General features: G+C 42.3%; 2 protein-coding genes and 1 long non-coding RNA gene across 3 annotated transcripts in view; 2 read left to right on the top strand and 1 right to left on the bottom strand.

Annotated features, from left to right (window-relative positions):
- Positions 1 to 119,806: 119,806 nt before the first annotated feature.
- prodhb (proline dehydrogenase (oxidase) 1b) lies at positions 119,807 to 258,808 on the bottom strand. The gene is made up of 14 exons (XM_060907456.1): positions 258,421 to 258,808; positions 231,975 to 232,183; positions 182,971 to 183,005; positions 171,892 to 172,041; positions 168,459 to 168,523; positions 168,247 to 168,363; positions 152,506 to 152,579; positions 150,304 to 150,385; positions 138,145 to 138,237; positions 135,572 to 135,718; positions 133,252 to 133,427; positions 131,234 to 131,332; positions 125,247 to 125,335; positions 119,807 to 120,115 (listed from the first exon to the last, which is right to left on the bottom strand). Exons 1-14 carry the CDS (start codon positions 258,685 to 258,687, stop codon positions 119,925 to 119,927), a joined length of 1,794 nt encoding a protein of 597 aa, XP_060763439.1. The 5' UTR covers positions 258,688 to 258,808; the 3' UTR covers positions 119,807 to 119,924.
- Positions 249,731 to 251,920, top strand: LOC132872150 (uncharacterized). The gene is made up of 2 exons (XR_009651390.1): positions 249,731 to 249,986; positions 251,698 to 251,920. It is a non-coding gene; the product is annotated as an uncharacterized LOC132872150 (long non-coding RNA).
- Positions 258,809 to 276,482: 17,674 nt separating the features above from the next.
- The window catches only part of scarf2 (scavenger receptor class F, member 2), an 83,182-nt gene continuing 71,306 nt past the window's right edge, over positions 276,483 to 288,358 (top strand). Inside the window, exon 1 of the mRNA XM_060907455.1 lies at positions 276,483 to 277,082. Within this exon, the coding sequence (XP_060763438.1) occupies positions 276,919 to 277,082 (164 nt within the window). The 5' untranslated portion in view covers positions 276,483 to 276,918. The remainder of the gene's footprint in view (positions 277,083 to 288,358) is intronic.

The following is a 288,358-nucleotide window of genomic DNA, read 5'->3' as shown; positions in this document are numbered from 1 at the left end:
TCTATGTGTCAACCCTGTGATGATCTGGCAACTTGTTCAGGGTGTACCCTGCTTCTTACCCCACAGTTAGCTGGGATAGGCTCCAGTTTGTCCGCAACCTTGCACAGGATACGCAGTTATGGATAATGGATGGATAAAAACCATTATGTAACTGCAGTGCAATAAACAAAAGACTTCATTGAGAGAACATGAACACGCTGGTCAGACTTAAATAAAATATTAGGCTGTGTAACGTCTTCATTTTTCATAGCTGTAATGTTCATAAAAGTTGAGTAACAAAAGACCTATTTGTTATTAATTGTTTTTATTTTTAATAAAAAGAAAAATAGAAGAAATAACTGTTGCTTCTTCTTCTTCTTCTTCTTCTTCTTCTTCTTTTTCAAAAATATCATGGGAAAATCAAATAGTGAACCCAGTTGAACTGAATCGGAATTGGGTGAATCATTACATGCCTACTGGCTCATCATACACTGTCAAAAATAGAGATACAGTAGGAGTCCATTTCTGTCCCCCAAGGTACAGTCGACACTAATGACACTAATGTAACCCCTCGGGCTCATTATTGGACTTCAAGATAATTATGTGTACCTTTTTAGGGTCAAAAAGGTACATTTATGTTCCCAATCAGTATATAAAGGGTACAAATGAGTACCTTAGAGGGTACTGCCCCAGCGACAAGCTGTTGTACCGCTAAAAGTACAGTAATGTACTTTGTTTTCTGAGAGTGTACTTTTAAGTTAAACAATGCGAGTTGTCACTTTTTAGCCTAGATAACTGGTCTTCCTGGCAAGCACTACATGGGACTGGGCAGCACATTGGAACTTTGACTTGCTCAGTAGACTGATTTGTTCCTCTCTATGCTGCTGCATGTCTTGTTAGATGCATGTTATCAATCAGTATGTTATGCTAATTTTTACAGCACCCAAGAAAAAAAAATAGCCTCAATGAGGCTGTACCTCATACTGGCCAAGATGCCCGTAAAATCATAAATATGACAGATAGTGCCACCATTTTGAGAACTTTTATTCACACCTACCTGGGGAACATTGTTTGTGAGTTTGATCAAAATCCAATCAAACCCGATGAAGCGTAGCGATTTTTTTGTAAATTGTGGATGGAAGACAACAACGGACGGATGACGCGTGATCGAAAAAATGCCAATTTCTCAGAAGTGGCTGTGTGAACATGGATGTGAAGATATATTCCTTACCATTGTCCATCCATTATCCGTAACCGCTTATCCTGTGCAGGGTCGCGGGCAAACTGGAGCCTATCCCAGCTGACTATGGGTGAGAAGCAGGGTACATCCTGGACAAGTTGCCAGATCATCGCAGGGCTGACACACAACCATTCACACTCACGGCCAGTTTAGAGCCACCAATTAACCTAACCTGCATGTCTTTGGGACATACAGGTTAGGTTAATTGGTGGCTCTAAATTGACCGTAGGTGTGAATGTGAATGGTTGTTCGTCTCTATGTGTCAGCCCTGCGATAACCTGGCAACTTGTCCAGGATGTACCCTGCTTCTCAGCCATAGTCAGCTGGGATAGGCTCCAGTTTGCCCGCGACCCTGTAGAACAGGATAAGGGGCTACAGACAATGGATGGATGCATGTCTTTGGGGGAAACCGGAGGAAACCCACACAGACAGGGGGAGAACATGCAAACTCCACACAGAAAGGCCCCTGTCGGCCACTGGGCTTGAACCCAGAACCTTCTTGCTGTGAGGCGACAGTGCTAACCACTTCACCACTGTGCCACCCTTGTTCCTTAGCAATGTATTTTTCCAAAATGGTGTGTGGAGGAGACAGAGCAAGAGCCAATTGCCTGGAAGGAAAAAGGGCATTTGGCCAATTATAACCGTGTGTGTGTGTGTGTGTGTGTACATGAATAGGCCCTTGCTCCTTACAAATGGTTTTATGAGTTGTGTGGATGGACTCATGTATGTGAGAGCTTGTGTGTGACCTTGCTTTTCTGTGACCTTTGGTCCGAACTCAGTTTCTTTACGCATGTGTGTGTGTTTTTGTTTAGTGTGAACTCCCCTCCAGACTCTCTGAATTGATTCATTGCTCTCTCAGGTTCTCCATGGTGCCAGCTGTGCCGCTCAAGCCACAGGAGCTGCAGCATTATTCTGCTTCTCCATTTTAATTAGCCTCTGAGGGTCGTGTCATCACATTCTCACACACACACACACATACATAGACACAAACTGCTTTAACTGCAGTTTAATTCAGATTTATTTTTCATAGTCTCCTTGAACCTGCATGGACACTATCTCTGAGGACAAAAGAATGATGAATAAATATAACACCATAGTCTAGCTGCCTTGAAAAAAAATATATTACACATAATATGGCCCATTCTGTAATTGCAGGGCATTTCAAGTGTTGACTCTGATAACAGAGTTGACGTTTTCCACCATTTTGTGTCTTAACTCCACATGCTAACCTCAAACTAGCTACCACATGGCACGTATAAAAACAGCATTTTATGTATTTCAGTCATCATAAGTAATTTTTTAATACTTTGTACTGCATAAAACAACTGACAACTGACAAAAAAGTGACAACTCGCATTGTTTAACTTAAAAGTACACTCTCAGAAAACAAAGTACATTACTGTACTTTTAGCGGTACAACAGCTTGTCGCTGGGGCAGTACCCTCTAAGGTACCGTTACTCATTTGTACCCTTTATATACTGATTGGGAACATAAATGTACCTTTTTGACCCTAAAAAGTTACACATAATAATAATAATAATAATAATAATAATAATAATAATAATAATAATAAGTTAAATTTATATAGCGCCTTTCAAAAAACCCAAGGACGCTTTACAATTATAAACAAAAGGAAAAAAAATAGATAATAAATAAATAAATAAATAAATAATAAAAAGTAAAAAGTCCACCAAGTAGGAGTCAGGATGTAATTCCCGTGGTGTAGCAGCCACAGTCCCACCAAAAGGCGCACGAAAACAAGTCCCACATCTCCAGCACCGCTGCCGTGACGCCGCCAGCAACACCGCTCAACACCACGCCATGGATCCACAAAGCGAGCAGAGAAGCTCCGCCACGCAGAGCGCTGGTGTGTCCCAAACCGCCTGCACAGCCGCCGCGACACCACCGAGCAACATCACTCAGAACATCACGCCGAGCGTTAAAGCACAGAGCACTGGACAACCACGATGTAAAATGAGCAACGAGCTCACTGCAGTCCACAGCTGGGAGCGCAGGCATCACCCACGGCGAACCTCTTCATCAGGGGGAAATGATGTCACTTTGAGCATGCATTACACAAGCCCAAAAGAATGTTGTCCCAAATATCCGGAAGCCAGTACCTGGCCCCCGTCTCAGTTTCACCCAGGCTTGGTCATTTATTTATTGAGGAATATGGTCCAATATTACATATCTGTGAGTGGCAAAAGTATGAGAACCTTTGCTTTCAGTATCTGGTGTGACCCCCTTGTGCAGCAATAACTGCAATTAAATGTTTCCAATAACTGTTGATCAGTCCTGCACACCGACTTGGTGGAATTGGCCCATTCCTCCGTACAGAACAGCTTCAACTGTGGGATGTTGGTGGGTTTCCTCACATGAACTGCTCGCTTCAGGTTCTTCCACAGCATTTCAATTGGATTAAGGTCAGGACTTTGACTTGGTCATTCAAAAACATTAACTTTAGTCTTCTTTAACCATTCTTTGGTAGAACGATTTGTGTGCTTAGGGTCATTCTCTTGCTGCATGACCCACCTTCTCTTGAGATTCAGTTCATGGACAGATGTCCTGACATTTTCCTTTAGAATTCGCTGGTATAATTCAGAATTCATTGTTCCATCAATGATGGCAAGCCATCCTGGCCCAGATGCAGCAAAACAGGCCCAAACCATGATACTACCACCACCATGTTTCACAGATGGGATAAGGTTTGTATGCTGGAATGCAGTGTTTTCCTTTCTCCAAACATAACGCTTCTTATTGAAACCAAAAAGTTCTATTTTGTTCTCATCCGTCCACAAAACATTTTTCCAATAGCCTTCTGGCTTGTCCACATGATCTTTAGCAAACTGCAGACGAGCAGCAATGTTCTTTTTGGACAGCAGTGGCTTTCTCCTTGCAACCCTGCCATGCACACCATTGTTGTTCAGTGTTCTCCTGATGGTGGACTCATAAATGTTAATATTAGCCAATGTGAGAGAGGCCTTCAGTTGCTTAGAAGTTACCCTGGGGTCCTTTGTGACCTCACCGACTATTACATGCCTTGCTCTTGGAGTGATCTTTGTTGGTCAGCCACTCCCGTGGAGGGTAGCAATGATCTTGAATTTCCTCCATTTGTACACAATCTGTCTGACTGTGAATTGGTGGAGTCCAAACTCTTTAGAGATGGTTTTGTAACCTTTTCCAGCCTGATGAGCATCAACAATGCTTCTTCTGAGGTCCTCAGAAATCTCCTTTGTTCATGCCATGATGCACTTCCACAAACATGTGTTGTGAAGATCAGACTTTGATAGATCCCTGTTCTTTAAATAAAACAGGGTGCCCACTCACACCTGATTGTCATCCCACTGATTGAAAACACCTGACTCTAATTTCATCTCCAAATTAACTGCTAATCCTAGAGGTTCACATACTTTTGCTACTCACAGATATGTAATATTGGATCATTTTCCTCAATAAATAAATGACCGAGTATAATATTTTTGTCTCATTTGTTTAACTGGGTTCTCTTTATCTACTTTTAGGACTTGTGTGAAAATCTGATGTTGTTTTAGGTCATATTTATGCAGAAATATAGAAAATTCTAAAAGGTTCACAAACTTTCAAGCACCACTGTGTGTGTGTGTGTGTGTGTGTGTGTGTGTGAGTGATTGAGTGATGTAGTTTCAGTGAAGTGTGGAAGTTATCTGTGAGTGGTAGCATCACCTTTTAATTGTGCATTCACACCTTCTTCCTGTCTGCAATGTATTTAAAGCATCAGCGTCAGCACCCAACACTTCCCTTTTCACACCCTTCCAACACTCTTCCACATCATTTTGCTTTCCTTCACTGCACTGCTGTGTATGTGTGTACATGCATTTGTATGTAAGCAAGTAAGAGGGGCTCCCTTGCTTCATGATGCACAGTTAGATCTCCAAGATAAATGAATGAATCAGTGCCATCGACTCATCACCAAACTATGATTTATGCATCTCCTGCTCCCTAATCAGCTCAGCTCTGCATCTATAAAGAGTCCCAGGCTCCCTTTGTGGAGGCGTAAATCCTTTGGCTTTATGCTTTTTGATGGCTAGCAGATTGGCAGCTGTTCGATAATCTAAGCATCATTAATCATTAGACCACAGTTGCTCCAAGGGTCCCTGGGAAGGCACTGTCACACATCACACCTGGAAAGCTGTCTAGATGTTTTTCATGGTGCATGTGTGTGCCCATTCATTCACCACTGGCTGCCTGAAATCCTCAGTAGAGTGAGTGTGTGTTAACACTCTATACAGATAAAAACTTTCCTCCGCCAAGGTACCCGCTGTCAGGGCATTCATGCTTCCAAAATGGATCCATGGCCAGTAGAGCGAGGAGCCAAGAGTCTCATTTCAGGCATTGCAAAGCAAGAGTCAACACAACTTTGGTTGTCAGTACCAAATGAGTCTTCTATTCTCCACTAAAAGCAAATCTAAAACTTTACAGTTGATTCCATCCAGTGTAACAGATTTGACTCAATTTGAAATAAGGCCAGGGTTGCTGTTTGACAAATACCTCTATTCACACCACAAATATCAGTAGTCCTGGCAGTATTTTACTCCAGAGGGAAGCTATAAAATGCAAAATTACCACAATAATGGCTTACAATAAAACATTATCCAGGTTAAAGCGTGAAAGGAATATCCTCTCGCTAGCAATTTGGCCCAACTCCATTGTTAAACCTAATCTCTAGTGAAAGTCATTTACTTTTGCAGCATTTGGAAGACAGAACACAATACTGTAGTATAGCCTCTATCAAAACCATGTACACATGCTAGTACAAACAGGTCAGAGGCTAGGTATAGCACTAAGCTAAGTCTCTGTTCAGGAGGAGTTCATAAAATGAGGTCATACAGCAAGAAAATGGGCATGTCAAGTTTTTTTTTTTTTATTTAAATGTTTAATGAAGCAGTGGGTAATTGGTCTTTATTTAAATATAACCAATGATCCAGCTTTTTGGACAGCCAGGGGACATTCATTCCACCTCCTGGGTGCGGGACAGAGAAGAAACTTGATGCATGTCTTCCTTGTATTTTCATGGATGGTGAAATAAATCGAGCCATGCCAGAGGCTCAAAAGGGAACATGGTACAGAGCAGGGTTTGACAGGCGTCTTCAGGTCTATTTTTGGCTTTGTAGGAGAACATCAATGATTTGAATCTGATACATTACAGGCATTTAGCAGATGCTGTTATCCAGAGCGATGTAAAATGTACCCAGAGTAGCTTGGGATTAGGTGCCTTGCTCAACAGCACTTCAGCCATTCCTGCTGGTCCAGGGAATAAAGCCAGCTACCTTTTGGTCCCAAAGCTGCATCTCTAACCATTAGGCCATGGCTTCCCTGCCCTGCATCCATTGCTATTGATACAGATAGCAACAGAAATTTAGTGGATGAATGGGGTGATGGGCAAGAATTTGGGGAATTGAAAATCAGCCATGAAACTGCATTCTGGATTCATTGCAGTGGTCAGATGGTACATAGGAGAAGGCCTGCCAGGAGATGATGAGGGACTGTCATAAGCAGTCATAAGAACCAGTACACAAGAGAACTGTAGCTAGTTTGAGCCTGAGCTTACTGTGTGCATCAATCTTTTCATGTTCTTTCACTGTCTTTATGGGTTTTCTCTGGCTTCTCAGGTTTTCTCCCACCACCCAAACTTTACTGGACTATCAAGGCAGGACATTCATGCAGGGTGTATTCCTGTATTCCAGACCAAGAGGGAGCGGTTACTGAAGATCAATAAATGAATAAGTCCATGTGACCATGTAGAAATATTCAGAGTATTGTCAAGAAATTGTCTCTTGGAATTGGTTTCATCGAGTCCCAGGAATTGACAAAATTTCTGGAATCAAAGTTTCCTAATGGCACAGCAAATCAATCAAAGCAGCATCATGTCACCTTCAGGACATGTTGTGAAAAGGCAAGTGAGTCTTATGGACCTCAAGTCACAATAAGATAGGTACACAGTACTTAAATATCTGGGCAATTTTCAGGTAGGCTAAACTGCCAGACTACAAGTCAAGATTGTTGACACCTGTGTGTTTTTCTGCTCTGCTGGAGTGTAGAGAATGGCTTTGGATATTGAATGTGCTAAAGAATTATGGAAATGTGGAATGTGTGAAGTAGCATGTCAAAGGAGTGGAATATCTTAGATTATTTTGAATTTAACTTTGCATGACTGGATACCAAATATAGACAAGACAAAACAAATTAGAAAACGTAGGTGTAAATGTATGAAAATCTTTCATGCTTGCATGCCATGATTTTGTCAAATGAAAGGCACCTCTGGGTCAACAAAGATAAATTTGTTGAACGTAGCCTTTGTTTGACCATGATCTTTTTTCATGTTTTCCCCCATGAGATACAGCTTAGCATTTATTAGGCGCTTTTGAACCAAACAGTTTTAGGGACCAATTGAGAACTACCCCCTGGAGAACTCCACCAAGAACTAAATACCTTCAAGGGCATTTTTCTATTTGCATTCACACCACCAACAGGAATGCTGATGTGAAATAGCCTGTCTTGCTAGCACAACTTTAGCATTAGATGCATAAAAATTGCATTGTATTTCCTCAGTTGTATATACGCTCAATAAAGCCTGGACTTCACTCTCGGTCTATCTGTCCATGTGGTTTTTTTTCTACTTCATTTTTTAATGTTAATTTTAAGAGCTGCTGTTTACATGCCTAACACTTTATATGGACTTTTAAAAATGGTGATTGCCGATATTGCATCAGCTCATGTTCAACCAATCAGTGTACACTTATGTCTCGACCAATCACCTTGTATTATGTCACTTATGGTTCTTCTTATGCTGGGAAAGAGCCTACCCTACAGTAGGAGCTAAAACCAAATCCCTCAAAATGCTGTTTTCAGAACTACAGTCATTCTCAGTTCCTGTAGTGCAGGTACACAAAAAAGCGGGAATTTCCCCAACAGTTCTAAGAACTATGAAGAGGTATCTCCAGTCCGAAAGCGTCTATTCTGTCTTTAGGTGCTTATCCAATTTTCCACTGATAAAGTCTTAATTAAGGTTCAAATGCACTGCAAATATTAGCTAGCCTGATCTGATTTGGTATCTTCCCAAAATTCAGTTGTCAAAATAAATGCAATCAAGGGTTAAAGATGTGAGCCAGTGTCTCTGGCATAATTAGTGTAAAATTATTTACCATGAGTTGATAGTGGTCAGTGTGTTCGCCCCTGGACTGGGAGACTGCGAGTTCTACTTTTCTACTTGTTGTCAGGTCATACCAAAGACCATTATCAAAATGTTCCCACTACCATCTGGCATGGAATGCTGAAATACAGATATGAGTAGGGAGTCAGAGGACCAGCCCCTCACTGTAACCCCAGCTATATAATAGATGAGAGGCCGAGGGCTATACACGTAGAAACAGAGATCGGTGCCACCCAATAATGCCACCCTAAGTGCCTGAGTAGTACTGGGAAGAGAGACTGCCTGGGAAGATCAGGTCCTGGCATGGGAGGGACTTTGACTTTTGAAATATAATTTTGCTGATGGTAATGCTGCCTCATATTCCTGCCTTGCACCTAGTATTTTTGGGATAGACCACCACCAGAACAGAATAAAGAAATTCTTTTAAAAAAATAGCCTCAATGAGGCTATAGCTCATACACTGCTTTATGCACTGTTGTTTTGTGTGAATTTGAAATCTAATCAATCCTGTGGGAGGAGTAGTGATTTTTGTGAAATTGTATATGACCTCTGTGTAGCCGCATCCATGGCAGGTGGCACCACCTGGTGAACAATTCTTGTTGGAATATGTCTTTAGAGTCTTCTGGGTGAGTTTCAATGAAAACATCCTAGCAGTCTACGAACAGTTGTGTTTGGTGTGACAAGTCACCCAAAATTTTCAAACGTCCATATAATGTTAAATATGACAGGCGGTGCCACTGTCTTGACAGCTTTTATGCAAACCAACCTGGGGAACATTTCCATATGAGTTTGATCAAAATCTGATCACTCCTGTAGGAGGAGTAGCAATTTTCATGAAATTGCACGTGATCCCTCTGTAGCCTCATCCATGGTAGGTGGCGCCACCTGGTGAACAACTCTTGTGGAATATGTCTTTTGAGTCTTCTGGGTGAGTTTCAGTGAAAACGTCCCAGCAGTTTACAAAGAGTAGCATTTAATGTGATGAGTCATCCAAAATTTTCAGATGCCCATAAAATCGTAAATATGACAGGTGGCACCACCATCTTGACAATTTTTATGCACACCCACCTGGGGAACATTGTATGTGAGTTTGATCTAAATCTGATCAATCCTGTAGGAGGAGGAGCGATTTTTGTAAATTGTGGTTGGATGATGGATGGATGACGCGTGATCGTATAAGCTCATCCGGCCTGGCCTGCTGCCAGATTAGCTAAAAATGAATGAAGTTTATGCTAAATAGTACAATTACACCAAAGTTGTTGTGTTTGGTCAATATGTCTCCCCCTTGTGGTATGTTTAGATTAGATTAGATTAGATTAGATTAGATTAGATTAGATTAGATTAGATTAGATTAGATTAGATTAGATTAGATTAGATAAAACTTTATTGATCCCTTTGGGAGGGTTCCCTCAGGGAAATTAAGATTCCAGCAGCATCATTACAGATAAACAGAGAAAAGAAATAGAGAAACTTCTAGATAAATTAAAATAAATTATTTACATATACAAATATATAAAAAGAATAAGATATGGGGAAGAGAGGAAGGGGAGGGGGGAAGGAGGGGGGAAAAAAGGTGGGGAGAAGGGGGGCGGCAGTAGGAGAGATATTGCACTTTATATTGCACATTGTCTGGTATTGCTTATTGTTAGGCTAGGCTACTGCTCCTTCCCATCCTCTGTCCTCCTGTTACCCCTCCTCCCTCCCAGAGAGGAGTTGTACAGTCTGATGGCATGAGGAACAAAGGAGTTTTTGAGTCTGTTCGTCCTGCACTTGGGAAGGAGCATTCTGTCACTGAACAAGCTCCTCTGGTTGCTGATGACAGTGTGCAGAGGGTGACTGGCATCATCCATGATGTTCAATAGTTTGTCCATAGACCTCTTCTCTGCCACCGTCACCAGATAGTCCAGCTTCATGCCGACCACAGAGCTGGCCTGCCTGATCAGTTTGTCCAGCCTGGATGTGTCCTTCTTGGATGTGCTGCCCCCAGCACACCATGGTGTAAAACAGGACATTGGCAACCACAGACTGATAGAACATCCACAGGAGTTTCCTGCAGATGTTAAAAGACTGCAGCCTCCTAAGGAAGTATAACCTGCTCTGTCCCTTCCTGTATAAGTGTTTGGTGTTGCAAGTCCAGTCCAGCTTGCTGTCCAGCCACATCCCGAGGTACTTGTAGGAATCCACAGCCTCCACCTTGACTCCCTCGATCAGAACTGGTCATGACCTTGGTCTGGACCTCCCAAAGTCAATGACCAGCTCCTTGGTCTTCGAGGTGTTGAGCTGCAGATGGTTCCTGTTGCACCACACAGCAAAGTCCCTCACCAGGCTCCTATACTCCTCCTCTCTGTCGTCACTGATACACCCAACGATGGCTGTGTCATCGGCAAACTTCTGAATGTGACACAGCTCTGAGTTGTAGCAGAAGTCCGCAGTGTACAGGGTGAAGAGAAGAGGGGCCAGCACCGTGCCCTGGGGTGCTCCAGTGCTGCTAATCACAGTGTCAGACGTGATGTCCTTCAGCCTGACATACTGCGGCCTGTCAGTGAGGTAGCTGGAGATCCAGGTGACCAGGCAGGGGCCCACTTGCATCCTGTTCAGTTTGTCCTGAAGCAATAGGGGCTGGATGGTGCTGAAGGCACTCGAGAAGTCCAAGAAGAGGATCCTCACTGTGCCATTTCCCTTATCCAGATGCGAGTGGGCTCGATGTAGCAGGTAGAGGATGGCATCTTCCACACCAACACCTGCCTGGTACGCAAACTGCAGACAGTCCTGGGCATGCTGTACCCGGGGTCTGAGGAGGCTGAGGAAGAGCCGCTCCAACATCTTCATCAGATGTGAAGTGAGTGCCACCGGTCGGAAGTCGTTCAGCTCGCTGGGCTGATTCTTTTTGGGAACTGGAACGATACATGATGTCTTCCAGAGGGTGGACACTCTCCCCAGCTGCAGGCTGAGGTTGAAGATGCGTTGGAGTGGTTCACCCAGTTCAGCAGCACAGGTCTTCAGTAGTCGGGGACTGTTACGACCTCCCACTACCATAGGACATCACACATAAAAGCAGCCGGACAACAATTGATATATTAACGTTTTTCCCTTTTACTTGATATTTTTCATATATTACAAGAAAAGGTTTTAACAGTACAGTGGAAAAATATTACAGGGCAGTTGGCAGAGGAGATAAGAAAACCAAAACAAAACCTAGCCAACAACTGACTCCTCGTTCCAGCTTTCCTCGCTCCCGTGTTCCATGCACAGCCGCGAGGTACAAAATAACAGTGAAATCTTCCGGTCCTCTGCCTAACCTACACTGACTAACTGTTCGACAAAACGTGCAGGAACAACCACCCAGAACTAAAACTAGCTAACACCACCACCACCAGCTAAAGATATTTACAAAAGAAATCAAAACTAGCAAAACATTAAAAGGTGCGCATGTGCCAGCGTCTGCTCAAAAGGGAAGCGCAAGCGAGAGAGAGAGAGAGCGCCATCACGAAGTTAGGGCGTCTTTATAGTTGAAGGACCGCCCAGTAAGCCCAACACCAATGCACCAACGCTCCACCTATGGGATATGATTGGAGAGACATTAACAAGACCAGCAACACATCATTAAACAAACATGATTACCACAAGCAACACCAGCACCACGTAACACCCCCACCCATAAAAATAAACTGGGGGGGGGGGGGTAAACTAAATACACCAATAACCCCAAAACCAATATATACATATATATAAGAATGGGAAACCATACTCATCTCCAGTCAAGCCCTACCACAGCTCAACTGGGGGAAAAAAAACACAAATTTACAGATTAGTGTACAGTAAACCCCACAGTTTATTACCAGGGCGCAATATGCACTCTAAACAGACGATGGATTAAACACTGCATAATAACAGTGACCAATCAAAACTAAGCATGAGAAAGCGCATCTGCCACCACATTTTTGCTACCACGAATGTATCGGATAGAGATGTTAAAGCCCTGGAGGATGAGGCACCACCGCATCAAACGTTGATTTTAATTACACATGCGATGCAAAAACGTCAACGGGTTATGGTCAGTGTAAACAACAATGGGCTCAACGGCCCCACCGACATAAACCTCGAAATGTTGGAGCGCCAACACAAGCGCCAGGGCCTCTTTTTTAATTGTGGAATATGCGCACTGATGACTGTTAAATTTACGGGGGAAAAAACAGAGAGGATCAGTACTGCTCCAGCCCCCAAATCACTGGCATCAACTGCCAGCAAAAAAGGCACAGAGAAATTAGGGGCTGCCAGTACAGGAGCAGTAGTGAGTAACGCCTTCACAGAATCAAAAGCCAATTGGCTTTCTGCAGTCCACAGAAACGCCCTTTTTAAACTGAGAAGATCAGTAAGAGGTTCGGCTACAGCGGAAAAATTCTTACAGAATGACCGGTAATAACCGACCATTCAAAGAAAGCGTCTTAACTCACGACAAGACAAGGGGACAGGGTACTGCAAAACAGCTTCCACTTTCGCACTAACTGGGCGCACTTGCCCACCACCAACCACCTTGCCCAGATAAATAATGGAGGCATGGCCAAACTCACATTTTGCGAGGTTTATGGTGAGATTCGCACAGGACAGACGCTGGAGAACAGCTTCCAAATGGTCTACGTGGTCTTGCCAGGTGGCACTATATACAAGCAAATCATCAAGATAGGCCTCACAATTCGAAGTACCGGCCAGGACATGATTAACCAACCGCTGGAATGAAGCGGGCGCATTCCGGAGTCCGAACGGAAGGACAGTATATTGCAAAAAACTGTCAGGTGTTACAAATGCCGAGATCTCTTTGGCACGGTCAGACAATGGAATTTGCCAATAGCCCTTTAATAGGTCTATTTTGCTAACAAACACAGCGGAGTCAATGCGATCAACACAATCGTCCATTCTGGGCAGTGGAAAACGGTCAGGCTTTGTAACCACGTTAACCTTTCGGAAGTCAGTACAGAAGCGGAACGTATTATCCGGCTTTGGAACGAGGATGCATGGAGAACTCCATGAACTAAAACTCTCTTCTGCAATGCCATTTTCGAGCATGAATTTAACCTCTTCCTGCAATTGTAAACACTTGCGTGGATTTACCCGATACGCATGCTGTTTTACCAGTTTACTATCCCCTACATCAACGTCATGAGTAATAACCGAGGTGCGAGTTGGAACATCTGAAAATAAATTCCCATAAGAACCAAAAAGAAAAATTAAATCCTCCCGCTCAGAGGGAGAAAGATGAGAAAAATAACAATTAAGATCTGCCAAAATTTCCGAATTTTTCAAACGTCCCACAATCACCTCTGCGGAAGGAGGGCGAACATCGTCCCCAACACACAGAGGCTGCGGAGGTGGTAAAACACCTGCAACAGTTAGGGGCAGCGCGACAGTGGTTTCAGCACCATCAGCAGTGGACAGCGATACCTCTGGGCCATCCACGCTGTCACTCAAAACGCCAGCGCCTCCAGGACAATCCTGGACATTACTACAGTCATCACGTTCACTGTAACGTTTTAACATGTTCACATGGCACAAACGAGTCTTCCTCCGCCTATCTGGAGTAGCAATAACATAATTCACATCACCAACCCGTCGCTCAACACAATATGGACCAGAAAATCGAGGTTGGAGAGCCGAATGGAGCAGTGGGAGGAGAAGCATAACTTTGTCACCAGGCTGAAACTCACGCACAATAGCCTTTTGATCGTAACGCTTCTTCATGCATTTCTGACTAATTTTAAGATTTTCTCTGGCCAATTCACAGGCACAATTTAATCTGTGGCAGATCTTAGTCACATAGTCAGAAAGACTACCGTGCAAAGGCTTCTCACTTCCTAGCGATGAGTCCTTTAACAGTTTTAAGGGACCACGAACAGAACGCCCAAAAACCAGTTCAGCTGGACTGAAACCGAAAGACTCTTGGACCACTTCACGTACAGCAAACAGAGCAAACGGGACACCCTCATCCCAATCACACGCAAATTCAAGGCAGAATGCTCGCAACATTGACTTTAATGTCTGATGAAAACGCTCAAGCGAACCTTGAGTTTGAGGGTGATAAGCACTCGATGTGATATGTTTAATGCCTAATTGATGCATTGCTTGTCTGAACACCTTGGACATAAAATTAGTGCCTTGATCGGTTTGCACTATCTTCGGGAGACCAAACAGAGAGAAAAATCTTACCAACACTTTAATAATAGTGCAAGCAGATATTTTACCCAACGGTATTGCTTCGGGAAAGCGGGTAAGTGTACACATGATGGTCAAGAGGTACACATTACCAGTCTTCGTGCGAGGTAGCTCACCTACACAATCAAGCACAACATGTTCAAACAGCTCCAACATTACAGGAATGGATTGCAATGGGGCGGGCGGAATCAGTTGGTTTGGCTTACCCGTAACTTGACAGATGTGACATGTTTTACAAAAACTTGCCACATCGCGTTTGAGACCAGGCCAAAAGAAATGATGCAAAACACGGTCAGATGTTTTAGTAACCCCTAAACGACCCGAGAAATGGTTATCATGGGCTAAGTGCAAAACTTCATTGCGAAAAGGAGTAGGCACAACAATCTGAAACATGATGTGCCAATCATCTTTAGCCGATGCAGTTAACGGTCTCCATTTACGCATTAATATTCCATCTCTTAAGAAATAGCCCTGGGACATAAATTCAATTTCTTTTTCTGATACAGCGTCAGAAAATAAAGACAAAAGGAAGGAATCATTCTTCTGCTGAAGAATTAATTGTTCCGCGGCTCAGAGACATATCTGCAAAACAAGGCAACATCGACAGCGGAGAGGGTTTCTTTATTTTCGCCCCACCACTATCAGACAAAGGATGAACAAGAAACGTGTCGGAGAGGTCAAAATAATCATCCTTACATGTTTCTACAGCAGTCTCGGCCTTCTTGGCCGTTGCACGCGTAACAACATTTGCGTGGAAAACATCAGGAAATTCCACACTTAACTTATCAGGGCTTTCAGCCTCAACAGTGTTCGTCACGACAGGTCCAGGAAAAACCACTCCTCCCATAATATCATTACCTAACAAAAGGTGCACATCTTTAACAGGGAGGAAAGGGCGCATGCCCAGTTTAAACTCACCGGTAACTAAATTAGATGCGAGAACAACCCTATGAAGGGGGACATTAATAAAGCCCATCTCAAAACCTTGCACAAGGACATTTTCACCAGTATAAGACTTGTCATTGAAATTCAAAACACTCTCCAGGACAAAACTTTGCGAGGCAGCCGTGTCACGGAGCACCTTCACAGGCACACCCATACCTTGCACACCTGGCAAAGTGACAATGGCGTCCATAATAAACGGAGCGAAAGCCTGATTTCTCTCGTCTTTCCGAGACGTCAAAGGGAGAGAAGATATACAGTTAGTGTCAGCCCTGTAAGAAGGGGTAGATTTAATTACACCACGCTTCAGTTTGAAACAATTTGCTACTGTGTGACCACGCTTCTTACAGTGCACACAAAACTGATTTTTCACTCACAACGCTCCATCATCTGCACTCCGAACAGGCTGAGCAGCAACAGTTACAGCGCCTTTCGCATTGTTCTTCTGAGTAGCAGCGTACAAGGGCCTAGTGGCAAAAGCACTCGCATCCTTATGGGCCAGTACGTATTCGTCTGCCATAACGGCAGCATCCGCAGGTTTTAACATTTTATGTTCACCCAAATAAGAAGCGACGCTCTTGGGCAAGCAATTTTTGAAGTCTTCAAGCAATATTAAATCACGAAGACCTTCAAAGGTGTTAACATTCTGCGACCCCAGCCATCGATCAAACAAGATCTCCTTTTCACGAAAAAACTCAACATAAGTTAGAGCATCCGGCTTTTTATAATCGCGATATTTATGCCGGTATGCCTCAGGCACAAGCGAGTAGATGCGCAATACCGCTTCTTTAACCTTATCATAGTCCGCCGCATCATCCAACGACAAAGCGGAGTATGCTTGTTGAGCTTTGCCCTTAAATATACTCTGTACAGTAATAGACCAAACTGTATGCGGCCACTTCATCACCGTTGCTACATGTTCGAAATGAGCGAAAAATTTATCCACTTCATTCTCATTAAAGGGAGGAACGAGCCTTATGTTACGAGTGGCATTGAACTGATCAGAAGGAACAAACACCCCAGACTCCCGAGCACTCAACTCGAGCTCTTTTACACGAAAGGCTTGATTTAATTCAAGTTCCTTCATTCTCAGTTCGTGCTCCCTCTGCTCTCTCTCTCATATTATAAGCCTATCTGCCTCCAATTTTGCCTTTTCGCGTTCCCACATTAACTCTTTTTCCTGAATCTGTAAGTGACGGAGCTCAAGGGCAACCTTAGAAGTTGCGGCAGGCGAAGCAGGTGTTTCAGCAGGTAGGATGGGCTTGTCACCACCCAAAACCTCATCACTATCTACCAAAACACCGCGGGCGATTAAAGACTCCATCAAGAGTTTCAACAGCTTGGCTTTAGATGGACTACCGCTAACATCTATATTATAATGCCCCGCTACCATCACGAGATGATCCCGTGTGATAGACGACAAAACATCTAAAGTTGGAGAAGCAACAAACTCCTCCAAACTGAACATTGCGTCGCAAAATTTTGAGTAGCAAACAATTACCCAAATAAGCACACAAAGGGAATGCGAAAGCAGAAACCGGCACACACACACAAAAAAAAAACACACCACTAATTAAAACAGCTTACGCCTAAAGGGTGTTAACAATTAGCCAATTAGAATCTGGTGGTTCAACTCCCGGACGAGCCCCCATTTTTATGTTACGACCTCCCACTACCATAGGACATCACACATAAAAGCAGCCGGACAACAATTGATATATTAACGTTTTTCCCTTTTACTTGATATTTTTCATATATTACAAGAAAAGGTTTTAACAGCACAGTGGAAAAATATTACAGGGCGGTTGGCAGAGGAGATAAGAAAACCAAAACAAAACCTAGCCAACAACTGACTCCTCGTTCCAGCTTTCCTCGCTCCCGTGTTCCACGCGCAGCCACGAGGTACAAAATAACAGTGAAATCTTCCGGTCCTCTGCCTAACCTACACTGACTAACTGTTCTACAAAACATGCAGGAACAACCACCCAGAACTAAAACTAGCTAACACCACCACCACCAGCTAAAGATATTTACAAAAGAAATCAAAACTAACTAACAAAACATTAAAAGGTGCGCGTGTGCCAGCGTCTGCTCAAAAGGGAAGCGCAAGCGAGAGAGAGAGAGAGAGAGAGAGAGCGCCATCATGAAGTTAGGGCGTCTTTATAGTTGAAGGACTGCCCAGTAAGCCCAACGCCAATGCACCAACACTCCACCTATGGGATATGGTTGGAGAGACATTAACAAGACCAGCAACACATTAAACAAACATGATTACCGCAAGCAACACCAGCACAACATAACAGGGACACACCTTGTCTGGGCCTGCTGCTTTCCTGGGGTGAAGCTTCCTCAGTTGACCTCTGACCTGGTCTGCAGTAATGCATGGAGGAGTCTGTGTTGAGGTGGGGGAGGAGGGGGAGGAGGGGGCTGCTGTGATGACTGGGGGGAGGTGTGTTGAGAGAAGAATGAGAGATGGCTGCAGTGAGGGAGAGGGTAGGGGGGACGTGGGCTGGTTGAACCGATTGAAAACGTCATTCACGAGTACAACACCAGTTTGAGCAATCTTCTTGATAGACATGCTCCAAATGTGAACGTACTATGACAGTAAGACCACATTCACCTTGGTTCTCTGAAGAACTACGTAATCTTAAAGTTGAGAAGCATCGCTGGGAAAGGAAATGGCAGAATTCAGGCCTAGAAATTCACAGGCAGATCTATAATGATGTCGCTGGCCAGTATTATTCAGCTGTTGAGAAGCACAAGAGTAATTATTACCATGATAAAGTATCAGGTTTTAATCAGAAGCAATTGTTCAAATTCATCGATGAGCTGTTCAAAGTAAAGTCTTCTACGTCATCACTTGAGCTTGCCCAGAGGTTCAGTGAATATTTTTCTGGAAAAATTGTTGCTTTTCACAATGACATTAATGATATGCCATCAAAATCTGTCAATCGTGTTATTGTGGAAGATCAATCACTGTGCAGTTTTTCTGAGTTTACTTCAGTATCCATTGACGATGTCAACAGAATAATTATGGGATCGCCATCTAAGTCTTGCTGTTTGGACCCACTTCCATTTACACTGCTCAAGGAATTTATCAGTAAGCTGTTATCACCCATTACTAAAATCATCAATATGTCATTACAGCAAGGAGAATTTCCATCAAGCCTTAAACATGCTCTAGTTACTCCACTACTTAAGAAAGCCTCTCTTGATCCTGAGTATCTCAAGAATTATCAACCAATCTCCAACTTCTTGTTTCTGTCTAAGACTATTGAGCGTGTTGTGGCGACACAACTTAATGAACATTTACTTGTGAACATTCTCCTCTCAAAGATGCAGTCTACCTACCATCCTCACCATAGTACTAAAACTGCCTTACTTCACATATATAATGACATCAACTTGGCACTTGATCAGCATAAGGAGGTCATTCTGGTCTTACTCAATCTTTCATCCACTTTTGATACCATCGATCACATTATTTTGATTGAAAGATTGAAATCTCATTTTGGTTTAAATGGTATTGTACTTAAATGGCTCTGTTCTTACTTGTCTAACCGAAGTCAGTCTGTTGTCATCAACGGAACTCCATCGGCACCATTTTCCTTGATGTATGGTGTCCCACAGGGGTCTGTGCTTGGCCCTCTATTGTTTTCCTTATATGTCTCTCCACTGGAGGATATTGTAAATGCACATAATTTACAGACCATGATTTATGTTGATGACACACAGCTGTACTTGGTCACACAGAGCTCTGAAAGATCTACCAGTATCGAAGCTCTTGAATACTGTGCTAGCGACATTGTTCAATGGATGAAGTGCAATAAGCTGCTGTGCAATACAACGAAAACAGAGGTCTTGCATTTTCAGTCACGGTATCTTGCAGTTGATGCCATCCAGTATGTCACTGTTGGTGAATCTGTGAAGGAGCCAATATCTGAAGCACGTGATCTTGGGGTCATCTTTGATCACCATCTTAAGATGTCTTCCCAGGTCAATAACATATGTAAATCCGCTTCACATTCTCTCAGACATATTGGTCAGATTAGAAAATATCTTGACACTGCTGCCACGGAAAAGCTAGTACATGTGTTCATAACATCCAAGCTGGACTATTGCAACAGTTTGTTGTATGGTCTATCTGACAAGGATTTGTCAAAATTGCAGCGCATCCAAAATGCAGCTGCAAGGATGGTCACTTTGAAGAAGAAATATGACCACATCACACCTGTCTTACGCTCACTTCATTGGCTGACAGTGAAGAAGAGAATAATATTTAAGATCTTGTTGATGACCTTCAAAGTACTCAATGGATTGGCGCTATCATATCTCAGCAATCTACTGGTGGTGAAGAAGCCACTACGGATACTACGCTCTAACAGTAATAACATCATCGTTCTTTCTACGCCACGTTACAGAACTGATACTTATGGAAAGCGTGCGTTCGCTTCATGTGCACCGAGACTGTGGAATCAACTTCCAAAGGCCTTAAAAGAATGAACTGATATTAATGACTTTAAAAAAGGACTTAAGACTTATCTTTTCGATTTACAGATCTCATCCTTCTGTTTAGATTTTTGAACTTTTATGTTTTCTTGATTGTTATCTTTATGAGAGAGATGGGAGAGGGAATCTCAACCTTTCACCTCTCTTATTTTCTTATTTTTTTGGTAATGTTTTATGTAAATGAGTTTTCATGGACATTATTTATTTATTTATTTATTATAATTATTATTTCACATATATTATTGTGGGGGCGGCACGGTGGTGTAGTGGTTAGCGCTGTCGCCTCACAGCAAGAAGGTCCTGGGTTCGAGCCCCGTGGCCGGCGAGGGCCTTTCTGTGCAGAGTTTGCATGTTCTCCCCGTGTCCGCGTGGGTTTCCTCCGGGTGCTCCGGTTTCCCCCACAGTCCAAAGACATGCAGGTTAGGTTAACTGGTGACTCTAAATTGACCGTAGGTGTGAATGTGAATGGTTGTCTGTGTCTACAGTATGTGTCAGCCCTGTGATGACCTGGTGACTTGTCCAGGGTGTACCCCGCCTTTCACCTGTAGTCAGCTGGGATAGGCTCCAGTTTGCCTGCGACCCTATAGAAGGATAAAGCGGCTAGAGATAATGAGATGAGAGATGAGATATATTATTGTAAGGGCATTGAGATTGTTATGGAATACACATAGAAATAAATTATTATTATTATTATTATTATTATTCAACTCATTCACCCTCTCCACTGTCCCCTCAACGACTCTGGTCTTTGTATTGTGGCCTGTGATGGTTTTCACACCTTCCCAGACCTCCCTCATGCTGTTCTCCTTCAGCTTCTGCTCCACCTTCCTCCTGTAGCTGTCCTTAGCTTCCCTCACACAGCATTTTACCTCCTGCTGTGCTGCTTTCATCACCTCCCTATCCCTGCTCCTGAAGGCGGCCTTCTTCCTGTTGAGGACAGCTTTGACTTCCTGTGTTACCCATGGCTTGTTATTAGGGTAACAACATACAGTCTTAGCGGGGGAGACCACGTTTGCACAGAAGTTAAGGTAATCCGTCAGACAGTGTGTCAGCCCCTCTCTGTCCTCACAGTGTGGGCTAAGCAGCACATCCCAGTCTGTGATGTCATAACAGTCCCTGTCCCTGAATGGTGACATCTGTTCAAAGCCCCATAAAGCTGCCCAACGTGATTGAAGTGGTGGGCAGAGCTGTCGGCACTCAGACTGTGGCTATTCAGAACTTGAACCGCACTGTGGATAATATCTTGGAGAAGCTTTCGGCTTTGCAATGGAAATTAGATCGCTCTGGAGACCAAGATGGACATGGACATGTAGCGTAGTCATGCAAAAGAATGCGTCTGCTCGCTAAGACCAAATGAATTCCAATCTTATCTATTTCGGCTCCCTAGCCAGCACTGGCCTTGGCCAAGGTCGTTGCTGGGGCAAACCCCTGGGGAACACTGCTGTTAGACTCTCTCTCGTAATTCCTTCCTCCACTTCCCGTGGTCACCGCTTTCACCCCCAGTGTGACAAGCGGGTGCATGACCAGCACCCTCATGGCTGCAGGAGCGGACGGCTGCTTGCTTGCGCTGGGTTACCTCCTCCCCTACCCCCTACCCCCCCTTACCACCCCGATCGCCCCCCTTCCCCCTCCCCCCCAAGTTCCGTGTCATGTTGTAAAGTGTACTTGTGGTTTTTTTTGTGCTTATGTGCTGAGGTTTTTTAATGTTCCCACACTGTACTCTTGCAGGAGCATAGAGTGGGGATGTTTTTTTCTCCTCTCCTTTCCTCATGTTCTCTTTAATTTCTTTTTTCCCTGTCTTCCTGTCCTGTCTACTCCCCCTATGTAAGGACAGGTTGATGGTCAATTTCACTGGTACAGTGATAATAAAGGGTTCATTCATTCATTCATCTTCCATTTCAGGGGACCACCTCCTGATGGAGCTAGTTGTTGCAGGCTGCCTTTGAACCGGGGGGTGTACTTCGGCTGTAGAAGAATCAGGTTGTGGTCAGACTTCCCTAGTGGGGGGAGGGGTGTGGCTCTGTATGCATCCCTCACATTAGCATACAGCAAGTCAATTGTCCTGTTGTTCCTTGTTGGACAATCCACAGCCTGGTAAAAAGCAGCCAAAGTAGAGTCCAAAGTAGCATGATTAAAGTCCCCAGAAATGATGATAAATGCCTCAGGGTGCTGTGTCTGCAGCCTTGCTGTGACAGAGTGAATCCTCTCACATGCAGCGGCTGCATCTGCCCTCGGAGGGATGTAAACACAGATGGTGATCATGTGACTGAACTCCCTTGGTAGATAATATGGCCGCAGGCTAACGGCTAGCAGCTCCAAGTCCGGGCAACATAAAACTGTCTTTACGGAGATATGTCCCGGGTTACACCAGCGATTGTTCACATAAATGATGAGTCCCCCACCTTTGCTTTTCCCGCATGTATTAGTGTCTCTGTCAGCTCTCACAGCAGTGAATCCCCGCAGGTCCACGTTAGCATCCAGTACAAGGTATATTAGCCATGTCTCCATAAAGATAAATAAGCTGCTTTCCCGGTAAATCCGCTGGTTGTTCAGAGTGGAAAGCTTGTCGACTTTATTCAGCAGCGAGTTCACATTCCCCATGATAACAGAGGGAATGGATGGTTTGTAGCGCCGCCGGTTGTCCGCTAGCCTAGCCTTTAGCTTAGCTCCAGCTTTGCAGCACCTGGGTTTCCTCCTCAACTCAGCCGGGATGGGGTGTGGTATCCTGGCTCGTCCCATTGTTTTCAGGGCCAGCAGCTCCTCTCTCGAATAAGTGAGAAAACTGGCTCCTGGTTGCATGTTAAAGTTAAAAATATCCATGTTATATACACTACCGTTCAAAAGTTTGGGGTCACTTTGAAATGTCCTTATTTTTGAAAGAAAAGCACTGTTCTTTTCAATGAAGATCACTTTAAACTAATCAGAAATCCACTCTATACATTGCTAATGTGGTAAATGACTATTCTAGCTGCAAATGTCTGGTTTTTGGTGCAATATCTCCATAGGTGTATAGAGGCCCATTTCCAGCAACTCTCACTCCAGTGTTCTAATGGTACAATGTGTTTGCTCATTGCCTCAGAAGGCTAATGGATGATTAGAAAACCCTTGTACAATCATGTTAGCACAGCTGAAAACAGTTGAGCTCTTTAGAGAAGCTATAAAACTGACCTTCCTTTGAGCAGATTGAGTTTCTGGAGCATCACATTTGTGGGGTCGATTAAATGCTCGAAATGGCCAGAAAAATGTCTTGACTATATTTTCTATTCATTTTATAACTTATGGTGGTAAATAAAAGTGTGACTTTTCATGGAAAACACAAAATTGTCTGGGTGACCCCAAACTTTTGAACGGTAGTGTAAGTAAAACACACTATGTATTCGAAAGAAGAGCAGAAAAGTTAAAAAAAAGTGGAAAAAAGAGGTTTAAAGAGCTAAAAACTACAGAGCTACTGGAGAGGCAGCCGTCTCACACAGCGCCCATACATGTGATATCATGTGTACATACATGTGATATGTATGTGTATTGTAAGCAAACAATGCTGCTATTGGAAGATTACATGCACCTGACGATGGCCTATATATGGTAAGTCTTCCAGCCGGCTCCTCCATTTACAAAGCCTATTTTATTTTTAAAGAAGACTGGCAGCACTTGTTTTCATTTAGTTGGCAATGTTTGCTATTTTGCCTTCATTGGCTAGGAAGGAAGGATTCCAAGTCTGAGTTCTCGTTGCTGGGAGGCCTAGACCTTCCTTTTTAAATACACTTATGATTTGGTGGTTAAACTTGTAGCATTGGGATTGTTTGTTTATTTTGTGTGTGCCTTCCTTCCGCTAAATCTAGATTTGTAAAACGATTGAATCTGGTATTTTTTTTTTAATTAAGAAATATGAGAGTAATCAACAAAAATTGAAAGCCAAATTGTTTGGTTTGGCCATCATATACCTTTTGAAAAATATTGTTTTTGTGAAAGTTACTGAACTGTAATGGCAATTCCAACAAACCACAACAATACACTAATTATTAATGGAATAAGTCTAAGATGTGTATTACCTCTTGTATGTTGACCAGATTCGATTTCCAGGTTTTTAACTGTGCCAAATACTACAATATTTTTAGTCTTGCAGTTTTCACAACATGCTATAACAGCCAAGAATTCAAACCATCATAATTGCCAAGAACACTCTCTACTTAAATCTAATTCACTGCTCAGTTTCAGAACAGATGGAAACACAGTGTTATGCTTTACTTTGTTTTTGTCTGTGATCGTAGGTGGTGTGTGTGTGTGTGTGTGTGTGTGTGTGTGTGTGTGTGTGTGTGTGTGCGCGCGCGCACGTGCGCTTGTCTTTCCATTATGTGTCCACAAATTTAAAAACTGACAGAAGGAAAAAAATGTCCATCTAAAAGGTTTGTTTTAAGTCAACTCTTTCCGCAAGTAGAGATTCTGTCTTCCTGCCACCACTAAACTTCTCACCTCACCAATAAGCATGTTCTCACCAGTTCTGCAGGATAACTGCAAGCTCTGAGAGTCTGTCGAGTCTTTGCGAGACATTTTTGCAGCTTTCTTTTGTTACATCTGTTCTCTCATTCTTCTTCTTGCTACTGCATATCACAGGTGAGTGTTCTCCAAATAAAGGCTCAAACACTGTTGCTGGGTATGACATCTTTTTAGAAATTAATCTGCTTTGCAAAAATGTAACATTGGGTCCCAAACCCACCCCACCACCATTTTTCTTCCTGTCTTGGTCCCCTGCCAAGTCACACCCACCAGATAGCTACCAGCTATGGAAACTGAAGGCTAACATATACTTCATTTGAGACATGTCAAGCCAGCCAACTGCATCTTTTTGAACTGCTGCTCATGCTGCCTCACAGGATAATTGAAGAAGTGCATTGTGCCCTCTTTCACATACATAAGCTCACACATACACACGATTGGCTAGTTTCACTGTGATGGATGAGAGTGAGTGCATGCCATCTCTCCTATCCTGAGGGCACAGCCAATTTTAGGTCACTTGGCTCCTGGCTGCGGATGGATACGGCATGGTCGGGTTTCAAACTCGTCATGTTCCAACCATGGTCGAAAACTTTTAATATTTTTATTTCGATAGTTTGATATACAGTGGGGCGGCACGGTGGTGTAGTGGTTAGCACTGTCGCCTCACAGCAAGAAGGTCCGGGTTCGAGCCCCGTGGCCGGCGAGGGCCTTTCTGTGCGGAGTTTGCATGTTCTCGCTGTGTCCGCGTGGGTTTCCTCCGGGTGCTCCGGTTTCCCCCACAGTCCAAAGACATGCAGGTTAGGTTAACTGGTGACTCTAAATTGACCGTAGGTGTGAATGTGAGTGTGAATGGTTGTCTGTGTCTATGTGTCGGCCCTGTGATGACCTGGCGACTTGTCCAGGGTGTACCCCGCCTTTCACCCGTAGTCAGCTGGGATAGGCTCCAGCTTGCCTGCGACCCTGTAGAACAGGATAAAGCGGCTAAAGGTTAATGAGATGAGATGAAATGAGATATATTTCTGATGGGTCTACTGACATGAAATTTTCACCAGATGTTGGTAACAACCCACATAATTCACACATATAAAGAAATCAAAACATGTCCATAAATAAAGTGGAATGACATGGGGAATAAGTATTGAACACATGAAGAAAAAAAAAGTGCAAAAAGGCATAGAAAGCCAAGAAGCCAGCTGAAATCTGTCAGTATTTAGAAACCAATCCTGCCCCCTATCAGTGCAAATTAATATCAACTGGTTTAGTCCTAATTGATGACCTATCAAAAGGTTTCTCATTACCAAGGTGTCACACAAGAAGCATCTCATGATTGGTAAAAGCAAAGAGCTCTCTCAAGCCCTTCGCAACCTTATTGGTGCACAACATACTGATGGCATTGGTTACAGATGTATTTCTAAACTTCTGAACGTCCCAGTGAGCACCATTGGGGCCATTATCCAGAAGTGGAAAGAACATCATTTCACCATAAACTGGCCACGACCAGGTGCTCCTTGCAAAATTTTTGACCAAGGAGTCAAAAGAATAATCAGAAGAGTTGTCCAAGAGCCAAGGAGCACTTGCAGACAGCTTCAGAAAGACCTGGAATTAGCAGGTCCAGTTGTTTCAAAGAACACAACAAGTAATGCACTCAACTGCCGTGGCCTCTATGCACGCTCACTGCCCAAGACTCCATTGCTGAAGAAAAAGCATGTTGAAGCTCTTTAAAAGTTTGCTGCACAACATTTGGACAAGCCTATGAAATACTGGAAGAATATAGTCTGGTCAGATGAGACCAAACTTGAACTCTTTGGATAACGCACACCATGTTTGGAGGAGAAATGGCACTGCACATCACCCCAAAAACACCATACCAACAGTGACATTTGGAGGTGGGAACATCATGGTGTTGGGGCTGTTTATCAACATTATGTTCCTGGCAGACTTCATATAATTGAAGAAAGGATGAATGGAGAAATGTACCAAGACATTCTTGATAAGAATCTGCTGCCACCCACCAGGATGCTGAAAATGAAACAAGGGTGGACATTTCAGCCAGACAATGATCCCAAACACACAGCCAAAGAAACTCTCAATTGGTTTCAGAGAAAGAAAATAAAGCTGCTAGAACGGCCCAGTCAATCACCCGACTTGAATCCAATCGAAAATCTATGGAAAGAACTGAAGATCAGAGTTCATAGAAGAAGCTCCCAGAACCTTCAAGATTTGAAGACAGTTTGTGTGGCAGAATGGGCCAAAATCACACCTGACCAATGCATGCAACTAGTTTCTCCATACAGGAGGTGTCTTGAAGCTGTTATTACCAACAAAGGCTTTTCTACTAAATATTAAATAAATTTCAATAAGCATGTTCAATACTTATTCCCTGTGTCATTCCACTTTATTACACTTAATTTACGGACATATATGTTTTGATTTCTTTGTATGTGTGAATTACTTGGGTTGTTACCGACATCTGGTGAAAATTTCATGTCATTAGCCCCATCAGAAATATATTTACTGAGAAATGTTGACACATTCAATACTTATTTTTCCTGCTGTATATTTTTTTCAATTTAATTAAGTGTTATCATAATTATAAGTATAAACTGTTTCATTGTGTAGAAATAGTACTGGGCTCAGCCATCTGGGTTGAAAACTTAGCCTGAATGGAAAATTTTATGCTGGCTAATCTAAACCTCCATAAATATTGACTTATTTAAGGTCACAGCTGTCAGGCTGCTATGAAGGCTGTATTTGTCAATGTTTATGGCATGTTGACACCAATTTCCACTGACAAAGTTGTGTTATGGCCATGGTGCCCTCCAGAATAATCTGCACTCGTCATACAAATGAGCAAAAATAACTGAACAAAATAAGCATTACAGATTTAAAAAATTCCAGTCAACAATAAAAAAATATTCATTTTTGTTGGAAAAAAAATATTGTTCACATAACATATCAGGGGGCGGCACGGTGGTGTAGTGGTTAGCGCTGTCGCCTCACAGCAAGAAGGTCCGGGTTCGAGCCCCGTGGCCAGCGAGGGACTTTCTGTGCAGAGTTTGCATGTTCTCCCCGTGTCCACATGGGTTTCCTCCGGGTGCTCCGGTTTCCCCCACAGTCCAAAGACATGCAGGTTAGGTTAACTGGTGACTCTAAATTGACCGTAGGTGTGAATGTGAGTGTGAATGGTTGTCTGTGTCTATGTGTCAGCCCTGTGATGACCTGGCGACTTGTCCAGGGTGTACCCTGCCTTTCGCCCGTAGTCAGCTGGGATAGGCTCCAGCTTGCCTGCGACCCTGTAGAAGGATAAAGCAGCTAGAGATAATGAGATAATGAGATAACATATCAGACTACAGTATATTATATGGACACGAGTGTTTTACTGGGAAATACACCACTTGTATTTTTCATACAAGCTCCATCCGGGACATGGAGAAACAAAATCGTGACATAAATCTCTGTCATTCATGAAGAAATCGATAAATTGTTTTGATAAATTTGGGTACTTTTTGTTTGTGTCTATATAATAAAAAGAAAATCTCATGTTGGCTTGAAGATATGAAGTTTATCGTCTTGTGTTGAAAAACTCGCATTTTTCATATGAAATACATCGTGGCTCTGATTGACATAATTCCCAATATTTTACTCCAATGACCTCACATCCAATGTTTTCCCGCTGACTAGACGCGCATTGCCAAAATGGTGAACCGGTTCAAAATTAAAATTCTTTTGATTAACTTGCATGTTTTTTTTTTTGTGGATGTGTCCATATAATATAAAGAACATTACACAGTGGAGCGAAGATATGAAGTTTATCTTCCCATGTTGAAAATATGTAACACGAATATATTCACCACTCAAAGATAAACTTCATATCTTTGTGCAACTATGTAATATATATGAAGGTGGATCAGTGATCCTTTGAGATTGTTTGATTGTTTCGTGGCTAGTGGGCCAGTGTTTTTTGCGAAGAATGATAATGAATTTTATTAAGTACTAGGATAATCAGCTCAAAGCCTGGTTGCCTCTGCCAGGAGGTTCAGACTTGGCCATACCAGGCTTGCAGGACTCGAGTCTGACTTGTGCCCTAATTTTAAGGACTCGTGACTTGACTTGGACTTGAGCACTGATGACTCGGATTCAGACTCGTACACTGAAGGCGAGGACTCTGATTTTTTTTTCTTTATTTTTTGTCACATGCCATAATTTGGCATAAGATATTTATATCTACATTAATTTTTGTACTAATTTCGTGCAAGAGATGCACATTCACCTGTTCATACGCCATGTTCAGGAACAAACTAACATTAATGGTGCTAAATTGCCTGGAGAGACGCCCCTAGGATTGTCTGCTTTGCTTCTACAGACTTCTCGTGCAGTGGGAAAAAATGCACTGCTATGTGTTTCATATGGAGAAGAACTATCGAGGAGACGACGAGGACAACCTCGAACTTCAATCGTCATTTGGCAAGACGACACCCAGAGAAGAAAGTGACATGCTATGTTCATTGCCCTGTTGATAGCGGGGTTTGCTGACTGTTGTGTCAGATTTCAATTCATTTCTCATGAGCACTCACAAGGCACTCCAAACCAACAGGGGGGAACCATGCACAAGATAGTGGTGGAACCCAAACCCTCAGCAAGTGTTTTAGGGGGACCATATTTACCTTCGCACCCACTGGGAAAGCATGGTAGGAAATGTTTGGACAAAGCCCAGTTAGCCTTTCACCTGCTCCTAGAAATATGGAATGACCACAACTCCAGATCAACCTCAAAATGCAACTGGTAGGGAAAAAAAAAAAAAACCTTAAAATGTGGAAGATGCGATGAGGTCATGCTTCATCATGACTGTTTGTTAATTATTAAGTAAATGCAGTTTAAATTGGATAATTTTGGTTATGCTAATTTAAACTTATTGTTGAAAATTTACTTTGTTGAAAATGTATCTGAATTGTTAAATTTATCTTAATTTAATAGTAGTATGATACTTTAAGTTTGTTTATTGTTACTTTAATCATTAACTGACTTGAGGCCTTAATTTGAATGGCTGTTTGTTTGAGGCAAAATGTTTATTTCATTCATTTTGAGAAAAATACTTTTTTTTTAACCTTGAAGGTTATCAACCTATTCAATCTTTATCCAATTTCATCATTTGATTATATCCACTGAAACCAAAACCCTCTTCAAGCAAATAAAAAAAAAAACAATAAGAAGAATTGAGTTGTCCATTGCATCCTTCAACAGGTGATCAGGCAGTTTTTTAAGTTTGGGCAGAGTTGTGGTCACAAAAAGCACAGAACTTGACACTGACCGATGAACTAGCTAGTGTTATGCTGCGTTCATGTGCTATGGGAATTATGGTAAATACCAAACGCCGACATGGAAAGCACACATGAACGCCCCCTCTTGTGGTATTTTCCACTGGGCAACTCGTAGAAAATTTTGATACACGAGTTGCCGAGATGAGATGAACTTTAACCTTTTCAACATGGCGGCGAGCGGTACAAGACACTTGAATGTTAAGCATTGTATGCTACTAAAGGTTTTTTTTTACTAGTACTAGTGGGTAGTTTTTGGTGTCTATGCAATGTTGCGTCATTAACAAGTGTAATATAATACGTTAGAAATCCGTTTCCTTTAAAAATGTGTTATGGTTTGTTTTTACCTATCCAGAGCGGACGCTATTGCTAATGATAGCTAACTAACTATTGCTAACTTGAATCTGGTCCACCATCTTTAATTTGTCAACAACAACAAAAGCATGTGAACACAACACACTGGTAAATACCACTTCCCAACTGGAAAATATCATCTTCCCATAGCACATGAACGCAGCATTAACCCTCTCTCATGTTATTTGCCCTGTTGATAGTGGGCAGGACTTGCTGAGCGATGAACAAGCTTTTTATCTGTAGCTTATTAACTAAAATGGGGCAGCCTAGCAGTAATGTTAGTCCAACACAGTAGCAGAGATGCTTTCACGTAAAGGCAGCAGCAGCCACCATCAAATGGTGCAGGTGGAGTCTTGTTCTCAGACTCGATTCTGATCAGTAGTGGACTTGGACTCGACTCAGTTTTCTTTAATGACTTGGGCCCTGTACTACGAACGGAGGTCAACCTACCCAGAAGTAACCCAGGGTTCCCCCGCTAAACCGGGGTTGACAAAACCTGGTTATCTTGTTTGGGGTTAAACGGTACTACGACGCCAGTTATGAAGTTGATTTGTTGAACCTGTGTTAACCTAATCAGGGTTAATGCGCGTTCATGTTAAAGGGGAGGTTATCAGCGCAAATCACCACTGTTCACAATGGCACGGTCGCCGTACTTCACGGAGGAAGAATGTGCTGTCATAATGCAAAGCTACGAGGAGTTCAAAACAACATTAAGAGCAAAATCTAACACAGCGGCTGCCAATAAGGAGCGGCAAGCATGTTGGCAACGAATTGCCGATCGGGTAAATGCGTAAGTACATTCTCCCTTCTACATGTTCCAGAACAGAAGTATAGGATGAGAGAAAGCTTCATGATCAATCACAAGTCACAGAAAATGGTCCTTCGACGTGGCCCCAGTCATATATAGCTTGTTTAATGTCTGAAAAATCCTGAATAAAATTTGGTATGGTAAATTCATGGAGTAGCCTACTTAAGCTGATATGTGCACAGAGTCACATGAATTAGGATGGCTGACTGTTCAGTCCCTTTGACTAAGTTGGTGTATGTCCTGTGAACATTTCAGAGGCAACAGCAGTGCCAAACGCACCTGGCAACAGGTGAAAATGAAATATAAAAACATCATTCATAATGGGGTGTGTGTGTGTGTGTGTGTGTGCGCGTGCAAGCAAGCATTCATTTGCCTTTTATTTATTCAAGTTTTATCTGTTTGCCTAATAGTTCAAATTGTTTTGTATATAGTTTATAATGTTGTTGTGTGATATTAATGATATTGTGGGAAAACTACTTTGCACGGACGTTCATTTAATTTATTCTATTGTCATTTTGTTTGTTCTATTTTTGTGTATTTTATTTATTTCTGTTTGTCTAGTTGTATCTATTTTTCTAATATATTTTTTGCATTAATAGTTTGTTTTTTCCTATTAAAATAATCTTGTTATAACTTTATCTATTTATCTGACTGTTTAGTTGTATCTATTTTTGTTACAATTTCAATATTTTTAATATAGAAAGTTTGTTTTTTTTCTATTAAAATGTTCGTGTTATATTTATTGTAGTTGTATCTATTTTGTATCTCAGACTTAAATATTTTTGTAAAACAAGTGTTTTTCTATAAAATATTCTTGCGTTCTTGATAACTGTTCTTGAGTTTTGTTTTGTTTTTTACAGAAAAGCCGTTCTGCATGGACATTCATTGAAGCCCTCATTGTTTTTTAATGGTTATTTATGAGCGTTTAGGGGTTACAATAATGTAAGTCTAGGTTGCTTTATATAAAAGGTATGACCAGAAATATTGATGTCACTGTCTAAGCAGAGGGATCTGGCTTCTTTAGATGCTGTCTTCTTAAAACTGAATAAATATTTAAAAAGAGCCAAATGAGCCAGTCTTTTGAACGGCTCTTTTCAAAGAACGGATCACAAAGATGCGGATCCCATCAAAGAGCCATAAATCCCATCTCTAATCTGCGCTCCGATATCGCACGGGTCATCCAGGTACGCTGGCATTGTCTCTAGAGGAAATGTCGGTGGAGAGATGGTGTTTAAAAAGGGTGTGGTTAATCGGAAACCTCGGGTTAACCAAGAACATAACCTGAGACGAGCAGGTTTGAGATGCAGCGTAAATTGCCATGGCAGCATACCTCGGTTTGAACATAGCCAACTTTCGTAGTATGGGTTAATCGGGAAGTTACGCTGCACGTGATCAAGTTACTCTCGAAGTTACCCTGATAAGCCAGAAAACCCGCTTCGTAGTACAGGGCCTTGGACTTGACTCGAACACTGGGGACTCGAGGTTTAGTGACTCGACTACAACACTGGGCCATATATAAAACATTCAGTAAGATAATGAGTTCAGCATACATTGTGACATTCAAATTTCATTGGAAGTATTCTTTGGTGTAAGATGGAAAAATATCATCAGAGTGGTAATATACTAAGTAACTTTAAAAACGCACAATGGAATTCAACACGATATCACTTTAGATCCATGCATATATTTGAAATTTATGTTATTGTATGTAATGCACACACATCTTGAAACATCGATAAAGGACATTTATTGTCAAACTCAAGAATTAATTCACAATAAAAAAATTCAAAGTGACAGTTGGTCCATGTTCGGACCGTCATGCTGGAGATTCTGGGTCTGTGTCGTCCAGGGGTCTCAGCAGCAGTGACTGAGGGTGTCAGGAATCTGTCACGGAGGTGAGCTAGCCTGATGTGCTGATCCTGAACTGGCGTCGTGACTCGAGGCTGACCAGGGCGTGGACGATCCCTGGTGCTCCCTGTCTGTCTGTAACGCTGACTCAAACGGGAAATGGTAGAATGATGAACACCGAAGTGCCGGGCGACCTCTGTCTGTGTACTTCCGGCACGCAACATCCCGATGGCCTGTTCACGTTGATTTTGGCTTAGGCGTGGCATCTTCAATAATGACAATTTTCCCATCATTTCCCCCGGGTATTTATAGGCAAGATTGTGTGTGTACAGTATATGCAAAATTTGTTTGAAAATTAAAGCCTGTCCATGTCATTGACTACCCGAGTCATATTGTACGTTACTGAGTACAACTCCCTTAAATTCTGATTTGAGCACAGATTTGGAACTTATTCGGGCGGAACGAAGTTATTTTTCCATTGTGATATATTTCTTTTCTTCTTGAGATAAACTCAGCACGAATTCAGCAAGTTTTATCAATGTGCGTTTTTAAAGTTACTTAGTGTAGATACACAGATACTCTCTGTATCACACTGCCCAATCACTGATTATTTTCCTATGGCAGCACAGAATGGGTCCTGTGTTCTGGCACCACGTTTGTGCCAAAACATATCTTGGCCCTTTTTTTTCTATATGGCAGGATCAGATTAGATGTAATAAACTCATGTAGAAAATATCTAACCTGAGGAATCCTCACCATATGGCCAAGATATATAAATCAGTGTTGGCTGAAAGAGGCAAAGGTGTTTTAATCAACAACAGATGGTGCACCATCAATAGAATCTGGCTCTAGATGGGAATCCTCATCTTCACACAACTCCCTCGAGTCCACCACCCACAGCCGGATTTTCAATATCAATGCTAAACAGCTAAAAAAAAAAAAATACAACAAACTTATTTTTCTTTTTTTAAGCTGATGAAGTTCCTTTAAAACATTGCTATCTAAAGAAAGCATTCTCAAATTACATTGAGTGCACTGTTTTGCTGACAGTAGGGAAAGATCTCCAGGAAGACTGTGTTTGTTTGTTTCTTATTTGCATTGCTTGCAAGTCTTTTATAAGTCAGGTCCTTCGGCAGTTGTTTCATCACTGAAGTTCAAGCAAAAAGATATGTTTGAAGAAATAAATCGTTCAAGATTGGAGTTAGCTACCAAGATTTGTTCTGAAATCATCTGTGTTGAAGCTCCGTGCAAGTGATGTGCACAGATGGTTTATAGCAGCAGACTGAGAATTCACACTGTGACAGCGTGTAAATATCCTCACCAGTTGCAACTCGGCACTTAAGCTTCTGTGCTAGTGACTGAAAGTGCGTGAGTTAAAATCCCAGGATTTAGAACCAACTTGGATCACTGAGCATGACATTTAACCCTTCACTGCTCAGATTGAATTGTACCCCTCATGTGTTATGGTGCTGAAAGTTTGGAAATCTGTCGTATTCAACAACGTGCAAATGTGTGGAAATGCACCAGAATAATGTTCTGCCGTTTTGTGAACTGCTGACTGAACATACGATGATGTGACTTCATCATCCAGTAGTAAAAGGTCAAAGCTTCAGTTATTCAGACTGATGTTAAGCAAGATGGAGGACAAACTAATCCTGGTTGTTACCTCAAATCCAGTACTGTTTAAACCGACTCGCAAAATCTATAAGGGCGAGTCTGGGATTGGTGAACTGTCTGTGATTTTGTGTGCAGGAACACAAACTTTATCTTGCAATGGCTTTATCCATATCTGTATCACTTTTAACCAAAGTTGGCCCATTGCATGCAGCTTGTTTGCTAATTGAAAAGACTTTGCCATAATGTTATGGATCACTAAGGTGTGGTATTACATCACAGGCATTTAGCAGATTTTTTTTTTTTTTAAATCCAGAGCGATGTACAACATACCCAGAGCAGCCTGGGCAGCAGTTGGGGGTTAGGTGCCTTGCTCAAGGGCACTTCAGCCATTCCTGCTGGTCCAGGGAATCAAACCTTTTGGTCCCAAAGCTCCTTCTCTAACCATTAGGCCATGCTATTCCACTTTTTTTACAGCTTGAGACACGTTTGGAGCTTTCAAGTGCTGGCTGTAGTGAACCATCCATCCATTATCTGTAACTGTTTATCCTGTGCAGGGTCACGTGCAGGGTTACAGGCAAGCTGGAGCCTATCTCAGCTGACTATGGGTGGGAGGCGGGTACACCCTGGATAAGTCACCAAATCATCGCAGGGCTGACATAGGCCAAGTTTACATTAGACCGTATCTGTCTCGTTTTCTTCGCGGATGCACTGTCCGTTTACATGGGAATCCGCCAGGGTCCACGTATTCAATCCAGATCGTGTCTGGTCCGGTGCTGTGTAAACATTGAGAATACGCGGATATGCTGTGCTGGGCTCTAGCTGGCGTCGTCATTGGACAACGTCACTGTGACATCCACCTTCCTGATTCGCTGGCGTTGGTCATGTGACGCGACTGCTGAAAAACGGCGCGGACTTCCGCCTTGTATCACCTTTCATTAAAGAGTATAAAAGTATGAAAATACTGCAAATACTGATGCAAATACTGCCCATTGTGTAGTTATGATTGTCTTTAGGCTTGCCATCCTTCCACTTGCAAGTGGTAAGTGACGCGCATGCCCGATATGCACTGAGATCACACACACAGCGGCTCAGTCCCGAATCGTGGCTCGTGCGCACCCTCCAGAGGGCACTCGCTGTTCAGGGCAGAGTGATTTGGAGCGCAGGATGCCTGCGGAGCCGAGCGTATCCGTGTATTGGCGTTGCTGTGTGCACGCGAATCGTGTATTGGCGTTGCTGTGTGCACGCTAATTGTTTTAAAAATGTTAATCTGATGATCCGCTGATACGGTCTAATGTAAACCCCACCATAGAGAGACACAACCATTTACACTCACATTCACACCTATGGTCAATTTAGAGCCACCAATTAACCCAACCTGCATGTCTTTGGATTGTGGAGGAAACCCACACAGACACTGGGAGAACATGCAAACTCTACACAGAAAGGTCGCCATCGGCCACTGGGCTTGAACCCAGAACTTTCTTGCTGTGAGGCAACAGTGCTAACCACTACACCACCGTGCTGCCCTGTAGTGAACCATGTTACCAGCTACATGCTGCCCCTAAAAAAGTAGATTAGCTTGATTAGTCACGGTATCAAAATTGCATGCAGGGAAGTTGAGCTGAATGTGTTTATCATATTGTGAGTGTAGAAATTAAATAAATCACCACCAAAAAGTGGTGCTGATGGGTTTCAGTCACACGTTACACTCAAGGATGATGAGTACCAATGATTAGCATATGAAGTTGAGCCATAAATTGTGCATGTTGTGCCAATGTTTGTTGTTGGATAAAGATAAATCTTTCCCACTTCACTCCCCCCTCCCACCCCACTGGGCACATATTATTACTCAAGTTTAGCCTAGCTGCTGCTGTTTGGCTCCTTTAGCTCTGACTGGTTTCATTAGTCTTCATGAGAACCAATAATGTTCATGGATTAAGTTTCTTCCAGGTCCCGAATTGTCAGAGACCCACTACTGAGACCTTTTGAGGCAGATCCTTCATACTCAACTCATGGATGCTGTATCACGACTGAAGTAAATTTAAAAAAAAAAAGTCCCCATTTGGGATAAAAATATTAATGAATACTAAATCAGGACAAACTGTTGATTGACCAATAACCAGAGAACTTGGGCTGCAAACTGAGCTCCTAGTTTACCACCATAGACCAGTACAGAAACTGAGCAACTTCTACCATTGATCTGATCCAGTTTCTTTTTCAATCACTTGTGAATAATATCCCAAGACACATCTGGTGTACTTCCACTAGGCAATCTGTACCATGCCCAAGCATGTTTAACCTCCAAAGTCCAGTTTGTTTGAATGTGATTACTGCATACTGCTCTCGGGCATGGTTCAGCATGCCATGCCCTGGCCCGCTTCAAGAGGTGGGCTTGGGCACAATTCAGTTAGACTACGGTTGGACTATCCGTGTGATCACTACTCATGCCCAAGCACCGAACCTGAACTCTATGATGAGCACTTTTCAATTCATCAGAGAGCATTTGGGTTAATAATGTGTCTGGTTCTCACCTTATTGATGAACGGGAATTGTAGTTTGTGAGTAAAGCTGCAAATTCCTCCCTCAATGCCAGCTACCACCATAAAAATCATCTTATGTGTGCAGCATGATTTGTGGGGTTGCATAATTAATAAGGCAAGGCAAATTTATTTATATATCACATTTCGTACACAGTGGCAGTTCAATGTGCTTTACAGAAGTAAAAGCAAAACAGTAAACAATAAAAAATAAAATGACATAAAATAAATGGGGAAGAAAAATAAGAATTAAACAATAGTAGAAATAAAATGAAGTAAAAATTCAGTTAAAAAACAGCAGAATAAAATAGAATAAAAGTTAAGTTTAAAACATGCAGAGACTGTAAAAGTTAAGAAAGTTTAAAACATGTAAAGATGACAGTATTAATCAGTTAGCAGAAAGCATCTGAAAACAGCTTGGTCTTTAGTCTAGATTTGAAGCTGCCAACAGCAGGAGCATTTTTGATGTCCTCTGGCAGTTGGTTCCATAGCTGCACTGCATAGTAGCTAAAAGCTGCTTCACCACACTTTGTTTTAACAACAGGTTTTACCAGTAAATTTTGCTGCTGCGATCTGGTAGATCTGATTGGGTTAGGCCGCTGCAACATATCAGAGAGGTAATTGGGCCCTGTACCATTTAGAGATTTGTACACCAGCAGCAATGCTTTAAAGTCAATTCTGTAGCTTACTGGAAGCCAGTGAAGGGACCTTAGAATTGGAGTAATGTGCTCTGTTCTTTTTGTTCGTGTGAGAACCCTAGCCGCTGCATTTTGAACCAGCTGAAGTCGTTTGACGGTTTTTTTTGGCAGGCCTGTGAAAAGGCCATTGCAGTAATCAACCTTACTAGAGATGAAGGCATGTATAAGTTTTTCCAGATCATTTTTTGACATAAGTCCTCTTAGTTTGGAAATGTTTTTTAGGTGATAAAATGCTGTTTTAGTGATTGCTTTCATGTGACTGTCAAAGTTTAGCTTGCTGTCAATGAAAACACCAAGATTTTTAACCATATCTTTAGTTTTAATCCCCTTTGTGTCAAGAATAGTGGTAATCCTGAGTCTTTCATCTTTTTTCCAAAATAGAATTACTTCTGTTTTATCTGTGTTCAGCTGAAGAAAATTTTGTGACATCCAGTTGTTGATTTGGTCGATACACTGGTAGAGACATTCAAGGGGGGAATAATCATTAGGTGATAGAGCAAAATAAATTTGGGTGTCATCTGCATAGCAGTGATACAAAATTGAGTTGTTCTTGATAATTTGTCCAAGTGGGAGCATATAAAGGTTGAATAGTAATGGTCCAAGGATCGGCCCCTGGGGAACACCACAGGTCAAGGACATTGATGTTGAGGTACAATTTCCCATGGTAACAAAGAAGCTTCTATCTTTTAAGTATGATTTTAACCAATCGATAACTTTACCAGTCAACCCAACCCAGTGTTCAAGTTGATATAGCAGTATGTTGTGATCAACAGTATCAAAAGCTGCACTGAGGTCCAGTAACACCAGGACCGATGTTTTGCCTGCATCAGTATTAAGACGTATGTCATTTATAACTTTAATCAGCGCTGTTTCAGTGCTATGATTGACACAAAATCCTGACTGAAAGTTATCAAAACAGCTGTTTGATATCAAGAAGGCAGTTAATTGATTGAAGACAATTTTTTTCAAGGATTTTCCCGATGAATGGTAGATTTGATATTGGCCTGTAGTTGTTTAATATTGAAGCATCCAGATTATTCTTTTTAAGTAGGAGCTTTACAACGGCATTTTTCAGGGATGCAGGAACAATGCCAGTCTCTAGGGATGTATTTATGATCTGAAGCACATCTGTAATTATAAGGTGAAGAACAGACTTAAAGTTGGTGGGCAGAATGTCCAATTCAGATGTTGAGGAACTGAGATTTTGTACAGTTTTTTTCAAGAGTCTCGTAATCAATTAAACAAAATTCTGACATTGTGTTGAAGTTGTCTGTCTGTGTCACTGGTGATTGCAGCTTTTCAGTTATTTGCAACTGAGATATATTATGAGCAATATTCTGCCGTATTTTATCAATTTTACCTTTGAAGAAGGATGCAAACTCATTGTATTTATTAACAGAGAAGTTCAGGTGCTAATTGTGGTGGGGGATTAGTTAGCTTCTCTACTGTAGAAAATAGCACACGGGCATTGTTCATATTCCTGTTGATGATGTTGGAGAACAAATTGTTTTGCTTTACGAATTTCATAATTATATTTACAAAGCATCTCTTTATGAATTTGATAATGGATGTGAAGTTTAGATTTACGCCATTTTCTTTCAGTCTTTCTACATTCTCTCTTTAGCAATTTAACAGCTGGGTATTGCTTCCATGGTGTTTTCTGCTTGTCGTTGACTCTTTTGATTTTGAATGGAGCAATATCATCCATAATTTGGGTCATATTTAAATTAAAAATTTCCAGTAAATCATCTACAGAGTCTGACATCTTGGTTGAGATCTGAGAGAGAGCTTGCTCAAAGAGAACATATCTGTGAAGATACTCAGTCGTCCAGGTACATAGTAATCTGTGGTTGGTAGAAGAGAGCAACTGGACTTGCTTGAAAAGTCTTGAAGACGTTTCGCCTCTCGTCCGAAAGGCATCATCAGTTCTGTCTGTCTAATAGGGAGTATCAAGTATTTATCCTCTCATGGATCATAATAGAATCCAAATCAGAATGCTGATGGCTGCATTGAAGGTGGCTGATAGATGTCATAGACACCCACCTCTGTTCAGTGATGGTCGTTCCAGGCTGACAAAATTGAACGATCCTCTCTGGCTAAGATGTCTGCCAGTTTTCTGGAAGTCCTCTCATACTCCCGCACTAGTCGAAGGGAACTCATCCCAAAGTGTGTAGAAACATATCTGTGAAGATACTCAGTCGTCCAGGTACATAGTAACCACAGATTACTATGTACCTGGACGACTGAGTATCTTCACAGATATGTTTCTACACACTTTGGGATGAGTTCCCTTCGACTAGTGCGGGAGTATGAGAGGACTTCCAGAAAACTGGCAGACATCTTAGCCAGAGAGGATCGTTCAATTTTGTCAGCCTGGAACGACCATCACTGAACAGAGGTGGGTGTCTATGACATCTATCAGCCACCTTCAATGCAGCCATCAGCATTCTGATTTGGATTCTATTATGATCCATGAGAGGATAAATACTTGATACTCCCTATTAGACAGACAGAACTGATGATGCCTTTCGGACGAGAGGCGAAACGTCTTCAAGACTTTTCAAGCAAGTCCAGTTGCTCTCTTCTACCAACCACAGATTGCTCAAAGAGAACACATGTTGTCGTTTATGACTCTACTACCCATAGTCGTTGAGCTGTTCTGAATGTGAGGGGACATAGAAACATCAGAGAAAACCCAGAAATAATCAGATAAGGCCAGGTCAACAACAGTAGTAGAAAAACAGTAAGACCCTTTGTGATGACGAGGTCAAGGGTATGACTACGAGAGTGGGTCGGCCCCTGTACATGTTGTACTAGGTTGAAGTTGTCAATAAGTGCAAGTAGTTCTCTGGCATAAGTGTTTTCAGGATTATCTACATGCAAGTTAAAATCCCCAGATATAATAAGACAGTCAAACTCTAAGCAAATGACTGACAACAGTTCACCAAACTCTTCTAGAAAAACTTTGGCTGAATGTCTCGGAGGCCTGTAAATAGTTAATAACAATATGTTAGGAGAGCATGTAACAAGTGCACATAAGTGTTCAAAGGATGTAAAATCACCAAGTGAGGATTGTTTACATTGAAAATAGGCTTTGAATATATTTGCGATCCCTCCACCTTTCCCCTGTCGGGTAGCACTCATGAAATTAAAATTTGGGGGAGCTGCTTCAATAGGGGTGATAGCACTATTTGCTTGATCCAGCCAAGTTTCAGTTAGAAGCAAAAAATCAAGATTGTGTTTGCAGATAAGATCATTAATTAAAAATGACTTGTTTGAAAGTGATCTAACGTTCAGAAGAGCTAGCTTTACAGAAAGTCTAGAAGTAATATTCACTTGGGCACTCTGATGTTGTTTTGAAACAGGAAGGAGACTAGACTGGTTTACCCCCTGGGTTAAATATGCTCTATGTTTTTTCTATTTCTTATCAACACAGGAATAGAGAATGGCATAGGCATACTGGGTCCCAGCTTGTTTTCAAAACTACACCCAATGCAGGGACCCACAGCACATCATACAAGACTCTCTGTATGTTCCATGACGTTGGGAGGTGGAAGGATTGGAGATGTCATGTATTTTTTAGATGGTGAAAAAGATTGGTAGCCAGCTGAAAGTCCTGGGCGAACACAATTCAGTCTGTTGGTTGATTTTTGATGAACTGGGTACACTACTTGTCGTGAATGATTTGGGCTGGAAAAAGAGAGTGCAGCCATTGGCAGCAGTCTCTGCATACTATTAGGGAAATCCATGCAGGGGGGAGATGGAGATGGTACAATAAAGTCAGAAGAGCGAGACTGAGATTGGGACTTTGGTGAGGTCTTTGTGAGTGTCTTCATGACTGTCTCTGTGGTGACTGTCTCCCTGACAGTCTCTGTGATACTTGCAAAATAAATAAATCTGAAAAGCTCTGGTGAGAAGCAGCAGCCAAAACGCGCACAGCGTACTCTCAACGGGAGTAAAAAAAAAAAGTTGCATCATGATAAAATCAGCATACTTGGGCCTGGGAAGTTAAGTATAATGTGAGAGTAGGCCAGCGGGGGACAATCATACTTGGGCACGGTACAAGGCAGAGTGCAAGTACACCCTTAAACTCTTCGGTCAGGAGCAATATCTCTTCCTTCACCTGAAGGGAGCATCCAACTCTTTTCTGGGAGAGAACCATAGACTTGAAGGTGCTGATTTTCATCCCACCATCTTCACATCCAACACCAAAATGTTCAAGTGCATGTCATTAGTTCCAGATCGAGAGTAGAGGTGGCAGAAATAAGGCTTTTATGCTGCTCACCAATGTGAGAGCACCTCAGCTGCTGCTTCTCTGAATTGAGAAGAGCCAGTTGAGGTGGTTTGGGCACCTGACAAGGATGTCCCTGGTTGGATAGCTGTTAGAGCTGTATCAGGCATGTCTGACTTGACAGAGACCCTGCAGCAGAGCTAGGACCCGTTAGAGAGTGAAGATCGCAGTTGGCTTGGGAATGTCTGTGGATTTCCCAGGGGGAACTGGAATCTGTGGACAAGGATAAAGTCTGGACTGACCTTCACAACCTGTTGCTGCCTGTTGATCTCCACCAGGGAAAGTGGAAGACGAATGAATAGAATTACAATGATGAATTTGCCAGCAGTGACAGTGAGATTTACAGAGTAGTACTATTTACAATGTTTGTTTACTGATGGGTTGTTTCCTAGGTCTAGGCCCTCAGTATATTCTGTGCGCCTCAGAAAATAAACAGATCAGTGTAGGCATACATTATTCAGCCTTAACAAAGAAAGAGGTTCTTGGTTTTCAGCAATTACAAACAAATCATCCCGAATGCAGGCATGATCAATTCTACCGTACCTCCACCCCTCCCCTCCCAAGTCCCGAGTTTATGTTGTAAAGTGTACTTGTGTTATTTTGTGCTTATGTGCTGAGGTGTTTTTTAATGTTCCCTCACAGGAGCATAGTGTGGGGGTTGCTTTTTTTTCTCCTCCCCTCTCATGTCACTCTCTGTATTTTTTCTTTTCATCCCTGTCTTCCTGTCCTGTCTACTCCCCCTCTGTCAATTGTATATATGTGTATATGTACGGACGGGTTGATGGCCAATTTCGCTGGTACTTGTGACAATAAAGGGTTCATTCATTCTAGTCCTGGAGGGCCAGAGTCCAATACTGCTTGGTGAATTGCCTGTTCTAAGGCACCTAATAAGCCTGGTAATCAACTGAGTTAAATCTAGTGTCTGTAAAATAGCAAATCTAGAAATTATGCTGAACTCTGGCCTGACAGGACTGGAACTTATAATTCCTGCACTAATGAAGAGAATTCAACATGGTCATTTGGTAATCCCAGTCTGCTGGTGGAGCACAGCCAGGAACACACTGATATTTAATGTGAACCAGCAAACCGGCCTGGGCTCTCTCTCTGCACCGGCGTGCAGAGGCTCACTCACCTGAGGGGGGGGAGAGACAAACACGGAAAGCGGGAAACAGGAGGGCTCCACGGGTATGACGGGCTGGCTGGGGTGGAGCTGGCCCCCGCCTCTGCGGTGGGGGGATGGGGCGAGGACGAGACACAGAAGGGGAGGGGGAGAGAGAGAGAGGAGAAGAGGAGATCTGCGATCCTGCCGTGGGAACAGCTGCCAAATGATCCTCCGCCAACTCGATGGCCTGATCCAGCGACGCTGGGCGATAGCACTGGACCCACTCCACGGTCCCTTCAGGAAGTCGGGCGATGAACTGCTCCAGTGCCACCAGATTGACGATTCCCTTGGCGTCACGGTTGTCAGCCCTCAGCCACCGCCGGCAGGCGTCCCGGAGTTGCTGGCCAAACTCGAATGGGCGGCCGACCTCCTCGAGGCGTAGAGTGTGGAAGCGCTGGCGTTGTTGTTCTGGGTTGCACCCCACACGCTGGAGGATGGCCCGGTGCAGGTCCGCGTAGACCAGCCGGCTGTTGGCAGGGAGCTGTAGCACGGCCAGCTGCGCCTCACCCGTTAGCAGGCTTTTCCACCGGCCGGCCTCAGCTGCTTGCTCGAAGAGCGCTAGGAAGGCCTCGGGGTTGTCGTGCGGGCCCATCTTTGTTAGAGTGAGGTGGGGAGGGCCCGTGGAGGTGGTGGACCCCGCTGACGTGAGGAGGTGCCGGAATGCCTGACGATCTTCCTGTTGTGCCAGCACCAGGGCCTCAAACCTTTGCGCTTGCTCCTTTCGGAGGTCGACCAGCGCCTGGTGCTGGCTCTGTTGGGCTGTGGCGAGGGCGTGGATCAGGTCTGCGAAGGGGGAGGACTCCATGGGGCTGTTCTTCTCTGTGCTCCTGTCCTGGGTTTTGGCACCACTGTAGTACTTAGAGCGGGCGGGTGGAGCACAGAAGTATGGCAGGCCAGAACTGAGTTACAAAAACTCTTTATTGTGACACTTTTCAGTCGTCCACAAACTCAGACACGTGCGCACACATCAGTTGTCTGGTTGGGGAGGGAGCTCCTGTCCTCTGCTCTCTTTCTCCTTTTCTAGGGCGTGGTCACTGGGGAAGACACACAAACACAGGTTAACTAACATCAGGTGTAGTGATTCTGCCACTTACCTTCCCTGGCTCTGCCCTTCGTTCACAGACCGACGCTTGACCACGCCCCCGCTGCCACAATAATGTTCCCCTGTTAACATGTATCTCAGGTGATCTGATATAATCACATGGATGGCTAAGACAGATAGCCGTTCACACCTGGCCTTCTGGAACAAATCCAGATCACCAGAATCATATCTTAATCCCAAATCTGAGCAGGGTGACTGACATGCAAATGCTCACATTCACATCTGTCACACTTTAACACTGTTCAATTGATCACCTGAGACAGATGTTACTGTAATACCAGGTCTGAACAGTGTAACTTCCTAATAAGTCGATCATGGTGCAACCATGGTGCATTTAGAATTATCACAGCATTGGTGTGTCATTGTAATATTTTGATGGATTTCTTTTCTAGGTTTAACATATAGTTGGTAATGTTGCTAGTTACTGTACATTTGAGTTCATACAGTTTGAATCTTCAGGTTGATGTATTTAAAATGAACCTGTTAACTGCTGGTGGGTAACATGTCAAAGCTGACTGAGCCCAGCTAATACATGGCATTCAGTGAAGTATCTTCAGTTTTGATTTGTCTATCTTGGACCAGGAATCTTCAAATTGTCCAGATGCAAATCCAGGAAACTAATCATTCTGTGGATCAAACATCCATCCATCTATTATCTATACTGCTTATCTGTCAGGGTTGCAGGGGAAGCTGGAGCCAATCTTAGCTGACTTTGGGTGAGAGACAGGGTATACCTTGGGCAAGTTGCCAATCTATTACAAAGCTAACACAGAAATTAACTAGAAGTGCACTTGGTAGAGTGCATACCTCTGCCAAACCACATATAGTAAACATCTGGATATTCTAATGTTTAAATACATACCTGGATTTGCATCAAAATCTAATCAATTGTTCCTTGGCACATGGCCAACATTTCCTCAATATTTCATCACTATGTTTTGAGTGATGTTGGGAATAGACCAACAAACAAATGGAGGTGAAAACATAACCTCCTCTAGCAAAGTTGGCAGAGGTAACAACCATTCTCACTCACAGGCAATTTAGAATAGCCAGTTGACCAAAAGTGCATGTCTTTGGATGGAAACCAGAGCACCCAGAGAAAACCCACGCAGGCACTGGGAGGAACATGCAAACTCCACACAGAAAGGCCCCAGTCAGCTGAGAGGTTTGAACTCCGAACCTTCTAGCTGTGAGGCAACAATGCTAACCACTGCATCGCCATGTTACCTTTGGCTCAAACTTGGCACCCAAAAAAATACTCTAGCAGAACCGATAAACTGTGATTCCAGTTCTTCAAACATGAACCATGCTTCTGTAGCAGATCCTCTGTTGCAGTTTATCCAATCACATGCATTTATGTAAATTATTTAGCTGAAGGCAGCTCATTGAAAAAAGGGATGAGCTTTCACAGGCTTTCAGAGATTTACCTACCCTCTCTGAAATGAAGACATGGCTGGTTATTAAAAAACACACACACACGGAATGTTTAATGAAAAAAACGGACAGAGAAGTATGCATTTATTCTCTCCACGTCAACTTCAAATTACAGTATACATCATCTGTTTAGAATTGGTGCCTCAAGTCAAAACTGGCAATATGAAGTCTTACTATGCAAAAAAAAAAAAACTTAACCATTTCAATAGGCATATCAGGTGAAAATTCAATCCAAATTGCTTGAAACTGCTCTCATTGATTTCAGAATTGAATGCAGAACAACATACTTTTTACAGAATTCAAATGTTTATCCATTCTTGAGATATTACAAATCAAAGATTGAAAAATCAGCTTAATTTTTAGAAAACTGCTGTAATATTCTGTATGAGGATCACATGGTCCAAAACGGGCCTCATTAACGAATGAGATCAAATGTGTTTTTTTTTTTCTGAATAACTTTATTTTTCAAGATATTTACATGGAAATTGGCAGGTACATAGATGGTTGTATACTGAATACAAAATTTAAAAAGTTAGTAAAAACCAATTATGCCAATTAGTATTTAATTAGTATTACTTATGCTAATTAGTTAAAATATTAAATCAGTACACTCAATAAAAAGTAATAAATTACTTCTGATACCCTCTTTGTGCTCTGTAAGGCTTTATATTTCTGAAAAGCAGGGCCTACTAGGCAAGGCAAGTTTATTTATATAGCACATTTCATACACAATGGCAGTTCAATGTGCTTTACAGAAGTAAAAACAAAAACAGTAAACAATAGAGAAATAAAATTACATAAAATAATTTTAGTTTTATTCTAAAACAATTAATTAAAATAATTAAAAGAAAATAATAAGAATTAAACAATAGTAGAAATAAAATAATAAAATGAAGTTCAAATAGGAGGAGAAAAAAAAAGAAACCAGCAGAATAGAATAAAGAATAAAATAGAATAAAGTTAAAATTAAAGTAAATTTAAAACATGCAGAGAAAGTAAAGATTATAAAAAATGTAAAGAAGACAATATTAATTATTTAACAGAAAGCATCTGAAAACAGCTTGGTCTTTAACCTAGATTTGAAGCTGCCAACAGCAGGAGCATTTTTAATGTCCTCTGGCAGTTGGTTCCATAGCTGCACTGCATAGTAGCTAAAAGCTGCTTCACCATACTTTGTTTTAACAACTGGTCTCGTCTCGTCTCGTCTCGTCTTCTTCCGCTTTATCCGGGACCGGGTCGCGGAGGCAGCAGTCTAAGCAGGGAAGCCCAAACTTCCCTTTCCCCAGACACCTCGGCCAGCTCCTCGGGAAGAACACCGAGGCGTTCCCAGGCCAGCCGAGAGACATAGTCCCTCCAGCGTGTCCTGGGTCTTCCCCGGGGCCTCCTCCCGGGGGGACATGCCTGGAACACCTCCCCAGGGAGGCGTCCAGGAGGCATCCGAAAAAGATGCCCGAGCCACCTCAGCTGATTCCTCTCGATGTGGAGCAGCAGCGGCTCTACTCCGAGCTCCTCCCGAGTGGTTTTAATAGTAAATTTTTCTGTTTTGATCTGGTAGATCTGATTGGGTTAGGCCGCTGCAACATATCAGAGAGGTAATTGGGCCCTGTACCATTTAGAGATTTGTATACCAGCAGCAATACTTTAGTCAATTCTGTAGCTTACTGGAAGCCAGTGAAGGGACCTTAGAATTGGAGTAATGTGCTCTGTTCTTTTTGTTCGTGTGAGAACCCTCGCCGCTGCATTTTGAACCAGCTGAAGTCGTTTGATGGTCTTTTTTGGCAGGCCTGTGAAAAGGCCATTGCAGTAATCAACCCTACTAGAGATGAAGGCATGTATAAGTTTTTCCAGATCATTTTTTGACATAAGTCCTCTTAGTTTGGAAATGTTTTTTAGGTGATAATGCCGTTTTAGTGATTGCTTTCATGTGACTGTCAAAGTTTAGCTCGCTGTCAATGAAAACACCAAGATTTTTAACCATTTCTTTAGTTTTAATCCCTTTTGTGTCAAGAATAGTGGTAATCCTGAGTCTTTCATCTTTTTTTCCAAATAGAATTACTTCTGTTTTATCTGTGTTCAGCTGAAGAAAATTTTGTGACATCCAGTTGTTGATTTGGTCGATACACTGGTAGAGACATTCAAGGGGGGCATAATCATTAGGTGATAGAGCAAAATAAATTTGGGTGTCATCTGCATAGCAGTGATACAAAATTGAATTTTTATTGATAATTTGCCCAAGTGGGAGCATATAAAGGTTGAAAAGTAATGGTCCAAGAATCGACCCCTGGGGGACACCACAGGTCAAGGACATTGACATTGAGGAACAATTTCCCAGGGTAACAGAGAAGCTTCTATCTTTTAAGTATGAATTTAACCAATTGATAACTTTACCAGTCAATCCAGCCCAAACTAGTGTTTATAGTAAAGAATATAAATGATATTCACAGCTTTCAAGGCAAACCTTGAAAAAACTGTGAGCCACATCCAATAAACAATTCACATGAATTGAAATTGACACTCGCATTTCTGACTTCTGTTTTTTTTTTTATCTCATTCTGACCACTAAGATCGCAATATTTTTCATCAAAACAACTTGTTACATTCTAAAATAGTTATTTATTTACATGAATCAGTTTGATTTGAAAAAAATAAGTAGGTAAAGCTATGAAAACTCACTTCAAAGTCTCCTGTGAGTCATAACATCAAAACTAGCAGATGGAAAATTTTGCTGAATACTTCATCAGAAACAGTGAGAGTGACAGAACATCCCTATAAAAGTGATCTGATTGATATTCACGAGTAATCCAGTTGGAAACCGATCAGAAGAGAGCGAGCCTGACCACTTTCCCGTGACTCAAAAAGCACCGATAGTTTCCCGATGTCACACGAGCAGAGAGTGAACTCTGTTGTTACTCCCAAAGTACTGAACAGATCTTAACAAGATGAATTTCTTTTGAAAGCAGAGATTATAAGCTTTTTAATGATAGTATTCATGATAGAAAATATTCAAAAGTTAAGCAATGACAGATTTGGAAACTTAGATGAGTGTCTGCATGGACAATTTTCACAGCACAGCCAGCGAGTGTCTGATACGCCTACTTTTCAAATCAATGTCTTATTTATAATTGTGGTTAAGTATGAAAAAGTAAGTTATCATTGTTCAGTCATGTTTTGCTGGACCTTTAAATATTTCCCAGATAGCAATTTGATCTGAGCCGGATCAGCACCGGATGTACCCCAAAGTCCGGTCTGAATACAGCAAACGGATCCGTCCCACATAACTTTTGCTCTCCGCCCCGTATCCGGCACCGATACAATTTTTGGATCTGGAACGGATCACTAAAAACCTCTCTCTGCACTGCCCAAATCAAGTACGGATGTGAGTTGGATCAGGGCCGGATGTAGTCCAGATATATACAACAGCCGTCTGAGGTGAACCCCCAACCCCCAAGTTTGCTTCCTTAGCATTAATAAGACAAATGTTAAGAAAAATCTTCAATCACAAAGTACTTTTATTGACATGTGAACATGTGACTTTGTCGATCAGCTATTTTCACATTGGTAATTGGTATCAGCTCACAAAATTTCTGGCACAGTGCAATAATGAACAGTGCAAAAAAAGTTAATGTCAACAATGTTCAAAGTGCTGAACTGCATGGTATACATCACCATATATGTAAAACATGGATTAAGTGCTGAACTGCATTATAAACACCATACAAGTAAAACATGGATATAAAACAGATGGCTTTCACACCAAAATGTACTCAAGTTCATGGTCCAGGCTTGTAAAGTGAACCTTATGCATGCTGCCGCTGAGGAGAGGTTGCTTTCACACCAAAATGTCCTGAAGTTCACACAGGCCCAGCATGTCAAGTGAACCATGGCTTTAAAAATTGGGTTTAAAAAAAAAGAAAGAAAGAAAATGGCAGTGTATGGTACTGGTACAAAGTCTTCACACATGTGATCTAATCAGTGATCACACCACTACAAATGAACCAAACCAATGGAGGAAACTGACCAAACTTCCCGGTGTGACTGCACCCTCAGAGAGCAGCCCTCTCTACAATCACACATCATCATTAGCCTCGTACTCAACCCCTTGTACCTGAAGATGAAAAACGTTTATCAGTTCTCAAAATGGCATGATTCAAACACGATCACACACAAAATAACTTATCCCAAATAACCTTAGCTTCGTTCCATAAAATATTATGGTTATTCATCCAAAAGAATTGTATCATAAAACAACTTGATGTCAAAAAGGCACTTACCGAAAAAGTCTGCCAAGTGCTGCATACAGTGAGTGGACTGGACTGAAGTGGTGTCCGTTGAAACTGTTGAAGAACACGCCCACACGGTCCCACCCCGCGGGTGTATAAACCTATCACTGTGTTTACTTCTGCTCATGTCTGACGCTGACTCGGGGAAAGGGTTGGCCTGTCAGACAGAGCCAATGCGGACCTTAGAACATGATCCGCAGACTGTAATGCCATCTGGGTTGAGTCTAAACACCCTGATCTAGACAACAAAAGTGAAAATCTTGAGCGGATATTTTTCTTCTCGGCATTAATGTTTCAAGCATGTCCCACCACCGCCACATCGAACAAGAATAACATGAGTTAAAATGGCATGTAAATGTTACTTGCCAGAATTCAGCAGGCCTTCTCTTCTCTCAAGGCCTTGAACGTCTTCACAGTTCTTCCTGTAGTCCTAAACCCTAATGAAAGCACTTCCTTCATACTATTAAAATTTACTCAGAATAAACGAAGTCTTAAGAGCAAGTGTAGTGTTTACATGCAAAAAATATCTCCGGGCATGTACAAATTAGAGCTTCATTTTGATGAAAGCATGACTACAAGTTGTTGTATTGTTATTTTCCAGGAAATCGAGAGACATCCAAAATCTATGGCTGTTCTTTCACCATGGTTGCTGTTAACTGTGTGGGGTAAAGCAGGTGAAGTAACAAAAACGGCTCCATTGATGACAATCAGAGTCTGAGCTCTTAGCCTGCTGGTCTAATGGGCTACTAGGTGTTTTTCCTTGAGACTCCACAGCTGTGTAGAAGGGTATATGATGATTACGGCTCTGTGTTTTCCATCGTTATGGGCTGGGAAATTGTCCAAAAGCTGGGATTTTATAGACTCACTCACTTCTGGAGATTAGATTTTGATGCTATAATATGACCAAAAAGCTGCACTTTAAGAATGATATCTGAATCTGAAAATGTCTTGTTGTAGCAAGGTTACAGAAAAAATATTGAAATTGTTTTTTTTAAATCTACCCTGAATGATTTGTTTAGGAATCTTTATAATTAACGTGTTCTTCAATGCTGTCCATTTAGTTTGTACTGTAACGGCAGGCTCATTTACCATCACGTAATGAGGGAGACGACAACAAAAGTAAGTTTTAAGAAGTTTATTTAAACAAAAAACCATGTCTAGGGGTAAAGTGCAGGAGTGGAATTATGCGTGAATGGATGCAAATGAAAAGGTCAGTATGTAAGATTGTGTTCAAAATAACAAAAGAGTGAGGCACAAGGGGAAAAGAGTAAGAGCTGAGGACAGAGAGAGAGAGAAAGCAAGCAGGTAGTGCCAGTCGACAGAGAGAGAGACAGCCTCCTGAGGCCATAGGCGCCAGCCCCTTTATAGCCCCAGCTGGCATTACAGGTGTACCTAATTAGGTAATCGGGTACCAGGACCCAGCCCTGCCCGTGCACTAACAGTGCTGGGCCTGAAGGGGGCATAGATGGGCATAACAGTACTAAAATTCTTCCTTCACTGATACATTTCAAGTGTCACTTTGGTAAATGGTTTCCTACATTTATGCACAATGCTGTTCAAATACCTGATATCTGATTATTGGTGCCAGTGGAATTCAGCCCATTAAAGTGATTTTATACAGGAAAATTTTAAATTATGAGGTTATGAAATGTCATCGGGGTCGTATCTATCCCATGATTCTGAGTGGTAGGACGACGATGCTCCTGCCATCTGCGTCTGTGGTGGTGGAGGCATCTCCATAGGGACAGGACTCCTGTGGCCCAGCTCATCTCGAGCAGTATGACAGGGTTGGAGGATGGCCTCCATAAGATGAATGATGGTGACTGTCATGATGCGGTGGATAGCTGTAATGAGGGTCCGATGGAGGAGCGGGGTACTGGTGTTCTGGGGCATAGAAGACAGGATATGGGTCTGGGTAGGGTGCCAAGCTGGGGTCAATTGTTGGGCGAGTGTAGAGAGGCTGTAGGTGCTCATAAGCATAGGAGTTGCCAGTGGGATACTGAGAGGACTCATATTGAGAAGCAGATGATGGTACTCTGGATTCTGAGTAATAGGCCTCTGACTGATATGGAGGGTACTGTTGTATCTGGGGAACTCTGGAGACAGCAGACAGTGTGTGTTCAGTGAGACCCTCTCTCGTGACTCTAAGATGAGATGAAGTCATCACCACTTTAGGAATGGAGTCCAGTGAGTCTGGTGGTGATTCAGGAGCACTGAGGCTCCCTGTGTCTGGTTTTCCCAGCTTGCGAGGTGTCATAGGGTGCCACTGATCCACGGGAGACCAGATGTGTCTGCTCTGATCCAGGTGGCACTGGAAGAATACCATTAGTGATAATGGCAGGTTTGTGGGCCAGATTCTCCATAACCAACCCCTCATCAGATAGAAGGCCTGGGCTGCAAGCTACATCCATGTCATTAAGCTGAGGTGAGCAACTGACTGAAGGGCTTCCTCAAAGGCCAGACGCTTATTCATCTTGCAGAACTTTTTCAGTTCCTCCTGGGAATGGGCAAAAGTGCAGCTGGCTCCTCTGGGACACCCTTCCTTCTGTTTCATGTCTCTACACATGTATGTCTTGTATTTACTGTGCTGAGGAGCTTGTTGTGGGTCCCCTGCCTTCTTGCTGGGATTCTGGATGAAGTATACAAGGCTATGCACCACTGTTTTAACAGCCACCAGCCCTTTGTCAAGCTATTCCCATGCAGGGGCATCTGGGCTCGGGTCAATGTTGGCCAGAAGCTCTAAACGCGGTCGGAGGCGGTTGAGGTTGGCTGGGTCTCCTGTTCTCTGCAGGGCATTAATACATGTTCTAGACAAAAAATAATAATTAAGCAGACTTTAGCTTAAAAAACATGTTAAAGTTGTAACATCAACACTGACAGTCAAACAAATTGAAAATGTGATTCTCTAAATTGAAGGCCTGGCAGCGTTGGCAAGGCAAATGCAGCAAGATAAATGAGATCAAATACTTCTCCTGCTAAATCAAATGATGTCTGCTGGTCGGGAGGGAAAGGATTTGGAATTGCTTTACAGTAATTTTGAGGAGGAGGCTCATGCTCTGGTTACAGGAAAGGGCTAAGAGTTCTGATAAACTCATGAGTTCTGATAAACATGTGTCCACTTGCAAGTTCATTGCTTGGGAAAAAAAAAAAGCTTTGTAGGATCTATTAAAGCGATTAACCAGGAAATTTTGAAATTATGGGGTTATGAAATGTCATTATATTTTTTTCAAGATGGAAAAAAATTAAGCAGACTTTAGCTTTAAAAAAAACAAGTTAAAGTTGTAGCATCAGTCCATTGGGCCATTTCCCCAGGCATGAACGTACTGGATTAGCCAGATACATGGATGTATTAGGAGACGAAAACGAGGGCAACCATCCACCAACCAAAACGAATGCTGCATTCAAGCAAGGATTATCTGCGCTTGTCAAGTCCTCAGTTCAAGACCAACAGCTACGGAGCATGAGCATTCTCTACTTGTGTCCCCAGACTGTGAAATGCTATTCCACTGGAGATACGTGAAGCACCCTCCTGTGAAATTTTCAAGAAAAAAAAAAAAAAACTTACTTGTTTAATCAAAGATAACCATTCAACGTTGTTGATCGACATTTTTAGACACAGTGAATATGTGTGTGTATGTGTGTGTATGTATGTGTGTATATATATATATATATATATATATATATATATATATATATATATATATATAAATAAATATAGTGTGTATATGTGTATATGTATGTATATATATGTATGTATGTGTGTGTGTATATATATATATATATATAAATAATTTCTATTTTGTAAGAGTGTTGAGATTTACATGGAAAGCACTCAAGAAATAAATAATTATTAAAGCTCTGATGTAACTTGGCGCAGTTGCGTCATATAGCTGCATTGGATTTTGTGACCTTTGTGTTTAATTTTTTCCCAGCATCTTACTACAACTGTGCTGGATTTTTCATTAATGTGAAACTTGAAAGTAATCCAGGCAATATCAGGCCATTCTGAGGCTGGGAAGTTATTTAATTTGAGGGGATTAAAGCAAATAATGTGCATGAAATCGCTCGCTTCACCACAGTCAAGCAGACAGAGGAAGTCCGTGTGCACATGCGCAGGTTTACCACCTTCTCTTCTTTTGAGTTTTATAGCAGCTGGCATCCACAGTGTTACATTACTGCCATCTACAGGTTTACCTTTGACCGTGCACTGACAGTTCCATCATTCTACCACTAAACGAACAGCTGATCACACCGAGGTGCTCGTTGACCACCAATATTTATTAGTTTGGCCCTGCATTTCCTTTCCTTCATACATAACACAGCGTCTTTTCTCGCTTTCCGTTACTGTAGCTGGTCTTTCCCGTTTCATTTGCACACTCACGTCCTCCATTTTTCTCTCCTGTTTCAAATTTGTATCCCACAATGTCTTGCGCAAACGGGGAAAGCCTACCATGTGATGCATGACGCAGTATCTTGAATTGGGTCATGGTGAAGCAGGAAAAAATAGCAGAGAATTTAGGGCCACGTGGCCTTAAATTCATTAATTGTTCTATTTTTTAAAAAAACTATTAAAATTGGAAGTCTGTGATTCGAATTCAGTAGCTTTCGGTCCACTAAACAAAAATAATTGTGCGTTGGGGAAAATTCTTTTTATGACCTACACTTGAAAAATCTGAAAGGCAGTCTAGCTTTAATGAAAGATTTAGATTAGATAGAACTTTATTGATCCCTTTGGGAGGGTTCCCTCAGGGAAATAAAAATTCCAGCAGCATCATTACAGGATAAACAGAGAATAGAAAATGGAGAACTTCTAGATAAATTTACATATTCAAATATTTTAAAAAAAGATATGAAAAAAGTCCAGCAGGAGAGGTATTGCACATTGTCCAGTATTGCTTTTTGTCAGGCTAGGCTACTGTTCCTTCCCGTCCTCTGTCCTCCTGTTACCCCTCCTCCCCCCCAGAGAGCTTTTCTCCAAGATCGGCTGCAGCATTCAGTAGCCTTAAACTGTGTAAATCTTGTTCATCTTGTCGTACATGTTGCTGTATTTTAAGCCTGAATGTGAACACTTTTTGTGTATAAACACATTGGAAGATTTTGTGATATATTTTTAAAGATTTTTAAAGAAAATCTATGCAAGAAAGGGATAAGTGTGTGTGTGTGTTATATTGGGTGGCATGGTGGTGTAGTGGTTAGCGCTGTCGCCTCACAGCAAGAAGGTCCGGGTTCGAGCCCCGTGGCCGGCGAGGGCCTTTCTGTGCGGAGTTTGCATGTTCTCCCCGTGTCCGCGTGGGTTTCCTCCGGGTGCTCCGGTTTCCCCCACAGTCCAAAGACATGCAGGTTAGGTTAACTGGTGGCTCTAAATTGACCGTAGGTGTGAATGTGAGTGTGAATGGTTGTCTGTGTCTATGTGTCAGCCCTGTGATGACCTGGCGACTTGTCCAGGGTGTACCCCGCCTTTCGCCTGTAGTCAGCTGGGATAGGCTCCAGCTTGCCTGCGACCCTGTAGAACAGGATAAAGCGGCTAGAGATAATGAGATGAGATATATATGCGTGTAGTGGTTAGCACGGTCGCTTCACAGCAAGAAGATTCCGGGTTCGAACCCAGCAGCCGGCGAGGGCCTTTCTGTGTGGAGTTTGCATGTTCTCCCCATGTCTGTGTGGGTTTCCCCCACAGTCCAAAGACATGCAGTTAGGTTGTCATGGGGTGGCCTTGGGCTGAGGTGCCCTTGAGCGAGGTACCGAACCCCTGACTGCTCCCTGGGCGATCTGGTGTGGCTGCCCACTGCTCTGTGCGTGTGTTCGCTGCTTCAGATGGGTTAAATGCAGAAGATGAATTGAAGTGTGCATGTGACAGATAAAGTTTTCTTCTATATATAATGGAAACGGTTTAATACTAAGATCAGTTGTAAACTTACAGTGATACTATAGTTTTGTCTGTAGTATACCTCTAGACATGTGTATCTCTGAAAAAAATAATTTGTCACTGTTTAGTAATGCTGTAATTATTACTTTCATTACCTACCTGCCACTTGATTGTAATTTTCCAAGTGTGCGATTCAGTAGTACCTTTTATTTTCATAACTTAGCTGACGATCGCTTGGCTTATATTGCCATGTTGTCTCCAGTGTCTGCTTGAATGTTGTATATTACACACGTGTATTTAATTTTATATCGCTCTCCACTGTCTTCTCTATTGCTTGTTTTGCACATTCAGGGAATGCTGCTTGCTCTGCTCCCATGTCGGACATAAAGCCTGAAAGCAGGTTTGTCAGCTGGCATTACTACATGATGAGTTATTAGCTTCTCAACTAGCTTTCTATTTGTCAGTCACATATTATTGATCATCAGCTCATTGTGCTCCAGGCTGGGCTGTTCGGTATTATCAGTGTGGTCAATAAGATGTCACATTGATCTACTAATGCCTACTTGCACAATAACACATCCATGCAATGAATATACTACAGCTGTCTGTTACAGGGGGTATTAGTGTTCATGATGGCTTGGGAGTGAATAAATAGCTGCAAAATATTTCAAATACATGGACAGTTCTTACAGGGTGCACTTGCAAAATAAAGGCCCCGGCCCACAATACCGATAACGATAGCTATAAATAAATCAGCCCCCTACAGTTTATGTGGTCGGTGCTCACACCAGCCCGATAACGATCCCTATAGCCCAGGTCTGGGTTTATCCGTATCAGTGAGATTTGCTTCTGGAGCCATTTTTCCAGGCCTGGACCTGATCTTATAAAACATCTGACCAATCAGGTAACTGTTTACATGTGACGTTGTCTGAGCATGTGCTATTTTTTTCCCCGGGCATCTTTGTACATCCTTGTTGTATCATGAAGTCACAGAATACGGATTCACAGAAAATAAAAAATATAATACAAAGCACGGATCATTTATTCATGGATATGTGATTCTTCCATGAAATATCAATCGTAAATTAATAAAGTAAACATATAAATGCAGGTAAGATATTTTAATTATGAACTTCAGCAGTCCAAACATTTGTTTTTAGACTCGTTAATTTTTTATCCATGATGCATCATCTGGATGAAATCAGTAACCAATCTGTAATGTACTGAAACGTCCGTGACGATCCGTAAATTATTAGCATCCGTGATGCATCCGTATTAAAATCTGTAACCATTCCATATTTTGTATACTTTTTTTATTATATTTCCATAGTCCGTGACCGGGCAGCACGGTGATGTAGTGGTTAGCGTTGTCGCCTCACAGCAAGAAGGTCCGGGTTCGAGCCCCGTGGCCGGCGAGGGTCTTTCTGTGTGGAGTTTGCATGTTCTCCCCATGTCCGCGTGGGTTTCCTCCGGGTGCTCCGGTTTCCCCCACAGTCCAAAGACATGCAGGTTAGGTTAACTGGTGACTCTAAATTGACCGTAGGTGTGAATGTGAGTGTGAATGGTTGTGTGTCTATGTGTCAGCCCTGTGATGACCTGGCGACTTGTCCAGGGTGTACCCCGCCTTTCGCCCGTAGTCAGCTGGGATAGGCTCCAGCTTGCCTGCGACCCTGTAGAACAGGATAAAGCGGCTACAGATAATGAGATGAGATAATCCGTGACCTATCCGTATTATATCAACCACCGGAGTGTGTACATGGGTTGTTTTGAAGTCCAAGCTGTACAGTATGACCCGGAATAATGTGCTACTACTTGGAAAAAACTTCCATGACCATTCCTAAGTTGCATGCATTTATTTCCCTGAGTGTCAGGACCAAGCGATATTATAGTTGTGGTGTGACTGCTCCAGACTGGAACTAAATTCAGGCAGAGAGACAGTCAGAGTTGTAGTTAGAGGTATAGTTAGTTATCGGTGTTGTGGGATCAGGCCCTAATGCTGCCATTTTATGTACCACAAAGTCCTTGTTTGCTTATATACAGCAAGTCACTTCATTACACAATCAGCTCTAGACCTCTTATGGAGTCATTATTTTGATGAATATTTTTACTTCTACTTGAATTATTTATTATTATTATTATTATTATAAAGTAGCAGTTACTTTTACTTGCATACTTTACCCACCTCGGTCTCTAACAAATCCCACAATGGCTGCCACAGAGTTTTTTGCACTCGTATTTATCCTAAATTTAATCGCTCTTAAGCCATTCCAAGAGCATATTTAGAGGGAAACTTTCTTTCTATGACAATGATTACTGGTTGGGGGCATATGGATCTCGATTTGAGTGGAATTCTGTGATCTTTGTTTGGAGGCATCCCCCAAGGGACCAAATTAGGGCCCATATTGTTTTCAGTAATGGTTAATGTTTCATCCTGCCAAGCAAACACAAAGTTTGTGGCTGATCTCACTGTGTTAGAAATCATACCTAGGAACTCCCCATCATGGCTGTAACTACCATTGAGGACACCGAGGTCATGTCCTCGGTATTTTTTTCAGAAATTTCAAATTGGTCTACGCTGAATTCGAGCAGTGATCAATGTAAAACGCAGCGTCCACATCCACATCTGTATTTCCCCCCAATAAAATTCACATTCATCTAATGTCATCTGAAATCTCTCTCAGCCTCTATCTCTATCGTTGCTGTGTCTAACGCAGCATCACGCGATGTAGCCTATTCTAGTGCCGGCCAGGGAAGTTGGGTTTTGGATAAAACAGGCGGGGTGTAGTCTACGCTGTATCACATATGCCTACCTAACCTAATGTAGGCTAATAGTCACATCGCATTATAGAGCTTTACCCGAGTGCAAAATGAAAAAGTTGCAACAAACTAAATTAAGGTTTGGACAGCCAACAGGAGAGCAGGGAAAGAGAAGGAGTGAAGGTGAGAAAATATTGTCAGTGCAGTGGCAGACTGTTCAGCGGTGTCATGCCAACTTTCCAAGGGGAAACATTTCATTGTCATTGCCTATTACATTTTAGTTCGCATTCCGAGAAACATTCAAAACTACGTTGTCACAGGCAGCCCTGTGCAGGGCTGACTAAATGGGCTTGTTCGAGTTGGCTGGCTCACTAAGTGGATGGATGGGATGTTTTCGTTGGGCTGTAAGCAAAGCAACATCAGCATCAGTAACTTTTGCCCAATGAAAAAACTCCTACCCACTCCCAGCCAGCTAAGTCGAACAAGCCCGTTTAGTCAGCCCTGTGCAGGGATGCCTGCTCATCTATGTATTTACCCTGAACTAGCATAGCCTGCTACCGTGTTTCCCCGTCTACTGATGGCCTCGTTGTGAGTGAAGTAGACTGCCAATCATATGCCCCTATTCAGGACAGGCTCTTCAAATGCAGATGTAGATAATCTTACCTTATCCATCATATCCATATCACGTCCTATTGAGAGATGCTGCATCTCCAAAGCATTCAAAATGCTTCACAAAGAAAATAATAATAATGAAAAGTGTCCCCCTCAATACTTTTTTTTTGCATGTTGTCATTGATCAAGGGAAATCAATAGTATTTTATTTAACTTCTTTTGTCAATCAGTTTGAAAAGTTTGGTTAGCAGTGAGTGGTGGTCAATTGATGTGATAGAGGTTGTTTTCTTAGGCATGGCCCTAACGTAAATTATTGTGAAATTATATGAATGAAATATGCATCAGTTATTAAGACTTGTTTTCAAATTCAACAGAGGAGACAGGTGCGAGAGAGAGATAATAATTAGGAGATGAAGAGAGAGCATTAGGAGATGAAGAGAAATAACAGATGAAGTCCAAATGAATGTGTGCCAGGATGAAACACAGTCAGAAGGTCCAAGAGCATGCTTCTCGGCCTCTGATCCTGCAAACTATAAAGGTAAAGGTCACTACACAGATGAGAACAACAACATTCTTCAGGGTAGATGGAGTAGGGACCAGTGTATGTGTGTGTGTGTGTGTGTGTATATATATATATATATATATATATATATCATCTCATCATCTCTAGCCGCTTTATCCTTCTACAGGGTCGCAGGCAAGCTGGAGCCTATGCCAGCTGACTACGGGCGAAAGGCGGGGTACACCCTGGACAAGTCGCCAGGTCATCACAGGGCTGACACATAGACACAGACAACCATTCACACTCACATTCACACCTACGCTCAATTTAGAGTCACCAGTTAACCTAACCTGCATGTCTTTGGACTGTGGGGGAAACCGGAGCACCCGGAGGAAACCCACGCGGACACGGGGAGAACATGCAAACTCCACACAGAAAGGCCCTCGCCGGCCATGGGGCTCGAACCCAGGACCTTCTTGCTGTGAGGTGACAGCGCTAACCACTACACCACCGTGCCGCCCCGTGTATGTGTATATATGTGTGTATATATACTAAGTAACTTTAAAAACGCACAATGGAATTCAACACGATATCACTTTAGATCCATGCATATATTTGAAATTTATGATATTGTATGTAATGCACACACATCTTGAAACATCGATAAAGGACATTTATTGTCAAACTCAAGAATTAATTCACAATAAAAAAATTCAAAGTGACAGTTGGTCCATGTTCGGACCGTCATGCTGGAGATTCTGGGTCTGTGTCGTCCAGGGGTCTCAGCAGCAGTGACTGAGGGGGTCAGGAATCTGTCACGGAGGTGAGCTAGCCTGATGTGCTGATCCTGAACTGGCGTCGTGACTCGAGGCTGACCAGGGCGTGGACGATCCCTGGTGCTCCCTGTCTGTCTGTAACGCTGACTCAAACAGGAAACGGTCAAATGATGAACACCGAAGTGCCGGGCGACCTCTGTCTGTGTACTTCCAGCACGCAACATCCCGATGGCCTGTTCACGTTGCTTTTGGCTTAGGCGTGGCATCTTCAATAATGACAATTTTCCCATCATTTCCCCCGGGTATTTATAGGCAAGATTGTGTGTGTACAGTGTATGCAAAATTTGTTTGAAAATTAAAGCCTGTCCATGTCATTGACTACCCGAGTCATATTGTACGTTATTGAGTACAACTCCCTTAAATTCTGATTTGAGCACAGATTTGGAACTTATTCGGGCGGAACGAAGTTATTTTTCCATTGTGATATATTTCTTTTCTTCTTGAGATAAACTCAGCACGAATTCAGCAAGTTTTATCAATGTGCGTTTTTAAAGTTAGTGTGTGTGTGTGTGTGTGTGTGTATATATATCCTCAAAGTCAATTTGGGAAAAGGCTTCTGAGATATAGTGGGGAGTGGGGGAAAAAAATACCTCTGGCTTCGGTACTCTCCATCTGAGGATGCAGCATATTGTGTGTGCATACTGTTCAATAAACAGAAGGGGACAAATATGACATTTCAAATAGAAGGATTCAGGGACTGGAAGAATGCCATTGGTGAAAAAAGGGGGATAATATCAAACCATGGAAACACTCCTGGACACATGACGGCTTCGGCTCTTGCTGAAAATGTCCTGTCTGTGTCAAAAGGACAAATGAAAGACATACATTCAGTGATCAGCAAGACATATTCTGACAAAGTTGAGACAAATTGTAAGATTTTGTCAATACTTGATGTGGTGATCAATCTAGGGCAGAGAAATGTTGCATTCCATGGCAACTGGAAAGGTGGCAGCGAAGATGGCAATTTCAACCATTTCGTTCAATGGAAATCTCATTTTGATAATGTACTAAGCCAACACCTGGAGACTGCAGCTGGAAATGCAAAGTACTTGTCACCAGCTATTCAAAATGAGAGGATTTAATGCTGTGGTGATGAAATCCGAGATGCTATTGTTCAAAGAATTCAGAAATCAAAGTATTTCACAGTATTGGCTGATGAGACATCTGACATTAGTGGGATGGAGCAGTTGTCAATCTGCATTCGTTATGTATCTGATTTTGAGAGAAACGAGGATTTTCTTGGATTCTGTCCACTTCTTAACCAGGATTCTGCATCCATCACACAAGCCATCATTGAACAGTTAGAGAAATGGGAGCTTCATTTCTCTTTTCTGTGGGGCCAAGGGTACGATGGTGCCAGCAACATGATTGGAAGGCTGAATGGAGTTCAGAAGAAGATCGAAGAGCTTCAACCACGAGCCCTTTATACTCATTGTCGTAGCCATGCCTTGAATCTCGTCGTGGTCCATGGATGTACAGATGTCCCAATAGTGAGGAACACTATGACCTTAATTGAGAAGGTGGCTGTTTTCTTTTCAGCAGGCACCAAGAAACACAAGCTGCAGGACACCGTTTTGCAAGAACAGGGAAGTGATGGACCCAGAGGAATTCCACTGATGTCTAATACTAGATGGGGGTCCAGGATAAAAACAGTGAGTGCCTTTATATCAAAGCTTGGGCCAACTCGCAGTGCACTGCAAGAAATTGAAAGTGACTGCACTCATGGTAACTCCAAAAAAGCCAGCAGGTTGCGTAACTCGATTGAATCCTTTGACACAATCATCGCATCGGTTGTAACACAAAATGTTCTGGGATATATATGGCCACTGACCATAAAACTGCAGTCACCAAGTGTAGACCTTTTAAGTGCCTACAAAGAAGTGGCAGAAGTCATTGAGAGCATTCGCAATGAAGAAAGATTCAGCAAAATATATCAAGCAGTGCAGCTGGCAAACACCATTGATGTTATCCCTGTGAAGAAAAAAATAGTTGTGAAACAAACACGGGGGCAATGCACCTGCCCAATCAATTGCAGAGCATTACAGGTTGAATTTATTCATTCCCTTCATTGATCATGTAACAAACGAATTGAGAACCCGGTTTGCAGAGTCCACTGAACCTGCCCTGCTTGCAGCCTTCTTAGTGCCCACAGCTTTGCCACAGCTCAGTGAGGAGAGAGAGAGAGAGAGAGAGAGAGGACAGTCTATTGTCATGGTATAAAGAGGACTTGCCTTATCCTGACACTGCAGAGCAGGAAATACACAGATGGAAGCATCAGTTCCAGAATTACACTGGGCCTCTCCCTGCCGCTGCAAGGGAAACATTGCAGAGTGGATTTTTGGATTTTTATCCAAACATTCAGCGCATGCTTTTGCTGTTCTTGACATTACCAGTCACCACTTGCTCATGTGAAAGGTCTTTTTTGGCATTACGTCGACTCAGAACCTGGCTTCGCTCTACCATGGGTGATGAGAGGCTATCTGGTCTGGCTCTCATGCATGTCCACCAAAACATCGAAATCAATCCCCAGCGAGTGCTCCAAAGATGGGATGCCTCTGGCCATAGAAGACTAGTTACTTGTTTTGATAAAAGGTGAGATTTGATGTAATCTAAAGATATTAACTATTATGACATGTTGCATGTACTACAGTTGGTGCTGTATTAATGGGAGGAATGGAGGGAAATGCTCATCTCATCTCATTATCTCTAGCCGCTTTATCCTGTTCTACAGGGTTGCAGGCAAGCTGGAGCCTATCCCAGCTGACTACGGGCGAAAGGCGGGGTACACCCTGGACAAGTTGCCAGGTCATCACAGGGCTGACACATAGACACAGACAACCATTCACACTCACATTCACACCTACGCTCAATTTAGAGTCACCAGTTAACCTAACCTGCATGTCTTTGGACTGTGGGGGAAACCGGAGCACCCGGAGGAAACCCACGCGGACACGGGGAGAACATGCAAACTCCACACAGAAAGGCCCTCGCCGGCCACGGGGCTCGAACCCGGACCTTCTTGCTGTGAGGCGACAGCGCTAACCACTACACCACCGTGCCGCCCGGAGGGAAATGCTAATGTATTAATTATTTGTCTATTCATTGTTATTACAGTTAATGGTGTGAACACTCCATTTCAGAGGATGCATCTCCATCATTCCAGAAGAGGCCAAGCTAGACTAATGCCTTTGCATTACAGCCCAGAGTGAATGTCTCTCTCTACACACAACTCTCTCTCTCTCACACACACACACACACACACACACACACACACACACACACACACACACACACACACACACTTATTATAAGGTGTAATACTAAAGCTTACAATTCAGCAGTTCACACCCTTTCTGTCATGTGTATGCTGCAATGTAAATAATGCCAATACTTTAGGTAACTGGTACTTTAGGTATGTATACTCAGTTCAAGAGTTCACTACCTTTCTACTTTTATGTCAGATAAAACACCACAGTTATGGTGCCACAGTTTTAGAATTGTTAAAATAAATGTGTCCACCACCAAATCTATCCTTGGTTTGTTATTTATTTAAGTTGTGCCGGTGGTGGTGGGGGCTTCGGTGCTGTCAGTCATGCTTGACCTTGGTATTTGAAAAATCCTGGCTACGGCCCTGCTCCCCATCAGTTTTGAACTTTGTCGTAGATGATCTCTATTATATCTCGTCAAGATATTTACTGTTTAAGTCACCATATACTAACATCAATATGTCAGTTCTCACAGACACTTCTGCACACTTGGTTGCTGTATTTTCACACTGGTTTATTCTTCCCGGAACAACTTAATACATTTGTACATAGGAGAGCATCCCCTACTGGTGTGGTGCAACCAACATAAATTGCCAATACATCACAATCTCCAGTCTTTTTCTGTTTCAGATATGTGTCTAAATCATATTAAATGTAAGTCATGGTGCTCAACTTCCTTCATTATAACAGTTGCGTTTGGCACTCAATCTGTTTGGGTAGCATGTCTGTCAAGTTACTCAGAGTAATTATCTCCCATGACTTGGGGCACCCATTACATTACAGGTATTTAGCAGACACTCATACCCAGAGCAACGTACAACATACCCAGAGCAGCCTGGGGGTTAGGTGCCTTGGTCAAGGGTACTTCAGCCATTCCTGCTGGTCCAGGGATTCAAACCAGCAACCTTTGGGTCCCAGCACCGCTTCTCTAACCATTAGGCTGTGGCTTCCCAACTATAGAGTAAAGAAAGCCGATATCAAAAAGGGAAGCCCACTCCATCAGGTCATTGCAAGTAGAAGTATTTCTTTAGATCATGGTTATAGATTAAGGTCAGGAAGTTCAAGTTACAAAATGGCATGCAAAACCTAATCATTTTGTGTCAGTTAAGTATTTGGAATATTTGAGCTAACTTTTTTGTAATTGTTATTGTACAACAATTCTATATTATAACGTGGATATATTATTCTATCCACATTCACTGGATATGAGCAATTGCATGCTCTGATTGACTACTTGGCTGTCAGCTCATATACCGTGAGTAGAGAAAAACAATAAGTCTACTCAAAAACAAAACCCGAAAAATTATCAATTTTTTTTTTTTTTTTTAAACAGAAATAACTAAGAGTATAGGGTTTGTTTCTCCACAATATCGCCTGTTCCACACTCCAGCCCAGTTGGTGGTGCTAATGCACCTTTTAAGTTGGTTTGTCAACAACCAAAAGAAGAAGAAAAAAAAAAACCAAAATTAAAAAAGCAACAAAATATGGAATTAAAGTATTTGATGATAAGAACTTGTCTTTTTTATTTTCAAGAATTATTATTATAGGATTTTTCACAAACTGCTCCTGTCATTGCGCCGGGTTGTTTGCATTCTAAGTGGAAATTATTTTGTTGGACGTTTTGTATCAAGTTTTTATTTATCAAATTTGCACAAAATAAAAATAAAAATGCTCTGTTTCTCAGAATCCAGTGAATGTAGATAGAATAAAAGTTATTCCATTCAGTCTTATTGTGCATGGCTTATAGTCAACTCGGTGCTACACGCCTCGTCGACTATCAGCTAATGTACGACTCGATTTCGTCGAATTAACTGTTAATTGTGCATCAACCTGTAATTCAGTATTTAACTGCAAGAGGTTTTAATAAACTTTATCTATCTAACAATAACCCTGACAATCATTCTGGCCACAAAGCAAATCAGTGTGCTCCGTCTAATACATTATCATTTCTGTGGTAACAGCTTGTATGGTGGGTGGTCCACATGAACAAATTATCAAATGTGTAATCATTGATATGTAGTAAGATGTTTATTTAGCATTTTTGAAAGGAGTTTCCCATATCCGCTCTTTCTAACAGTCAGATAAATCCATTGTTCGCAGTTTTCCCACACGGAAGTCTTCAGGGTGGAGGTTGTTTCGCAGATGCAAACCTGTTTCGCAGACGTTCTACAGCATGAAACGGATCGAAGGATAAAACCTGTGATGTGTCTTTCTTTAAGTAACTCATCATTAGCATTGGCAAATTACTCTGGTATAAGAATAGTAACACATATTTGGAATGTGCTGTTATTGGAAAATAGTCAACTTTGTGACAAGTCTGCTTCACGTTGGGGGGGGGGGAAATCATACCGTCTCCTCACTGATTATTTTCCTGGAACAACACTCCAAAGTGTTTTATCCTTTTACATATTTCTCATCTCATCTCATTATCTCTAGCCGCTTTATCCTGTTCTACAGGGTCGCAGGCAAGCTGGAGCCTATCCCAGCTGACTACGGGCGAAAGGCGGGGTACACCCTGGACAAGTCGCCAGGTCATCACAGGGCTGACACATAGACACAGACAACCATTCACACTCACATTCACACCTACGGTCAATTTAGAGTCACCAGTTAACCTAACCTGCATGTCTTTGGACTGTGGGGGAAACCGGAGCACCCGGAGGAAACCCACGCGGACATGGGGAGAACATGCAAACTCCACACAGAAAGACCCTCGCCGGCCACGGGGCTCGAACCCGGACCTTCTTGCTGTGAGGCGACAGCGCTAACCACTACACCACCGTGCTGCCCCTTTTACATATTTATTATCAATAATTTTTTGAAGCAAAAAGATATCACATGCTGCCATCTGGTTTTCTTTTAACTCTTAAGGGGTACAAGTGTGCAGGGTTGAAATTCACCAAGATGAAATTAGCTGGAAATGAAGCACTTTTCAGGTTCCAAGGACACTCTCAGAAAACAAAGTACATCATTGTACCTTTAGGGGTACGACAGCTTGTTGCTGTAGCAGTGCCCTCTAAGGTACTTATTTGTAGCCTTTTATATACTGATTGGGAACATGTATGTACCTTTTTTGGCCCTAAAAAGGTAGTTACCTTGAAGTCCAATAATGAGCCCTAGGGGGTACATTAGTGTAGACTGTACCTTGGGGGACAGAAATGGACTCCTACTGTTCCCCTGCTTCTGACAGTGTGTGTTCCTCATCAAACAAGTTGTATTTTTTGCCAGAAAAATGTTAAAGCTAGACTGCCTTTCGATTTCATAAAATCAGTGAAATTTAGTTCCCTCTGAAATTTGGTCATTGTAATATGTTTACTTCTGTAATATCTTCAAAAAAAAAAACAGGCCATTCTGTGGCTGGGAAATTATTTAATTTGAGGGGACTCCGTAGCAAATAATTTGCATGAAATCGCTCGCTTTGAGCAGACAGAGGAAGTCCGTGTGCGCATGCGCAGGTTTACCTTTGACCGTGCATTGACAGTTCTAAACGAACAGCTGATCACACCGAGGTGCTCGCTGACCACCGATATTTATTAGTTTGGTCCTGCGTTTCCTTTCCTTCCCAACGTAGTGTCTTTTTCTTCTCGCTTTCTGTTACTGTAGTCAGTCTTTCACATTTCATTCACACACTCTCGTCCTCCGTTTTTCTGTCCTGTTTCAAATTTGTATCCCACAATGCCTTGCACGAACAGGGAAAGCCCACTATGTGATGCATGACGTAGTATCTTGAATTGGGTCATGGTGAAGCAGGAAAAAATAGTGGAGAATTCTGGGCCATGTGGCCCTAAATTCATTAATTTTTCTATTTTTTTTTTAATAATATTAAAAACATGCATATGTTTTGCCTGTTCGTTAGTTGTGCTACGGAAGATATTCTGAAAATGTGCTTCCCTAAACATATATTCCCTTGTAAAATGTTCCACAAAATACACTTGTATTAAAAACCAAACTAAAAATACTGTAATCTGAATCTTTCTTTTATCAGCCAGCTGATGTATTTGGTCATCCACTAGATTTTCTTCCTAGATTTTATTGCTTTTTTTCCTGATAGAGTAGCAGGCTGATGGTATTGATGAGATTAGAGATGTGGGAGGTTGCCTGTGCAGAGAGATGAGACAGTCTCTGTTTCTCTCTTTCTGCTTTTCTCACATTCACCTGTTCTATCATGCCCAAGGCCAATGCTGAGAGAAAAACACAGCCTTTAAATCTTCCCGAGCCAGAAACAGAACAAGACTTTATTGTGTCTACATTACACCTACAATATATCTGTGTTTTTATGTAATGATATATTGCCATTGTGAAATCATAAATCCATGTTATATAATAAAGTGCCAGGAGACCAAGCTGTCCAAGGTGAATTTAGTGTTCAAGAAGAAGTGGATTATGGCTGACAGTGGTTGATCTTCCAGACTAGTTGATTGCAAGCTTGCTTTTTCAATCATTTTACATCCAATGTCACTGGAAGAAGCTACAAGCTGGGTACAATGTGATTGATTTGATTTGAAAAAGTGATGCTGGGTTTTTGTTCCAAGGAACATCCAGTAACTTGAAATACTTTTTTTTTTTTCTCCAGACCAACCAGGTGACAAGTTTTGGGACAAACAAACATGGAGGACCAAGTGCCAGTAAAAAATTTGTTACTAAGCAAATTTGAGGAAATTTATGATGACTGGAAAATATTTTTATTTCCAACATTGCAGTATGACTAAAAATAACTTGTCTGTTTTGGGGAAAATTCACCAGTATGTAATATAATGTTCCACTTTAACTGCCACTCTTGATTTCCTGCCTCTAAAACTACAGTGAAGGCAAACAACCTCCTCATGACCAGAATTACACCAATCTTTATTTCACTGGCATTACAGATGATAATACCACCAGCTGGCCTAGTGGTTAGTGTGTCCACCTCTTGATTTATAGATCTCAAGCTCTACTTGCGGTCGGGTCATACCAAAGACCATCATAAAAATCTTATCTACTGCCATTTGGCAAGGCACACTGCAATACAGATGCGAGTGGGGAGTGAAACTCTTGTGGTTACCAGAGGACTAGCCCCCCACTGTAACCCTAGCTGTAGGGCCAAGGGCTATAGAAGCGGAGATTGGTGCCGCCCAATGTGCCTTAAGGGCCTGGTTAGTACTGGAACGGGAGACTGCCTGGGAAGACCAGGTCCTGGCGTGAGAGGGACTTTAACTTTGACAGATGATAATCCTAAATCCAATCTCGTGTGCAAACTAGGCTAGTTAGTGCACCAACACCTGGCCCAGATGTTTCCACCTATATATGCAATCAAAACTGGTCAAAGTGTAAGCTTGTCCATGTCATGATGAAGTTGTGCTACAATTAAAGCTGAGTGCTGGCTGTGTTCTGATGGCCAGATTGGGATAAGTGCATCATTATCATTTCACTCTGATATGTTGGCCTGATGATAGTGGTAAGTGTGGGCTGATGCTGAGCCATCACTCATCTGTGATCTGGGCACCCACACAGCCGGTTTGTCCAGACATTATTAAGCTCTAAATAGGGAATGTAATTAAGTCACATTGTTTGCATATTCACATACATATGGTTCACTGAGTATACAAAACCTGGAGACGTCCAAACCATATGTGATTTGATAAAACTCTGCACTTGCCTTATTAGACTGTTCATTAAAACAGCTTTTCTTAAACACCACAACTTCCCCCACCTTCGACCCATTTATAGTCACGAACATTGTCCAATTGTAATTGGTTTCCTTATGCCCAGGTCAGACGGCAGGCTGCAACTAGTTTTCAACTACTGGTGTCTACCTGCGATAACAAAATCGCAGGTAGATGGAAGACCGGTCTTGTCAATGCACGTTGATGCAGATAATAGAAGAACATTGCAGAGGGTCTTTAGTAGAGGCAAGTTGATGCAAGTGGATCACAATCTGTTCGCATTTCAGCTGCGATTTGATTCCAATCGGTGCAAATAGCAGGTTGGCATATGTAGAGGCAGGCAGTCGTGCAATGCTTGAGTGACCAATCGTAGGTTGAAGCAGGCAGTGGCAGCTAGACGCAGGCTGATGCCTACGTCTTTAGGGATGGTTGCAATGCATCACAGGTAGACGCAGACTGCACCTGCAAATAGTTTACGTCAACCTGCGTCTAGCTACGTCTGCTTCCGACTGGTTGATTCAGCTTAAAAACTCTGTGTCTTGCAATATGTCTGATCACAACGAAGGATTTGATGCAAAATGCCTGCATCAACCTGCGATCAGTCGCCACCTGGCCGATCACAGGTCGCAGCATGTGTCTTTCTGCTGTCTGACCTGGGCATTAGTTTAATAAACACGTTTCGGTACGCAGTCATTGTGTCATTGTGTATCCGTTCGATGATGATGATGATAGTTTATTTCAAACATGTAAACAAACAATGAATAAATAAGCAGATAAGAAAAACAAAACAGCATTTGCAACAAGAACACGTAAAAAGCCACTAAATTAGAAAATAAACCTTAAATAATATAGGTAATATTAATGTATCAAAATCAAAACAAAAGAAAAGACAAAATACAAACAAGGACACACTAAGCAGTTTTGAGTTTACATGTCTGAAAAGGAGTGGGCTGAAGTAAAAACTTATTTAATCCCACCCCTCTTCTTTAGTTAATATAAATTTGATTATCGAGCTTCCTTATATATGAGGGGTGTATGAAAAGTTTTAAGCATCACGTAGAAGAAGCGTTGGTGCATGATCAAACCTATGATTTTTTTGAAAGTACAGACCTTTGTAAGTATTCCTGCCAATTTTTGAGATTCTAGCATGTTTATTTTTTCTGCAGATTTTTGAATAAGCGAGGGCCAACGATTTAGTGAAAAATGGAGAAAACAGAAAATCGTGCAGTCATTAAGTACCTGCATTTGAAAGGCATGACTGCCTCAGAAATTCATGAAGACATGGTGAGAACATTAGCCGAGAGTGCCCCTTCATATGCTACAGTCACACGTTGGATCAGAGAATTCAAGCGTGGCAGAGACAGTGTTGAAGATGACCCAAGGTCAGGAAGACCGCCAACTGCAACAACCAAGGATAACCTTGCTCTGCAGACGGTCATGCAAGATCGTCGGATATCATGTCAGATAGCAGAGAGACTTAGGATATCCATTGAGCAAGCAGACAAAATTTTGACCAAAGAACTGGGATTCTCAAAGGTTTCTGCAAGGTGGGTCCCTCGTCTTTTGACACCTGAACAGAAACGCACCAGATGCACTGTGTCCACGAGCAATCATGAACTGTTTGAAGCTGATGAAGACAATTTCCTTGCTCGATTCATCACTATGGATGAAAGCTGGGTTCATCACTACCAACCCGAAACCAAAGAACAATCAAAGCAGTGGAAGCACATGTCATCTCCGACTCCAAAGAAGGCCAAGGTCGTTCCTTCAGCTGGCAAGGTCATGGCTTCGGTTTTATGGGATTCCCAGGGTGTCATACTGGTCACCCAGTATGACAAAGCCTTGGCTGGTCGCCATTTTGCCAGTGATGACGACGTCATAGCTGCAGTCAAGGGGTTTCTTGAGTCCCAAACAAAGGACGACTTCTACACCGGGATAAAAGCGCTTCAGCACCGTTGGAGCAAGTGCTCAACCCTTGAGGGGGACTATGTTGAAAAATAAATCATCAAAAATCCCTTATTCCTTTTAGTTTCTCACACACACACACACTGTGTATTACTTATTACTTCAACTATTCAGATATCAATTCTCTATGACTATATCATTTAATTATGTGTATATCCATATGTCTACACACAAGTTTACTACAAATACTACACTCACAATGGAGAACAAAATAAAAACAAAACAAATAGATGAAGACTCAAAAAAGAAAAAAAAAAAGAAAATTTACACAATAAACAGCCAGTTATGATTAATCCCCTTCATCCTTATACCTTGTGAAAATCAAATTTTTGTACATCTTTTTAAACCGCTTCATGTCTGGACATCCCTTGAGCTCCTCGTTTAAACTGTTCCACCGCTTCACCCCACAAACAGAAATACAAAAAACTTTTCTTGGTTGTGCGCATCCTATAATTTTTAAATTTAAATAAACCCCTTAAATTATAACTCCCATCTCTTTCAATGAACAGTTTTTGAATATTATGTGGTAGTTGATTATTGTTTGCTTTGAATAATATTTGTGCTGTTTGATGGTCCACCAGATCTGCAAATTTCAGTATTTCTGACTTTAATGTATTTGTATGATCCCGATAACCAGCCTTGTGTATAATCCTTATTGCTCTTTTTTGGAGAATGAATAATGAATGTATTGTATTTTTGTAATTATTGCCCCATACCTCTGCACAGTAACTTGAATAAGGTGAAACCAGGGAACAGTAAAGAATCCGGAGTGAACTGTGATCTAGAAACTGTTTAACTTTGTTTAATATTGCAATACTTCTTGATACTTTGGACTGGATGTTTTTTATATGTGGTTTCCAGCTGAGTTTTTCATCAATAGTTGTTCCAAGAAATTTGATTTCCTTAACTCTTTCTATAATAACCCCATCTATTTGAATATTTATTTGTGTGTTTTTGTTGTGACCAAATAATATTACTTTGGATTTGTTCAAGTTTAATGATAATTTGTTACTGCTGAACCATGCTATTAATTTACTTATTTCTGGTGTGATCTCCTGCAATAGTTCCATTAAATTATCACCAGAAAAGAGGATATTTGTCTCATCTCATTCTCATCATCCCTAGCCGCTTTATCCTGTTCTACAGGGTCGCAGGCAAGCTGGAGCCTATCCCAGCTGACTACGGGCGAAAGGCGGGGTACACCCTGGACAAGTCGCCAGGTCATCACAGGGCTGACACATAGACACAGACAACCATTCACACTCACATTCACACCTACGCTCAATTTAGAGTCACCAGTTAACCTAACCTGCATGTCTTTGGACTGTGGGGGAAACCGGAGCACCCGGAGGAAACCCACGTGGACACGGGGAGAACATGCAAACTCCACACAGAAAGGCCCTTGCCGGCCACGGGGCTCGAACCCGGACCTTCTTGCTGTGAGGTGACGGCGCTAACCACTACACCACCGTGCCGCCCCGAGGATATTTGTATCGTCAGCAAACAAGACAAGCTTCATTACTTTAGATACACTACATATGTCATTGATGTATAGTATAAAAAAACTTTGGTCCTAACACTGATCCCTGGGGAACACCACAAGTTATGTCCAAACATGAGGAAGAGCATTCTCCCGGCTTCACAAACTGTCTCCTGTTACTTAAATAGCTTTCAACCCAGTTTAAAACTATACCCCTGATTCCATATCGTTCTAGTTTTTTTTTTTATTAATGTCATGATTTATTGTATCAAATGCTTTCTTTTAAATCAATGAATATTCCAACTGCATGTTTTTTCTGCTCTATGGAATTGATTTCTTCAACTAATTCTCTTAAAGCCAGTGATGTTGATCTATGTGCTCTAAATCCATATTGACTGTCACTAAGTAGTTTATGTTTGTCAATAAATTTATCCGATCGGTTATTGAAAGTTTTCCTAGAATTTTGGAGAATTGCGGAAGTAGTGAGACAGGTCTGTGGTTTGTGAAGTGGTGTTTGCTCCCAGTTTTGTACAGAGGAATGACTTTTTTGCTGTTTTCATTCTGTTTGGAAATGTACCAGTTAGAAATGACAAATTGCATATTTATGTGAATGGCTTGGATATTCCATCAATAACATTTTTCAATATCATCATGTCAATGTCATCACAGTCAGTAGATTTTTTTTTTGTTCATACATTTCCCAACAATATCAACAATTTCTTTTTCTTCCACTGCTGTAAGGAACATTGAAAAAGAATTATTATCTATCAAATTGCCCAGATTTTCAGCAGATGTTCCTGGATCCGGGATTAGTTCTGCTAAGGTTGGTCCTACGTTTACAAAGTAATGGTTGAAACTATTAACTATCACATCCATATTATATTCATCTTTGTCATTATTAAGAAAGTACCTTGGATAATTTGTATATCTTGACCCATTTTTTTATAATACTGTTCAAAGTGCTCCAAATTACTTTATTATTTCTGTTATAATTTAATAGTTTCTTATCTTTCTTAGCAGCCCTTATAATATTAGTTAATTTATTTTTATATTTTTTATATCTATCCTCTGCCTCTTTAGTTTTCTGCTTTATGAACTCTTTATGCAATGTATTTTTCTTTGTACAGGCATTTTGTAAACCCCTTGTAATCCATAGACATACTGTATGTTTGACTTTTTTACTGTATTGAACAATTGGGCAATTTTTATGATATAAATATCCTCAAGAATTCCTCATATGCTTTATTTATGTCTTTTAGTCGGTATATTTCATCCCAATTTTGTGCCAGCAAGTCATTTCTAAAAGTGTTAATTGATTCCACTGATCTAAGTCATCTGAGAAGTTTTGTGTTTTCTGGTTTATTATTCCCAAATTTTGTTTCATAAACTGAGAAAACTGGTATATGATCACTATCATTTATCAATAGTCTCATCTCATCTCATTATCTCTAGCCGCTTTATCCTTCTACAGGGTCGCAGGCAAGCTGGAGCCTATCCCAGCTGACTACGGGCAAAAGGCGGGGTACACCCTGGACAAGTCTCCAGGTCATCACAGGGCTGACACATAGACACAGACAAGCATTCACACTCACATTCACGGTCAATTTAGAGTCACCAGTTAACCTAACCTGCATGTCTTTGGACTGTGGGGGAAACCGGAGCACCCGGAGGAAACCCACGCGGACACGGGGAGAACATGCAAACTCCGCACAGAAAGGCCCTCGCCGGCCATGGGGCTCGAACCCAGGACCTTCTTGCTGTGAGGCGACAGCACTAACCACTACACCACCGTGCCACCCTTATCAATAGTCCACTTACTAAATTGTCATTAAAACTGTTAGTGAATATATTGTCTATGAGGGTGGCTCCATGTGAGGTGATTCTGCTGGGTCTAGTAATTTTTGGGAAAAAGGCCATACTGTACATTGTGTTGATAAAATTGTCTGTCATTTTGTGTTTATTTGGATTGAGCAGGTCAATATTGAAGTCTCCGCATATGAAGACTGTTTTGTGACTCACTTTTGAAAACATTTCCTCTATCCAGTTATTGAAGACCTCAATACTAGAATCTGGAGCTCTATATATACAACTAACAATTAAATTTTTGTTTCTCTCTGCAAATTTCAACTGTTATGCATTCCAGTGTGTTGTCAATTACTGTTGATATACTTTCCATTACATTGAATTTCAAGCCCCTATCCACAAATATGGCCACACCCCCTCCACTCTTGTTTTGTCTATTTAAGTAGTTGAATTCATAGACCTCCAGCTCAAAGTCCGTGCCTTTGATGTTATGTATCCAAGTTTCAGATATTGCTATGATGCTGAACGGATGCGAAAACTGATGTAGATATTCCTTGATGAGATTGAAATTTGCATGCATGCTTCTGCTATTGAAGTGGATAATTGAGAGTTTGCCATCTGCTTTAATGCTCCGATTGAACTGTTCAGCAGTGTAATGACAGCAGTTGTTAATGGCAGAGAAGAAATTATTGTCCGGGTCTATGTCGTATTCCAAATCCTGTGATTTGTGATCAGTGTACTCAAACAATTTTAGCTCCAGTAAATCCTGTTCTGTAATCCTCTGAGATGCATGGCTTATGGTCCCGCTCATGATGGTCACTGATACTTTACCAAGTCCTCAATGTTTTTCACAACCCATATTTTGGCCTCCTCAGGTGTACCATTTAGTTTAATAAACACTTTACAGTTTGTAGTCCAAGTGTTCTGAATTTTCCTCCGTTTCTTTAAAATGCGTGCACTCCTGGCTATACCCGCATTGTGTTTGGTCAGATGCTCGTTTATGTACGTAGACGCTGGATCCCTTTAGCTTGTACCCCTGCTTTAATAGTACGGTCTTTGTTTTTCCTGTTGACAAACCTCATGATGATGGTCTGCTTGTCTCTGGTGTTCCTCCTTGGTAGCGGGTGGCAAGCCTCAATGTTATCGCAGTCCAGGTGAATTCCCTTGGACTGCAGGAAAGCAACTACCTGTTGCTCTGTGGAGCTCGCATCCAGCTCCCCGGCCTCCCCCCCGCTGATAGCGGTCACCACCCGAGCGTATGACCGAGGTTTTACCTGGAGCCCGGTGACAACAACGTCATTCATTCTGGAGTGTTGCTCCAGGTCAGCCACTCTGCTTTCCAGGTCGGCGATCCGCTTGTCTTTCTCTGCATTCTGGATCCACAGAGTTTTCACTTCCTCCACCAAGGTCAATATGCTCTTCTGCTGCAGCCTGACAGCAGAAACTAATCGGTTATGAAGTCGAGTGACTTTGTCATCGACTTCCTCAGCAGTGGGGATCTTCTTTGGGCCCATGTAGCCCGGTAGCAAGTTGCTGGGCCAACCAGCTTTCGCCGTCAGCTGTTAGCACAGCCAGCTGTTCGCCTCACTGCCTTTCTGAATTTTCCTGAATGTTTCAATGCAACAAAAAAACAGTATACATATCTGCATCTGGAGTTTAACCCAAAGTGGGCGTGGCCTCAATAATATATTTTATAAATTAAATATTAACTCTACCACAATGTCCCGGGAAACCATGGAAAACATCAGAAAAACTGCAGAGGTAGAAAAGCTAGTGTTTATCGGTATAGAATTCTGGCTCTGACAGTTCCTCAACCTCAGCTACATCTCTCGAGTTCATAATTGGCCTCAACTGGAGATATATTCCGATCTTTTTTTTTTAATGCAAATCAGTTATTTTATTAATTTTGTTTGTACTTCCATCCATCCATTATCTGTAACTGCTTATCCTGTGCAGGGTCACGGGCAAGCTGGAGCCTATCCCAGCTGACTATGGGCGAGAGGCAGGGTACACCCTGGACAAGTTGCCAGGTTATCACAGGGCTAGCACACAGACAAACAACCATTCACATTCACACCTACAGTCAATTTAGAGCCACCAATTAACCTACCCTGCATGTCTTTGGACTATAGGGGAAACCAGAGCACCCAGAGGAAACCCATGCAGACAAGGGGAGAACATGCAAACTCCACACAGAAAGGCCCTCGTCAGCCGCTGGGCTCAAACCCAGGACCTTCTTGATGTGAAGCAACAGTGCTAACCACTACACTAACATGCTACCCTTTGTTTGTACTTGCCAAGGATAACTTCTGCCAAATTTTGTTCTTTTCCCAAATTATAAACAAACTAGTAACCTAATTCAAACCACAACTCTGACAAAACAGTTACTAAGGATGCTGTAAATCCATTGCATCTGCACATTAATAAATGTGGTCTTTATTCAGCAAGCTCAAAATTTGGCCACTCATTTCCACATGAAAATAACTTTTTGGGGATCCCATGGGATTCCTGTGCACACCTAGTCTCAACCAGATGCACTGTGAACCTTTCTGGCAAACTTTTGCCATAGGAAGACATAAGGAAGTTGATCCAGGCCCAGACTGGATTGGGGTTCGAGATCTGTTGACATGGATTCAGTATATATGATAATGTATTTAATGAAAACATGGGGGGCACAGTGGTGCACTGTCACCTCACGGCCAACGGGGATCTTTCTGTGTGGAGTTTGCATGTTCTCCCTGTGTCTGCATGGGTTTCCTCTGGGTGCTCCGGTTTCCCCCACAGTCCAAAGACATGCAGGTTAGGCTAATTGGTGGCTCTAAATTGACCATTTGTGTGAATGTGAATGGTTGTTTATCTCTATGTGTCAGCCCTGTAATGATCTGGCAACTTGTCCAGGGTGTACCCTGCCTCTTGCCCATAGTCAGCTGGGATAGGCTCCAGCTTGCCTGCGACCCTGTAGAACAGGATAAAGCGGCTAGAGATGGATGGATGTATTTAATGAAAATATGGGTGGCACGATGGTGCACTGTCACCTCAGCAAGAAGGTTCTGGGTTCGAACCTCATGGCCGACGGGGGCCTTTCTGTGTGGAGTTTGCATGTTCTCCCCGTGTCTGTGTGGGTTTCCTCTGGGTTCTTCCACAGTTCAAAGACATGCAGATTAGGTAAATACACAGCCACTGGGGTTGTACAACCCAGTGCACACTTAGTGCCAGTCCCAAGCCCAGATAGACTGGGGAGGGTTGCATCAGGAAAGGCATCCAGTGTAAAACCTATGCCAAATCAAATATGCAGAACAAATCCACTGTGACGAACCCTCAATGGGAGCAGCCGTAAGAAGACATTTCATGAAAATATCTTCCTGGTGGTGTAGATCATTTTATGGTCTCTTCCAAGAGGCTTCTGAAGCCTTGCAAAAGGTCAACAAAGCACTTTTGCAGAAGGCGCTTTAAAAAAACACCCACTCACTTCTGCAGAGACTGCTTATTAGTGACCTTCAACAATGTTTTGGAGGAGAAGTCTGAAGTTCTTGCATTGATTGTCCATTTGATACTTCCTCAGATGAGGTGACGCCAAGAGCTACATGTTGAAGAGTGATTTAATTCAAGTCTAAAAAGACACATTTCACCTGCTTATTACCCCACTCACTTGGATGGATGACTTCAAAAGCTCATTTGAGTTGGTTCAACAAGTCACTTCAGACAAACCTCTCTCTTCCAAGCTTTCCTTTTTCTTTCCTTCATCCAATTATAGAATACCCTTGAGAAAGTTACTGCATACAAAGTCAACTAAAAACTTTATAACTAATTAGTGATACTATTAGCAATAATGACTAATTGCAAAACCAACTCACAAGTATTGCTTGCATCTAGCCATAAATGTGGTTTGACATTTTTGCTGTTGCTGTTGTAACTCCCTTAATCCCATGCTCAGACTATAACCCTGTTCCGGTCGTCTTTTTTTTTTTTTTTTTTTTGTAGAGTGGTAGGCTGGTGGTAGTGATGAGATTAAAGTTGACTGTGGAGACAGATTAGATGAGAGTTTTAGTCTCTTTGTCTCATACATGGTCCATTTGGTCCATTATACTGAAGATGAACACTAAGAAAGCTAGAAGTGGTTTTTGAACATTTCATAGGTCAGAAAAAATATACTTTTACTGTATATACACTGGACAGAAAGTGTGTGTGTGTGTGTTGTTATTATTTAGAATAGCAAATAAGTGATGGCCCACACCTACCAATACAGACAAATGATGGTGAGGAAGTTTTTTGGTTATGAAAGCACATGATCTTGACCAAAGCATACAGTTCAGATACTTTCAACCCAGGAGCTATGTATGGTTGTGTTGTGGGTGGCTTTTGTCTCACAATACACTTGGCATAAGTGACCCTTAAGTGCATAAACGCAACCATATTTGCCTGGGAATTATCTGATATCTGAGCATTTTCCTGAATCACAAAAGTAATGGTGAATTCCCAACCCTATGTTATAAAATAAAGTACTTTTGATTGTAGTTGAATTGAGAGATAAAAAGAGAACACACTAGTCTTACCATGGTATACTGAGAAATACAGCTCAGGGCTGGTGCACTCATTTGGGGTTTTGGGCCACATTGGATAAAATCTGACAAAGTGGCTGCACCAATAAATCCAGGCTGCAAGCTGGCCTAGTGGTTAGTGTGTCCACCTCTTGATCAGGAGATCGCGAGTTCTGCTCGTAGTTGGGTCATACCAAAGACCATCATAAAAATGGTACCTACTGTCATCTGGTAAGGCACGCTGCAATACACATACGAGTGGGGGAAGTCAAACTCTTGTGGTTACCAGAGGACCAGCCCCCCACTGTAACCCTAGCTGTATAGGTGAGAGGCCAAGGGCTATCAAAACAGAGATTGGAGCTGCACCCATACGCCTTAAAGAGCTGGTTAGTACTGGGACAGGAGACTGCCTGGGAAGACCAGATTCTGGCGTGAGGGGGACTCTGACTTGACCAATACATTCAATTACTTATCATTAATTATATCTACAGCACGGTGGTGTAGTGGTTAGCGCTGTCTCCTCACAGCAAGAAGGTCTGGGTTCGAGCCCCGTGGCTGGCGAGGGCCTTTCTGTGCGGAGTTTGCATGTTCTCCCCGTGTCCGCATGGGTTTCCTCCGGGTGCTCTGGTTTCCCCCACAGTCCAAAGACATGCAGGTTAGGTTAACTGGTGACTCTAAATTGACCGTAGGTGTGAATGGGAGTGTGAATGGTTGTCTGTGTCTATGTGTCAGCCCTGTGATGACCTGGCGACTTGTCCAGGGTGTCTCCTTTGACTTGTCTCCTTTCGCCCATAGTCAGCTGGGATAGGCTCCAGCTTGCCTGCAACCCTGTAGAACAGGATAAAGCAGCTAGAGATAATGAGACGAGATGAGATAATTATATCTCTCTTATTCACTTAATAAAATTATCAGTGACTAGCCTATTCATACAGACAGCTCAGGTTATTAATGCTTACTGACCGTTTTTTGAAATTTTCTAGCCTTCACAGCAGTATTCCTCTTCTCACATCTATATAGAATATATAGCTTGCAACATTTATTGCCGCACACTCTTGACCATGCGTATGCAAGAACTCTTAGTAATAGAAAAGTGTAACAAGACCATCAATAATTGCGTAGCTCACTCCGGCCCCGTTTAGTCCAGAAGGAACTATCTAAAGTGGGCCACTTTGCTCAATAAATGTTCCAAGCTATATATACGATATACAAGCTATATACAGAAGCTATATCCACCCTAGGAATACCGAACTATTTGCCAGAAAGAATCCAAAACGGCAAGGAATTGCCCAAGAAGAAGCCATTTTTGTTGAACTGCTCATTAAGGCTTAATTAGTCCATAACTTCATTAATAATTGTAATTAAGCAAATCTGGTTAGAAGTTATATGCACCCTAGGTACCCTTACCTGAGTCCTGGGTATGACTTTAAACTGCAACCGGTGGTGAGTCTCAGATCTGGAAGGACTTGAGTATTGGGGAAAATGGAGTTACCAATTAATCACCATTGCTCCCAGGTCCGCTCTGACCCAGAGTGGTAGCACCTGCCTGGGTTCCAGCTATGGGTTAAATAGTACATCACCGGTAAGGTGCTGGTAGCAGGGCGCTTTTTGGTGCAATGTGGCAGATGAACCCAACAGGGTCAATGGCTCACCACCAGATGGCATGTGGAAGAGCCACTCAAATGGCCAACGGATGGCATCACTCGGCAAGTGACCCGTCAGGTCTGTGGCACTTTTGTGCACCACTTGGCATCATGTCTGGAGGTCCAGAGAGACAACATGATGGGGGCATGACATCATTTGTCTTACATTACTGTGCAAAGCGCTTCATTAGGAGAGGAGCTCTAGTGTGGGCCTCATGGCCCATCTCTGTTTCTGTGCATCCTAATGAAGCAGTCATCATCGCTAGCGATGGACAGCCGGTGACAATCTACATGCCAGAAAGAATCAAAATCGGTGAATAATTGAGGGAGAAGAAGCAATTTGTGTGGAAACTGCTCATTAGGGCTTAATTACTCCATATCTTCAGTATTAATTGCAATTATGCAAATTTGGGTAGAAGCTATATGCACCCCAGGCAGACCTACCTTCCTGCCAAAAAGAACAAAAATCGGTGAAGAACTAAGAGAGAAGAAGCAATTTTCATGAAAAGTGGATGACGCTGGACGGATGACGGAAAACAGATGATGGCATAAACTTATCGCTTGTTGGCCGCATGAGCTAATAATAACAGGTAAACTCACTATGCAGTTTAAAGTTTCTGTATCATGTACTGTCTGTCTTATCAGCATATTTGAAAGAGTAATTACTGATTTCACTGCTCAAAAGACGCAGACAGGTGGAACATAAAATAAAATCATACAAAAGGAATGAGTGGATCATCTCAAAGGAGTGGAGATTTCTCAGTATGGTTTTATTTGAAATGTGTTCCAGGGCTTTTATCTATGGGTACATTTCAGATAAAAAATTGGAGAAGTTGTTCTACCTTGTGTTTCTTCGACAAAGACATTTTTTTTCAATGTGTTGAACAATGCTAGTCTTTAGATTCTACATCAGCTTCTTTGTGCTACTGAGAAACAGAGTAAATACCCTTGCAGATAAACTATTAGCTGTATCTAGGCATCAATAAAAGCCAAAATAAAATAGCTACACTCACTGGCCACTTTAATAGGAACTTGTTCTTGATTCTAAGGTTCCTGTTCTTGGCTGCAGGACTGGAACCCAATCAGAATCAAGCACTTTATTGCCAGGTATGTTACACACACGAGGAATTTGACTCCGGTTCAATTTAGCTTTCATAGTACAGACAGAAAGAAAGTATAGGAAAAAAAAAAACACACACACAGAGTCTCACTGCAGTGAACTCCAGGGGGAGAATCGCATTTCTACAGCGATGGCCTTGAAGGCAGTGCTGGCTGGGAGAGCCAAGATAAGATTGGAATTTGTTTAGACTTAAGATGGGTAGACGTGTCCTTTTTCGCTTAACCCGCTTGTCCATTCTGGCCACCAAAATGATCCATTTCTCTTTGCAAAGCCATCAACTTCTCCATGATGTTATCAATGTTGCGACTCAAGTTCTGAACAGCCACAGTCTGAATGCCGACAGCTCTGCCCACCGCCTCAATCATGTCGGGCAGCTTTGTGGGGCTTTGAACAGCTGCCACCGTTAACTGATTTCCTCGATACACCAGGGCAATGCCAAGCCCAATCAGCAAAAATCCTGTGATCATGGTTCCAAATCAGTAAATATCCTCAATGTCCTCCATGGAAAGAATCGCCAAGCACACCACACGCCACTTCTCCCAGGCATCCATGGTGTATCCGGCTGCAAACGTTCCGGAAAGACAGGCATGTTCCCCCGAACCCAGACTTCTCATCGAGAAGATTGTGTCAATTGCGTGAAGTGACCAGTTGATCAAATCCATAATTTCGATTCGGAGAACAGTGCAGGAAGGGTCTCTCAGACAAGACGAGTCCGCAGAAGCAAAGCAGGAGAGAGGCTTGTCAGGAAGGGAGAGGCTGATAGATGAGAGGAAAAAACACCCACACATTTCGCTCCTATCAGGACCGGAATGTGCAGGCATTAAAAAAAAAAAAACCTCAGCGCAGCATTCCGTGAAGCACGGAGAAGAATTAACACAACAATTACACAAAAACATAGAAAGTACGAGAGAGCAAAGTCCCGTGGCAGCTGCCTGCGGCGCCATCTTGGATGGAATACCCAAGAACCCAATGTGGTGTTCTGCTTTCTGTTGCATGCTGAGATGCTTTTCTGCTCACCACGGTTGTAAAGAGTGATTTATATGAGTCACTACAGGATAAAGCGGCTAGAGATAATGAGATGAGACTACTGTATATCCTTCCTGGCAAAAAAGCTTGAACCAATCTGTCCATTTTCCTCTGACCTCTCTTATCAATGAGGCGTTTGTTTCCACCCACAGAACTGATCCTCACTCAACTCGAAGTTTTTTGTTTTTTGCACCATTCTGTGTAAACTCTAGAGACTGTTGTGTGTGAAAACCCCAGGAGATCAGCAGTTTCTGAAATACTCGAATCAAACCAGTCCATCTGGCTCAAACCAACACCCATGCCACAGTGAAAGAAAGTCACACTTTGAGATTATGATTTTTCCCATTCTGATGTTTGAACATTGTGAACATTAACTGAAGCTCTTGATTTGTGTCTGCATGATTTGATGCATTGTGCTGCTGTCAAGGGATCGGCTGATTAGAGAACGGCATAAAACAGAACAGCAGGTGGATGGGTGTTCCTAATAACGTGGCTGGTGAGTGTTGTGTACAAATCAGAAACTGTGTAAGGTTTGCATTCTTGCTGTGAGGCGACAGTGCTAACCACTACACTACTGTGCCGCCCCAAAAGCCAGCCAATATCTCATCTCATCTCATTATCTCTAGCCGCTTTATCCTTCTACAGGGTCGCAGGCAAGCTGGAGCCCATCCCAGCTGACTACGGGCGAAAGGCGGGGTACACCCTGGACAAGTCGCCAGGTCATCACAGGGCTGACACATAGACACAGACAACCATTCACACTCACATTCACACCTACGCTCAATTTAGAGTCACCAGTTAACCTAACCTGCATGTCTTTGGACTGTGGGGGAAACCGGAGCACCCGGAGGAAACCCACGCGGACACGGGAAGAACATGCAAACTCCACACAGAAAGGCCCTCGCCGGCCCCGGGGCTCGAACCCAGGACCTTCTTGCTTGAGGCAACAGCGCTAACCACTACACCACCGTGCCGCCCCCAGCCAATATCATTTAAATAATTAATGCTATATTTGAGTGGTGTTGCAAACAGGAAATGGCAATATTCCTCAGAAAATTTAGGATTCTGGAGAATATTGTTACACTATTTGAGAATATGGTTCACTGTCATGGTACATTTTGGAGTATAATTAAATCATAGTACTTGAGGGTTGTGTGTAACAAATAATTCAATTTTGAGACCCATTTGTAAATAAAACTGGCAAAAGTACTAAATGTCTGAGAAAAAAAAAACACACGAAATGTATTAGGTAACATGATTCAAATTAAACCATGAAGTATAACATGAATTTTAACCATTCTGGCAGTGAAAACTGCAGGTTATGAACGTTTAAGAGTGTTTGCAGTTGCATTTTATCACAGTTGGTTCTAAATATCTGTCCAAAAAAAAAAAAACCACTGAAAAGGCATCTGAATGAAATGAAGTTGCTGTATTTTCTAGCTCTAATCTCTCTAATATGGATGATCTTGTAAGTAACACCTGACCACAGCACTGAAGAGAACATGGAGGAAAAAACAAAAGGTTACAGATTTCGAAAGGAATTATTTTTGTCGTCTTTTGCATCATCCCTTACACTCAGCCCTGTCTGCAGTGCTCCCATCTAATTGCGTTTCTGTGCTGGCCTGATTCACCTTTTTTTGTGGAGAAACATGGAGCTGAGTGAAGGTAGCAGTAAGCCAAAGGAGAGTGCCGTGAACGCCTACAGCCCTGATCCTGGGGTCAAGTAAACATGCAGTACACCTGCATTTCTATTCCATCATCAATTTCTCAACCAAAGGCACTCGCTCCTGGGCTATTACTGCGTCTGCTTATCTAGAAGAGTTCACATGGAACCTGTGAACATGGGCTGCAGTAATGGAGAACGCTTCCGGCTTATGAAGGTGTTTGAGCTGCCTTTAACAGCCCGAGCTCCTGAGAGAAGGATGCACGATTGCGGAAGGTTTTTTTTTTTTTCCTATTCTCGTCAAAGATAACAGGAAGAAAGGCTTTCTCCCATGCGTCAGATGTCTGTCCTTTTAAATAAGCTCAAAATTCATCTCCTCAGAGACAGAAAGGAAGAGATGCAGGAAGGTGGGAAGAATTTGGATGCATCATAGTTGCCTTTGGACATGTATATACTATGTACACACACACGCACTCTCATATACAGCCTATCTTGTATTAAAATCTTAATGGGTTAGTTCCACCTACACCAAACTTCTCAAAAATAGCATTTTTCTTAACAGAAACCCAAATGTTCACACAATGTGAAAATTATCATGAAAACATTTGGCCTACAGACAGACATTAGGAGATAATATAAAGACTTTTATGGCTCAATTTCCATAAAGGTTCAAGTGCACCTTTGTGATATAACGCTAATATTGCTCATTTTGTTGGATGCAAACAGATTTGTATCAAAGTTCTTGTCCAGATGCTATTTTTGTTGTCAGAAATGAACACATCTGCACTGCCAGCAAGTGTACCAGAGGGTGTGGCATTAAAAATGAGCGATTCATCTTCAGGCTGATCCTTTGACAGCAGCTCGATGCATCAAATCATGCAGATACAAATCAAGAGCTTCAGTTAATGTTCACAATATTCAAACGTCAGAATGGGAAAAATTGTGATCTCAAAGGGTGACTTTCTTTCACTGTGGCATGGGTGTTGGTTTGAGCCAGATGGACTGGTTTGAGTATTTCAGAAACTGCTGATCTCCTGGGGTTTTCACACACAGCAGTCTCTAGAGTTTACACAGAATGGTGCAAAAAACAAAAAACATTGAGTTGAGTGAGGGACAGTTCTGTGGGTGGAAACAACCGCCTTGTTGATAAGAGAGGTCAGAGGAAAATGGACAGATTGGTTTGAGCTTTTTTTGCCAGGAAGGATATAGTAACTCATATAATCACTCTTTACGACCACGGTGAGCAGAAAAGCATCTCAGCATGCAACAGAAAACAGAAGAGCACATTGAGTTCCAGTCCTGCAGCCAAGAACAGGGATCTTAGAATCAAGAACAAGTTCCTATTAAAGTGGCCGGTGGGTCTATGTCACAGCACTGTTGAGTTCTCAAATCTGATTAGTAAGCCAATGGTGATTAAGTAAGGGGTTTATTTCACAATAATGACCAGCTCGCTGTACGTTATCCTACAACACTGATGTAAAAGTAGTCCATTAGATTGTAAACTTGGAACTGTATCCATAGCAACGTAAAATCTTCTTAAGATTAGCCTACTTAACATTATAATGTTAAACTGAACATCTTTCTGATGGGACAACCTTTTTTTTTTTAAGAGTCACAGGGTGTCGTGAATGAGCTGCCAATGTTAATTTGATTGTTAATGCAAGAACATTTAACAGACTTCTTTCTGTAGATTGATATAATATGACGTAGTTCCCCAGAATCTATGATTAGAACTGTGTCCACAGGATTCAGAAACTAGAATTGCAGTCAGTAGAGTGCATACCTCCGCCAAGCCACATAAGAGAATATCCTGGATCCACATAAGGTACATATTCAGATTTGGATCAAAATCTAATCACTTATTCCTTGTCCAATGGCCCACCTTTCCTCCAAATTTCATCCAAATCTGTTCACTACTTTTTGAGTTACATTAAGAACAGCCAAACAAATGGAGGTGAAAACATAACCTCCTCCAACAAAGTTGGCGAAGGTAATAACACACAGTAGAACGGCTTAATTGACCAATCAGAATCGAGTATTCAATAAAATCATGGAATAATTTTCTATAACACATGGCTGCAAGGCAAATCGGAAGTTTATATTAATATGGTCATTCTCATACTTCCTAATACATTCGATACTTATTAGTTCATCCTACCGATAGGCGATGAGTTTATGCCATCATGTGCTGTCCGGCATCATCCAAGTTTCACGAAAGTCACTTCTCTCTCAATTCCTCACCAATTTTTATTCTTTTTGGCAGGAAGGTAGGTCTGCCTGGGGTGCATATAGCTTCTACCCAAATTTGCATAATTCCAATTAATAATGAAGCTATGGAGGAATTAATCAATCCCTAATGAGCAGTTTCCACACACATCGCTTCTTCTCCCTCAGTTCTTAACCGATTTTGATTCTTTCTGGCATGAAGGTAGGGGTACCTAGGGTGCATATAACTTCTACTCAGATTTGCTTAATTACAATTATTAATGAAGTTATGGACTAATTAAGCCTTAATGAGCAGTTCAATAAAAATCACTTCTCGCCGTTTTGAATTCTTTCTAGTAAATAGGTCAGTATTCCTAGGGTGGATATCGCTTCCATATATATCTTGTATATAGTGTATATAGCTTGCAACATTTATTATGCAAGGTGGCCTACTTTAGATCGTTCCTTCTAGACTAGACGGGAACAGAGTGAGCTACGCCATCATTGACTGTCTCGTTATCCATTTCTTGTAACAACTTGCACAGAGGTAGAGCCCTGCACTCCCGCAGGACCCGCCGCAAAGCAGTGCGGCATGGGACAAATTTTGAAAGCTCATTGCGGGCGGGACCGGAAGTGCACATATGTGTGCACGGGCGGGAGCGGTGATAAGCTGCAGTCCCGCTGACTAAAAACGTGTTTGAAATAAAATTTATAAATTATTAATTTATGTCTATCATATATAATTTGTGCTGGATATTTTATTTGGCATTAATAAAAACATTTTAAGATGCCTAAATTTGCAGAGAGAGTCAGATTGCCAGATTGAGTGAGGAATGGCATCTTAAATTTGCCATTGATCACCCTAACGGGAAATCCTTTGATCACTCTAATGACTCGCAGTTCACACCCAGCTAGCAAGAGAACCATAAGTGAAGTGATTTACTGCTTGCGTTAGTCTACAACTCTAATCAGAGAGACAGGTTACACAGTGCCGGTAGGCTTGACTCAATGCTATCCCAGAAATCCTTCCTGTAATATGCAAATTTGGCTGTCCAATCAGAGGCGGTCAAATTTGCATATTACAGGAAGGATTTCTGTGATAGCATTGAGTCAAGCCTACCATCACTGTGTAACCTGTCTCCCTGATTAGAGTTGTAGACTAACTCAAGCAATAAATCAATTCATACAAAGCAAGCCCATTCACTTTTTTATGCTGATCAGAGAATTACAATGGTTTCTCATGTGATAAAAATGTGCAATTCGTGATTAAATATTTTAATCGCTTGACAGCACTAATTATTATTATTATTATTATTATTAGAGACACTACGTGCTGAATTCAGAAACAAGGTAAATAATAAACGTGAGCAGTAGATATTTATGCTTAAATCCACTCAAAGTAGGGGGCGGGGCACTATCACGCTGTGTCAAGACAAGAACTTTCCTGAGAAATAACGCGAACGTCTGCATCATGCGGGATTTGCGGGTGGGAGCGGGACAAAATATGGCAGGCATGGGCGGGAGCGGGACTGAAAGTCATAATTTTTTTGTGGGCGCGGGCGGGAGCGGGACTGAAAATCATAATTCTTTGCGGGAGCGGGACTGAAAAATCCGACCCGCGCAGACCTCTACACAGAGGCTTGAACATAAACAGATGAAAACATATAATTTTGAAGAAACATGGAAGGAGTCGGGCGGCACGGTGGTGTAGTGGTTAGCGCTGTCGCCTCACAGCAAGAAGGTCCGGGTTCGAGCCCCGTGGCCGGTGAGGGCCTTTCTGTGCGGAGTTTGCATGTTCTCCCCGTGTCTGCGTGGGTTTCCTCCAGGTGCTCCGGTTTCCCCCACAGTCCAAAGACATGCAGGTTAGGTTAACTGGTGACTCTAAATTGACCGTAGGTGTGAATGGTTGTCTGTGTCTATGTGTCAGCCCTGTGATGACCTGGCGACTTGTCCAGGGTGTACCCCGCCTTTCGCCCGTACTCAGCTGGGATAGGCTCCAGCTTGCCTGCGACCCTGTAGAACAGGATAAAGCGGCTAGAGATGATGAGATGGAAGGAGTCTCCAGTGTCGGTGCTTTCTAACAATCAAAGGTAAAGCTGTACTATAACTTTTGGTTTATCAGTGCAGGAAGGTTTTGTGGTATCTTGGTAACATGACCATCTGCATTTTTGTTTTAGTAGCTTTGACAGAGAGAAATAAAGAGTGGTTGGTGAGGAAATGCCTTTTTTTTTTTTTTTAAAGATAAGATAAAACTTTATTAATCCTGAAGGAAATTCTTGTTCCGGAAATCGCTCCATAACAATACAGTATAAAGTTAAAATACAACAATACAAGCTGAAAATAAACTATGTAAAATAAAAATGTACAAGAAATAAATGCCTAGATAGTTAGCATTCTAACAATAGAAATAAGGTAAGTTATGTAAGAGACTAACCTGATGGTGAAAGTAAATATTGCACATGGTGTTGGGGGGGAAGCAAGAGCTGCTTTAATGTAATTTTTTGTGTATGTTCTATAACATTTTATATAAGTAAACGCAAGTAAAATTTATTGATATAGCACTTTTCACAGACAAAAATCACAAAGTAATTTACAAAAGCAAATAAAATAGAAATAACACAAATATAATCACAGTAAAATTAATAACACAACAACAAATGCATAAGGAACAATAAGAGATCAGCTCGGCGTTTACCCAAATGCTTGTTTAAACAATGAGTCTTCAACTGACTGTTTTAAAAAACAGTCCACAGAGTCAGTGAACTTGAGATGGGTCGGCAGGGCATTCCACAATTTGGGGGCAACAGCTTCAAAAACTCGGTCACCACAGATCTTTAAACAAGTGCGTGGAACTGACCAGAGGTTCTGATTGTTAGATCTAAGGGAGCGTACAGGTGTATGGAAATGAATTGAGTCTGCCAAATAAACGGAGGCTTGGCCATGAAGTGCCCTATATGTAATAGTAAGGATCTTAAACTGTATCCTGTAGTAAACGGGGAGCCAATGAAGGGAGCTGAGCAGACGGGTGACGTGACGGTGTCTGCTAGATCTTGTAAGTAACCTAGCAGCAGCATTCTGAATCGACTGTAAATGTAATAGGATAGATTTATTAATAGAGGGGAAAAAGTGCATTACAATAATCAATGTGCGAAGACATGAAAGCATGTACCAGCATCTCCAGTTCTGAATATGATACCATAGATCTAAGTTTACTAATGGGGAAAAAAAAAGAAAAACAACAACAGGATTTAGCCAGCTGATTGACATGAGAGTCAAATATAACTATAAACTACTTAAAAAGCATACGTCATTCCTTAATAAGCATTCAGTAGTTACTATTGGCAAAGTGTTGAAGTGCACTACCGTTCAAAAGTTTGGGGTCACTTTGAAATGTCCTTATTTTTGAAAGAAAAGCACTGTTCTTTTCAATGAAGATCACTTTAAACTAATCAGAAATCCACTCTATACATTGCTAATGTGGTAAATGACTATTCTAGCTGCAAATGTCTGGTTTTTGGTGCAATATCTCCATAGGTGTATAGAGGCCCATTTCTAGCAACTCTCACTCCAGTGTTCTAATGGTACAATGTGTTTGCTCATTGCCTCAGAAGGCTAATGGATGATTAGAAAACCCTTGTACAATCATGTTAGCACAGCTGAAAACAGTTGAGCTCTTTAGAGAAGCTATAAAACTGACCTTCCTTTGAGCAGATTGAGTTTCTGGAGCATCACATTTGTGGGGTCGATTAAATGCTCAAAATGGCCAGAAAAATGTCTTGACTATATTTTCTATTCATTTTGCAACTTATGGTGGGAAATAAAAGTGGGACTTTTCATGGAAAACACAAAATTGTCTGGGTGACCCCAAACTTTTGAACGGTAGTGTATAATACATGTGGGTGATTGACTATTTTAATAACACGACACCTAACGACACCTCTTGATCATGTATTAATTGAGACCCCACCCTTTTTTTTTTTAACAATTTATATTACTTTTTGCCAGGGCGGCACAATGGTGTAGTGGTTAGCACTGTCGCCTCACAGCAAGAAGGTTCTGGGTTCGAGCCCAGCTGCTGCCAGGGGCCTTTCTGTGCTGAGTTTGCATGTTGTCTGTGTGGGTTTCCTCCAGGTGCTCTGGTTTCCCCCAAAGACATGCAGGTTAGGCTAATTGTTGGCTCTAAATTGACCGTAGGTGTGAATGTGAGTGTGAATGGTTTGTTTGTCTCTACTGTATGTGTCAGCCCTGCGATGACCTGGTGACTTGTCCAGGGTGTACCCCGCCTCTTGCCCATAGTCAGCTGGGACAGGCTCCTGCGACCCTGCACAGGATAAGTGGTTACGGGTAATGGATGGATTACTCTTTTCCCGATCACTGCCTCTAATAATGGTCATGAAAACACCAATATTTGCATCTTCATATTTTTCCTTTTGTGTTAGGCTAATGCAAGTACGGCCATAGCTTGTGTACGCGAGCCAGAGAATGTGAGAAACAGTGTAACACGTAGCATGTGGCAGATTTTTTTTTTTTGCTCATCTAATCATGTGACAACCGTGTTTTATTTCTGTGTTGTGTGTTAGGATTACAGTGCTGTGGCATCGAATTGCTGGGTGCGACATTGCTCCTCTTCATCCTACAAACCTAATCCTGATCACCTGATGTACCACGGGCACAGTCCTGCCAGAACTGGACTACTGTATTTCAGTAAAAAGCAGGAAAAGCTGGAGTGCCCTCTACTGGCACACTGCTGTAGTGCATCTCTGTTTGCTGTGACTTCCACCAGTCTGGTGCAGGGATTTAGTGGATGAGTGAAACTGGGTGTATGTGTAAGACCACATGTGGGTGGTGTGTGTAAAGGGGATTCAGCTGTATGAATGACTCTCATGGTCATGATGTGTGTGCAGATGTATCTGGAGTACTTGAAAATAGAGATTATAACACAATTGATGAAAGTTTAGAAAGCATTCGATCACTAGGTTTATGATAGCGTTCATTTGCATGTGTTGATGGAAAACACACATGCGTGCATATATATATATACACACACACACACACAAAAAAAATGACGGCCATTTTAAAGCAAACAGCAAAAAATGTGGTATGGCCTAATGGAGTTATCATCAAGGATTAAAGGAATACTGTGTTTTCAACATTTTCCTGTACTCAAGGAAGTATCTATAATGGAAGTCTAAGGGTAGTTGTCGAATTCTGCTGACATTTAAAATCTGTATCGATACAAAAAAAAAATGTTCAGAAGTACAAGTTCTAAGATGGAGACTTATTTATAAACATTTTCAAGATAATGTTTGGATGGAATTTCATTAGAGTAATTAATAATAATAACTAGATAGAAACTGTGACTAAAGTCAGTAATTTGCGCTAGCTGACCTTTGTCAATAAGAAAAAGTTGCACCCTGTTGCCCTGAACAAAATTTAAAATAATAATAAATTAAAGCCGCTAGCGGCCTCGACGGGCCCTCGCACGTGCGGTTCCGCAACCCAGGACATCCCGCCACCCAACAAAACAGTCACATGTCATATATTTATCAAATGTTCAAAGGTGATGTGCATGTTGCAAATGCCATGACTGCTTGACAGATGAGAGATAGACAAACAAAGACTGTGTGTGTTTCTGTGGTGTGAAAATGTACATTTATGTATGTACAAAACTATACATGTGTCTCCTCCTTATCTCTATCTCACGCTGTAATCTTAAGTCATCTTAGCTTTTCTGTGTGGGCGGCACGGTGGTGTAGTGGTTAGTGCTGTCGCCTCACAGCAAGAAGGTCCGGGTTCGAGCCCCGTGGCCGGCGAGGGCCTTTCTGTGCGGAGTTTGCATGTTCTCCCCGTGTCTGCGTGGGTTTCCTCTGGGTGCTCCGGTTTCCCCCACAGTCCAAAGACATGCAGGTTAGGTTAACTGGTGACTCTAAATTGAGCGTAGGTGTGAATGTGAGTGTGAATGGTTGTCTGTGTCTATGTGTCAGCCCTGTGATGACCTGGCGACTTGTCCAGGGTGTACCCCGCCTTTCGCCCGTAGTCAGCTGGTATAGGCTCCAGCTTGCCTGCGACCCTGTAGAAGGATAAAGCGGCTAGAGATAATGAGATGAGATGAGCTTTTCTGTGTGTGTGTGTACATACAGAGTTTTCATATGTCTGCAACAAAATGCACAATGATGGCAGGTCACTATTATTGTGTGTGTCTGTCAGAGGGAGAGAGAGAGAGAGAGAGAGAAAGTGTGTGTGAAAGACAGTGCTCATAGATGTTGCGTGTGCATGTGAGTGCATACTTGTGAGAGAATGTATGTGTGTATGCATAAATATGCATATGACTGAGTGTGTGTGTGAGTGTGTGTGCATGTGTGCTACATGTATATGAGTGTGAGTGTGTTGGTGGTGCTATGTCAGGCATGTCATAGATCAATCTGTCAAAGCATTGAAAATTTTTGGCACATTTCCTGCTTGGCCAGATGGTGATACTGTGCTAGGGATGTGAATTAGACATGTCAATATAATCAGAATCACGATATCCAATATTTTGTAAAGTTTCAGATCAATCCATCAATGAATTGAACATTTTTGCCCATTTCCTGCTTGGCCAGATGGTGGCGCTGTGCTAGGCATCTGAATTACACATGTGAATATCATAAGCATAATACACAATATTTTGTAAAGTGTCAGATCAATCAGTTAAGGCATTGCCAATTTCTGGCACATTTCCTGCTTGGCCAGGTGGTGGCGCTATAACAGGCAGGCCCATTGGGTGTCAGGTTATCATAATATCTATTGAAGTAAGAAGTGTCCGACCATACAGTCAATGCACTGTGGCTTTCTGACACGTTTCCTGTTTATGTGGCAAGATATTAAAATCATAAGGCCATTTCAGCATATTACAAGATATCAAAAATCCCTTCGCAATTTAATATCAGCGACATCTTGGCATCACGTATAACAAATTTCACATGAATCTCATGAACCGTCTAGGAGGAGCATGTTAAAATTCATCATGTGTCAAAACACACATATTCAAAACCCTATTCTTTCCTTGGCCAGTTGGTGGCGCTATACCAGACAGGCATATTGGGCATCTAGATGTCATAATAATCACATTCTCTAATAACCTGAAAGGTTTCAGCCAAATCATTAAATGTATTATGACTTCATGACACATTTCCTGTTTATGTGGCAAGTATTAAAATTCATAATATTGTCATTACAACATATCAAAAATCCCTTTGCAATTCAACATCAGAAATATCTTGGCATCGTGTTTGCCAAGTTTGACATGAATCTGATGAACCGTCTAGGAGGAGTACGTTAAAAATGACCATGTGTCCAAACGCATATAAGCCCAATTACCTCACTTCCTGTTGGGTGTGGCTAATGCAATGTATATACAAAAGTTGTTCGTCTTGGGACGAACTGCATACGTACCGAATTTGGTATGCGTAGCTGAAACTATATGCCAATCCAAGGACTCCATGACATTTAGGGGGCGCTATAAAGTCCCTGGGCCACACCCGGGGCCGAAAGTCTGTGGCTGAGAAGTCGTCACAATGACTGATGTGTGTATCAAATTTCATGAGTTTTCGTGCATGGGAAATGCCTCAAAAAAAAGCCAAGCGCGACAGAAAAATAATAATAAGAAGAATATTAATAATAAGAATCCTTCGAAAAACAATAGGGTCTTCACGCCATTCAGTGCTTGGGCCCTCATAAATAAAATAAAATAAGATTGAAAAAATCATGAAAATTGACAGAGTTATAAGTGACTGAAAAAAAGCCCGTTTTTCATGGATCATTCTGGTTCGGTGATCCAGATCAGCACCAAAAGTCATCGCAACGTAATTCAGCCCAGAGGTATTCTTCATGTGAAATTTGGTGATGATTGGTTGAAAACTGAGGGAGAAATAGCGTCCTAAAAAACATTAGAAGAATAATAATATGACAATGCATTAATTGTTAATTTTGGTGAATAGAAAACATTTCTGTCTTAAGTAAAACTCCAAATAAAAATTTATTTCAAACCATATTTTTGGAATTTATCTGACGAATGTTTCAATTGTATTCTATGCTTTATGGAACACTTCATTCATCTTTCTGAAAATGTAGTAGTCCCATTTACAGAAAAGTAAGAATTATATTGATTTTTATATCACTGAGGTTCATTTACAAAAAAAATGACTGAAGAATTCATAAAAAGTTCTTAAAAAAATCTATTTTGCATAAACCTTCAACAAGTGCCCTGAGACTTCCATTACAAATGAGTTGGGAGTAAACAGATTATCGGTTCGTTTCTCAGCACAGGGAAGTATGTCGAAATTCTCGTCTCTTTTAATCACACATACACAACAGATACAAGAACGAGAGATTAAGTAATAAATAAATAAATAAATAAATAAACACTGTAGTATTCCTTTAACGGCCATCTCAGGCTCTGTTACAGATCCATTTGATGGATTTAGTTGTTCCTGTTTTAAGAGTCGCACACCCAGTTTGTTTCAATTTGTCAAAAGATCCCATAAGAGTGTGTTAGAGCACAGGGTCCTGGTGCTGGCTTGCTATCGACATGGCTCACTGCGGGTGAAACGGCATTAGGTCAGTCGATAATAAAGGCCGCAGTCACAAAGGCCTGACCTGTTTTAGCCGAATTCACTTTTCACTGCTGAATGAGCGAAGGCTGGAGGAAAAAATAAAATGGGGGGGCATGCAAAAAAAAAAAAAGTAATTTTCCGCATCAACAAGAGATTAGCTGCCTCGGAGACTGTAGTGTACAGCACGCTCACTGCCCTCAGCCTCTGCTATGCTAACAACATTTTATTTCACTAATCATACACTCACTGGCCATTTTAGGAACTTGTTCTTGATCCTAAGATTCCTGTTCTTGGCTGCAGGACTGGAACCCAGTGTGTTCTGTTTTCTGTTGCATGCTGAGATGCTTTTCTGCTCACCACGGTTGTAAAGAGTGATTATATGAGTTATTATATCCTTCCTAGCAAAAAAGCTCAAACCAATCTGTCCATTCTCCTTTGACCCTCTCTTATCAACAAGGTGTTTGTTTCCACCCACAGAACTTTCACTCACTCAACTCGATGTTTTTTGTTTTTCGCACCATTTTGTGTAAACTCTAGAGACTGCTGCTGTTGTTGTTGTTGTTGTGTGTGAAAACCCCAGGAGATCAGCAGTTTCTGAAATATTCTAATCAAACCAGTCCATCTGGCTCAAACCAACACCCATGCCACAGTGAAAGAAAGTCACACATTGAGATCACAATTTTTCCCATTCTGATGTTTGAACATTGTGAACATTAACTGAAGCACTTGTTTTATTTTGTATCTGCATGACTTGATGCATTGTGCTGCTGTCAAAGGATCGGCTGATTAGAGAACAGCAGGTGGATGGGTGTTCCTAATAAAATGGCTGGTGAATATAATACATTTCTAAAGACCGACAAGAAAAGCACTTCTTATGAAGGGAATGTTTTGAAGGAAAACTATAAAGGTTACGATTGGACAAGCACACCTTGTGAAGCTAAAATGGAAAAGATATGAAGGACGGACACTTTTCATGAAGCAACATGTGATTCTTCATGACAAACTCTGACCGCAGTGTCATGTTCTGTATCATCAATAGTTTATTAAAGAAGTACTGAAAGCAAATTTTTTTTATTATCAAAATTCTATTTATCTCATTTTATTAAATATAGGAATGCATTTTTGATCGCTATGTTGTCGCTGCTATAGCAAGTTATGAGTGTTTGAAATATGCTCTGTAATATATCAGTCCATATGTCAAAGCAATGGGCGTAAACGAGATTCGTTGAGACCTGTGCGAGACATCGTAGGACGGAAGTAAAACATACAGCGGAAATCAAAGTGACCGACATCTGCCAACGTTGTCAAAAGATGCGCGCGCCCTCTTTCGAATGCTGATGTAATCGAGCCGGAAGTTTTGTTTGTTTTGATAGCAATTAGGAAAGTTTGACAAAAGTAGGCAGTAATCGTCATTTAAACTCGTTTTTGTGCAATATTTCGTTTGGAAAACAGTTTTCAAAATGGCAGCACTGACACCTGGCTGACACTTGGTGTTTCGAAGTCTTGCACAAGTCTCGTGAAGATCGCGCGGATAAGCGACGCCTGCCGTGGACCAAACGAACTAAATTCAACACGGATAAAAACCGAATAGGCCGATAAGTATAATATTTAACTGCAATTAGTTGCCAATACGAGTCATGATATAAGGTTACTAAAACCGAAAACGTAATTGAATAACACGCTAATTAAGAAATAAAGCAAGTTTAAAAATGACTTCAGTTCTCCTTTAATCTGTCTTAATTTGTTATGCCAGACATAACAAACTAGCATCCAAGGTGCAATGAAAGAAAACAAAAATACTTTCCAGTGAGAGAAATAACTAAAATGCATATATATACAGTATATATGTGTGTGTGTGTGTGTGTGTGTGTGTGTGTGTGTGTGTGTGTGTGTGTGTGTTTAAATCTCGTGAATAAATCATTATTGTATTAAAATTCCTTGCTTTTTCTCAAGGTTTTTCCTCAGTATTCCTAAAAAAAACCAAAAAAAAAAACCACAGTGAACTTGCAAGTTCTCACTTGCTAGTTCCTGCTTGCTTAGCGATGATATTGTAGAAGACAACATTAGCTTGTTAGTCAGCTAACTTGGCAATAATAACTATATATGCAGCTAACCACGCTAAATAAGACCTTGTGTTATCTAAACTAGGCTGTGAACCTTGTAATTGAGGAGGTTTGTGGTAGCTAAACATAATAATATGCCTCAAAAGCGCCTTTTTTTCCCAATTACCATCTCTTTGACATCGTCATGTCTACATAAATTGTTGTTGTTGTTGTTGTTGTTTTTCTCTCTCTTTCTCTAAACTCCTTCCTTGTTCTGAACTGGCTCATCTCTTTAGAAGTGAAAAAAAAGGAACCCATCGAGGCACACAGTCAAAAACTCTCCATGATGAATAATAAATGAAAAGGAGTGAAGGGGAAAAAATAGATTTTCACGCTCATGCCAGCCTATCAGAAACAGCTGAGGTGGCCAGTGAGCAAAATCGAATGATAGAGGTAGCCTGAAGTATCTGCTGATACTTGAAAGACAAAGAAAAAAGGGAAATTAATTCTTGAGAATTCCTTTTAAAGCCCTTCTGTCAATGCTAAACAGATGGAGGGTTGTTGAGTGTGACCTTGTCAGCAGGGTTAGCTACTAGTTTCACGCTCAATCGAACAATCATGGAGTTTGGGGTGTTATTTTACTGCAAAGAAAGTTTAATAGTTTCATCTCCTGAGATGTATTTGTTTCAGCTCAGATTTTTGTCTCCTTGTTTAAAGCTAGACGGCCTTTCGATTTCATAAAATCGGTGAAATTTACTTCTGTCTGAAATGTGGTCATTGTGATATATGTTTATTTCTGTAATATCTCACAAAATATCAGGCCATTCTGTGGCTGGGAAGTTATTTAATTAGAGGGGATTAAAGCAAATAATGTGCATGAAATCGCTCGCTTTGCGCAGTCAAGCAGACAGAAGAAGTCCATGTGCGCATGCGCAGGTTTACCTTCTTTTCGGTTTTATGGCAGCTGGTATCCAGTGTTGCATTACTGCCATCTACAGGTTTACCTTTGAGCGTGCACTGACAGTTCCATCATTCTGTCGCTAAACGAACAGCTGATCACGCCGAGGTGCTCGCTGAGTGCCGATATTTATTAGTTTGGTCCTGCGTTTCCTTTCCTTCGCGTATAACATACCGTCTTTTGTTCTCGTTTTCCATTACTGTAGTTGGTCTTTTACGTTTCATTCGCACACTCACGTCCTCCATTTTTCTCTCCTGTGTCAAATTTGTATCCCACAATGCCTTGCACGAACGGGGAAAGCCCACCATGTGATGCATGACATAGTATCTTGAATTGGGTCATGGTGAAGCAGGAAAAAATAGCGGCAAATGTAGGGCCACGTGTCTCTAAATTCATTAATTGTTAAAAACAACAACAACAAACGAATAAAATTGGAAGTCTGTGATTCGAACTCAGTAGCTTTTGGTCCACTAAACAAAATTAAATGGGTGTCGGAAAATTCTTTTTATGACCTTCACTTGAAAATCTGAATGCCAGTCTAGCTTTAAACGATGTTTACTGTCAAAGAGCCAATTCATCAATCAGTCAAAATTTGTGACAGATTTAACTACCTCATTTTTTTTTTTAAATTGAAATATCAGTGCAAATGGTGATCATATCTAGGGGGGCGTTTAACTCTGACATGGTTGTCACTGATTGCATGTCTGCATCTGCACTTTGGGCTCGAAAGAAATCAGCACCAGTTTCGCTTCTTCATATCATTCTCATCTCATTATCTGTAGCCGCTTTATCCTGTTCTACAGGGTCGCAGGCAAGCTGGAGCCTATCCCAGCTGACTACGGGCGAAAGGCGGGGTACACCCTGGACAAGTCGCCAGGTCATCACAGGGCTGACACATAGACACAGACAACCATTCACACTCACATTCACACCTACGCTCAATTTAGAGTCACCAGTTAACCTAACCTGCATGTTTTTGGACTGTGGGGGAAACCGGAGCACCCGGAGGAAACCCACGCGGACACAGGGAGAACATGCAAACTCCGCACAGAAAGGCCCTCGCCGGCCACGGGGCTCGAACCCGGACCTTCTTGCTATGAGGCGACAGCGCTAACCACTACACCACCATGCCGCCCCTCATATCATTCTGTGTTTTTCTAATGAAAAATTAATTCACTGTTGCACTTGGTTCCATAAAAAATCCAAAATAGTCTGCTGTAAACATTTGTTACTAATAAGTTATTGGCTGTTCTTGGCTGGCAGGAGTGGAGCTCAATGTGATCTTCTGTTTTCCATTGCATGCTGAGATGCTTTTCTGCTCACCATGGTTGTAAAGAGTTGCTATGAATTACTATCCTTCCTGGCAGCTCGAACCAATCTGGCCATTTTCCTTTGACCTCTCTTATCAACAAGGCGTTTGTTTCCACCCACAGAACTGTTGCTCACTCAACTCGATGTTTTTTGTTTTTCGCACCATTCTGTGTAAACTCTAGAGACTGTTGTGTGTGAAAACCCCAGGAGATCAGCAGTTTCTGAAATACTCGAATCAAACCAGTCCATCTGGCTCAAACCAACACCCATGCCACAGTGAAAGAAAGTCACACTTTGAGATCACAATTTTTCCCGTTCTGATGTTCAAACATTGTAAACATTAACTGAAGCTCTTGATTTGTATCTGCATGATTTTATCCTTTGAGCTGTTGTCAAGGGATTGGTTGATTAGACAACTGCATAAAACAGAACAACAGGTGGATGGGTGTTCCTAATAAAGTGGCCGGTGAGTGTATATAGTCCACAAGAGTTATGGGATGATCAGTTTATTTGAACAGCTTTCCTTGAGTGATCGAAGTCACATGGACGAACTGTTATGCACTTTCGCCAAATTTACTCGTTTCAGTATGTGAGGAGAATGTTACATTACCTAGCTAACACCTGCCAATAAGTGGATATGGTTGCGCTATTAAGTTCTTCCCCTACACCAATAAATACAGCAACCTAAAAACTGGAGCGGCACGGTGGTGTAGTGGTTAGCGCTGTCGCCTCACAGCAAGAAGGTCCGGGTTCGAGCCCCGTGGCCGGCGAGGGTCTTTCTGTGTGTAGTTTGCATGTTCTCCCCGTGTCCGCGTGGGTTTCCTCCGGGTGCTCCGGTTTCCCCCACAGTCCAAAGACATGCAGGTTAGGTTAACTGGTGACTCTAAATTGACCGTAGGTGTGAATGTGAGTGTGAATGGTTGTCTGTGTCTATGTGTCAGCCCTGTGATGACCTGGTGACTTGTCCAGGGTGTACCCCGCCTTTCGCCCGTAGTCAGCTGGGATAGGCTCCAGCTTGCCTGCGACCCTGTAGAACAGGATAAAGCGGCTAGAGATAATGAGATGACATGAGAACCTAAAAATTGGCAGTGTAGTTCGTTAGCTTAATTCATATTAAATTAGCTAGCTAAATGTACACTACTGTTCAAAAGTTTGGGGTCACTTTGAAATGTCCTTATTTTTGAAAGAAAAGCACTGTTCTTTTCAATGAAGATCACTTTAAACTAATCAGAAATCCACTCTATACATTGCTAATGTGGTAAATGACTATTCTAGCTGCAAATGTCTGGTTTTTGGTGCAATATCTCCATAGGTGTATAGAGGCCCATTTCCAGCAACTCTCACTCCAGTGTTCTAATGGTACAATGTGTTTGCTCATTGCCTCAGAAGGCTAATGGATGATTAGAAAACCCTTGTACAATCATGTTAGCACAGCTGAAAACAGTTGAGCTCTTTAGAGAAGCTATAAAACTGACCTTCCTTTGAGCAGATTGAGTTTCTGGAGCATCACATTTGTGGGGTCGATTAAATGCTCAAAATGGCCAGAAAAACGTCTTGACTATATTTTCTATTCATTTTACAACTTATGGTGGTAAATAAAAGTGTGACTTTTCATGGAAAGCACAAAATTGTCTGGGTGACCCCAAACTTTTGAACGGTAGTGTAACTATACCTGTAGGTACAAATTATGCTGATCTATGAGCACATACGTCGGGAAGTTAGCTACAGTAGGTTTTTGTGGTCGTGATGTTACAAAAACATGCACTTGAATGAGAAGGGTATTTGTTAGAGCGCATACCTCAACCAAGCCACATATTCAGATTTGCATCAAAATCTAATCAATTGTTCCTTGGCCCATGGCCCATCTTTCCTCCAAAGTTCATCCAAATCCGTTTGCTACTTTTTGAATTATTTTGGGAACAGACAAAAAAAAAAAAACTGGACCCGCACACTTCTTTGGATCCTGGATCTGCATACATATTTTTGGGATTTGCATCAAAATCTAATCAACTGTTGTTTCGCCCATAATCCACCTTTCCTCCAAATTTCATCCAAATCCATTCACTACTTTTTGAGTTACGTTGGTCACAAACGAACAAATGGAGGCAAAAATATAACCTTCTCTAACAAAGTTGACCGAGGTAACGATAAAATACATCAAAACCATCACCAAAGTGGCAATTTGGTTGCAACAACTGTTTCATTCAACCTTTCTCCAATTCTGAGGTACAAAATGGTTTACGTCAATAAAATACTTACAAAAATGTTTTCTCTACCAACTGTAATGTAGTAACGATTTTATTATTTGAAAAATCTGATTGTTTTAATTGATTTATGAATTCTGACAACATTGCTAACAAGAAAATCTGCACATACGCTAACTATGGTGTGGCTGCTACTTCAGAATTAGCAGCTCTTCCATTTTTTTTTTTTACTAACTAAAGACACCACAGTCCCATCTTCTGGTTCTCTACTGGCTCACAATACAGAGTCTTGTGACATCACAGGTCAGAGTTCATTTAGATAAAGCAAGCATGAAGCAAAATAACTGCTACCAGAAACTAATTTGTATTTGTTTTAATTTGCCCATAAAAAAAACAGAAATGCATAGTTAACAGGTGTCTCTCATAGCAAGGGCTCAAAAATCTTAAATGCTATGGCTGAACCATAAATATTGGCACCCCTCCATTGGATTTTGCAAGTGTGTTGACAAAGTTCACACCGGGCGGCACGGTGGTGTAGAGGTTAGCACTGTCGCCTCACAGCAAGAAGGTTCTGGGTTTATGGACAATGGGGGCCTTTCTGTGCGGAGTTTGCATGTTCTCTCCGTGTCCGCGTGGGTTTCCTCCAGGTGCTCCGGTTTCCCACACAGTCCAAAGACATGCAGGTTAGGTTAACTGGTGACTCTAAATTGAGCGTAGGTGTGAATGTGAGTGTGAATGGTTGTCTGTGTCTATGTGTCAGCCCTGTAATGACCTGGTGACTTGTCCAGGGTGTACCCCGCCTTTCACTTGTAGTCAGCTGGGATAGGCTCCAGCTTGCCCGTGACCCTGCACAGGGTAAGCGGTTATGGATAATGGATAGAAAATTCACACCAATGAACACAATCTGGTGAGAGCAGGCAGAATTTTTCTAGCAGATCAAACTGTTGGTAGCACTTTTGGCAGTGAAATAGTGCCATGGTGAAGGTTAATTCACTGAAGGTAATACTTAAGGTATACTGTGTATGTGCTTGTGTGTGAGAGAGAGAGAGACTTTGAACATTTTCTTCTGATAACCTCCTACGCCTGACATCTGTTCCTGAGCTAAGTGTGATTAGTTTACTTCAGGTGTGATGGCAGGGGCATGAAGCTCAGGACCTGGGGGATTCTGATCATGACAACACACACATTCAATGTTGATAAGCATTCACCTAGAGCAATCAAGGCACCAAACAGGCAGAACTGGTATTACAGCAATTTGCCTCGGTTTTATCATTACATAAGTATATACACAGGTGAAAAGGAGATAATTGGTGTCTTGTTGCCATGGGCATGATGTAAGCAGAGAGAAGGTAGCTCATAAAAGGTCTTCCTCATGCTGGATGGCTCAGTCATGGAGGTGGGAGACAAATTTAGCTTTTCCGCCTACACCAAACCGAACATGTGCACATAGCGGTAGGATTAGTAAATGTTACCATGACACATATGACAATATAAAATTTATAATATTACAACACGGATTCATTTTTTCTAAAGGTTATTATAGAAATATTTTAGTATCCCATTTACATCATGACTACCTTTTGAGTTTACCGGTATCTGGTGAACTTGGTTAATATTTTAACCAGATGAACAAAATTTCATCTGATGGATGACGCTCCAGGTTAAAAGTTAGCAATTCTGAATCCCATCATGACTTTTTGAAAAAAAAATCTTTCATTTATTTATTTATTTTTACATCATACTTGCGTGCTCCTTTGTCTGTGTCTATGTGTCAGCCCTGTGATGACCTGGCGACTTGTCCAGGGTGTACCCCGCCTTTCGCCCGTAGTCAGCTGGGATAGGCTCCAGCTTGCCTGCGACCCTGTAGAACAGGATAAAGCGGCTAGAGATAATGAGACGAGATGAGATGAGACATTCTCCATTACATTCCACACATGATGGTGTGGACTGCTGATCAAAAACAGATATCTAGTAAAATATCAAGTCTTTTAAAGAGTCCATGTATAAATGTATGATGAGCATGTTAACAAAATTTGCCAACATTTTGTACACATTTACCCACCATTATCGAACAATTATGAGCAACTCTCAAGGCTAATAAATATTAAACCAACGTAACTATGCGCCTGTTCTGTGTAGTCTTTAATTCTTTAAAAGGAAGGCCTCTAGTTAACATGACAAGCTGATTTTTTTTTTTTGTATTATTAATTTCCATAGAGACTGGTACAGAGCCACAGAAGGGACATGGAAGAAAATAAAGATGAAATTTTCTGAGATTGAAAAGTTTTTCATTTAGATCAATGTACTCCTAGGTCAGGCTGGAAAACTTGGGACGAATGTATCCCCTTGCTATTCTCTTCAGATTTCTCTCACTTATGAAAACTGTCTCACTGCTGAGCACTGAGGTAATGGATTTGCCTATGTTTGAGGTCAATCTCAAAATAAAATTCGATTAAACTTATTCAAGATCTCGCACTGGTGGCACGGTGGTGTAGTGGTTAGCGCTGTCGCCTCACAGCAAGAAGGTCCGGGTTCGAGCCCCGTGGCTGGCGAGGGCCTTTCTGTGCGGAGTTTGCATGTTCTCCCCGTGTCCGCGTGGGTTTCCTCCGGGTGCTCCAGTTTCCCCCACAGTCCAAAGACATGCAGGTTAGGTTAACTGGTGACTCTAAATTGACCGTAGGTGTGAATGTGAGTGTGAATGGTTGTCTGTGTCTATGTGTCAGCCCTGTGATGACCTGGCGACTTGTCCAGGGTGTACCCCGCCTTTCGGCCGTAGTCAGCTGGGATAGGCTCCAGCTTGCCTGCGACCCTGTAGAACAGGATAAAGTGGCTAGAGATAATGAGATGAGAAGATCTCGCACTGTTTTTGTATTTAAGTCAACTTCCAAGTCAGTTGGGCAACATAGAAACAGAGCTGTAGTGGAGGCTAGTGTTGTAGTACTTGAGACCGGTCTCGGTCTCGTCTTGGAATCAACCGCATTTTTACTCAGTCTTATCTCTGTCTCAGACATCGAGGACTCGGGATTTTATTTCAACACTGGTCAAGTCCACAGCTGTGGGGATTTCACTAAATTGCCTGTGCATTTTCTGATTTATTTGTTAACATCAGAATGGATGTAAAACTTCCTGCTTCAAATGCAACCAATAATGTGACTCATTGCAAATTTGAAATTTTTCTTCCTATTAATGGTTATCAGCCCTCCCCACCTCCCTTCACACACAATGGTCTGGTCCTGGTCTTGACTCAGTCTCACCCTGCCTTGGTCTTGGTCTCGACTTGATCTCAACTTCTCAAAGTCTTGGGCTTGACTACAACGCTAGTGGAGGCTAAATGCATGTATATGGTGTTTATGCATGTCCTACATTTCTGAAAAAGAACAACTTTATTCATCACACGCTTGTGAAATTCCTCTCTGCATTTAACCCATCTGAAGCAGTGAACACTAGGGTGCATCAGCTGCCCCCTAAAAATGAAAAGTTCCTCCGATCATGATGCATTTTTGTTTTTATGTTCCTTTTGGTAAGAAAACACACTGGGTGAAATATTTTGACAAAATTCAAAAGTTTAATGGTGGCACCAGGAGCTCAAAGTTATGGAAAAAGCTGCTATTTTATGACTTTTATGACAAAATTTCGATCACTTTTCATGAAACATTATGGCACCTTATAGAGTATACCAAATATCTTGGATACACATTTTTAGTACATATTCTAAATATATTATCAAGCACAGTTTGAGTTTTAGCTGTTCATTGAATCATTGTTCAACTACTTTTAAACAATACATATGTTTTTTCAGGGCCGATACCGATTATTATGGAATTGGGATGCCGATAACCGATATGTGCAACCGATAAATGTAAACATTATAATTCACATGAAATTAAACATAGCACACACTGACAGACCTTCATATCCATGAAATGTATGTTTAATTGTAAAATTGAACATGAAATTTTGTGCAGGGAGATGCCAGCAGCATTTGTACAATAAAGTCAAACATTAGTTAGAATAAAATGAGAAATAAAATAATAATAAAATAAATATTCACCAATAAAAAAAATAAATCACTCCCTACTATATTACAGCTCACCATTTTCAGTGGAAAATAAATGAAAATACACTCTGGATTCTTTTACACTAAGAACTAAGTAAGACTTACCAACTTCAAGTAGTTTTTAAATAACAAATCAAGTGTAGGGAGCTGCCTGCAGCATTTTTTAAAAAGTAAAATCAAACATAAAGTCGGCTATCACTCCCTATTATGTAACAACTTAACAAGTAACCATCTACATTCTAATGCTTTTAATGCCCAAGCCTAATATTCCCAATTTAGGAGGATTATATTGTAGTGAAGGAAGCATTACATGTAGTTTCAGCGAGACTAGTTGGTTGTAGGCTAATTCAAGTGCTTCCTTCCATAAGCTAAGTTTGCCTGGCTACACAGATGCAAATGGACAATTTTAACGAGTAGTAGATGAAGAATGTAAAAATATAATGATGTTGTGCTTTTGCAACTTGTGTGTTTGTGACTTATTGCGGCAAAAGCAGCGTGTCCTTACCTTGAAGTGGGATCTGCTTCTGCCCGAGTGCCCGTACGGCCGTCTTGAAACAGTTCACAGCGTTTAGCTACGCGTGTTGATTGGCTATCCCTTGTGCCGCTTCTGCCCGAGTGCCCGTACGGCCGCCTTGAAACAGTTCACAGCGTTTAGCTACGCGTGTCGATTGGCTATATCTCTTGTGCCAAACAAATCAGATGTTGTGGTGGGCGGGACCGTGTTCTTGAACTCAGAGAGGCGAATGCAGGAAAGTACGTGCAGTGACAGTCGCGTTAGGAACGAAATGACTGCAAAAAGGCATGTTATCGGCATATCGGTGGAAATTATGGCCGATACCGATAACCCTAAAAATGCAGAATATCGGCCCGATATATCGGCCAGGCCAATTATCGGTTGACCCCTAATACAAATGTATTATGAATCACATTAATGCTTCTCAATCCCTTGCAAAGGTTCTTAACATGATCTCTGGGTCACAAGAAATCAATAAATGGAGTCCAATGTTGTGATTCAAACCTTACGTGAAAACATAAAATAAGCATTTTTTGGCAAAAAATGAACCTCATGGTGCCACCATTAGACTTTTGAATATGGTCAAAAAATTTTACAGGATGTCTTTATTGGTGAAAAGGAACACCCAAACAAAAATGCATCAGATTTTATGAAAGTGAGGGCAACTGATGCACCCTAGTGAACACACACATACCCAGAGCAGTGGGCAGCCATGCTAACAGCGCCCAGGGAGCAGTTGGGAGTTAGGTGCCTCGCTCAAGGGCACCTCAGCCCAAGGCCGTCCCATATTAACCTAACCGCATGTCTTTGAACTGTGGGGGAAACCGGAGCACCCGGAGGAAACCCACGCAGACACGGGGAGAACATGCAAACTCCACACAGAAAGGCCCCCAGTGGCTGCTGGGCTCAAACCCAGAACCTTCTTGCTGTGAGGTGACCGTGCTAACCACTTACACCACTGTGCCACCCTAAAATGGTGTGTATACACCTGTAAATAGAGTTTATGCATCTTTTAAAAATTCCTAGTGTTACAGTAGTTTCCTATTGCTTTACCAGCACAAGTTGTAGTACATTCAGAATTACACTGTGTTATCAGCATTTACAGCATCTAGACTGGGTGAACAAGGACATCGTCTCTTGCTAGAGGGTATGCACCGACGTCACGGAGTGGCAGCGTTAGTATTCAGCTTGAATGCCACAAAAACCTGAATGAACTATCGTAGAAGGGCATACAGTAGAGTGCATACCTCTGCCAAACCATATACTGTATTATCAACATCAAAATCACTTGAACCTAGGATAGTACTAAAGCTGTACACCAAATTTCTTCCAAATACTGTACGTTCACTACTTTTTGACTTATGTTGGAAACAGACAGAAAAATCCTGGATCCGCATACATATCTAGATTTGCAACAAAATCTAATCAATTGTTCCTTGGCCCATGGCTCACCTTTCCTCCAAATTTCATCCAAATCCATTCACTACTTTTTGAGTTACATCGGGAACAGACAAACAGAAGCGAAAATATAACCTCCTTCAACAAAGTTGGCAGAGGTCATAAACTTTCTTCTCCATGTTCCTTCTTGGGCTCCATAAGCTGCTGAAGGAACGAATCAATTAAAAAAAAAAATGTTAGCATCATGCACAAATTGCTGTTGTATTAGAGGAATAAAACACTTCGTTGTGTGCAGCTCTAGGAAAATAATTCATTTTGGGGTGGTAACTCAGTAACTACATGCCCCCACGTGTTTTTATTCCTTATATAACATAATTAATGATTACAAGGCTGCAAAGAAACTAGAGAAAATAATTACAGTGACAAAAGACCACAAAGGAAAAACTTCAAAAGAAGTTCGTCCTGGCGACGTACAGATACCACATTCGCCCACTTTGACCACCGTATATTTATTACAACAACCCACCAATACACTGAGCTCATTCCGCTAAACTTCACTTGCAGTGTCCGCGAAACACAGCTTGGCATGAGAGGCATAACAGCCTGTGAAAGAGATTAAAAAAATAAATAAAAATTACATCCATTACATAAAACAATGCTGCTTCCTGCAGGTCAGAGCCTCTCGTTCTGCTGCGATAACAGACCAGGCTTTATTCCAACCAAACGTCTATGAGCACAATTGCGTTTTTAATTTTTTTTTATCACAATATATATTTCAAGCTTTTTATGTCTGGAATATTAATAACGCTCTGCACTCTGAATACCATTCACTATAATATGATAATAAATGTCATTTTATTGCTGCACAAACCAAAGCAGAGAGAGACAGTTTTAGTACTTTCTTGATTTAAAAAGCCTTTTTACTCGGGGAATATTTTAAAACAAGGGTTGTAAAGTTTCATCGATTTGAAGGAGGTGAAAAAGGTATGGCCTTGGTGTCTGTCAGTCTCAGTAAAAATGTGTGGTCGAAGTCTTGATCTGTAAATAAGTATGGCTTCTGTAACTATTACTATAGTTTCAATCAAATGAAATGGGTGTGGCCTTGATGTTAATGGGAACTGCAACGGTCACTCCCAGTGAAGGAGGTGTGGCCTGTATAACTGTCTGTCCTAAGTGGAGGTGTATCCTCTCTACCTTTCAGTCCCAGTGAAGGACATCTGGCCTCGGTGTCTGTCAGTCCCAGTAAGGCAGATGTTTCCCCTAAGCCTACCTCAGTGAAGGAGGCGTGGCCTCTGTATCCGTTTCCAAGAAGAAGGTGTGGCCTCTGAAATGGTCAGTCTCAGCAGCAGAGGTCTGGACTCTGTTAGTCCCAGTTAAGTAGGTGTGACCTTTTGTACTTGTCTCAGTGAAGGAGGCGTGGCCTCTGTAACAGTCTCCAAGAAGAAGGTGTGGCCTCTGAAATGGTCAATCTCAGTAGCGGAGGTCTGAACACTGATAGTCCCAGTAAAGTAAGTGTGACCTTTTGTGCTTGTCTCAGTGAAGGAGGCGTGGCCTCTGTAACAGTCAGAACCAGTGAAGGGGGTGGGGCTTCTGTAGCTTTCATGCCTCAGAAAATTTAATTTTTATCAAATGGTATTCAATCTTTGGTTCGTTAATCAGAACAATAAGAATTTATTAAGCTGTGCGTCATACAGTTTTGGACAGAACAGATAAACATTTCAATCGTAAGTACAATTACATCATAGAACAAATCTTTTGGAGTACATTTAACTTTCTAAATCTCATCTCATCTCATTATCTCTAGCCGCTTTATCCTGTTCTACAGGGTCGTGATTAAAAAAAGATATGATGAAATAAGGGCGGCACGGTGGTGTAGTGGTTAGCGCTGTCGCCTCACAGCAAGAAGGTCCGGGTTCAAGCCCCGTGGCCGGCGAGGGCCTTTCTGTGCGCAGTTTGCATGTTCTCCCCGCGTCCGCGTGGGTTTCCTCCGGGTGCTCCGGTTTCCCCCACAGTCCAAAGACATGCAGGTTAGGTTAACTGGTGACTCTCAATTGACCGTAGGTGTGAATGGTTGTCTGTGTCTATGTGTCAGCCCTGTGATGACCTGGCGACTTGTCCAGGGTGTACCCCGCCTTTCGCCCGTAGTCAGCTGGGATAGGCTCCAGCTTGCCTGCGACCCTGTAGAACAGGATAAAGCGGCTACAGATAATGAGATGAGATGAGATGATGAAATACAATAAAAAAAGAGCAACCCTCTTAAACAATATACAGGAAAATCAGGTACACATATGATTTTCATATATAATCAGTGATGTGCTGGAGGTTACTGTACACCAAAGGAATCTTCTGGAATAAACATCTTCAGGTAAAATGGCTGTCAGTAAGCTTTCTGTTGCCTTAAGTGTAAAATATTTCCATCTGTTTGGCCAGTAGTGTAGATCAATACAGTACTAAACCTCAATGTGCTGTTATCCTTGAATTGAAACCAACATTAACAGTATAATATTGACAGGCTTCTTTATTGCTGTCGAGATTGTGCTGATTTTTTTTTTTTTTTGGGGGGGGGGGGTATTATTGTTGTTGCACACGATGAATGATGGCAGCACATAAAAGTTAGCTTCAAAACTCGTTCGAGCGCTCTGACATTTTAGGGAGCCCTCTCGGCATCATAAAGGTGCTAGAGAGATGGATGAGGCAGAGGGAGTGGAGCAGGAAAGAGTAATGAGGCGCAGACGAGGAGAGAAAAGGACAGAGGAAAGAAGGAGGGAACGTGGGAGAGAATTGGGTTGGGAAAGATGGGAAGAAGAAGTCACTTTAAGGGAAGATGATGCAGGAGGAGGATGGAGGAAGCAACTGAAGTTTTGGGGGTTTTTTTTCCTCAATTGCATTTGTTTTCTTATACATCGCCAATACCATATTTTCTGGATTTTTCCCACTAGTAGCTCAACAAAGCAAATTACTGTACACTACCGTTCAAAAGTTTGGGGTCACTTTGAAATGTCCTTATTTTTGAAAGAAAAGCACTGTTCTTTTCAACGAAGATCACTTTAAACTAATCAGAAATCCACTCTATACATTGCTAATGTGGTAAATGACTATTCTAGCTGCAAATGTCTGGTTTTTGGTGCAATATCTCCATAGGTGTATAGAGGCCCATTTCCAGCAACTCTCACTCCAGTGTTCTAATGGTACAATGTGTTTGCTCATTGCCTCAGAAGGCTAATGGATGATTAGAAAACCCTTGTACAATCATGTTAGCACAGCTGAAAACAGTTGAGCTCTTTAGAAAAGCTATAAAACTGACCTTCCTTTGAGCAGATTGAGGCCCTGTTTACATTATTTCGAATCAGCGGATCATCAGATTAACGTTTTTAAAACGATTCGCGTACACACACTAAATTTCTGTGCCCGCAACAAAACCGTTCCCCGTGCACACAGCAACGCCAATACACAGATACGCTAATCACATGACTAATTAGACGGCACGTCACATGATCCCAGTGCATATCGGGCATGCGCAAGTCACTCACCACTTGCAAGTGGAAGGATGGCAAGCCTAAAGACCATTTTTTCATGGACGGATGATGAGGTCCAATTGTTACTAAACGTAACATTGGATTATAAAACAACGGTGTCGGCTCAGGGTGTGGACTGGGAAAGTGTCCAAACAAAATATGGGGACATACTGGGCTGTTTTTTGGACCACTACCCCTTGCCAGAGGATGCCCGCGCAAGTGGGAAAGGCTTCCCTCACGCGAAGGAGGAGATGTCAAAAGGTACACATTTGAAATGTCTTCTTTTTTCAGCAGTCGCGTCACGTGACCAACGTGGCATGACCAATGCCAGCGAATCAGGAAGGTGGATGTCACAGTGACGTTGTCCAATGACGATGTCAGCTAGAGCTCAGCACAGCGTATCCTCGTTCCTCAATGTTTACACAGCACCGGATCAGATACGTACTGGGTTGAATACGTGGGCCCTGGCGGATTCAAATTGTTCTGCCTGTGGAGTCGTTTCCTGGCGTTTTAATGTGCACGGACAGTGCATCCGCAACGAAAACGATACGGATACGGTCTAATGTAAACACCACCTGAGTTTCTGGAGCATCACATTTGTTGGGTCGATTAAATGCTCAAAATGGCCAGAAAAACGTCTTGACTATATTTTCTATTCATTTTACAACTTATGGTGGTAAATAAAAGTGTGACTTTTCATGGAAAACACAAAATTGTCTGGGTGACCCCAAACTTTTGAACGGTAGTGTATGTTTTGGCCATATTGTAAAGAGCGCTTATCTTATGGCAGCCTTAGAAGCTGTATACTACCATGATCACCTCACCATCTCTAACATTTGGAAATCTGTTTACATTACATCACAGCAATGGGGAATTCTCAATTCTGACTGGCCAGAAGTTGTTTATTAATTTTATTAATTTAACAGCATTCAATTCTCTAATATGTTACTGTTTCTAGAGTAACAACTACATGGTGATGGTTTCTGTAAGGAGATGTTTGTTTAACAGGAGTCTCCATGCTGGTGCATAGTAGCACAAGTTGCATTTATACATAATACCAGAACATCAAGGACGTAGGAGCTCATCTGGCCTGCCATCAAAACAACCATGATGGCCAAAACATCGAACAGAACTGAAATGTGATGATGTGAGAGAGGACCAACCTCCACGACAAACTGTTTACAAGAACAGGAAAATCAACAAAGGACTAAATTTTGTTCCCCGAGGGAAGATCGACCCAAAACGTCGATCAGAACTGGATTTGCATGATAAATGAGAGAGGAGATACAATTCTAGTCAGAAGAAAATTTGTTAAGTTGATCTAATTACTAATTTGTTAGCAAAACACTGACAATAAAATGACCACGTTTTGTGCAGAAGGTCGAGTTCTTTCAAATAAAACAATCAGAACTGAAATCCATTGAGAACTGAGGGAGGGAGGAGACGCAATTTAACTGAAATAAACCAAGTTGTAAACAAATTGAAATGAAATCAACAACCAACCAACCAACCAAATTTTGCTCCTCAAGGGAGGATCTACCCAAAACATTGATCAGAACTGAAATCGGATGAGAAATGAGAGAGGAGATACAATTCCAGTGAAAGGTCTGGAAAATTTATTAATTTGGTCCAATTAGTAACTCGTTAGCAAAAGATCTGACAAAACAATGACCAAGTTTTGTGCGGCGTGACGAGTTCTTTCAAACAAAACAGTTGGATCAGTGGAGAACTGACAGAGGAGATACGATTTAACTGATCTGTGGACGACAGATGGACGACGGACGCCACGCCATGGCAACAGATCATCGGCCTTATGGACAGAGGAGCTAAAAATATAATCCTTGACAAATTATTGTCTATGAGAGGAGTAAAACACTTCAGGACATGCTCTTATTGCAAAATAACAGCAACTACAATTTATCACATCACTCAATCATTGATTATTTTCCTATAACAGAACAACACCAAAACATGAATTCATTTCACAGTGCCAAGTAGGGTTCTAATAGATCACTGAATACAGTTTGACAAAATCATCAACATGACAAAGGGATTGATATCAAAAGAAGAACAAGAACTAAATTAAAGGAAGGGAATTATTGGGTATCTGACCTGCACCTTTGGACTTTTATTATTAAAAAACAATATGAAACACTAAAAAAAAATGCCTAGTAAATACTTTGGGTCCAATCCCACAGAGCTACTGCAGTTACTGTTGCTAGCGACTGTTGTGCTAATTAGGTCAAATTAATGAATTTTCCAGGCCTTCCAACTCCTGAAAAAGTTAATGCTGGTGAAAACAGAAAGATGTCAGCATTAACATTTTCAACAGTTTATTCTACAGTAGCTCTTCTGTGGGATTGGACCATATGGGCTTGACTTCGTGCCCCATGCGAATCAATGAGCCTTCGACACCCATGACCCTGTCGCCGGTTCACCGGTTGTCCTTTGGATCCTTGGACCACTTTTGGTACACTACCGTTCAAAAGTTTGGGGTCACTTTGAAATGTCCTTATTTTTGAAAGAAAAGCACTGTTCTTTTCAATGAAGATCACTTTAAACTAATCAGAAATCCACTCTATACATTGCTAATGTGGTAAATGACTATTCTAGCTGCAAATGTCTGGTTTTTGGTGCAATATCTCCATAGGTGTATAGAGGCCCATTTCCAGCAACTATCACTCCAGTGTTCTAATGGTACAATGTGTTTGCTCATTGCCTCAGAAGGCTAATGGATGATTAGAAAACCCTTGTACAATCATGTTAGCACAGCTGAAAACAGTTGAGCTCTTTAGAGAAGCTATAAAACTGACCTTCCTTTGAGCAGATTGAGTTTCTGGAGCATCACATTTGTGGGGTCGATTAAATGCTCAAAATGGCCAGAAAAATGTCTTGACTATATTTTCTATTCATTTTACAACTTATGGTGGGAAATAAAAGTGTGACTTTTCATGGAAAACACAAAATTGTCTGGGTGACCCCAAACTTTTGAACGGTAGTGTAGGTACTAACCACTGCATACCGGGAACACCCCACAAGATGTACCATTTTGGAGATGCTCGAACCCAGTCATCTCGCCATCATAATTTGGCCCTTGTCAAAGTCACTCAGATCCTTACGCTTGCCCATTTTCCCTGCTTCCAGCACATCAACTTCAAGAACTGACTGTTCTCTTGCGGAGTAACATATCCCACCCCTTGACAAGTGCCATTGTAACAACATGTAACACTGTAACTTTATGGCTGATTGTTGAATATACACATATATCGGTGTATTTTTTTTTGTAGACAGAATTCATGGTCTGTTTCTCTGTAAAATTGAGAAACTAAGGCAGGACAGAGAGGAGGTGATGAAAAACAGATGTATATAAATACCATGAGATGTTGATGTTTATTCAGTAGTATATGAAGAGTTTGGTTCCAAAATACAATAAGCGCTATTTAAAAAAAAAAAATCAACTTCCCGTCAAAATAAGTTTAGCATTGGATCGCTATTCAACGTTCCAAAAATAAAAAATACTAAACACGATATCCGTCATGTTTCTCTGCAGTGTATATCCCCTTTTTTCCCCAAACTGCGACAAACCCCACTACTGATTTTCAGCAGAACTCGATATCTCTGCTCGACCAATCACAGCGCACCATTCAAGTACATAAACGATAACAGCAGCTCATACTTACTTTCAACATTGTGGAGAATCCCCGTCTTTTAGTGAGATTTTGAACAAAATAAATGAATAATTTCCCTGCAAAAATGACATCTTGTGATGAGAAAATATCTTTAATACGGGTGAATTTATCTAATATTTCTTATCAGATGATTATTGGAACCCAACTATAATCTTATAAGAAATATGAGATAAATGCACCTGTATTAAAGAAATTCTCTTGACAAGATATCATTTTTGCAGTATTTAATGGAATCATACATTTCTTATCTTCATGTTTTATATTATTATTCCAGGAAAGAATGTGGTCCAGTGTTATTTTTCACTTTGAGCCACCTGATTCCTCCTGGGATCTAGATATGCCACTTAAAAAAAAAAAAAAAAATATATATATATATATATATACATAGAGGCATGGGCGGCATGGTGGTGTAGTGGTTAGCGCTGTCGCCTCACAGCAAGAAGGTCCGGGTTCGAGCCCCGTGGCCGGCGAGGACCTTTCTGTGCGGAGTTTGCATGTTCTCCCCGTGTCCGCGTGGGTTTCCTCCGGGTGCTCCGGTTTCCCCCACAGTCCAAAGACATGCAGGTTAGGTTAACTGGTGACTCTAAATTGACCGTAGGTGTGAATGTGAGTGTGAATGGTTGTCTGTGTCTATGTGTCAGCCCTGTGATGACCTGGCGACTTGTCCAGGGTGTACCCCGCCTTTCACCCGTAGTCAGCTGGGATGGGCTCCAGCTCGCCTGCGACCCTGTAGAACAGGATAAAGCGGCTAGAGATAATGAGATGAGATGAGATATATAGGCATTGCATAAAAGTGGCGCTCTTGATGAGTGTAAAATGTGTTAATAAATAATCCCACATTTAAAAAAAAAAGCTAATTAAAAATAAGCGCTGGATTTTAAAAAAACCTCTCGCTTATGTAACTGTGGTCGCAAAAGTCATCAAAAATCAGCTTTACCATATTCTCTTAAGTATGGAGTTCCACTCTACTATGAATTTAACTGTACATGCTGTACAAGCTGTCCAGACTTCTAAATTTATTGTTCAGAATAATAAAAAAAAAGTCCTTTAAAAAAAAAAGTTTCCATGTAAACATCTAGGTTTATTAACATTCCTCAGAGCTTTGTGCGTAAAATAGATTGTTGCTTGTTGATGACGAGATGAATGTAATTTGGGGAAATCTGTGGTCCAATATAAGAGATGGTCCAAGTTCAGAGGCTGTCATATGTGTAGGTCAGCTTTACTTCTTATTTCTAGTTATATACAGTATATCACACACACACAAAAAAATCATTTTTATCGATGTAATGGTTTTATCGCATTTTGGGAAAAAATGTGTTACAGGTGAAAAAATTTCAACCTACGTGATTTTTTTTTTTTGACCTGGGTTAAATTTTTTAACCTAGTTCATAATTTCCAACCTTGGTAAAAATTTGGATTATCTAAGATTCTTAAAAGGGATTTTCCATTAATTCTTTTGTCTCTCTTTCTTCCATCCACTTCCTCTCTGTCTACAACTACCAAGTATTTCCTCGTCTGTGTGTCTACTTATTCCTATAGACCCTTTTCACGTGACGTCACGACAAACGCGGCCGCCATTTTGGACATGTACTACCAGTAGTTTACCACAGCCAGCATTGAGGAAGGGCAGCAAAGAAAGTGTTTATTTTCAGCAAGACTTCCATCATGCCACTATATTGTTGTGCACCTGGATGTAGTAACCATCAACAAACAAGGCAAGGGTTATCATTTTATCGGATCCCGGTAGATGCTGACCGACGGAGAAGATGGATAGCGGCCATAAACGGGAAAGATTGGCAGCCCTCGGCATACCAGCGCTTGTGCAGTGACCACTTTGTTGGAGGTAAGACGAATAAAATTAGCCAGAAAAGGCATTACATTGCTGTTAACATTCTGTGGCGGCGAGTGTGTAACCAAATAGGCTAAAATAACCCATTGTAACCTCTTTGTTCTTCTGTAGTAGCTATTAGCTAACGACATTAGCTAGCGTTGTGTTCCTTTGCTGTTGGTAGACTGTACGACAGATCAGAGGCAGTGTCCTACAAACAGCGCTTAATTTGAGGGGGAGCAAGCCGGAGCGCGCTCCGGAACCTTGGGCGTTGGCTCCGGCAGCTATTTACACTGGATCCGGTGATCCGACACCTCTTTTGACTATGTAACAAAAAAAACCCCCAAATAATTAAATAAAAAAATGCAAGTTTATTTCGTGTTAATGTCTGATTTTGATATCTGTCTTGTTGGTGATTTCTCTCATGAAACAACATCCACAAAATATCTGCAGATGAACTTAATTTGCAGTGTTATTACAAAACATGCCCAGAAGCGCAGCGCCGCGCCCCCCTCCCCCCTCTTTTTTTCCGCACCGGAGCCGCTCATCCTCTGCGCTCCGGGACCTCCCACTTTACAAATTAAGCACTGCCTACAAATAAGTGTTCAAAACAAGAAGAGCATGTATTTGTCTCTTAAATCCAGGCCGTTCCCTGTAATCTGTCACAACGGTTGGAGAAAGTAATGGCAAATAGTGAGTGCACAAACCGTAGAAGGTAAACTGTACACAGTGCCAGGGCAGTGTGATGGTATGTCTACTTTTAGATTGTGTTAGCTTATCAATGAACACACTCGTCACTCGACGAGTTTCACGTCTTTACGACGGATACTTAAATGTGTGTTAGGTATTATTGTTGCAGTCTTCGTGGCTTCGTGTACTTCCGTACGTCTGTAAACAATCCAGGCGGAAGCAGATAAACGTCGCTCTCTAAGCCTGCTAACCTCAATTTTTGAAAATACCTCTCCCTCTGCTCGCCCTGTAAATGCCCTACGTTGCTGGATAGCGAAGGTGTTTTCTGCATCTCGCTCCTTTTTCTTGTATGTTCTCCGTTTGTCGCCTTCCTTGCATTCAAACCAATTCGAGCCGAAGTCCGCTACATGTCCAAAATGGTGGTTGCGTTTACGAAGGTCACGTGACTGAAAAGGGTCTATATATACCTAATTAGCATTTTTTAAAATTTGTGCTAGCAGCGCTGGCGCAAATTATTCTTACTCGGGATCTTTCTACTTTCTTCTTATTATTATTATTATCCTAACATTTTTAGGATGTTATTTCTCCCTCAGTTTTCAACCAATCACCAAATTTCACATGAAGAATACCTCTGGGTTGACTGGGTTAGATTGCTATGACTTTTGGTTCTGATCTGGATCATTGAACCAGAATGATCCATGAAAAACAGCCCTTTTTTTTCAATCACTTACAACTCTATGAATGTTCATGATTTTTCAATGAGGTTTTTTTTTTGGTTCAGGGCGGCAGGGCACAACTTTTTCTTGACCTTCAATTGACCAAGGTGAGCTAGCGCCAATTACAGTGACTTTAGGCACAGTCTCTGTCTATTTATTATTCTTATAATTAATTTGTGTTAGCAGCGGTAGCGGGCGGCACGGTGGTGTAGTGGTTAGCGCTGTCGCCTCACAGCAAGAAGATCCTGGGTTCGAGCCCCGGGGCCGGCGAGGGCCTTTCTGTGTGGAGTTTGCATGTTCTCCCCGTGTCCACATGGGTTTCCTCCGGGTGCTCCGGTTTCCCCCACAGTCCAAAGACATGCAGGTTAGGTTAACTGGTGACTCTAAATTGACTGTAGGTGTGAATGTGAGTGTGAATGGTTGTCTGTGTCTATGTGTCAGCCCTGTGATGACCTGGCGACTTGTCCAGGGTGTACCCCGCCTTTCGCCCGTAGTCAGCTGGGATAGGCTCCAGCTTGCCTGCGACCCTGTAGAAGGATAAAGCGGCTACAGATAATGAGATGAGATGAGCAGCGGTAGCACAAATTGTTACTTTCACTCAGGATCTTTCTGCTTTATCATTCTTCTTATTATTATCATTATCTTCCTATCATTTTTTAGGATGCTTTTTCTCCCTCAATTTTCAACCAATCATCACCAAATTTCACATGAATACCTCTGGGCTGAATTATGTTGCTATGACTTTTGGTACTGATCTGGATCATCAAACCAGAATGATCCATGAAAAACACGCTTTTTTTCCTCACTAAGCGTCTTTCTGTATTTCTTAACGTTCCGGATCTATAGGGTATGGTAACTAGACGTCCCGGTTTGTAAGAGCTAGCGCAAATCACTGTAACTTTAGTCACAGTATCTATTTAGCTTTAAATAACTTTTTTCATACTTGAACTTGGAACCTTCTGATTTTTAACCCAACACCTTAACTACGAGACCAGCCACAATTGCAATGGAAGGTGTGATATATATTTTGAATGTATTAATGAGTCCAGTCTTATTACATCATAAAGTAGTTTAAAATACAAAGTCTTCCCAAATCCTAAACCTAAATATAGTAAGTCTCCATAATACAAGTCGCAAATTATGAACCGGGTTAAAAATTCTAACCTCAGTTGAAAAATTCCACCTGACCTACAATTCAGACCTGTAACAGATATATTGCATTTTGGAAAAAAAATTATAATTGTCAAAATCAAAATCTATATTTACATGTTCTAACAACCTCACAGTGTTATTTTAAAAATTTCAAACAGAAAATAGTGATTTTCATTGTGCCAATTTTTTGGGGAAAGAAAATAAAATTCTCAGTTTATTGCAGTGGATTTATTGCATTTTGCAACCAAACTCTTCAGGTGTCTAAATTAGAAAAGCAAAGACAGAGGAACTGTCTGAGTCCGGAGTAAAGCACAGCAGGAGTGTGTGGCTTTTACAGACAGGGTTTGTAGAACAGTTCTCCATGAGTCAGTCTGCGTATAAGCTCTTTCCATAGTAGCTTTCGTTCCATCCTTGCTCCTTTCATCATGCCTCGGTTCTCCTGAGCGCGCCGAGACAGGTACGGGATCACCTCGTTCACCGGGCCGTACGGTACGTATTTGTACACCGGGAAGCCTGCCTGACCTATACACACGTGCGTGCGTGCATACACACACACACACACACACACACACACACACCAAGAAAAACAAACCTGTAGAACCAGCCCAGATATGCTCAGAAACTCAGAATATGTAATTTAATTAAAAAACGTGTTTTAGTCAATTCATATCAGCTTTAGTCAAAGTCAAGATGACGTGTATTAAGCCTGGCTTTCGAGTTACACTAAAGGAAGGAAACTTCCACCACGAAACACATGAAATATGTTTATTTTGTAATATTTCTGATGTGTTTGGTGATTTCTGGTGCTGTATTTCTGTAAGTTAAATGTTGTACAATACGCTAAAGTCACAACACGGCATTGTTGTTCCTAGCACAGTTACAATAGCAATGAAGAAAAAATAAAAGTGTGTGTATATATATATATATATATAGCGGCACGGTGGTGTAGTGGTTAGCGCTGTCGCCTCACAGCAAGAAGGTCCGGGTTCGAGCCCCGTGGCTGGCGAGGGCCTTTCTGTGTGGAGTTTGCATGTTCTCCCCGTGTCCGCGTGGGTTTCCTCCGGGTGCTCCGGTTTCCCCCACAGTCCAAAGACATGCAGGTTAGGTTAACTGGTGACTCTAAATTGACCGTAGGTGTGAATGTGAGTGTGAATGGTTGTCTGTGTCTATGTGTCAGCCCTGTGATGACCTGGCGACTTGTCCAGGGTGTACCCCGCCTTTCACCCGTAGTCAGCTGGGATAGGCTCCAGCTTGCCTACGACCCTGTAGAACAGGATAAAGCGGCTAGAGATAATGACATGAGATGATGTGTGTGTATGTGTGTGTGTGTAATATATATATATATATATATATATATATATATATATATACACACACACACACACAGTGGTGCTTTAAAGTTTGTGAACCCTTTAGAATTTTCTATATTTCTGCATAAATATGACCTAAAACATCATCAGATTTTCACACAAGTCCTAAAAGTAGATAAAGAGAACCCAGTTAAACAAATGAAACAAAAATATTATACTTGGTCATTTATTTATTGAGGAAAATGATCCAATATTACATATCTGCGAGTGGCAAAAGTATGTGAACCTTTGCTTTCAGTATCTGGTGTGACCCCCTTGTGCAGCAATAACTGCAACTAAACGTTTGCGGTAACTGTTGATCAGTCCTGCACACCGGCTTGGAGGAATTTTAGCCCGTTCCTCCGTACAGAACAGCTTCAACTCTGGGATGTTGGTGGGTTTCCTCACATGAACTGCTCGCTTCAGGTCCTTCCACAACATTTCCATTGGATTAAGGTCAGGACTTTGACTTGGCCATTCCAAAACATTAACTTTATTCTTCTTTAACCATTCTTTGGTAGAATGACTTGTGTGCTTAGGGTCGTTTTCTTGCTGCATGACCCACCTTCTCTTGAGATTCAGTTCATGGACAGATGTCCTGACATTTTCCTTTAGAATTCGCTGGTATAATTCAGAATTCATTGTTCCATCAATGATGGCAAGTCGTTCTGGCCCAGATGCAGCAAAACAGGCCTGAACCATGATACTACCACCACCATGTTTCACAGATGAGATAAGGTTCTTATGCTGGAATGCAGTGTTTTCCTTTCTCCAAACATAACGCTTCTCATTTAAACCAAAAAGTTCTATTTTGGTCTCGTCCGCACACAAAACATTTTTCCAATAGCCTTCTGGCTTGTCCACATGATCTTTAGCAAACTGCAGATGAGCAGCAATGTTCTTTTTGGAGAGCAGTGGCTTACTCCTTGCAACCCTGCCATGCACACCGTTGTTGTTCAGTGTTCTCCTGATGGTGGACTCAGGAACATTAACATTAGCCAATGTGAGAGAGGCCTTCAGTTGCTTAGAAGTTACCCTGGGGTCCTTTGTGACCTCGCTGACTATTACACACCTTGCTCTTGGAGCAATCTTTGTTGGTCGACCACTCCTGGGGAGGGTAACACTGGTCTTGAATTTCCTCCATTTATACACAATCTGTCTGACTGTGGATTGGTGGAGTCCAAACTCTTTAGAGATGGTTTTGTAACCTTTTCCAGCCTGATGAGCATCAACAATGCTTTTTCTGAGGTCCTCAGAAATCTCCTTTGTTCGTGCCATGATACACTTCCACAAACATGTGTTGTGAAGATCAGACTTTGATAGATCCCTGTTCTTTAAATAAAACAGGGTGCCCACTCACACCTGATTGTCATCCCATTGATTGAAAACACCTGACTCTAATTTCACCTTCAAATTAACTGCTAATCCTAGAGGTTCACATACTTTTGCCACTCACAGATATGTAATATTGGATCATTTTCCTCAATAAATAAATGACCAAGTATAATATTTTTGTCTCATTTGTTTAACTGGGTTCTCTTTATCTACTTTTAAGACTTGTGTGAAAATCTGATGATGTTTTAGGTCGTATTTATGCAGAAATATTTCGCTGTACTCAAATTTCCAGCGATACGACAGTCTTGCTGAGTTACGGCAGAGACTAAACTCGGCCAGCTTGCGATCTACACGATGAAGAGCGATGGCTTTGGTGGGATTAAGATGAAAGCCGAAGCTTTGGAAGCTGCTCTGTTTGAGCAGTGTACAGATGAGGAGGTGAGAAAACTGACCAGACTAAAGGACTAAGGGCTCGGTCCCACAACACTGACAACTTTAATGATGAGTATAAATAAACCAGACCCCTGCAGTTTATGTGGTCGGTGCTCACACCAGACTGATAACGATCCCTATAGCCCAGGCCTGGGTTTATCCGTATCAGTGAGATTGCTTCTGGAATGATTTTTTCCAGGCCTGGACCTGATCCGATAAAACATCTGACCAATCAGGTAATCGTTTACATGTGACGTTGTCTGAGCACGTGCTGTTTTACCCTTTGTACATCCTTGTTGTATCAGTGGAGGACAAGCTGATTATTGAAGCGTCAAAGAATCCCATGCTTTATGACAAAAAGCACGAGCTGTACAAAAACACAGCCAAAAAGGAAGCTGTATGGAAGAGAATTGGCAGTAAAGTGGGTATGACTGGTAAGTGTGTGTGTGGCTGCACTGTCTAAAATCTCTGCTTTAAGCCATGCCACACACTCTCGTTACCCAGCACCAGCTGTAGATCATGTAAAAAAAGATTTATGAGCACAAAGTGTCATGTTGTGCTGTGAGTTGAGCCATTTTAAACCAGTGCTGTAGTGGAGTCACTAAACCTCAAGTCCGAGTCCAGTCTTGAGTTTCTAGTGTTCAAGTCCGAGTCAAGTCCAAGTCATTAAAAAAATTTTGATATTAGACATAGTACATTCTCCAAATACTAATGTGGACATTGTGTCTGTGGTATGTGCAGATGTTTAAAGGCTAAAAGCAGTACATTTTCACTTCGACCGCAATATTTAAGAAGATTGTAATCTAGAAGCATTGAGACAACAGTCGTATACCAAACATGTCTTGGTTGATCAAATCCATTTGGAGTAAATGGAAAATTGTGCACATTAGAATTTTGACGGACTGTCCCTTTAAAACCGATGCTGCTGCAAAGGACAATTAAAGCTACCAGATTTATAAAGAGTGTACTAGTGCATCTCAAAAAATTAGAATATTGTGAAAAAGTTCAATATTTTCCATCAGTTATTTAAGAAAGTGAAAATTTTATATATTATAGACTCATTACACATAAACTAAAATGTTTCAAGAATTTTTCTATTTTAATTTTAATCAGTATGGCATACAGTACTAAAAAAACCATCTCAAAATATTAGAATATTTCATTTCAAGTTTGAGTAAAACAGTATGAACACAGTGTATCTCTCGGTCTAGTTCAATACACACAACCACAATCATGGGGAAGACTGCTGACTTGAGTGTTGTCCAGAAGACGATCACTGATGCCCTCCACAAGGAGGGTAAGCCACAAAAGGTCATTGCTGAAAAGGGTGGCTGGAAAAGGTGCACAAGCAACAGGGATGGCCGCAGTCTTGAGAGGATTGTCAAGAAAAGTTGATTCAAGAACTTGGGAGAGCTTCACAAGGAGTGGACTGAGGCTGGTGTCAGTGTATCAAGACCCATCACGAACAGACATCTTCAAGAAAGGGGATACAACTTTCGCATTCCTAATATCAAGCTACTCCTGAGCCAGAGACAATGTCAGAAGTGTCTTATCTGGGCTAAGGAGAGAAAGAAATGGACTGTTGCTCAGTGGTCCAAAGTCCTCTTTTCAGATGAAAGTACATTTTGCATTTAATTTGGAAATCACGGTTCTAGAGTCTGGAGGAAGAGTGGAGAGCCACAGAATCCAAGGTGTTTGAAGCCCAGTGTGATGTTTCCACAGTCTGTGATGATTTGGGGTGCCATGTCATCTGCTGGTGTTGGTCCACTGTATTTTATCAAGTCCAAAGTAAACACAGCCATCTACCAGGAGATTTTAGAGCACTTCATGCTTCTATCTGCTGACGAGCTTTTTGGAGATGCTGATTTTCTTTTCCAGCAGGACTTAGCACCTACCCACAGTGCCAAAACTACTACCAAATGGTTTGCTGACCATGATATTATTGTGTTTGATTGGCCAGCCAACTTGCCTGACCTGAACCCCATAGAGAATCTATGGGGTATTGTCAAGAGGAAGATGAGAAACACCCGACCCAAAAATACAGATACGCTGAAGGCCGCTATCAAAGCAACCTGGGCTTCAATAACACCTCAGCAGTGCCACAGACTGATCACCTCCATGCCACACCGCACTGATACAGTAATTCATGGTAAAGGAGCCCCAACCAAGTATTGAGTGTATAAATGAATATACTTTTCAGAAGTTGGACATTTCTGTATTGTAAATCCTTTTTTTGATTGATCTTAGGGAATATTCTAATAATTTGAGCTACTGGATTTCTGATTTTCATGACCTATAAGCCATAATCATTAAATTAAAACAAAAAAGGCTTTAAATATTTCACTTTACATGTAATGAATATAGAATATATGAAAGTTTACCTTTTTGAATTAAATTATGAAAAAAAGGAACTTTTTCATGGTATTCTAATTTTTTGAGATGCACTAGTATATGTGTTTGCATTTGTGTGTGTGTGTGTGTGTGTGTGTGTGTGTGTGTGTGTGCGCGCGCGTGTGTGTGTATATATATATTTATACCTAATGGAAAGCTGATCTGGTCACACATCCCAAGCAGCTGACCAAAATACACCTTCTTGTCAGTTGGTGCGAGTCCCATTTCACTCATCCTATAAAAAATAATCAGCATATAATATAATTAGAGAGCAAAAACAAGCAGAGGGATGAGATTATTACACACATTAACACCGCTGGACTCACGAGGCGTCATCTGTCCTCGTACGTGAAATGACTAACGCTCATTTTACTGCATAGAGGAGTCAGAGTGGCAGCCTTTATCAGGGTTCTGTAAACACTTTGGACTTTGTCATTGACATGTGCTCTGGTAAATGGAGTGGAACCCTAAAGGAATAATGGCACCACGTTTAATAAGATTACTTGACAGCGTTTTTTTTCCTACGGACTATAACTCCCTCACCAGGGAGCATCAATCACTGGCCTTATTTTGGAAATTGTTTGATCTAATAGCTGCCGCGGGTGATGGATTGTAGGATCTGATTGCTAAGACTTAGGCTTAACTACTACACAGAGAGAGAGAGAGAGAGAGAGAGAGAGAGAGTGTGTGTGTGTGTGTAGTGGAGCGCATCCTTCTGGACTGAGGTCAGGTCAGCATTCCATGTATTCCACTTCACCTCCATTACAAATCTGGTGTCAAGTTAATGTGTGTGTGTGTGTGTTCTATCTCTAGAGCATGCGTTTCACCATATCTATATACACTCCCTGGCCACTTTAATAGGAACTCGTTCTTGATTCTAATGCAAGGCTGACACTTGCACGATTCCGTGGCACGCATTGGCACGACTCGAGTCGTGCCAGTGCGCAAACTAGTCGTAAACTGGCGTGAAGTGTGCGTAAACCCGTCGTGACTGCGTGCCATGTCGGGATGAGAATTTTGAAATGTTCAAAATTTTGGTCACGACAAAATTTCGCGACCGGGTCATGAACTATGCGCAAACTGTTCGTGATCTCGTCGGGACGATGTGGGAGGATGCGTGCCAGTGCGTGGAAGTGCGCGCCATGCCACGACTGTCACGAACTGCCACGAATAGTTCACGAACAGCTCACGTCGAGTTCACGAGTAGTTCACGACATGTTCACGAATTGGTGCGCGTTGCAGCGTGGCCGTGCCTTCCCACTGACACGGTCACGCATTGATGGCACGAGCAGTTCACGACTAGTTTACGCACTTCACGAACAGTTTGCGCATGGCACGAGCAGTTCACGACAAGTTCATGAGCAGTTCACGACTACTGCGCGACAGTGGCGCTCGCGTCGGTGCGGGGGTATATATAGGGCTTCCTGGACACTTCTCGCCATTCCAGAGATCACCAGCCTCTTCCAGCCTTTTCTGCTGCTCTTCAACAATGGCTAGAGCAGCTGCCAGGTTTGGCATCTTCTCTTCTCTGCAATGATTGTGTCTCTGGTATTCAGCATGTTGTCTCTTCCACAGCCAATTCAAAAATGACCAGGGGTTGGGGAGGCCCCCTTTTTATATGGCGTGCCCAAGTCGGCACGACACCGTCCGAATTGCGCAAACTCGTCGTGCCAATGTGGGAAGTGCGTAAACTATGCGCAAACTATGCGTGAACTCGTCGTGCCAGTTCGTGAATGCGGACGGGCACGCATTCGTGAACTCGTCGTGAACTATGCGTGAACTAGTCGTGAACAGTGCGGGAGCCTCCCAGTTCGTGCCCCAAAATGGCACGACTTGCCATGACAAAATCGTGGCCAAAAGTCGTGCAAGTGTCAGCCTTGCATAAGATTCCTGTTCTTGGCTGCAGGAGTGGAACCCAATATGATCTTCTGTTTTCTATTGCATGCTGAGATGCGGGCGGCATGGTGGTGTAGTGGTTAGCGCTGTCGCCTCACAGCAAGAAGGTCCGGGTTCGAGCCCCGGGGCCGGCGAGGGCCTTTCTGTGTGGAGTTTGCATGTTCTCCCCGTGTCCGCGTGGGTTTCCTCCGGGTGCTCCGGTTTCCCCCACAGTCCAAAGACATGCAGGTTAGGTTAACTGGTGACTCTAAATTGACCGTAGGTGTGAATGTGAGTGTGAATGGTTGTCTGTGTCTATGTGTCAGCCCTGTGATGACCTGGCGACTTGTCCAGGGTGTACCCCGCCTTTCGCCCGTAGTCAGCTGGGATAGGCTCCAGCTTGCCTGCGACCCTGTAGAACAGGATAAAGCGGCTAGAGATAATGAGATGAGATGCTGAGATGCTTTTCTGCTCACCACGGTTGCCAAGAGTTATGATAAGAGTTACTATATCCTTGAAATCAACCTGGCCGTTTTCTTAAGCCGTTTCCACCCACAGAACTGTCGCTCAATCAGCTCAGCGTTTTTTGTTTTTCGCACCATTCTCTGTAAACTCTAGAGACTGTTGTTGTTCTTGTGTGTGAAAATCTCAGGAGATCAGCAGTTTCTGAAATACTTAAATCAAACCAACACCCATGCCACAGTGAAAGAAAGTCACACTTTGAGATCACATTCCCACGTTGAACATTGTGAACATTAACTGAAGCTCTCGATTTGTATCCGTATGATTTGACGCATCGTGCTGCTGTCAGGGATCGGCTCATTAGAGAACTGCATAAAACAGATCAGCAGGTGGCTGTATGGGTGTTCCTAATAAAGGGGCCAGTCAGTATATATTACATATAAATGAAATACATACTCTGTGGTACTGTTTGCTCACCAGAAGGAGGAAAAAAAAATTTCCTGAATGTTCAAAAGAAAGACCATGGTGATGTGATTTGGACTAAACAAGACAAGATACCTCTGATGCAGTGCTGAAATATCTCAGGCAGTGATGGTAAGATGAAGCTTCATGAAGTGTTCAAGCGTTCCAGTCAAGTGTTGAACATTTTTGTGGAAAATAAAAAATAAAAAATGCACATAACAGAGCTGTGTGTGCAAAACCCGGACTTGCCAAGGTCACAAAAGAAATGAAGAGCTGTATCTAAGCCGTGTCTAATAAAGGACTTTCTGAAAGTGTACGATGTTTTTATCGTAGCTTTGACATGATGTGGCCAGAGATATTTTTGTGTGTTGATTGATCAAGATTAAAATGCTATTATGATGCCATGTTTGCCTGGTGGTTACTGTAAAACCCTGTGCATACACACACACACACACACACACACACACACACACACCAGTGCTGTGGGAAGGCATCATGCAGTGTTTTTAATCACTTTCCATTGATATGTGTTCGGTTTGACACTTCATTCTAGGCCCATTTAATCAAAAACAGTACCCTGATCACCATTTTCAGCTGAGATAATAATTCGCTGGCGTACGTAATAAACATAGCTAACCGATGTTAACTATATACACGTGTCTGATGTTCGCCAAGTTGAATATGTACTGATAGATTACCGTATAATTCATTATAACATCCACTATTTAGTTTGAAGAATGCGAGGAATGGTGTCGGCAAATACTGCAAGCTGGAAAATTGAAAGGAGATGAGAGATTACTAACGAGACCGTCAATGACAGCGTAGCTCACTCTGGCCCCAGCTAGTCCAGAAGGAACGATCTAAATTGGGCCACCTTGCACAATAAATGTTGCAAGCTATATACACGATATACAAGCTATATATAGAAGCGATATCCACCCTAGGAATACCGACCTATTCATTAGAAAGAATCCAAAACGGCGAGGAATTGACCGAGAAGAAGCAATTTTTTTTTATTTTTTTAACTGCTCATTAAGCCTTAATTTGTCCATAACTTCATTAATAATTGTAATGAAGCAAATCTGGGTAGAAGTTATATGCACCCTAGGTACCCCTACCTTCATGCCAGAAAGAATCAAAATCGGTGAAGAATCGAGGGAGAAGAAGTGATGTGTGGAAACTGCTCGTTAGGGCTTAATTACTCCATATCTTCATTATTAATTGCAATTATGAAAATTTAAATAGGAGGCTATATGCATCCTAGACAGACCTACCTTCCTGCCAAAAAGAATAAAAATCGGTGAAGGATTGAGAGAGAAGAAGCGATTTTCGTGAAACGTAGACGATGCCAGACGGACAACACATGATGGTATAAACTCATCACCTGTCCACCGGATGAGCTAATAAGAGACTGGGGGAAGGGAAGGGGTTTCCAGGGGGTCAGTTAATATCTGAGAGTTCAAAGCACCTACGCAACTGTCGATCCTTCTTGACTCACATGTCATTTGGTTTATTGATCCTTTTTTGAACTACCCTTGAGTGGTAAGTCATGGCAGAGTACTCCGATGTTAAAATGTGTAATTCTTGTGCAAAATGCGTAAATGGTTGCCAGGTCTGGGTCATGGATTATCATCACACGTGTAAGATTTAAAATCTGGACAGTAGCTAGGTAGGTTTGCAAATAATGTGTTAATAATCTGACTGACTGTTCAATCAGAAAACAAAAAAAGCTTTATATATAAAACGCCCTGATGGTGATGGTGGTGGGTGTCTTTCTCGAGCTTGGGTCCTCTACCAGAGGCCTGAGAGCTTGAGGGATCTGCACAGCCGTTCCTCGGACTGCACTCTTCTAGACAGAAACTTCAGATGTTGTACCTAGAATCTCCTGAAGCCACTCTCCAGTTCAGGGCTCACAGCCCCTAATGCTCCTATGACCACTGGGACCACTTTGGACTTAACCTTCCACATCTGTTCCAGTTGTTCTTTCAGTCCCTGCTACTTCTCGAGCTGCTTTTACTCCTTCTGTCTGATGTTACTGTCAGCTGGGATTGCCACATCTATCACAACTATACTCTTCTGCTCCTTGTCTACCAGCACCATGTCTGGTTGGTGAGCCAGCACCTGCTTGTCAGTCTGGAACTTGAAGTCCAAAAGGATCTTAGCTCTGTTGCTCTCAACCAATTTGGTGGTACGTTCCACTGGGACTTGGGGACTTCTTGTTTGTACTCAGCACAGATGTTCCTGTACACTATCCCAGCCAGTTGGTTATGCCTCTCGGTGTACGCTGTCCCAGCTTGCATCTTACACCCTGCTATGATGCATGTATAGGAAGCCACGGCCTAAAGTTTGGAGAAGGACCTTTGGAGAAGGTCGCCGGTTTGATTCCCTGGACCAGCAGGAATGGATGAAGTGCCCTTGAGCAAGGTGCCTAACCCTGAACTGCCCCCCAGGCTGCTCTGGGTATGTTGTACATCACTCTGGATAAGAGCATCTACTAAATGACATTAACGTCGTCGTCGTCTTCTTCTTCTTCTTTCAGCTGCTCCCATACGTGCAGGGTCGCCACAGTGGATCTGTTCCACATATTTGATTTGGCATAGGTTTTTACACCAAATGCCCTTCCTGACACAACCCTCCGCAATCTATCCAGGCTTGGGACCGGCGTTAAGTATGCACTGCCTTGTACAACCCCAGTGGCTGGGTATTTTACCTAACCTGCATGTCTTTGAACTGTGGGAGGAAATCCAAGCAGACACGGGGAGAACATGCAAACTCCACTATCTTATTGGAAGCTGTGCATGTATTATGAGCATTTGTGTTTGAGTCACAATGTGCTCCCTGTGCAAAGACGCCATGCTGTAAGGAACCTGGTTCATCTAACAGATTTTAATCTCTTTCAAATAATTATGACTCTGATGATTTAGGAGTTGAAACAAGCATTCTGGGGTAGATATGGGATATGGATTAACCTCAGTAAAGTTCAACATTTTAATATTCGCCAGACACTCAGCGAAGATGCAGAATATTTGGTTTACAAAAAGGGTTGCTTGTTGCCATGGGAACTGTGACACAAAATGAGGAATCTGTTACAATATCAACAACAAGCTCTTTTGCAAAAATCATTAGGGAGTTGGTTGTTTCTCTGTTTGATGTGAATGGGTTAAAGGAAAAAAAAAAAACTTGTATACTGTAAGCATCATGCTGAGCCGACTTGTCTAACTACAAGTGAAAAGCTAATAGCTTGGACACATGATCCGCTTGCCCCAGGTACCTGGGCTAATGATTTGTCCGTCCCTGATGTGCCAGTGTGTGTACAAGAGATTGCGTTCCTTACCTCTGGATTGTGTGTTTCACAGTGTCTATATTGTGTGATGCCACCATGACATTGGCTTTCCCGTTCTTGTCGATGTCCTCCAGGACATAGTCCAGACACCTGCAGAAATGTAGCATGTGTGAAAAACTACTTAACAGTTTAAACGAACTTATCCTTCTACATAGTGTGACATTTAACAGAACGTCAAGGACGTAGTAGCACCATGAGTTGGCCTAGTGGTTAGCGTGTCCGCCTCTCGATCAGGAGATCGCAAGTTCTACTTGCGGTTGGGTCATACCAAAGACCATTTATTCATTCATCTCTAGCCGCTTTATCCTGTTCTACAGGGTCGCAGGCAAGCTGGAGCCCATCCCAGCTGACTATGGGCGAAAGGCGGGGTACACCCTGGACAAGTCGCCAGGTCATCACAGGGCTGACACATAGACATCCATTCACACTCACATTCACACCTACGGTCAATTTAGAGTCACCATTTAACCTAACCTGCATGTCTTTGGACTGTGGGGGAAACCGGAGCACCCGGAGGAAACCCACGCAGACACGGGGAGAACATGCAAACTCCGCACAGAAAGGCCCTCGCCGGCCACGGGGCTCGAACCTGGACCTTCTTGCTGTGAGGCGACAGCGCTAACCACTACACCACCGTGCCACCACCAAAGACCATATTAAAAAAAAAAAAAAAAAGAGGTTCCTACTGCTGTCTGGCAAGGCACGCTGCAATACAGATGCGAGTGGGGAGTCAAACTCTCACGGTTACCAGAGGCCTAGCCCCCCCACTGTAACCCTAGCTACGTAATAGGCAAGAGGCCGAGGGCTACGGAAACGGAGATTGGCGCCACCCTACGTGCCACATGGCGTGGGAAGGGACTTTGACTTTTGACAAGGACGTAGTAGCTCATCTGGCCTGCCATCAAAACAACCATGACCATCAAAACATCAAACAGAAGTGAAACGTGACGATGTGAGAGAGGACCAACCTCCACGACAAACTGTTTCCAACAGGAAAATCAACAAACAAACGACCAAGTTTTGTTCCCCGAGGGAAGATCTACTCAAAACATCGATCAGAACTGAATTCGCATGACAAATGAGAGAGGAGATACAATTCTAGTCAAAAGAAAACGTGTTCAGTTGACCTGATGACTAATTTGTTTGCAAAAACTTGATAATACAACGACCAAATTTTATGCAGAATGACTAGTTCTTTCAAATAAAACAATCAGAACTGAAATCCAGTGAGAACTGAGGGAGGAGATACGATTTAACTGAAAGTAAACAAAAGCTGTAAACAAACTGTTTACAACAAGAAAATCATCAAACAAACGACCAAGTTTTGTCCCTCGAGGGAAGATCTACCCAAAACATCGATCAGAATCGGATGGAATTGGGTGAGGACTGCGAGAGGAGACACGATTCTGACGAAAAGTCCGAAAACTCGTGAAGTTGACCTTATTAGCAGTTTGTTAGCAAAAAAATTGACAATACAACAGCCAAGGTTTGTGGAGAAGGACTAGTTCTTTCAAACAAAACAATCAAAACTGAAATCCATTGAGAACTGAGGGAGGAGATACGATTTAACTGAAAATAAACTGACCAAGTTTTGTCCCTCGAGGGAAGATCTACCTAAAACATCGATCAGAATCGGATGAGAGAGGAGATACAATTCTAGTGAGAAGCCTGGAAAATTAATTAATTTGGCCTAATGAGTAACTCATTAGCAAAAAAATTTGACAAAACAACGACCAAGCTCATTTTGTGCAGAGTGATGGAGTTCTTTCAAACAAAACAATGGGAATGGAAATCCGTGCAGAACTGATGGAGGAGGTACGATTTAACTGAATTGTAGATGACGGACAGATGGACGCCACGCCACGGCAACAGCTCGTCGGCCTTATGGTCAGATGAGCGAACTAGCTAATTCGCTTTTTAATATAATCTGCACTACAAAGCATTTTAAAAGGTGAGTCATATTTCCAATGCATACATCCAGATGTTATGAAGTGATGCTAATCCGACACCTGTGGTACATCTGGCTTGTAGATTCGTAGTCCGGGTTGATGGGATCTTCATAGCCGATCTCCTGAGCTCGGCTCCTCTCTTGATGCATGTACGCCCCCCGTACCAGCTTAGCTCCGAAACACCAGCCTTCTCTCCTCGACAGCTCAATGTCTACACACACATTCTCAAAGGCTTCCTGCAAGGACAGACAGCTGTGCTCAGATTTATTACAACAGCTGGTTTGGCATCATCAAATCGAGATTTTTTCCCCCATCCCATTTGTATGCATACGCTTGGAACAAATCACAATGCCTTTTTCAAAGCTACATGAAGTGTGTCATGTGTGAGACGAGAGCAGTGTACAAAACTAGTTTCAGTAGAACAAGTGCAACGATGCAAAGTGGAGTTACTGTTTGTACACTCAAGCTAGAACTCTTTAGATGCTTTTCAACTAAGGAACCATATGTCTCCTGTATATGTGATGCGCCATTTAAATTAACGTAGTTTAGACCAGTGTTCCTCAACCACTGGGCTGTGGCCCATTAGTGGACCGCGAAGCGCCATCTAGTGGGCCACGAATTCCCCACCACCACCAAGTTGAAGCTCATTTTTACTCGTAGTAGGGTACAATTGCTGAGTTGCATCCGACGTCACATCCGCCTCATCAAGCTACAATCACACTACAGCTCGCGATGCTTTGCGATGGGTTATCGATGAAAAATGAGGCACTTTCTTGGCGATATACACGTGAGCTAAAATTTGTGGTCACACAGCAGCTGAACACTTGACTGTCACGCCTTTGCGCGCTTGAATCTGGCGCAGCTTGAACGCCCGTGCTCTGTTGTGTGCACTCTTGGGACCTAATCATTATGGGAAACACCTGATACTGATTTAAGCGCAATCAGCACACACAGATATGGACGCTGTTTTCACAGAGGCTTTGCGAAGCATCATCATTATCACGGTCACGTTTGTTTCTAGCCGTGTTTATAACGCTGTTTAAATACTCTGCTTTATGATTCCGCTTTGCTTTCATTTTTATAAATATCACGTCTGCTAATAAACACGCTTCCTGCACTTCGATCCGTCTCCTGCCGTCTATCTTGTAGTGTCCTGATCCTCAGATCTTTAACCCAGCCACATATAAAAAGTTATATGCCTCTGTGCTCTTCCAGGTTTTCATCGGTGTGTCCGTGTAGAACGGTGTCTGCAGCACCAGATAGTTTGAGATGTCAGGGAACTCAATAGATGGATAATTTTCCAACTCGTAGGTAAAATCCTTCTTTGGTAGCGTGTAAGGATCTAATCCCATTGAGTGGTTTCTATATCCACTTCTTTTGAGTGTACTTCTTGGTTTTAATAATTTGCTTGTTTGCTGAACACAAACATGGCAGTAAGTTCTTGTGTTAATGGACCGGACTCCACTTTTGGATCATTAATCCCTTCTGACTGAGAATGTCTTGCATGCATGGTTTGGTTTCTGGCACATCCATACAGTTTTATGCAATTCCTACAATTAAAAAAGAGTTTGTTTTTACTGTATTTATTTAATTCCTGGACTCCCATCCGTACCAGGGAGTGATGTTGGATCCCATTAATACACTTTACAATAGATTATTAGATTCTAATAGAATAGAGGAGCCAAAATAATTGGAGATCTTTTTAATGGGCCCTGATTCGTTACAAGTATGAATAAGTGGGCCTCAAAGTGGAAAAGGTCGAGAATCCCTGGTTTAGACGAAATTGTAGAATCATCTGTGTGTCTTCATGCGTGAATGTGTGCTTGTTTATGCATATATCTCTGTGTGTGTCTCAGTTGACCCTTTTCCACCAAAGCAGTTCCAGGGCTGGTTCGGGGCCAGTGCTTAGTTTGGAACCGGGTTTTCTGTTTCCACTGACAAAGAACTGGCTCTGGGGCCAGAAAAACCGGTTCCAGGCTAGCACCAACTCTCTGCTGGGCCAGAGGAAAGAACCGCTTACGTCAGCGGGGGGGAGTTGTTAAGACCAACAACAATAACAAGACCACGAAAGATCGCCATTTTTAAGCGCCGAGAAGCAGCAGCTGTACAAACGCGAAGTCATCCATTATTATTATTATTATTGTTGTTGCTGCTGCTTCTTCCGCGTTGTTTTTGCTTCGATATTTGCGCCAAGGTTTAAGCAAACGTAGCGACGTATACAGCGACGTAATGACGTGGCTTCTCTTAGCACCGCGAGCAATGGAAAAGCAAACTGGTTCTCAGCTGGCTCGCAAGTTGAACGAGTTCTGAACCAGCACCAGCACTGGCCCCGAACCAGCCCTGGAACTGATTTGGTGGAAAAGGGGTATGAGTGACTCGCCTTCAGGTAGCACTGGTAGGTGTTGAAGATGACCGGTTTGTCTCGGTTAAACTTGCGCTGCATCTCCAAAGTCAGGCGGCTGATGGCGGGTTGAAAATACGTCTGCTCTGCATCCACCATCAGCCTCACGCTGTTCTCCACTGCATGCTACACACACACACACACACACACACACACACACACACACACACACATGTTTTTACTAGGGGTGGGACATTAACGCGTTAATTAAGATTAATTAATTTCAAACAAATTAATTCGTTAAAAATATTAACGCATTTTATCGCAGTTTGCATGCCAAACAACCCGGAACCGTTGTTAGTGCACCGTGTTATGGTGCGACAAATATACTGACGCACACAGTTCCAGTTACAGCAATGGAGCTTGAAAGCGCGCCGGGTCTGCTGGACGGTAAATTTATATCCAAAAAACGACCCGATGGAACTGTTGATAAAACCACAGTTTATTGCAAACTGTGCAGAAAGGAGTTTGCTCATCACAGAAGCTTGTCAACTTTACGGTACCATTTAAATGCCAAGCATGTCACCGCGATGACTGAAACAGCTGCAGCTCGAGGTAGCAGTTCTGGTCAGCAGTGCAAACTCGAAGAAATGGCTGGATTCCAGAAGAAAATGTGCAGGGCAACGTCGGAAAATTTAACGAACATGCTGGCCAAGTGGATCGCCCTGGACTGCAGACCGCTATCGGTGGTAGAAGACAAGGGTCTACGAGATGTATTGCAGATCGCGGTGTGTGATCCAGAAGGTAACAACTAAAATGGTTAGTAAAATGGCACTGAAACTTTAGTCTCTTCAATTCTGGACAGGGACCTTACCTTTGTTTACTATTGCAAAATGAAATGCAATTTATTGTTTACAGCCATTAAATGAGCTTGAATCTAAAAATCATGTCTGTGTATTATTTGAACTCTTCACATATTATTTAGTTACATAAAATAAATGTTGCTTTTGGGGCAAATACGGTAGTGCGATTAATTGAGATTCATTAATTACAAAGCCTGTAATTAATTAGATTATTTTTTTTAATCTAGTCCCACCCCTAGTTTTTACCAGGGCTTTGAACCGGTTGAAGGAACGAAAACGAAAACCGGGAACTTTTTCTATTTCACATGGAACAGAAACGAAACCAGAAACTTTATTATTTTTTATGCTCCGGAACAGAAACGCTTATTAAAAATAATGGTAACGGTTAATACCGGTTTTTATTTCGTTCCTCAAAGTTTCCATAGCCTACAAATAAAAAAGTCATTCTTCTCCTGCGCAAGTTTCTATGACCCGCTGGGGTTCACTTCCTGTGTGACGTTCGCTGACTGAATGGAGAGAGCGGGAGGGTGGGCTACTATCACGTCTCCACATCTTAAATAAGAGGTAAATATTGCAGTCTATCGTTATTCGGAAACGTCAATTTCAAACACGATATCAATATATTTGTCCACGTTAATGAGAGGCTCGCGAACATTAAATGACGTTAACCTCTGTTAGCCTATCAGTGCATAGGGCCTGACTAGCCTTTGGTAACACACTAAACGAATTATCTTTCATTTTTGGCACTTTTTCTGTTTGTGTAGATGGGAAGACGTACTGAGAATCCAAATCGCCAACATTTGAAATAATAATTGTTTTGAATTATTTCTTGTCTTATTTAATGAAGGTTGTAATAGAATTAGCCTACATTTGGCTTAAGCTGGATGAGACAGAGACATAATTTTATAGCCATTTGTTAAACAGCTGACAGGGAACGTAATTAACCGTTCCGGGAACGAAATTTTTTTGTTCTAACCGGTTCGGGAACGTCTATTTAATGGTGGAACCCAAAACCGGAAACGTTAAAATTCCGTTTCTGTTCGGAACGAACCAATAGGAAAAAAATTCTGGTTCAAAGCCCTGGTTTTTACTTTAATGTTCATAATTTAAATTCTAAACTAACTTGGGGATGTGAACCTGAACAGAACATGGATTTTAACCAAAGCCAAATAACAATCACAGCTTTCTAATCCTCGCTCTGCTATTTAATCCATCTGCATATTTTTAAATTAATATTTTTAACTTGACTCAGACACTATATAAGGAGATGAAAAGTGCTAATATTTATGGACTCCCTGAAGCCAAGTCGGGAGATGAGCTTGGGGTCGATCCCATTTCCACTCATTTGGTTCAGTTTCAGGTCTTCGGTGGAACTGCAATTCATCTGCCACTGACTTTTACATTTTTAATCATTTTTAATAATTTAATTTCATCTTGTGAATTGAATTTAGCTCCAGTGCTGAACTGACTTGTCTCGAGAAGCCACTCTGTGTTTCTGTACATACAAAGGCAGAGTGGTGAAAAAAGCGACCCCAATTTGACCCTTAAAGACAGTGCACCTTGAACCAGTGACCTTCTGGTAGAAGCCTGTTTCTATTTATAAACCGAATAATATTATCCGAACATTACAGATTAACTTGTCAGAAATGAAGTCAGGCTCTGAATATGGGACCATCACCGGACCTGCTGGTCCACAGTGAACATGGAGGAAGTGTGTATCTTTTGAGTGGTGCTTTCTTCAAGACTCACTTTAGCAAGTACATCGAGTCTCTGAAGCATCCTCTTCATCTGCTTCTCCTCTTCCTCAGTGAATTTCTTCAGCAGGGGCTCCAGATGGCCTGTCTGTTTAATCAGGAAGAAGAAAACAAAATGGTTCAAGTAGGAGGCTTAGTCATGTTTCTTTAAAAATGACAGCACAATGTAGTCAGTGTAGCATTTAAGATAAGTGGACAGTAACATCTTTGCCACATCTGGAGTAAGTGGATAGTTGTGTCTTGGTTATGTTTTGGGGAAATGGATGATCCTGTCTTGGCTACATTTGGGGAAAGTAACTGATCAGGTCTTGGCTACGTTTTGGATAAACGGATGATCCTGTCTTGGCTACATTTAGGGAAAGCAACCGATCAGGTCTTGGCTACGTTTGGAGTAAATGGACAATCCTGTTTTGGCTTCATTTGGGGAAAGCAACCGATCAAATCTTGGCTACATTTGGGGTAAACGGATGATCCTGTCTTGGCTACCTTTTGGGAAAGCAGCCAATCAGGTCTTGGCTACCTCTGGAGTAAATGGACAATCCTGTCTTGTCTACATTTGGGGAAAGCAACCGATCAGGTCTCGGCTTTGTTTGGGGTAAACTGATGATCCCGTCTTGTCTACGTTTGGGGAAAGAAACTGATCAGTTCTTGGCTTCGTTTGGAGTAAACGGACGATCCTGTCTTGGCTACGTTTGGGGAGGGCAACCGATCAGTTCTTGGCTTTGTTTGGAGTAAACGGATGATCCTGTCTTGGTTATGTTTGCGGAAAGTAACCGATCAGATCTTGGCTATGCTTGGAGTAAGGGGATGATCCTGTCTTGGCTACATTTGGGGAAAGTAACTGATCAGGTCTTGGCTACGTTTTGGATAAACGGATGGTCCTGTCTTGGCTACATTTAGGGAAAGCAACCGATCAGGTCTTGGCTACGTTTGGAGTAAATGGACAATCCTGTTTTGGCTTCGTTTGGGGAAAGCAACCGATCAGATCTTGGCTACATTTGGGGTAAACGGATGATCCTGTCTTGGCTACCTTTTGGGAAAGCAGCCAATCAGGTCTTGGCTACCTCTGGAGTAAATGGACAATCCTGTCTTGTTTACATTTAGGGAAAGCAACCGATCAGGTCTTGGCTTTGTTTGGGGTAAACTGATGATGATCCCGTCTTGTCTACGTTTGGGGAAAGAAACTGATCAGTTCTTGGCTTCATTTGGAGTAAACGGACGATCCTGTCTTGGCTACATTTGGGGAGGGCAACCGATCAGTTCTTGGCTTTGTTTGGAGTAAACGGATGATCCTGTCTTGGTTATGTTTGCGGAAAGTAACCAATCAGATCTTGGCTATGCTTGGAGTAAGGGGATGATCCTGTCTCGGCTACATTTGGGGTAAACAGATGATCCTGTCTTGGGTACGTTTGGGGAAAGCAACCGATCAGGTTTTGACTACGTTTGGAGTAAACAGATGATCCTGTCTTGGCTACGTATAGGGAAAACAACCGATCAGGTCTTGGCTATGTTTAGGAGAACTGTACAATCCTGCCTTAGCTATGTTTGGGGAAAACAACCGATCAGGTTTCGGCTATGTTTGGAGTAAAGGGATGATCTTGTCTTGGCTATGTTTGTGGAAAGTAACCAATCTGGTTTTCGCTACTTATGGGAAACATGGACAATCGGGTCTTGGCAACATTTGAGGGAAGTGGACCATCATGTACTGGCTATGTCTGGGGTGGGTGGACAATCGCATCTTGGCTATGTTTGGGGTAAGCAACAATCGTATCCTGGCTACACTGCGGGAGAATGGCTGATCATGTATTGGCTACCTCTGCAGGAAGTAACTAATAGCGTCTTGGCTACCGTTAGAGGAGTATGGCTAATCATGCTACATTTAGGTGAAGTGGCCAGCTGTGTCTTAACTACCTGTGGTGGTATTAGCCACTTATGTTTTGTGTGCATCTTTGGTATATTGCGGTCAGTTGTGTGACTTCAACTTTAACTAGCACTCTGGAGCCAACAAGAGCATTTGGCATGAGGACTGAAGAGGCCTTGTTGTGGAACTGCTGACAAACGCAGAGCTCTAAAACGCAGTGATAAAACCTTAAAACTCCGCACTGAACAGAAATCCAGTAAAGAGAGGCTACTCTAAGGAAGATTCTGTCCCTGACTATGATTTGTGGGTGTCGTTTCTAAAGGAAGGATGTTTGTAATGAATGAAAGATGTCAAGGTCTGCTTACTCATGTAGGGTTATACAATATAAAAGCGAGGGTTGTTACTCATTCACACTTGAATACCTTACTAAAAAGTGGATCTTGTGTTTCACACATACAACATGACCTTCACTCAAGGACAATTTAATTCAGTAAATATTCAGGGAAGAGGATTTCCACTGCAGTGCTTCATCTGCTGACTACTAATTAAACCAACATACACAAAGTCCAAAATCCTTTTTACTTTGTATTGCTGCGTTAATCTAGACCTATCTAAAATTATTGGCACCCATCATTAAAACTTGCACCAATGCCTAATTATCCAATACAGTGGTACTTAAAAGTTTGTGAACCCTTTAGAATTTTCTATATTTCTGCATAAATATGACCTAAAACATCATCAGATTGTCACACAAGTCCTAAAAGTGGATAAAGAGAACCCAGTTAAACAAATGAGACAAAAATATTATACTTGGTCATTTATTTCTTGAGGAAAATGATCCAATATTACATATCTGTGAGTGGCAAAAGTATGTGAACCTCTAGGATTAGCAGTTCATTTGAAGGTGAAATTAGAGTCAGGTGTTTTCAATCAATGGGATGACAATCAGGTGTGAGTGGGCACCCTGTTTTATTTAAAGAACAGGGATCTATCAAAGTCTGATCTTCACAACACATGTTTGTGGAAGTGTATCATGGCACGAACAAAGGAGATTTCTGAGGACCTCAGAAAAAGCATTGTTGATGCTCATCAGCCTGGAAAAGGTCACAAAACCATCTCTAAAGAGTTTGGACTCCACCAATCCACAGTCAGACAGATTGTGTACAAATGGAGGAAATTCAAGACCATTGTTACCCTCCCCAGGAGTGGTCAACCAACAAAGATCACTCCAAGAGCAAGGCATGTAATAGTCGGCGAGGTCACAAAGGATCCCAGGGTCACTTCTAAGCAACTGAAGGCCTCTCTCACATTGGCTAATGTTCATGTTCATGAGTCCACCATCAGGAGAACACTGAACAACAATGGTGTGCATGGCAGGGTTGCAAGGAGAAAGCCACTGCTCTCCAAAAAGAACATTGCTGCTCGTCTGCAGTTTGCTAAAGATCACGTGGACAAGCCAGAAGGCTATTGGAAAAATGTTTTGTGGATGGATGAGACCAAAATAGAACTTTATGGTTTAAATGAGAAGCGTTATGTTTGGAGAAAGGAAAACACTGCATTCCAGCAAAAGAACCTTATCCCATCTGTGAAACATGGTGGTGGTAGTATCATGGTTTGGGCTTGTTTTGCTGCATCTGGGCCAGGACGGCTTGCCATCATTGATGGAACAATGAATTCTGAATTATACCAGCGAATTCTAAAGGAAAATGTCAGGACATCTGTCCATGAACTGAATCTCAAGAGAAGGTGGGTCATACAGCAAGACAACGACCCTAAGCACACAAGTCGTTCTACCAAAGAATGGTTAAAGAAGAATAATGTTTTGGAATGGCCAAGTCAAAGTCCTGACCTTAATCCATTCAAAATGTTGTGGAAGGATCTGAAGCGAGCAGTTCATGTGAGGAAACCCACCAACATCCCTGAGTTGAAGTTGTTCTGTATGGAGGAACGGGCTAAAATTCCTCCAAGCCAGTGTGCAGGACTGATCAACAGTTACCGCAAACGTTTAGCTGCAGTTATTGCTGCACAAGGGAGTCACACCAGATACTGAAAGCAATGGTTCACATACTTTTGCCACTCACAGATATGTAATATTGGATCATTTTCCTCAATAAATAAATGACCAAGTATAATATTTTTGTCTCATTTGTTTAACTGGGTTCTCTTTATCTACTTTTAGGACTTGTGTGAAAATCTGATGATGTTTTAGGTCATATTTATGCAGAAATATAGAAAATTCTAAAGGGTTCACAAACTTTCAAGCACCACTGTAGATGCATCCAATAAAAGGGAGTTTGAGGTTAGATAGCTAGGGATGGTGTGGTTTTATTTTGGCACGTTATAGTTTCTAAGTTGTACATTGCTTGGATCATGTCAACCTTTTAATGTTAAAGGGATCCTCCAGTGGAGTGATTTTCAAAATTATTTTATGTAAAATTAATAGTAGATTTCAAAAATCTACTATAATCTACTACGGAGACTAAATAGTTTTCGAGAAAAAATGTTTTATTTTTAGAATACCAGATGGGCTTCCTGTGGTAGTGACGTCTGAGATGACATCAGGTAGTGGTTGCTTGGAGCAACTCAGCTGTTTATATTCCCTGTTTACATCGTAGTTTCGCTAGTTTTACAAAGTATTTTTACCGCATTTATCAGTTTTTAAATAATTATGCCATCATTGTGTAGCATATAAATGCCACAATGATGCGAAAAAGAAAGACGAGAAGATATCTTTTCACCATTTACCTGGCTAGAATCGCCTGATTATTCGCAAGAAATGGATTCACACCATTAGAAGACCTCAAAACAACCTGTTTGCGGTGCCCTACTTATCTCATCTCATTCTCATTATCTCTAGCCGCTTTATCCTGTTCTACAGGGTCGCAGGCAAGCTGGAGCCTATCCCAGCTGACTACGGGCGAAAGGCGGGGTACACCCTGGACAAGTCGCCAGGTCATCACAGGGCTGACACATAGACACAGACAACCATTCACACTCACATTCACACCTACGGTCAATTTAGAGTCACCAGTTAACCTAACCTGCATGTCTTTGGACTGTGGGGGAAACCGGAGCACCCGGAGGAAACCCACGCGGACACGGGGAGAACATGCAAACTCCGCACAGAAAGGCCCTCGTTGGCCATGGGGCTCAAACCCGGACCTTCTTGCTGTGAGGCGACAGCGCTAACCACTACACCACCGTGCCGCCCCTGCCCTACTTATGTTCCGAACATAGAACATCATCCTGTTTTGATGATTCGATGGAACTAAAAGCAAGATTAACAAGGATTTCTAGAATTAAAAGAAAGCTAAAAGACGATGCTGTGCCACCAATATTTGCCCATCGTTCAACTCCAAAAGTCCACCGATGCAGTGTTGAACGTCAAGAGAGACAAGAACACCGAGAGATTAGTTTCGACTTCGTTCTATATTATTATTATTATTATTATTATTAAGAAGAAGAATTAATAATTAGTTCAACTTATGTCGTGCCTTTCTCACACCCAAGATCACTTTACAATTACAAAAAAAACTAACAAAAAAAAACCACCACCAAAAAAGGATCAGAATGTAATTCCAATGGCATAGCTACCCACAGTCCCACCAAAATGCACACAAAAATAAAGTCCCACACTGCCTGCATAGCCACCGCGACACCACCAAGTACCATCACCCGAAACACCGCGTCATTGATCCACAAAGCGAGCACAGAAGCACCGCCACACAGAGCGCTGGACAACCCTGATGTTAAAACAGCAACGAACTCACTGCAGTCCATAGCAAGGAGCACAAGCATCACCCATGGCGGACCGAGACCTGAAGGAAACCGACACCCAAAACTGGGTCGGGAGCTACACCACAACCGGCGGACAAAACATTCAAACCAAAAACAAACACAAAAAGACAAACAAAGGGGGGAAAAAAAATCTACCATGACTCTGTAGTTTATTATCGGTGTCTTACCTGTTGAATTGTAATCGGCATTCCGATGTGTTCTAAGTTCTTCAGTGTATATTGGAAGAAAATACGGGTGATAAAGAAAACATTGATGTTAAAGAACAATCACTGACAAATCAAGAGACGGAGCATTCGATTTTGATTGAGCTTCAGGTATGTTCTACTATACTCTAGATAAGAAAATTATTCAGAACAATTGTTGGCTACAACTCCACCATGATGAAACTTCTTTGGATGCACAATCTTCTGAGCTGAGCTCTGTTTTGTCATTATTTTCTCTGCTGGAATCACTCTCGTAATCCACTATTTCATCTTCATGATATTCTGGTTCGAATTAGAATGCTAAAGCCATACTAAAACATAAACTTAGTAGAAATTTCGTACTAAAGACACACTGAGGCGACTGAAGCTGTTGCAAGCGACCACTACCTGACATCATCGCAAATGCCGTTATCACAGGAAGCTCAATCGGTATTCTAAAAAAAATAAATAAATAAAATAAAAAAATGCTTTTTTTCTCAAACTATTTGGTCACTGAAAATGAAAGTTGGATTTTTGAAATCTATGACTAATGTTACATCAAATAAGTTTGAAAATCAATCTGCTGGAGGATCCCTTTAACATTAGAAGTATACGTATCACATTCTGTGAAAATTGTCCATGCAGACGCTCATCTAAGTTTCCAAATCGGTCACTGCTTAACTCTTGAATATTTTCCATCGTGAATACTCTCATTAAAAATATTTTATCTCTGCTTTCCAAAGAAATGTATGTGGTTAAGATCTGTTCAGTTCTTTGGGAGTAACGGCAGGTTGAAGTTGCTACAACAGAGTAAAAAAAAACTCAGCTCGCGTGACGTCGGGAAACTGCCAGTGCTTTTCTTTTTGAGTCATGGGAAAGCGTTCAGGCTCTCTCCCTCTCTTCTGATCGGTTTCCAACTGGATTACTCGTGAATATCAATCAGATAACTTTTATGGGGTGTTCTCTCGCTCTCACTGTTTCTGATGAAGGATTCAGAAAAATTTTCCGTCTGCTAGTTTTGATGTTATGATTCACGGGAGACTTTGAAGTGAGTTTTCATAGCTTTACCTACTTATTTTTTTTCCAAATCAAATTGATCCATGTAAATAAATAACTATTTTAGAATATCACCGGAGTTGTTTTGATGAAAAATATTGAGATCTTAGTGGTCGGAATGATATTTTAAAAAGTCAGAAACGTGAGTGTCAATTTCAGTTCAGTTAATGTGAATTGTTTATTGGATGGGACTCAGTTTTTTCGAGGTTCGCCTTGAAAGCTGTGAATATTAATCGAAATAATCTTTTTTTTTTGCGGTCTGGTTTCCATCAAATCCTGCGCTCTGATTGGCTGGCGAGCAGGTCCATATCCTACGATACGGACCCCAGTTACGGACCCCGGTTATGGACCTCTGGCGACTCGCTCGTTCACAACAACAAACATAGTAGCATGTTTTGTCAAAATGTATTTCTTTTTAAAAGATTTATTTATAAGATTATCAAAAATCTTAAAAATTTTTGCCAGCATTTCTCAGGAGAATAGCATTAATTTTACAGCATGGATAGCGATAACGACAATCTTCACAGCGAAAGCGAGTTTTACTACCCTGAGGAAGAAGAAATAAAATAAAACATTTCAGGAGAAAGCTAAAAACCTGTAACTGTTGCTAACGCCAAGCAAAAACATGGCTGAATCCTGAATGACTCAATTTTGTACACAACCCCGATTCCAAAAAAGTTGGGACAAAGTACAAATTGTAAATAAAAACGGAATGCAATAATTTACAAGTCTCAAAAACTGATATTGTATTCACAATAGAACATAGGCAACATATCAAATGTTGAAAGTGAGACATTTTGAAATTTCATGCCAAATATTGGCTCATTTGAAATTTCATGACAGCAACACATCTCAAAAAAGTTGGGACAGGGGCAATAAGAGGCTGGAAAAGTTAAAGGTACAAAAAAGGAACAGCTGGAGGACCAAATTGCAACTCATTAGGTCAATTGGCAATAGGTCATTAACATGACTGGGTATAAAAAGAGCATCTTGGAGTGGCAGCGGCTCTCAGAAGTAAAGATGGGAAGAGGATCACCAATCCCCCTAATTCTGCACCGACAAATAGTGGAGCAATATCAGAAAGGAGTTCGACAGTGTAAAATTGCAAAGAGTTTGAACACATCATCATCTACAGTGCATAATATCATCAAAAGATTCAGAGTATCTGGAAGAATCTCTGTGTATAAGGGTCAAGGCCAGAAAACCATACTGGGTGCCCATGATCTTCGGGCCCTTAGACGGCACTGCATCACATACAGGCATGCTTCTGTATTGGAAATCACAAAATGGGCTCAGGAATATTTCCAGAGAACATTATCTGTGAACACAATTCACCGTGCCATCCGGCGTTGCCAGCTAAAACTCCATAGTTCAAAGAAGAAGCCGTATCTAAACATGATCCAGAAGCGCAGACGTCTTCTCTGGGCCAAGGCTCATTTAAAATGGACTGTGGCAAAGTGGAAAACTGTTCTGTGGTCAGACGAATCAAAATTTGAAGTTCTTTATGGAAATCAGGGACGCCGTGTCATTCGGACTAAAGAGGAGAAGGACGACCCAAGTTGTTATCAGCGCTCAGTTCAGAAGCCTGCATCTCTGATGGTATGGGGTTGCATTAGTGCGTGTGGCATGGGCAGCTTACACATCTGGAAAGACACCATCAATGCTGAAAGGTATATCCAGGTTCTAGAGCAACATATGCTCCCATCCAGACGACGTCTCTTTCAGGGAAGACCTTGCATTTTCCAACATGACAATGCCAAACCACGTACTGCATCAATTACAGCATCACGACTGCGTAGAAGAAGGGTCCGGGTACTGAACTGGCCAGACTGCAGTCCAGATCTTTCACCCATAGAAAACATTTGGCGCATCATAAAACGGAAGATACGACAAAAGAGACCTAAGACAGTTGAGCAACTAGAATCCTACATTAGACAAGAATGGGTTAACATTCCTATCCCTAAACTTGAGCAACTTGTCTCCTCAGTCCCCAGACGTTTACAGACTGTTGTAAAGAGAAAAGGGGATGTCTCACAGTGGGAAACATGGCCTTGTCCCAACTTTTTTGAGATGTGGTGTTGTCATGAAATTTAAAAATCACCTAATTTTTCTCTTTAAATGATACATTTTCTCAGTTTAAACATTTGATATGTCATCTATGTTGTATTCTGAATAAAATATGGAATTTTGAAACTTCCACATTATTGCATTCTGTTTTTATTTACAATTTGTACTTTGTCCCAACTTTTTTAGAATCGGGGTTGTAAATAGGGGACTTTGTACATAGGCGGCAAAATGTAGTTTTTTTCCTGCCATGGAAGTGCACTTGTATACCGAGGAGGAAGCAATTTGCATTACAGCCGTGAATAAGGATTCAAAATGGCGGCTCGCCTCGGTTTTCCCTTAGAATTTGGTAAAGAAAAAAATAAATATATTATTTACCAGCTTAAAGGATAAGGCAACTTTTGTACAAAATCACCACAAATAGATAAATATATAAAGTAATCGATCATGGAATTTATAGAGAAAGAACAGACCGCATAACAGTATCTTTTAACTTTTAATAATATGGGCTTAAGAGGAGCTGAAGTTGGAGGAGGCAGCCATTTTGAGATTGTGGGCAACTATAAACCAATCAGAATCTTTCGTTAATGCGCCTCCCTCTGATCTGTGATGTCACTGGGCCCATGAAAACAGTGTTTACAAACAGATCACTGTAGGAGTCCTGGCGGGTGGCTTGTATTCAATCTCTAAAATCTAAACTTTTTGCGCGTACTAGAAACATTTTTCGACTTTGGACAATACCACGTGAAAGAGAAGGATGCCACAGTGCTCAGCTTTTGACTGCCACATTAATTCCGGGCGGAAAGAGGATGGACTTTCTTTACATGGTTTTCCACTCAAGCGACTGCCATTATTGAAGCAGTGGGTGCACAATCTCGGAAGGAAGAATTTCAAACCAACATCTAGTTCTAGAGTGTGTTCTAAACACTTTCTCCTGAGTTATGAACGTAATCTGTACGCGGAACATCTCACCTCACTAGTTAGGACTTCTGCAAGGAAATTTAACCAGCCCCTTGTGAAATTACGGGATGACGCCGTGCCAACACTGTTCTCACACCGTCAGCCTGCGCCGAAGAAGGAGCGCCTTACAAGCGTTAATGGAGCTCGGAGACGCGAAATAGAGGAACAACAAAAGGTACGTTTGATGATTTAAATTTGATCACGAATTGTGACTAATCTTTGTTTTTCAACAGATTTGAATCATTATAAATCATGGATACCAGTTGTTGTTGTTGTTGAGCGATAATAGAAGAAAGTGTGACTAATCTTACCATGCTTAATTAGATAATAGAATAACAATTAAACATCACTCTTCAATAGTCAGCCGGAAAGAAATGTCTTCATCTATCTTCTGAACCCATACGACTTCGTCATCCAAATCGCTTTCTTCATTGACTGTCGTCTCTTCCTCTCCAGGTTTTCGTCGAGGCTCGAACATATAGCCACCCAACTCCAAAAAATCGGTGTCAGTATCGCTTGCACACGAACTCGCGCTATCGCTATCACTCGCCATCTTTTATGAAGGGCGGTCAGTGGTGGGCTGCGTGACGTCACGCAGTAGATCAATATGGCGGAACGCATCTAAGCTGAGCTCAGTGCAAGCCCATATTATTAAAAGTTAAAAGATACTGTTATGCGGTCTGTTCTTTCTCTATAAATTCCATGATCGATTACTTTATATATTTATCTATCTATTTGTGGTGATTTTGTACAAAAGTTGCCTTATCCTTTAAGGTCGGTCCGTATGGTGAAATACCGTGACCTCGGCCTTGAATACTGACCTCGGCCCTCAAGACCTCGGTCACGGTATTTCATGATACGGACCTTCCAGCTGGTATATATATATAATATATATATATTAGTGCTGTCAAGCGATTAAAATATTTAATCGCGATTAATGTCGCGACTGTCATAGTTAACTTGCGATTAATCGCAATTTAATCGCACATTTTTGTCACATGAAAAACCATTGTAATTCTCTTATCAGCATAAAAAAGTGAATGGGCTTGCTCACCGTTCGAACTACGGGGGTACTCGGGGGATCCGAGATCCCCTGAAACAGACATGAAATCACTTGAAAACATGATTTGGGAAATGTTGGGGGGTCTCTAAAATATTGGCAAAATGATGTTTATTGACATGGCAATCGTGTGTAACGGGAAGCATTTGCATATCCGAAGTGAGCGCGCGATGGAGATCCGCGCTCTGAGACAAGCGCAAGCACCCCCCCCCCAAGGGAAAATAAGGGACCCCCCGAAAATATCGGCATAGTTCAAACACTGGTTGTACCAATGTTTTTTTTTTTTTTTATTGCAGAGCATAACACGTCTTGTCACAGCCACTGCAAAGTGGGGCTGGAGCCGCCGATGGGAAAACGAAACCTAAGCCGAGCACCGTGGCTCTTCGGGGGAGGGCAGAGGACTCTGGCTGTGCGGGGCGTGGCATCATGTCACAGAGCGTTAATCTCGCGATAAAAAAATTATCGCCGTTAAAATTGAGTCAAGTTAACGCGTTAATAACGCGATATTTTTGACAGCACTTATTTATATATATATATATATATATATATATATATATATATTTTTTTTTTTTTCATATAAACACTAGTAGGCCTAATTAGTAATACTAATTTGCATAATGTTTGAAATAATTTTTCAAATTTTGTATTCAGTACACAACCATCAATGTGCCTGCAAATGTCCATGTAAATACCTTGAAAAAGTTATTAAGAAAAAACATCTGATCTCATTGGTTAATGAGGCCCATTCTGGACCATGTGATTCTCAGACAGAATATTACGGCAGGTTTCTAAAAATTAAGCCGTTTCTTCAATCTCTGATTTGTAATATCATCCGCTGGAGGATCCCTTTAACATTAGAAGGCGTTGTAAACCTTGTGTTTAGCTTGTAGCACGAACAGATTCTCACACCTGTTCTTTTTTAAATGCAAATGAAAATCATGAATGTGCATACCGATGAAACCAGAGAAGAGCACATTTCAGTTTCAGAAATAAAAACAGAACAAAACTCGGGGCCCACTGTATCAGTGATTATACCGCACCAGTGTAATTACTCCAAATCCCTTATAACCATCACATGGCTTATCTGAGGTTTCAGAAGGCAGTTAAATCTCCCGACAAAATCAATGATTCTCTTCATTTCTACCCCACTTAAGATATCAGTGTTGCTCTTACCTCAAGGTTGGGCACCATGAGAAGATCGGATATCTTGGTCCTCTCGTCAATCAGACCGTTCCAGTCCAGCATGTCGATGGTCCTGATGTGAGGAGGTCAACAGATCCATTGTAAAGTCTTTTTTTGCATTATATTGCAATTTTTTTAAATGACTATTCGGTTGGAACAAATGTAGATCTAATCTAACTGGGGGGAAAAACAAAACAAAAAAAACCCTCCAAAATCTTTATCATGCTAATGAAGCGCTTTATCATGCTAATAAAGCACAGCAGATATTCTGTAACCCTGATTATCATTTCAGTCATCTTTATTAACGTCCTATATCCACACTCTTAACAAGGCGAGACTATTAAAGGACTTTAATGACTTTAAATATTTAATATGCATAGAGATATTTATTAACACGCATGAAATAAGAAGCTGACTACTTTGTGACTTTTTTTTACAACCCCGATTCCAAAAAAGTTGGGACAAAGTACAAATTGTAAATAACAACTGAATGCAATGATGTGGACGTTTCAAAATTCCATATTTTATTCAGAATAGAACATAGATGACATATCAAATGTTTAAACTGAGAAAATGTATCATTTAAAGAGAAAAATTAGGTGATTTTAAATTTCATGACAACAACACATCTCAAAAAAGTTGGGACAAGGCCATGTTTCCCACTGTGAGACATCCCCTTTTCTCTTTACAACAGTCTGTAAACGTCTGGGGACTGAGGAGACAAGTTGCTCAAGTTTAGGGATAGGAATGTTAACCCATTCTTGTCTAATGTAGGATTCTAGTTGCTCAACTGTCTTAGGTCTTTTTTGTCGTATCTTCCGTTTTATGATGCACCAAATGTTTTCTATGGGTGAAAGATCTGGACTGCAGGCTGGCCAGTTCAGTACCCGGACCCTTCTTCTACGCAGTCGTGATGCTGTAATTGATGCAGTATGTGGTTTGGCATTGTCATGTTGGAAAATGCAAGGTCTTCCCTGAAAAAGACGTCGTCTGGATGGGAGCATATGTTGCTCTAGAACCTGGATATACCTTTCAGCATTGATGGTGTCTTTCCAGATGTGTAAGCTGCCCATGCCACACGCACTAATGCAACCCCATACCATCAGAGATGCAGGCTTCTGAACTGAGCGCTGATAACAACTTGGGTCGTCCTTCTTCTCTTTAGTCCGAATGACACGGCGTCCCTGATTTCCATAAAGAACTTCAAATTTTGATTCATCTGACCACAGAACAGTTTTCCACTTTGCCACAGTCCATTTTAAATGAGCCTTGGCCCAGAGAAGACGTCTGCGCTTCTGGATCATGTTTAGATACGGCTTCTTCTTTGAACTATAGAGTTTTAGCTGGCAACGGCGGATGGCACGGTGAATTGTGTTCACAGATAATGTTCTCTGGAAATATTCCTGAGCCCATTTTGTGATTTCCAATACAGAAGCATGCCTGTATGTGATGCAGTGCCGTCTAAGGGCCCGAAGATCACGGGCACCCAGTATGGTTTTCCGGCCTTGACCCTTACGCACAGAGATTCTTCCAGATTCTCTGAATCTTTTGATGATATTATGCACTGTAGATGATGATATGTTCAAACTTTTTGCAATTTTACACTGTCGAACTCCTTTCTGATATTGCTCCACTATTTGTTGGCGCAGAATTAGGGGGATTGGTGATCCTCTTCCCATCTTTACTTTTGAGAGCCGCTGCCACTCCAAGATGCTCTTTTTATACCCAGTCATGTTAATGACCTATTGCCAGTTGACCTAATGAGTTGCAATTTGGTCCTTCAGCTGTTCCTTTTTTGTACCTTTAACTTTTCCAGCCTCTTATTGCCCCTGTCCCAACTTTTTTGAGATGTGTTGCTGTCATGAAATTTCAAATGAGCCAATATTTGGCATGAAATTTCAAAATGTCTCACCTTCGACATTTGATATGTTGTCTATGTTCTATTGTGAATACAGTATCAGTTTTTGAGATTTGTAAATTATTGCATTCCATTTTTATTTACAATTTGTACTTTGTCCCAACTTTTTTGGAATCGGGGTTGTAATTGACACACTTGTACTTCTCCCTTTAGGTGTACTTGTGAGAAATCCGATGTACCTGAGTTGTTAAACACTCTTAGGTGTGATAAGTTTTGAACGTGTGTACAAGGCTGACCCAGTTTTATGGCGTAAAATGATGGAGAGATGTTCTCACCCTGATGAGCACAGTTTCTCGTTCGTGAACCAGCCGTGAATGTCGCCTTTGGCTCCCAGCTTTGTCAGAAAAGTCTACGGGAGAAAACTGTGTTTAATGAAACAAAACACACCTTAGAAAATGTACCAGACACTGAGAAATTAATTTGTATTAAAATGTGCACTGCTTAAAAATAAATAAAACACGACTCTGATTTGGTCTTTATTTCACATGTCCCCTGGACTATACACTCACTGTGGTATCTGGTTATTTAGCACAAAATTCTTTTCGCACAAGTCCAAAGTCTCTTCGCATAACTCTATGTTCTTTAACACAACTCTGGATTATGGTCACAATAATTGAAAAAAAAAAATACTCGTCTTGATCTAGGAAGGGGTTTATTACGATTGCTTAGGGACTGGAAGCTGTGATTTCTGCTGCTGTGCATGTTAAAGATCGGTTGTTCATCCCTGAAACGTGGACTGAAAATCCGATTCTTTGGTGTCTTTGGATACTTGTTCATTTGTAAGCCGTAACAAACCTTGAATTGTGGCACGGGCGATTGCTCTAAGACAACGAGGGAGGCTCAGCCTCCTCTAAAAATGACGAACACCGTTTAGGATGAATTGCGCTAGGCTTATGTTATAGCCGACCTTATAACATTGCTATTTCAGATCCAGAATCATAGAAATATATGTGCTCAACCCAACTACAGTGCGAAATTATTCCGTTATAACTTTAATGTGCGCGTGAGTTTTCCTCCTCGTGACAGCGCGATGCAGCCCAGTCTCAGTGGACTTCAATGGCATTTGGGAGCTCTGCGCTTTTCAATCTCAAAATGCAAGATGGTAATTGGACAAATACTGCGAAAAACGCCCGCCTACGGACTCCCAGCCTCACATGGGAGGGACATGGCAGTTTCCGCGAGGAGACTGGTGATTGGTGAAAGCGGCCGGATATTTTCTTTGATTGACAGCTCGTTTCAAATATACACAGGCAGCGGTGAATCTCAGTTCAGTCCCATGAGGATTCACAAGTGCTGTGGTGTATTGTAAGAGATCAGCTTACATTTCGATTTCATTCATTACATACGGTTTCTACCAGCTTTTTTAGTTTGTATATATTTTCATTGTAAATAAAGTGTAAATATAGTGTTGTCAAGTTTGCTATCTTAGTTCCAGAAATTTTGTTTATTTGAGTGATTGAACTTGAACTTGAGGGGGCTAGTCAGCTAGCAAGAAAGCTGCGCACAGAGGCCAAGCATTGCTGATTTAATTTTGGCGAAGCCATTTGCCAGTCTTCCTTCCGAGGAAAAAATTAAAATTAAAGAGCAGGGTAGACCAACGCCTCAAATTGACTTGGTGAAAAAGGTAGGGAATAATACTCGTTCCTTTCAGCTCTCCTGGTACGAGAAAGTGAATTGGCTAACAGCAAGTGACCCACATCAACAACAGTAAATAGGCTACTTTAGTAATATGTCATGGATGGACCAAAAATATAGAATCTATTTAAAATGTTTATGCTGAGTATATTATACTGGAATATATATTTTTCTGGATATGAATTAAACACAGCTACAATTTGGAAAACATTTTTAAACAAAAACACAACCGAGAACATTTCACACTACAGACCTGGATTAAAAGTGAAGGGTTATCAAAATTGTCAATAAAACATTTCTCAGTCAAAATAAGTAAAATATAGGGAAAGTGTCATTGAATGAAATGTGTGGCACCTACTGCTAAGGTTCCTGACAAAGAGCTGCTTTCAATAATGATCAACTTTTAAACAACATGCCACAATTTAAAATATAAAATGTTAAAATATACCCCCCCAACACCACCATCATGTATATTGGACAGTAGGCTAATGGGCCAAAAGAACCTGTTATTTCACAGTTTGTGACCCTGCCAACAATCAGCCAGATCAGAGGCAAGAGTATGGGCAAAACTGATGTTTTTTCTTTTAAAATCTGGAAATATCGTAACCGACCAGCCTCCCCTGTTTGAAAGACTACCAGCCGCCACTGAATTGTGGGCACCTTCATAGATAACTTCAGTCACTTCTGATCACATCACAAATTCAACTCACTGTCAATAATTACACATTTGCTGAATTAATTAATGGGCGGATTACGTCTCTTGCCCTGCTTGACAACAGGTGTTTTGCCCACTAAGAGCGGAATCTATTCCTAAAACGTACTCAAATTCTTAAAAGTCCATTTAATATCACATATTACTGTTTTCATATGTATTTGACTAATGAAGCTACAAAGTCTTTAAAGGAGAACTGAAGTCATTTTTAAACTTGCTTTATTTCTTAATTAACGTGTTATTCAGTTACGTTTTCGGTTTGAGTAACCTTATATCGTGACTCGTATTGGCAACTAATTGCAGTTAAATATTATACTTATCGGCCTATTCGGTTTTTAGCCATGTTGAATTTAGTTCGTTTGATCCACGGCAGGCGTCGCTTATCCGCGCGATCTTCACAAGACTTGTGCGAGACTTCAAAACATGAAGCGTCAGCGCCGCCATTTTGAAAACTGTTTTCCAAACAAAATATTGCACAAAAACGAGTTTAAATCACGATTACTGCCTACTTTTTTCAAACTTTCCTGATCGCTATCAAAACAAACAAAACTTCCGGCTTGATTACATCAGCATTCGAAAGAGGCCGCGCGCGTCTTTTGACAACGTTGGCAGATGTCGGTCGCTTTGATTCCGCTGTACGTTTTACTTCCGTCCTACGACGTCTCGCACAGGTCTCAGCGAATCTCGTTTACGCCCATTGCTTCGACATATGGACTGATATATTACAGAGCGTATTTCAAACACTCATAACTTGCTATAGCAGCGACAAAATAGCGATCAAAAATGCATTCCGATATTTAATATTTAATAAAATGAGAAATAGAATTTGATGATAAAAAATATGTGCCTTCAATTCTCCTTTAACTGAAAAAAGACCAATGTCAATGAGAAAAATAATAATAATAATAATAAGTTCAATTGGCGGCACAGTGGTGTAGTAGTTAGCGCTGTCGCCTCACAGCAAGAAGGTCCGGGTTCGAGCCCCGTGGCCAGCGAGGGCCTTTCTGTGCGGAGTTTGCATGTTCTCCTCGTGTCCGCGTGGGTCATGCAGGTTAGGTTAACTGGTGACTCTAAATTGAGCGTAGGTGTGAATGTGAGTGTGAATGGTTGTCTGTGTCTATGTGTCAGCCCTGCGATGACCTGGCGACTTGTCCAGGGTGTACCCCGCCTTTCGCCCGTAGTCAGCTGGGATAGGCTCCAGCTTGCCTGCGACCCTGTAGAACAGGATAAAGCGGCTAGAGATAATGAGATGAGATGAGATAAGTTTAATTTATATAGCGCCTTTCACAAACCCAAGGACGCTTTACACAAGAGTTACCACCAAAAAAAAAAAACACTAGGAAGAATAGTGTGAGGTAAAGAGAAAAGTTTTCAAGTTGGCTTTGAAGGAAGAGAGAGTGGAACAGTCACAAAGTGATTGTGGTAACGAGTTCCAAAGTTTAGGAGCAGCAACACTAAATTATCTGCCACCCATAGATGTCAGTTTAAAACGTGGAACAGTCAGAAGTCCACAGACAGAAGATCTGAGGGAGCGGGAGGGACAGTACAAATGAATTAGCTCACAGAGATAGGAAGGGGCGAAACCATGAAGAGCTTTATAGGTTAAAAGCAAGATTTTGTATTTGATCCGAGAGATAACTGGCAACCAGTGCAGTTGCTGTAAAACAGGATTGATGTGAGCAGTGCGCTTGGTGAGTGTGAGGACTCTTGCTGCTGAGTTTTGAACGTACTGCAGGCGATTGAGCAATGTGGCAGGGAGACCATAAAAGAGAGAATTGCAATAGTCAAGACGAGAAAAAATAAACGCATTGCCCAACATTTTGGCATCAGTTTCCGAAAGAAAAGGGCGGAGACGCGCAATATTGCGGAGGTGAAAGAAAGCATTCTTAGTAATTAGTTTAAGATGGGGTTCAAACGTAAGGGTGGAGTCAAAGATAACTCCAAGGTTTTTTATAACTTGGGAAGGATGAATAGACACACCATCAACATCAATAGTAAAACTGGAGAAATTCTGAACCTGTCTTTTGGTACCTACTAATAGAACCTCCGTTTTGCCAGCATTAGGTTTAAGGCGGTTCTTATGCGGCCGTTGCTTAAGGTCAGTGATGCAAGTCCTTAGCAGCTGAACAGAGGCTATGGAAGGGGTGATAGTGATGTAGATTTGAATATCATCAGCATAACAATGAAAATTAAGGCCATGGTTACGAATAATCTGGCCTATAGGAGAAACATAATATAAAAAGAAAGGGACCAAGGACAGAACCCTGAGGCACACCTTGAGCAACAGTAGCAGTGGATGATTTATGAACACCAATAGAAATAAACTGTTGCCTGTTTGCTAGATATGACTGAAACCAGGATAAAGCTAAGCCAGTAATACCAAAAGAAAATAGTCTGGAAATGAGTCTCTCATGATGTACGGTGTCAAAGGCAGCTGTGAGGTCCAAGAGAACAAGGACACTGAGATGACCAGCATCAGTTGAGAGCAGGAGGTCATTAACAACTCTTAAGAGAGCAGATTCAGTGCTGTGCAGATTGCGAAAGCCTGACTGAAAGGGTTCATAGAGATCATTACGAGCAAGGAAAGTATGAAGCTGAGAGGCCACAACTCTCTCCATTACTTTAGCTAGGAAAGGGAGATTTGAAATGGGTCTGTAATTGGACAGTGAAAGAGAATCTAGACCAGGTTTCTTTAGTATTGAAGCAATTTTGGGAACAGTGCCTAAAGCAAAACACTGATTAATCAAATGAGCAATATAAGGGGAGATAGCGGATACACAGGATTTAAGAAGTACAGTGGGTGCAGGGTCCAACAAACATGAGGAGGAGGAGGACTTAGTCATGATTTCCGATACTTTAGAAGAATCAACAGGAGAGAAAGCAGAGAGACAGCAGTCAGCTTTATGAGAAAGAGCTACTAGCGGGACAGAAGAATGAATTTCAGAATGAAAGTGTTGGTAAATACTGACAATTTTATCCTTGAAAAAATCCAAAAAAGCCTGACACTGAGCAGGAGAACTGGGAGTGGTTGAGGAAGGAGGCTGAAGAAGTTTATTTATTGTATTAAACAGAGTTTTGGGTCGATGATTGCCACTCTTAATGATGTTAGCATAGTAGGAGGATCGAGCAGCATTAAGAGCATCCTTGTACTTTGTGATATGTTCAGAGAAGAGTGAAAGATGAATAGTAAGGCCAGTTTTCTTATAAAGGCGCTCTAGCCGCCTTCCCTTGGCCTTCATGGCCCTAAGCTCAGAGGTGAACCAAGGAGAGGCGCGATTTGCGGAGACCTGTCTAGTTTTAAGGGGAGCGAAAGTGTTAAGTGTGTTAGATATAGTATTATTGTAAATAGCTGCTGTGTTCACACTTATACCGGTACGAAAGTGGTATAACCGTATCGATACAAAGTATACCAGTACAGTTTAGTGCATCTGTCCACACTAGCGAGAAATGTTTGTGATTTTCTTTCACAGTAGTTGAAATGCGGGTGCGCGAAATGTTTCCGTGGTTACCGAGTAACTTCCTTCCGAGAATATATGGCATCCGTTATTTTGAGATCTCGAGAAAACAAAACAATTATTCCGTGATCTCAAGAAAACAAAACAATTATTTCATGATCTCAGCTGGATCACTGTATCTCTGTCAGTAGAGACGAAGCCGGGCCAGTCTTCTGGGGAGGTGCCGCGGACTAATTTTGAAATTATCCCTTATTAAAAGACTTAGTGCTGATGACACGTTTTTGACATCTTTGGCGATGTTTTATAACATAAAAAGTAATTCCCGATGATCCATATATTAATTCACAAAGGCGCCTATTTTACAAGTTATGATAAAAAACGCGGCTATTTGGGCAAATTTGACGGGGCTGCAGCACCCAGGAGACGAAAGAGGAGGAGGAACTATATGACGTCAGCGAAAGAACCTTCCTCCTCACTTACCAGTTTGTTGTTGATGCGACAGGTGTTCAGTTTGTCATTATTAGTATTATTATTATACATTATATAAGTTATTATGCCTTCGCGTTGTGTTGCCGGCTTTTGCTCCAAAACCTACAAGGATGTGGTAAGTTTATTCAAGTTTCCCAGAGATCCCAAGCTGCATGCGAAGTGGGTGAAGCAAGTCAGGTGCACTCGTGACAAGTGGGAGCCCTCACCAACATCCGTCCTGTGCTCTGAACACTTCGATTTGGATTGTTTTGACACCCTTCCCAGCTTAAAAGAATCTCTTGGGTGTTCAGTTCAGCACAAACGTGTGTTACTACCATCAGCAGTGCCTACACAGTGTTGCCAGATTGGGAGGTTTCCCGCCCAGTTGAGCGGTTTCAAGTGCATTTTGGTGGGTTTTGAACATATTTTGGGCTGGAAAACGTCAGCAGTATCTGTTGCCAGATACTGCTGAAGTTTTCCAGCCCAAAATATGTTCAAAACCCACCAAAATGCACTTGAAACCGCCCAACTGGGCGGGATTCCTCCCAATCTGGCAACACTGCCAGTATTCCGGAGGGGGTCTACTAGTAGCTATGCCGGATCCAAAGACAGTCCTCCTGTCAGAACATGTGTTGTGAAACGACATAAGATAAAGCTACGTAGAGCTATAGATTCTACATGATAATCATAAATGTAATCATAAAGTCGGCGTGATATCAGTCATGTATTTGCTTGTGAAAGCTTGCAGCTTATATGTAACTGCCGCCTAGCAACGAGAGGCAAAGGGTAAAGAGGGTAGGCTATCATAGATTCTATTCGGAAGAGATCAACACAATTCTAGACTCTCAGAAGAGGAAGAGCTAGCACTAGAGAGTTCACCGGTGTTTTCATGCGCCATTTTCATTGAGTAGAACCAGAGTAGAACAGCCAGTGAACCGCAGCGTGTTCTTCCGCTGACGTCACAACATGGCCGCGAGCCACGGACCCAGTTTTCTTGCGCTGTGCAATTAAAAGTTGGATATTTGCGTAACAACAGCTTCTTTTCACGTAATTATAACAGAAATCTAACATGTTTGCCAAGTTGTATAGTTTATTTAAGAAATTGCATAGAGTCATGTTCGTGTCATCAGCCCTTTAATGCAATCTCTCCCTGTGTCAACCCCTGATCAAAATATTGCCTTATTAGGTGATTGATTATTCCAGACATTCTAATGACCAAAGTTGCGTCTATACAGAATGAGAAATAGCCCCAAAGTCAGCATATCACAAGTCTCTTGGCGCGCCTGAATGAACCGTTTCTCAGCTGTTTACTCGAGATCTCGAAATAACGGTTTTGTTTTCTCGAGATCTCGAATTAGTTGTGTTGTTTTCTCGAGATCCTGAATTAATTATGTCGTTATCTCGGGATAACAAGGTGAATAAAAAAAAAAGGATTATATGAAGGGCCTTTCTCAGCTTCCGTACGGATGAAACAACGTGTGTGTGCTTTTTGTTGTCAGTGTACAGTCTGTATTTCTGGTGGTCATTTATTCAGTCGAAATGTATAAAACGCGCGAGGCAGTTGAGAAAGAAACAAACGAATCTCCGTTCTTCACTATTTTATTCAGCAAAGACATCAATTGAGGTGTGTGACTTTGCGCATGTGCATTAGTATCGATACAGAACCGCTTCATCTGTCCACACTACAGCGAAGCGCTACAGTACCGATACTGTACTGGTATGAAACCCATACATTTGTGGGTTTCGTACCGATACAGTTATACCGCTACAGTACCGGTATAGTTGCTAGTGCGGACAGGTGTTGCGGTACGAAAGTAGTTTCGTATCGGTACAAAATCCCTAGTGTGGACAGGGTAAGCAACTGTATCATCAGGAGAGGAAACCTCAGCAAATTTACAAAAAGAAGAGAGGCAGAGAAAGAATGCACATCAATAGAAGAAAGATTACGGAAAGAGACAGTAGAACGCAGAGGAAGTTTAGAAGAAGGCGCACTGAGACAACGCTCAATCAACTTGTGGTCAGTAAAACCTACATCAGAACCTGATACAGATACAATTTTTGTATCAGTAGAGCAAAGCAAGTCAAGTATATGACCATGATTATGTGTGGGAAAGTCAACATGCTGAGTTAAACCAAAACATTCAAAGACAGTCAAGAGCTCATCAGTAAGGGAGCAACTAATACCAACATGAATGTCAGGCCCTGTCCACACGGCAACGGATTCAGGTGAATCTGATAAAATTGTTTATTGTTTCGGCCTGGCGTCCACACGGCACCGGCGTTTTGGGTGCCCCAAAACGAAATCTTTTGAGAACGGGTTCCAGAGTGGAAAAATCTGGCAACGGCGCCGTTGCGAAGTTGTCTGGATGAGTAGAACGGATTTGTTTACGATGACGTCACAACCACATGACTGTCAGTGCTTCACGCCGGGTAGAAGTGTAACGAACTCGATGCGAGTTGTCAACAAATCCTATAACTTGGTTCATGAAACGCGCTTACAAAATATTTTCACTGTGAATATTTATTGTGTAATGGTGCAGAGAGAGTGAGAGAATAGCCCTTAGGGCAGAGTCTTTAGTCCAAACACCGCGGAAGCAGTACCAAATCGCGCACCGCCCGTGCGCTTTCCAAAAACAAAAACAATCCCGCCAGCAAAAATAAGGAAAAAAAAAAGGAGCGATCTCACCTCTTCAGATGTTGGTTTAAGTCCGACAATACATTCTTCAAAAAGGGCGTAGAAGAACAAAGTAATCCATCAACGTGTAGCATTCAATTTATTCCGGACCATTAAAGAATTCTGGAGGATATCAGAATGTTGGCGTACCGGCTTCCATCTACCCCCGTTCATTCCTCTTTCCGCGTCTTTCGTCTTACGCTACTGATTAATAATCAAAACTTTATGTGGCTGATGCTACAGAAGAAGGGGTTTATGCGCATGCGTCTACTTCTTCTATTGTTCTGGTGTCTCCGATGGGACCGTCTTACAGCGCACGTAGTGGTGTGGCATGTGTATTGCATCGTTTTTAGCAAGCGTTGCGTTGCCATATGAACCTGATATTTTACTGATCCGTTGCCCATGTGGATGCAATGTTTTAAAAAAAAAATCTCGTTGCCGTTGTCGTGTGGATGTAGCCTTAAAGTCACCCAGAAGAATGACGGCAGGACAGACAGATGAGGCTACAGTTAGCAGTTCATTCAGTTCAGACAGAAAAAGAGATGGTGATGATTTGGGAGGTCGACAGATTAAGATCAGCAACATCGGTGTGAGAGTGGAGGTTTTCAAAGCCAGATATTCACAGGATGCAACATCATGAAAAACAATCTCTTTAAGTTTCAAACCACATCGGAAAACTGCAGCTAGACCTCCACCCTGCCCTGTGAGATGGGGCTTTGAAATATATGTGTATCCAGATGGTGAAGACATATTTAAATGTAGATAGTCCTCAGCCTGTTGCCATGTTTCCACCGGCAGAAGTATGTCCAGGGTCTTTTGGATAATTAGGTCATTAATGAGTGACGCTTTGTTGGTGATGGAGCGGGAGTTTAAAAGCCCAATCTTCGCAGGAAACACAGGTGACAATCCAGAGACAGCAGAACATTGCAGTTTCCCAAGTGAGCGAAGAACACCATGATTAACTCCATGAGTGTTCTTATACCCCTTTTCCACCAAATCAGTTCCAGGGCTGGTTCGGGGCCAGTGCTGGTTCACAACTCGTTCAACTTGCGAGCCAGCTGAGAAGCAGTTTGCTTTTCCATAGCTCGCGGTGCTAAGGGGAGCCACGTCAGTTACGTCGCTGTATACGTCAGTTACGTCGCTGTATACGTCAGTTACGTCGCTACGTTTGCATAAACCTTGGCACGAATATCGAAGCAAAAACAACACGGAAGAAGCAGCAGCAACAACAATAATAATAATGGCTGACTTCGCGTTTGTACAGCTGCTGCTTCTCGTCACTTAAAAATGGTGATCTTTCACGGTCTTGTTATTGTTGTTGGTCTTAACAACTCCGTCCCCCTGCTGACGTAAGCGGTTCTTTCCTCTGGCCCAGCAGAGAGTTGGTGCTAGCCTGGAACCGGTTTTTCTGGCCCCAGAGCCAGTTCTTTGTCAGTGGAAACAGAAAACCTGGTTCCAAACTAAGCACTGGCCCCGAACCAGCCCTGGAACTGCTTTGGTGGAAAAGGGGCATTATTGACCATGGCAATCCAATTGTGAGTCCATATGATGGGTATGGAAGACTCTGAAGCATAATGAGCAGTCGGAGAGCGCGGAGAGCGGTGAATATACCAAGGGCGGTGCGCGATTCCTATAGAGGGATTTCACTGACGTCACCCGAAACCGGAAGTAAACAGACCCTGCGCCATTTTGGAAGACCAACAAACTCGTGATTGGGGGAAATAACGGCAGCGGTATGTGAACCCACGAGAATAAAGTGGAGTGGCAAACGACTTAAACAAACAAATCTGAGCTGTTTTATTTATGATTTATTGGCCCAACAGTAGACTTGAAAGAAACCTGTGTGAGACTTGGCAAAAAACCGTGGATATAATGGATAAGTCTGTGCATGATCTGCGGACACTTTGAGGTAAGCAAACGCAAGGAATTCAGATTCAAAACATGCTAAATTGGCCCCAAGTTGATAACTGTATGAGGAGCAAGCCTCCCAGACTTCTACAATTTAATAATAATAATAATAATTTAGGATGGTTTGGGGCTTGCTCTCCCTCCTATTATATACATAAAGCATAGTTGTTGTGTAGGCATATATCATAAATACATATGTACAATGGATAAATTAACCTAAATTATGGATACCTTAATAGTAACAAAAAGTATTAATTTTTCAACTGAAAAGATATATTATTAAAAGATAAATATCAACAAGATTACCTTGGCCATAACTATGTGTAGGTTATTCGTAAGCCTGTAGCCCTTTGTAGGCCTTCAAGTCATCAGCAGTGTAGGCACTGGGTGTAAACAACAAATAGTTTACAATGTCTGGGTAGCAAACAGATGGCAGAATTGGTGTCCGGTCCTCCTTATGTTTCCATTCTCCCTTGCCCCGAGTCTTATCATATGGGTCAAACCCATCAATCACAGCCAGTTTCTCCACATACCGTGCCCTTTCTGCAACTGGTAATGTACTCACATAACCCGAATTATCATCCATCGTGTCACTTTACTCTCACTCGTACTTTGTTTTATATTGTGAGTGCATGTACTTGGTCTTCCAATATGGCGCCTAACAAAATCTCGCGGCGCGGTGACGTCATGCGGTAGCCCTCTATAGAGCGGCACAGATTAAATGACGTGGAATCCAAGCGGTGCCGCGCACTAAGGCTTTTTAATTCCTCCGGCGAGTAGGTGTAAAACATGCGTAAAAGCTGGGCCACAAAACCAATACCCAGACCCACAGTCACGATCCAAAAACAGATGGACAGACGCAGTCCAATGTAAGGTGCAAAGCCACCTAGCCTAACACCGCTCATAAACGTAGCCAAAACACCAGCGGTTCCACACCCAGAGTACAGTGCAGGGAAGCAATTTGACTAACCAGCACATAAAACAGACAACAGACAAAAATGAGAATCATGTCTCCTTAGTAACCAACAGTTGCGATATGCAAACAAATAAAAGCAACTTCCACTAAAGCATCCTAGAACGAATGGCAATTTGAATAAAAAAGTGCAATATAAACGTTCAGGAATGACAAAACAACCATAATTAATATATCAATTGTTCATAATATGGCGATCGTGAAGCAGATGAAGAAGAAGAAGAAGAAGAAGAAGAGATTACGGTAAGAAGTAAGGGCTGTTTGATCATCAAGACAAGTCTGGAAGCTGTGGCGAGTTTACAGGGAAATTCACTTTTGCAGCATTGAATATTTTTTTTTTCTGTTCAATGCTAATCAACCGCTAAAAAACATTCTTTAACACTAAATTATCAAATCAATAAAGCACAAACACTCATTTGTAGATGGTGCGAAAAAGCCGCAGTGCACAGATTACAGACAATTCGCACAAGTCGATCAGATTAAAAACGGCTTGCACTTTATTTGAATAATAATAACGTTTATTGTGCTTTTGTGTCGTTCTTTAAACCTGTCGTTAAAATAACAATGGGATAGATGGCAAAAATTTTTCACTTCTCTAATCCTATTGTTTTCTTTTAATTGAGCACTCGGTGAACAGAAATGGATGTGTATACTATGATGTCCACCGTAGTGTGGAAATAAGTGTTCTTGGATCTTGTGCTCAAGAACTTAGGCTACATCCACACAACAACGGCAACGAGATTTTTTTTTAGCGGGTAAAAAAAATATCGCGTCCACATGGGCAACGGATCAGTAAAATATCAGGTACATATGGCAACGCAACGCTTGCTGAAAACGATGCAATACACATGCCACACCTCTACGTGCACTGTAAGACGGTCCCATCGGAGACACCAGAACAATAGAAGAAGTAGGACGCATGCGCGTAAACTCCTTCTTCTACCCGGCACTGAACTACTTCTACTCTGGGGTCCGCCATTGTTGCTGTTGTTGTTACGAATGATGCGCGCGAGAGTGCTGCTTGTTCTAGTCATGTGGTTGTGACGTCATCGTAAACAAATCTGTTCTACTCATCCAGACGACTTCGCAACGGCGCCGTTGCCAGATTTTTCCACTCTGGAAACCGTTCTCAAAAAATATCGTTTTGGGGCACCCAAAACGCCGGTGCTGTGTGGACGCCAGGCCGAAACGATAAAAAATTTTATCGGATTCACCTGAATCCGTTGCCGTGTGGACAGGGCCTTAGAGTTGTGCTAAAAGACGTTGGATTTTTGCGAAAAGACTTTTGTGTTAAATAACCATAAACCCTCACTTTCCACCTTCTGGATGCATTCTCCTGTATTCAGATGTACAGTCAGGGTTCTCCAGAAAATCTGAAGTAGCCAGCTTAAAAAAACAAAAACAAAAACAAAAAAATCATAGGTGGCTCTAGAATTTGCAGTGCCAAAGGTGTGATAATGCTTGGAGGGTTTTCAAAAATTTGAAATTTACATGCCTTCTGGTGGCTCCTGATGCATTCTCAGCTAATAAATTACTAACCATTTCCTTGTAAAATACTTGCAAAATATGTATGAAACTTCCATCCAGATGCGTGTGTGTGTGTGTGTGTTTGGCTTTCTCACTAATGGCCCTTTTCCACTACCCTTTTTCAGCTCACTTCAGCTCGCTTCATCTCACTTCAGCCCGACACGGCTCGCGTTTCAACTACCAAAGAACAGCACGACTCGGCTCGCTTCAGCCCTGCTTAGCCCCTAAAACTCGCACGGTTTTGGAGTGGGGCTGAAGCGAGCCAAAGCGAGCCGAGTGAGGCTGGGGGCATGAGCAGACACTCCCCTGTGCACTGATTGGTGAGGAGGAGTGTCCTCACATGCCCACACACGCCCCGCGAGCGCGCTGGGATCTGTAAACACCGCAAACCCAGAAGAAGAAGAATTACGAATTACGAGAATGTCTGAAGCCTTATGCGCCTCGCCTCATCTATACGCTCTTGCCAGTATCTGTTGGCGTTGTCGGTGACAACAAGCCACAGCACCAAGACCAGCAACACTAACGACTCCATGTCCTCCATGTTTATTGTTTAGTATTCGGGTCGTGAGACTACCGCTTAAAAGCTCACTGATGTCACTGTTTGCGCTGCTTAACGACATCACGTGACGTCCACCCACTTTCGCTAACTCCACCCAATGTGTCCACCCACTTCCAGCCAGCACAGTTCAGCGCGGTTGTAGTCGAAATGCAACTCCAACAGCCCCGCTCAGCCCGACTCAGCACGGCACGGCTCAGCCCGACTCAGCCGCGTTTGTAGTGGAAAAGCGGCATTATCCTCTGTAGTACGCTGCCTGGCTCGGCAACATAACTACATGATGAGCTTATTTGGTGCATGTGTAATGTACTTGATGTGCTTCTGGTGTGGTATTATGTATTGTATAGTTTTAATTTCAGCATAAATATTTGCACACAATTAGTTCTTTGCACTTGCACTTTGTAAGTATGAAGCCTTAGCTAAGGGACTAGGCATCTCTGTGTGAACTTAGGCACTGTGGGTAGTTTCTGGATATGAAAATAGCAATTCTTAGATATGAAAATATTAATTACGATTTATATGTACAAACCTGCAGAAAACAGACTTTACTTATTTGGCCCACGGAAGGTTTTAGTTTCTTCTTCGGTGGCATTTTGTGAAAACCGAATGAAATCGTCAGCCAATCAGAGCACGAAAACCGATCAACAAATATGGCGTCGCTTCTGGTCATGCTAGACCTGAGTCGAAGACATATTTTCATGGTGGAATAATTAGATTTGCAGCAAATTATGGACAGTGGAGATGAAATCAATTGTTTGTATATTGAAAGGCAAGTGTTTTTTTGTTTGTTTTGGTCTGGGATCGACTAGCCAGCGCAGACCGTCTGTGTAGGTGGAGAAAACCACTGGTCCCCGGCGCTTGTGGACATCTCTGTACAGTACCAGCCAAAAGTTTGGACAGACCTTCTAATTCAATGATTTTTTTTTATTTTTTAAAATATATATTAATTAAACGTCACCTTTTCATGTCGTAAAGTAATGATGGATGTCGTTTCTCTTTACTTAGCCGTTCGGTTCTTGACCTAATACTGTATGAATTACTATAGTTGTGGAATAGGGCTATTAATTTATTTAGTATTTTTATTATTTACTGTTTAATGATTTCAAACACATTAAGAAGGCAAGAAACTCATCCACTAATTAACTTTTGACAAGGCACACCTGTTAACTGAAAAGCATTCCAGGTGCCTACCTCATGAAGCTGGTTAAGATAATGCCAATCTACCAGTCTTAATGTCTTCAGTATTGTAGAAAATGGTCAAAACTAGTGCTGTCAAGCGATTAAAATATTTAATCGCGATTAATGTCGTGACTGTCATAGTTAACTCGCGATTAATCGCAATTTAATCGCACATTTTTGTCACATGAAAAACCATTGTAATTCTCTTATCAGCATAAAAAAGTGAATGGGCTTGCTCACCGTTCGAACTACGGGGGTACTCGGGGGATCCGAGATCCCCTGAAACAGACATGAGATCCCTTGAAAACATGATTTGGGAAATGTTGGGGGGTCTCTAAAATATTGGCAAAATGATGTTTATTGACATAGCAATCGTGTGTAACGGGAAGCATTTGCATATCCGAAGTGAGCGTGCGATGGAGAGCCGCGCTCTGAGACAAGCGCAAGCACCCCCCCCAAGGGAAAAAAAGGGACCCCCCCGAAAATATCGGCATAGTTCGAACACTGGTTGTACCAATGTTGTTTTTTTTTTATTGCAGAGCATAACACGTCTTGTCACAGCCACTGCAAAGTCGGGCTGGAGCCACGGATGGGAAAACAAAACCTAAGCCGAGCACCGTGGCTCTTCGGGGAAGGGCAGAGGACTCTGGCTGTGCAGGGCGTGGCATTATAGTCTAAAACTGCTATCGTTTTTCTAAGCAAAGTCTCTGTTCCAAGTTCCTGGCAGTTTCAAAAGCTTATGAAAAACCTACATCATGTCACAGAGCGTTAATCCCGCGATAAAAAAAATTATCGCCGTTAAAATTGAGTCAAGTTAACGCGTTAATAACGCGACATTTTTGACAGCACTAGTCAAAACACAATAAACCTATGAATAAGCAGGGGTGTACAAACTTTTACTGTACTCTCAGCATTAGCTGTGTCTTTACCTGCAGCTGCTCGAGGTCCAGTTTCTGCTCCAGCACCTCTCGAGTGTCTTTCCCCTGCTGCGCTGCCAGGAAACTGAAAAAACGTTTCCATTTCAAAAGCACCTCGGAAAATTGCAGCTAGATGGCAGGAGTGGAAAAAAAAAAAGAAAAAGAACCCTCAGCGTCATCAAGGTAAAAATGTCCGAGGTATAATATCTGGATCTCCATCTTACCAGGAACTGTGGACGTCCCAGTGCAGTCATCTTAATGGCAGAGAAACCGTCCTCAGAACTTCCACCTGAGTGGAGAACAAATGTAGAGCTGGTGTGAGTTTTTCTGATTTTCAGCTCAATTTTATATTGCTAACCAGCATTAAAAGTCCGAAAGTCAACCATCAGGAAGAGCAGAAATGGAAACCCAGAGCATATTTAACAACTATTCCGTGAAATCGAGTCGTACATGAGCTGATCGCGCTGTAAAGACATGTACGACGAGATTGAGTGGAAAAACTGTTTTATTCTATCCACGTTCACTGGATTTTGAGAAACACAGAGTATTTATTTATTTACTTACTTACAAATTCGATAAATAAAATCTTTGTACAAAACGTCCGACAAAATCATTTCCGCTTAGGCGGACTTCTTAAAAACCTATCGATGGCTGCACAAATTGATTTTAGTGTGTTTTTTTGTAGAAAGTGCCGTCTTGCTGTTGTGCTGAGGTATTGAGGTATTTCACCTGACGTCACAGGGTCACGTGACGCCCCAGTGTCCGCCATTTTGGACGGCAAGCTAGCTAATGTCAACAACAGTAGCTGGTATGTTACTGTAGCAATGTTTATGTTCAGTCATTTGGATGACTGTTAAAACCTTTCAGTCTCAAGTTTTTCCTTTACTGGATTTACTAGTTTACTGAGCTAGTGTGCGCCGGCCGGCTGGCTAGTGCGCGCTAGCTCCCGGCTTGCCCGAGCGTGCTAGCTCAGTAAACTAGTAAATCCAGTAAAGGAAAAACTTGAGACTGAAAGGTTTTAACAGTCATCCAAATGACTGAACGTAAACATTGCTACAGTAACATACCAGCTATGATGTTGTTGACATTAGCTAGTGCTAACAGCTAGTTGCTAATACACTGCTACAACTACACCGACCCTAATAATACAGTTCTTGGTCATTGCCTGGTAACAGCAAATTTATAACGGGCCATGTCTCAACAGACTAAGAAGTTATTTCAATGACATTTAATAACATTTTGTTTATCCTGAGGACCGAAAGTAAATGAAAACGTGAACAAACCTTAGCTGTAATCAGATGGCGACCACCGGCTCCAGGGACGACCCGCTGATGTAGGCATGTTACCCGGCCTGACACAAAATATTTGTAGGTATCCAAACTCTTATACGCTTTCAGATCAATACCTGTGTATGGCGATGGGTTTTTAACGACATAGGTATACAGATCATGTGGGCCGAAGTCAGGTAAAGACGAGGGCTTCGTGTACTTCCGTACGTCAGTGAACAATCCTGGTGGAAGCAGGTAAACGTCGTTCTCTAAGCCTGCTAACCTCAATTTTTGCAAATACCTCTCCCTCTGCTCGCCCTGTAAACGCCCTACGTCGCTGGATAGTGAAGGTGTTTTCTGCATCTCGCTCCTTTTTCTTTTAGGTTTTTCGTTTGTCGCCTTCCTCGCATTCAAACTGATTCGAGCCGTGCCGTCCAAAATGGCAGCATCACATGACTTGGTCACGTGAGTGAAATACCTCAATAGAACAGCTTTAGACGTTTATTTAATTCCTCCTTGGACATTTCAGTTCTCATCTCATCTCATTATCTGTAGCCGCTTTATCCTGTTCTACAGGGTCGCAGGCAAGCTGGAGCCTATCCCAGCTGACTATGGGCGAAAGGCGGGGTACACCCTGGACAAGTCGCCAGGTCATCACAGGGCTGACACATGGACACAGACAACCATTCACACCTACGGTCAATTTAGAGTCATCAGTTAACCTAACCTGCATGTCTTTGGACTGTGGGGGAAACCGGAGCACCCGGAGGAAACCCACGCGGACACGGGGAGAACATGCAAACTCCACATAGAAAGGCCCTCGCCGGCCACGGGGCTCGAACCCAGAACCTTCTTGCTGTGAGGCGACAGCGCTAACCACTACACCACCGTGCCGCCCCATTTCAGTTCTGTAATTTTCAAACTTCTCCGAGCTTTTGAACCAGTCTAAAACAAGCGTTGCCAGGCAAAACAAACCTCGCCCGGCAGCACTTATTTTATATCTACAGTATATGTTGATAATGGTAATATTTCTCAATCATCACCTATCAGGTTATAGTCCTATGAAAACCCACGACCTAGAGTTTGACATTTCAAAGTCGATCATGGTGCCAAATGAAAGCCCAGATGGCACTACCTACAAGTTGATAATGGTAAATATCTGTCTACCATCAACTGTTTTCAAGTTACAGCCCTCTGAAAATCCGTGACCTTGAATTTGACCTTTCAAGGTCACTCAAGGTCAAAGATCATGGTGCCAAATGAAAGGCCATATGGGAGTTCCTATATGCTCATAATAGTAAACATTTATCTATCGGCAACTGCTTTTGAGTTATAATGGAAAATATGTTATTTTGACCGAAAGGTTGACCTTTCCGGTGACCTTGACCTTCAGCTTGACCCGATTACCCCCAAAATTTAATCAGGTAATCGACGGACCATTGCCCACCTACCCTGAAAATTTGAAGTCAATCGGTGCAACCGTCTAGACGCTAGATTGTTAACAGGCAGACACACAAACAAAGAAAGTCAAAGGTCATGGTGCCAAATGAAAGCCCATATATGACTTCCTATATGTTGATAATGATAAACATCTCTCTATCTGTAACTGTTTTCGAGTTATAATGGAAAATATGCAAATTTTAGCAATGACCTTGACCTCCCTGACATTTGACCCCCAACCGCGAAGAAAACTATGAGAGATACCCTGTCATGTAGCATATCAGTGGAAGCAGAATTGAAAGATGAACATTTTGGAATTGGTTTAAAGTAAATATGATGAAAATGAAGGAGGATATCGCAAAAAATATATAAATTAATTAATTAAATACCCACGATTTTTGGTGACCTTGACCGGATGACCCTCAAAATGTTGGAGGTTCTATTTGAGACCAATGCCCATCTATCCTGAAAGTTTCAGGAAGATTGGTCCAGCCATTTTCCCATAATGTTGCTAACAAAGAAACCCCACCGAAAACAGTACTTCGCCCCCTGGTGGACTCCGTCCCGGGCGAGGTAAAAATTCAACAAATTTTAATGCTTAAAGCTAGACTGCCTTTCAGATTTTTCAAGTGTAGGTCATAAAAAGAATTTTCCCCGACACCCAATTATTTTTGTTTAGAGGACTGAAAGCTACTGAATTTGAATTATAGACTTCCAATTTTATTATTATTTTAAATAGAGCAATTAATGAATTTAGGGCCACATGACCCTAAATTCTCTGCTATTTTTCCTGCTTCACCATCTATGTTGCCTTTATTTATTTATGTATTTATTTACTTGTGTTTCATTTTGATTGGGTGTGTTACATGAAGGTTGTTCAACTCCATGTGTGAGGCACCTTTTCAGAAAATTATGAGACGTTTTACTAAACACTTAGCTCATTTCTCACCCGACGCCTTGATGCACTTCACAAACGTTTCCATGTGCTGGTCACATTTGACTTCATCGGCATAGAAATACGTGCGAGCACTCATTACACGGTCCCTGCGATCACCAAACTTCCGATGGGCGGTGAACTTCCTCTCCCGATGATCCATTCCTGAAAATGAAATAGACACAACATTCACACTTAGACTTACAGTATCCAAATACTCAAACTAGATAGAACTCAACGTCCGGGCGGCACGGTGGTGTAGTGGTTAGCGCTGTCGCCTCACAGCAAGAAGGTCTGGGTTCGAGCCCCGTGGCCGGCGAGGGCCTTTCTGTGTGGAGTGTGCATGTTCTCCCCGTGTCCGTGTGGGTTTCCTCCGGGTGCTCCGGTTTCCCCCACAGTCCAAAGACATGCAGGTTAGGTTAACTGGTGACTCTAAATTGACCGTAGGTGTGAATGTGAGTGTGAATGGTTGTCTGTGTCTATGTGTCGGCCCTGTGATGACCTGGCGACTTGTCCAGGGTGTACCCCGCCTTTCCCCCGTAGTCAGCTGGGATAGGCTCCAGCTTGCCTGCGACCCTGTAGAACAGGATAAAGCAGCTAGAGATAATGAGATGAGATGAGAACTCGGCGTCAACGGTGTTGATGTGGATGCCTCCGTCTGGTAGACTACATGCCTTATTAAGTTGTGATTTGGGGATGGACATTTGACCTCACAGTAATCGTGACCTGGTGAAATTACTTGTATTAGCCTTGGAGACATTGTTTTCGGACATTTGACCTCACAGTGACCTTGACCTTAGACCTTTTGATCTCAAAATCTAATCATTTTAACTGTGTCCCCAAATCCACAAATGGTGAAAAAGTTTGGTGAAATTACTTGTATTAGCCTTGTTGATATTGTGTTCACAAGGTTTGCGGACAGACATTTGACCTCACAGTGACCTTGACCTTAGACCTTTTGATCTCAAAATCTAATCAGTTCATGTTTGTCCCAAAGCGCACAAATGGTGAAAGTTTGGTGAAATTCCTTTCATTAGCCTTTGAGATATCACGTTCACAAGGTTTCGGGACGCACGCACGGACGCATGCACGGACGGACGGACAACCCGAAAACATAATGCCTCCTGCACCTTACGGTGGCGGAGGCATAAAAAAGTTAAAAACACTGGCAGAAAACCAGCACAATTTCTTTTTCCAGGGTGAGTCAGTGATTACTAGATTTAACCAATCAGTGATCTGGGCAAGGTCAAGCCCCACCCACATCTCCCAGTTTGACTTGAAGGATATCTAATGAAATATCTAAATACCTCGCAAGGTTACGGTTCACATGGACGTGAAAATATCAGCCAAACACGGGATCCTGTGTAAATTCCCGATCTGAAACAGCACTATAAAGGCTTGACTTTAATTCAAAGCTCTCAATGGCAAAACGGTGCGTGTAGTAGATTTGAGAGAAAGCAGCGTCGTGCTGTGCATCACGTCTCTCATTCACTCTGATTCACTTTCCCTCCTCCGTTCATCTTTTTTTTAAATACAAGTTGTATCAACAACCTGTGAGTACAAAGTATATTCTCTCTCAATAGCTTTAAATCAATTACTCTGTGTGTGTGTGTGTGTGTGTGTGTGTGTGTGTGTGTGTGTGTGGGTGGTGAGGCTCAGACGCCCTCACAAGGATAGTCGGGACAAAAACTGTAGGTGTAAGCAGAGTATTAATTAGCTGCATTTAAATAATTAAATTGTTGGAATAATTTTGTCAATAAATATGTTGTTCTCACAAGGACAGCGAAGTGTGTGTTTATTTGTACTTACTACATACTGAGGACCGGAATATGTTTTTTACCAAGAGAGAGTTAAGCCATTTTTGGGAACTGGAAGTGGCTGGTCCTCACTTCTTCAAAGGGCTGTTTGAGGGTTAAGACTTAGTTTTAGGGTTCAGGTTAGGGTTAGGGTGAGGGGTGGGGTTAAACATTAATGCCTCGGTCACAACCGGCCGTACGTGCTCCTACGGCCGGTCTACGTGCAAAAAACGCAAGAAACGCACGGAGGGCGCACGTGTGACGTGCTGATTTTCAAGCTGTAGACTGGCCGCAGAGGTTCTTTGTCAAACTCTACGGGTGCTTATGTTTTTTTCAGGTTGCAAGACAAACTTACGGCCAGTGATGGGAATAACGGCGTTAGAAATAAACGGCGTTACTAACGGCGTTACTTTTTTTAGTAATGAGTAATCTAACTAATTACTTTTTACATCGTTATAACGCCGTTCCCGTTACTTACAATAAAATGCTCTGCGTTACTTTATTAAAGCTGTTTTCATCTGGCACGCTGCTCATTCAGCCTTTCTTTACTCTGCTTTAGTGTGGGGCGGGGAGACGCGAGACAACGGCATAGTCAGCCAATCAGAGTAGCTTTGGACAACATACGTAGGTAGGCCACGCCTACTGCACTACTGCACACACTTTCAATCAGAAGACCCAGCGATGGCGAGCGGTCAGCCCAGCACTGCGCTTTCACACTGGAAATACAGCATTACTTTTCATTACTTGAAATAAAAGGCAAAAATGTCTACGTGCAATGCACATTATGTCGAGGAACAAAGCGTTTGTCCTCGTCAGTGGCCAGTAATTAGTAACAATTTTAATAACTACAAAAATATATTAAATTTGATAGATGTCTTATCTCACATTGTCCCACAAAAATATTAATATAGTGTAGATAACGTTACTAATTGGTTCTGTTAAGTGTCCATTTCAGTCATTAAACACATTTAACATTTACTTTTATTATGATTACACTAATTGAATTTTTTTTTTTTTGGGGGGGGGGGACACAAAATGTAACGGAATAATTACTTTCCCTGGTAATTAGTTACTTTTATGACAAAGTAACTCCGTTACGAACTCAGTTACTTTTTGGGAAAAGTAACTAGTAACTATAACTAATTACTTTTTGAAAGTAACGTGCCCAACACTGCTTACGGCCAACGTGCGTCTTTATCCACGAACAAAAAAAAAAAAACCGCAGCGATTTGGGAAACGCCAAAAATCGCACGGCCAAAAAATCGTACGTCCGGTTGTGACCTAGGCTTTAATTGTGATGGCTAAGGTTAGAATAAGGGGCTAGAGAATGCATAGTCAGTGAGTCCCCACAATGATAGAAGAGTGTGTGTGTGTGTGTGTGTGTGTGTTTTGTGAATCATTAGGATCAGAATGTCCTGACAAAAGAGGAAACACACACGTTTGTCTCACTATCCTTGTGAGGACCTTCCACTGACATAATTATTAAACCTAACCTTAAAGGAACAGTCCACCGTACTTCCATAATGAAATATGCTCTTATCTGAATTGAGACGAGCTGCTCCGTACCTCTCCGAGCTTTGCGCGACCTCCCAGTCAGTCAGACGCAGTCAGACGCGCTGTCACTCCTGTTAGCAATGTAGCTAGGCTCAGCATGGCCAATGGTATTTTTTGGGGCTGTAGTTAGATGCGACCAAACTCTTCCGCGTTTTTCCTGTTTACATAGGTTTATATGACCAGTGATATGAAACAAGTTCAGTTAAAAAAATTGAAACGTAGCGATTTTCTATGCTATGGAAAGTCCGCACTATAATGACAGGCGTACTAACACCTTCTGCGCGCTTCGGCAGCGCATTGATACGGAGCTCAGATATCAATGCGCTGCCGAAGCGCGCAGAAGGTGTTAGTACGCCTGTCATTATAGTGCGGACTTTCCATAGCATAGAAAATCGCTACGTTTCAATTTTTTTAACTGAACTTGTTTCATATCACTGGTCATATAAACCTATGTAAACAGGAAAAACGCGGAAGAGTTTGGTCGCATCTAACTACAGCCCCAAAAAATACCATTGGCCATGCTGAGCCTAGCTACATTGCTAACAGGAGTGACAGCGCGTCTGACTGCGTCTGACTGACTGGGAGGTCGCGCAAAGCTCGGAGAGGTACGGAGCAGCTCGTCTCAATTCAGATAAGAGCATATTTCATTATGGAAGTACGGTGGACTGTTCCTTTAACCTCAGTAATGAAAGGGAACATTTTGGCTCTTTTTTTTTCCCTTGGTTTTTGTTTACAAAAAAACACCCCCAAAAAACCAACAACTCCCCCCCCCCCCCCCATACACACACACACACACACACACACACACACACACACACACACACACACACACGTATGTACATGTTTTTTGATACTACTGATGACCTAACGTCGCCATTTCTTGACGGATTTTCACCAAATTTGGCAAGTACTGTAGGTCAGGAGCTGACCCAGAACTTTGCAGATAAAAACAAAATTCATGTACGGCCCCCAGAGAGGTCCCTGGGGGACACAACATCCACCCACCCCCTCCCTCAATGCCTTTCACATTACATTTATCAACACAAACTCTCGACAGATCTTCACTAAACTTGGCACGTAAGTACAAGAGAAAGCCACAATTTGGCGGAACTCAGAAATTCCATATTTGGGCCCCAGGGGGTCCCCAGGGGGTCCCCAGTGGGCTGACGGGTGGTGGATGGTTGGATTGTTGTTTGTCTTGGGTTAACATCACCATTTCTCGACGGATCTTCACCAAATTTGACATGGAAGTCTAGGGGCAACCCAGAATTTTGCAAAACCCGAGCAACGCCGGGTAACCTGCTAGTCAGATATATTCCATTCAGCTAGCATGATATTGAACGAGTCGAAGATGAGTAGCTGAATGGAATATATATATGATATACTACGATAAAAAGCCAGCCAATATTAATATTATAATTATTATCCATACACATTCCTTTCGGGTGTTCAACGTGTCTTTGTCTTTCAAAATTCTCTCAAAATCTTCTGTATTTAATGAAGCAAACCTTGCAGCCATGTTTGTTTACAAATTGTCCCAGTCGCTCACTAGCATGCAAGTTTTACGTCTCAGACGTGCGATGTCATGTTGTCTTGACAACCATGCAATATCGTAAACCATATTCAATGCTCATTCTCCATTGGGTAGAGTGACGTAGGATAAGCGATATGCTAACAATATTGCATGCTATCAAACCAAATGAATGAAACCCGCTAAAAGGGAATAGAACACGTGTTATTATCCCATCGAAAAAGTGTCCTGTATGTATAATAATTCCGGATATTTCACTCTGACAACGTCACGCTCAGTGTTTTCCCGCTGACTAGATGCGCGTTGTCAAAATGGCGAACCGGTTCAAAATTAAAATTCTTTTAATTAACTTGTGTGTTTTTTTGTGTGTGGATGTGTCCATATAATATAAAGAACATTACACGGTGGCACAAAGATATGAAGTTTATCTTCCTGTGTTGAAAATATTTTCACTCGTTCGCTTCCCTCGTGCATGATATAGACCACATTCACCACTCGAAGATAAACTTCATATCTTCTTCTTCTCCATGCTCTCACGGAAGGCAGTCGCATTTCTCTGCTCTCCTCTCCTCTCCTTTTTTCCTGCTTGTGCTCTTTGTTTCGTCTCGTCTGCCTATACTTTTTTTTTGAGAGACTCTCTCCGCATTGAATTCCTAAACTAAAAAAGATTGGATTTGATAAACTGGTCTCCTAACGAAATTGACACAGTTTTTGGGTTCAGGGGAACCCACCTGTCCTGCCGGAACGTCTGTGGAGGACATTGGAGATATCTACCTATTCGGAACCATGATTACCAGACTTTTGCTGATTGGATTAGGCATTGCCCTGGTATATAGAGGAAATCAGACAACGGTGACAGCTGTTCAAAGCCCCACAAAGCTGCCCGATATGATTGAAGCGGTGGGCAAAGCTGTCGGCACTCAGACTGTGGCTATAGAACTTGAACCACAACATGGTTGTCATCTTGGAGACGCTTTCGGCTTTGCAAGGAATAAGTATTTCGGAGACCAAATGGAATTGAATTGAACAGAAATGGACAGATATGGACGAGTGGTGTGAACGTGTAAAGACTGCGTCTGTTCAAAAGACCAAACAATCTCTATCTTATCGACATTTGGCTCCCTGAACAGCACCGGCCTCGATCAAGGCCGTTGCTGGGGCAACATTTCCCCCAGAAGGTCACTGCTGGGAGACACTCTCGCATTCTTCGCATTCCTTCCCCAATTTTCTGCGGTCGCCGTTTTTTACCCCCAGTGTGACAAGCGGGTGTGTGACCAGCGCCGCTTGCATGGCTGCAGGAGCGGACGGCTGCTTGCTTGCGCTGGGTTACCTCTACCTCTATCCCTCCCCTCCTACCCCCTTCCCCCCCACCCCTGATTGCCCCCTCCTTCCCCCCTTTCCCCCCCTCAAGTCCCATGTTTTAAAGTGTACTTGTGTTATTGTGTGCTTGTGCGGAGGTTTTTAAATGCTCCCACACTGTACTCCTGATAGGAGCATAGTGGGGGGTGTTCTTTTTTCCTCATCTTTCCTCATGTTACTACTGTGTTTCTTTTTCTTTTATCCCTGTCTTCCTGTCCTGTTCCCCGTCTGTAAGGACAGGTTGATGGTCAGTTTCACTGGTAACAGTGACAATAAAGGGTTCATTCATTCATCTTCGTGCCACTGTGTAATATCCTCTGTACTGAAATGCCACGTTGTGTGAGTGCCTTATACATGATGATGTTCATTAATTTTTCCAATACTGTTAAGAAACCTTCAGTCTTTCGAGTAATTTTTATCTAAATAATGTGGAACCAATGTCAATATTTAAACGATTCCTCTTTCCAGCACTGTATAAAACTGAACTCTCAATGATCAACAGCATTATTTCTATCAGAATTTTTTTATTCGATGGAGTATTTCCTTTATTTTGCCCTTCTAATCCACAATGGCATGATCACAGCAATAGATAAAACACTCAGAGTCTGATAGAGGGCTCTTCTGGATATTGTGGCTGTGTGTGATATCAGTATCAGGCTGCGTTCACGTTGCACTGTAAGAAAACTTGACACCCACTGGGTAAACTCAGTAATCGTCCAATGTAGTTCCACGACGATATCTCTGTGGTTTAACATGTTGTAAAGTGTCTCACACTCACTCACTAACATGGTTAATTTTCCCAACAGCACTCTGCTCTCATCTCACTGGGGTTCGTTTACTCCTGAGTGGGTTTTTAAAGCTTTTCTGAAAATGTGGATTTTTTTTTTCAAATTTTGAAAGCTTTCTGCACCGAAACATGGAAGGAAGGAAATAAGTTTTAATTTTAGATTTAATTTCCCTCTTAGCATTTTTCGCACTTTTCTGAAACTGCTGCAACTTTTTAAAAGGTTTCTGCTGTGCAAAAATAAACAATTATTAGCAGATGGATGGATAAATAAAAGGTTAATTCTGAGATTTAAAGCTAGACTGCCTTTCAGATTTTTCAAGTGTAGATCATAAAAAGAATTTTCCCCAACACACAATTATTTTTGTTCAGTGGACCGAAAGCTACTGAATTTGAATCACAGACTTCCAGTTTTATTAGGCTTTTTTTAAAAATAGAGTAATTAATGGATTTAAGGCCATGTAGCCCGTACATGCTTTGAAGCAGAACTGAAGGCAAAATTTTTAGCATCAAAATTCTATTTCTCATTTTATTAAATATCGGAATGCATTTTTGATCGCTATTTTGTCGCTGCTATAGCAAGTTATGAGTGTTTGAAATACGCTCTGTAATATATCAGTCCATATGTCAAAGCAATGGCTGTAAACGAGATTCGTTGAGACCTGTGCGAGACATCGTAGGACGGAAGTAAAACGTACAGCGCAAATCAAAGTGACCGACATCTGCCAACATCGTCAAAAGACGCGCGCGCGCGGCCTCTTTCGAATGCTGACGTGATCAAGCCGGAAGTTTTGTTTGTTTTGATAGCAATCAGGAAAGTTTGAAAAAAGTCGGCAGTAATCGTCATTTAAACTCGTTTTTGTGCAATATTTCATTTGGAAAACAGTTTTCAAAATGGCGGCACTGACACCTGGCTGACGCTTCACGTTTCGAAGTCTCGCACAAGTCTCGTGAAGATCGCGCGGATAAGCGACGCCTGCCGTGGACCAAACGAACTAAATTCAACACGGCTAAAAACCGAATAGGCCGATAAGTATAATATTTAATTGCAATTAGTTGCCAATACGAGTCACGATATAAGGTTACTAAAACCGAAAATGTAATTGAATAACACGTTAATTAAGAAATAAAGCAAGTTTAAAAATGACTTGAAAGTACTGAGCGAGGCCCTCTGGGCCGAGGTCAGTATTCAAGGCCGAGGTGACGGTATTTCACCATACGGACCGACCTTAAGCTGGTAAATAATGTATTTATTTTTTTCTTTACCAAATTCTAAACAGAAAACGAGAGCGCCCGAAAGAAATGCTGGCAAAAATTTATAAGATCTTTGATAATCGTATAAATAAATCTTATATTAAAAAAAAAAAAAAGAAAAATGTTGACAAAAAATGCTACTATATTTGTTGTTGTTGTTGTGAACGAGTGAGTCGCCAGAGGTCCGTAACCGGGGTCCGTAACTGGGGTCCGTATTGTAGGATACGGACCTGCTCACCAGCCAATCAGAGCACAGGATTTGATGGAAACCGGACCGCGAAAAAAATAAGTTATTTTATTTTTTTCGCAGTCCAAATCCTGCGCTCTGATTGGCTGGCGAGTGGGTCCATATCCTACAATACGGACCCCAGTTACGGAGCCCGGTTACGGACCTCTGGCGACTCGCTCGTTCACAACAACAACAAACAACATTGTAGCATTTTTGTCAACATTTTTCTTTTTTTTATAAGATTTATTTATACGATTATCAAAGATCTTATAAATTTTTGCCAGCATTTCTCAGGAGAATAGCATTAATTTTACAGCATGGATAGCGATAACGACAGTGTTCACAGTGAAAGCGAGTTTTACTACCCTGAAGAAGAAGAAATAAAAGAAAACATTTCAGGAGAAAGCTAAAATCTGTAATTTGCTAACGCCGAGCAAAAACATGGCTGAATCCTGAATGACTCCTATTTGTATAAATAGGGGACTACATAGGCGGCAAAATGTAGTTTTTTTCCTGCCATGGAAGTGCACTTGTATACCGAGGAGGAAGCCATTTGCATTACAGCCGTGAATGAGGATTCAAAATGGCGGCTCGGCTCGGTTTTCCCTTTCGGGCGCTCTCGTTTTCTGTTAGAATTTGGTAAAGAAAAGAAATATATGTTATTTACCAGCTTAAGGTCTGTCCGTATGGTGAAATACCGTGACCTCGGCCTTGAATACTGACCTCGGCCCAGAGGGCCTCGCTCAGTGCTTTCAAGACCTCGGTCACGGTATTTCACCATACGGACCTTCCAGCTGCTAAATAATATATATGTTACTCCATCCTTTACAAATGTGGGTAAATAATTTATTATTATTGGTTATTAAGAAAATGAAATGGGTCTTATTTTTATTTTAAGTTTAACAAAAGGAATATTTAAGTTGATAAAGAATAGGGAAACGAGACAGTCAATGACTTAAGAAATAAAGCAAACTAAAAATGACTTCAGTTCTCCTTTAATCACACTGTTATAAACATGTATAACTTAATATGCAAGCTAAATCTTTCTCATGAGTAAAATAGCATATCTTATCCATTTTGAGCATATTTTCTTTATGAAAATTCAATTTAATTTTACATTTTTATTCAGAGAAAATAGCATATAAAAATCCATCCATATCACTACAGTGCGGTGGCCGCTCTGACGGCTTCAGCCATCAAAGTCTCTTGGGAACATTACAGTAGTGGTTTCCCATTGCCTTCTACTGCATTATTATAGAGGTTTTCTCCTCTCAACCATTCACACTCACATTCACACCTACGCTCAATTTAGCCCATGTTTACATTAGACCGTATCAGCGGATCATCAGATTAACGTTTTTAAAACGATTAGCGTGCACACAGCAACACCAATACACGATTCGCGTGCACATAGCAACGCCAATACACGGATACGCTCGGCTCCGCAGGCATCCTGAGCTCCAAATCACTCCGCCCTGAACAGCGAGTGCCCTCTGGAGGGTGCGCACTCCGGCCCTGCGCAGCTCACAGAGCGCGCGAGTGTAGCGCACGAGCAGTGATTCGGGACTGAGCCGCTGTGTGTGTGATCCCAGCGCAGATCACTTACCACTTGCAAGTGGAAGGATGGCAAGCCTAAAGACAATCATAACTACACAATGGGCAGTATTTGCATCAGTATTTGCAGTATTTTCATACTTTTATACTCTTTAATGAAAGGTGATACAAGGCAGAAGTCCGCGCCGTTTTTCAGCAGTCGCGTCACATGACCAACGCCAGCGAATCAGGAAGGTGGATGTCACAGTGACGTTGTCCAATGACGACGCCAGCTAGAGCTCAGCACAGCGTATCCGCGTATTCTCAATGTTTACACAGCACCGGACCAGACACGATCTGGATTGAATACGTGGACCCTGGCGGATTCCCGTTTCCCGGCGTTTCCAGGCGGTTTAATGTAAACGGACAGTGCATCCGCGAAGAAAACGAGATAGATACGGTCTAATGTAAACTTGGCCTTAGAGTCACCAGTTAACCTAACCTGCATGTCTTTGGACTGGGGGAAACCGGAGCACCCGGAGGAAACCCACGCGGACACGGGGAGAACATGCAAACTCCACACAGAAAGGCCCTCGCCGGCCACGGGGCTCGAACCCGGACCTTCTTGCTGTGAGGCGACAGCGCTAACCACTACACCACCGTGCCGCCCAGTATAAAAAAAAATAGAAAATATTCAATTTAAAGAATAAAAGAAATCCACTTATTATTCCGTTTATCACATTGTATCTGTGATGCACACTTCTGTATATATGTGCCAAGGTTCATTTTCAGTTTCTGGGATTTTTTTTTTCCTTTTTCAATCCAAATTGGCTGCAGTTATTGAGAACAATTAGCAGATTAAAAATAAAATATCAATCCCCTTGACTTCTTTCACACAAGTACTCCTTGTAAACAAGAATAAGGGCTCTTCATTTAGGATCTTCATAAATCAGGAACCTGACGTGAACACATCATTACAATGGTAATACTCAAAACAGATACTTTAGTAAGCTTACCATCACCTTATTCAGACCATATGAGGAGACATACTCACCGGGGTTTTCTTTTTCTGATGCGGACACACATGATCTGACAAAAGAAAGACAAAGAAAGAAAATAAATATTGATGCAAATTAATTATTTAATTAATTTTGGGGGAAAAAAATCTAATTGTCTTGCTAGTTCTGAAACGACAGTATGAGAAGAAATGATAATAGCACAAAACGTCAGGATAAAGCGACTGTACGGTGAGTTTTGGTGTTAATAATGGCCCATAATTAACTTGTGTAAAGACCGAGAAACACTAATTGGTACTCTGGCAATCTGACTCCCACTGCGCTGAACGATCAGTGCAGCCATTTCCATTTCATGGAGCTGATGGACTTCGTTCCAAAAATGAACGTAGCACATTTTCCCTGACACTCACCGCCGAAATGTTCCAGTAAGTTTTGACAACACCGCTTATTATTATTATTATTATTATTATTGAGCCAATCAGGCCTGTCAGATGCTCTGATGTCTATATTCTGCTGTCTGAAGATCTCACACTGATCAGTGGTTTTGGGTCGATATCAAAAAACGAATTCTCGTACTATCTTTTGAGAAAATATTTGTACAAATAGATCAGGTCACCCCCTGCCTCACAAAACACCCCGCTTCCCTTATGGGTAATTCGTTCTGAAGCAGGGTTGTCATGGTAACCTGTTTCTCACCTGTATGATCACGCTGGTTTTCTATTTCTTCCTGCGCCGCTCTCATTCACGTCCCATTTCAAAATCTGCGCCTGAGCATAAATCACTGTATCTAAGCTTCCTACATTCAAACAAGCCTAAAAGTTAAAAACTTTAAAAGTCTACAATCATATTATCGCATCATTCCCAACTGATCATCGTTGGTTGAACGACTCGACCAAAGCAGAACGAACAGAAGACGACTTCGGGCATGAAGTGTACGTCTGTACGTACGTTTATCACTTTATAGTTACATTCAGTGTCGTGAACCGTCTGTAAAACAGATTACTTCCTGTTATCATTTGCATTATAGCAGCGATAAACACTCGTTCACTCATCAAGCCTTGCTTTTCTTCTCTCTTTTGAAGTTAATAAAAGCAATAAACCTTGGCTGACTGTTATAAAGGTCTGACACTGGAGACTCCTTGCGTAAATGCTAAATAAACATGCCCTTGCTGTCTCTGTATGTTGTACATGTTAAAAATTCACTGTATGTGTTTTTATTTGTTGAATAACAACAGGCTTTCGTCTAAACCGGGGAACAGGGGCGCTGCGCCCTCTTACTCTCGGAGTGCGCCCCCTTACTGAAATGCCGATCGAACCCCAAGTCACACTAAGGCCATGCGCTTATATGCTACTGCACAACATGCAATCTTTCTCAAAACGATCTTTTCTCCGTGAAAACATCCCAGCAACACCACGTGACAATGTGTCTGATCATCAAATACATTATAATTACTCCAAAAATATTCCAATCATAGTAGATACACCGCCAGACGGTGCAAAAACAATCCGAATTGGCGTTTTCCAGACTGAGGCGCCATGTCGTTTACTTGTCGCGGCTGCTCTCGCGAGATTTGACATGGGTTGCATACAAGGTCAGCTGACTTGTAGAGCGAGAGTTCTCGAGACTGAATGACCTTTCACCCACCGGCGCGGGAGCTTTTGACAGAAGTAGTTCGCGAGTTGTTTTTGTTGACACTTGGGCATTTAAAGATGTCATCCCGCGGCACGAAACGGAAGAAAGCCAAAGACTGTCCGGGGCAGAAGAAGATTACTTTTCTTTTTCAATGTTGACAATTTCCCTCTCAGATAGCCTCAGAATGTCCCATTGTAGCCTCAATTTTTCAAAGGCTTCACACGGCGGAGGGGGGACGGACAACCGGCACCATCTCCCCCCGCCATGGTGAGTGCCCTCATACTAAATTTTTCTAGAAAAACCCCTGAACAACATGTTTTTTAAATTCTTTTAGTATTAGCATACTTATTATTAGGTACGCTGTTACTATAGAAACGATACACATTCTAACATTATATAAATCTGAAAAAAATGAATCAACAGCTTCTAAATAATCAGACTCGAGAATTCGACAGTGCTGTGGTAAACATCTTAAAAACAAACATAGGTAATAGATATGTTATGATATATTGTGTGATGGTAAATCGCAATAGAAATTTATGACAATTTGAATCAATGGGGAAAAAAAAGGCCTCAATGAGGCTGTAGCTCATACCGGACGCTGTCGTCGTTGTTGTGTGTGAATTTGAAATCTGATGAATCCTGTAAGAGGAGGAGTGAATTTTGTGAAATTGCATATGACCCCTGTGTAGCTTCATCCATCGAATGTGGCGCCACCTGGTGAGCAATTCTTGTTGGAAAATGTCTTTAGAGTCTTCTGGGTGAATTCCAGTGAAAACATCCCAGCAGTTTACGAACAGTAGTGTTTAATGTGACAAGTCACCCAAAAACTTCAGACGCCCTTAAAATCGTAAATATGACAGGTGGCGCCACCATCTGGACAACTTTTATACACACCCACCTGGGGAACATTGTATGTGAGTTTGATTGAAATCCGATCAATCCTGTAGGAGGAGTAGTGATTTATGTAAATTGTGGATGGACTACGACGGACGGATGACGACGGACAGCATGGTCTGTGGCCGGGTGACCTAAAAATGAATTGCAATTATCATCAGGCTGTGTAATCTTAGTTATTCCGAGTTGTAACTGCATTGTTTAGGGAGCAGAGGGTGCAATAATGTACAATCGTGGGAATGCACATGACTTCACCATAGGTGGAAGTAACACAGCTCTAATACTGCAAAATGCACAAAAAAAAACAGATTGAAAATGGGAAATAGCTGTTGTGTGATTTACTGTACAAATCTCTCTTTTTACAGACTGCTGTTAGATAAAGGAAAGAGAATCAAATGGAGGAAGTACAAATGTTCTTAAAGTTTTTCAAGGAAAGATCTATTTGTTATGAACTTTCATTTTTTAAAGGAGAACTGAAGGCAAATTTTTTATTCTCAAAACTCTATTTCTCTCATTTTATTAAATATAGGAATTAGGGCTGTAACGATATGCATATCGAAATCGAAATCGCGATACGCAGAGCCACGATCCGTATCGCGATACAAGAAGGCAGAATCGCGGTACACCCTTTCAAACTTCTCCTCAGCCCAAAAACAGAGGCGCTTCCAAACTTCAATTTATGAATACTTTACTTTTTATTTAAATTACATTTTAAACTTACTTAAATTACTTTTATTTTTTTATATCTATTAGTAAGTCGTTTTTTTCGCCGACATGCGACAATCTTCTGCGAGTCACGCAACGTCCACACTCGCCACTGGCAGAGCATTCATTTCTTTTAAGCGGTCGCCATTCTGGTTGCGACGCGGGGAGCGAATCTGTAAACAAGCAGCTCATTGGCTGGCTAGGTGTGCCACAAGCCAATCACAATCACTTGACCAGAAAGGCATGCAGTGTTGCCAGATTGGGCGGGTTTAGGTGCTTTTTGGCTGGTTTTGAACATATTTTGGGGTGGAAAACGTTAGCAATATCTGGCAACACTGAAGGCATGTCTGCTTGGGCGGAAGCCTTCTGCGGCAGTTACATTTTGACACGTGAGCAATGTTTCACCATAAAAATTCCGTAATTTCCATCTGTTTTCCGCGATCACAGAAAATCATTGGCCCTATGAGAGTGAGACAGTGAGAGAGCCACCCCAAAAAAAAAATCTTAACGGATTTACACGATTTGGAAAAATTACTTTTTCAGAACCGAAAAAAACAGAGCTTCCGGCTCAACAGTATTATTTTGAGAAATAAAACAATCTTTGGCTATACATTTGTTCATTTTTGCATACATATTACTCATTCTCTGCAGTGGTCTGAATTATTTGTTATTAAATAGTTAATGTAAGTAAGTAAATGTTAATAAGTCAAATTTACTACTTTAAAAAAACATTTTAAAAAAATCGTGGGCGTATCGAATCGTGGGTCAAAAATCGTGATACGAATAGAATCGTGAGTTGGGTGTATCGTTACAGCCCTAATAGGAATGTATTTTTGATCGCTATTTTGTCACTGCTATAGCAAGTTATGAGTGTTTTGAAATACATCAGTCCATGTGTCAAAGCAATGGGCGTAAACGAGATTCGCTGAGACCTGTGCGAGACATTGTAGGACGGAAGTAAAACGTACAGCGCAAATCAAAGTGACCGACATCTGCCAACGCTGTCAAAAGATGCACGCACCCTCTTTCGAATGCTGATGTAATTAAGCCGGAAGTTTTGTTTGTTTTGATAGCAATCAGGAAGGTTTGAAAAAAGTAGGCAGTAATCGTCATTTAAACTCGTTTTTGTGCAATACTTCGTTTGGAAAACAGTTTTCAAAATGGCGGCACTGACACCTGGCTGACGCTTCACGTTTCGAAGTCTCCCACAAGTCTCGTGAAGATCGCGCAGATAAGCGACGCCTGCCGTGGACCAAACGAACTAAATTCAACACGGCTAAAAACCGAACAGGCCGATAAGTATAATATTTAATTGCAATTAGCTGCCAATACGAGTCACGATATAAGGTTACTAAAACCGAAAACGTAATTGAATAACACGTTAATTAAGAAATAAAGCAAGTTTAAAAATGACTTCAGTTCTCCTTTAATAAAAGGAATATTTTAGTTAATATGTTATATTTTACTCCAACCTTTACAAATGTGGGTAAATAATTTATTATTGGTTATTAAGAAAATGAAACAGGTCTTATTTTTATTTTAAGTTTAACCAAAGGAATATTTAAGTTGATAAAGAATCGGGAAACGAGACAGTCAGTCAATGACAACGTAAGTCACTCTGGCCCCATCTAGTCCAGAAGGAACGATCTAAAGCCTCGGTCACAACCAGCTGTACGTGCTCCTACGGCCGGTCTACGTGCAAAAAACGCAAGAAACGCACGGAGGGCGCACGTGTGACGTGCTGATTTTCGAGCCGTAGACCGGCCGCAGAGGTTCTTTGTCATGTCAAACAAACTCTACGGGCGCTTACGTTTTTTTCAGGTTGCAAGACAAACTTACGGCCAACATGCGTCTTTCTCCACGAACAAAAAAAACGCAGCGATTTGAGAAACGCCAAAAATCGCACAGCCAAAAAATCGTACGTCCGGTTGTGACCTAGGCTTAAAGTGGGCCACTTTGCACAATAAATGTTGCAAGATTTATACACTATATACAAGCTACTGTATATATAGAAGTGATATCCACCCTAGGAATACCGACCTATTTACCAGAAAGAATCCAAAACAGCGAGGAATTGACAGAGAAGAAGTGATTTTTGTTGAACTGCTCATTAAGGCTTAATTAGTACATAACTTCATTAATAATTGTAATGAAGCCAATCTGGGTAGAAGTTACGGTATATGCACCCTTGGTACCCCTACCTTCATGCCAGAGAGAATCAAAATCGGTGAAGAATTGAGGGAGAAGAAGCGATTTGTGTGGAAACTGCTCGTTAGGGCTTAATTACTCCATATCTTCATTATTAATTACAATTATGCAAATTTGGGTAGAAGCTACAGTACATGCACCACAGGCAGAGCTACCTTCCTGCCAAAAAGAAAAAAAATCAGTGAAGAATTGAGAGAGAAGAAGCGATTTGTGTGAAACGTGGAACTCATCGCCTGTCGGCCGGATGAGCTAATAAATGTTGCATTTTCTGAAAATAAAAATATATTTTAAAAAATTGTGAATCGAATCAAACTGGAATGATCATAATTAACGTTTTCACATTTTTAATGAGGCAGCACGGTGGTGTAATGGTTCGCACTGTCGCCTCACAGCAAGAAGGTCCGGGTTCGAGCCCCGTGGCCAGCGAGGGCCTTTCTGTGTGGAGTTTGCATGTTCTCCCCGTGTCCGCGTGGGTTTATGCAGGTTAGGTTAACTGGTGACTCTAAGGCTACATCCACACGACAACGGCAACGAGATGTTATTAAAAAAATATCGCGTCCACATGGGCAACGGATCAGTAAAATATCAGGTCCATATGGCAACGCAACGCTTGCTGAAAACGATGCAATACACATGCCACACCTCTAGGGGCGCTGTAAGACGGTCCCTTCGGAGACACCAGAACAATAGAAGAAGTAAGGACGCATGCGCATAAACTATTATGCGCGAGACTTCATATTAGCCACAAAGTCAGAAAAATCTGTTCGTAAAATTACGTTATAATGACCAAATACAATGAAAAGTATTTTTCCAGTCTCAGGTGTGAAAGGTAATCCCATGTGATCTCGTTTGGACGGCAAACCTGTTGGTACAGTTAAACGCAGCACATGAATGAGGCATCTTTATTCTCCACTTTGACCTATCCAATATGGCGGCGAGGATGACGTATGATTCTACGCGGAAGGCGGCGTCTTTAATGGTCCGGAATAAATTGAATGCTACACGTTGATGGATTAATTTGTTCTTCTACGCCCTTTTTGAGGAATGTATTGTAGGACTTAGACCAACATCTGAAGAGGTGAGATCGCTCCTTTTTTTTCCCTATTTTTGCTGGCGGGATTGACTCTGCCCTAAGGGCTATTCTCTCTCTCTCTCTCTCTCTCTCTCTCTCTCACTTTGCACCATTACACAATAAATATTCACAGTGAAAATATTTTGTAAGCGCGTTTCATGAACCAAGTTATAGGATTTGTTGACAACTCGCATCGAGTTCGTTACACTTCTACCCGACGTGAAGCACTCAGTCATGTGGTTGTGACGTCATCGTAAACAAATCCGTTCTACTCATCCAGACGACTTCGCAACGGCGCCGTTGCCAGATCTTTCCACTCTGGAACCCGTTCTCAAAAGATTTCGTTTTGGGGCACCCAAAACACCGGTGCCGTGTGGACGCCAGGCCGAAATGATAAACAATTTTATCGGATTCACCTGAATCCGTTGCCGTGTGGACAGGGCCTAAATTGACCGTAGGTGTGAATGTGAGTGTGAATGGTTGTCTGTGTCTATGTGTCAGCCCTGTGATGACCTGGCGACTTGTCCAGGGTGTACCCCGCCTTTCGCCCGTAGTCAGCTGGGATAGGCTCCAGCTTGCCCGCGACCCTGTAGAACAGGATAAAGCGGCGACGGATAATTTTTAAAGATGGAACATTTTTAATGAGTTAAATGTCATTAAAAAGCAATATTTGAAGTTAATGTGATTGAATTGTCACTTAAAGCAAGAATGAGACTCATTATTGTCTAAAACATTATTGTCTATAAGCAGAACATCGAGTTCATCTCATGACTTCTCTTCGTATTTGACATCATGGTATCATGATTTCTAATTATCCAATAGAAAAATCATAAAAAACATGCCCCGAATTCATAATACTGCCAGTCAGAGGTGGAATTTGCGCCTCCTGTCAGAATGACCAACACATGCGTTTGCATACTGGATGCCAACTCATCTTCTGATGCCACAACCTCCATCCTCGGGATATTGTACTCTCGGTAATGCTGAAAAGCTGAGCACTCACTTCCATGTAACGTCGTTATCCAGTCCACCAGGGTGGACAGTAATGCAATACTGATAGAGGCAGAGACTCTAAAACACACACACACACACGATGAACATAAATTAGCTTTTATTAGCCAATGGCCAGCTTGGGTCTTCTGCGGTCGTAAAAAGCATTTCCAATAAATGTTCCATTTCAAGTGGATGAGGAGACGGCACGGTGGTGGACGAGCGCCTTCTACAGGTCGGTTCAGGCAACGGCACACAACGTCTTCATGCAATGTCTCAGTCACCTGCTTCTGCATGTTCCAAGGAATGCATTCTCTCTCCCACTTTCTCTCTCTCGCTCTTTTTTTTTTTCATTTGTGCTCAGTGTGTTTCCAGAAGACCTTGAAGAATTGTATTACCTTAATTTGAAAAAAAAATGAAGAAATTGCAGATGCTATTAACATACTATACCATTACCGTACATCGTTTTGATATGGCTGTACATTATAAAGCGTTTTCTCTGCTCTATAACCTTCAAGGGCTGTCAAATCCAATCAATTTAGAGATTTAGTACTCAGATATGTTTGAATATTAATCAGGGCTTTTTCCAGAAAAAAAAAAAAAATCAGAGTGGTGCTACTGATGCGGAGCCCAGCTTGGAAGGGCCAGCTGCTTAGGGGTCCTTGATTTCCCTCCCCTGGAAAATTTTGAGACTTCAAATGGTGCATTCTGGTGGCATCTAGGGCTGATTTCGGCACAATTCAACATTACTAAATTTGCTGTTTTTTTTTTTTTTTACCTTGGCAAAATTCATCTCATCTCATTTCATTATCTGTAGCTGCTTTATCCTGTTCTACAGGGTCGCAGGCAAGCTGGAGCCTATCCCAGCTGACTACAGGCGAAAGGCGGGGTACACCCTGGACAAGTCGCCAGGTCATCACAGGACTGACACATAGACACAGACAACCATTCACACTCACATTCACACCTACGGTCAATTTAGAGTCACCAGTTAACCTAACCTGCATGTCTTTGGACTGTGGGGGAAACCGGAGCACCCGGAGGAAACCCACGCGGACACGGGGAGAACATGCAAACTCCGCACAGAAAGGCCCTCGCCGGCCACGGGGCTCAAACCTGGACCTTCTTGCTGTGAGGCGACAGCGCTAACCACTACACCACCGTGCCGCCCACTTGGCAAAATTTAAAAGGCAAAATTAGATTTGAAACAAGATCAACTGTGAGCTACTGCTCACCGACGTATCCCCTGCTCTTGCATATATCAGAATGCAAGCAATCGAAGGAATAGGACACTTATTATAAATGTTGACTTCAACAAATAATTAATCCTGAAACAAGTAAGTAAAGAGCAGTGTAGTTTGTAGTTGCTGAGAAAAGTGTTACGGAAATTTTGTAAATGCACCCTATATATGTTTTGTAAATACATTCAGTCGGTAAACAGGAAGTCGATGTGCGACAGACCTGAAACTGGTATACGCAGTATAGAACCCCAAGCTGAAGCTCGGCACCAAATATCAAGCAGCTGTGATCTGTAGTTGCTAAGAAAAGTGTTATGAAAAGTTTGTAAATCCACGCTATATGTTTCATTGATACATTCAGTCGGTAAACAGGAAGTCGATGTGCGACAGACCTGAAACCGGTATGCATGGTATAGAACCCCAAGCTGAAGCTCAGTACCAAATATCAAGCAGATGTGATTTGTAGTTGCTCAGAAAAGTGTGTTATGAAAAGTTTGTAAATCCACACTATATGTTTTGTAATTACATTCAGTCGGTAAACAGGAAGTCGACGTGCGACAGATCTGAAAATGGTATACGCGGTATAGAACCCCAAGCTGAAGCTCGGTACCAAATATCAAGCAGTTGTGATTTGTAGTTGCTGAGAAAAGTGTTACGAAAATTTTGTAAAGCCACACTATAAGTTTTGTAAATACACTCAGTCGGTAAACAGGAAGTTGATGTGCAAGAGACCTGAAAACAGTAGATACGGTATAGAACCCCAAGCTGAAGCTCGGTACCAAATATCAAGCAGCTGTGATCCGTAGTTGCTAAGAAAAGTGTTATGAAAAGTTTGTAAATCCACGCTATATGTTTTGTAATTACATTCAGTCGGTAAACAGGAAGTCGATGTGCAGCAGATCTGAAAACGGTATATACGGTATAAAAGCTGGAGGAAATAAAGAAAAGATTGGATGCTATGAAATATTAATCTCATCTTCTGACACGGGTGGCACGGTGGTGTAGTGCATTGGTTCTCAACCGGGGGGGCGCGCGCGGAGGTACTCCAGGGGGGTCGCGAGTAGGCTTCATGTATGGAGGAAAAAAAAAATCTGGGGCTAACAGGCTATAGTAGCTAAGCAGATGCAACACATTTACCCATGTCAAAATGCAGGACATTGGACTATTACATACAAATCAATACTATTATAAAATCTATCATCAATCTATCATAAAATCTTGTGTGTAGGTTATTTTAAGCCCGTGACGCAAACATGACGCAACGTCACGTGAGTGAGTCTGCATACCGTGGCCACCGTGTGAGTGCTTGCCACACACACACTAGTCTGGTTTCTTGCCGAGTTAACTCGTGCCGACTCTCGCTAGTCTACTATCATCAATCCATCGATACAGCGCAAAACCCAAGCAGTCTTTTTAAAGACTACTACCCCACACTGTATTTTTGCTTTCCCCATTTCAGCTCTACCCAAATAATTTGTTGTTTTTGTTGTTTTCTTACTGCTAGTCTACTATGGATAATGCTACTACTGCTGCTACTGCTCCTACTACTACTACTACTAATAATAATAATAATCTAGCCCAGGGCTATCTATCTATCTATCTATCTATCTATCTATCTATCTATCTATCTATCTATCTATCTATCGGTCGATATAAGGTGCTGTAGGTCGGGTGGCGTCACTGCGGGTGAGTGTGTTTGGGGGGGTGGGGGTGGGGCGAGAAGAGGGGCCCCCAACTGCAATGAACCAGCTTTGGTGGGGCCCAGGTTGCAAAAGGTTGAGAACCCCTGGTTAGCGCTGTCGCCTCACAGCAAGAAGGTCCGGGTTCGAGCCCCGTGGCCGGCGAGGGCCTTTCTGTGTGGAGTTTGCATGTTCTCCCCGTGTCCGCATGGGTTTCCTCCGGGTGCTCCGGTTTCCCCCACAGTCCAAAGACATGCAGGTTAGGTTAACTGGTGACTCTAAATTGACCGTAGGTGTGAATGTGAGTGTGAATGGTTGTCTGTGTCTATGTGTCAGCCCTGTGATGACCTGGCGACTTGTCCAGGGTGTACCCCGCCTTTCGCCCGTAGTCAGCTGGGATAGGCTCCAGCTTGCCTGCAACCCTGTAGAACAGGATAAAGCGGCTAGAGATAATGAGATGAGATGAGATCTTCTGACACTTTCCAACGAGACCAACAGTTTGGTGACATGAGTTTCTGCAACCACACGACTGAGTCATCCTGAAACCAGCAGTTCAGATGCTGGGATTTCCCACTCTATAAGCTCCCTGCCTTAACGGACTCACAGAGAACAGCTGCATCATCATAATGCGGGAAATAATAATGCTGAGTATGTGAAATTCAGAGAAACTGGTCTGTTGTGGACCGGTTTCGGTCTATTATCGAACACTTAGGGTGTTTGTTTTTAACTACGTCGGTGCAAGTATAAAATTTAAAAAAACCTGAAAAGTCAGACGTGCATGGCGCGGCCATGCAGGGGGGGTTACAAAGGGGGGTGAGCCCCCCCCCTTAGGGCTTGAAAAAAAAATTAAATTACAAGTTAAAATGGTTGTCTCTCATGCAATCTCATGCAAACATTTATAATATTAATAGTTATATGATTTGCATATTCAAATCAAATGTTTAATACATTTCATCAATTCATCTGAAATAACAATATTTCAAGTACAAGGCTTGATATTTCAAAACATCTAGCAACTACTAATTTAAATGTTGAAACAACCATTTTTAACATGCTTTTGCTGTGATACCTTTTTTACAATATATACACTGGAATAGCTGTGTTGATTTGGTCAAACAATGTGCTACGTGCGTGAAACATATCACACATGTATAACATCGTGAACCAAGGCCATTATTAAAAAATGTTCCGTTTCCGGTCCACCGGCCGGGTGAGTGCCGTTTGTGCGGGTGAAATTTTTTTTTTTAACGCCGGTTTTTCGACATTTTTTTCGGGTTCGTAAATCTAAAATCGAACTTGACATTTCCGCATTCTCAGGGCTTTCCACTAAGGCTCATACTAGCCAGCCATTACAAATAAGTAGCCTGCCGGGGGGGTAAACACAAAATAAACTCCTGTGCACGCAGTTCCCAGGGTTAAGTGTATTTTCCACAGGCCATTTATTTATTCACTTTACTCAAATACAAAGTAAAATGGCAGTAAATCTTCTCTCTTTTCTTGCGTATTGCATCATGAGGCGTTCCTGGCTTGTAAATCTCTTCTTTTCGGTGCATGACACATTCACGCAGCTGAGTGCGCGCGCACGCCGCATGTCGGGGCACGGATGAGTTACTCTCCCTTGATCAACGGTTCAGTTTGACATTATTGTCAGTCCGTTAGATAAACGTTTAATTTTATTAAAATCGAAAATTAATATTTAGAGCCTGTGGGCTACAAAAATAGTCATTAAAGTAGCCGGCTGGACTTAATTGTGTGGCCGGCAGCCGGCGCTTGTGGAAAGCCCTGTCGAATCAGCTCTGCGCATGCGCCGTGCGGCACAAAAAAATGGCAGCCACCATGAAGGAAGGAGATCTGGAGTTTTCAAACATTTGCTGAAGTGTGAAATCGCAAAATGGTATTCTAGCGAACAACAAAATAGTAAAGATTCAGAAAAACAAATCATTCAGTGATCATTTTAATAGTGTAATTTCATCCGAACTAGGCCTAACGGCCGATTTAGAACTACAAAAAGTCCGTGTGTCGGACATTTTAAGTACCTTTGTAAAAGTTTTGCAAATGTTGCAATCAGCATTTAAAATGCTAACTTAAAGTTTTTGTACAAGTTTCAGTTGATTAAACCGTCATATTTTATTAAATGTGTCTGCTTTTGTAATAAAAAAAGTACTGAAAGAAAAAGCAAACACAGCATTGCGATTTCTTATCCATCCATATAGAATAAAAAAATAAATAAATAAAAAATAAATCCCTCCCTCCCGACTGAAATTTTTTTTGCCCACCCGGTGGACAGGAAACGGATTTTTTTTTAAGGATGGCCCAACGGGCTAGTCAGGACTGCTCGTCGGTGAGCGGCGTATAAATTGAATGAGGTTTGTGGCGAAGACGAGATGAAAAGATTTGTCTCGTGCAGAGACTGTACTGCGGTAACCCGGTAATACGCTGAGAGTGAGACAGTGAGAGGGCCACCCCATACACCCCCCCTCCCGAAACTATATGTAACTATAAAACTGTAAACTCCATGTAACTATAAAAGATCCATATCCTGTTGGGACTTCGATAGCTCTCTGATTATAAGCTTGGACTGCTTAAAAGTAGACGGCCTTTCGATTTCATAAAATCAGTGAAATTTAGTTCCTTCTGAAATTTGCTCACTGTGATACATGTTTATTTCTGTAATATCTCACAAAATATCAGGCCATTCTGTGGCTGGGAAGTTATTTAATTTGACGGGATTAAAGCAAATAATGTGCATGAAATCGCTCGCTTCGCGCAGTCAAGCAGACAGAGGAAGTCTGTGTGTGTGTGCGCATGCGCAGGTTTCCCTTTGAGCGTGCACTGACAGTTCCATCATTCTGTCGCTAAACGAACAGCTGATCACACCGAGGTGCTCGCTGAGCGCCGATATTTATTAGTTTGGTCCTGTGTTTCCTTTCCTTCGTATATAACAGAACGTCTTTTCTTCTCGCTTTCCGTTAGTCGGTCTTTCACGTTTCATTCGCACACTCACGTCCTCCGTTTTTCTCTCCTGTTTCAAATTTGTATCCCACAATGCCTTGCGCAAACGGGGAAAGCCCACCACGTCATGCATGACGTAGTATCTTGAATTGAGTCATGGTGAAGCAGGAAAAAATAGTGGAGAATTTTGGGCCACATGGCTCTAAATTCATTAACTGTTCTATTTAAAAAAGTTAATAAAATTGGAAGTCTGTGATTCGAATTCAGTAGCTTTCAGTCCATTAAACAAAAATAACTGGGTGTCGGGGAAAATTCTTTTTATGACCTAAACGTGAAAAATCTGAAAGGCAGTCTAGCTTTAATAGATAGAAGCCTCGGTACAGACAACTAATCTGTCAAATTTTTATTTGCTCTTACATATACTGAACCTTGTGAAATGTGTGTGCATATTTTCATACGAGCTCCATCTGGGACATGGAGAACCAAATTCATGACATAAATCTTTAAAGGTCAGTCGTGAGACCATCGATGAATTGTTTTGATAAATTTGTGTACTTTTGGTTTGTGAATGTGTCGATACAATAAAAAGAACGTTCCACGCTGGCATAAAGATGGACTGGTTTGAGTATTTCAGAAACTGCTGATCTGCTGGGGTTTTCACACACAACAGTCTCTAGAGTTTACACAGAATGGTGCAAAAAACAAAAAACAGAGTGAGTTGAGTGAGTGACACTTCTGTGGGTGGAAACAAACGCCTTGTTGATAAGAGAGGGTCAGAGGAGAAGGAACACACTGGCTCAAGCTTTTTTGCCAGGAAGGATATAGTAACTTCATCATTTTTTCCTCATCTTTCCTCATGTTACTACTGTGTTTCTTTTTCTTTTATTCCTGTCTTCCTGTCCTGTTCCCCCTCTGTAATGGTGATGATACACGGGGCAACTTTTTGGGCAATGTTGCCGAGCAATGTTGCTGGCAACGGGCAACTAGATGAGACACAGGGCAACTTTTCAGGGCAACTAACAATGGGCAACAACAGTTAGCAACGGCAGTTTACAGTTAGCTAAAAAAAATCGATGTCTTAATTTTTGCTGTGACCATTTAATCAATCTGTCTGTTGTTTTTTAGAGCTTTGGTGAGGTAAATTCCTCCATATAGAATATTAAAATAACAACTTACCGGCGTAAAAACAGATGAGGAGTCTCTCCATCTCTTCACTCCACTGACACTGAGCGGCCGCCATATTTGTTTGAAATTTCTGATCCGAACCTCACCGGAGGTCACATGACTCGATACTCGCGTTCTGATTGGCTTATCTCAAAAAGTTGCCAGAGATTATCAAAACCATTCAGAAAGAAGCAATGTTGCCCAATCTCAATAGAAAAGAGTCAAAACGCAATTGCCCAGCAACATTGCTCGGCAACATTGCCCAAAAAGTTGCCCCGTGTATCATCACCATAAGGACAGGTTGATGGTCAATTTCACTGGTAACAGTGATAATAAAGGGTTCATTCATTCATATAATCACTCTTTACAACCGTGGTGAGCAGAAAAGCATCTCAGCATGCAACAGAAATCAGAAGAACACACTGGGTTCCACTCCTGCAGCCAAGAACAGGAATCTTAGAATCAAGAACAAGTTCCTATTAAAGCGGCCGGTGTGGGTGTGATATGTTTTTTATATATATGGGTCCGTCTCAGAAACTGGTCTCTCATTTGGGACATTATGGTCAAAAAATTAATTTTCTAATTTTACTTTTTTTTTTTGCATTTACCTAACACTCAATGTTTCTTTTGTCATGCTTAATAAGAATAAAGATAGCATCTTGCTTTATCTGGCCTCCACTGTGGAAAATTTCTTTGATTACAATTCAGATGCTTTTGTAAAATTGATTTCCATATAAAATAACTACATCATGAAGAATTAAAGCCCCTCCTTCACAGATGAGTGAAAATATTGGATAAATTTCCTCTTTTTGATTGCTTGGGTTAAAAATGCCAGGTTATGATGACTGAATTGATTATTCACTTAAATATGAATAATATGATACATTTTGGGTATTTGATACGGCGAAATAGGACACAATGGAAAAATCAAGAACACACCGGAAAGATGAGAATAACGGTGGTGGTAAAAGAACAGCGACTGTACCGGCTGAAGGTCGCGCGGGTCTCTGCTGCGGCGCGCAAGCAACAAGACATCACTACCGCACCGGACGGAGCGCGAGGCGGGGGCGGGGCAAAATGACTGGCCGTAGATTCTATCAAAAGTTCGATCTAAATTGACCATGGTTGCAAAATATTGGCCAAAAATACGCAAACACTACGAAATATGAAAGTAAGATGAAAAAGAAACAAACATTCTATTGCCTTATACTGCAAGACTAAAACAAAACTGTCAAAACTCACCTTTTCAGCGATAACGTCTGAACAGATCACCCGCGTAACAGAAAGACCGCAAATGGAAGCACGATCAACTTCTAACTGTCGGAGTGGAAAATTCCATTCTACACATGCAAATTGTTAATGTGTGTCCTTCCCCGCACACAAATAACACGCTACGGTAAAAAATAGACCACGACTCATTTTATAGCTCAGAAATTCATACAAGACCAGCTACCATCGTAACATATTCCGTAAGAAACATATTCTATACCTAACTTTCAGCTTTCGTTTTAAAAAACAAAATCGCAGATTTATAACTAAATTTTTATACGGCGTAGTGATTTTAAGTTCCTACTTTTGGTGAGGTCGTGACCTTGACCCTGAGGCTTTCCGTTTAGATCAAAATACACGATCGTATTGGTTTTGGGTCTGTGGAAAATGGAGTTACGACGGTGATCGAATATTTTGCATGATGTTTTATTACGGTTATGATTATTCTGTGAGCGCACCAATCCTTACGTGTATAAAGTTACAACTTAAAATACAATTAGTGATAACTGTAGACTTTTCAGTGGGCTACAGCCTTTTTAAGGGAATGCGATGTAGTCGACCGTTTATCATGTCCCAGATCAAGCCGCCAGTTTTCCACAAATTTGCAGAATTTTTGCCGAATTCTGAATAGAGTATTCACATCAAAGATTTAGTTTTATCTGTATTATTTCTTTCAACATTTTATTTCAAATTAAAACCAACATCACCATTCAAAACCGTATAGTTTATTGACTGAGTATATTTAGTGGGGCACCCCCACAGTACCCAGTTTCTGAGTCAGACCCACACACACACAATCAATCAGCTATTTCACAGTGGTGCGAAGATAGGAAGTCAACGATATATAAGTTAAATTGCATTATTGATTTTTCTCAAAAATATATGTATGCTCCCTTCTTTAAACTTTTATTAAACCGAAATCCAGAAAGGATGATTCGATAAAAGGTCGTCTGAGTTCATTTAATTTGAGCCTTCAGTAAACAAGACTCCACGGACATCTCTTCAAGGAAGCCTCGGATGAAGGTAAGAACATTTTATGTTCTTGTGCAACTCTAAGTAGTAATGACAGGCCATTTTTTTAAAGTAGTCTTTGGAAACGGCGGCGCGCACAGACGCAGCGGCTAGGAGCTGCAACAGCTGGCATAGTTTTTGCACTTTATTGGTGGTACCGTGTATTACTCTACACGTTTTCGGGGCAGTGGCACTCCAATACAGCCGCTCTGAACTCCTTCAATTAAACACTGGAGCACACCACCTGTTAGCCGAGTATTATCCTCCTGAGATCACCAGACCATCTCCCGGGGACCCTGCAGCGGCAGGCCGGCGAAGGAGGCGCTGTCAGTGGCAGCAGAAGAGGGGTAAGCGGGCTGGTGTATGGGCCAGGCTAAAGGGTAATCCATTCAAACCACTGCTTCCTACCGTCTTTTTCTCTAATGCCCGGTCGATCCGTGGCAAGATGGATGAGATACGGCTACATATGGCAGCAAAGAGGACTATTTATAACTGTTGCTGCATGATTTTCACCGAAACCTGGCTGGACAGCACCACTCCGGACGCTGCTATCGAGCTAGCGGGACGTACCGCTTACAGAGCCGACAGGACTACGGACTCTAGCAAAAAGACCGGTGGGGGACTATGCATCTATATTAACAACTCTTGGTGCACCAACGTAACCGTAGTGCGTAAACTGTGCAGTCCAGAGGTAGAACTCATGTTGCTAAAGTGCAGACCGTTTTACTTACCGAAGGACAGGGACGTGCACAGGATTATAGAGGGGCAAGGGCTCAAAGTCAGAAAAAGGGCAGCAAGTACATGCTTTTTTTTTTCCCGGTCCTTTCCAAAATATGGAAATGTAGAATTAAACTTAACGTACTAATAGGAAGGTAAGTACTTAGCTATGTGTCCTGTGTTGGTGAAAGTGATATGCAATTGCCATTTCTTTTGTGTCAGCAAAATTGTCACTCACATTATCATAGGCGGCGGCACGGTGGTGTAGTGGTTAGCGCTGTCGCCTCACAGCAAGAAGGTCCTGGGTTCGAGCCCCGGGGCCGGCGAGGGCCTTTCTGTGTGGAGTTTGCATGTTCTCCCCGTGTCCGCGTGGGTTTCCTCCGGGTGCTCCGGTTTCCCCCACAGTCCAAAGACATGCAGGTTAGGTTAACTGGTGACTCTAAATTGACCGTAGGTGTGAATGTGAGTGTGAATGGTTGTCTGTGTCTATGGCTACGTTCACACTGCAGGCTGAAGTGACTCAAATCCGATCTTTTCGCCCATATGTGACCTGTATCCGATCTTTTATTGACAATATGAACGACACAGATCCGATTTTTTTCAAATCCGACCCAGGCCGTTTGGATATGTGGTGCTAATTCCGATTCCTATCCGATCTTTTCATATGCGACTTCAGTCTGAACCGCCAGGTCGCATTCATCCGACTTACACGTCATCAACAAGCCACAAACGTCACTATTCTGCGCTGAAGTAGGCGGCGGGTCTCTCAAAAAAGTTACAACAACATGGCGCATAATCACGGGCGCAGATAGAGGGTGGGACGAGTCATATTTAAATTCACCTCGTTCGGTCCCCCCTACTTATAGGGAGGAAAAAACGTCTATGCTGTCTTTCTTTGCATAAGGCAAACCTCACGGAAAAATCATAAGACTAATTACCATTCGGTTTATTGAGGTGCACAGCAGTGTATACATATAGTTGCAACAACTCACATAAAACAAAACAAAGACTGATATTCGGTTGGTTGAGCTGCGCAGACTGCACAGGTTGCGAGCTCGAGCTTGGTTGCTATGGTTACTAACAACAAGTTTGACAGGCATGTTGGGGTTGGTTTGCTGGCAGCTTTGTCCCCCCCCCCCAGTTTTTTGTCCCCCCCCAGTTCAAAAAACGTATCTGCGCCCCTGCGCATGACATCAATGCGAGGGACGCTTCGGGCTGTGAAGGTTCTGAATCTTCTCAATGGAAGGACGCAGAGGTTAGGGAGCTGATTTCCATTTGGGGGGATGCAGCTATTCAAGCTAGATTGGATGGGTCATACTGCAACCGGGCGGTTTTACTTCCGTAAACACTGGCCATGCTCACTGCGTGTGACGTCGTCGTATCCTGCAATGCGCATGCGGAACACTTTTAGGTCACTTTTCGTTCATACTGAGGATCACATACAAGTCACATATATTTGTTAATGTGAACGACCTCACAAAAAAATCGGATTTCACAAAAAAATCGGAATTGAGCATTAAGCCTTGCAGTGTGAACGTAGCGTATGTGTCAGCCCTGTGATGACCTGGCGACTTGTCCAGGGTGAACCCCGCCTTTCGCCCGTAGTCAGCTGGGATAGGCTCCAGCTTGCCTGCGACCCTGTAGAACAGGATAAAGCGGCTACAGATAATGAGATGAGATGAGATTATCATAGGCTTGGAAGACTCCGACGTCCAGCAAAAATAGAAACTGACACATAACATTGTTTTTTTCTGAAACATAACCCACATTTGATTTGAGCACGTTGTGGAAGAGGTCGACGACTAGTTATATACAAGAGGAGAATGTAAGCTTCCCGACGATATATGATACTTGCATGTACACCGAAGCACGGCCGAGGCAATCGATTGTGAACAGTAACAGGTCAGGTCACGTCAGTTAACAAGCAGATTATTAAACTACAGAGACTTAAATTACTCGCACAAATGTCAGTAGCCCTACAAACGCCCAGATGTCATGTACATACAGTTTGAAAGGGCTTAGGGCCTCTGCATGCTCTTGCGACAAGGCTTTCGCAGATAGCTTTTCGCAGACAGTTGTAATTTATCGTTGAGCAGGGAGTAACAGGCGTGCACGATGTTATTCACCGCCACAACGCAAGGGGGCGCGAAGTCGCGAAATCGCTAGGAGTAGTTGGTGGGTGTGGTTAGTGGAGTGTTTATCCTCCGGTTACTTATAATGACTAGAACTGGAGTCGTATAGATGTACGTACTTCCTCACTTCCTCGATCAACCGCTCTTCGTGCTGCTCCATCTTCGCTCGTGTTTTTAAAAATGGCGGTCGTGAAAACAAACCAAACAGGGAAAGTAGGGAAGCGGAAGTGCGTGTACAGCGGATGTAGAGTGGACCAATCAGAGCCCTCTTGTCTGCGACGCTGTCTGCGAGGCTGTCTGCGGTGGTCACAATTTTTGGGAGGTGCGCGCAGAGCGTCTGTGAAGGGGGGGGGGCTTCGCAGACGCCATCTGCGACGCCATCTGCGAGGACTGGGTTGTCAGCATAAATTGGCCTTAACTGTTAGACCATAACTCATATGTTCAAGCTGCCTCACTGTCGCGTCTCCTCTGTTATCATTGTGGCAGCATGCGCAGCGGCTTCTTCCCTCTCAATCAGTCCGCGCGCCCCCCCTCTCTCAGTCCGCGCGCCCCCCCTCTCTCAGTCCGCGCGCCCCCTCTCTCAGTCCGCGCGCCCCCTCTCTCAGTCCGCGCGCCCCCTCTCTCAGTCCGCGCGCCCCCTCTCTCTGGCCGCACTCGAGCAGAGCAGCAATGGGCAGAGAAGCGGCAGCTCAATGCACACAACTACCCCGGATTACAAGAAAATTGGTAGATTGCCGTGGAATTTTTGTACCGCCGTTGTTTTAAACTTCTAACAGGACTGTATTATTATTATTATTATTATTATTTTAAAAGGGCAACATTTAATTCGAGGCAAAAAGGGCAGGGGCTCAAGCACCCCTAAAGCCCTATGTGTGCACGTGCCTGCCGAGGGAGTTCACGTCTGTTCACATCTGTGCTGTTTACATTCCACCAGACGCTAATGCTAAGCTAGCGCTAGCACTAGCACATGTTCACGACAGCATAAACAATAGTTTAGTAACTCATCCAGACAGTGTTTTTATAGCAGCTGGGGACTTTAACCATGCTGACTTGAAAACAGTTCTTCACAAGTTCCATCGTAATGTGAAATGTGCTACTAGGGGAAATAAAACGCTGGACCAAGTGTATACTAATACAGCAGATGCATACAGGGCTCAGGTCTACCCCCACCTGGGTCTGTCGGACCACCTTTCTCTGCTGTTACATCCACGGTATACACCTAAGATCAAAAGTGCTGGGTCTATAACCAAAGCTATGAGAACATGGCCGGAGGGCGCCATCCCTATGCTGCAGGACTGTTTCCATCACACGGATTGGGATGTATTCAAAGGGCAGGGCACGGACACTCGTGAATCCATGGATGAATACACCTCCACTGTCCTATGTTACATCAACTTCTGTGTGGATAACGTTACATCTTGGAAACATTTTTGTGTGGATCTGAACAGGAAACCTTGGATGACACGCAGTGTAGAACAGCTGATCCGAGCTAGGGACTTGGCACTTAGCTCTGGGGCATACAGCAGAGCCAGGGCTGCACTGAGGAAAGGTATCAATACTGCCAAACAACAACATAGGAGGCCTGTTTCACCAACTCTATAAACCCCAGGCAGGTATGGGAGGGCATCAGGGTCATCACGGACTACAAGAACAAAGCAACAGTAACATCTTCCTCAGCTGACGCCACCTTAGCTGAGCATTTAAACTATTTTTATGCCCGCTTTGACAGGGAAAACACAGACCCGGTGCTGCCCCCCCTCCCTTCCTCTGACCCTGCTCCAGTCTTGAGCTCTCATGAGGTGAGACGTGTCCTCCGCAGCATCAACACCAGAAAAGCAGCCGGACCAGACAGTGTGCTGGGTCGCGTGCTGAAAGATTGTGCTGTGGAGCTAACAGATGTCTTCACCTCCATTTACAATACATCGCTGTCCACATCATGGGTCCCTGCCTGCTTTAAGGCAGTCACAATAGTTCCCATCCCCAAGCAGTCAAATGTCACATGTCTGAATGAATACAGACCTGTGGCACTCACCTCCATTCCCGCCAAATGCCTTGAGAGACTGGTCATCAAACACATTAAAGGCGCAATACCACCAACACTTGACCCATATCAATTTGCGTACAAACAGAACAGGTCGACTGAGAACGCTATTGCCATCGTGCTCCATTCACTATTGGAGCATCTCGAGCAGAAGAACACCTATGTGAGGCTCCTCTTTGTCGATTTCAGCTCGGCCTTTAATACAATCCAGCCCTTCAAGCTCCAAGCCAAACTACACCATCTTGGATTGAACATCTCACTGTGCAATTGGATTGTGGACTTTCTGACAAACCGAACACAGAGTGTGAGAGTAGACAAGCACACTTCCTCCACCCTTTTAATCAATACTGGGGCCCCCCAAGGGTGTGTGCTTAGCCCTCTGCTCTACACCCTGTTCACGCATGACTGCTCTGCTTCTTCTCTTTCCAATCTCATTGTTAAATTCGCTGACGACACCACAGTGCTCAGACTTATCAACAACAATAATGAGACGGATTACAGGGCTGAAGTGCAACATCTAGCGGCATGGTGTGTGGGTAATAATCTCATACTGAACATCAAGAAGACTAAGGAGATGATTGTGGACCCCCGCAAGAAGAGACAAAACAACCACCTTCCACTCTCTATCGGCAATGAGGCGGTGGAGAGAGTGATGTACTTCAAATTCTTGGGAGTGACAATCACTGAGGGCGGCACGGTGGTGTAGTGGTTAGCGCTGTCGCCTCACAGCAAGAAGGTCCGGGTTCGAGCCCCGTGGCCGGCGAGGGCCTTTCTGTGTGGAGTTTGCATGTTCTCCCCGTGTCCGCGCGGGTTTCCTCCGGGTGCTCCGGTTTCCCCCACAGTCCAAAGACATGCAGGTTAGGTTAACTGGTGACTCTAAATTGAGCGTAGGTGTGAATGTGAGTGTGAATGGTTGTCTGTGTCTCTGTGTCAGCCCTGTGATGACCTGGCGACTTGTCCAGGGTGTACCCCGCCTTTCGCCCGTAGTCAGCTGGGATAGGCTCCAGCTTGCCTGCGACCCTGTAGAACAGGATAAAGCGGCTACAGATAATGAGATGAGACTATCACTGAGGATCTGTCCTGGGGCATCAACACCACCTCAGCGGTAGGAAAGGCCCAGCAACGGCTCTACTACCTGAGGCAACTAAAGAATGCCAGGATCCAGAAACGGCTGATGGTGAACTTTTACAACTGTGCCACCAGCAGTGTTCTGACGGATGGTTTCCTTGTGTGGTTCTCCAGCTGCACTAATGCCGAACAGCAGGCACTCCAGCAGGTGGTAAAAACAGTGGGGAAAATCATGGGGACCACTCTACCAGAGATCAGTACCATCTACACCTCCCGCTGTCTGAAGAGAGTGCATAACATCCTGCGTGACCAACACCACCCGGCCCATCACCTGTTCCACCTGCTGCCCTCAGGCAGAAGGTACAGGGCCTTACCAGCCAGAACAACCAGAATGGCCCAAAGCCTGTACCCTCAGGCAGTGAGGCTGCTGAACAGTGCCCCACTCCCCTCTCTCCCCTCCTCCCATGGACAGTAAACCACACCTCACCCTATAATAACTGTGAACTGGACTCTGCATTGCTGCAACATTACATTAACTCCACATCTGACCATGCTCTCTGTTTCTGGTGCCCCTGTTCTTGATTTGTTTTCTGATATACCTCTTGCTGCTACGACTATGACTGTTTACATTTCGTGCCTGCACTGGACTCTATTTATAATGGGTATTATGGGACTTTGCACTACTATACACTTTTTACATTATGCACTTTTACACCTACTATGTATGGCTGGGTTGCTCCAACTGAATTTCGTTGTGATTGATTGACTGATTGATTGATTGATTGATTGATTGATTGATTGATTGATTGATTGATTGATTGATTATCATTGTGTTGTGTAATATATCAAATGAAAGAATGTGACGATCTGAATTGAAAACTTGTTTAATTTTGTAAATATGTCTCAAAAAAAGCAAAAAGTTATGAACATTTGAAAACCCAGCCTCTGTTAGATCAGCCCTGCCGATGTTGTTCAGCCGTGCTCGTCTCCTCTCCGTACTAAGCCTCAGAGTTTCCTCACCCTCTTTCCGAATCACGGATGGAATTCTAAAAAATCGGAACGTGCCACGGTCACAAGTACTGTTGTGATCACAAACATATACAGCACAAAGATATGGCATCGCTACAAGAACGCTTAAAGGAGAACTGAAGGCAATTTTTATTATTATTATTATTATTATTATTATTATTATTATTATTATCATCAAAATTCTCTTTATCCCATTTTATTAAATATCGGAATGCATTTTTGATCGCTATGTTGTCGCTGCTATAGCAAGTTATGAGTGTTTGAAATATGCTCTGTAATATATCAGTCCATATGTCAAAGCGATGGCCGTAAACGAGATTCGTTGAGACCTGTGCGAGAAATCGTAGGACGGAAGTAAAACGTACAGCGCAAATCAAAGTGACCGACATCTGCCAACGTTGTCAAAAGACGCGTGCGCCCTCTTTCGAATGCTGACGTGATCAAGCCGGAAGTTTTGTTTGTTTTGATAGCAATCAGGAAAGTTTGAAAAAAGTCGGCAGTAATCGTCATTTAAACTCGTTTTTGTGCAATACTTCGTTTGGAAAACAGTTTTCAAAATGGCGGCACTGACACCTGGCTGACACTTGACGTTTCGAAGTCTCGCACAAGTCTCGTGAAGATCGCGCAGATAAGCGACGCCTGCCGTGGACCAAACGAACTCAATTCAACACGGCTAAAAAACGAATAGGCCGATAAGTATAATATTTAATTGCCAATACGAGTCGCGATATAAGGTTACTAAAACCGAAAACGTAATTGAATAACACGTTAATTAAGAAATAAAGCAAGTTTAAAAATAACTTCAGTTCTCCTTTAAATCAATACACACTTCTTTAAACTTCTGCAGACTGATTTCTAGAAAGAAAGAACAAGAACTTCTAAATGAAAGCAGACACACCATCCGTGATGACTCAGAGGAACACCATGTGACAGAAGTGCGTGTGTGTGTGTGTCAGTGTGTCAAGTTTCAGCCAATCAAACACAATGGGCCTTGGCTAGCCTGCCCAATCAGGCATCACTTCTTTATCTACTCCTCCAGCTCTCCAGTTGGGAGTCCTAATTTGTAAGCCGGCTGTTTTTGTTCTGAGTATAGTGTTACAGCTTCTCCAATAGGCTTGGCTCATCAAAAACACATCCCCAGCACGCACCCATCCTGCTGCAGATTATCCAGCTGCACTTCCAGCCTTATGGGTGTGTAATGCTGTTTGAGTGCACTCAAAAACATCGAGGAATCTTCATAATGGCCCATAAATGCTGTCTGCTGCCATAAGGGCTTTTTCCCACCTCATATACACTGTGAATTACCAAACCTTGAAGCGTTAGAACATTTGAAAGTGATGTGCTCTTTGGAATCTTTGTAACACTCAAACAAACTGCACCACGATTCTCTGACGCAATTTTCACGCCTTGGTTTCATTGCTTCCGAGACGCGAGTCTTACTCCAGTCTGAAATCTGTTCAGCAAAACACCTGCGGGTCGTTGAGGAATTGTATAAAGCCGTAAATCGGTGTATGTCGAACCTGAACTGCTCGAAAGCCTTTTGTGTGCTGCAGGTTACAAGATGAATTAAACTCTAAATCTCTCACACAAAGACCTAAGAAGCAGCGATAGAACATGATGGACGTGGGACTGAGGCTAACAAGGTAAACAGGAAGGCAAAAGAAGACAATGAAGTATGGAGACAAAACACAACATGCCCAAAAGTGCAAAAATACTGTGGTTCAATATACGAGTAGGCAATATGACAAAAATATATCATATACAGTGGTGCTTGAAAGTTTGTGAACCCTTTAGAATTTTCTATATTTCTGCATAAATATGACCGAAAACATCATCAGATTTTCACACGAGTCCGAAAAGTAGATAAAGAGAACCCAGACAAAAAATATTACGCTTGGCCATTTACTTATTGAGGAAAATGATCCAATATTACATATCTGTGAGTGGCAAAAGTATGTGAACCTCTAGGATTAGCAGTTAATTTGAAGGTGAAATTAGAGTCAGGTGTTTTCAATCAATGGGATGACAATCAGGTGTGAGTGGGCACCCTGTTTTATTTAAAGAACAGCGATCTATCAAAGTCTGATCTTCACAACACATGCTTATGGAAGCGTATCATGGCACGAACAAAGGAGATTTCTGAGGACCTCAGAAAAAGCGTTGTTGATGCTCAGCAGGCTGGAAAAGATTACAAAACCATCTCTAAAGAGTTTGGACTCCACCAATCCACAGTCAGACAGATTGTGTATAAATGGAGGAAATTCAAGACCATTGTTACCCTCCACAGGAGTGGTCGACCAACAACGATCACTCCAAGAGCAAGGCGTGTAATAGTCGGCGAGGTCACAAAGGAACCCAGGGTAACTTCTAAGCAACTGAAGGCCTCTCTCACATTGGCTAATATTAACATTTATGAGTCCACCAACAGGAGAACACTGAACAACAATGGTATGCATGGCAGGGTTGCAAGGAGAAAGCCACTGCTCTCCAAAAAGAATATTGCTGCTCGTCTGCAGTTTGCTAAAGACCACGTGGACAAGCCAGAAGGCTATTGGAAAAATGTTTTGTGGACCGATGAGACCAAAATAGAACTTTTTGGTTTAAATTAGACACGTTATGTTTGGAGAAAGGAAAACACTGCATTCCAGCATAAGAACCTTATCCCATCTGTGAAACATGGTGATGGTAGTATCATGGTTTGGGCCTGTTTTGCTGCATCTGGGCCAGGACGGCTTGCCATCATTAATGGAACAATGAATTCTGAATTATACCAGCAAATTCTAAAGGAAAATGTCAAGACATCTGTCCATGAACTGAATCTCAAGAGAAGGTGGGTCATGCAGCAAGACAACGACCCTAAGCACACAAGTCGTTCTACCAAAGAATGGTTAAAGAAGAATAAAGTGAATGTTTTGGAATGACCAAGTCAAAGTCCTGACCTTAATCCAATGGAAATGTTGTGGAAGGACCTGAAGCGAGCAGTTCATGTGAGGAAATCCACCAACATCCCAGAGTTGAAGCTGTTCTGTACGGAGGAACGGGCTAAAATTCCTCCAAGCCGGTGTGCAGGACTGATCGACAGTTACTGCAAACGTTTAGTTGCAGTTATTGCTGCACAAGGGGTCACACCAGATACTGAAAGCAAAGGTTAACATACTTTTGCCACTCATAGATATGTAATATTGGATCATTTTCCTCAATAAATAAATGACCAAGTATAATATTTTTGTCTCATTTGTTTAACTGGGTTCTCTTTATCTACTTTTAGGACTTGTGTGAAAATCTGATGATGTTTTAGGTCATATTTATGCAGAAATATAGAAAATTCTAAAGGGTTCACAGACTTTCAAGCACCACTGTAGGCTAGTAGTATATTTAGAGGATATTACACAGTTTCACGAAGATATGAAGTTTATTTTCAAATGTTGCACATATTCACAAGTGAGCCAAGCAAAGATTAACTTCATATCCATCTTCGCACCACCGTGTAATGTTCTTTATGGACAGACCCACAAAAAATAAAAAATAAATAAAGACGCAAGTTAATCAAAAGAATTTTAATTCTGAACCGGTTTGCCATTTTGACAACATGCATCTCGTTAGTGGGAAAACACTAGGAGTGACATAATCGGAGTGAAATATCAGGAAATATTATACATACAGGACACTTTTTCGATGGAATAAAAACGTGTTCTATTCCCTTCTAGCAGGTTTCACTCATTCGGTTTGACAGCATGCAATATTGTTAGCATATCGCTTATCCTACGTGTATTACGTCACTCTACCCAATGGAGAATGAGTGTTGAATATGGTTTATGCGACTGGATGGTTGTCAAGACGTAAAACTTCCGTGCTAGCAAGTGAGCGACCGTGACAATTTGTAAACAAACAAATTTTTGGTTTGCTTTGTTAAATACGGAAGATTTTGAGATCTTGAAAGACAAAGACGCGTTAAACACCCTAATGGAATGTGTATTAATAATAATAATAATAATGGCTTTTTTCGTGGTATATCAGATATATTCCATTCAGCTCCTTGTCTTTGACTCGTTCAGTATCATGCTAGCTGAATGGAATATATCTGATATACTCTATCCAAGTTCACTGGATATGAACAATCATGTGCTCTGATTGGCTACTACTAGGATATCAGCTCATATACCGTGAGTAGAGAAAAACAAAATGGCGGAGCGTGTTGCTGAACCAACCGAGGCTGAAATAAAAACTCTACTCAAAAACAAAACCCCAAAAATTGTTTAAGTATTTAAAAGAAACAGATATAGCTAAAAGAATACAGATTCCCCTCCGCCCAGTATCTCCTGTTCCACACTCCAGCCCAGCCGGTGGCGGTAATGCACCTTTAAGTTGGTTTGCCAACCGACAAAAAACCCTAAAAGAAGAAACCCCCCCCCCAAAAAAAATACAACAAAATATGGAATAAAAGTATTTGAAGAGCTCTTTTCCAAAACGCGATACACGCCAAATTTTTTAAAAAACGAGTTCGTTGCGCTATTCTGCTGTGTACTGAGCCTATTCACTGCTCCGTTAATGGTTCATGCCAAATCGCTATATTTCCTTGTTTATACGTGCTGCAAATTGTAGTTTCTCTCCAAAACGCGATAGGCGCTACACCTGTTTTTTGGCTGACTGCGACATTTCCTCTCGACCAATCAGAGTTCGGTCAGCGTGACCGAGAGAGACAGAAGCAGATAGAATCTGCATCATTCATTATGCATCGTCGCAGAGCTCGCGTGTTCTATGACCTTTTAGGCAGAGTTGCTAAAGATTATGTAACAGTCTGCTTTGATATGATGCGAAACTTGATTCTTCCAAAAACTCCAATAGGACAGGCTTATTACTCACGTCAGCTGTGTTGTTAGACAGGTTTAAGATTTAAGAATGAATTTAAGATTGAGCACTAAGGCCATTCGTATGCGTGTTATTTTGAAGTTATTTGTTTTATGTAGCGGGTAATGGTGCTACTTTTACAGGTTCAACGCTTGACTGAATAACTTGACTCATCTCATTATCTCTAGCCGCTTTATCCTGTTCTACAGGGTCGCAGGCAAGCTGGAGCCTATCCCAGCTGACTACGGGCGAAAGGCGGGGTTCACCCTGGACAAGTCGCCAGGTCATCACAGGGCTGACACATAGACACAGACAACCATTCACACTCACATTCACACCTACGCTCAATTTAGAGTCACCAGTTAACCTAACCTGCATGTCTTTGGACTGTGGGGGAAACCGGAGCACCCGGAGGAAACCCACGCGGACACGGGGAGAACATGCAAACTCCGCACAGAAAGGCCCTTGCCGGCCACGGGGCTCGAACCCGGGACCTTCTTGCTGTGAGGCGACAGCGCTAACCACTACACCACCGTGCCGCCTGAATAACTTCACTATTGAATGTATTTTTATCAATGTTGATTACTGTTATTTAATTAGTGGTTTTGTCATGCTATTTAAGGTGGCGCTTTGAATAGATTGCATTTAAAAAATTGAACTAACTGGCCATTTGTTATTTAGTTAGTTGTTTTCTGTGGTGGACGGTCTTAAAACGTAAGATTAAACATAAATGAATGAATGTTATTTAAGTGTTTATATAATTTATTTGATTTTATTATAAACTGTATGATGAAAGTTCCTGATATTATATTATATTATATTATATTATATTATATTATATTATATTTCTACAGCATGTTCTCTTGTTTAAAAAACAAAGACAGAAAAAATGAATGGATTTATAGCATTTTGAAAAAAGAATGAGTGGATTTATAGTGTTTTGAAAAAATATATAATAAACTTTGGATTTATAATCATTAACATTGTTGTTAGATTTGTCAATTATTGTTGAAAATGTTCAGACTGAACCAACTATCTATTATAACAGGATAAATTAAATATTTGCAAAATTTATGGGTCTGGGTAAATAAATGTCATTTTTCTGAAAACAATCAAAATGGATTTATAGCATTTTGGAAAAGAGCTCTACATTTGATGGCATGAATGTATCTTTTTTTAATTTTTCAAGAATTATTATGATCGCATTTTCCACAAATTGCTCCTGTCATTTCGCCGGTTTGTTTACATTCTAAGCGGAAATGGTTTTGTCGGACGTTTTGTATGACATTTTTATTCACTGAATTTGCAAAAAATAAAAATATTCCGTTTCTCAAAATCCAGTGAAGGTGGATCGAATAAAACAGTTATTCCATGCAATCTCGTCATACGTTAGCTGCAGTGGCGGCTGGTAGTCTTTCAAACAGGGGAGGCTGGTCGGTTACGATATTTCCAGATTTTAAAAGATAAAACACATCAGTTTTGCCCATACTCTTGCCTCTGATCTGGCTGATTGTTGGCAGCATCACAAACTGTGAAATAACAGGTTCTTTTGGCCCATTAGCCTACTGTCCAACATACATGATGGTGGTGTTGGGGGGGGGGATATTTTAACATTTTATATTTTAAAATTGTGGCATGTTGTTTAAAAATTGACCTCGGCTGTGTTTTTGTTTAAAAATGTTTTCCAAATTGTAGCTGTGTTTAATTCATATCCAGAAAAACATATATTCCAATATAATATACTCAGCATAAACATTTTAAATAGATTCTATATTTTTGGTCCATCCATGACATATTACTAAAGTAGCCTATTTACTGTTGTTGATGTGGGTCACTTGCTGTTAGCCAATTCACTTTCTCGTACCAGGAGAGCTGAAAGGAATGAGTATTATTCCCTACCTTTTTCACCAAGTCAGTTTGAGGCATTGGTCTACCCTGCTCTTTAATTTTAATTTTTTCCTCGAAAGGAAGATTGGCAAATGGCTTCGCCAAAATTAAATCAGCAATGCTTGGCATCCGTGCGCAGCTTTCTTGCTAGCTGACTAGTCCCCTCAAGTTCAAGTTCAGTCACTCAAATAAACAAAATTTCTGGAACTAAGATAGCAAACTTGACAACACTATATTTACACTTTATTTACAATGAAAATATATACAAACTAAAAAAGCTGGTAGAAACCGTATGTAATGAATGAAATCGAAATGTAAGCTGATCTCTTACAATATACCACAGCACTTGCGAATCCGCATGGGACTGAACTGATGTTGCCAGATACTGCTGACGTTATCCAGCCCAAAATATGTTCAAAACCCACCAAAAAGCACTTAAAACTGCCCAATCTGGCAACACTGTACTGCTGCCTGTGTATAGTTGAAACGAGCTGTCAATCAAAGAAAATTTCTGGCTGCTTTCGCTAATCACCAGTCTCCTCGCGGAAACTGCCATGTCCCTCCCATGTGAGGCTCGGAATCCGTAGGCGGGCATTTTCGCAGTATTTGTCCAATAACCGTCTTGCATTTTGAGATTGAAAAGCGCATAGCTCCCAAATGCTGTTGAAGTCCATTGAGGCTGGGAGTCGTCCGTGAGACTCCGTGGGCGGGCATTTTCGCAGTATTTGTCCAATAATCATCTTGCATTTTGAGATTGACAAGCACATAGCTCCCAATCCACCGAGGCTGGGCTGCATCGCGCTGTCACGAGGGGGAAAAACTCACGCACACATTAGGCGAACTGGGGAAAGTTATAACGGAATGATTTCGCACTGTAGTGGGTTGAGCACATATATTTCTATGATTCTGGATCTGAAATAGCAATGTTATAAGGTCGGCTATAACATAAGCCTAGCGCAATTCATCCTACACGCTGTTCGTCATTTTTAGAGGAGGCTGAGCCTCCCTCGTTGTCTTAGAGCAATCGCCCGTGGTTAGCTGATAGCCAATGAGGCACGTAACGCCGAGTTGGCTATAAGCCATGTACTACTCAATGCCACTCATATCCACGATGTATTTAAGATGAAAAATGCGAGTTTTTCAACAAACTTCATATCTTCAAGCCAACGTGTGTGTGGGGGGTGGGGGAACAGAAAAGAAAACATCATCATGAAAAACATAGAAAATCGAAGAAACATGGGAGGAAAAAAAAAATCACCTCAGTTTCAGAAATTTAGTTTTCTCTTGACTTTTTGTGACGGTATTGCAGGAATCATTAGTGCTTTTGAAACACCAGTCAACTCTGTTACAGCAACAAGCAACACTGGAGCTGATATTTCTGACATTTCTTAAAAATATAAAACTTTACCATGTGGTCCGTTTCTGCTCCTTCGTCTTGTTGCATAATGAACCTGGGACGCTTGCTGTTTATGGAGTAAATGTTGAGTCATACTGGGTGTGGTCCTGTGGTGTTTTTGCATTTCACTTGTAGCAGGCATGTTTCAACTCACCCCAAATCCGTCTAAGTGGATTATAATTTGAAACAGAATCCGGTCTGTATTGAGATTTAAAGCTCACACTTTGAACTTGGTTTAGAAAGCATAATCCACTACAACGTTATGATTGTGAAGGCTGTATTCACATAGCCATGTGTTTGTCCACCGATGACGTTTATCTGCTGTTTGTTCAATGGGAACGTGGCACCGTGTTCTACGTTTGAGTTTCCTTGATAAAAATAAACTCTGCTGTCCAAGTGTCATTTTCCACCCATTGGCCAACATCCAACACCCATTGGCCACAACAACCACTTGTTGTGTCAGTGTGACCTGGACGGCACTGAGTCTTGTTTAAAAAGCCGTCTGTTCTAGAAATATCCATGTCGCACTGTTCAGAAGTCTGATCATGATGTGTTTGCTGATTCTCAGACACAACCAGAGCTTTTTTTTATTTTATTTTTATTTTCTTTCTTTTACTATTTTCATTTAATTTATCTCATCTCATTATCTCTAGCCGCTTTATCCTTCTACAGGGTCGCAGGCGAGCTGGAGCCTATCCCAGCTGACTACGGGCGAAAGGCGGGGTACACCCTGGACAAGTCGCCAGGTCATCACAGGGCTGACACATAGACACAGACAACCATTCACACTCACATTCACACCTACGCTCAATTTAGAGTCACCAGTTAACCTAACCTGGATGTCTTTGGACTCTGGGGGAAACCGGAGCACCCGGAGGAAACCCACGCGGACACGGGGAGAACATGCAAACTCCGCACAGAAAGGCCCTCGCCGGCCACGGGGCTCGAACCTGGACCTTCTTGCTGTGAGGCGACAGCGCTAACCACTACACCACCGTGCCGCCCTCATTTAATTTATTTATTTATTTATTTCTGTGTGTTTGTGTGTAGTTTGATATTTGTTTGAGTGTTTTGTCCGCCGGTTGTGGTGTAGCTCCGGACCTAGTTTTGGGCGTCGGTTCCCTCCAGGCCTTGGTTCGCCGTGGGTGATGCCTGCGCTCCCAGCTGTGGACTGCAGTGAGCTCGTTGCTCATTTTACATCGTGGTTGTCCAGCGCTCTGTGCTTTAATGCTTGGCGTGATGTTCCGAGCGATGTTGCTCGGTGGTGTCGCGCCGGCTGTGCAGGCAGTTTGGGACACACCAGCGCTCTGCATGGCGGTGCTTCTGTGCTCGCTTTGTGGTCCATGGCGTGGTGTTCGAGCGATGTTGCTGACGGCGTCACGGCGGCGGTGCTGGAGATGTGGGACTCGTTTTCGTGCGCCTTTTGGTGGGACTGTGGCTGCTACACCACGGGAATTACATCCTGACCCCTACTTGGTGGACTTTTTACTTTTTTTTTCTCATCTCATCTCATTATCTGTAGCCGCTTTATCCTGTTCTACAGGGTCGCAGGCAAGCTGGAGCCTATCCCAGCTGACTACGGGCGAAAGGCGGGGTACACCCTGGACAAGTCGCCAGGTCATCACAGGGCTGACACATAGACACAGACAACCATTCACACTCACATTCACACCTACGCTCAATTTAGAGTCACCAGTTAACCTAACCTGCATGTCTTTGGACTGGGGGGGAAACCGGAGCACCCGGAGGAAACCCACGCGGACACGGGGAGAACATGCAAACTCCGCACAGAAAGGCCCTCGCCGGCCACGGGGCTCGAACCCGGACCTTCTTGCTGTGAGGCGACAGTGCTAACCACTACACCACCATGCTGCCCCATTTTTTTATTATTTTTATTTTTATTTTTTCCTTGTCTATAATTGTAAAGCGTCCTTGGGTTTCTTGAAAGGCGCTATATAAATGTAACTTATTATTATTATTATTATTATAATGACTCACTGGGTTTAGAGGTTTCGATCTGTCTGTACTCAAGGAGGTTGGACTGACAAAGTATGATCCACCTCTACCATCCAGGAGATTCTGCCTCACGGATATATCCTGACACAGACACAGCTCTTCAGAGGTGTTTCTCAGTACGCTGTAGGACAAACATGATTATACACTCACTGGCCACTTTAATAGGAACTGGTTTTTGATTATAAGATTCCTGTTCTTGGCTGGCAGGAGTGAAACCAAATGTTCAATCAATCAAATCAATGGTCTTTAATTAAATAAGAAATATACATGTCTTATTTTACATCGGGGTGACACGGTGGTCCAGTGGTTAGCACTGTCAACTAACAGCAAGAAGGTTCTGGGTTCGAGCCCAGTGGCCAAGAGGGGCCTTTCTGCGTGGAGTTTGCTTGTTTCATATGTCTGTGAAGGTTCTCAGTCATCATAATCCGTAGGTGTTAAAGAAGGCAACTGGACTTGCTTGAAATTCTTCTCTCATCTGAAAGGCTTCTTCAGTTCTGTCTGACTAGTGAGGAGTTCCAGGTCCTCGAATGGACCCTCCCTAAGGAGAGTCGTTGAGGTCACATGGGTTGTTGACCCTCTCAGTAATCCTGTAGGTGTTAGGGTCCCTGGAGGCCGGGTGTGAACTGTGTTACCAGCCTAGAGGGTCATTAAGGTGATCTGTGGGTCACTGGCTCTCTGCCAGCATGTGAGTCACTGAAGTCAGCGGAGTCCTGGTGTGGATGTGTATTCAGTTTTCTGGGAAGTGTGCCAAGGACTGCATTGTAGGTGGCTGATAAGTGGTGTCTCCGACCACGTCCTCTGCTCAGTGATGGTTGTTCCAGGTTGATGAAGACGGCTTCTTTTACTCCTCTTTCAAACCACCGGCCTTCTCTGGCTAAAATGCGTACACTGCAGTCCTGAAACGAGTGTCCTTTGTTATTGAGATGAATTGGGTTTGCACGTTCTCCCCGTGTCCGCGTGGGTTTCCTCCGGGTGCTCCGGTTTCCCCCACCGTCCAAAGACATGCAGGTTAGGTTAACTGATGACTCTAAATTGACCGTAGGCGTGAATGTCAAGCGATTGGCTGATTAGAGAACTGCATAAAACAAAACAGGAAGTGGATGGGTGAGTGTATCTAATAAAGTGGCTGGCGAGTGCATATCTACATTCAAGATTGTCCATTCAGCCATCCATTATCTGTAGCCGCTTATCCTGTTCTACTATGGGCGAGAGGCGGGGTACACCCTGGACAAGTCGCCAGGTTATCGCAGGGCTGACGCACAGAAACAAACAACCATTCACGCTCACATTCACACCTACGGGGAGAACATGCAAACTCCACACAGAAAGGCCCCCATCAGCTACTGGGCTCAAACTAGGGATGGCGAAAACTAAAAAAAATCTTGACCGACCACCGAGCCTCATTAGCCGGTTAAAGTCGGTTAACCTACGAGTTTAAACAGGGATGCAAACGGCGCGCCTTTTGGCGGATGCCGCCTTTTTCACGGCTGAATCGTGCAGATCCGATTTTTTTTTAGGGGGGGCGTTGGAGTGTCTGAATAATTTCATCAGAGTAAATTCTGTATTAAAATTACTAAATAAGCAAATGCTGTTACATTCCATGAAACATAGGAAGTATAAGGATGAGAAGAAAACAGTAAATCAGAAAGCTGCGCACGTTTTCGCGGAAGCTGTGCAAATGTGCGCAGCTTTCTGATTTACTGTTTTCTTCTCATACTTCCTATGTTTCATGGACTGTAACGGCATTTGCTTATTTAGTAATTTTAATACAGAATTTACTCTGATGAAATTATTCAGACACTCCAACGCCCCCCCTAAAAAAAAAAAATCGTATCTGCACGATTCAGCCGTGAAAAAGGCGGCATCCGCCAAAAGGCGCGCCGTTTGCATCCCTGTTTAAAATTCTAGAATTGGAATTATTAGAATCTACCGCAAGCATCTGCACACTCAGTCCCAGTTGCTGCCCTCCACTCACATTACCTTTTCTACAGCGCGAAACATTTAGTCAAACGCGGCACTGATGTTGAGGGGTTTGTATTGGAGCGGAGGACGAATGGCTCCAGCTTAGAGACAGTTTCAGTTGGCCATGATGGCGTTGAAAATAAAGTCAAGTGCTAGAAGAAGTACATAACATTCAGTGATGGGAATAACGGCGTTAAAATAAAGGCTGTTATAACGCCGGGTAATCTAATTAATTAGCTACAATCATTATAACGCCGTTACCAATATCAACACGCCATTACTGCATGGTATTGAAGTTGCTCTGAAGCCGTCACCGACTTGGCTCACAGACGTAAAAGCTGCGTTTGTCACTCCCCCTCCAGACACCGCTGTCATTTCATTCTCTCCCCTTCCCTCCAAAAGTCGGCATCTGCGCCTTTAGTTTGTGTGGAGAGATGTGATCTGCAATAACATGCATTGTTGGCTACAGACCGAAACATACTTTCAGAATGCACTGGCCAAGGCAGGACTAAACTCGATGTGCCTTCTAATAATAATTTAAAAAAAAACAAAACAGAATAGTAATTTGTAAGCTAAAAAGCCTGTGTCTACACTTTTCTTTCGCCGAGTGGCAGCTGTCTTCAACTGGGGCGGGAGGGCGGGACATGACTGAATGGGTGTTTCTGATTTGTCAGCTGTCGTCCTTACACTGCATGGCACGCCCCAAGCGTTTACAACACAGAATTCCAGGTTCTCCGCTCCAAAATCGGCAGCTTCAAAAAGATTGATTTTTTTTTTTTCCACCGACAACCAAAAAAAATTAACCGGTTGACGTTGATTCGGTCAACCACCGGTCATCGGTTAACATCGCTAGCTCAAATCCAGGACCTTCTTGCTGTGAGGCAACTTTGCTAACCACTACACCACCGTGCCACCCACACTCAAGAATGTGTTGTAGGTATATGATTGGATGATGTGATTGATGAAGGTAAGTTATGTATGTATGGCAAGGTAACATAAATGGATGATGGAACGTTACGTTACTGGTCAAGATAACGTTCATTGAGCAGAAAGCAGAATGTGCAAGCAAGATAAGAGCCAAAACAAGTAGCAATCAGAACAGCCAGTACCAGTTTCAAGCATGCCAAACATATCTCTCGATCACACGCAGTGGACTGTATACCGAGCTGTCTTTGGCGTGTGTAGTGAGGATTTAACACTCAAATTGAGCACATCAAAATTCAGACCTCAGACCTTGTCCTTGAGTAATATTTACCTGAGCGAGGCGCAGTGACAGCTTGATGTGTCACGCTGAAATGTATGTTTGGGCTGTAAATACACCCCCTCCTTTTTTATTAATACTATTAATAATTCATTAATAATATCGTCCCTTCCAAGTTTGGTTTCCCAGAGGTTGGCAGTCCAAACACTGGTTGGAGACGGCCTTGAACCGGAGACTGTTCTTCTCAAAGATGGATTTTTTTAATCCACAAAATTATAAACGACACATGAAGTGAGCTGCTGGAGTACCAGTGTACCACACAAGAGCTTTGTCAGCTTATCCTTCAAACCATCAAGCGCAAGCGATCAACAAAACCACTGGTGTTATTTGATTCATTCGACAACTCAATTGTGAATTAAAAGCGTGACAAAATTATTTATACCTCATACACGTTACGATGATTTCATCCCGAATTTACAGTAGTATCGCGTGGCACCATTAAACCAGAACGTCAAGGACGTAGAAGCTCATCTGGCCTGCCATCAAATCAACCATGATGACCAAAACATCAAACGGAACTGAAATGTGATGATGTGAGAGAGGACCAACCTCCATGACTAACTGTTTATGACAGGAAAATCAACAAAGGACTGAATTTTGTTCCCCGAAGGAAGATCAGATCAGATCTACCCAAACATCGATCAGAACTGAATTTGCATGATAAATCAGAGAGGAGATACTAGGAGAAGGCCTAGTTCTTTCGAATAAAACAATCAGAACTGAAATCCACTGAGAACTGACAGAGGGAGGAGACACGATTTAACTGGAAATAAACAAAGTTGTAAACAGAGTTGTAAATTAACTGTTTACAACAAGAAAATCAACAAAACAAAACAACCAAGTTTTGTTCCCCAAAGGAAGATCGACCCAAAGCATTGATCAGAACTGAAATTGGGTGAGAAGTTCAAGAACAATTCTTGTGAAAAGTCCAAAAACTCGTTAAGTTGACCTAATTAGCAGTTCATTAGCAAAATTTGACAATACAATGACCAAGTGTTGTGCAGAAGGTCGAGTTCTTTCAAATGAAACAATCAGAACCGAAATCCATTGAGAACTGAGAGAGGAGATACGATTTAACTGATAATAAACAAAGCTGTAAGCAAATTGTTTACAACAGGAAAATCAGCCAACAAACGACCAAGTTTTGTTCCTCAAGGGAAGATCTACCCAAAACATCGATCAGAATCAGATGAGAAATGAGTAGAGATGAAAGTGGAGCAAAGAAAAAAACCCTGAACTTTTGAAAAGCCTCGGTCACAACCGGCCGTACGTATTCCTACGGCCGGTCTACGTGCAAAAAACGCAAGAAACGCACGGAGGGCGCGCGTGAAACGCACGGAGGGCGCGCGTGTGATGTGCTGATTTTCGAGCCGTAGACTGGCCGCAGAGGTTCTTTGTCATGTCAAACAAACTCTACGGGCGCTTACGTTTTTTTCAGGTTGCAAGACAAACTTACAGCCAACGTGCATCTTTCTCCACGAACAAAAAATAACGCAGCGATTTGGGAAACGCCAAAAATCGCATGGCCAAAAAATCGTACGTCCGGTTGTGACCTAGGCTAAAGTCAAACTAAGATATGGGGGGGGCAACGCCCCCCAAAAATATTTTAATAACATAAACACGCAAAAACGTGCATTCTAGTGCATTTTAGTACTTATTTTCACTAAAACAAGTTATAACTTTTAAGCTTTTTTCTTTCATGTACATTAATGATTAACATGTCAAAAATATCAAATTTAATTCCCCTAGTTAATGAGTAATTTTCAGGACTGCGTTTAGAAAACGCGGCGATATTCCTGGCTACACAGTTCATTACTTTGAAAAAAAATCAGACAGTTGAAGGTAAACTCAGCAAAATCCCAAAACAGTCCTGTTAAAAAGTAAAGGTCTGTTACGCTACGTTCACACTGCAAGGCTTAATGCTCAATTCCGATTTTTTTGTGAAATCCGATTTTTTTGTGAAATCCGATTTTTTTGTGAGGTCGTTCACATTAACAAATATATGCGACTTGTATGTGATCCTCAGTATGAACGAAAAGCGACCTAAAAGTGTTCCGCATGCGCATTGCAGGATACGACGACGTCACACGCAGTGAGCATGGCCAGTGTTTACGGAAGTAAAACCGCCCGGTTGCGGTATGACTCATCCAATCTAGCTTGAATAGCTGTATCCCCCCAAATGGAAATCAGCTCCCTAACCTCTGCGTCCTTCCATTGAGAAGATTCAGAACCTTCACAGCCCGAAGCGTCCCTCGCATTGATGTCATGCGCAGGGGCGCAGATACGTTTTTTGAACTGGGGGGGACAAAGCTGCCAGCAAACGAACCCCAACCCCGATATGCCTGTCAAACTTGTTGTTAGTAACCATAGCAACCAAGCTCGAGCTCGCAACCTGTGCAGTCTGCGCAGCTCAACCAACCGAATATCAGTCTTTGTTTTGTTTTATGTGAGTTGTTGCAACTATGTATACACTGCTGTGCACCTCAATAAACCGAATGGTAATTAGTCTTTTGATTTTTCCGTGAGGTTTGCCTTATGCAAAGAAAGACAGCATAGACGTTTTTTCCTCCCTATAAGTGGGGGGGACCAAACGAGGTGAATTTAAATCTGGGTGGGACGAGTACCACCCTCTATCTGCGCCTGTGGTCATGCGCCATGTTGTTGTAACTTTTTTTGAGAGACCCGCCGCCTACTTCAGCGCAGAATAGTGACGTTTGTGGCTTGTTGATGACGTGTAAGTCGGATGAATGCGACCTGGCGGTTCAGACTGAAGTCGCATATGAAAAGATCGGATAGGAATCGGAATTAGGACCACATATCCAAACGGCCTGGGTCGGATTTGAAAAAATCGGATCTGTGTCGTTCATATTGTCAATAAAAGATCGGATACAGGTCACATATGGGCGAAAAGATCGGATTTGAGTCACTTCAGCCTGCAGTGTGAACGTAGCCTTAGAGTTTCTAAAGCTTTCAGGTTTCAGTGTTGGGGACGTTGAGCCTCGTTTATCAATCTTTTAGTAGAGTTGTGCGTTTGCAGAAGCTAAAGTGAACTAAACATTTCCAATTCAGATTTATGCGAGTTGAAGCCAATTGTTTACATTAGTTCGTATTGTCTGTAAATTTAAACACACCAATGAATACCAAATTCCTCATGTAAATCAGGGGCGTAGCTAGGATTTTTCAGGGGGGGGGGGGGGGGGGGTCACGCACTGACTGGCAGCCTGAGTGCATTATGTAACAAAAAATAATTACCATTGCCGCTTAGAAACCGGCTCTTCCATTATTGCTGTTTCTTCCACGTTTTCTTGATGTTGTGTTCTAGAAACGGCACTAAAACTTAGCTTCGAAACCACAACATGCAACTTTGATGTGAAAAAAATATATATAATAAATTGCTTACCTCTCTTCACGTCAAAAGAAGGAGGAAAGTTTTGCTTGTTTTGACATGGCGAATTATTAACACGAGGAAATACTTGTAATTTGCAACTAAAAAGACTGCAGCTACACTGGCAGCTTGAACATGCTTTCTAGTGCGATTGTGTTGCGCTTGCGCAGAACGGTGTCAGTCCTGCGCGCCTTAGCACGTGCACCTGAAAGCGCGCCTTGGGCGCACGCGCCTAACGAGCTCCGGCACGCGCGCTGTTAACAAAGAACACCTGTCTTTAATCAATGAACTATGTTTGGGCTATTTAAGGACCGCGCCCATGCAAGGACGATGCGAAGTATTACGCTGCGTCTAGGAATCCGAAAAATCCGAAAAATCAATTTCTCCATTTGGAAAACCGGAGATTTTCAAGAGTTTTGTCAAATACCCGGATTTCCGGGTAAATCTGGAAGACTTTCATCACTGAATGAGAGAGGAGATACAATTCTTGCTGTTTAGCAAAAAATTTGACAAAACACTGAACCAAGTTTTGTGCAGAGTGATGAGTTCTTTCAAACAAAACAATCGGAACGGATATCTGTAGAGAACTGACGGAGAATATACGATTTAACTGAATCATGGACGACGGACAGATGACGGACGCCACGCCATGGCAACAGCTCATCGGCCTTATGGACAGACGAGCTAATAAAAATCTAAATGTAAAATAACAGAATGCGCTGGATCAAGTGCTATTTCATAAGCCGGCCAATAATGAAGCCATATTGTTACATGTCTCAGCGCTACTGAAGAACCCATCTTTGACATTTCTATTCTGGCTTGATTCCCTGGACCAGCAGGAATGGCTGAAGTGCCCTTGATCAAGGCACCCAACCCCCAATTGCTTCCCAGGCTGCTCTGAGTAGAAGAAGAAAAAAAAAAAAAAGAGAAACCTTTATTCGTCACATGCACACTTCAAGTACAGTGAAATTCATCCTCTGCATTTAACCCATCTGAAGCAGTGAATACACGCACACACTCAGAGCAGTGGGCAGCCCAGAACGCCCGGGGAGCAGTCAGGGGTTCGGTACCTTGCTCAAGGGCACCTCAGCCCAAGGCCGCCCCACGTCAACCTAACCGCATGTCTTTGGACTGTGGGGGAAACCAGAGCACCCGGAGGAAACCCACGCAGACACAGGAGAACATGCAAACTCCAAACAGAAAGGCCCTCGCCGGCCACGGGGCTCGAACCCGGAACCATCTTGCTGTGAGGCGAGCGTGTTGTACGTCGCTCTGGATAAGAGCGTCTGCTAAATGACAGTAACGTAATGTGTTCACGAAAAACCTGGCAACCTCAGAGTTGCAAAGTTCTTAGATAGGTGTTGATAGGTGATTTTAATTCGACTAGAGGTTGTAACTTGTAACTCGCAACCTGTGACTTGGAAAAGCAAAAGAAAACGGCCCCTCAAGTTGAAATTCCTGCTCATGAACTTGGAGTAGATTACTGAACTGCAAGTTCCTCCATATTCAGGGAACGACATCAAAACAAAACAGGATCAGAAGGAAACAAAGAACAGTGCTGTATCCAGTATACAAGTATTTGCTTTAGATCAGTCAACCTTCAGACATACAGTATGCACTTGTAAAATCTACAACATTAACTTTACAATTCACTGTTTGAGAAGGTAAATATACTGTACATCACTCATGACAGGTATGTGGCTTGCTTGTTGCTCACAAAAGATGAACATCGAGGCGTCCATCCATGTGTCCAAAATCGCTCCCTACTCACTATATAGTAGGACTGTAACGATACACCCAACTCATGATTCGATTCGTATCGCGATTTTTGACCCACGATTCGATACACCCACGATTTTTTTTTTAAATGTTTTTTTAAAGTAGTAAATTTGACTTATTAACATTTACTTACTTACACTAACTATTTAATAAGAAATAATTCAGACCACTGCAGAGAATGAGTAATATGTATGCAAAAATGAACAAATGTATATCCAAAGACTGTTTTATTTCTCAAAATAATACTGTTGAGCCGGAAGCTCTGTTTTTTCGGTTCTGAAAAAGTCATTTTTCCAAATCGTGTAAATCCGTTAAGATTTTTTTTTGGGGGGGGGCTCTCTCACTGTCTCACTCTCATAGGGCCAATGATTTTCTGTGATCGCGGAAAACAGATGGAAATTACGGAATTTTTATGGTGAAACGTTGCTCGCGTGTCAAAATGTAACTGCCGCAGAAGGCTTCCGCCCAAGCAGACATGCCTTCAGTGTTGCCAGATATTGCTAACGTTTTCCACCCCAAAATATGTTCAAAACCAGCCAAAAAGCACCTAAACCCGCCCAATCTGGCAACACTGCATGCCTTTCCGGTCAAGTGATTGTGATTGGCTTGTGGCACACCTAGCCAGCCAATGAGCTGCTTGTTTACAGATTCGCTCCCCGCGTCGCAACCAGAATGGCGACCGCTTAAAAGAAATGAATGCTCTGCCAGTGGCGAGTGTGGACGTTGCGTGACTCGCAGAAGATTGTCGCAGGTCGGCGAAAAAACGACTTACTAATAGATATAAAAAAATAAAAGTAATTTAAGTAAGTTTAAAATGTAATTTAAATAAAAAGTAAAGTATTCATAAATTGAAGTTTGGAAGCGCCTCTGTTTTTGGGCTGAGGAGAAGTTTGAAAGGGTGTACCACGATTCTGCCTTCTTGTATCGCGACACGGATCATGGCTCTGCGTATCGCGATTTCGATACGCATATTGTTACAGCCCTACTATATAGGGCACTATATAGTGAGGATGCCATTTTGTAGTGCTGTCTGAAACCTTAGTGAGGATTATTTACACCCTATATAGTATAGTGCACTCAAAGTATCCCACAATGCATCACGAAAAGTAGTATACAACCGATGGTCACTAACCAAAGCATTATATCCCATCATGCACTGCAGTCGCGCTGAAAAAAATCAAATTAAAAAAGTCTCAAATTTGATTGAATAAAAAGCAGCAGCAAAGAAGAAAAAGTATTCTGCCTTGATTTAAAAGAACTGAAAGATGCAGCTACTTTGTATTGATTAATGTGGGAAATGTGCTCAGTATAATATGGATTTATCACAAAAATACATGCATGTACACTATCGTTCAAAAGTTTGGGGTCACTTTGAAATGTCCTTATTTTTGAAAGAAAAGCACTGTTCTTTTCAATGAAGATCACTTTAAACTAATCAGAAATCCACTCTATACGTTGCTAATGTGGTAAATGACTATTCTAGCTGCAAATGTGTGGTTTTTGGTGCAATATCTCCATAGGTGTATAGAGGCCCATTTCCAGCAACTCTCACTCCAGTGTTCTAATGGTACAATGTGTTTGCTCATTGCCTCAGAAGGCTAATGGATGATTAGAAAACCCTTGTACAATCATGTTAGCACAGCTGAAAACAGTTTAGCTCTTTAGAGAAGCTATAAAACTGACCTTCCTTTGAGCAGATTGAGGCCAAGTTTACATTAGACCGTATCAGCGGATCATCAGATTAACATTTTTAAAAACGATTCGCGTGCACACAGCAACGCCAATACACGGATACGCTAATCACATGACTAATTCGGCACGCAAGTTGAGAAATGTGTCAGTGCGGCTCATCGCTTCCTCCTCAGCGGCTGCGCTCCAAATCACTCCGCCCGGAACAGCGAGTGCCCTCTGGAGGGTGCGCACTCCAGCCCTGCGCAGATCACAGAGCGCGCGAGGTAAGCGCACGAGCAGTGATTCGGGACTGAGCCGCTGTGCGCAAGTCACTTACCACTTGCAAGTGGAAGGATGGCAAGCCTAAAGACAATCATAACTACACAATGGGCAGTATTTGCATCAGTATTTGCAGTATTTTCATACTTTTATACTCTTTAATGAAAGGTGATACAAGGCGGAAGTCCGCACCGTTTTTCAGCAGTTGTGTCACATGACCAATGCCAGCGAATCAGGAAGGTGGATGTCACAGTGACGTTGTCCAATGACGACGCCAGCTAGAGCTCAGCACAGCGTATCCGCGTATTCTCAATGTTTACACAGCACCGGACCAGACACGATCTGGATTGAATACGTGGACCCTGGTGGATTCCCGTTTCCCGGCGTTTTAATGTAAACGGACAGTGCATCCGCGAAGAAAACGAGACAGATACGGTCTAATGTAAACTTGGCCTGAGTTTCTGGAGCATCACATTTGTGGGGTCGATTAAATGCTCAAAATGGCCAGAAAAATGTCTTGACTATATTTTCTATTCATTTTACAACTTATGGTGGTAAATAAAAGTGAGACTTTTCATGGAAAACACAAAATTGTCTGGGTGACCCCAAACTTTTGAACGGTAGTGTATTTATTATTTTGAAAACCCACCAGCCGGGTGATCTGGCACGTTTTAATTGTGCGACAGTAATGACGTAAATACCAGCGCGACGGACGAGTGTCCGAAAACTTTTTCTTTTCATTTTACCAATGAGCTCATTCACTATATAGTCCTCTATATAGTAATCCCCTATATAGGGAGTAGGGAATAGTGAACAAGTGAGCGATTTCAGACACAGGGCATGTTTTTTTCGTCCATTTTGTATCTCAAATGCCTGGAGGTCAAAAATGACATCATTCCAACTTCAGTGCCAACTTGAAGTTCTACTTCCGAAGTCAAATGTAAGAGAATACTCTGGATGCAGAGCCCGGAAAATCAATTTAGGCTCGTGCATAACCTGATTCTGCATACGTGTAACTTTTTCCATGTATAAATAATATTAGTATAAATACAGAGGTGATTTTAGAAAATCGCGTGTGCTGATTGGTCGAGAAATTCAGAGTATTTCTCAATCATCTCAAGCGACTCGGCAAAATGGCGGCCGATCGCTTTGTCACCGTAAGTGAGGAAGAATTACAAATGATGAAAGAAAATGCTGTTCCTAAAAGCGCTAAAGATGCTATGAAGTTTGGTCTAAAACTATTGAAAGGTAAGAAGGGATTGTGATTTATTCTATCGATTTCAAAACAAAATATCGGCGTAGATAAGTGACACAAGTCTGCGCTTGCCTTTATTACAATGAAGTTTGAAATATCAGGACTCTACATTAACTTTTGAAACCACTTGTCCTGTCGGGCAAGTTGAAAGGAAATTTACTTGTCCGAATGTGAAGTTGACTTGTCCGAAGAAAAATTTGAGAAAAAAAAAAAACAAACTATTTGTAATAAACTAATTTCACCAGAATTACTTTAACACAATCTATTCACTGCAGAAAAAAATTGGACTCCATCAATCATTAATTTATTTATGAGAAATTGAAAACCAGAGAATTAAAATTATACAGTATATTTTCATTTTTAAATTATTAACTTTGAATATATATCCTCCACTGATTAATTGTTGTTGTCTAATTATTCATTGTGGCTCCTGTATGGTATTTAATGGTTGCGATGAAAGTTGCGGTGTTTTTTAGGTTTTTGCTGCGATTACATTGCGGGAGGAAGTGAAAGTTGCGAGAAATTGTTGCGATTTTCTCTTTTTGTGATTAAAATTGAGTGATATGTTAAATATTAAGTTATTACTGAAAAACTATTGATTAAAAAAACAAAGACACTGAGAAATGGTCCTATAAACAACTTTACCAATATAAAAGATTACCAGGACTACAAAAATGCAGAAAAATAGGCTTTACTTATCCAAATGCACCTGTTGGTTCAAAAGTTAAAGTGCAGAGAACCTCACAGCACAACATGAAGTTACCTTAAAATATAATATAAATGCCTCAGCTTTCATGTAAGAAAAAAACTATTAATACTAGTACTGTGTGCAGGCAGTCTCTCCTGAAGACTAAATTAAACAATAATTATAAACTAATAAAATAAATGGCTCAGGCTTCATAGAAGAAAAAAAAACAATTTGAACAGAATCTCACAGTATGACGCTGAAGCTGCCTAAACAATGGAAAATAAAATACCATTTTGGCAAAAATGTTGGCATCCATTAATTTCTTGTATCAAGTAAAAAAATAATGTAAAGTGCACACAGTCCTTCACTGTAAACATAACATACTTTCAGTAACAGAATTTAAGCCTACATAAACACTGACTCGCACATGCAGTGTTGCCAGATACTGCTGACGTTTTCCAGCACAAAATATGTTCAAAACCCACCAAAATGCACTTGAAACCGCCCAATCTGGCAACACTGCGCACATGCTGCTTCTCTTGAACGTATACACGGAAGTAAGGCGGAAGGTAGTTTGTCGACGTCACCTCAAGACGACGCCAACGATTGGTCAAATTTGCGGGAAAGTTGCGGCGATTGGATATAATTGCAACACCGCCCTGAATTTGCGGGGATTGGTTGAATTTGCGTTGATGTTGCAAATCGCAACATCGCGAAATCCTGGAAGATCTGCTAAACGACCGTTTACTTTTCAGCTCAAATACACAAAGCGGTACTGGCCGGTTTCACAAGCAGAATACTGCGCATGCGCACATCGCTCTTTCCGAAGAGAAACATCCGGCGAGTCATCAAAACAATATGTCGAGTGAGATGCTTCAGAAATCATGTGAATAAACTGATAAATTTGATATGTAGCCTGAATATCGGCGTATTTTGGCACTTGTCCAATCGGACAAGTAACTGAGACGATGAACTTGTCCAACATAAAGAATCACTTTTCCAGGACAAGCGGACAACCGTTAATGTCGAGCCCTGAATATTTGTTTTTATATGAGTTTTTTTTTTCCTTTTTCTTTTTTTTAATAAATCACTTGCGTATTTAGACTAAAATAATTATCCGCCTCAGGCTCAGTGAATATCGGTGAATAATACCCTCTACTTCATCTCAGTTATTATTCACATCGCCTTCTGCAAATAATTGTTAATTATTCTATCCACATTCACTGGATATGAGCAATCGCGTACTCTGATTGGCTACTCTACTACTAGGATATCAGCTCATATACCATGAGTAGAGAAAAACAAAATGGTGGAGCGCATTAAGTCAGATATATCACTTTATCAAGTATTTAAAAAGCTAAAAGAATACAGTTTTTCCCCCCAATATCTCCTGTTCCACACTCCAGCCCAGTCGGTGGCGGTAATGCACCTTTAAGTTGGTTTGCCAACCAACAAAAAAAATGCTAAAGAAGAAGAAAATGGCAGCACGTGTTGAACTAACCGAGGATGAAATAAAAACTACTTGAAAACAAAACCCCAAAAAATACAAAAAGAAGCAAGGAAATATGGAATAAAAGTATTTAAATGGTAAGAACTTATCTTTTTTATTATTTTTCAAGAATTATTATTATTATCGCATTTTTTCACAAATTGCTCCCGTCATTTCACCGGTTTGTTTACATCAGGGGTGGGCAGTTATTTTTTCCATGGGGCCACATGAGAAACAGAAAATTTTGTGGAGGGCCGGACCAAAAGGCTGAACTAAATTCTGCATAATATTAATTGTATTTCTTTATATAAAGCAGTAAATAACATTGTTTTTACAAGCTGCTAAGACTGGTAAGAGTATGGGGGAAAAAACGAGGTTGCCTTCCAAAAAATGTCATTTATTCAATCAAATTTCCCAAAACAATGGTTAACAAAATGTGAACGTTTGTACCATTTTTTTTTTCAGTCACATTCAGCCCAAAACACAATAAAGACATCACAATATTGTCTTTCTACTCCAAATATCAAACAGGATACATCATATTATAATAATGATGCCCACATTTGTAGTCTAATCACCTCATTTGGTGTTTTTTATTTGTTCAGTGAGAGAAATCTCGTCTCTGTTGGTCTTTAACGAGTGCATCAGAGTCAGGTTGAATGTCTGAGGTGGAGATGCGAAGCACAGCTGACAGATGATCATCAGTCGATTCGGTGTAGGAATCAGATCTACAGATCGGCTCGGGCTCCGGCGCCTGCTGGTGACGTCACACTATGTGATTGGCTGGACCGTTTGAAGGATGACGTACAAGTTTGTGGTTGGTCTGGACAAATTACGGAAGTAGTTATCGCAGGATTAGGTTTCGTGGGATTTCATGTCATGTTCATGTCGCGCGCGTTGCGTTTTTGTTGAACACAACTTCAAAATAAAAGCAATGCACATTCAGTCCATACATGAGGTAAAATTAGAAAATACGTTTATTTTGTAATTTCTAATTAACCTTACGCGGGCCGGTCAGAATGAACCAACGGGCCGGATGCGGCCCGCGGGCCGGAAAATGCCCAGGTCTGGTTTACATTCTAAGCGGACGTTTTGTATAAAAGTTTTTATTTATCGGATTTGCAAAAAATTTAAATGAAAATGCTCCGTTTCTCAAAATCCAGTGAATGTGGATGGAATAAAACAGTTATTCCACTCGATCTCGTCGTACATGGATTACAGACAATTCGGTGCTACGCGCCTCGTCAGCTCATGTACGACTCGAGTTCATGGAATAACTGTGAAATCTAACTCTTGGATGAAATGAAATAAAATCACTTACTCCATTTCTTTTGTCTCGGCCTCCTCCTTCGTGAGATCTTCCTCCACGCTGTAGTCCAACACGGCTCCTACTCCGAAGGCTCTGTTCTTCTGAATCAGGGGTTTGATGGACTGATGGTCCTCTCCTGCTACAAACTGACCGTAGAATGTCATTTTCATCAACTTCTCAAACAGCGTCTGGCCCAGCAGCTTTTTACTCAGGTCCATTATCTGCAGAAGGGGAATCATGGGACATTTAAGGAAGGTAGTTGGTTAGAGATGGCTCAGTTTTGTAAAATGGAAGCTCACTATATTGGGAGTTTTACAGACGAATTGGTCTTAAATGTTTTAATACACAAACTCTCGATAGAGATGAAATAGACAATTTATCTATAAAGCCCACACCGTTTTCAGAGCACCACCTGGACAGCCAGCAGTTCAGCGACCATAACCTGCTGTAAGCTACATCGCCAAGCCACACTGGGATGGGGCCAGAGCATACTACAGCATCGGACATCGCCTTCGCTAATTTAAACACCTCTACAAAGTTGCTCTTAGTAACCTCAGACTGACGAAGGCGTATATCATTAGCTCCTGCATGGATAACTTCTCCCTCCCCCCCCAATCTGTCCCTCTGAGTTACATGTTGGTCCTGGGATTGAGATGCTGGCCTCTTCTGCCCCTCGGACCTGCTTGATCCATCCTGGTGCCCTGTGTCTGGTCGGAGTTTTATCGCATCGCTCCTGTGAAGGACGGCCCTGTGTGGACAGTTGAGGGTTACACCTGGAGGACGCTCTGGACTCTTACAGTAATGCTTTTATGGCTGAGGACTACAGTTGTCTTGCTAACTTTAGGACTGCAGTTGTCATGAACAGTTTTGCACTCAAGTTTCCATCAATGAAGAGTTTATAACATCAACGAAACTGACTTCATGTTAAAACTGTTAATATTATAGTCATGCTGTCTGTTGTTGCCCAGATGAGGATGGGTTCCCTTTTGAGTCTGGTTCCTCTCGAGGTTTCTTCCTCATGTCGTCTGAGGGAGTTTTTCCTTGCCACCGTCGCCACAGGCTTGCTCATTGGGGATAGATTAGGGATAAAATTAGCTCATGTTTTAAGTCGTTCAAATTCTGTAAAGCTGCTTTGAGACAATGTTTATTGTTAAAAGCACTATACAAATAAACTTGACTTGACAATTTAAAATCACACGATCCTTACAAACATATTGCCATAGAATCATTCAAGAAGCATCTAAATTGCTTATTTTGCAGTATATGTCAGCTGTCCGTGTTCCCATAGGCAATTTCGCATATACAGTACTGTGCAAAAGTTTTGGCACCCTGTGTTGTTGTTTTTTTCATACAAACTTTGTCATCGGTTTCTATTTTATGACTTCTACATTTGAGTCAAAACATTACAGAAACATTTGAGAGTTCCAAACATTCATTGTTGGTTTTTTTAGCACAAAATTAAATGTTACAGAAAAAATTAAGTTTGTAACATGTGTGAGCAGCATATTCCATAAGAGAGCACTTTTCAGATTAAAAAAGAAAACATAATGAAGGCTGCTGGGTTTTGGTGCGAAATGAAGAAGCGAGTGTGACAGTCAAAGTGTCTAGAAGAACTGTGGCTGGTTCTGGAAGATGCTCAGTAAAACCTACAGCTCATTTCCGCATAAAACTGCACTCACTGTACCTCTAATCCAAGTCACGCGCAAGTCATGGCTTCAAATTCAAATTGCGAAGCAGCAGGTGCGAAAACAATGGACACTGTTGTCACGAACCTGCACACAGGCAGCCCCGGGCATAGGGTCATCACTCCCTGCTGGAACGAAGCAGCAGCAGAGTTCGGCAGCCCCCCGGGTGTCTGAGCAGCCCTGTTTAGGATTCACTCTGCTCACTTCCATGGAGGAAGGGGCTAGAAAAGGTGCCCCAGACACAACGTGCTTCACATCACCTTGGCCAACACACCGTGGCTGGTGCGGATCACGCTCCACGGTCGAAATACAACAAAAAGATAGTGAAGGTACTCAACCTTGGCATGTAGAACATTGACATGTGGGCGTACCTTCAAAGACCGGACTGGTCTCATCAGTCACCTCCGGACCCACAACTACCACCCACCAAGCTGAAGCAAAGGTCATCTTCGACCCCAAAAGACGAACATCATTCCCAAGAATATTTTCTGAACACCTCTCCAGGCTTTCGTCTAAACCGGGGAACAGGGGCGCTGCGCCCTCTTACTCTCGGAGCGCGCCCCCTTACTGAAATGCCGATTGAACCCCAAGTCACACTAAGGCCATGCACTTATATGCTACTGCACAACATGCAATCTTTCTCAAAACGATCTTTTCTCCGTGAAAACATCCCAGCAACACCACGTGACAATGTGCCTGATCATCAAATACGTTATAATTACTCCAAAAATATTCCAATCATAGTAGATACACCGCCAGGCGGTGCAAAAACAATCTGAATTGGCGTTTTTCAGACTGAGGCGCCATGTTGTTTAGTTGTTTACTTGTCGCGGCTGCTCTCGCGAGATTTGACATGGGTTACATACAAGGTCAGCTGACTTGTAGAGCGAGAGTTCTCGAGACTGAATGACCTTTCACCCACCGGCGCGGGAGCTTTTGAGAGAAGCAGTTCGCGAGTTGTTTTTGTTGACACTTGGGCATTTAAAGATGTCATCCCACGGCACGAAACGGAAGAAAGCCAAAGACTGTCCGGGGCAGAAGAAGATTACTTCTTTCTTTTTCAATGTTGACAGACAATTTGTTACAATTTCCCTCTCAGACAGCCTCAGAATGTCCCATTGGAGCCTCAATTTTTCAAAGGCTTCGCACGGGGGGGCGGACAACCGGCACCATCCCCCTCGCTTCGCTCCCTCGCCATGGTGAGCGCCCTCATACTAAATTTTTCTAGAAAAAACCCTGCCTCTCCATAAAATTCTTTCCAGCTCCACTGGAAATTCTTCAAACTTCCTGTCAGTCATCGATGGACCAAAAAAAAAAAAAAATCCTTCATTCTTTTTAGCATCAGTTCTTTTGGAGGCAGCACAAGTTCTATAGAAAGACAGATTTCCCGCTGGCGCTCATCATTGACGATTATAATCCATCAGTGATGGAGAGAAAATTACGAGCAGTCATCAAGGTGACGAATATATTTGTCATCTTTACCATAAGTCATCTTTTATAGAGGTTTTCGACCCACGTGACCGTTGCCATGTCAACAAGTAGCCGGCGCCATTTGGACGGTCAGAAATACGGCGACTACCGGTAGCGATACACTGTTGATCATGACGAAGTCTCATTGTCGAGTATTTTATCCGGCCTAGATGACGCGAGTAAGAAGCGATATCACCAGAAAATCAATGATGCTAGTGTACGTGATCCGTACACGTTACCAGGCTATCTTTTTCTGGCTTTGCAGCGCGGGTGATCTTCCTGACCTGCAGTCAGGCGTGTGGGAAATACCAGGGAAAAAACATAAAAGAAAAAGGAGCGAGATGCAGAAAACACCTTCACTATCCAGCGACGTAGGGCATTTACAGGGCGAGCAGAGGGAGAGGTATTTGCAAAAATTGAGGTTAGCAGGCTTAGAGAACGACGTTTACCTGCTTCCACCAGGATTGTTCACTGACGTACGGAAGTACACGAAGCCCTCGTCTTTACCTGACTTCGGCCCACATGATCTGTATACCTATGTCGTTAAAAACCCATCGCCATACACAGGTATTGATCTGAAAGCGTATAAGAGTTTGGATACCTACAAATATTTTGTGTCAGGCTGGGTAACATGCCTACATCAGCGGGTCGTCCCTGGAGCCGGTGGTCGCCATCTTATTACAGGTAAGGTTTGTTCACATTTTCATTTACTTTCGGTCCTCAGGATAAACAAAATGTTATTAAATGTCATTGAAATAACTTCTTAGTCTGTTGAGACATGGCCCGTTTTATAAATTTGCTGTTACCAGGCAATGACCAAGAACTGTATTATTAGGGTCGGTGTCTGTGTTGTAGCACTAGCAGCTAGCTGTTAGCACTAGCTAATGTCAACAACATCATAGCTGGTACGTTACTGTAGCAATGTTTACGTTCAGTCATTTGGATGACTGTTAAAACCTTTCAGTCTCAAGTTTTTCCTTTACTGGATTTACTAGTTTACTGAGCTAGCGCGCTTGGGCAGGCTGGGAGCGAGCGCGCTAGCTCGGGCAGGCTGGGAGCGAGCGCGCTAGCTCAGTAAACTAGTAAATCCAGTAAAGGAAAAACTTGAGACTGAAAGGTTTTAACAGTCATCCAAATGACTGAACGTAAACATTGCTACAGTAACATACTAGCTACTGTTGTTGACATTAGCTAGCTTGACCTTCAAAATGGTGGACACCGGGGCGTCACGTCACCTGTGAAGTCACGTCGAAATCCTCTATAGAAGAAATCCCCCCGTCTGCTGAAATCCAACCCCAGTGAAGAGACATCAGGAAGCCAGAGTGTAAACAACGAGCGTGTGCTTGTGAATAATAAAAATAAAATCAACTACACGTAATGACCACATGAGCGCCAAGCTTTTGACCAATCGCAGCACGTCTTAATCAGCCTGGTGTGTTAGTGTAATTCTCTCCACGTGAACCGAACAATGGCACAGTCTAAGCTGATGAAGGTTTTTTTGGCTTCTTCAAGCACTGAAGATGATTAAAGGGCCGAAACATCCACGGAGGGAGGCAGGCTCAGAGCCCCGACCATCCCCAAGCACGTCACACAGTGTCAGTAATACAGGGGTTGGTGTAATGTTTAAAAAAAAAAAAAATTTGCCAAAGTGAAAGTGCCGTCAGCCAGCAAGCAACAGAAGGGCTTTGTTTCAGGGGGCGTGGTGTGTCGAGTCCCCGTGGTAAACGTATGATGAAAAGCGTCGTGTCATTCTGTGTTCAGTTCATAAATCGACAGCAAATTCAGATTCCTTCACTGTTGGTTGGTCCAAGATTCTTCTCGATTCAATTGTAAATCAAGTTTTGTGTTGAAGTAAAAGGAAAAGGGTGTCCTAATACTGCTTTTGAATAATTCCCTGCTAAAATGTCTTTCAGTAAGCTCAAACTAAAGAGGTTTATTTTAGCTTGATGGTGCACAAGCTGCCCAAAATCAAGTCTTTCTTATCAGAGGCCGGAGTGGAGCCTACATTTTATATGTAATGGAGAGAACTAGCTGTATCTGGACAAATATTTGAATTGTGCCAGTTTGGTTGATATAAGCCTGGATTAAAGGAACAGTCCACCGTACTTCCATAATGAAATATGCTCTTATCTGAATTGAGACGAGCTGCTCCGTACCTCTCTGAGCTTTGCGCGACCTCCCAGTCAGTCAGACGCGCTGTCACTCCTGTTAGCAATGTAGCTAGGCTCAGTATGGCCAATGGTATTTTTTGGGGCTGTAGTTAGATGCGACCAAACTCTTCCGCGTTTTTCCTGTTTACATAGGTTTATATGACCAGTGACATGAAACAAGTTCAGTTACACAAATTGAAACGTAGCGATTTTCTATGCTATGGAAAGTCCGCACTATAATGACAGGCGTACTAACACCTTCTGCGCGCTTCGGCAGCGCATTGATACTGAGCTCCGTCATATAAACCTATGTAAACAGGAAAAACGTGGAAGAGTTTGGTCGCATCTAACTACAGCCCCAAAAAATACCATTGGCCATGCTGAGCCTAGCTACATTGCTAACAGGAGTGACAGCGCGTCTGACTGACTGGGAGGTCGCGCAAAGCTCGGAGAGGTACGGAGCAGCTCGTCTCAATTCAGATAAGAGCATATTTCATTATGAAAGTACGGTGGACTGTTCCTTTAAATCCACTTTGATAAGTCAATGACAAAGAAAAAAAATGCAGACTAAGTGAAGAAAAAGTGAAGAATATTTCTTTGACTTGATTTTTCAAGGAAAAAAAGTGGAGAATATTTTTCAGAACCCAGGTGGAACCCTGGAAAGAGCAGGAAAAATATCTTTGGGTCGTGCTTTATATTTTGCACTTTTCTGTCCTGGGCTCATGCGCTTTTTAAAGGAGAACTGAAGTCATTTTTAAACTTGCTTTATTTCTTAATTAACGTGTTATTCAGTTACGTTTTCGGTTTTAGTAACCTTATATCGTGACTCGTATTGGCAACTAATTGCAATTAAATATTATACTTATCGGCCTATTCGGTGTTTAGCCGTGTTGAATTTAGTTCGTTTGGTCCACGGCAGGGGCGGCACGGTGGTGTAGTGGTTAGCGCTGTCGCCTCACAGCAAGAAGGTCCGGGTTCGAGCCCTGTGGCCGGCGAGGGCCTTTCTGTGCGGAGTTTGCATGTTCTCCCCGTGTCCGCGTGGGTTTCCTCCGGGTGCTCCGGTTTCCCCCACAGTCCAAAGACATGCAGGTTAGGTTAACTGGTGACTCTAAATTGACCGTAGGTGTGAATGTGAGTGTGAATGGTTGTCTGTGTCTATGTGTCAGCCCTGTGATGCCCTGGCGACTTGTCCAGGGTGTACCCCGCCTTTCGCCTGTAGTCAGCTGGGATAGGATCCAGCTTGCCTGTGACCCTGTAGAACAGGATAAAGCGGCTAGAGATAATGAGATGAGATGGTCCACGGCAGGCGTCGCTTATCCGCGCAATCTTCACGAGACTTGTGCGAGACTTCGAAACTTGAAGCATCAGCCAGGTGTCAGTGCCGCCATTTTGAAAACTCTTTTCCAAACGAAGTATTGCACAAAAACGAGTTTAAATGACAATTACTGTCTACTTTTTTCAAACTTTCCTGATTGCTATCAAAGAGGACGCGCGCATCTTTTGACAACGTTGGCGGATGTTGGTCACTTTGATTTCTGCTGTACATTTTACTTCCATCCTACGATGTCTCGCACAGGTCTCAACGAATCTCGTTTACGGCCATCGCTTTGACATACGGACTGATATATTACAGAGCATATTTCAAACACTCATAACTTGCTATAGCAGTGACAACATAGCTCTCAAAAATGCATTCCAATATTTAATAAAATGAGAGAGAATTTTGATAAAAAAAATTTGCCTTCAGTTCTCCTTTAAAAAATGAAAGTTCATAACAAATAGATCTTTTCTTGATAAACTTTAAGAAAATTCATACTTCCTCCATTTGCTTCTCTTTCCTTTATCTTTCAGCGGTCTGTAAAAAGAGAGCTCTGATTTCTTGTTAAATCTATTTGTACAGTAAATCACACAACAGCTCTTTCCCATTTTCAATCTGTTTTTTGTGCATTTTGCAGTATTAGAGCTGTGTTACTTCCACCTACGATGAAGTCATGTGCATTCCCACGATTGTACATTATTGCGCCCTCTGCTCCCTAAACAATTTGCCTTCAGTTCTCCTTTAATGTAATGAGATGCTTTAATCACATCTGTTCTAATGGGATCAGGGCACTCCGTCCAATGAGCCTTTCATCCAATAGTTGAGACCTTTCGTCCAAAGCCTTTATCATACGCACCATCAATTATTTTATATGTGTGACAAAATCAAGATATAAACAAACCATAATTCATTTAAGGGAGTGCATTACACAGGTTTATGACTGCGTCTCCCCGTAATAAATGGAAACAATAAGACAGAGTCATCTATATCTATATCCCCCACCCTATATACCAAGTTTCAAGATATTATTTGTCACATTTTTCAAGTTCTGCTGCAGGAAACCAACCCGACCTCTTTACACTGACCTCAGCAGCCCATGGCATAAACCCACCGGACCTCTGGTCCAGGTGAGCTAAAAATTAACATTTCTCACATTTCTTAGTATCAAAAGGCACATATACATTACTTAATCAACACATATACCAACTTTCAAGACCAAACCACTCATAGTTTTCAAGTTCTGCTCTGGAAACAAAACCTACCCCGAAGACTAACCTGAGAGACTAAGTCTGAAATTGTTTCCATGGAAACATGAAAAATTAAAATTTCTCAAATTTCTTAGTATGAAAAGGCACGTCATGTTGATCAGTCCTGCACACCGGCTTGGAGGAATTTTAGCCCATTCCTCCGTACAGAACATCTTCAACTCTGGGATGTTGGTGGGTTTCCTCACATGAACTGCTCACTTCAGGTCCTTCCACAACATTTCGATTGGATTAAAGTCAGGACTTTGACTTGGCCATTCCAAAACATTAACTTTATTCTTCTTTAACCATTCTTTGGTAGAACGACTTGTGTGCTTAGGGTCGTTGTCTTGCTGCATGACCCACCTTCTCTTGAGATTCAGTTCATGGACAGATGTCCTGACATTTTCCTTTAGAATTCATTGGTATAATTCAGAATTCATTGTTCCATCAATGATGGCAAGTCGTCCTGGCCCAGATCCAGCAAAACAGGCCCAAACCATGATACTACCACCACCATGTTTCACAGATGGGATAAGGTTCTTATGTTGGAATGCAGTGTTTTCCTTTCTCCAAACATAACACTTCTCATTTAAACCAAAAAGTTCTATTTGGGTCTCATCCGTCCACAAAACATTTTTCCAATAGCCTTCTGGCTTGTCCACGTGATCTTTAGCAAACTACAGATGAGCAGCAATGTTCTTTTTGGAGAGTAGTGGCTTTCTCCTTGCCAACCCTGCCATGCACACCATTGTTGTTCAGTGTTCTCCTGATGGTGGACTCATGAACATTAACATTAGCCAATGTGAGAGAGGCCTTCAGTTGCTTAGAAGTTACCCTGGGGTCCTTTGTAACCTCACCGACTATTACACGCCTTACTCTTGGAGTGATCTTTGTTGGTCGACCACTCCTGGGGAGGGTAACAATGGTCTTGAATTTCCTCCATTTGTACACAATCTGTCTGACTGTGGATTGGTGGAGTCCAAACTCTTTAGAGATGGTTTTGTAACCTTTTCCAGCCTGATGAGCATCAACAACACTTTTTTTGAGGTCCTCAGAAATCTCCTTTGTTCGTGCCAATGATACACTTCCACAAACATGTGTTGTGAAGATCAGACTTTGATAGTTCCCTGTTCTTTAAATAAAACAGGGTGCCCACTCACACCTGATTGTCATCCCATTGATTGAAAACACCTGACTCTAATTTCACCTTCAAATTTACTGCTAATCCTAGAGGTTCACATACTTTTGCCACTCACAGATATGTAATATCGGATCATTTTCCTCAATAAATAAATGACCAAGTATAATATTTTTGTCTCATTTGTTTAACTGGGTTCTCTTTATCTACTTTTAGGACTTGTGTGAAAATCTGATGATGTTTTAGGTCATATTTATGCAGAAATATAGAAAATTCTAAAGGGTGCACAAACTTTCAAGCACCACTGTATCACTGTCCGTGTTCATCAGGGTCGTGTGTGTGTGTGTGTGTGTGTTTTCATAGTACACCAGCCAGCTTTGTGTGGTAATTCAACACACTGAGGTCACATAACACTCCTAGTCCTAAATGAAGAGCTACCTGGAACTGATTCAAAAGCAGAGTCTCCGTAAAGTCCAAGATTTCCTAACACAAACACACAGGAGTGGAAAAGACAGAAGCGCAGCAACTCCTGTGTTTTTTGTCAAGCTGTAAACCAGTGCAATCAGGAACGAGTGTAAAAGGAGTGCACACCTTTTCACCTGGAGCATGGCAACGGTCGCAAAGTCATTTGGGAACATAATTATTTAACCTTGGCTTGAATGTGTTCATGTTTGCACGATTAGCTCATATCATATCAACATGCTGATAAAAACTATTCTTATGCCTGATTTTTTTTTTTTTGCTACCTTGTTAAATAAGGTTTTTTTTTTTTTTGCTGTTGATGTAAAGCTGCAAACCCTTACACAATAAATGTTTTATATATACACACTACCGTTCAAAAGTTTGGGGTCACTTTGAAATGTCCTTATTTTTGAAAGAAAAGCACTGTTCTTTTCAATGAAGATCACTTTAAACTAATCAGAAATCCACTCTATACATTGCTAATGTGGTAAATGACTATTCTAGCTGCAAATGTCTGGTTTTTGGTGCAATATCTCCATAGGTGTATAGAGGCCCATTTCCAGCAACTCTCACTCCAGTGTTCTAATGGTACAATGTGTTTGCTCATTCCCTCAGAAGGCTAATGGATGATTAGAAAACCCTTGTACAATCATGTTAGCACAGCTGAAAACAGTTGAGCTCTTTAGAGAAGCTATAAAACTGACCTTCCTTTGAGGAGATTGAGTTTCTGGAGCATCACATTCAGGGTTTTTTCTAGAAAAATTTAGTATGAGGGCGCTCACCATGGCGAGGGAGCGAAGCGGGGGGGAGATGGTGCCGGTTGTCCCCCCCGCCGTGCAAAGCCTTTGAAAAATGCTCCAATGGGACATTCTGAGGCTATCTGAGAGGGAAATTGTAACAAATTGTTTGTCAACATTGAAAAAGAAAGAAGTAATCTTCTTCTGCCCCGGACAGTCTTTGGCTTTCTTCCGTTTCGTGCCGCGGGATGCCATGTTTAAATGCCCAAGTGTCAACAAAAACAACTCGTGAACTACTTCTGTCAAAAGCTCCCGCGCCGGTGGGTGAAAGGTCATTCAGTCTCGAGAAATCTCACTCTACAAGTCAGCTGACCTTGTATGTAACCCATGTCAAATCTCGCGAGAGCAGCCGCGACAAGTAAACAACTAAACAACATGGCGCCTCAGTCTGGAAAACGCCAATTCGGATTGTTTTCGCACCGTCTGGCAGTGTATCTACTATGATTGGAATATTTTTGGAGCAATTATAACGTATTTGATGATCAGACACATTGTCACGTAGTGTTGCTGGGATGTTTTCATGGAGTCGGTAAGGGGGCGCACGCCGAGAGTAAGAGGGCGCAGCGCCCCTGTTCCCCCGTTTAGACGAAAGCCTGACATTTGTGGGGTCGATTAAATGCTCAAAATGGCCAGAAAAATATCTTTACTATATTTTCTATTCATTTTACAACTTATGGTGGTAAATAAAAGTGTGACTTTTCATGGAAAACACAACGGTAATATATATATATATATATATATATATATATATATATATATATATATAATGTGTGTGTGTGTGTGTGTGAGAGAGAGTTTAAGAACGCACATATACACATTTATATATTTTGATTCAGGTTTAGATATTTATATGAATCTGTATGCATCTCATCTCATCTCATTATCTCTAGCCGCTTTATCCTTCTACAGGGTCGCAGGCGAGCTGGAGCCTATCCCAGCTGACTACGGGCGAAAGGCGGGATACACCCTGGACAAGTCACCAGGTCATCACAGGGCTGACACATAGACACAGACAACCATTCACACTCACATCTACGCTCAATTTAGAGTCACCAGTTAACCTAACCTGCATGTCTTTGGACTGTGGGGGAAACCGGAGCACCCGGAGGAAACCCACGCGGACACGGGGAGAACATGCAAACTCCGCACAGAAAGGCCCTCGCCGGCCACGGGGCTCGAACCCAGGACCTTCTTGCTGTGAGGTGACAGCGCTAACCACTACACCACCGTGCCGCCCCATCTGTATGCATATTTTTCTTTAATTATATATTATAACATTATTGTGCAATTATGTGTTCATCCACCAGATTTTCATACCTGCTGCATTAAACTCCCAAGCCTCCGTATGCAGGAAATACAAACCAATTCCCTTGAAACTGGACCAAGCGAACTTACTGTAAATCTGACAAGAAATCATGTGCGCGCAACCCATAATGGTCCACTTTCCAGGCAAAAAGCCTTCAAAATGATGCGTCCATGATGTTTCAGTGAGGTCTAAAGTGTATTTTTGGACCAGAATGATACTACTTTTATTATGGATTGGCAAAACAGCTACAGGTAATTTAATCTGATGCCTCATTGATTGGTTGGCACCAGGGCAGGAATTTCACGAGGGCCATGGCTCTCGTGCCCTCTCAATTTGGCCTCGTGCCCTTGGAAAAAAATATCTGCCGTAAGGCCACAGTGGCCTTGATGCCCTGCGGTTTTGTAGTCTGCCTCGTGACTGCCAATAGGCTTTAACATCACCCGCGTCTATTGAGAAAAAAAATACGTCATTTGATGATATTCTGGATTCTTATTGGGCAACTCATCACTGGTGGATCGGACTCGAGCCTGGCACGAACCGCTCCGACGTGCTATAATGACACCAATCTATCACCAGCCATTCAGGAGACTTAATCAAACGCATCCCCGCCCACTTGTGTCCACGTCTGAGACGTTGAATTTTCACAGAAGGAGGGAAGTTGTTGACTGAGGTAAGACTGTGTGATAAATTAACAAACGAATAAGATAGGAATTTCAACATATAGGGCTTAAATTTGTTCCCGTTAAATAAGCATTGCTTGTACAGTAACGTTATGTCGTTACAACGTTGACCCACATTTAACGTGCCGAGTACCGACTGTAGCCGCTAACAAATGCTAATTAGCTTGCTGTCAAGTTTTTCCTTTGCCGAGCTTTAAGCGTAAGGCCATGGATGTTACTACTGCTTGTTCCTGCTGTAATATGATGCGTGATATGTGCTGTTGTCTGTTCATAACCACTTTTTTAATCTATGCAGTTAGCATTGTTTTGTTACTAGTATTGTATGTTTCTTTTTGCTGTTTAACCGAAGTGTAACTGCTGCCATCTTGACGAGATCGCCATCACAAGAGATTTTCTCATTGTTTTTGGCGTCATTACAACATTAACATTTACTTTTATTCATTTTCATATACATTCTAGTATATGTTCCATTTACAGTCAAAAATGTTGCGTAGTAGTACAGTCTGAAGATGCTCTTGCACATTCGGTGTCAATTGAACAAAAATTATGGGAGGATATAAGTTTAATAAGTTTTACAATTTTTGAAGTGAGTGATGGATTGATAAGTTTAGATGTGTTCAATATTTTCTTATCTTCAGACATAATAGTGTAGGAGATGTTTCTTTACCTGCTTGATAGTTTCGACTGAGACTCCAATCTTCCTCAGAAGAGTCATTAGTCCTTAAATTAAATTCATTATAGACGTGAACTTAAAATCATTGTTTTATTTTATGGCCTCGGTGCCCTGGCTTTTGGCCTTCGTGCCCTCAAAAAATTGACAGCACAAAAGGCCAAGTGGCCTTGCCCCTAAAATGACGAAATTCCAGGCCTGGTTGGCACCATGCCAAATTCATTTTTGGCACTGTCCCAATTATGTCAGAATATTAGTCGTCAATATTCTAACACAGGACCGACTTTAAAAGTAGACTGCCTTTCGGATTTTTCAACTGTAGGTCATAAAAAGAATTTTCCCCAACACCCAAAATTTTTTTATTTTTGTTTAGTGGACCGAAAGCTACTGAATTCGAAATCACAGACTTCCAATTTTATTCGTTTTTTTAAATAGAACAATTAATGAATTTATCTCCACGTGGCCCGAAATTCTCCGCTATTTCTTCTTGCTTCACCATGACCCAATACAAGATACTACGTCATGCATCATGTGGTGGGCTTTCCACATTTGCGCAAGGCGTTGTGGGATACAAATTTGAAACTGGAGAGAAAAATGGAGGACGCGAGTGTGCAAATGAAACATGAAAGACCGACTAACGGAAAGCGAGAAGAAAAGACATTGTTATATACGAAGGAAAGGAAACGCAGGACCAAACTAATAAATATCGGCGCTTGGCGAGAACTGTCAGTGCATGCTCAAAGGTAAACCTGTGCATGCGCACACACACGGACTTCCCCTGTCTGCTTGACTGCACGAAGCGAGCGATTTCATGTACGATATTTGCTTTAATCCCCTCAAATTAAATAACTTCCCAGCCACAGAATGGCCTGAGATTTTGTGAGATATTACAGAAATAAACATATATCACAATGACCACATTTCAGAGGGAACTAAATTTCACCGATTTTATAAAATCAAATGGCCGTCTTGCTCTTTTCCAAAGAGGAGCAAAAATAGTCAGTCATTGTTACGCGGTGCTGGTGTTGCTTGCGGTAATTACGTTTGTTTAATGATGTGTTGCTGGTCTTGTTAATGTCTCTCCAATCATATCCCATAGGTGGAGCGTTGGTGCATTGGCGTTGGGCTTACTGGGCGGTCCTCCAACTATAAAGACGCCCTAACTTCGTGATGGCGCTCTCTCTCTCTCGCTTGCGCTTCCTCTTTGAGCAGACGCCGGCACACGCGCACCTTTTAATGTTTTGTTAGTTAGTTTTGATTTCTTTTGTAAATATCTTTAGCTGGTGGTGGTGGTGGTGTTAGCTAGTTTTAGTTTTGGGTGGTTGTTCCTGCATGTTTTGTAGAACAGTCAGTCAGTGTAGGTTAGGCAGAGGACCGGAAGATTTCAAGTCCAAGTTTCTTCTTTCTAACCTCTGAACATGCAGTGTTGAAAACATGCAGACCAGGACTCAGGACTCAGAATCAGTCAGTACATGTACAACGAATGAACGCTGTCGAGTGTTGACTCATTTCCGGTTCCGGACAGTAACTACACGGGAGTCATTTAAAACAAGTCCCTGTCTCAAGTCCTCTAGAACCAGCCTCAGTCCAATACAGTCGTGGATGATGTTAAAGTGGTAAATGTATCCTGTAAGGGTGCTATAGAGATCTTGCAGTCACGTGACCGGAAAGTACACAACCGCCATCTTGTCGGTCAAAAACACCGCTGAATACTGCTGCACTCGTGTACAGAATGGATCAATTTCAACCGACAGACTACACGGCTCATTTTTCTAATGAGCAGATTACTAGATATATGTCTAAAATAAACGATCTACAGATTTGTGACCCTTATGGCTTTCCGGATGGAGTTTTCACGACCGGATTTTGAACTGCCAGCGGAATACCCGGACGTGTATAATTACCTCATTAACTTTCCCTCGCTGTTCAGTGGTGAAGCACTGCGTGCTTATAAATCTCTGCACAGTTATCTTTACAGAAATTCAGGATTTGTCAGCGACTCAGATGTGACATCTTGTAAACAAGAATCCTCATTGGACGGGTAAGTCACTTAAGTATTGAGTATAGCACTGACCAGCCGATTATAGAATAGAATAAGGTAATTCCAGCTGTAATTCCAAATCGTCCGTGTTGTTTACATGGATCTGGCGTTGGAGAGATAGAGGCTTAGCAGTGGAGGTTTGAGTGGCTGTTTTCTGAGCTTAGTCAACAGGCCGGCTCTGCAGCCTCGCTTTTGCTTCCGCTCCCGGCGCCGCCTCCTTAGCTTTGCTTCCGATAACAATCCACGGAGACCCCGCTGGTCTTGCTATCTCGTCCGGAATGTTGTACATGCGATGGAAATCGCTACAAACCGTCATTTTCTGCTGGAAACCAATGTCCAGTAAGTCCATACGGTTGTAGTGTATATTGAAGTCTGGTACAGACGAACAACACGCAAAAATACACACAAAAAACATAAAAAACGTGCACAGGTAGGGAGAGCTTGTAGCCGCAGCTGTTGTAGTAGAATTGTATATAGTAGGGTTTTCCAGAAGAAAAGGTAGAAGTAAAAGCAGAAGTAGAACCAGAAGTAGAAGCAGAAGGCGGAATATGGCGTTTGACCGACAAGATGGCGTCTGTCACAATCTGGATCGGCTGTGACGTCACATGCAAGTGCTCCATTGAGCTGATTATTTGTTGATGGTTACTGGATCAGCCAGCAAAAACAGTGCAAAAAACATCACACACTTTTCAACGCTGTTTCTACACATTCTGTAAAAACAGAGCATCTGGTACAAAAATAGGTACCCTATGGGTACATGTGGCTACTGCTTATAAATAAAATTGCTTTCTGATCCCATGTCCATACGGTAAATACGAGGGTAAGTCAAAAAGTTCGAAGACAGATGTTATAATTTCAAAAGGAATTCAAAAAAGGAATACAAAGAAGGAATTCTCCGACGGAAACATCGCTTGCAGAAGTGTTTAGACTTAAATGGAGGATATGTAGAGAAATAGCTTTATTATTTTCAGAAATAAAGATTTTTTTTCTCCCATTTGTTTTCAAACTTTTTAACGTTATCAATTCTATTTGCCTCATCTCTTGCAAGCATCACCAAGCTGTAAGCAGCATCAGAGCTTGTAGTATTTTGGTTACCAATTTTGTTTACCGTGTTTTGTTCAAAATACAGTGCCGTGAACTCGATCTAGTTCAAAAATAGTAAGAAAGCACTTGTTCATGAATTGTCCGAGAAGCATTATTTAGTTAGCCTGGCAAGCCAGACTAAATGTGAATATTTAGTCTGGCCTCGATCCGTAGACATTACCGAAGCGGGTAGGAGGAACAAACCGCTGTCTTTCAAACTGTCTCTGTGCGTATAGGCCAACGCTCTGACCAATCAGCGCAACAGTGACTGTGACGTAGTCAGAGCGACAGAAAGCAGTGGGGGAGGCCTTGAAATAAATAATTTTTCAAAATGCGCATTACTTAATAAACAGGTTCTAGATATTAAGAAGTTTGGAGATAATGACCACAAGTTCCGAGTCTGTACCACATACACATTTTTTTCCAAGTGTTTTTCAAGGGTTTGCTTAAACTGCTTTTGAGAGTTTTTATTTAGTGTTTGGTGAAATAATTTCCCTTAGATTTAAAATAACGGGAAAATAAGAAACAATCAAAAAGTAATGTTTCAAAGCTGTTTATTAATTCTTCGTACTGCACAAACTAGCCCCATCCTTTTGGCTACGAGCGGAGCCAGCTGGTAGATCAGACTTTTGCCATAGCCGGTCGGCAAAACAGCGAAAACGTCCTTCTTGAAAAGGAATGAGCGGAGAGCCTCTTCCTGCTCATGTTTCAACGAAAACTCCAAGTCTAATTCTTCTAAAACTGATTCCAAAGCGGAGTCAAACGCGCGCTGTTCACTAGCCGTTGCCATCTTTCCTGTTGTGCTTTCTCCAGTGTCGCGCAGCGTTGTCGTCACTCCTGCAAAAGCCCGCCCAAAGAATCCAAACAAAAACCTTGCGTTGTGATTGGCGGGCACGATTTGATGCCCGGGGTGTTTTTGTTTATATGGTGTGAGGCTAGACCCATTCGCTAGGCAAAAATATTTTTGGCCGCTAGGCGGTTGGGTCTAGTTTACTAGGCTATTATTTAGTACTAATGAGCACATTTTGTTTCACAACTGTAGTGTAAAGACTCTAAAATAAAATGAAAAAATTAAAGCAAATAGAAGTTCAATAGAACTTCCATACTTTGCTGTGTTCAATAAAACTTCACGCCGTTCTGGTGATTGTAATGCTTATGCGCAGTGCGCTATTGTTCCACTCATGGCACAACACACACACACACACACACGTGCATATATAGCCCTGCGATGACCTGGCAACTTATCCAGGGTATACCCCGCCTCTCGCCCATAGGCAGCTGGGATAGGCTCCAGCTTGCCTGCAACCCTGTAGAACAGGATAAGCGGCTACAAATAATGGATGGATACACACACACACGTATATATATACACATACATATATACACACACATTCACTGGCAACTTTAATAGGAACTTCTTGTTAATTCTAAAGCCTCACTCACAACCCGCCATAAATGTTTTGGACACGCACGGGTCGCAGGGTTTGGTAGCTCGCAGCCGTGCCGCAGGGTCGTGGTGAACCCGGGGGAAAGTTTGGGGGAGGGGTATGGGCAAAGTACTTGTCAAGTACAGGTTGCACACCTGACTTCCTCAAGACGTGGGAAAAATTGCGCCGTTTGCCCGTGGGAAGCGTATATCTGACGCACGTGATACAATCACTCATAACTTGCGTGTGATGCAAGCCAGGAGTGGGTATAAAACCAGCGTGTCTGCAGCATTCTGCATCTGTCTTTCGGCTGAAGAACATTGGATATTTTGTGGGAAAAATGTAAAAATTTTCAGTTGAAAAGTTTAGAAAATGGGACCCAAGAAGAAGCGAGCAAAAGTGAAGTAACCCAGACTGAAACAGCAGAGGGGGAGGAGGAGGGAGAATTTGATAATGATGGTAGCAGCACCGGCGAGCCCTGCACGGACAGGGAGAAGTTTGCCTTCAAGCCGGCAGAAGGCCCAGCACCCCGCCAGAGGGATTTTCACAGGTACAGTGCCTTGAAAAAGTATTCATACCCCTTGAACTTTTTCCACATTTTTCCACCTTACAACCACGAACTTAAAAGCTTTTTATTGAGATTTTATGTGATAGACCAACACAGAGTAGCACATAATTGTGAAATGAAACGAAAATGATAAATGGTCTTCAAAATTTTAAACAAATAAAAATCTGAAAAATGTGGTGTGCATTAGTATTCAGCCCCCTGTACTCTGAAACCTCTAAATACAATCCAGTGCAATCAATTGCCTTCAGAAGTCATCTAATTAGTTAATAGAGTCCTGCTGTGTGTAATTTACTCTCAGCATAAATACACTTGTTCTGTGAAGGCCTCAGTGGTTTGTTAGAGAACCCTGAAGAACAAACAGCATCATGAAGACCAAAGAACTCACCAGACAGGTCAGGGATAAAGTTCTGGAGAAGTTTAAAGCAGGGTTAGGTTATAAAAAAAATCCCAAGCTCTGAACATCTCAAGAAGCACTGTTCAATCCATCATTCAAAAATGGAAAAAGTATGGCACAACTGCAAACCTACCAAGACATGGCCGTCCACCTAAACTGACAGAGCGAGCAAGGAGAGCACTGGTCAGAGAAGCAGCCAAGAGGCCCATGATCACTCTGGAGGAGCTGCAGAAATCCACAGCTCAGGTGGGAGAATCTGTGCACAGGACAACTATAAGTCGTACACTCCACAAATCTGGCCTTTTTGGAAGAGTGGCAAGAAGAAAGCCATTGTTGAAAGACAGGCAGAAAAAGTCCCGTTTGCAGTTTGCCAGAAGCCATGTGGGGACACAGCAAACATGTGGAAGAAGGTGCTTTGGTCAGATGAGACCAAAGTTGAACTTTTTGGCCTAAATGCAAAGCGCTACGTGTGGCGGAAAACTAACACTGCTCATCACCCTGCACACACCATCCCCACTGTGAAACATGGTGGTGGCAGCATCATGCTATGGGGATGCTTTTCTTCAGCAGGGACAGGGAAGCTGGTCAGAGTTGATGGGAAGATGGATGGAGCTAAATACAGGGCAATCCTGGAAGAAAACCTGTTGGAGGCTGCAAAAGACTTGAGACTGGGAAGGAGATTCACCTTCCAGCAAGACAATGACCCTAAACATACAGCCAGAGCTACAATGGAATGGCTTAGATCAAAGAATATTCATGTATTAGAATGGCCCAGTCAAAGTCCAGACCTAAATCCCATTCAGCATCTGTGGCAAGACTTGAAAATTGCTGTTCACAGACGCTCTCCATCCAATCTGGCTGAGCTTGAGCTATTTTGCAAAGAAGAATGGGCAAAAATTTCAGTGTCTAGATGTGCAAAGCTGGTAGAGACATACCACAAAAGACTTGCAGCTGTAATTGCAGCAAAAGGTGGCTCTACAAAGTATTGACACAGGGGGGCTGAATACTAATGCATACTGCATTTTTCAGATTTTTATTTGTTTAAAAATTTGAAGGCCATTTATCATTTTCGTTTCACTTCACAATTATGTGCTACTCTGTGTTGGTCTATCACATAAAATCTCAATAAAAAACTTAAGTTCGTGGTTGTAAGGTGGAAAAATGTGAAAAAGTTCAAGGGGTATGAATACTTTTTCAAGGCACTGTACCGTAAATATACACATGCTTTAAACATTCATTTCAGTATCTATATGCTTATGTAATTAATATTATATATGCTGATTTTCATGCATGTTTCAGCTAACGATGCCCAGAAGTGAGGACCCTGCAATCCCATCATCGCTGTCAGGTCATTGTGCAATGCTCAGTGATAAGGACAAGCACATCCTGACACCCCGTCCCACCACTCAGCAGGAGCAGGAGCAGGACAGTAGCTCGGAGTCAAAGTGTGTTTCAGTGCTCAAACTGTTGGGGTTATTAAGTTGGGATTTTTTACAATGTAATAAAATGCTTTATTCCCTTATACTCATGTTTTATTATTTGACATTTGCATGGTAAATTAACATATACTCAAATAAAAACAGCAAATGAGGTGGGTTTCTTCCTTTCTACAATGCTACATGATCGGTTCCTTGGTTCCTCCCCAACATATATACCCAGACTCTTGCCCCTTGTGCAGGTTGCGTGCGCTGCATGCAGGTCGCGTGCGCTGTGCGCACACCACACATAGGGGTAGAAAGTGAGATGCACTTCTGTCTTGCACGCTGCACAAATACGAAGTGTGGAATAGTTGTGTAGTATTTCTGAGGCACGTCACTCGTACAATGACCGTGCGTCACTCATGAGTTTTACTGTCATCGCAAAAAGTCCCAACTAGCCGCGCTGCTGACTTGGTTCAGGTGTACAAAAGGAATACGGGTCCCGTACATCTCATCTCATTATCTCTAGCCGCTTTATCCTTCTACAGGGTCGCAGGCAAGCTGGAGCCTATCCCAGCTGACTACGGGCGAAAGGCGGGGTACACCCTGGACAAGTCGCCAGGTCATCACAGGGCTGACACATAGACACAGACAACCATTCACACTCACATTCACACCTACGCTCAATTTAGAGTCACCAGTTAACCTAACCTGCATGTATTTGGACTGTGGGGGAAACCGGAGCACCCGGAGGAAACCCACGTGGACACGGGGAGAACATGCAAACTCCGCACAGAAAGGCCCTCGCCGGCCATGGGGCTCGAACCCAGGACCTTCTTGCTGTGAGGCGACAGCGCTAACCACTACACCACCGTGCCGCCTAGGTCCCGTACATAGTGTATATATTCTTGATTTCTCGCAAGACCCATAGAATTTGCACGTGCAGGATCAAAAGTCTCCACGGGCAGTCTGCGATCTTCTACGGTGCTGAACACACGCAAGTGTCATGTAAGTCTCAAGCACGGTTTTGCCAATGTTTTTTTTTACCGTAGACCGCCCGTAGTAGCCCGTACGGTGGGTTGTGAGTGAGGCTTAAGATTCATGTTCTTGGCTGCAGGACTGGAACCCACTGTGTTCTCTTGCATGCTGAGGTGCTTTTCTGCTCACCACGGTTGTAAAGAGTGATTATATGAGTTACTATATCCTTCCTGGCAGCTGCTTAATCTAGCCATTTTTCTCTGACCGCTCTTGTCAACAAGGGTTTCCACCCACAGAGCTGTCCTTCATTCAACTCAGTGTTTTTTTGTTTTGTTTTTCGCACCATTCTGTGTATAACCCCGATTCCAAAAAAGTTGGGACAAAGTACAAATTGTAAACAAAAACGGAATACAATGATGTGGAAGTTTCAAAATTCCATATTTTATTCAGAATAGAACATAGATGACATATCAAATGTTTAAACTGAGAAAATGTATCATTTAAAGAGAAAAATTAGGTGATTTTAAATTTCATGACAACAACACATCTCAAAAAAGTTGGGACAAGGCCATGTTTACCACGGCCATGTTCAGTACCCGGACCCTTCTTCTACGCAGCCATGATGCTGTAATTGATGCAGTATGTGGTTTGGCATTGTCATGTTGGAAAATGCAAGGTCTTCCCTGAAAGAGACGTCGTCTGGATGGGAGCATATGTTGCTCTAGAACCTGGATATACCTTTCAGCATTGATGGTGTCTTTCCAGATGTGTAAGCTGCCCATGCCACACGCACTAATGCAACCCCATACCATCAGAGATGCAGGCTTCTGAACTGAGCGCTGATAACAACTCGGGTCGTCCTTCTCCTCTTTAGTCCGAATGACACGGCGTCCCTGATTTCCATAAAGAACTTCAAATTTTGATTCATCTGACCACAGAACAGTTTTCCACTTTGCCACAGTCCATTTTAAATGAGCCTTGGCCCAGAGAAGACGTCTGCACTTCTGGATCGTGTTTAGATACGGCTTCTTCTTTGAACTATAGAGTTTTAGCTGGCAACGGCGGATGGCACGGTGAATTGTGTTCACAGATAATGTTCTCTGGAAATATTCCTGAGCCCATTTTGTGATTTCCAATACAGAAGCATGCCTGTATGTGATGCAGTGCCGTCTAAGGGCCCGAAGATCACGGGCACCCAGTATGGTTTTCCGGCCTTGACCCTTACGCACAGAGATTCTTCCAGATTCTCTGAATCTTTTGATGATATTATGCACTGTAGATGATGATATGTTCAAACTCTTTGCAATTTTACACTGTCGAACTCCTTTCTGATATTGCTCCACTATTTGTCGGAGCAGAATTAGGGGGATTGGTGATCCTCTTCCCATCTTTACTTCTGAGAGCCGTTGCCACTCCAAGATGCTCTTTTTATACCCAGTCATGTTAATGACCTATTGCCAATTGACCTAATGAGTTGCAATTTGGTCCTCCAGCTGTTCCTTTTTTGTACCTTTAACTTTTCCAGCCTCTTATTGCCCCTGTCCCAACTTTTTTGAGATGTGTTGCTGTCATGAAATTTCAAATGAGCCAATATTTGGCATGAAATTTCAAAATGTCTCACGTTTGACATTTGATATGTTGTCTATGTTCTATTGTGAATACAATATCAGTTTTTGAGATTTGTAAATTATTGCATTCCGTTTTTATTTACAATTTGTACTTTGTCCCAACTTTTTTGGAATCGGAGTTGTAAATTCTAGAGACTGGTGTGTGTGTGTGTGTGTGTGTGTGTGTGTGTGTGTGTGTGTGAAAACCCCAGGAGATCAGCAGTTTCTGAAATACTCAAACCAGTCCATCTGGCTCAAACCAACACCCATACCACAGTGAAAGAAAGTCACACTTCACTGTGAGATCACAATTTTTCCCATTCTGGTGTTTGAACATTAATCGAAGCTTTCGATTTGTATCTGTATGATTTGATACATCAGAGGATTGGCTGATTGGAGACCTGCATCAAAAAAAACAGGTGGATGGGTGTTCCTAATAAAGTGGCCAGCAAGTGTACATACAGTGGCATGCAAAAGTTTGGGCACCCTTACTAAAAATGTCTGTTACTGTGAATAGTTAAGTGAGCAGAAGATGAACTGACCACCAAAAGGCATAAAGGTAAAGACGAGACATTTCTTTTCAGCATTTTCTGCAAGGTTTGTGTATTATTTTTGTTTTGTACAATTGGAGAGTGAAAAAAGAAAAGGAACACCATGCGAAAGTTTGGGCGCCCCAATACATTTGAGTTCTCAGGTAACTTTTACCAAGGTTCCAGACCTTAATTAGCTTATTGAGCTGTGGCTTGTTCAAATTCTTCGTTAGGAAAGGTCAGATGATGCAGATTTCAAAGCTGTATAAATTCTCTGACTCCTCAAACTTGTCCCTAAAATCAACAGCCATGGGCTCCTCTAAGCAACTCCGTCGCATTCTGAATAATAAAATAACTGACGCTCACAAAGCAGGAGAAGGCTACAAGAACGTAGCAAAGTGTTTTCAGGTAGCGGTTTCCTCAGATTATAATGTAATTAAGAAATGGCAGTTAACAGAAACAGTGGAGATCAAGGTGAGGTCTGGAAGATGAAGAAAACTTTCTGAAAGAACTGCTCGTTGGATTGCTAGAAAGGCAAATAAAAACCCCTGTTTGACTGCAAAAGACCTTCAGAAAGATTTAGCAGACCCTGGAGTGGTGGTGCACTGTTCTACTATGCAGCGACACCTGAACAAATATGACCTTCATGAGCGAGTCATCAGAAGAAAACCGTTCCTGCATCCGAGCTACAAAATTCAGCGTCTGAAGTTTGCAAACGAACATCTAAATAAGCCTGATGCATTTTGGAAACAAGTCCTGTGGACTGATGAAATCAAAATAGAACTTTTTGGCCACAATGTGCAAAGGTATGTTTGGAGAAAAAAGGGTGCCAAATTCCAGGAAAAGAACATCTCTCCGACTCTGAAGCATGGGTGTGGATCGATCATGCTTTGGGGTTGTGTTGCAGCCAGTGGCACAGGGCACATTTCATTGGTCGAGGGAAGTACATATTCAAATAAATACCAGCAAATTCTGGAAGCAAACATCACACCATCTGTAAAAAAGTTGAAGTTAAGAAGAGGACGGGTCCTACAATAAGACGATGATCCAAAACGCACCTCAAAATCTACAATGGAATACCTCAAGAGGCACAAGCTGAAGGTTTTGCCCGGGCCCTCACAGTCCCCGACCAAAACATCATTGAAAATCTGTGGATAGCTCTCAAAAGCGCAGTGCATGCAAATCAGCCCAAGAAACTTGTAGAACTAGAAGCCTTTTGCAAGGACTTCTTCTTCTTCTTTTGGCTGCTCCGGATTAGGGGTTGCCACAGCGGCTCTTTCGTCTCCATTGCTCCCTGTTTTCTGCATCCTTCTCTACCACACCTGCCACTTTCATGTCTTCTCTCACCACATCTATGTATCTCCTCTTTGGCCTTCCTTGTTTTCGTTTGCCTGGCAGCTCCATCCTCAACATTCTCCTTCCAACATGCTCTGCATCTCTTCTCAGGATGTGCCCATACCATCTCAGTCTCATCTCTCTTAGCTTAATTCCCAAGCTCTCCACATGTGCTGTCCCTCTGATGTGCTCGTTCCTTATCCTGTCCAACCTCGTCACTCCCATCGCAAACCCTAACATCCTCAACTCTGCCACCTCCAACTTTGCCTTCTGTCTCTTCGTTAAGGGTACGGTCTCCAATCCATACATCACAGCTGGTCTCACTACTGTCTTATACATCGTACCTTTCACTTTTGCTGGGACTTTCCGATCACAAATGACTCCCGAAATCCTTCTCTAACTGCTCCATCCTGCCTGCACTCTCTTTCTCACCTCACTATCGCAGTCCCTATTTTCCTGCACAGTTGACCCCAGGTACTTGAATTCACCAACTTTCTTTATGTCTATTCCAGACAGCCCAAGAAACTTGTAGAACTGGAAGCTTTTTGCAATGACGAATGTGTGAAAATCCCCTAGGTAAGAACTGAAAGATTATTAGCTGGCTACAAAAAGTGTTTACAAGCTGTGACACTTGCCAAAGTGGGCGGCACAGTGGTGTAGTGGTTAGCACTGTCGCCTCACAGCAAGAAGGTTCCAGGTTTGAACCCAGTGGCCAGCGAGGGCCTTTCTGTGTGGAGTTTGCATGTTCTCCCCGTGTCCGCGTGGGTTTCCTCCGGGTGCTCCGGTTTCCCCCACAGTCCAAAGACATGCAGTTAGGTTAACATGGGGCGGCCCTGGACTGAAATGCCCTTGAGCAAGGTACCTAACCCCTGACTGCTCGCCGGGCGCTCTAGTGTGGCTGCCTACTGCTCTGGGTGTGTGTGTGTGCACGCGTGTATGTTCACTGCTTCAGATGGGTTCAATACAGAGGATGAATTTCACTGTGCTTGAAGTGAGCATGTGACAAATAAAGGCTTCTTCTTCTTTCTTACTAGGTACATGCAGGGTGCCCAAACTTTTCCTTCGGGCCATTTTCTTTTTTTTTTTGTCTCATCTCATCTCATTATCTCTAGCCGCTTTATCCTGTTCTACAGGGTCGCAGGCAAGCTGGAGCCTATCCTAGCTGACTACGGGCGAAAGGCGGGGTACACCCTGGACAAGTCGCCAGGTCATCACAGGGCTGACACATAGACACAGACAACCATTCACACTCACATTCACACCTACGGTCAACCAGTTAAATTTTTTGCTTAAGATATAAAGGGAATGAGTCATCTTGAACTCTATGGCTTTTGGAGATCATTTCATCTTCAACCTGATTAACTGTTCACAGTAACAGGAATGGGGCGGCGCGGTGGTGTAGTGGTTAGCGCTGTCGCCTCACAGCAAGAAGGTCCTGGGTTCGAGCCCCGGGGCCGGCGAGGGCCTTTCTGTGCGGAGTTTGCATGTTCTCCCCGTGTCCGCGTGGGTTTCCTCCGGGTGCTCCGGTTTCCCCCACAGTCCAAAGACATGCAGGTTAGGTTAACTGGTGACTCTAAATTGACCGTAGGTGTGAATGTGAGTGTGAATGGTTGTCTGTGTCTATGTGTCAGCCCTGTGATGACCTGGCGACTTGTCCAGGGTGTACCCCGCCTTTCGCCCGTAGTCAGCTGGGATAGGCTCCAGCTTGCCTGCGACCCTGTAGAAGGATAAAGCGGCTAGAGATAATGAGATGAGATGAGTAACAGGAATGAGTGGCACGGTGGTGTAGTGGTTAGCGCTGTCGCCTCACAGCAAGAAGGTCCGGATTCGAGCCCCGTGTCCGTGTGGGTTTCCTCCGGGTGCTCCGGTTTCCCCCACAGTCCAAAGACATGCAGGTTAGGTTAACTGGTGACTCTAAATTGACCGTAGGTGTGAATGTGAGTGTGAATGGTTGTCTGTGTCTATGTGTCAGCCCTGTGATGACCTGGCGACTTGTCCAGGGTGTACCCCGCCTTTCGCCCGTAGTCAGCTGGGATAGGCTCCAGCTTGCCTGCGACCCTGTAGAACAGGATAAAGCGGCTAGAGATAATGAGATGAATCAGATGAAAATAATTCTGACTAAAGATTTTGAAAAAAAAAAAAAACATTCTTTACCTCCTTATTTTTATCCACCAGGAAGTCATAGGAGCAGAGTTTAAACACCAGCAGACCCCTGATCAGCTCTGCACTGCTCTTGCTCTTGTAGGCCTCTTTAGTCTGATGAAAGTCAACCCGGATGGCACCGTCTGCCCGCGCGTGCTCTTCGATACGGAAATGCGCGAGCGCTCTGTTATTACAGAACACAGCTTCCGGCCGGCTCGAGCGCGACCCCGGCAGCCTTTTGAAGCCTCCATGAAACCCGCGCGCGAGGACACTTTTCATCACCCAGGTGTGTATTGATGCTAAAGAAAAATAAATAAACAAACATCTGCACGCACGCGCTCGCTCACTCACGCGCTCACTCACTGACTCCACCTTGTGTCACTCTTCTCTGGCAAGAACAAGTCCATAGCCCCGCCCTCTGTGCACACACCCCTTAGAGTAAAGCCGCGCTGATTGGCTCAAAATTCCGTGACGCTCATGTTTACTGATGTCACTTGCACGTGCAGTGGAAGAGTTCTGGAACGGCTAAAATAAGAACGGTAACTCGGCTCCGGTGATAACCTGGGGGCCAAACAGGCGTGCTGCGTAGATAGACACTCTCCAGGAGCGTAGCTGGAATATTAGAAAAGTGCCCACTGTAATTTTTCTAACTTTTTATTTATTTATTTAAACTAGATTGCAAGCCCCCCTAAAGGAAAATTAAGTTTTTCTCCAAGTTGAAATGAACCATGTGTTTAGTTTTAATCATAGTTTTTGACAACAGTGACATGAACAATAATGCCACCTAAAGTTTGCCTAAAGTTAATCCTTTTTTTTTTTTAACAAAAACAAACATTGTGCCAAGGGGGCCTTTTACCTAGCCTGGGCCCGCCCATCCTAAGCGTGACGCAACACCAGTGGCGGCTGGTGAAAAAAATTCTTGGTGGGGCTGGTGTGTGCCAGTAGAGTTTCCTGCCTAGTCCAGTATAAGCATTCAAATGAACAGTCAGAAAATGACAATTCCAAAATAATAATTTAATTTCCTTCTCAAAAACAGCAGTTTCACAGATAAAGTAAATTAACAATTTACAGCTATATTAGGCTCCATTTATGCTTTGGAAAGGAACGGTTTCAAATACAATACAATACTCAAGTTCTTGCAATACTCAAGTTTACAGCAAGGGTATGATTTCAGCTGAATCTATACAAATCAACTGTGTGTGTGTGTGTGTGTGTGTGTGTGAGAGAGAGAGAGAGTGTGAATGAGTGAGTGAGAGAGAGGGAGGAAGGTTTCTAAGGTGAGTGTGGGACTGAGTGAGGTGGTGTGTGTGTGTGTGTGTGTGTGTCTGATTCTAAGGTGAGTGTAAGATTTCTGTGTGAGAGAGTGACTATGAAATGAGGTGTGTGGTGTGTGTGTTCTGAGCAAGGTGTATTTCTGTGAAACGAGACAGTGAGAGGGGGAGCGAAACACAGTGTTGACACTCTTGTTGTGAATACAAACTATGACAAGAAAGATGTGATTATTGTCCAATATGAACCAAAAGTCTAGTTTTGAACATCAGAGAGAGAGAGAGAGAGAGAGAGAGAGATGCATTTTCTGTAGCAGGGGCGAAATTTCCAGCGCCCCAAAACCATTAAATTCGGCGATGCTGATTGGCCAAATATTTATGATTTTTCCCGAGCAACCATACACGATTGGCTATTCCGCTGCACTTCTGGGGCGCTTTGCCGAGCGCCCAAGAAGAGAAATGATACGAGTCTGTCGGTGGAAATTCACCATTGAATGAGAGTCAGTTGGTGGAAATGTTGTTTAAATAATTCAGATCGCATGTAGGCACACACTATTAAGTAAAACTGACATTGATAATAAAATTTGTAAAAAAATATATATAGATATATTTTATATTTTTTTCCCCTCCACATCTGGGAGGGCGGCGCCCGAGCGCCCCCTATGAGCCAGCCGCCACTGCGCAACACGAGGGCCTGTTGCGAGTTTAGGTGGGGTTTACATTAGACCGTATCAGCGGATCATCAGATTAACGTTTTTAAAACGAGTAGTGTGCACACAGCAACGCCAATACACGGATACGCTCGGCTCCGCAGGCATCCTGCGCTCCAAATCACTCCGCCCTGAACAGCGAGTGCCCTCTGGAGGGTGCGTACTCCGGCCCTGCGCAGCTCACAGAGCGCGCGAGTGGAGCGCACGAGCAGTGATTCGGGACTGAGCCGCTGTGTGTGTGATCTCAGTGCATGTCGGGCATGCGCGTCACTTACCACTTGCAAGTGGAAGGATGGCAAGCCTAAAGACAATCATAACTACACAATGGGCAGTATTTGCATCAGTATTTGCAGTATTTTCATACTTTTATACTCTTTAATGAAAGGTGATACAAGGCGGAAGTCCGCGCCGTTTTTCAGCAGTCGCGTCACATGACCAACGCCAGCGAATCAGGAAGGTGGATGTCACAGTGACGTTGTCCAATGACGACGCCAGCTAGAGCTCAGCACAGCGTATCCGCGTATTCTCAATGTTTACACAGCACCGGACCAGACACGATCTGGATTGAATACGTGGACCCTGGCGGATTCCCGTTTCCCGGCGATTCCAGGCGTTTTAATGTAAACGGACAGTGCATCCGCGAAGAAAACGAGACAGATACGGTCTAATGTAAACTTGGCCTTAGTCTGGCCAGGCAGGCTATCTACAGCTCTTCCAAGCTCCCGAAAAATCGGGAACCAATCAACTTTGAGCATCTCCAACGGCCCTGGGTAGAGGCGTGTTCAAGGCACTGACGTAGTAGAACTGCGACCGGAAGCCATAGATTGTTTACAGAGTCTATGCCGGAAGCGCTTCATTCACGCTTCCGCATCTATTACGCATAAATGCTGTATTGAAAGCATTCAACGGGAAGTTCTCATTGAAAACGGAGCAAAGAGCAGCCCTGGAGGTATTTATTGAAAGGAAGGACGTTTTCGCCTTGCTCCCGACCGGCTTCGGTAAGAGTTTAATCTACCAGTTAGCCCCGTCGCGTCACATACGTCAGAGGAAAGAGTGATGTGATTGGTTTAAGCTTCGTCACAGCCTTTTCTGGCTTCGACCAGTAGCAAACTGAGGCATTTCAGGGAGGCGGGTCAACCACGGGCTCTGGGAAACGGTTGGGCTTAATATCTTGGCCAGACCAATAGCTCGGAGAGCTTTGAAGTCACGTTAGCCAGGCTACTTTTTACCCCCCCAGTGGGGTAAAAGGCCCCCTGAGGTGAGGCAATAGGCCCCCTCACTCAAAAAAAGCTGTTTGGATAGCAAAAGTGTTTACTTAAGCCTATCATGTGAAAGAAACAAGAAAATATCCCTGAATTAATGAATAGATGCATTATTTTATTATATTTCGCATTTTAATTTAATTTTTTTTAATTTCAATTATTTTTAATATTAAGTTCAAATTACTTGCTTTACTCAACCAGGTAAGCGAGATGTTATTAAAAACGATGTATCTGCTATTCAGAAATGTATGAAATACAGTAATTATGATAAAAGGAAATGATGCCCCCTGGGGGCCATTTACCCCGCCATTAAGGGGGCATTTTACCCCACAGACTACACTTTTACAAAAAAGGGTCTTACTTTCAAAATGTGATTCAACTTTTTATACCTAATGTATTTTTTTAACGTACTGACTTGTCTTCTCATACCACATACACAGCTGTGATATCTGACGAAATAGCAGCTATCTAAATACAGTTTTACTGATATCTGAAAATTATATCACTTACCATGAAATTTGATTTTTCTCCGCTGCGTTGCTGATATGCGATCCACAGTGGATATTTGTATATCCCCATTGTCAAGCCAGTCCATAGCAACAATAGAAATGTAACTTTGCGCCATCTGGTGGCTATTTTGGGTAAAACAGGCCGGGGGCATATTACCCCACGGGGGCGTATTACTCCACTCTAACATTGTATGGACTTCTTGTGGTTTGAGCAGTGTGTGCAGAAGAGGTGGCAGATACAGTGGTGCTTGAACATTTCCGAACCCTTTCGAATTTTCCATATTTCTGCATGAATATGATTTATTATATGATTATGATTTATGATATTTCTGCATAAATATGATTTATGATTTATGATATGATTCATAAATATGATCAATAATGTGCAGTACTTTACAAGATGACTCTCTATGCAATACTTTTATAATGTGCAATACCTCACTCCATAATGTGAAACGCAACACATTCACCTCAGGACTGTGCACCTTACACACAGCACATACACCTCAGGACTGTGCACCTTATGTGTATGTGCTGTGTGTATGTGCTGTGTGTATGAGTAAGCCTCCATACTCTTCCACGTTTTCATCTGTTTTGCGGTGTAGAAGGACGTCTGCAACACCAGATAGGTCGAGATGTCGGGGAACCCGACTGAAGGGTAGTTTTCCAGATCGTATGACAAATCCTTCTTTCCCAGACTGTAGGGGTCGATTCCATTGCACACAGCAATCTTCTGAATATATCTCAAGCGAGCAGTGGCTTCTAGATTATGAGCGTACTCTGACAAGTTATCGCTAATTGTTTGCACTACGGCAGCCTTTAGACCGCCAGCTATTTCACTTCCAGGAAAAAACGCTAAGAAAAGTCATGTGACGGAAACCCAGCAATAGATGACTTGCAACCACATGATCAAAATGTGTTACGTCATGAGCGTCTGCCATGATGGTGGATATACAAAGCAACTAGGATGGTAGCCACTGAAAGCGTATCTATAAACAATGCTGAATTTTCTCAGTATTACCATGATTTGAATGGTCAAGCGAAGATTTGATACAAAGAGAAGATAGATATGTGTGGTTTTGACCCATAGTATTTAAAAAAGCCAGACTTTTCTGAAGATAAGACGCTTCTACTGACCATCGAGTACCCAGATATCGTGCTCTATTGGGTTTGGCTGCAGAAGAATCAAGTCGACGAAGCGTAGCCCATTTTCTGATTGGGTGCTCAGTCTGGATTGTTTCTATCGTATAATTTTGCTGGCGCTCCTAGAAGCGAAATGGTAATACACATGTTAAAATTATAACAACGACTGAGTGAACCACAACAAGAGAACGCTCATTTTATAGCAAAATTCTAGCAACACGAAATAAAATTCTTCCATGATATTATTCAGAAAGATTTTAAATCTCACCTGGGATAAAATGATTACTGCAAACAGGAGCTGTTTTGGTTTTAGCCTCTGTTAGATCAGGGAATAGGCTCATCTCATCTCTCATCTCATTATCTCTAGCCGCTTTATCCTTCTACAGGGTCACAGGCAAGCTGGAGCCTATCCCAGCTGACTACGGGCGAAAGGCGGGGTACACCCTGGACAAGTCGCCAGGTCATCACAGGGCTGACACATAGACACAGACAACCATTCACACTCACATTCACACCTACGGTCAATTTAGAGTCACCAGTTAACCTAACCTGCATGTCTTTGGACTGTGGGGGAAACCGGAGCACCCGGAGGAAACCCACGCGGACAAGGGGAGAACATGCAAACTCCACACAGAAAGGCCCTCGCTGGCCACGGGGCTCGAACCCGGACCTTCTTGCTGTGAGGCGACAGCGCTAACCACTACACCACCGTGCCGCCCTAGGGAATAGGCTGTACTGTTAAAAAAAAAAGTTGTATTTGAAGTCAGAAGTGTAAAGTATGAACAAGACAAGGGAAAGCACAATCCCCTTTGTTGCACCAGTGCGACAGACCACAGTCTCAGAAGAGCAGTCTGTCAGCCTGACATACCGTGGTCTCCCTATTAGGTAGCCCATTCTCCAAGACACGAGGTACGAGTCTACCCTCAACTCTGTCAGCATGTGGCTCAGTACTAGGGGCTGGATGGCATTGAATGCACTGGAGATATCAAAGAACATGATCCTTACAGCATCGCTTCCCTTAGCCCCTCTTGCTAATTTGCACCTGAAAGCTTTTAGCCTATGTAATTGTGTCCATCTTATTTAGATTTTAAATTTAGATGGTAAAATATTCCAAGGGGCCATGTAATTTAAAACGGCTCCGCTTGGAGTGTATTGTGAGAAACATGAGAAAACCCTGCCTGAATAAACTCAGCCTGCTGCATAAAATTTAAAGGTGTAGTTCATCAGTGGCAGCTGTCCATCACTAGTGATGATGACTGCTTCATTAAGATGCTCAGAAACGCAGATGGGCCACGAGGCCCGCACCAGAGCAACAGAGTCATTTGCAGCGGTAGCACGAACGGCCTGGCTGAACTGCCATGGAATGTCTGGCTTCGTGAGCCCTTGTATAGTTCTGTTGACGCTTGTCTTCAATTGCAGACACTGATCTTTTAACTATGCTTCACCATGTTGCTCTATCCGAGACATCGCTTTCCTACATCTGATCGATAATTCCGGCATTCTTCATGTTCCTCTTCAAGATGTCTTTGTACCTCAGTTTCTGACCTCATTGTCTCCTCTTTCCTCGGCTCAGTTCTCTGTAGAAAATGGCTTTGGGTAGTCGCGTATCAGGCAGGTGTCACCTGAAGATGTATTTACTCATTACTTGAATACACAGTTATAAAAAGACAATTGTAGTACGGAGAGAAGATGATAACTGGATACAACGGGACGGCATGGTGGTGTAGTGGTTAGCACTGTCGCCTCAGAGCAAGAAAGTTCTGGGTTGGAGCCCAGTGGCTGACAGGGGCCTTTCTGTGTGGAGTTTGCATGTTCTCCCCGTGTCTGCGTGGGTTTTCTCTGGGTGCTCAGGTTTCCCCCACAGTCCAAAGACATGCAAGTTAGGCTAATTGGTGGCTCTAAACTGACCGTAGGTGTGAATGTGAATGTGAATGGTTGTTTGCCTCTATGCATCCAGGGTGCACCCTCGTCCATAGTCAGTTGGGATAGGCTCCAGCTTGCCTGCGACCCTGTAGAACAGGATAAAGCGGCTAGAGATAATGAGATGAGATGAGATGAGATGAGATGAGATGAGATGAGATGAGATGAGATGAGATGTTTTTTAGTCATTACTCTTCAAGTCTTTGGTCTAAAAACTAATTGTATTTTCAAGTCAGACCTTACCTTTTGTGATCCTGGCATCAGAACATGTTTCCATTTCCTGTTCTGAGACTGTATTCGGCAGCAAAGCCGCTAAACAGGATGTGAGCTCATATCTTGGCCAAAAGTTGGTCAACTGACATGAAACTATCTGTGTGTACAGCAAACAGCCATGCCCTTGACAAAATGAAATGAAGTTTCCATAGCAACTATACCCTGGTTGAATGCTTGGCCCCCTCATCACTGCTTGCAGCTACAACCCCGTGTCCAAAAAAAGTTGGGACGCTATGGAAAATAAAATATAAATAAAAACATAAGGTACAAAGGCAACATATCAATGTTGAAACTGAGAAATGTTCTTGTTGTTTGAAAGATACAGTATTTGCTCATTTTGAATTTGAGACACTCAAGTGCTTCGACATCAGCTTTGCCAAACCATGTCTTCATGGAGCTCGCTTTGTGCACAGGAGCGTTGTCATGCTGGAACAGGTTTGGGTCTCTTAGTTCCAGTGAAAATTGAGGAAATTGTAATGCTACCGCATGCAAAGACATTCATTCTGTAGACTTTTATGCTTCCAACTTTGTGGCAACAGTTCGGCGAAGAACCACATATGGGCATGATGGTCAGGTGTGCATTAACTTTTTGCTATATAGTGTACTCATAATTGCATTCCAGTCTTATAAATGAACAACACAGCAGTATCCACCATCTCTACCACGGATCCTCCTGAAGGTCACAGGTGAGCTGGAGCCATTTCCACCTGACTGGCCAAGAGGTAGAGTACATCCTGGGCAGGTTGCCAATCTATCTCAGGGCTAACACAGAGAGTCAGACAGCCATTCACACTCATGTTCATTCACACCTATGAGCAATTTAGAAGAGCCAGTTGACCTAATCCACATGTCTTTGGGCTGGGTGAAGAAACCCATACAGACAGGCCGCGGTTGACTGGCAGGTTCGAACCGAGAACAATTGTACATGTTGAAATGTTGTTGTGAGGCTCAAGTACCTTACAGATCTGCAATACAAAATATATACTGTACATAAGAAGAAGATAGCGGATGAAGAAAATTGGTTTTGTTGTATCTGAAAGCATAGTAGCCTATTCATTAAAAAGTAGACAAAAATACTTACATACTGCCATTGAAGCTGAAGTCTCTAAACACTGGATGTTTATAATAATAATTCATTTAGAAGGGAAATGGATCAAAGGCATCAGATTTATTAGCTTGTTTGTTTCCTGACTGGGGTTTAGTATGATCCATCTCAATAAGAAGGTGGCGAGAAATTATTATAAATTAATTATATCATGGGATAAAAATGGGCGGCATGGTGGTGTAGTGGTTAGCACTGTCACCTCACAGCAAGAAGGTTCTGGGTTCGAGTCCAGTGGCTGACGAGGGCCTTTCTGTGTGGAGTTTGCATGTTCTTCCTGTGTCTGCGTGGGTTTCCTCCGGGTGCTCTGGTTTCCCCCACAGTCCAAAGACATGCAGGTTAGGTTAATTGGTGGCTCTAAATTGACCGTAGGTGTGAATGTGAATGGTTGTTTGCCTCTATGCGTCCAGGGTGCACCCTCGTCCATAGTCAGTTGGGATAGGCTCCAGCTTGCCCACGACCCTGCACAGGATAAGCGGTTATGGATGGATGGATGGATGGATGGATAGATACAGTGGAATTGTAGAATTGGAAATGCCACAGTTCTGGGCGGCACAGGGGTGTAGTGGTTAGCACTGTTGCCTAATAGCAAGAAGGTTCTGGGTTTGAACCACACACGTACCTAGCGCCGGTCCCAAGCTTGGATAGATTTGGGAGTCTTATACTGGATGCCCTTCCTGATGCAAAACCTATGCCAAATCAAATAAGCGGAACAAATCCGCTGTGGCGACCGCTAACGGGAGCAGCTGAAAAAAGAAGGAAATACCACAGTTATGGTTAAGGCATCCTGCAACAATGTCCCTTGAGAGGTGTACATTTTATGTTTGTTTGTGTTGGTTGGTGGTGTAGGGGCAGGAGGGTGCTCCTGTTGGTCCATCCTCCCTGTTAAAAATTAACAAACCGCCATCTGCTAACAGGAGTGTTGCAGACAGGTTTAATCTAAAGCCTCACTCACAACCCACCGTACGGGCTACTACAGGCAGTCTATGGTAAAAAAAAAAATTTGGCAAAACCGTGCTTGAGACTTGCGGGACACTTGCGTGTGTTCAGCACCGTAGAAGGTCGCAGACTGCCCGTGGAGACTTTTGGTCCTGCACATACAAATTCTATGGGTCTTGCGACAAATCAAGAATGCGTACACTACATACGGGACCAGTATTCCTTTTGTACACCTGAACCAAGTCAGCAGTGCAGCGAGTAGGGGCTTTTTGCGATGACAGTAAGATGCATGAGTGATGCACGGTCATTGTATGAGTGACGTGCCTCAGAAGTACTACACAAGTATTCCACACTTGCTATTTTTGCGGAGCGCAAGACAGAAGTGCATCTCACTTTCTACCCCTATGTGTGGTGTGCGCGCAGCGCACATGACCTGCACACAGCGCACGCTACCCGCCCATGACACGAGGGGCAAGACTCTGGGTATATATATTGGGGAGGAACCAAGGAACCATTCATGTAGAGTGTAGCATTGCAGAAAGGAAGAAGACCACCTCATTTGCTGTTTTTATTTGAGTATATGTTAATTTACCATGCAAACGTCAAATAATAAAACATGAGTATAAGGGAATAACACATTTTATTACACTGTAAAAAATCCCAACTAAATAGCCCAACAGTTTGAGCACTGAAACACACTTTGACTCCGAGCTACTGTCCTGCTCCTGCTCCTGCTGAGTGGTGGGACGGGGTGTCAGGATGTGCTTGTCCTTATCACTGAGCATGGCACAATGACCTGACAGCAATGATGGGATTGCAGTGTCCTCACTTCTGGGCATCGTTAGCTGAAACACACATGAAAATCAGCATATATAATATTAATTACATAAGCATATAGATACTGAAATGAATGTTTAAAGCGTGTGTATTTACCTGTGAAAATCCCTCTGGCGGGGTGCTGTGCCTTCTGCCGGCTTGAAGGCAAACTTCTCCCTGTCCGTGCAGGGCTCGCCGCTGCTGCTACCATCATCATCAAATTCTTCCTCCTCCTCCCCCTCTGCTGTTTCAGGCTGGGTTACTTCACTTTTGCTCGCTTCTTCTTGGGTCCCATTTTCTAAACTTCTCATCTCATTATCTGTAGCCGCTTTATCCTGTTCTACAGGGTCGCAGGCAAGCTGGAGCCTATCCAAGCTGACTACGGGCGAAAGGCGGGGTACACCCTGGACAAGTCACCAGGTCATCACAGGGCCGACACATAGACACAGACAACCATTCACACTCACATTCACACCTACGGTCAATTTAGAGTCACCAGTTAACCTAACCTGCATGTCTTTGGACTGTGGGGGAAACCGGAGCACCCGGAGGAAACCCACGCGGACACGGGGAGAACATGCAAACTCCACACAGAAAGGCCCTCGCCGGCCACGGGGCTCGAACCCGGACCTTCTTGCTGTGAGGCGACAGCGCTAACCACTACACCACCGTGCCGCCCTTTCTAAACTTTAAACTGAAAATTTAAAAAATTTTTCCCACAAAATATCCAATGTTCTTCAGCTGAAAGACAGATGCAGAATGCTGCAGACACGCTGGTTTTATACCCACTCCTGGCTTGCATCACAGGCAAGTTATGAGTGATTGAAAGATGCTAATCACATGTGTCAAACATGCTTCACAAGTGTGGCCCAAACTCGTAGTGCAGGAAACTAGTAAAATGCAAGTCTCACACACTCCACACTCACTGAACACACACTGATCACGTGCGTCAGATATACGCTTTCCACGGGCGAATGGCGCAATTTTTCCCACGCCTCAAGGAAATCAGGTGTGCAACCTGTACTTGACAAGTACTTTGCCCGCACCCCTCCCCCAAACTTTCCCGCGGGTTTACCGTGACCCTGCGGCATGGCTGCGAGCTACCAAACCCTGCGTGCATGTCCAAAACACTTACTGTGGGTTGTGAGTGAGGCTTAAGCAAATCTACATTAATGACACATTTGCATGAGTTTTGTGCCCTAGTCAACATGTGCATGGCACATTACATAACCTGGCCTGTTGGGGAAGTCCTACATGGGTTTGAGTGAGGATCTGAAAGAGTCAGTTTTCCCACAACTGCTTGTGCTATGGATGTGTGCCACATAGCTATTCAGAAGCTTCACTTTAAGAACCCTATCGCTTATCTGAACAGGAACAATGTCTCCTCTGTCATTCTGACCTGGTTTTGTGTTGGACAAAGGTGGTTCTGTCATATCAGTGTGGGGCACCTTGGCAGCTGGTATGATGCCAGAGCTTTCTGCCTTACAGTGGTTGCCCATGCTCTGGAGGAAGAACCCCGATCCCTTGTCCCAGAGGGCATGCACATTATCGGGGAATTTTCCTACACACTGTTGCCTCAGCTGTTAAAACCTTATCAAGATAATGGGCAGCTGGCAGCCAGGCAAAAACACGTCAAGAAGAAGTTTTGTAATTGAATATCCATTTGGCATTCTGAAGTCCAAGTTCTGCTGGTTCCAATACATGCAGGTGAAGAGCATTCAGAAGATCAGCTCCGCAGTGTCTACTTGTTGTATACTGTCCAACCTTTGTTATGGTCCAGGGGACCAGCACAATGGGGATGGAGAGAATGAGGCCCTGGGTGATTAACCACATCCACATTCACCACAACCCCATAATGAGCAGGCATGCCATTACAGAGATACAGTTTGCATCAAGATTTAGGGGCCAGCCCCCATTTTCCCCTTCCTGGTTAACTTTATTTTTTTGTCAGCTGGTAGGGAACATACCCCAAGGTGATATGATGGTGCTTTTCATATTATGTAAAAGACTACATTGTAGTATTTCAGAGGTCTAAGGCCTGAAGAATTTACATTTTTATCCCAGTGCTTCTCAATCATCAAGACTCCTGCTGCATTTCTATGTGGCAGCTCATGGAAACCGGGAGACTAGAAACCAGGCCAGGGGATTTCAGAGTGACAGTGGTCAGGATAAAGGATTTTTTAAAAATTACCTAAAAGGACATAATATCTTTGACAATAACAAACTCCTGAACTAAAGGAGGTGGTGTAGCGGTTAGCACTGTCGCCTCACAGCAAGAAGGTTCTGGGTTCGAGCCCAGTGGCCAACATGTGCATGTTCTTCCCATGTCTGCGTGGGTTTCCTCTGTGTGCTCTGGTTTCCCCCACAGTCCAAAGGCATGGGGTAGCCTTGAGCTGAAGTGCCCTTGAGCAAGGCACCTAACCCCAGCTACTCCCTGGGTGCTTTAGCATAGCTGCTCACTGCTCTGGGTATGTGTGTGTGCTCATTGCTCACTTGTGTGTGTGCATGCTTGTGTTCACTGCTTCAGATGGGTTAAATGCAGAGGACGAATTTCACTGTGCTTGAGTGTACATGTGACAAATAAAGGGTTCTTCTTCTTCTGTACAGCTTTCTTGCTGGAAATTAAAACTAGAATTTATGGTGGCCATATGTAAAAAATAAAAAAATGAGCCGCCACAGAGGGAGGAGATTAAATAAATTGCATAGATAACCATTTGGGAGAGAGAACCATCGGGTAATGGATCTGAAGTTCTCCTCAATAAAATATAACAGAAAACTGTGGCCGCCTTGTTCCCATGAGTTTTTAATGTCGTGATATGGTGACGTTCCACAGCACTGGATTAAGTCATACTCACCTTATTTCTCGGTAATGCTTTTATGTATCTATAGCAAACTTAGTGAAATGACTCAACTCCACCTCCAACAACAATTACCCCATTTGACCACTTGGGGGCATTATAATAAGGAACACCATGTTTTTTAGTCATTACTCTTCAAGTCTTTGGTCTAAAAACTAATTGTATTTTCAAGTCAGACCTTACCTTTTGTGATCCTGGCATCAGAACATGTTTCCATTTCCTGTTCTGAGACTGTATTCGGCAGCAAAGCCGCTAAACAGGATGTGAGCTCATATCTTGGCCCAAAGTTGGTCAACTGACATGAAACTAGCTGTGTGTACAGCAAACAGCCATGCCTTTGACAAAATGAAATAAAGTTTCCATAGCAACTATACCCTGGTTGAATGCTTGGCCCCCTCATCACTGCTTGCAGCTACAACCCCGTGTCCAAAAAAAGTTGGGACGCTATGGAAAATAAAATATAAATAAAAACATAAGGTACAAAGGCAACATATCAATGTTGAAACTGAGAAATGTTCTTGTAGTTTGAAAGATACAGTATTTGCTCATTTTGAATTTGAGACACTCAAGTGCTTCGACATCAGCTTTGCCAAACCATGTCTTCATGGAGCTCGCTTTGTGCACAGGAGCGTTGTCATGCTGGAACAGGTTTGGGTCTCTTAGTTCCAGTGAAAATTGAGGAAATTGTAATGCTACCGCATGCAAAGACATTCATTCTGTAGACTTTTATGCTTCCAACTTTGTGGCAACAGTTTGGCGAAGAACCACATATGGGCATGATGGTCAGGTGTGCATTAACTTTTTGCTATATAGTGTACTCATAATTGCATTCCAGTCTTATGAATGAACAACACAGCAGTATCCACCATCTCTACCATGGCTCCTCCTGAAGGTCACAGGTGAGCTGGAGCCATTTCCACCTGACTGGCCAAGAGGTAGAGTACATCCTGGGCAGGTTGCCAATCTATCTCAGGGCTAACACAGAGAGTCAGACAGCCATTCACACTCATGTTCATTCACACCTATGAGCAATTTAGAAGAGCCAGTTGACCTAATCCACATGTCTTTGGGCTGGGTGAAGAAACCCATACAGACAGGCCGCGGTTGACTGGCAGGTTCGAACCGAGAACAATTGTACATGTTGAAATGTTGTCGTGAGGCTCAAGTACCTTACAGATCTGCAATACAAAATATATACTGTACATAAGAAGAAGATAGTGGATGAAGAAAATTGGTTTTGTTGTATCTGAAAGCATAGTAGCCTATTCATTAAAAAGTAGACAAAAATACTTACATACTGCCATTCAAGCTGAAGTCTCTAAACACTGGATGTTTATAATAATAATTCATTTAGAAGGGAAATGGATCAAAGGCATCAAATTTATTGGCTTGTTTGTTTGCTGACTGGGGTTTAGTATGATCCATCTCAATAAGAAGGTGGCGAGAAATTATTATAAATTAATTATATCATGGGATAAAAATGGGCGGCATGGTGGTGTAGTGGTTAGCACTGTCCCCTCACAGCAAGAAGGTTCTGGGTTCGAGTCCAGTGGCTGACAGGGGGCCTTTCTGTGTGGAGTTTGCATGTTCTTCCCGTGTCTGCGTGGGTTTCCTCCGGGTGCTCCGGTTTCCCCCACAGTCCAAAGACATGCAGGTTAGGTTAATTGGTGGCTCTAAATTGACCGTAGGTGTGAATGTGAGTGTGAATGGTTGTTTGTCTCTGTGTGTCAGCCCTGTGATGACCTGGCGACTTGTCCAGGGTGTACCCCGCCTTTCGCCCGTAGTCAGCTGGGATAGGCTCCAGCTTGCCCGCGACCCTGCACAGGATAAGCGGTTATGGATAATGGATAGATGGATGGATGGATTGGATAAAAATGTATTCAGGGACAGCAGGGTGGTGTAGTGGTTAGCACTGTCACCTCATAGCAAGAAGGTTCTGGGTTTGAGCCCAATAGCCGATGAGGGCCTTTCTGTTTGGAGTTTGCATGTTCTCTGTGTGGGTTAATTGGCTACTCTAAATTGTTCGTAGGTGTGAATGTGTGTGTGTTTGAATGGTTGTTTCTCACACTGATAAAAATAAAGTGCCAGATCTACTTAAACAAATTGAGGCAACTTTTTGCATAATTTATGTAGATCACACCAGATTATTATTTGTATAAACTACTCATTTGTTTTTGCACATTAAAAAAATAATCCAAGTAATATGAACTTAACTTCGTTGTTTAGATTCAACAAAGTTAGTCTCTGTATGACTTACTTAATTTTTTATGTTATAAATGAAATTTGCAAGTAAAACCAACTTGGTTTTATTATGTAGATCAAACAAAACTCTTAGAATTTTCTATATTTCTGCATAAATATGACCTAAAACATCATCAGATTTTCACACAAGTCTTAAAAGTAGAAAAAGAGAACCCAGTTAAACATCTCATCTCATCTCATTATCTCTAGCCGCTTTATCCTTCTACAGGGTCGCAGGCAAGCTGGAGCCTATCCCAGCTGACTACGGGCGAAAGGCGGGGTACACCCTGGACAAGTCGCCAGGTCATCACAGGGCTGACACATAGACACAGACAACCATTCACACTCACATTCACACCTACGGTCAATTTAGAGTCACCAGTTAACCTAACCTGCATGTCTTTGGACTGTGGGGGAAACCAGAGCACCCGGAGGAAACCCACGCGGACACGGGGAGAACATGCAAACTCCACACAGAAAGGCCCTCGCCGGCCCCGGGGCTCGAACCCGGACCTTCTTGCTGTGAGGCGACAGCGCTAACCACTACACCACCGTGCCGCCCCTCCCCCCCCAGTTAAACAAATGAGACAAAAATATTATACTTGGTCATTTATTTATTGAGGAAAATGATCCAATATTACATATCTGTGAGTGGCAAAAGTATGTGAACCTCTAGGATTAGCAGTTAATTTGAAGGTGAAATTAGAGTCACGTGTTTTCAATCAATGGGACGACAATCAGGTGTGAGTGGGCACCCTGTTTTATTTAAAGAGCAGGGATCTATCAAAGTCTGATCTTCACAACACATGTTTGTGGAAGTGTATCATGGCACGAACAAAGGAGATTTCTGAGGACCTCAGAAAAAGTGTTGTTGATGCTCATCAGGCTGGAAAAGATTACAAAACCATCTCTAAAGAGTTTGGACTCCACCAATCCACAGTCAGATAGATTGTGTACAAATGGAGGAAATTCAAGACCATTGTTACCCTCCCCAGGAGTGGTCGACCAACAAAGATCACTCCAAGAGCAAGGCGTGTAATAGTCGGCGAGGTCACAAAGGACCCCAGGGTAACTTCTAAGCAACTGAAGGCCTCTCTCACATTGGCTAATGTTAATGTTCATGAGTCCACCATCAGGAGAACACTGAACAACAATTGTGTGCATGGCAGGGTTGCAAGGAGAAAGCCACTGCTCTCCAAAAAGAACATTGCTGCTCGTCTGCAGTTTGCTAAAGATCACGTGGACAAGCCAGAAGGCTATTGGAAAAATGTTTTGTGGACGGATGAGACCAAAATAGAATTTTTTGGTTTAAATGAGAAGCGTTATGTTTGGAGAAAGGAAAACACTGCATTCCAGCATAAGAACCTTATCCCATCTGTGAAACATGGTGGTTGTAGTATCATGTTTTGGGCCTGTTTTGCTGCATCTGGGCCAAGACGGCTTGCCATCTTTGATGGAACAATGAATTCTGAATTATACCAGCGAATTCTAAAGGAAAATGTCAGGACATCTGTTCATGAATGTTACAGATTTGGTGCAAGTAAGTTCTTAGCTTATAAGTCGTGTAACTTAATTCCTTTACAAGGCTTTTAACACACTACGGTAACTTCAGTTAACATGAAAAGCGTCCGATTAATTCTGGTTTTTGACAACAATAAGCAAAAAAAAAGAAAGAAAAACATTATTCTTACCTTACTGACATTTAATGTTACAGTAAGTGTCGAAGGTGCTCAGCTCAGACCTGGTTCAGGCTGGTTTGGACCAGACTTGTTGCTGCAAAATGTTCCCACAATGCACTTGGGGCGCATAAACCTCATAGTGTTTGGAGTTGAATGGAAAAGAGTAAAGATAATAAGGATTGCTTTACCTGGCGACTTGTCCAGGGTGTACCCCGCCTTTCGCCCGTAGTCAGCTGGGATAGGCTCCAGCTTGCCTGCGACCCTGTAGAAGGATAAAGCGGCTAGAGATAATGAGATGAGATGAGATGAGGATTGCTTTGTTGAAATTGTGAACATACAAAGATTGGCTTGCATTATTTAATTACTCTTGTTGAGGAAAAAAATTGTTTCTAACAAACACAAATTGATTCAAAACTAGATATATTTGTGTAAACATACAAACTTGAATTTTTATTGTTAATATCACAAATTCAAATTATGTTAAATTTACTTCTCCTCAGAGTTTTATTTTCAGTGCAAGCCCAGAAATGGGAGGGTTGTGGCAGGAAGGGCATTCGGCATAAAATTAATATGACATGTGGATCAACAGAGTCCACATGGACCCTGACCTGGCAACAGTGCTGGACAAGGAAGAATAAGTTAAAATGTGGCGGCACAGTGGTGTAGTGGTTAGCGCTGTCGCCTCACAGCAAGAAGGTCCTGGGGCAGACAAGGGCCTTTCTGTGTGGAGTTTGCATGTTCTCCCTGTGTCCGCGTGGGTTTCCTCCGGGTGCTCCGGTTTCCCCCACAGTCCAAAGACATGCAGGTTAGGTTAACTGGCGACTCTAAATTGACCGTAGGTGTGAATGTGAGTGTGAATGGTTGTTTGTCTCTATGTGTCAGCCCTGCGATGATCCGGTGACCTGTCCAGGGTGTACCCCGCCTTTCGCCCGTAGTCAGCTGGGATAGGCTCCAGCTTGCCTGCGACCCTGTAGAACAGGATAAGCGGCTACAGATAATGGATGGATGGATGGAAATTAAACTGTATTCAGGAGGGATGTGTGCATTTCTTGAAACGATCAGCAGGGAGAGCTGTTATATAAAGATTTACTTTTGGCTATTTATTTCTGAATAACAGCTCCTGAAAAGTCCAAGAGAATATAATATTTTTTTCATTGCAGTTGCTGAGTCACTTAATGCATTTTATATATATATATATATATATATATATATATATATATATATATATATATATATATATATATATATATAAATTTTCCCCGTGTGTGTGTGTGTGTGTGTGTGTTTGGAGGGCAGTCCTGGGTACAACACACACACACAGAGTTTCTGAGTTGTTGCTCAGGCCAGAAGCAAGCAGAGAGAAGTGAAACAGAAGAACACAGAAACTTTCTGTAGATTATCAGACGGAGGAGAAAAACAACCCCAAAACCAGAAGGGCGCTTTTTCTAGCCCTTTTTTTTTTTTAAAGATGCAGACTGATTGCTGTATTTCTTTAACACCTTTTATCCGATCTATGACGCATTGGAGAAACTGAAACTGGATTTTACAGAAGGACCAGAACAGTTGGAGAGCACTGATATTTTTCCCCCCTTGGATTATCAAAATGCGCATTTTCTTTAGTGATGTCCAAAAGTCGGAAGGTGTTTGGAGTGCGAGCGGATCCTGTGCTGGAGTAAAAACTATTCTGGAGTTTTGCGTTCAGATCTAGCTCTCTCTCTCTCTCTCTCTCTCTCTCTCTCTCTCTCTCTCCTTGTTTTTGCACGTTTTTTTCACTTTTTTCACGTGAAGGCATGCGGTGCGCACAGGGCGCGTGGAAGGATGCTCCTGCTTCTGCTTCTGCAATGGAAATGAAGAGCACTTTATCAGCCGCGCTTTTGCTTTTGTTTGTCCTCTTTTGTCCGGCTTTCAGCCAAGAACTCAATCCCAAGGGCCGGAATGTGTGCAGGGTACCAGGGTAAGCGTGCACTTTTTCTCTAACTGCATGCATTTTGAAGGAAGAACTGTTGCGTCCTTGTGTGGATAGGCTAGTGTGCGTTTCAAAACGGCGCAATCGCATGGAAAGCATAATAATAATAATAATAATAATAATAATAATAATAATAATAATAACCCCACACACATGCTAGAAGACGCATAGCTTTATATCAGGCCTGGGAATGCGTCGAGTGCGCGCGCCACAAACTTACTTCTAGCTCTATGCATCCAGGATTAATTCATGATGCCAAACTGCACTTTGTTAGGATTTATCGTGCACTTTTTTAATTTATTATTTTTTTCCCCTTTTCCCCCATCTATTCAGTGAGTCTACAGTGACCCGATGTCGTATTAATCACTCATTGCAAGTCGAAACCAGATGTGCGCATCTGGAGCGGCGCTAAGCCGAGGGACCGATAGAGGGCGTTGATCTGAAGTGTCGCCTAATAAGTGGCGACTGAAGTCGTGGCACTAAGCTGGATCACGTCCCAAACCGCATCCCAGCTCATTATATTTAAAGTGCATCAAAATAGCCTTCCAGGACAGAACCGTTATTTCAAGTTAAAGTAGGTATAAAAGTTCCTCCATGGTTTAGGGAGAGAAATGGATCTTCATGATGCCACAAAATTGGAAATCCAAGAAGAACGAAATGCTGAACATGATGTTTCGGATTTGTACACAATCACACCACAGCTTAATAGGAGCATGTATTCAGGGGGGAAAATCAAATGTCCAAGAGTACCCTCTAAAAAAGGTTTCACCAGTATCAGCTCAGCTTGATGGTCTGATCTGGTCTGAAGAAAGCAGCGTATGTCATGTAGAAGATGTAAAACAGTGAAATCTGGATGGATAGTGGGACAACTCGGAGGATCCGAAAACTGTTCTGAGAAAAAGTTGAAAGTAGATATTATAAGGCAAAACATGGGCATACGAGTTAAGGAGTGGCACGGTGATGTAGTGGTTAGAAAAGAAGGTTCTGAGTTCGAGCCCAGTAGCCAACGAGGGGTCTTTCTGTGTGGAGTTTGCATGTTCTCCCCGTGTCTGCGTGGTTTTCCTTCGGGCTAATTGGTGGCTCTAAATTGACCGTAGGTGTGAATGTGAGTGTGAACGGATGTTTGTCTCTGTGTCAGTCCTGCGATAACCTGGCGACTTGTCCAGGGTGTAACCTACCTCTCGCACATAGTCAGCTGGGATAGGCTCCAGCTTGCCTGCGAACCTGTAGAACAGGATAAGCGGCTACAGATAATGGATGGATGGGCATACAAGTTAAGGGGTGGCACGGTGATGTAGTGGTTAGAAAAGAAAGTTCTGGGTTCGAGCCCACAAGTAGCCAACAAGGGGCCTTTCTGTGCGGAGTTTGCATGTTCTCCCCGTGTCTGCATGGGTTTCCTCCGGGTGCTCCGGTTTCCCCCGGACACGCAGTTAGGTTAATTGGCTACTCTAAATTGCCCATTGGTGTGAATGTGTGTGTGAACGGTTGTTTCCCAAGCCCAGAAATGGAAGGGTTGTGGCAGGAAGGGCATCCGGCATAAAACTATGCTCCACTTAATATGACATGGATCAGTAGGGTCCACATGGACCCTGACCTGACAACAGTGCTGGACAAACAGAAAGAAGAAGAAGAAGAATGAGCATACAAATAAAGAGAATAGTTATAACACTGAGAAAGAGAGATGCGAAGTGAGATGATTTGTTATACAGTACATTATACAGCACTTTCTGTGCCTTGGTCACAGATGTTAATGATGGCACATGTGTGAAATCAACACATTCAATATTCTGTGGGTTAAAACAGATCACATTTGTCTTTCATATTTCATGCTAAATGTGTGTCTAATTTTGCACTGTACTAAAAAAAAAAAAAAAAAATCAATTGTAGGCTACTACTGGTTCATATTTATTCCCGAGATAATAATGTACCTTCAACAATCCAATTATGTACCTTAATGATGTCCCTGAATAGCAGTGGAGGGTCTGTGAAGCATAGCATAGTGTGTGTGTGGTTTTGTTTTAGTTATACATACATATGATTGAGTTCATGTTTGAGTGATCACTTGAATTAAATAGGTTTAATCCCCAACATTAAGAACTGAAACACATGTACAGCTGTCTGCTTATATAGCAGTGCCGACTTGGACCTGTTCTGGAATAAAAAAGCTCCAATAAATAGCCAAAATGTCATTCTGAACATTTGACCAAAGAACCTAAGATTTGAATAGTTTGTAAAATAATCCTGGGCTCAAGTTGTCTGTTGATTTTTTTTTGTACCACTTAAGCCCGGCACGCACAGCCGACTTCTCGTCGCAGGCGTATTGCGATTTTTGGATGCAAGTTTCCCCTCTGGGCGGCACGGTGGTGTAGTGGTTAGCGCTGTCGCCTCACAGCAAGAAGGTCCGGGTTCGAGCCCCGGGGCCGGCGAGGGCCTTTCTGTGCGGAGTTTGCATGTTCTCCCCGTGTCCGCGTGGGTTTCCTCCGGGTGCTCCGGTTTCCCCCACAGTCCAAAGACATGCAGGTTAGGTTGACTGGTGACTCTAAATCGACCGTAGGTGTGAATGTGAGTGTGAATGGTTGTCTGTGTCTATGTGTCAGCCCTTTGATGACCTGGCGACTTGTCCAGGGTGTACCCCGCCTTTCACCCGTAGTCAGCTGGGATAGGCTCCAGCTTGCCTGCGACCCTGTAGAACAGGATAAAGCGGCTAGAGATAATGAGATGAGATGAGATGAAGTTTCCCCTCTTGTGTGCATGTTATCTGTGACCAGTGGGCGATTTGGGGAGGGGGATGCAAGTCATATGGAAATCACATGACTACTTCGTGGGCTGGGATTGGCTTAGCCTTTGGAGGTGATCGCTTCGTTATCGCAAAGACACGCACACGCGGCGATATCTCTGCAACAAGTCAGCGACTGGTGATTTTTTGGCACAGAATATCAAGCATGTTTGATACCTGCGATCTGTCACAAGCAACAAACAATCGTCGTTGCAAATATCCGCACACGAAGCGATTTTTCGCTTGCGTCAAAAAGTACAGGGACACATGCCTATAGCAGTGATGTATCTTACTATATAAGTTCTTAAAAATATGTTTATAAGAGTCAAATACAAGCTCGGTCTTGACCTTGTGGTCATTTCATTTAATTCTACTTTAATTATTACACTTAGACACTTTTACTGGCTTTGCTTTTTTTTAGCATTAACTAGATTTTAGTTTGGGATGTATACTGCACTTTTATTCCTAATAGAAAGATATTTAAGTGGACGTTGCATTTTTTTTAAACTAAGCATCTCTGACAGGATCCTTTGAACGTCAAAAATGTCCGCTCTGGAAATCACGCCCCATATGATGATACATTGGTAAATGATTTTTGAAGAAAACATTGTCTCTGGTGGTGTAGTGGTTGGCACTGTCACCTCACAGAAAGAAGGTCCGGGTTCGAGCCCAGTGGCCGATGGGGCCCTTTCTGTGTGGAGTTTGCATGTTCTCCCTGTGTCTGTGTGGGTTTCCTCCGAGTACTCCGGTTTCCCCCACAGTCCAAAGACATGCAGGTTAGGCTAATTGGTGGCTGTAAATTGACCGTATGTGAGTGTGAATGGTTGTCTGTGTCTATGTGTCAGCCCTGTGATGATCTGGTGACTTGTCCAGGGTGTACCCCACCTCTCGTCCATAGTCAGCTGGGATAGGCTCCAGCTTGCCCGTGACCCTGCACAGGATAAGCGGCTACAGATGATGGATGGAAGGATATTTGTCTCTTTTGAAGCAAAATACTCTGTTGTTGTTGTACAGTAAAAAAACAGGACTTGACTCAGATGCGAGAAACATTTGCAGCGGAGCTTCACATGTGGTTGAAATGTAAGTCCATCAAAAAAATGTCCTCTCCAGAAAACTACAAGGATCATCCCCACTTCAGTTGTTACTACAGTCACCACTGTGTCCAAACATCGCTGCACAGGACTTGAAATTTTGGACTTAACATTATGTCACAAACATTTCAACAGTTTTTCATTTTGTATGCCTTCTTCTTGTGGACTATAAGGAAGGTGGTCAATTTTAGAAATGCACTATATGCCTCTTCTCACCATAGTAACACGTCCAATGTATGACCTGTAGCTCTGAAATTCTGCGCAGTTCATTTCCATCTCAAAAGGTCATTGTTTTGGAAGCAGAGAAACACAAAAGTTTGAGGTTTGATTTTTGGACTATTGTGGACCTGAAAAGTAAGCCCTGATTGTCAAGCAGCCTATAAAATAATAAAACGTACACTGTTTTTTTTTGTTGTATACTTTGCATAATGCTACAACCTTGATTCCATTAAAGTTGGGACACTTAATAATGCATAAATAAAAACAGAACATAATGATTTGCAAGTCCTTTTAGACTCGTATTCAATTGCATACAACACAGAGACAAGAGATTAAATGTTCCAACTGATTAACTTTATTGTTTTTTTTTGTAAATATACACTCATTCTGAATTTGATGCCTGCAACATGTTCCAAAAAAGTTGGGACAGGGGCATGTTTACCACTGTGTTACATCACCTTTTCTTTTAACAACACTCAGTAAGCATTTTCAAACTGGGGATGCTAATTGTTGAAGTTTTGAAAGTGAAATTCTTTCCCGTTCTTGCTTGATATGTGATTTAAGTTGCTCAACAGGGTTTCCGGGGTCTCCGTTGTCATTTTGTGCTTCATAATGCACCACACATTTTCAATGGGAGGCAGGCAGGCCAGTTTAGCACCTGCACTCTTTTACTGTTGTAATATGTGCAGAATGCAGTTTGGCATTGTCTTGCTGGAATATGCAGGGACGTCCTTGAAAAAGACATTGTCTGGATGGCAGCATTTGTGCTCCAAAACCTGTATGTACCTTTCAGCATTAATGGAGCCTTCACAGATGTACAAGTTAGCACTAATGCACTCCCTTACCATCACACATGCTGGCTTTTGAACTTTGTGCTGGTAACAATCTGGATGGTCCTTGTCTTCTTTAGCCCAGAGGACAGAATGTTCATGATTTTCAAAAACAATTTGAAATGTGGACTTGTCAAACCATAGCACACTTTTCTACTTTGCATCAGTCCATCTGAGTTGAGCTCAGACCCAGAAAATTCAACAGCATTTCTCGATGTTGTTGATATATGGCTTTCGTTTTGCATAGTAGATGCAGCAACAAACTGTGTTTACCAATAACGGTTTTCTGAAGTGTTCCTGAGCCCATGATAGAATCATGTTGGTTTTTATTACACCCAACATGGTTTTAAACCCCTGAGGGATCAAAGGTCAGTGTTAGTTGTTGGCCTTGCTTCTTACATGCAGAGATTTCCCTGTATTCTCTGAATGTTTTGATGATATTATGGATTGTTGATGATGAAATCCATACATTCCTTTCAATTGTACATTGAGAAAAGTTGTCCTTAAACTGCTGGACTATTTGCTCATGCAGTTTTCGACAACATGGTGAAAAATCCTTGCTTGTGAACGATTGAGCTTACCACTTACCAATTAACCTGTTTACCGGTAAAATCTTCCAAACAGGTATGTTTTGTTGTGCATTCCACAACTTTCCCAGTCTTTTATTGCCTCGTCCCAACTTTTTTGGAACGTATTGCAAGCATCAAATTCAGAATGAGTATATATTTACAAAAACCAATCAAGTTTACACATTAAATATCTTGTCTTTGTATTGTATTCAATTGAATTTACATATTATACATCATCCCAACTTTTTTTTTTTTTTTGAATTGTGGTTGTACATATGCTGCTCATTATATTACACAGTGGAATGGTTTTTGTAGGATCGTGGGCCAAGCAGAATGAATAATAATAATAAGTGACGGATGACGAGTCAAAACAAAGTGTGTTGTTGTTGCTGATGTTTTAAACGCATTAGCGCAGTTTTCCTGTAAGGAATGTGGCATTACGTCATGCACAGTGGCATTTTGGAGCACCATCATAATACTGTGAGTCAAAATCACTCCAGTCCTTCAGAAATTATACAGATGCACATCCATTATTGTGATTAATGTCTTTTAGTACTGTGGTTTGGTGTCTCAGTTCAGTTTGTTCCAGTGTAATTCGGTCTGCTCTCTTCTTTCCAAAGAAAACAAGACAATTCCTTACAAAATGGCAGAATGTAGTGGAATATTGCTTATAATGCCTACATTGTTACCATTAGTAGAAAATCTTACCATTTACTTCCAATTTGCATACTTGTTTGCGGCAATGTAAATGTTTAGCGTGTTAGCTGGACATCATGATGGCTGGACAGAGGAATTTACCAGCTGGTATCCATATCATAGAAAAAGTTATACAAGAAATACTCCAGGGACATGCTGTTGTTGTTGTTGTTATTAAATATTGACCTGCATTATTCACACCGGAGTAATTTCCATTTGAACGCTCTAATTTATCAAAATCCAGATGGAAACTCTTAATGGAGTGTCGGAAGTTGTTCGGGATCATGGCATACAATTAAAACTTACACGGTAATAATAAATTATCCAGTAAAAATGGAGAAATTATAATACTCAAACTGGACTGTTTGGCCACAGTAACAGCCTAATGTCATAATTACTGAAGAATATCTTTTAAACATTTAGAAATAAATAAAAATAACTGTATTCAGTGACATGTTAATGTGTATACACTGCCAGTAACCTTTTTTTGGTTGATATTTAATATTTTCTTTTTATGCCAGTTGTTACTGATTTTGCAACAGTTCTCTTTTAACCCTTTGGTGCCTGTGCAAAATTCCCCTATTTTCACCTATTCAAGCAAAAATAGCTTGAGGTTGGACTTCCATCATGCTATATCCCATTTTAAAGCTTAACGAGACCGTCAGTGACGGTATAGCTCACTCCGGCCCCATCTAGTCCAGAAGGAATGATCTAAAGTGGGCCACCTTGCACAATAAATGTTGCAAGCTTTATACACTATATACAAGCTATATATAGAAGCGATATACACCCTAGGAATACCGACCTATTTGCCAGAAAGAATCCAAAACGGCGAGGAATTGACTGAGAAGATGCGATTTTTGTTGAACTGCTCAATAAGGCTTAATTAGTCCATAACTTCATTAATAATTGTAATTAAGCAAATCTGTGTAGAAGTTATATGCAGCCCAGACGGACCTACCTTCATGCCAGAAAGAATCAAAATCGGCGAAGAACTGAGGGAGAAGAAGCGATTTGTGTGGAAACTGCTTGTTAGGGCTTAATTACTCCATATCTTCATTATTAATTGGAATTAAGCAAATTTGAGTAGAAGCTATATGCACCCCAGGCAGACCTACCTTCCTGCCAAAAATAATAAAAATCGGTGAAGAATTGAGAAAGAAGAAGTGATTTTCGTGAAATGTGGATGACACCAGACGGATGATGGATGACGAACACATGATGGCATAAGTTCATTGCCTATTGGCTGGATGAGCTAATAATAAATAAGCTCAACAACTGCATTATGTTTGGTAGAATTTATAGATATTTATTTATTAATAATAGGGGTGTTCACATGGCACATATTTGCATCGATGCTGCACCGATGTATTTTGTTGTGATATATTTTACACTGGTGTAAATTTTGTGGAGCGTTCACACGTCACAAACCTGCTTACTAGAGAGAAGCGTGTTAGCACCGGTGCAGCCCCACTTGCGTTCACATGGCAGTTTTTGCGACCGTGCTATACGATAGTAATAATGCGGAAATGAAATATGCGCATGTGTGAAAATGTACTTCCTTTTCCCGGTTGTCATGGCATCACCAAGCGCCGGGAAAACAACGTGGATGAAGACACCAGTGTTGCCAGATACTGCTGACGTTTTCCAGCCCAAAATATGTTCAAATCTGCCAAAATGCACTTAAAACCGCCCAATCTGGCAACACTGGAAGACACGCAGTTCTGTTGTTGTTGATATTCGCCATTTTGGAAGCGCAAAATACCAGGATGCAAATTATGCAATGCCCGTATGTAATCAACTCTCCTCACGCGTAGCGAGTCTACCCCTGTAGCGTTCAGACGTCCCATTTTATATCGGTGCTGCCCCGTAAACTAGCATTTACTCCGGAGTAAATTTCTTAAACCACCTCCAGAGCAGGGTTAGATTTGCACCGGTTTAAGCAGCTTTCAGGGGCTACACCGGTATAACTTTGTACCGTGTGAACGCTCTACCGGGGCAGCCCCGGTGCTACACCGGAGTAAAAGTTGCCGTGTGAACACCCCTAGTACCTTGGTCCAAATTGAACTCTTCTCCGCTTGAAAGACCACTAGTTTCACTATCTATGCTACTTTTGTCACCACTACCATCATTCATAAGAATTTCCGCCACTTGTTCTGCTGTAAATCGTGCATATGGTCGCTTACTTGAAGACGCCATTTTGAATCTGACTGAGGTAGTTAGTTGCGTTACTCAGAAATACAAGGCCATAAAAGGCAACCAATCAAAAGAAAGGATTCGTTCTTCCCAGAATGGCTATGATACAATAAGTATTGTAAGACAGTTTTTTTTTTTCCAAGATATTTTTATTTTGAGGGCGGCACGGTGGTGTAGTGGTTAGCGCTGTTGCCTCACAGCAAGAAGGTCCGGGTTCGAGCCCCGTGGCCGGCGAGGGCCTTTCTGTGCGGAGTTTGCATGTTCTCCCCGTGTCCGCGTGGGTTTCCTCCGGGTGCTCCGGTTTCCCCCACAGTTCAAAGACATGCAGGTTAGGTTAACTGGTGACTCTAAATTGAGCGTAGGTGTGAATGTGAGTGTGAATGGTTGTCTGTGTCTATGTGCAGCCCTGTGATGACCTGGCGACTTGTCCAGGGTGTACCCCACCTTTCGCCCGTAGTCAGCTGGGATAGGCTCCAGCCTGCCTGCGACCCTGTAGAACGGGATGAAGCGGCTACAGATAATGAGATGAGATGAGATGAGATTTTTATTTTGTCATAGCAAGCATTATGTCATCGTTCCCGGAGGAATGGCATTTAAATGGTCCGACGGCAAAGGGTTCATTTTCAGCAATCAACATTCAACTGGAAAAGATCAATCTGAATCACTGTAATTTGACACCTGTAGTACATAAATACATGTTTGTGTTACAGTTGATACTAACGCATGTCTTATATGAACGCAAAGACAAATCTAGGCTCACAGTAAGTTATTATCTTACAGTCCTGTTACAACTTGAGAGTGGACAAAGCCCTGAAATACAAAGATTTAGGGATTTGAAGGACCACTCGAAGATGTATTTGATTTTCAGTTTCTATAAACACCAAAAAAAAAGGTTCACGTTCCAACACGTTCATTTCGCAGCATCCATGGCGTGTAAAATAATAAAATAATGAAGTAAATAAGTGTTATGAGACTTGGTTTAACGTTGAAGTCAATCATGTTAATGTAATAAAGCTAATTAACAGGTTTCTCAAATAAAAATGCAATTTTTACTCATTAGGCTAGAGTTTTTAAACAAGCAGGAATCTCGACATGGTTTTGTCCACTGCATTCAGCTATAATTAGGACTAGGAGCCAGATCTCAGACCATTCTTTAGTTTGAAAATGTCATTTCCTGATGACTTCCATGCCATTCAGTGACTGATGCAATCAAATGTACCACTACAGGGTGGGGAAATCTTAAAAAAAAAAAAAAGGAAATGAAAGAAAGCTGCAAAAGTGGTGAAAGCTTCCATTTTGTTCACTATTTGGACAAGGGCTTGATGTTTGATGTTTATAACTGACAGAGCAGAACATGTTTTACCAAAGGTTCACAAAGACCTAGTTACATCTGTCTCGCGTAGCCTCAGCTTCCTGTGTTAGGACTAGGACTGTTTTGGCCTCTAGAGGCCGCTGTTATTTCCTTTTCGTGTCATGTTTATTTTGGCCTCTAGAGGCCGCCACTGTTCCTGTGTTTTGTGTTTGTGTTAATTGCCTGTTTAGTCCTGATTATCTTCACCTGTGTTCAATTTAGTTTGTGTATTTATACCCCATGAGTTCAGTCCTCTTGTGGAGTCTTTGTGCTGTTATGCTTATCTCCAGTTTCCGCTGTACTGTGTTCTTTGTTTTGCACTTTGCTTTTCTTTTGGACCTAGTAGTTACTGTGTTTTTGGATCTTCTGAGCTTTGGTATTTTTGCCTTTTCTTTTCTGGTTTTTTGGCTTTTGTTTTGTACTTTTGGATTTTTTATTTTTTCCCTTATATCTTCTGAGCATTTGGATTATTACTTTTTGGATTTTTAGTGTATGGGCAATTCCATGTAAATGTCAACCTCACCATGCAAAAATAAAGCAACATGTAATACATCAAAACCACTCCCAGAGATATCACCTAGGCCTGTATTTTACAGATGTGAATAAGTTGAACCAATTTGTAACCAACCTAATATGTCACTGTCAGTCTTTCTTATAATGTAAAGCCCAAGCTAAAATCAACTTTGATCATGTACAATTCTATATTATTGCCACAAGCCACAGAAATGTATGCTAAAATCCACAAAACAGCAAAACAATAGCCATCCTAAATATTATTTAAGAACTTTGATAGTTTTAGCTGATATTTAGAGTTTTTCAAAGGGTTATGGTGGTTAAATTGCTGATTTTCTAAACATATGCCATGTCTATTTCAGACGCGTCACACCCGTAACGGAATTTCGTCACATCCATAACGCTGCCTTTTCCTTCCGAAACTCTGCATGAAATACAAAATATTTTAAACAAAGATTTTTTAATATTCACCTTAGACCCCTCTATCAAGTGGATATCTCCATTTCGACATTAGGTTTACAATTTCACAGAGTTTGATAAAAACGTACAGTCACCCAAGAAAAGTGATACTTTTTCTGTCACATCCATAACGCATCTTTTATTGGCATTTTCTGGCATGCCCTAGATGTACTATGGGAATTGTTCTTGTTCTATCACTTCTCCAGTATGGTACAGCCTTAAAATATGCAACACCTGTTTAAATACTGGGAGACGATAAAACATGCACTGGGTCATTTGTTGCCATTTTGAGTTCAAGAGTCACGTCCATAACGCTGGAATTGCTCGTATATATTGTAAATAAAACCTTTTGATACTTTTTTCTACTTCTGCCTCACGCCTCTGCATTTGAGTCATCCCCCTGGTGGCCTAGTGGGGGTTTGCTGGATTATCACACCAACGAACCAGGTTCGAATCCTAGCAAAACCCTAACATCCTGTAAAAATGCACCACATACATAACATTATCACAGCACGTTAACATCACTGCACACATAGCTTTGGTTTTAAAATTATACTCTGTCTG

The sequence above is a fragment of the Neoarius graeffei genome, chromosome 24 (genome assembly GCF_027579695.1).
Source record: "Neoarius graeffei isolate fNeoGra1 chromosome 24, fNeoGra1.pri, whole genome shotgun sequence".
Taxonomy (NCBI): domain Eukaryota; kingdom Metazoa; phylum Chordata; class Actinopteri; order Siluriformes; family Ariidae; genus Neoarius; species Neoarius graeffei.
This window is presented reverse-complemented; position numbering and strand designations above follow the sequence as displayed.

Coding starts and splice junctions, on each gene's coding strand:
- prodhb (XM_060907456.1), bottom strand. CDS start 258,687: ATGAAAAGTGTCCTCGCGCGCGGGTTTCATGGAGGCTTCAAAAGGCTG. Junction 232,184..258,420: donor TGGTGGATAAAAATAAGGAG/GTAAAGAATGTT, acceptor CCCCTTCTGCAG/ATAATGGACCTGAGTAAAAA. Junction 138,238..150,303: donor TCATGGTGCCCAACCTTGAG/GTAAGAGCAACA, acceptor CTGATTAAACAG/ACAGGCCATCTGGAGCCCCT.